The sequence below is a fragment of the Lepidochelys kempii genome, chromosome 4 (assembly GCF_965140285.1).
Source record: "Lepidochelys kempii isolate rLepKem1 chromosome 4, rLepKem1.hap1, whole genome shotgun sequence".
Classification (NCBI taxonomy): Eukaryota; Metazoa; Chordata; order Testudines; family Cheloniidae; genus Lepidochelys; species Lepidochelys kempii.
The window spans coordinates 83096836-83385193 of record NC_136383.1 but is presented as its reverse complement, the minus strand read 5'-3'; the positions used below and the strand labels follow the sequence as shown (position 1 = coordinate 83385193).

General features: G+C 41.6%; 1 long non-coding RNA gene across 2 annotated transcripts; it reads left to right on the top strand.

Annotated features, from left to right (window-relative positions):
* Window positions 1-71359: 71359 nt before the first annotated feature.
* On the top strand, window positions 71360-238213 carry LOC140909992 (uncharacterized). 2 transcript variants are annotated; one of them, XR_012158399.2, is made up of 3 exons: window positions 71360-71487; window positions 96011-96102; window positions 238147-238213. It is a non-coding gene; the product is annotated as an uncharacterized LOC140909992 (long non-coding RNA). The 2 variants fall into 2 exon arrangements; XR_012158398.2 differs by lacking the exon at window positions 238147-238213 and adding an exon at window positions 217947-219345.
* Window positions 238214-288358: the final 50145 nt, after the last annotated feature.

Below are 288358 nucleotides of genomic sequence, written 5' to 3'. Positions count from 1 at the left end.
GTATTGAATTTCTTTGTGTTCAGTAATTAGGAGTTCTCAAACTTCATTGCACCAGGACCCCTTTCTGAGGACAAAAATTACTACGTGACCCCAGGAGGGAGGACTGAAGCCTGAGCCAAAGCCCGATCCCCACTGCCCCAGGTGGGGTGGCCAAAGCCAAGTCCCATTGCCCTGGGTGGGGAGGACAAAGCCCAGGGCTTCAGTCTCAGCAGGGAGCTTGTAACCTGAGCCCCACTGCCCAGGGCGGTGGGGCATGGGCTTCAGCTTCAGCCCCCAGGTGGTGGGTTTCGGGCTTTGGCTTTAGCACCGGGCCCCAGCAAGTCTAAGCCAGCCCTGACGACCCCATTAAAATGGGTTCATGATCCACTTTGGGGTCCCGACCCATAGTTTGAGAACTGCTGGTATACATGCTACCCAAAGAAGCACACAACCACTCCCCTGAGTGATTGCTCTTTTACGTTAATACATCACTTTGTAGTTGCAGATTGTTTATCATGGGGGCGGGGGCAGGGAGGAGAATGTCATGGTAGAATAAATCCTCTGCTGGGAGGCCACATAACATGATCTGGTGGGTTGGATGTACTCTTGGGCTGCCAGTTGCCTATCTCTGCCCTAGGCATTTTAAATGAACCTAGTGGAGCATAAGCAATTAGGTAGGGTAAAAATCCCTAGTTGCCTAAATCGCCACCATTAAAGTCCCCGAGGCACTCAAGTTTCTGCAGGTGAGCCTGCACACATCCACCTTGATATAGGTGCCCAGATGCTGTCCTCCACCTCAGAAGGATCCTCAAACTAAGCGTTGTACTCTCCCCCCGCCAAATCTAACCTGAAGGGCCCTATCCAGTAGGTGTGCTTAGAGCATGCCTAAATTCACACAAACTGGCTGGCAGGATTTGGGGACAGGAAGACATTGCCTCTACAACCTTTAGCCCAGGGGTTAGTTCACTTGCCTGGGATGTGGGAAACCCAGGTTCAGCTCCTCTTGTTGCCTGATATGGAGAACAAATTTGAACTTTGGGTTTCCCACTGTCAGGAATTCAGCTGCCTATGGGCTCAGTTGTCTAGCAACTCAACAAGCTCAACTGGGCCCAGTAAACCCGAGATAAGTTACTGTGCTCCCTGAGTGGTCAGAAGAGCCAACAGAGCACCATTTAAGCTCAGCAGCATAGCGGCTGCTCAATGCATTCCAGGCCCACAGCTGTTCAGACCTGCTTCTTGCACAGCCATTGCTCCACTCCAGCCCAAGTCCCTGCCTGCTTCTGAACTCCTGATTCCTAACTCCTGGCTCTGACCATGGGCTTGCCTCCTGACTACAACTCCAGCTCTGCCGTCTGATTCTGCTCTGACAGCTAGGTCACACTGCCTACACCTCAGTGTGACAGTTTGAACAGCCAATTGGAAGAGGAGAGGGGACTTTTCCCCACAGAATGGAGGTCTCCACTGGAATGGCCCTAGCAAAAGCTCCACCCACCTTCTCAGACACTGTTGCAGTTCTGCAGGAACTGCAGTCTCAGGTAGAGTACTAGATGATCAGAATGTGTCCCTCCAGGCCCAGATACAAGCCCAGGCAGCATCTATTGTCTCCTCAACTCTTGCATCCACTGTCTGTGAGCTCAAGCTGCCTCTACCTGATAAAATGATGGGGATCATGCCAAATTGTGTGGGTTCCTTAATAAATGTCTTTCCTGTTCATGTTGCAGCCACAGTTCTACCCCACAGATCAGTCCTGAATGGGATTAGTACTTAGCCTGCTCACTGGAGAGACCCAGAAGTGGGCGTCCCTGCTCCTGGAAGGGTCCAGTCCTCTCCCTGAATACTTTGAGAACTTTGAATGGGCAATGGTGGACTTCTTTGACCCTAATCGAGAACCTATCACAGAAACTGCTCTCCTCACCTTCCGGCAGGGTGCCAGGTCTGTTGCCAAATATGCAATGGAATTTTGATCTCTGGTTGCAGACACACCCTGAAATGAGGCTGTGCAGAAACATCATTTTAGTCAGGGACTCAATCAAAGATTAACTAGGCCAGGTGGAACCTCCACTTAGATGGAGAGTTTTAATGAATATTTGCATCCTGGTTGATGTTCGACTAACTGAGTGAGCCCAAGAAAAGCAGCATGCCACCCAATCCCCACCAGCCAGAACTCTTCCATCTCCTGTGGTCCCAGTTATCCTCCCAGACCCTGAACCTATGCAAGGCGACAGAGTGCAGTCCCACCTCTTCACTGTTGAAAAGAACAATCATTGGGCATTGGGGTTGTGTCTGCATTGTAGGATGCCTGGGCACATTGTAGCACAGTGCTTAGCCAAGATCCATTTTACTCCTGAGTCATAATCGCTACTCTTTTGTTCCCTGCAGTGCTGACGAGCATATCTTCCCAGATCTAGCCAACAGCGGATCACATTCTGTGGCACGTGCCAGCCCTCAAAGGATCTAGTCACAAATCACTTTTTTTGGTCAGCAGCGCCTAGAATTCCTGACAAGTATCTAGAATGTGCCAACACACTTGCCAAACAGAAGGCAGATCTTCTACCTCTTCACTGCAGTTATGATTGCCCAACTGACCTTCAACCAGGAATGGAGGTCCCTTGTGGATGTGTTTTACACCCTATTCAAAACCGAGATGGAGGCCTTCTGGGAGTACCTTGAGGAAAATCTGAGGAATGGGTTCATCCATCCCTTAACTTCCCCTGTGGAAGAAAGGGTGGCTCCCTGTCTTTGTGTTGATTACTGAGCCCTTAACAAGATCACCCTCCACAATTGATACTCTCTTCCTGTCATAATCAAACTCCTGGAAAGACTCCATTTGGTTTGGATCATCACAAAACTAGACCTGCATGCAACCTGATCAGAATCTGGAAGGGGGATGAATAGAAGATGGAATTTTGGCTATTTCAAATATTTGGTCCTGCTGTTTGGTCAATGTAATGTCCCTGCTGCCTTCTAGCATTTCATGTATGATGTCTTCACTTATTGGTTGTGCATGTCTCTGACCTTCCATTTAGATGATATTCTCTTTTTTTTTTTGAGAGGATAAAGAACACCATGACGACCATGCGTGCACTGTGTTTGATCAGCTTCATCAAATCAAGTTTTTGCGTTTTTCAGGTTTTGCGTATTTGATAAGGATACTGTAGAGCTTCTGGGCTGTGATATCTCCCCAGTTGGACTTGCTGTGGTTACAGATCCTTGCAAGGTTACAGCCATCACCAAGTGGAAGGTGCCTTTGAATATACGCGGGTTGCAGTGGTTCCTTAGGTTTGTGAATTTTTACTAGTGATTCATCCAAGGATTCTCGAACCTGGTAGCTCCCATAATGTGCCTTCTTGGGAAGAAAGTTAAGTTTATCTGGTCCACTGACATACAGGTAGCTTTTGATGACTTGAAAAAGGAATTTATTTCTGCTCTCATTTTAACCTATCAGGACACTATAAAGGCCTTCATATTTGAGACTGATGCCCCAGACTGTGATATGCATGGTTCTTTCACAATTTACTGGCCCTCATCAGTTGCTTCATCCCTGTGCCCTTTTCTCTCAAACTGACTTCTGCTGAGAGAAACTATGAGTTGAAACAAAACTCCTGGCCATCAGGGCCACCTTTGAGGAATGGAGGCCTCTCCTCGAGGGAGCCTGTGTACCTGTTCAAGTCTGGACCAATCACAAGAATTTGGAGCATCTGCAGATGGTGCGATTAACAAACCAACATCAGATTTGATAGGCCCTTTTCCTCTTCCAATTTAACTTCATTGTTTTGTTCCATTCAGGGACTAAGAATGGGAAGGCTGACACCTTGTCCCACAAGGACAAGTACTGTGAAGTGGAGCAGGAAGCTCTTACCACTGTTTTTAAACCTTCCCACTTTGTCTGCGGGACCATCACCAGTCCTGATGGCCACTATTCATCCCTTGCTTCCAAATGACATGTTTGTGGACCCAGTATGCCAAACTCTGAATCTGGGGAAGCACTGATGGGTCTTAGGAGATCTTATTGTAGATGAAACTTTTTCTTTGGGGATCATCTCTACATTTCTGACGATAGCTCCTGGCATCAGGTGCTGAAGTTATGCCATGTCCAATTTAAAACCTGGACCTTGCTGGCTATGTAGTTTCAGGTTTCAGAGTAGCAGCCATGTTAGTCTGTATTCGCAAAAAGAAAAGGAGTACTTGTGGCACCTTAGAGATTAACACATTTATTTGAACATAAGCTTTGCATCCGATGAAGTGAGCTGTAGCTCACAAAAGCTTATGCTCAAATAAATGTGTTAGTCTCTAAGGTGCCACAAGTACTCCACTTCTGTCTGAGGGGTTAGAGCAAATGCGGTTGTATCGTAGAGCTTGGCTGTAGACAATGGATCATGTGGTGTGGTCTGGATGAAAGCTGGAGGCATGTAGGTAGGCATAGTGGTCCGTAGGTTTCCGTTATAGGGTGGTGTTTATGTGACCATCGCTTATTAGCACCGTAGTGTCCAGGAAGTGGATCTCTTGTGTGGATTGGTCCAGGCTGAAGTTGATGGTGAGATGGAAATTGTTGAATTGGTGGAATTCCTCAAGGGCTTTTTTTCCATGGGTCCAGATGCTGAAGATGTCATCAATGTAGCGCGAGTAGAGTAGGGACATTAGGGGACGAGAGCTGAGGAAGCGTTGTTCTAAGTCAGCCATAAAAATGTTGGAATACTGTGGGGCCATGTGGGTACCCATAGCAGTGCCGCTGATTTGAAGGTATATATTGTCCCCAAACATGAAATAGTTATGGGTGAGGACAAAGTCACAAAGTTCAGCCACCAGGTTTGCCGAGACAAACACCTACAAGATCTCTATCAAGCATTCTTACAACTACAATACCCACCTGCTGAAGTGAAGAAACAGATGGACAGAGCCAGAAGAGTACCCAGAAGTTACCTACTACAGGACAGGCCCAACAAATAAAATAACAGAACGCCACTAGCCATCACCATCAGCCCCCAACTAAAACCTCTCCAATGCATCATCAAGGATCTACAACCTATCCTGAAGAATGACCCATCACTCTCAGATCTTGGGAGACAGGCCAGTCCTTGCCTACAGACAGCCCCCTAACCTGAAGCAAATGCTCACCAGCAACCACACACCACACAACAGAACCACTAACCCAGGAACCTATCCTTGCAACAAAGCCGGTTGCCAACTGTGTCCACATATCTATTCAGGGGACACCATCATAGGGTCTAATCACATCAGCCACAGTATCAGAGGCTCGTTCACCTGCGCATCTACCAATGTGATATATGCCAGCAATGCCCCTCTGCCATGTACATTAGCCAAACTGGACAGTCTCTACGTAAAAGAATAAATGGACCCAAATCAGACATCAAGAATTATAACATTCAAAAACCAGTCGGAGAACACTTCAACCTCTTTGGTCACTCGATTACAGACCTAAAAGTGGCAATTCTTCAACAAAAAAACTTCAAAAAAGATGCCAGCGAGAGACTGCTGAATTGGAATTAATTTGCAAACTGGATACAATTAACTTAGGTTTGAATAAAGACTGGGAGTAGATGTGTCATTACACAAAGTAAAACTATTTCCCCATTTTTATTCCCCCCCCCCTTACTGTTCCTCAGACGTTCTTGTCAACTGCTGGAAATGGCCCACTTTGATTATCACTACAAAAGGTTCCCCCACCCCGGCCCGGGCTGTCCTGCTGGTAATAGCTCACCTTACCTGATCACTCTGGTTACAGTGGGTATGGTAACACCATTGTTTCATGTTCTCTGTGTATATAAATCTCCCCACTATATTTTCCACTGAATGCATCTGATGAAGTGAGCTGTAGCTCACGAAAGCTTATGCTCAAATAAATTTGTTAGTCTCTAAGGTGCCACAAGTCCTTTTCTTTTTCCATCTGAAAAAGAATTTTCAATTCTACTTTTGGAAAAGAATTGGATCCGCCACCACTATCTTATTTAATGAGATTTACATCAAAAAACAACTAATTTTCAGTGACGTGCACATAGTCCTGTGAATTTTTTGCACATTACCAGTGGCTATGTCAAAAGTGGAAAAGTTTCAGCAAGCTGACACTCATCAAAAACTGTAAACAAGCATTCCTGTGCCATAGTAAATTAAGTCATCTTGCTGTTTTGTCTACTGAGTGTGAACTTTCAAGAAAAATTGACTTAACTTTTTCATGAGGTAATTCATGATTTTGAAATGTAAAGGACCAGAAAAGTAAAGCTGTAAAGTGATAAAGCCTATCTATGCCATTTCAGAAATAAAATATAATTTATTTAACTTAGTGTGTCAGTGTGGGATGGCAGGGGGACCCATGTTATGAGTTTGCCCTGGGCCTAGCAAAATATTGCTTAGAACCTGCTTGCCAAAATGAGTTAACAGTAATTAAGAGGACGAGCCCTGCTTTCTGTTGCAAAGCCCTAGAAATTCACTATTCAACTGCTCGATGTCCAAATCCTGATTTTGGAAATGTATAAAAGCATGTAAAAACATTACATACTATGCAGGGGTTCTTTTCTAATTTGAAACATGGATCTAATATTAGTGTTACACTGTTACACTTCATCAGGATATTTATCTGTGATTTGTATTCTAAATATGCTATGGGCTAGGTTTCCAGTGGAACCAAGAACAAATAATCACTCTTTGAAGACAATGGAATTTAGATTATTTAGGTGCTGCACTTTATGCACACTCACACTTAAACATTTAGACAAAGCTTTTATAGTTCTTTGATTTTGTTAGTTTTTCAAAATAATTGCACATCTGTTAGCTCCATGATAATGAAAGATTCCTTGCAAGAATCAGACTGAGAATACTCACACCCTTTACCCCGGGACCAAAGTCTTTAAAAATAAATATATTGTTTATCTTTTCCCTTCTAAATAACAAATATTCTAGTCAACTAAGTTAATCAGTTTTAAACAATACTAGGACTGCATCCAGTGGAGACTTGGCTAGAAATTCTTGGAGCAATACGCTGGCAGTGAAAAGATTGACAGTTGGCCTTATTTTAAAAACACTCATTCACATTATTTCATCATTTGCTTTTGTTTCTGTTGTCCTACACACAAGCTATGGGCCAAACCGTTCTTAGTTAAATCACTGTAAATCAGAGACCATGGATCAGTAACTGATTGAATGGAAGCAAAGTGTAGGAATAAATGGTCATTTTTCACAATGGAGAGAGATAAATAGTGGGTTCATATTTATTAATGGTTTGGGACAGGGTATGAACGATGAAATGGAAAAGTTTGCAGACAATACAAAATTACTCAAAATAGTTAAGCCTAAAGCAGACTGTGAAGAGCTACAAAGGGAGCTCACAAAACTGGGTGTCTAGTTAAGAAGTGGCAGATGAAACTCAACATTGATAAATGTAAAGTAATCTACCCTGGAAAAAATAATCCCAACTATGCATATGTAATGATGGGTTCTAAATTAGTGATTACCAGCCAAGAAAGAGATCTTGGCGTCCCCAGGGATAGTTCTCTGAAAACTTCGGCTCAATGTGCAGCAGCAGTCAAAAAGGCTAATGCTATATTAGGAAAGGGATAGGAAAAATACCATAATGTCACTATTATAAAGCCCATGGTATGCCCAATCCTTAACTACCATGTCCAGTTCTGGATGCCCCATATCAAAAAGGAACTGGAAAATGTTCAGAGAATGGGAACCACGATGATGAAGGGTATGGAACAGCTTCCATATGAGGAGTGTCTGAAAAGATTAGGGCTCATCTTAGAAAAGAGACAACTAAGGTGGGGGGGGGATATGATAGTGGTCTATAAAATCTTGAATAGTGTGGAAAGTGAATACAGAAGTGTTATTTACCCTTTCACTCAATACAAAAACCAGGTGTCATCTGATAAAATTAGTAGGTATAAGGTTTAATACAAAAGAGAGGAAATACTTTTTCATATAATACACAGCTAACCTGTGGGACTCATTGCTAGGGGATGGTGTGATGGCCAAAAGTAAAAATGGGGTTAAAAAAAGAACAGGATATGTTTACGGAGAATAGGTCCATCAATAACTATTAGCCAAGGTGGTCAGGGATTCAGTCCTGTTCTTGGGATGACCCTAAACCTCTTACTACCAGAAGCCAAGGGTGGAAGACAGGTGGATCACTCCATAATTTCCCTGTTCTCCTCACATCCCTTGAAGTTCTGGTAGGGGCCACTGTTAGAGGCAGGAAAGTGATCATGATGGGCCATGGTCTGACCCAGTATGATAGATCTTCTGTTCTATGAGTGGTCATAAACCATATCAGAAAGCTCTCTGATACTCATGTGAACCAAACATGGCAGGTTTTTCAGAAAGCTAACCACACCACCATCTCCTTGTTACGTGTTTCTGTACTTTGCCTATATATTCAGGGCCAGACTCTGCTGTCCTTCCTCACATTAAGTAGTACTTTACTCAGCAAACCATCCCACTGGATTTCACTGAGACTGTTCATGGAGGTACTATTTAGAGTGTGGAACGGTGGTATAATCTGGTTCACAGTAAGCAGTATCATAGAATACAAATATTGTAGAAGTGAGAGAGGAGACGTTATTAGTACCTCTAATTCTTCAATCTACTAAACATAGTTCCTTATAGTATATTTCCAAGCTTTCAGCATAGTTTTGAATGTCTTGCACAAGGAATCTTTTCCCCCTCTCCATGGAACACTATCTCACAGTCTGGTAGTCTCACCGAGTGCAGCCTGCTGAAATAGTGGTATGAGCAACACACACCAATTTAATTTATAAATGGGATCTACAGAGAGAGTCAGAGAATTAATGATAACCAAGTCCTGCCATGATGCTTATCTTCATGAGGAGAGTGATAACTCATGAGTGGCATAGCCAAATGTTAGTGCTCAAGTGCCTCTTTAGGAACTAAAACAAAAGAAATAATAGAATACTGTTATCATTCTGCATTCCAGCTCTGTCTCTAGAATATTAGGCCAAGATTTTCAAAATAGATCTACATTTTTTGAAGTGTCTAATGATTTTAGCTGCTTCAATTTTTGGGTGTCCAACTTGAGACCCCTTAACAGGGCTTGATTTTCAGAATATTGGTGTCCCATGTTTTCTAAAAATCAGGCTCCTCTAAAGTCTCTCAGGTTAGGCACCCCACAACTGAGGTACCAAAATGACTAGTCACTTCTGAAAATTTAGTTAAACTATTAAAGTTCATATATTAAAGGTATCTAGGGGCCTAATTACCTCAGAAATCAGGGGGAGTTAGGGCCACATTTTTAAAGATTAGGCTCCTAAATACATGGCCTGAATTTCAAAAGTGCTGAGCATCTAGAAGCTCCTATTGACTTCAGCCTTTTGAGAACCAGACCATTTATCTGGGGCCTGTGATGTTCTGGGGTTCAATCCAGATCAGTAAGATGTTGTGTTACCATGTGCCCTGTAACCCTGGGTGCCTTAAATGCTCTGCTGCTGTGGCTCACAGCCCAGAGACCAACCACCAGCAGACAAATGTGCAGTACCCTGATTTTCTGCATGCTGTGCAGCTCTGATTCAGCACTCTGACCTCACCAGCCTGCCTACAGTCCAACAATCCTGGTCACCACCAGCCTTGGTTACTACCAGCAGGGTGACCCCCAACACACCCCTGTCCCAAATTTCCCCAAAACCATCTGCCCTGAAGTATCCAGCCCTCTCCTAGAACACTCAGAGATGTAATAAGGCGTAGTGTGCTGGAGGAGAGGCAAAAGCACAGCTTATTACTTGAATTGGAGTTAACAGTAACTTCAGTTCTAACACCGAACTACACTGATTTAGATTAAAAGAAAAAAGTTTATTTAATCAATCAAAAAGAGAGCGGTTTAAAGTGAATTCAAATAGAAGGGATAGACAAAAAGGGCTACAAACAAACAAACAAATAATATGCTTTCTAATGGCTAAGAACTAACTTTGTTCAAGGTACATTTCTTACCAATCTGACTTGTTTCCAGCCCTGGCTGACTTTCTTTCAGTCAGGACCTTCCACAGAAGTACAAGGTGCTGGTTTCCCTTGTCTTCCTCGGTGAAAGAGGCCAAAATAGCTCTCTTTCTGCATAGATCTGAGTTAATTGACCCTGTATCAAGTCGCAGGATGACCTCATGCTGCTCTTACTTTCCTGTGGACTTCCCATTTCCCTGATTTGTATGGAAATGGGGCTTCCATTGTTTTGATTTTACCCCGCTACTTTCCCTCATGTATGGGAGAAAACCAATTCCTTCCAAGTTTGGTCACAGATTTGAAAGCATAATATTAGAAAGTATCAATAATTCCTTTATATAATATTAATACACACATTTTACAATTATATTAATCACCAGTGTGGCATAGCCTTTTATAAAAGATGTTACTCGATACACTTTTATAATACAGTAATGTATAAAATCAGTAAATTCAGTTGCTTATTCTTTGGGGTTCAGACCTCCAATCTTTATAGACTTGAAATGTTTTATGTGTCTGTACCTTCATTGTCTCTACCAGAAAACCAGGCTGGTCAGACGGACAGATACACATTTCTTCGTGTAGCGCAGACTGGGCTTATGCAATACTTGCCAAACATTTTAAAAACATAATTCTAGCACATATCCTAATTCTTTGTAAACACCTGTGCATACATCGTGCAAGAATATTAATAATTAGTGAGATAATAGTTCTCCAGTTATATATTATATGCCACCTCTTGGTTATGTATTTTGGCAACAGTGTTAGTTAGGTGTAGTGAGGTTGTCAGTCCTGACAGGAGTTGCTGACACTGAGTAGTGAACCACTAATGGGCCTTGTGACAAAGTTCCTGCTCTACCTTGGTGGGTCTTGTGCTTATTGGTGGATTTGCTCACCTTGGAGCTTCACGGCAGCCCTCAGCTTGGCCGTTTTTCTGAACCCACAGTCCAGGTCGACTCCTCCTGTGTCTGACCAGGAGTTGGGAGGATTTGGGGGGAACCCGGGCCCACCCTCTACTCCGGGTTCCAGCCCAGGGCCCTGTGGAATGCAGCTGTCTAGAGTGCCTCCTGGAACAGCTGCGTGACAGCTACAACTCCCTGGGCTACTTCCCTATGGCCTCCTCCCAACACCTTCTTTATCCCCACCATAGGACCTTCCTCCTGGTGTCTGATAATGCTTGTACACCTCAGTCCTCCAACAGTCCGCGTTCTCACTCTCAGCTCCGAGTGCCTCTTGCTCCCAACTCCTCACACGCACACCACAAACTGAACTGAGCTCTTTTTTAAAACCCAGGTGCCCTGATTAGCCTGCCTTAATTGATTCTAGCAGCTTCTTGATTAGAACACCTGCAGCCAATCAGCCTGTCTGTCTTAATTGTCTCCAGAAGGTTCCTGATTGTTCTGGTACCGTCCCTGTTACCTTACCCAGGGAAAAGGGACCTACTTAGCCTGGTCTACTGCTGCTGCCCTCTGGCCTGGGCTTTCCTTGCTTTTTGCCCCTGCTTTCGGCTTCCCCTCCGACTGGGCCAGATGCTCTCCCCCCTTTCTTTTCTTTTTGTTGTTTTTTTTCTCTTTCTCTGCTGTTGCTAGAGTGCTGGCCGGCTGCCGGCCAGCTGTTAGCCACCCACCCACCCTCAGCTGCTTCCGCTCCAGCTGAAACCGCCTCCCTGAGAGAGGGGGGGCCTGCCAGCCCGCTTCCCCAGAGTGGGGGAGTGGAGGGACCCAACCCCCAGACCCAGCTGCTTGCTGTTTGTCTGCGGACCTGTCTCCGGCTGAGAGAATTTCTTATCATCTGCTCTGGCATCCCTGGAATGTTTGCAGCTACAACCTGGAACAGACAGAGAAAAAGCCGTCTACTGGAGGAACACCACCCAGGGAATCTACAAATCACTGTGGAGGGGGCCCAAGACTGAGTAACTTTCGAACTGTGCTCTCGTGTGGGGGGAGGCCTTGACTGTGTCATGACTGTGTTTGTAGGGACACAGGGGGTGTGGCACAGAGCTGCCCCTGATCCATCTGTGTCCTCCCAACCCCCCCCAGTACTATCCTCATCACTGCCCCCTCCATCATCATTGCTGGCTGTTTGACATCTGCCTCTGGACTCAGCTGCTTGCCCTGATTCCACAACATGGGCCAGAAGCACCAGCTAACCAAACAGGATTCTCTGGACAAACGTACGGTGGTTCATGTGTCCCCCCACCCCCATGAACTGCCCATCCCACAGCTTGTCCCTTTTTTACCTGACCCCAACTCCTGCTAACCACCTGCCATCGCCCCTGCTGGGGCATCAGCAATGGAGGGCACCGGGGTGACCTCTGCCACTGCCATGCCCACCACCTCCCCAGACTCTTGGGGAGCCCCCCCAGCTGGCGGGAAAGGCCAGGGCAAGAAGAAGGGGAAGGGCCCCGCTAAAACCACCAGGCCCTCCATGGCAGGGGCCACCCCCACTGCTGCGGCCCCGCCACCGACCACAGCGTCCCTCCCCACTGCCCACTCCACCAACTCTGCGGGTATCCCTCCCTCACCCCCCAGGATGTATGCCCGGGCAGTGGCAGCCCTCCTGCCTGCTGCCTCGTCATCTCTCCCACCCACCGCCTCCGCCACCATCAACAGCGGCTGGGGCTCCTTCCCCACCATGACAAGGAAGCACGGTGTCCAATGCCTCCTGGTGCCCACCTTGCCCCACGTGGAGACCTCTGTGTGGGCATTGGCGAGGGTGGTGGGGCCCTCGGCCATTGTGGTGGCCTCCAAAATGTATGGGAAGTTCGTCTTCTTCTTAGCATCGGAGGCTGCTGCCCAGGAGGCGGTGGAGGGGGGCCTGGCAGTGGGGGGGTGTTTGTCCCCCTAGAGCCGCTAGAGGACCTGGGCGTCCACCTGGTCCTGACCTCTGTCCCTCCTTTTCTTCCCAATGCTGCCTTGTTACCCGCCCTTTCCACCCTAGGGAAACCTGTTTCTGTCATCAGCCCTCTCCTGTTGGGCTGCAAGGACCCCACCCTCCGTCACATCTTTTCCTTCCACCGGCAAGTGCAGCTTCTACTGCCATCAGCGGCACGTGTCGGAGAGGCGCTCGAGGGGTCCTTCCTAGTCCCCCACCAGGGGGTCCATTACCGGGTGTATTTCTCCAAGGGGGAAGCCCAGTGCTACCTCTGCCGGGCATCAGGGCATGTCCAGAGGGACTGCCCCTTAGCCCGCCAAGGAGGGGTACCTGGGGATCCCCGAGACCTGACAGGACATCGGCCCCGTCATTGCCGACGCCCCTGGCTGCCCGATACCCAAACCCGCCCCCCCTCCTCTTTGGACCACCACTTCTCCCACTCAGGCCCAAGGGGCACCTCCCCTACAAGGCCCAGATGAGCGGGAGAGCCCCGCCCTCGCTGCTGACAATCTGGTGGGGCCTATGGAGGAGGGTGTGGCAGAGATACCACCAGGCATGGGAGAGAGCCTGCCCCAGGGAGAATCCTCCTTCCCTTTTGCTGCCCCCCCCCCAAGTCCCTGAGCCATCACCTTTACCCCCTGACACGACCCCTGCTAACCAGCCCCCAGATGATGCCATGGAGGGCTGGGCCCTAGTCCAGGGGAAGCGAGGCAAGCGGAAGGCTCGAGCTCCGCCTCATCTACCTGAAGCGGAGGCCCCCCGGAAGACCAGGAATGGGGGCACCAATGCCGAACCTTCCGCTTTGCCCACGAGTGCATCCCATCCACTGGTGTCAGCCGGGAAAGACATGGTAGCACCGGAAGGTAGTGTCTCCCCTCCATGGGAGACCCTCCCCTCCAAGACCCTCGAGGAAGCCCCTTCTGTCCTGACACTACCCGAAGCCCCCGTGAACTCCGAGGCAACCGTCGTGGTGGGTGCCAATGGGGAGAACCCCGGAGCTACGGAAAGTGTCCTCTCCTCCATGTTCGAGGAGATCGAGGCCCTAGATCTGACCCCGGTTGCCCGGGGGAGGACGACCTTTTGCCAGCAAACCTCGATTTGGGCGACCTCGCTCCACCCCTCTTTTCCCCATGCTCCCTCCCCCTAATTGCTGCTTCTGCTCCCACCTCCTAGGAGCCCCTGGACTCCTCCATCGACCTGGCCGCTGATGGCACCCCGCTGATGACCACCGAGCTTGCTCAGGTGACAGCTGGCGCCACACGGCCGGGACACGAGTCGTCAGGGGCACTCCCCGTTGGTGCGGAGCAATTGATTTCCTTCCCGGGCCGGGGCCCAGCAGAAGATAATCCACCTTCTGATGCTGTGGCCGCTGAATCCACCATAGAGCCCGCGCCCGGTATCACTGAGAGCTCCCTCCCCACCCCCTTAACCCGCGAGTCTGATCGGGAAGTGCCACCATCCAGCTGCTTGCCTCCCGAAACCCAGAACCTCGCCTCTGCACCTGCCCTTACCCCTATCCAGTCTACCTCCTGCAATGTTATCGCTGCCCCCGGGGCTGTCTCCTTCCCTTTTCCAACTGATGACCCCCAGGGAGTGGCCTTTGCATTCTCCTGCCCCGACCCACTAGGGGCTACTATTTTCCCTCCACCACCCTCTATCGCCCCAAGGCTTGAGGCGGGCCTAGTAGCTCCAGCCCATCAGGCACCCCGTCGGGGGTCCACACCCTACTTGCCTGTTTTAGTGAGCCACGGGGCTGCAACAAGAACCCCGCCAGGGAACAACTGGGAAACCGTGACCCCACCCCCCCATGAGCTGTGAGGAGAGCCGCGGAAGTTTTTAGAGGATATCCGTGGCTCCCGCAACAAGGTACAGCTTGCTCTTCAGCGATGGGGGGATTTTTTTCAAATCCTCCGGGACACAAGGGCCCTCATGGGGGAAGGTAAAGGGACGGGGAAGCAGGATGCTGCGGCCTACTGGCGGGTCTGCGTCTTCCGTGAAAAATTACTCACCTACGGGATGGGTCAAGGACTGTTGCGCGGCCCGCTGGGGGATGCAAGCATCCCTGCCAGTGAGGATCCCCCCAGGCCCCCCCCCCATGACACCTCTCACCATTGCAATGTTGAACATGCAGGGTTGTAGGATGGCTCTCCGCAGGTTCCAGGTGCTCCCCTTCCTTCGGGAGGGAGGGTACTCTGTGATTTTCCTGCAGGAGACCCGACCGCTGAAGGACAGTTGGTGGCTGGAGTGGGGGGACAGGGTCTACTTTAGTCATTCCATGATTCGGCAGGCTGGAGTGGCGACCCTGTTCTCCCCCGACCTATGTCCCGAGGTGCTAGGGGTCGCCGAGGCCGTGCCAGGTCACCTGCTGCATCTCCGGGTCCGTATAGAGGGGCTTGTGGTTAACCTCATTAACGTCTATGCCCCGACATCAGGCCCGGAGTGGCTGCAATTCTATCAGCAGGCGTCCACCTTCCTCGGCACCTTAGATTCTCACGAGTGCCTGGTCCTGGGAGGGGATTTTAATACCACCCTCGAGGAGCGAGACTGTTTGGGGACCGAGCAGAGCCCGGCCGCCGTGGACACTCTCCGGATGATAGTTGAACATCACTCCCTAGTCGACATCTGGCGTGACCACCACCCGGATGACACTTCCACATTCACCTTTGTCCGGGTGGAAGCCCATCGGTTGAGCCACTCCTGGTTGGACTGCATTTATTTATCACGCTTCCATCTCTCATGAGCCCACTCCTCCAGCATTCGGCTGGCCCCATTTTCTGACCATCACCTAGCCACCGTGACAGCCTCCCTCTGTGCGGAGAGGCTGGGGCCGGCCTATTGGCATTTTAACAACAGCCTGTTGGAGGATGAGGGCTTCGTGACGTCCTTCCGGGAATTCTGGCTGGCCTGGCGAGGGCAGCAGCGTGCCTTTCCCTCGGTGCGGCGATGGTGGGAGCTGGGGAAGGTGTGCGCCCAGCTTTTCTACCGCGAGTACACCCAGGGCACCAGCCGACAGAGAAATGCGGCGTTAGAGCAGTTGGAATGGGAGGTCTTAGAGCTGGAGAGGCATTTGGCTGCCAGCCCCGAAGACCTGCTACTCCGCGGAGCGCGCTGGGAGAAGCGGGAGGAGCTCCGGGCCCTTGAGGACCACTGGGCCTGGGGCACCTTTGTTTGATCCCGCATCTGCCTCCTTCGGGAGATGGATCGCGGCTCCCGCTTCTTCTATGCCCTGGAGAAAATGAGGGGGGCCAAGAAACATGTCACCTGCCTACTGGCAGAAGACGGCACCTCCCTCACGGAACTGGCGGAGATGTGTGGGAGGGCCCGAGCCTTCTACGCAAGTCTTTTCTCCTCGGATCCGACTGATCCTAGCCCTTGCAGAGTGCTCTGGGAGGAGCTCCCTATGGTCAGTGCAAGCGACCGAGACCGGCTAGAGTTGCCTCTCACTCTGGCCGAGTTCTCGGAAGCCCTCCGTCGTATGCCCACTAATAAGTCTCCAGGCATGGATGGGCTGACCGGGGAGTTCTACCGCGTGTTTTGGAACGTCTTTGGCCCAGACCTAGTCACCGTCTGGGCTGAGTCTCTGCAGAGCAGGGTCCTCCCTCTTTCGTGCAGGCCAGCTGTGCTCGCCTTATTGCCGAAGAAGGGGGACCTCCGCGATTTACGAAATTGGCGTCCCGTCTCGCTCCTCAGCATGGACTACAAAATCATAGCGAAAGCAATCTCGCTGCGGCTAGGATCTGTGCTGGCGGACATGATCTACCCAGACCAGACCTACACTGTCCCGGACTGCAGTATCTTTGATAACCTATTTCTAGTTCGGGACCTTTTGGAACTCGGGCATAGAGACGGTCTGTCGTTCATCCTCCTGTCCCTAGATCAGGAGAAGGTGTTCGATAGGGTGGATGACGGGTACCTCCTGAGTACTCTGCAGGCATTTGGCTTCGGACCCCAGTTTGTGGATTTTCTCCAGGTGCTGTATGCTTCTGCAGAGTGTCTGGTTAAGCTCAACTGGACTCTGACCGAACCGGTCAGCTTCGGGCGAGGAGTACGGTAGGGGTGCCCCCTCTCGGGCCAGCTGTACGCTCTGGTGATCGAGCCCTTCCTCTGTCTGCTCCAGAGGAAGTTGACAGGGTTGGTGCTGTGGGAGCCGGAGCTGCAGCTGATCTTGTCGGCGTATGCTGATGACATGCTCCTCATGATCCAGGACCCCGGCGACTTGGCGCGGGTGGAGGCTTGCCAGGCCATCTATTCGGCATCCTCCTCCGCCCAGATCAGCTGGGTCAAGAGCTCTGGCTTGGCGGTAGGAAACTGGCAGCAGGCGAGCTCCCGCCCACCCGCGCTTCAGACCATCCGGTGGAGTGCGGGTCTGCTGCTGTACCTCGGCGTTTACCTTTCTGCCACGCATCCCTTTCTGCCAGAGAACTGGGAAAATTTAGAGGGTGGGGTGATAGAGTGGCTCTGGAAATGGACGGGACTACTCCAATGTCTCTTCCTCTGAGGGAGAGCGCTGGGGCTTAATCAACTAGTCCTGTCCATGCTCTGGTACCGGCTCAACACCCTGGTCCCAGCCCCGGGTTTCCTGACCAACCTCGATTCTGGGGTTCTTTTGGTTAGGAACGCACTGGGCCCCTGTAAGGGTTCTTCATCTACCCCTGAAGGAAGAAGGACAGGGCCTGAAGTGTCTACACACTCAGGTCCGTGTCTTCTGCCTCCAGGCCCTACAGAGGCTCCTCTATGGTGCAGGCAGTTCGGCGTGGAGCACACTGGCGCACACCATTCTGCGCCGCATCTGAGGGCTCTGATATGACCGGCAGCTCTTTTATCTCCATCCAGGAGGTCTTCCGCGAGACCTCTCCAGGCTGCCCATCTTCTACCAGGACCTCCTCCGGATTTGGAAACTGTTTTTAATGACCAGGTCCGTGGCGGCCACTTAGGGGGTAGATCTCCTCACGGAGCCCCTGCTACACAACCCCCAGCTCCGTGTGCAGGTGGCGGAGACCCGCTCAGTGCGCCAGAGGTTGGTCCTAGCGGAAGTCACGAGGGTCGGAGACCTCCTGGACTACGACCGGGGAGACTGGCTGGATCCCCTGATGTGTGCATGGGGCTCTCCAGACCTTGTACCCACCCCCGGCGCGTACTTCAGGAGGTGAAGGCCGCTTTGTTGCCCGCTGCTCGAGCTTACCTCGATCAGGTCCTGCTCGAGGGCACGCCCCGCCCACACTCTACCCCAGGCCTGCCAGACCTTTTAATTGGACCACTGCCCCGCAGACCCAATCAACCCCCTTACCCCTTCACTGCGAGCCGGCTGCATGAACTGCAGCCGGTACGCTTCCAAACCGCGCCAAGGAAACATCTATACACGCTCGTGCTCCACACTCTTCATGCCCTCACCCTACTGTCCCGCCCCGACACAAAGTTGCGAGACCTTCTGCCACCTTTGGAGGGTGAGCAGCCCCAGTGGGCCAGCCTATATTCCACCTTGGTTCCAAGGCCCATCGGGGACATCAGTTGGCGGCTCCTTCACGGAGCTGTGAGCACGGGCACGTACTTGGCACGGTTCACCCCCGTCCCAGATACTTGTCCCTTTTGTGGTGTGAGGGAAACCCTGGCCCATGTATATTTGGAGTGCGCCAGGCTGCAGCCCCTGTTCCGGCTCCTCACAAATCTTTTATTACGTTTTTGGTTGCATTTTTCCCCTCACTTTTTTATTGATGCATTCCCCATCTGTGGCCTCACAAAGTCGCCTAGTTAACCTCTTCCTGGCCCTGGCTAAAACAGCCATCTATAAAACCAGAGAGAGGAGGTTGGCCGATGGAGTTTCCTGTAACTGTAAGGCCATTTTCCAATCCTCGGTCCGTTCACGTATCCGGGCAGAGTTCTTCTGGGCGGCGTCCACCAACTCCCTTGATGCTTTTGAGGAGCGGTGGGCACTGCCTGAGGTTCTCTGCTCCGTGTCCCCATCCGGGTCCCTTTGTCTGACCCTTTGATTGGGGGAGAGAGTAAGGGACCCCACCCCCAGCCATTGCTGCTGCAGACACCACCACCTTAGAGTGGTCCTTTCACACATGGGTGCAGGTGCCCCCCCCCGACTGTCCACCCCACAGCCTGCCCCTCCTGTTGGGTGCTTTCAGAGGAGGGAATTGTTGGTGACACTGGGCATGGGGCCAGATAACTCAAGGGGGTGGCAGACCTTGAGAGTCGATGAAGCCCCCTCGCTCTGGGCCACCAGGTAACTCGGAAGGGTGGAAGACCACGAGAGTCGAGGAAGTCCCCCACTCTGGGACCAGGCAAGCTTGAACACTTCCCTCCCCTGAAGCTAATGAGAAAACAATTGTGATTGGTTGCTGTGTTACACATTGCATATGCTGCTGTTTTTACTCTAAGTGTGTTATGCAAATAAAAAAAAATCACTCTCCTGTAAAAAAAAAAAAAAAAAAATTACTCTCCTATAGCCATCTGGCCTGACCCTGTCACAGCCTCTATATTGAATGGCCTAAATAAGGACTTTGGGTGGGATTTTCAAAAGAGTCTAAGGGAGTGGGCACCTACTTCAAACTTTTAGCCCCTGTTATCAAAATCTTTTTCTGCTTAATTGTATTGGCCGGCTTAAACTAAGCTTAAATTTAAGTAAGTTTGTCTCTGAGTCGTGTGTTTGTTCTTCCCAGTGAATGGTTTTTATTATCCCCTCTGTTTCAGTTCTCTTCTGAATTCATACCTTCTTGATTTCTGCCATGTTTTTCTGTGAATTTTCTGTCCCTTTTCTCAGTGTCTAAGGTAAGTAGCACCACTCCTTCCTCCCAGCTAAACTGAATGCTCTTTTCACATCTCTGTGCTTGTTTTAATTTCTTTTAGTGATGGTTGAGTTCAAAATTTTACAAAGCTCATTACAACACATTAGTTGCAATAAAAAATCCCAGCCTGCCAGCAAAGAAGGCTTGACATAATAATCCATAATGCTTGAATGTCTTTAAAAAGGATACAGAAAATATCTTGCGAATGCAGAAATGACCTACATGTAAGACAAAAGCCGTTCCCTCAGGGACTGAAGATATTTTGCCTTTGTCTCATACATTATGCATCTCTTTTACATCCCATCTCGAAGAAAATATTTTCTGCTGTTTATCAAAGAATTGCTAAGGTTCTTATTAGAACATTTGCCTCCGTTTAGAGGGATCTTAACATTCTGTAAGTGCAGTCTGTGCTGTTTGTGCTTCCTGTGTGCTTATTTGTAACGTTCCTTGTTTTGGCTCTTTGATTTATTTCTCTCAGCACAGAGGTTCTACTTTCTACTTCATGCCTAGGAGAATAAATGCTGCTGATTCCTTTTTGGGACGCTGAACAGCAGCCAGAGATTTTAATAGCAAGAGTAGAAATATAGGGTAACTGTCTTGGATAGTGCATGTGTAAATGGTGGAGTCTCTGTAACATGAAGTCTTTAAATCATGATTTGAAGACTTCAGCAACTCAGCCAGAGGTTAGGGGTCTATTACAGGAGTAAGTAGGTGAGGTTCTATGGCCTGCAATGTGCAGGAGGTCAGACTAGATTATCATGATGGTCCTGGCCTTAAAGTCTGTGAATCTGTATACTACGATCTTCAGTTACAGTGATTATTATATATCATTATTATTTTAAAGATAAAAAATATAACCCCATGGCCCAATAACTCCTCTGTAGGCAGAGGGGATGAAAAATGGTGAACTCCTGGCCAGGGAGTGTAAAAAAGGAGTTTGGCTTCCTCTGTGACATTGTACCTGCTAAACTCATGGATTCAATGGAGATCCATGTGTGGATAGGCGTCGGTTTTGTATGGGGGCAGAGCCCATGGTACTATGTACATTGTTCCAACCTCTCCAACAAGACACCGCCCTTGCTGCAATGCCTGTAAGAAATCAGTCATTTCATGACAACTAGATTCATGGAGATAGATGACTATTTAAATAATCATAACCACAACAACCTGCATTTTTATATAGTTGATTGTATTTCTTTCCTCTACCCTTGGCATGTTGCTCAGGTTCTTAGAATATAAAAGCTCGGGGCAGGGTCCATTAAAGACTTGAATAGCCCAATGGCTAGGCATTCTCCTGCAACAGGGGAGACCCAGGTTCAAATCTTTTCTCCACATGAGGTGGGGAACTGAACCTGAGCCTTCCACATCTGAGCTGAGTGCCCTAACCACTCAGCTAACCGTTATAAGAGAAACATGGTGACCCTTTTGTGAATGGTACCTAAATCCTGATTCAGGAAAAAAAAAGTATTGGTTGAAATTATTCAGTCAAATATGTGCATAATTTCAGGTCAATTGGAACTACATTTTTTTTGGCAAATAAACTTCTCATCTGAAAAATGTCACCTGGCTCTATGCAGGAGTAATGTGCTCTCCTGTGTTTAACCTACTTAAAAGCAGGGCAGCTGCATTCCTTACTAATTGAAGTAATGGTGCCTGGGGTTGCCAAAGTCTCCCTTTCCCTTTAATCTAGTCTCATGTTGTAGTGAATAAATCTGTTCTAGCAACCATCCATTCAGGTCTTGGTGAGACAAGCATGACTGGTCATCTCAACCACTGATTATTTTAGTGACTGTGCATTAATCAGCATAAGTTGAAGTTATGGTCATTGTCTGCTATTGGCCTTTCCATGGGTCCACAGGAATAGACATATCTTCCTATTAGTACTGGGGGATCAGGATCTCATTAGATGGTGGGGAGTCCAGCTGATAAGAGGTACCTTTACTAGAACCGCTGAAGCAGATTTGCTCCAGAATCATTCATCAACCCTTTCTGAAAGTACAGCCCCACCACCTCTTTGTTCCTTGTTAGTTTCCCAAGAAAGGGAAATATTTGAATAAACACGATCATTTTTTATTAGTTGAAAATGACCTTTCTCAAATGTCCATTGATTGTGTAAATGTTGAATTAGGTGGTATTCTGTCACACAAATATGGCTTCAAATTGCCAAGTCCAAGATCTGGTACCAAACTCCTCCTGAGCTTTGGAGGTTTTGGCCTGAGCTAATCCCTTTTATTTTAGAATTTACTAAACATGTTTCTTAGACACTTCATGGAGACCAATTTTTTTCAAACAATTAGATTTATACTATTTCAGTTCTTACACTGAAACATTTATTATTATGGAAGCTACAAACATAACTAGCTTTTAAATTGCAAGCATTAAGCAATCAAGGATTTCATTTTTGTTTTAATACTATTTGAACAGATTCACTCTCTCATTAGCATTTTTGCAATTTTAAAAACAAGGGTTAAGCCTTTCTTTATCAATTGCCACCAAGAGAAAGCATTCATATCACTCTATCCTGTACAACAATGTATTTTGCAACTTATTTACCGTAGAGGTATTGATTTTAATCAACATTCAAATCACAGCATCATATTTTTCATACCAAAAGACTCAAATGGGCTATTTTTTCTACTAGTGTGCCACTGATTAAAATGAATATTTATGTATTAACCTCAGCAAGTGAGAAAACACTAGATCATAAGCTTGCAGGATAAAAATAAATATAGAAGCAGCACACTGACAGTATGTGGAGAAAGCAGGATCAGCAGAATGTGTGCCTTGTGCAGTTGTCAGTCTCTGAGCAACGTCTGAAGGGGTGTGAAGCAGGGATATTATTAGATGATACATGTGATGTACAGCAGCATTATAGCACTTATGTCATGGAAGTATCACATTTTTATTGGATGAGTTAATGTTCATCTAAACCCTGGATATTGTCTATTTCCTTTACACTGTGTGAGTTGAGAAGTACTGCATGCCCTGCCTCAGACATTTTGATCAATATTTCATAGGTCTGTGCAGTGGTATGGAGGTCTTCCCACCCCTCTGGGTCAGAGGGAGGTCACCCCACCTCACTATGCCGTTTGGATCGCCACCTAGTATCTGGGGGGACTAGCGAATAGGCGTTAGCATCCTAGCTGGTCCAACAGTGCTAAACCCCCAATAGTCAATGGGCTCCGGCCCTTAGGCAGGGACAGGGCCTCCCAGGAGTCCGTATGCTCTGGCCCTTAGCCTGGGACAGAGCAGCCAACAGTCAATAGTCCCATAGTCCTTTAAACTGCTTACCTACTTCCGGTGGGAAGGTCTGGCTCTGCCCACCTAGGCACAGAGGGTGGTTCCTCCCCCTGTGGGTCAGAGGGAGGGCACACCACCTCACTACAGTCTAGTTAGTTACTGAAGTTTAGTTTTACTTAATTTATTTTTGTTCTTTTAAGCACGGCCTGCCCTGGCTAGTTTTATGTTGAGAGTTATGTGAAGAAAACTATCAGATAGAGAGAGCAGCCACTTTTTCCCTTGTGAGAAGAATAGCTGTAAAATACTTATAAGGGATGAACATATCATCATGGAGAAACTCCTCCTTTAGAGGGCTGATCCTGTTTGGTGCTGAAAGTCTCTTGCTAGAGGTCATGCACCTCCACTGTCCATTAACTTCAATGGGAGAAGTATTTTACTCCTTAAATGGCAGTGGGATGCAGCAAATACATGATGATGATGTTGAACATGCAGGCATATTACAGTTCATCCTCTTTGTTACTGTGGATCTGAGAGTGTTATTGATGGGACTGGTTTCTCCTGACGGTGTAAATCAAGCTCTTTTTCTCTCTCTCTTTTTTTTTAATTAGCTCAAAATTCTTTTTATTCCATGATCAATCATCTTAAGTGATTGACATATTTGTCTATTCATCTGTTGCATTTATCTGTTCCCTTGTGCTTTGTTTCATGCCTTCTCTTCTGTGGCACATCTTCTCTTCCTGTGTGCCAAGGTAACTCTCACTGTTATTACAATCTGCTACTTTTGCCTAGGTTTTTACCAGTAATCTATATTCCAGCACTCTTTTTTTATTACTCTTGAGCGTGACAATTGAAACACACAACAAAACCAAAAAATCTCCAAATGGCTACAAAAAATAAGTCTAAAAGAAAATGAATGATACAATCTTCTTTTGTGATAAAAAGGGCTCTTCTAAGAGGAATATTCCCTTTCTGTTGTTATCTTTTGTCCTTCTTCATTCGCCACCATGACTGTCGTCATTATTCATTGCTGTTTAGATGACAAACTCCTTTTGGTACTGTTTAAATGAAAGGGGGTGAGATTTTCAAAGGCACACATGGCAGCTAGGCACCTAATTCTCACTGAAAGGACCTGTTTCCATTTCCCATGCTCTCCGCAACCCCCAATGGTGCAACCTGTGCACTGGCCTATTTTGAGGAGATATTGTGCTGCCTAAGGCTCAAATCTTCCATATGATCTCCTGGGAGGGGAGTTAATGTTCCATGCATTGTCCCTAACCTATTCCATGGTTAAAGAACGTATTGTCCTTTATTATGTGTAAGAATATACACCAACTAGAGGGTTGCATAGCTCATTGCTTATGTAGGTCAAGCAAGCAGGTGATGCGAAGGGCAGGAACGCAGTTTCTACCCTGAACCTGTAGCATTTTCACAGGATACTGCCACCGAACCGACATTTTGTTAACTCATTGAAACTGCTCCTCTTGTTCTCTTGGTTGTTTTATCAATTTCATATCAACAACTTCCCCTTGACAGTGCCCACGTGCTGCAAGCAGAGGATCTGACTCTAGCATTGTGATATCAGAGGTAACTCAGCCAGTCATCAATTGCTCCTGCCAGTAACCCTCACCCTAACTCCGCTGCATGCATTGGCCATCTCTCCTCTTGACAGTGCCCATTTGGTATTGCAGGCAGAGTACGCTCTGTGCCTGCAGCACCAAATGAGCACTGTTTAGATGAACTAACATAGTTTTGACTAGGCAAAGGTAAATGATCTTTCCTGAGCTAAGCATTGTGTGGAGAGAGCCACAGTGCAAATTTCCGGCCTCATTCCTATTCAGCCAATATAGCACATGATTTGAAGCAGTTCCCCACTATTCGAGTCCCTAACCCCCCGACTCTGTCATAGCACCTCACTCACAAAGTGCAGTTTTATTTGCTGACTCATTTCAAACCAATGGGATTGACGTTTGGAGGGAGGGAGTGATGACTGGCTGAATTGTGTCTGATGTCAGAATGCTCATCTGCCTGTCACATCAAATGGGCACTGTGTGGAAATCAGGGTTTTCCAATTGTCTTTCCAATTGTCACTAAAATAATTAAGGTTCCTCTCACTGATACGTAGAATGTTCTCTCAAATTTTGGCATTGCTCAGCTGTGATCTTCAAAAGTTATCACATTGCGGACAGACAAAAAGAGAAATATCATTAGGTTTAGTGTCATTTAGCTTGGTCAAATATATATTAGTACAGATCCACTGGTCTAGCCAAGCTGCACTCAGTTCAATAGAGGGGACAGTGGTTGGAGCAAAGGTGGCTTTAAGCCACTCTTATGTTCTTTTGATGGAACCAGCTAGGTTTGATCCAGTCCCTAGAATAAGTTAGAGCATCTTCCAGACTTTTCTATTTTAGAACAGCCCCAAGAGGCCTTCTTGAAAAATTAGGTCCACTAGTGTGTAGGGTTGCCCCAGCCATGGCTCCTTTTCCACAGCCCTGCCTGCTGCAACAGGTAAAGATAGAATATGTACCATTACTGTGGCTCCACATTTTAACCTCCGACGTGAAAGACTGGAATACTATGAGCAACTGGAATGAAGGGGGCTATCGTGGAAACACTCCCACAGTTTTAACTGTCACTAGCACATCAGCTATAATAAACGTCTATTCAGGCACCTGCCAGGATGCCATTCCTAGTACTACCATGGACATGTCCTACACCTATAGGCAGTGCTGATTTTGCAGGTGATGAGACACCAAGAGACCTGATCCTTTGGCATTACATTACAGCATGTTGGTTAGGTGGCAGAATGTGATAGCCTATCATTTCTCATATACTTTGTGATACCTGATAGACAAGGGCTAAAAACAGATATTAGCTGCTTGAAACATTGCATCAGACTGCACCGACACTGATCAAAAGTCATTTATAAAAATGTCTCTATTTGGACTTCCTTAAATATTTTAGTGTGCTACCATTATACTTAATAAGGGAATGCTATTATTAACACAATAACACCTGACAACTTAGACATCAGTAGCACTTAACAACTGATTAGGTAGTTAATGTCCAGAGGCAAAATTATGGGCCATTAAAGTTCTGATGGAAGTCATTAATTTTACTGGTGATCATCAGTTTGTAGACTATTATTGTTTCTCTTGCATCTGTTACTGTTGGAGTCGTGTGCTGGATACTGATGTAAATCTAAAAGACTTATAATGAATGGAGTTTTTAATAGCTCACACATCTTTGTTTATTTATACATTGACTAAAAAGTGACTCCCACACAAAGATCCCAGAGTAATTTCTTAGATATTATTTTCCCTCTATTCCTAACATATTGTCATAAGCAGAGAAGGTATAGTAGGCATCTGTGTGTGATTGCCTTCTGCGGTCCAATTCTGAATGAACACAGAGGAGAATAATCCATTTTAGTATAAAATGCCTTGAGATATTTCAGTACAATGAGTTACAAACTAATAGTACAGGAAATTCAGAAACTGTTATGTGTTCACATACATTGCTGACAGAACTTGTGTTAGTGATATAGGCGATATACAGCAGGGTACTGGGTTATTTCTACTTCCGCCTACAGAGTCCCCAGAAGAGATCTCTTTTTAACATCCCATCTGAATGGTCGCAACTCTACCAGGGTAGCGCCCTTGAGTACCATATTGCAGTGAAAGTATAAATATGAGCTTGAGTCCTGGTATGGTCCTTGAATTTCCAATGCCAGTAGTATACTAAGGGCAAATTTGTAAGTCTTTTGCTCAGAGTGGTGAGCAGTTACTCACTGGAGTTATCCCATTGACTTCAGGGGGCTGCTCCTGTGAGTAATTGCTCACCAATATGAGTAAGGTGTTCATTATCTGGCTCTAAATTTGAAAGGATTTGGCTCAAGGCATCAAGGTGAATGTTGCTTAGAAAGAAAAGGTAGACACCTGGGTTAATTGAGGTTTAAATGTACATTAACTATACTGCAACACTGCAGTGTATAATAATAGAAAATCTTCATTAGTACCATCCCTGGCTTAATTAGTATCTTGTCTCTCTTAATGTTCTTGGGTGTAAACATGGTGGCCAAAAGAGAGCTCATTATGAATTGTACTTGGGAAGGTCGTGAGTGTGTTGGAACAAGCCATCCAATGTCCATTTCAAAGGATCACTCAAGTCTGGACTGAGTTCAGCAATAAGTTCTTTCTACTTGCCATCTGATAGAAGTCATGACTTGATCATGCCACTTATTGTTGACTAATTACCTGTGTTTCCTCCTTCTCCTCAAGTAGCCTGAAGTGGCCCATATGCTCACCTTCTGATAATTATAAAAGCTAGTGCAGACAGTATAAACTGTTCAAGAAAAGAAGTGTTTATTCAGGTGCCAAAGCTTATGAAATTAAAATCTTTAACACTGTTATATCAATTCAGTTTAGACAGAGCGCTCCACATTAATTCAAAGTACTTTTTTCAGACTCATTGGATACTTTTCAAAGTCTTAATTACTATTTAGAAATAACTTTTGTATACCACATAGATATTGAAATGTTAATATCTTCAGAATAGTACACTGACTTTGTGTGAGTGGTATTTTTTTATAAAATACAGGCAGGAATAAAATATCTAAAACAACAAACCAGGATGGTATATAATATGATTACTATTATTTTATTTGTTTCTGGTAGAGACCACCATGTGTTAGACACTTGCTAGACTCTGAGAAGGCACTATCCTTGTTCTGAAGAGTTTCTAATTATATCATTTTAGAATGTAAGATAATTAGAGAACCACAGTCTCTGGCCTTGTCTATACTACAAAGTTGTGTCGGGAAAAGTTATGCCGCTTTAATTAAAACCATTGTTGCATGTCCACACTAGCTCCTTGTGTCGGTGGAGCACATCCACACTAACAGCTCTTGCATCAACACAGAGACCAGTGTACTGTGGGTAGCTATCCCACTGTGCAGCTGGCTGCAGGGTGCTCTGGGAAGGTTTTGCAATGCTTCATGGGGCAGGTACAGTGTCACATGATGCAGGTTTCTCAATCCCATTGTTCCAGGGGCATCCTAGTAGATTGCAAGCTGCTTTTTCAACTGAAGTGTGTGCGGGGAGGGAGAGGAGAGTGGTGTGTCTGGTGCAGGGGAGACAGCAGCCTGACCAATTTATCCTGAGGCAGGGGGAGGGGGACACCCCCCTCATGTCAGCCCCCAGCTCTGCTCAGCACAGCAGTCTTTCCCGAAGCAGCCCACTCTGCCTGCCTGCAGTTCTGCGATTCCCTCTGAGTTCTCCCACAGCTTCTTCAGCTGGCGGGAGCGGTATCCTGAGCAGCTCTGTGAGCTCTCTGTGCTGAGGAATGTCAAAGCAGCACAGTAATCCCCACCCTCCATTCCCTGCAGCAATAGTGTGCCTGCTGCTGTGCTCCTAGTGAAGGACAGAGCAGGTGCGTTCCATGTTAATGTTTTGCTTTTTGTTCCCCCAAGGGAGCATCACGCTCAGCTGTCAGATACTTCCGGGAGCTTTGAAAGGGGAGGGGGACATGCCTGCAGGGCAGCAGAGATCAAAACAGTGAGCCGAGTAGTCCTGGCAGGCATTAGGGGATACTGGTGGAAGCCAGGTTTCAGAGTAACAGCCGTGTTAGTCTGTATTCGCAAAAAGAACAGGAGTACTTGTGGCACCTTAGAGACTAACCAATTTATTTGAGCATGAGCTTTCGTGAATGCATCCGATGAAGTGAGCTGTAAGGTGTCACAAGTACTCCTTTTTTTTTTTTAGTGGAAGCCAGTTACTTTGACAAAACAAACAACATAGTCTACGCTGAAGTTTGTCGCTTTAACTTTGCTGCAAAAACCTCTGTGCCTCTCTTTGAGGTGGTTTTATTTTGTCAGCAAAACAGCGGAGTTTTGCCACCAAAGTAGCTTTGTAGTGTGTACACCTTCCCGGTTTTGTCAGCAAAAGGCAGCTTTTGCCAACAAAACTTTGTAGTGTAGACAATGCCTCATTCATTGAGTGTCCTCTTCTCACACAGTTAGCGACAGAACAGTGAAGTCAACAACACAAAACCAAACTATACAGATGGTGGCTTACAGACTAGTGCCTGACTAATTTAAACTTCTATGAACCCAAAGACTTGAAGAGCTTAGTCAATGTTTTATATCGTGTGCTGTGTATGTCATCTGCAGTAGGGATCAAAACAAAGGTCTCTGTATCTAAACACCTGAGCCTCTATTGCCTGCGTTAAAGAGCCATCTCTGTTAGCCAAGGCTTTAAGCAGGCTGATTAACCGCTATATGTGGCTGGAATCAGGGTGGAGCACTACACTGAGTGGGTGTGGTTTACAAATGTAAAGTATTGGGACCTGAATATATCTGACTGTCTCCCTTTAGTGTCTAGCCCACACAGCAGAGAGAAATCTTAATACCACAACAGTTATCTGAGATGGTCCTTTAGCTCAAGTGATATGGGCCTATGTTTTGCAGCAGATAGTCCTGAATACTACCCCAGTGCCACATGTGTAGAGTTTAGCTGGTGACCATGTTTATGGACCCATATAGTTGATCCACTTCCCATTATTGGTTTCTAAAATGTGTTAGTATGGACATGTCATTCGGAGAGCACATTCTAGGGTTGATTTTCCATCAGGTAAGCACTCCAACTAAACAAAATTCCAGTCATGCCCTATTTCCTTGCTTCTGAAAATACTCTGATTGTCATGCTAGTGTGCCTTGACTGAGTTATGAAAGCCACAGAAAGCAGCCAGTACCTGACTATTGCGCGTAGCTCAGTTTCCTCAAGATTAATGCAAAATGTTCACATGCACTGTGAAACTTTTAATATTTTTTGCCAGTTCTACTTGCACAACATAGTAGAATTGCTGACATATCCTCAGAAATTTTCACCCTATAGTGAAGTAGAAAAAAACAACAACAAAAATCAAAAATTTGATTTCTGGAGTTTCAGATTTGTACAGTCTTCTTCCTCCTGAATGTAAAGAAATTATACAGTGAGTCTAATTACACTAGTTATGCTTTTGGATACCTGTAATTATCACTAATTCATTTAACTGCAGATTACTACATGACTGAGTTACTTATTACCTCTCTTTATTTCAAACTGGCTAAATGTTTGTTTATAATATGGGTATGTTAATCACATAGCATTTATCCTATAATTATACTATCATGCAATAAACTTTCTGGTTATATGAATTAATATTAATCACTGGTATCTAAAAGTATGACCACAGTCTAATTACACTGCAACTGGAGCATAACTACAGTGTAATTACACTTGTGCAGCCTGGTGAGCCAGCTGCCATAAGAGTCAGACATCATGAGGAGTCTGCTGACCCAGAAGACTGGAACTGCTGGGGTCCCCAGCCCTGGGGCCAATCCACATAGTAGGACTGTCCCTTAGATGTGGACTCTGGTTGCCCAACTGAAATTGACATGATTCTTGTCAGTTTCATGACTGCAGAGCAGTGTGAATCTGACAAGAATCATGTCACTTTTAGTCAAGTGCTGATTGGGTTCTGGGAAGCAGATTTCATTCAGAAATACTGTGTGTCAATGCTTACGAAACAAAATTTCTTTGGAATTTCCGATTTGTAGGAAATTTTGAAATGTCAAACTTTCCCATACTGTCCACACCAGTGCTTCCATCAGAGAAACTTGTGTTGGTCAGGGGGTGTTTTTTCACACCTCGGACTGATTAAAGCTTTATCTATAAAAATGCTGGTGTAGACAAAGTCTACTTCACACTGATTATTAGTTTACTTGGCTGGTAGTCTTATTGATTTAATTCGGACTATTCAGAGTGAAATACTACTGTGAGTAAGGACGGAAGAGTCAGGTCCAAAATTAAAGAATCCCCATATAAACTGAAAATTTGTTCTTTAATTTGGATCTGATTCTTACAGCCTTACTCACATCTTTGGGCTCACAAGGGCTATATTTTGATATTATTCACATGGGGTAATACTTTACTCAGCAAACTGTAATCAATGGGCCACACATTGAGTCGCATTTTACTTCCTATGAATAAAAGTATTCAAATCTGTCTCAAAATGTTTTTAGGCTTCCATTGACATTTTATTTTCAAGATATTTAATAAAATTTTGTTCCAATTGAACAAAAATTTACAGATTCACTAAAAGATCTTGGAATGTGCGGAAAGAAAAGATTACAAAACCTTAGTGGGTTATCTAAATATATATTTACATAGGCCTCCTCAAGTCAAAATTTTGTCTGCCATTAACAAAAATCAAAGCAATAAAAGGAAAGCAAATGACATGAAGGATTGGTGTTGCTTCTAATTGTTAAAAAGAAACGTCTTCTTCTTGGGAACATCCCCTGCTGCCTTGATGCTTCTTTGCAATGTATACAGTTGTCTTACCATGGATTGTATCAGTAAGTATACTGTATCACATGACATATCATCATCCCATCTCCTGCAGTCTTGTGTACATTTGTGCAAGAACAGACCATAGCTACATCATCTGGTTCCTTCAGGGACCATTCTGATCAAAGCTGTCTGGTAAGCAGAAGGCTGAGGATATGATAGGGACTGTAGTCTTGTAATTCTTGGGGCTGTGGGGAGGAAGAAGGAGGGGAAGCCACATGATGCTGCAACAGCTGTAGCCCATCACAGGAGATTCTGAGGCAATGTGGTAGAAGCTTATGTAAACAGTGAAGATGATGTGAAAAATAAAATACATAAGTGAAGCTTTTTATATACCCTCCGTGCAACATACTCATAGTTCTCCTGTAAGTTACTGTATGCTGTTAGTCTTTCTGAAAAATGAAACGACAGATTTCTGTTTTATGCAGTTCTTAAGATTTCCTAGGAGATTTGATGTATGCTTTCTACCAAGTTCACCTCAGCGATTTTTGCTAATTGTTCCTGATGTTCCTCCATATTGTAAGCATTTTAACAGGAAAGTAATGGCAGATTGCCTTCCCCAGAGAAGAACAAAAGACACATCTGTTGATGTGATCTAGAGAGAGAGAGGAAAAACACTACATAAAATAAATACTAGTGTACAATGTTGTTTTTCCATTTTCAGTGCATACCAAGCTAGTGTCTAAATGTCAACAAAGAACTTTCTAACTGTAAACACTGTGGTTTAAAAGTCTCTTCTTTTGATTTATCTGTGTTTTGCCATGTTTGGATATGCATTGCAAGAAATTATTCCAGTGAAACCACCCTCTTCTGTGATATCTATAAATCACCCCCATCTGGCAGTGGCTCAGAAAATAACAAACTGTGGTTTCTGCTCTTTTGCTAAACTCTGTTTGTTTACTTCAGCCTCCCACCCCAACCCCACTCAATAGGTCTGTTTTATTCACCTGTTGCAACCTGTCATGTATATTGTGTTTTCTCTGTCGTCTTGGTTATTTCTTCTGTATAATTCCTAATATGATGGAGCCCTGACCCTCGAATGAGGCTTCTAGGTGCTGCCATCATATAAATAATGACTACTATTAACACTTATTCCCTCCAACTTCAGGAAAAAAGATTAAATGAGGCAGAATTATTCCCAGGCATGGAGGTACCAGAAGTTTATCAAATAGTTTCTGGTAATCTCTACAGAAAACATACAGTTATTAACAATTTTGATATTGACTAAAGTGTCATTTACCTGCTACACCAAAATAGTCACATCACAGAAAAACACTGTAATAATCAGCAATAAGATGATAATCTTGTTGGCAGTCTCAGCAAAAACTCAAGTGCTGAATTGACCACTGAACTTAAACTACTCTCTCACATCTGGGCCTTCCCTGCACTATAGACTATTGGCATTACAACAGGACGCAGCATGCCTGTAATCCTCCATGCATATACACAAAATTGCAATTACTAGTGCATGGGAGGTCTTAACATCATTGAGATTGCATTTACGCTGAACAGGAATAACAACTGTTCCCCACCTCCATGTTAACATGTATTGATGTAATGCTAGTGTAGATCGTACCTGGAGTGGTACTGCAGCAGTTTAATTGGTTTCACAATGCACTAGTTTCACAATGGTTTAATTGGTTTCACAATGCACTAGTTACTAAGTGGGCTGCCTGGTCTTTATTTATTTATTCTTGCAGTGCAGGATCATTTTCTGGCAGCTCCTCGCCTGTACAATTTGGGCTGTGTGCACATCTTAGATCTCACTGTGTTTACTTTTTTTCACCAGCATCCACTTTTGCATGATTGCTCTTCCAGTGTTAAGCTCCCCCCCTCCACCCCACCCCCCTGGCAGCTTGGGGATCATCTCTCCGAAAGAAGATTGCTTTGGACTGGCCAAGGAACATATATAGGACATTGAGGAGATATAGTTTTAGCCATACTGAATTATCAAAAGTATGATTTATGAGCAGGTGTCTGTACAGCTGCTCAAGCTGGGTACCATGAGCAGTGCAGACACAGGATCTCAAGGGACAAGACAATATCTTTTGTCACTCAGAATCCTATTGCAGACTCTGCATACACTGATGCTTCAAGGAGTGGAGTCAGGAACTGTGGGATAGGTGTCCAGAGGGCAGTGCAACTACCATAGCTACCAGAGTAGAGTGCTGTGTGTGTGGGGTTGCAGGGCAGGACTGAAACAGGATAGTCTGTGTGACTGCACTGCACCATTGCTCTTTCCACTAGGGCAATCCACTGATTTGATTAGCAGTGGTGCATTTCTCTAGTTTTGTACTTCTCCTTCAAAGTCAGGCTGGACAGGTTTGTCAATTTGGTACCTTTCATGAACGCTAAAAATAATTCAGGTTATAACCCAGGCAGGGCACAGAATTTTGCTGTTATATTGAGAGTCACTTGCAGAACATTGTGGCTTTCACATGTATTTTTCATGTCTCCAGGTATTGTAAAAGTTATATCTCACTGCAATAGGGTGAGTTGTTCTATTTTCCTCAGAATTGCCATGAGACTCTTTACTTTGACCATTGTTTTCTAGCTTGCCCCAGAACAATTTTTCATTGTTATAATGTCAGATTTCATTTTTATGCCAGTGAAACAGTTATGACTGTCTTTGAAATCCAACATCTCTGGGTCTTTTCTTGTCTGGCAGGCATTAAATCATTAATGTTTCAAAATCACAGGTCGCTGAATGTTTCATGTTGTTCATGATGAAGCTCCTGGTGATTGTCTCCTTAAATTTACTGAGAAATGCCAATCATTTTCTTCTGGCCTTTGACCTTCAGTTCTATTTCAAACAGGTATCTTGATTGAGTATTTTTTCTTGTAGTTTTATATGTATGAAAAACTGCCTTTTTGTCATTGAAACCTTCCTAGATTGTGGATATTTCTCTCCATTACTGATGAGAACTTTTTACTCATGGCTTATGTCTTTCAGATTAAATTACTGGCATTCTTTATTTGCTGCCTTTTCTAAAGCTGAGTATCCTTACTGCAAAAATAGCCCCAACTATGCTGCTTGTGTTTTTGATACACACAATACACCAATGCATCAGAACTTGTTAATTAGCACTGGTTACCTAACTCAGTGAAGACTGGTTTTTCTAAAGCTTTCTGCCACGTACAGGGCCTCTCTAAAACCCTCATCCAAGTTGCATTTTCAGTCTCTCGCTACTTACTGGTGATATGAACAGTTTCCATACAATTACAATCTTTAGTGGAGCATTGGTTGACTCATTCCAAAATGATGCTCACAAATTATATTAAAGACCATTGCTTGCATTTATGACAGATAATTTAGTCAGCCCACTTATGGTGCTCTGCAGGAGGAAGGGAAGAAATGGATGGATTGCGTCCTAAAGGACAGGGAGCACCCACTATTCATTAGACATCCTCCTCCTGTGAACTGTGCTGAGGGGACTTTCTGACTAAAATGAAATGCATCAGTTCTCAGTCCTGCTTTTTCCACTATTCTCAATACTGTTTTTTTCAGTATCCTCAAGAGGTTTATCTCCTTTCTACCTCACCAGCCATCATGTCTCCTGCAGGCTTTCTATCCTCACAACCAATTTTTCCTCTCTCCCTACCCATCTCTCTCCCAGGTTAACCCATCTTCTTGCTCAGACCTATCTGGTTTCCTCTTCAGTCTGCAGAAACATTATGCTTCTGGCTGACCACTTTTCCCTGCCTGTTCCCAAGTGAGCCAAGAACAAGCAACAGGGAGGTAGGTTAAGGGTGAATGATGCCAAGGATGAGAGAAGATTGTTAATAAATGGAGGTGGGTCATCTCAGGATTCACTTCATGCAAAAGTCTTGGTCTGCCCAGCCTCCAGAAACCATCCGCCCCTCAAACTGTGGCCTAGGTTGTAATAAACTGCCATGGCTGAAGAGTTCTAAAGGTGACATCCGCTCAACACTGCTCCTATTTGGGCCACAGAATGGTCACTGCAGAGCTGTGTAAGACACTGGCTCCAAAGGTTAAACATGAAGGATAAAATCCTGGCCCTATTGAAATCAAGGGCAAAACCCCTTTTCACTTCAGTGGGGCCCGATTTCACTCCAAACCTCTATAGTGCTCTGCTGACTTAGGGCATGAGAGACTGGATTTGGGAACTGAATCTTGCCTTGTATGCCTTTCAAAGCACTAACCATAGGGCACTGATGTTCTTCTAATTTATAAGATGTTGTACCAGAGCATGAGTCTGACATGATGTTCTAACACTGGTAGATAGGATACTTAGGCAGCTGGAACTGTTTTGTTTTGCAATTTGTAAAAGCAGCACTAGAGCCAGCCTGACTGTTATTAAAGCACTTACATAGCAGTTGTAAATAGCTTGCTGTTTAGATGCTGAAGAATCAGTACGTAGCCTGGGATTCTTTTATGCTCCTGTAACTGGCTCAGACAAATCTTTGTGATTTCCCCAGAGAACTCCTGTATGCTCATATTGTTCACTCTCATGACCACAACAGTACACCTTGTATCCTTAGAGCAATTTGCTTTGAATGTAAGCACTGGCTTTGCTGCTGTTGCTTAGATAATTCTGTTGCTTTCTCATGAAAGAAAAATTGGGAAGTAGGGCAGGGTTCAGAGAAACTCATCTGACATTGCAACTTATATCCATAGAGATAGGCTAATAGTATACAAAGATGTCTAATTCTAATTCTTCTCCTGGTGAACAGCTCCGTGTAAGAGCGAAAGCTTGTCTCTCTCACTAACAGAAGTTGGTCCAACAAAAGCTATTACCTCATCCACCTTGTCTCTCTAACCATCTTCTGGCCATTTTTCTTGCTAGGTCATTAGTAGCTTTTAAAAGGAATGTAAATGTGTCAGACCCATGTATCTGATTATGAGTTTTGAGTGGAGAAATTTGTGTGGATCTTTGTGAAACTGGATTTTTGACTGCTTCCATATTTTTTATAAAAAATGTATTTGAGCATATAGTAGTATTTGACTACATAGCCTATAAGTATTAAATTTTCTGAAGACCTACTTTAGCAACTAGAAATAACAACATACTATAGAAACCAATTGGTGTGTGTGTTGTGTTTGGCATGTGTGTATATTGTAGTGTATGGGAACTGGGTAGTGTCTTTTTAAATGGTTGTGAACTCTCTAGTGGCACTCTTTGGCTCTATGTTTAGAAATCTTGCAGAACAGTAATTTGAACAGGTCGCTAGGTCTTAATATGTTGTGTACATAGTTAACAAATACCCATAGTTATACGGACCTCACTGTGCCCATGTGGTTCCTTCGTATTATTATTTCCATTGCGTAAAGAGCAAGAGACACAGCCTGTTATTTCTGCACAGCCACACAAGGTACTTTGTTAGAAGAAAGTGGAGTGGGTGTTAGCTATAGTGAGTGTGAAGACTCAACCGCATATTTTTAAACCTATTTGGGGTACACACCACTCCTTGTAGCCCCCAAAACATTTGAAAGCCTAGAAGTGGACAGTTAAGGTCTCTGATCAGTCCCCCACCATTAGGTAGTAACCACAGCTTGCTGTCACAATAAGCAATTTCTATTGTTCCATCCATAATCAAGAACACACACAAATATACAGATCCTGCACATCAAACTGAGTATTTGATTAACAAATTAACAATTTGGAAACTACATTATGAGATCAATAAAAATGGTAACTGCCCTGGAATCACCATTAATTGCCATTTAGGATAGTTTCTTAGTTATGAGACTTATCATGAGCTGCCCATCTACACTGACTCCATAACAAAGAGATGACAGTGTGGTTCTGGGTATAAACAGTAGGTGGTGAACAATAATGAAGGGATTAACCCTTCAGCAAGACCTTTGTATTTGATCACTTACAAAAATAATGCTTTTTTCTTACAGCTCCATTTTTTTTCTGGAAAGATTTCCCGTCTTTCCCCTCTAAGAAATGCTGCCAGATGAGAATGCAGAAATAAAACATGTGATGAAAATTTGATTTTCAAATGCAGGTCACAGATTGTGCCTGGTTCTGCAGGACTTTGTTCTGGAAAATGACTGCTGCTTCTCTTGAGGGGAACAACTTCAGGGGTCATGTAAGAGTATGGACAAGCTGTTCAGGTAAAACAACCATCCTCAACCTTTGCTTCAAACTCAAACAAAACCTGACTGGAACAATTCTGGTGATCTGTGAATGAGTTTGCTTACATGGTTTAAAAAACTTTTGGTGAAGTCCTGCCTCCATTGACATCAGTAGCAAAATTCCCACTGCTTTCAATGGAACTAGGATTTCACACATTATTTTTCGTTTTTGTATTCCTCTGCACTTTTTAGTTCAAGTCAGAACCCAAAGTACAGGCAGTAGGTTATCCCAATAGTCTTCTAAATGACATTTCCAGTTTAGCTGAAAGCAGGAATAAGTGGTAATCTCATGAGACAGTATGCTGAGTGATTTCAAACCCAGCTTTTTAAAAAAACTTTAAGATCAGCATCTAAACATTTAGGCTTTTACCTGAATTGAAGTTTTGATTTCCCTTCCCCTATATTTTGGATGTAGGAACCTAACTTTAGGCATCCAGGTTGGAAATTTTGGCTGCAGACTTCGGGTCAGTCAGTGTTTTGGGGATGTGCAGACTGTCTCACCTGTGTGTTTCTTGCTGTTACTAGAGAATCTCTCGAGCCAACCACTAGTCTTCACAATAGTATACTTGTGAAAAATCATCTTTAACTAGAAGCAGCTATTAGTATTCCTGCAAGTAGTCAAAATTACTTTATGTACTATAACAGTATAATATCATCCTACATAAAGCAACTTGGAAGTGTCCATTCATGCTGCTTTATTGTGTATAAAGGTGATATGGAAGGTCCCCTCCCTCAAAAAAGATCTGACAAGGCTTTTTGGTTTTGTTTTGTTTTTCACTTTAGAAATATTGGGAATATCAAGCACTTTTTTTTGGCTGGAGGGCTCTTTGGACAATGCCAAAGAACTACACCTGTAGAAAGAGTATATAGAATGCTACCGGATCAGAACATTTCAGAACTGGTAGAATTTTACACCCACGGGGCACTAACTGACTCAAATCCTCAACTCCATGACTGCAATTGAGCTATGTCAATTTACACCAGGGAGAATCTGACCAATTATACACAGGTATAAATTAGAACACAAGGTGGTGGAGAATGGGGTATAATACTTTTAGATCCTTCCAATTCCTATTAGTGTGGTGAATCAAAGGGTTATTCCTGACCCTATGTCTCACATATCAGCACTTCGCCATACTTGCTAGACGTTCTATGCTGCTAACTTCTAATTTTTCACATCTTTTTTGTTTCTTCTTGAAGAGTAGTCTTTGTGTTGGCTGTTCACGATTTTATAAATAATGTGACAAAGAGCTGTGATAAGTAAATTCACTGTTGCATTTAAAGAAAGAAAGAAAAAGGAAGAACCATACATTAATAAAGCACAGTAGGAAGAGGGAAGGCGGAAAAAGCCAACACCAAAAGCCAAGAAACATCTGAAAGAGAATGGGAAACATTTGAAGTACTAAAGATTAGACAACTAACATTGTATTGTTTGTGAAGATATTTCATTTGGTATTTATGGGTAAAGCTTAAAGAACTTGTCATCTGTTTCACCATGTTGGAGGGTTTAGACATGTCAGATAGAAGGGAAAACAGAAACGGAAAGAGTGAGCGGTTTTGAAAATGTTCACTAATTAATTCCTTTCTGTTGCTTTTTTTGAGCACTGGTTAGAGTCCCTCCCTCCTTTTGCACGTTATCAAATGCTACTGAAGCACTACTACGCCTTCAGTGGGTCACGAACAAAGGATTAACCACCTAAATAAGCCCTTGATCCAGTGGCCAGCTGAGACTGTTTACTACCTTTCTAGGACTAGGTTCTAGGGCTCTTTATGCTAGGGCATTTAGATGGAGGGCGTGATTTTAATTTTACTTTCTACCAAGTGATCAAGAGATTACTTATGGGAAGCATTTCACACTGAGCAAATAAATATTGGAGAGCTTGGCTGCACATTTTCTAACCCTTGACCAACCTGTTTTCACTTTCAAAGGTAATTTTTAAGTAGTTCTTTTTCTATTTAATCCTCAGAATATGTGAGAAACTGAAATGATGGAAAGCTGATTAAGAATCAAAGAAGATCTGCTGAGGAAAAAATTTTAGTCCTGTGTTTTTATTAGCTTCCTAATGCATAAAGACACCTGACAGGGTTTTTGTGTGTGTGTGTTCTTATTTTATTTGTTTGTTTTTCCTGCATTTTTTTACATTAGACATTCAAGTTTTGAATGCCCTGTTTTTCCTCATAGACTTTATGAATGATTGAAGAACTGGTAGTCTTATGACATCATTTTAGCCAATAAACTTAAATGAATGAGATGGGAAATTATATTTATTCAGACTGTTTAAAAATAGGGGGATTTACTGTTTGTTTGCTTCTATTAATCTCTATTTAACTTAGGTAAGGGCTGAGAAAGCTCCCAGTCCACTCTTCTGAGTCCTCCAAAGAGACTTCTAGCAAAAGGAAGTTTTTTGGATCTTGTTAAAAAACCAGCAGAGAAAAAAAAATGTTAATCACCTCCACTGAAAAAAAATGTACCCTCAGCCTCTCTCTTTTTGTTACACAGTATAATAAATTAAAACGGGCTTCACCCCAATTTTTATTTCTTGGTAAATCACTTTTTAAATATAAGAATCAGAAAATAATAGCAATAAAAAGAGAGTAAGAATAATGATACAGGAGCTATTAAAAAGTGAAAAAGATATGGGATGATGTATAGTGGGATGGTTGATGGGATTCATTCATTCTATGATTCTATGAGTTCATGTAGCTATAAAATATCAATTACCCTTGCATATAAAAGCCATTATTGATGTAGTGATGTGAAGACCTCTGAGGTAGGAGATAGGTGGAAACCACTAACTCATTTCACATAGGCCAGTGAAAGGCTGTATCCTTCCTATGATGTTCATAGAGAACTTCTGTTAATGTCAATGAAACTTAATCTGCAGAATGAGGCTAAAACATGACCCATAGTCACCATCTGGCTAAATGGGATTTTAATTGGTAATTTAAGGCCTTGTCCACACAGTGAATGTTACTGTGCCACTAACTGGTTATGCCTGGTTAGTGAATACACAATTCATGCCCATACAGCACACAATTAACAACTGGTTCATACCCAGTGCTGTGCCATTGCATATTTCTGCCATGAATAATTCTCAGAGGAGTAAAGCTTTTTTTTTCTCCAGAATTTCAGAGTTAATATTTGTTTCTCTGTGTTCTATGGAAATCTTTTCACTGTGAACTATATTATAATAGGTGAAAATTGTGCATTTTTCACAGTTCCCATGAGAGATGGTGTTCTGTTACAATATCTTTTCTGTAATTCTCTTGATAGACTACTACCATAGTGATTTTCTAAGATTAGGTGTCCTGGGTGTTTTGCAGAATCATTCCTGCAACTAGGAAGCCTCAGAAAAGCTGCCTGCACATGCTCCATTTGCACTCAACATGATCTTTTCTGTTTTTAAGGTAAATCAGTGAACAAGAGCTATATTTTTTGTATGTGAGATATGTGTTCCTTTTTCTAGTGCGATTTGAAATCTCCTCCAGGATAATTTGGGGCTGAAACTTCTTTTGCTTTCTTAAACCATTTAATCTGGTTCAGTGCAACTCCAAAAACTTCAGTTGAGTTACTGCTGATGAGAGCTAGTCCAATTGCTTGTTGCAAATAACATTCATTGTAAATTCAACCATCCTTTCTGTTTGTGAATCATTGACAAAACTGGCATTTTTCTGTTAATGGCATTTGTATTTGTAGTCACTTGCCAAGTAGACAGAAATTTGTTCACAAGCTATCAGATTTGATCACCATAAGGTATATTATCATTATTGTTATTTATTAATTTGTTAATTATATTCATTCCAGTAATGCCTCGGTGCTCTGCTCAGGAGAGTTGACTCACTATGCTAGGCACTGTAGAAACACAGAATACAGACAATCCCTTCCCTGAAGAATTTACAATCTAAATGACTAGACAGACAACAAAGAAGTAATTGGTCTCTGACCTCTGTCTGGACACTCCTTTTCATGAAAGCGGCCGGAAGAAATAAATGGAACAGAAAGATATTAAACACTCCTTTGATATATCAGCACTGAAGCTGGCAGTGCCTGTTTGTTGAAGGAGGTGTAGGCTGTTAAAAAAAAATCTAACTGCAATATCTTGGTAACTTATTACTGAAATCATTAACTATATAAGTGAGATGATGGACATTATGGGATGGTAATGTTCTTGACCGAACATATTGCTTAATTATCACCTTCTGATATTTCCTCATAGTCATGTTCATAATGATCAAATGCTAGTACAAGTGAATATGAAATGAATTCATAAGGAGTGAACATTTGAGAAATAATGTTACTCAGTAAAATATAAGATTAAATGTCAGCTCTTTATTACTGGCTCTCTAGTCAAAAAACAGCCTGTGGTTATCTGAGGTAAAAACAGCTGCTTTACCACTTGAACTGCAGTGAAGAGAATTTTCATGATCTATTAGCAATAGTAGCGCTTATCCTCTTTCCTAGCCTTTAGCTACTAGAGGGTGAGATAATTACCGTCACTCGGCTTCAATCTCCACATGGTCAGAGCAGTTTTATGCTGAATCAGGCCAATTGACTGAACTATTTTCTTTACTATAATATAAACAAAAGGGCTAGTTCCTCAACTGGTGTAGCTACATTGATTTTAGTGAGGTACACCAATCTATACCAGTTGAGGATTTGATCGAATAGCCTGCTTCTCCACAGTCTTACACGTTGGGTATTCATTTACACTGGTGTAAAATGGCTGTAAAACCGTACAGTAGCATTTTACACCTACTTTGCACTCCCTACTGACTTAAGCTAAATCGGTATACACCTCATTCAAACCAAATAAGAAAGTCCAGTGAATAGGGCTGCCTGCACCAGTTTAACTAAGGGCAATTCTACACTTAAAACGTGAAGATGCTCCTACATCACTGGGAGAGCTTCTCCCATCGGCGTAGTTTATCCATCCCTGTGAGAACCAATAGCTATATCGACAGGAGAAGCTTTCCCACCGAAATAGCACTGTCTACACCAAGGGTTAGGTCAGTATAACTATGTTGCTCAGGGGTGTGGATTTTTCATACCCCTGAGTGATGTTGCTATAGCGATAAGAGTCTCTAGCGTAGAGTAAATTGTTTCTAAACCAATTTAGTTAAATGAGTAAAATTTTCTTTTGTTGATGAGGCCCGAGAGCTCCAAATAAAGCAGGTATTTTGATACTTGAGCCAGCATAGCTATAGATCAGAAACCTGATTCTGATCTCACATGAACAAAGTCAATGGTGTAAAAGTATTGTAAATTAGATCAGAATCAGGCCACAGTATTTGCTACCAAAGCTTAGCAAGTAAGAAGCATGTCAAATTACCCCCTGAAAGGAAGCACTATTCTTGAAGAACCTGGAGCCATTATTGTTAATGAAGTGAATACATACCTATGGAGAGGGTAAAACATTTGAACAATATTTTTCTAGAAAGAAAACGCAAACTCCTATTCTAAAATAATACAAAGAATATTGCCAGAATCCATTCTTCTCCAGGTGGTAAAAGAAAGAAGATTAGAGTCTAGTGACTCAGGATTGACAATTAACTAAATCAGTTGCACAGTAAGAGGTGTTAAATCTCTTCTGATGCTCGGAACCATATTCAGCCAAAATGCAGCCTTGTATATAAGGTAGCACCACTCATGGAAATCTCTTGGCCAAACTTAACAGTGATACAAACAGTTGTAAATTACACATCAGGTGTAAGTGGTAAAGTAATGTAAATGGCAGCAGTTTAGCATCTGAGATCTGATCCTGCAAAGTGCTGAAGACCCTCAATTCTCAATGACTACAGTAGGAATTGCAGGCTCTCAGCACCTTGCAGGATTGGACCCTCAGTGTGCAAAATGGGTGACTTGGGCTCCAAGGGAATGGAGGGAGGGAGTAGTAGGGAAAGCAATTTTCAAGAGGATGAAAGATTAAACTGCCCCCTCCCACTATTTTGTTATACTTGCACCATCCTAACATCCCCATGATCAAATTCAGACCTCGCATAAATGGAAAAACTCCCATTTACTTCAATGGCACTTACTTTAGGAGGAGTGCTAGGAAGATAATAAGTTCTCCAAAGAACACTGCATTGGTGAAAGTTACATTAACTTTGCAATGCCAAGTTGTCTGTGCAAGTTAAACGGCTTTGCCGCTTACACCCGTTTCTTACCAATTTATACCCAAACATACATGTGACAGATGTGAGAAGGAAACTTCAGGTATTATGTTGAGATTTGCCAAATGTTATGGGTGCATGGGCTATTCCTAGACTACTGTATCAATTAGCAGTGTATGTATCTTTGTGTTCTTGACTTGCTAGGTGGGTTTCCTGTAGAATCAGGCATCACTGAGAGGGGGGTAATTAGTGCAAATTACCGATTCTGGTTATGGAGCTGCACAGCTATTTGAAACTTTGCCCCCCTGGGGAAAAGACATTTACTGGTTTTACCTTGGTCTAAGGCCCCAGACTGTGTAGAGTCAGCCTGATCTGGCTCAGGAAGAGACTCGCTCTAGAAGAAAGTATTGACAGACTTGAATACAGACCTATTAGGATCCCATGTAGATGATAGTAATATCCAGTAAGCTTAGTATGTGTGTAAACTGTGTATTGTTTTCTTGTAACACTTTTGTCCTAAATAAATGTACTGTACTCTTTGTGAAAGCTGGCTTGTCAGTGGTTTACTCTGTCATTGTTCCAAAGAGAAAGCAGAACTGCAGGTGCTGAACCAAGGTCAGACCTGCTGGGATAAGCACAATAAAATGCAAAGGGACTACAGCCCTAAAACTCTCTTCTGGATGGAGAGGAACATGGGTTCCCATACCAACGCCACAAAGTGGGGCAGAGGTGCAGTTAAAACCAGTGACAATACATGCCACTCTGAATTTGGCTCTCAAACTTAATTCACCCTCTATGCCAAAATATAGCTAGAGCTCTCCAACAGTGGCTGAAATTATAGTATGTAATATAGGGACTGCAATTTGTAGGCACAACAAGGGTCTATATAGATAGATTGCTGGGTCAGACTTTCAGAATACATTTTTATTTTTTCTTGGCTTTTATGGATTCATGTCAGATGCAATAACACAGACAGATGCATGTGTTTTAACATAGTTTTTTTGGTTTTATAAATCATTATATTTGACATATAGCCCTGTGCTATCCATCATGTTTACAAGGTCTGGTCATAATTTTCTCAAAGAGGATGGTAGATAATTAACATGCAACGTGTAGTTCGCTGATGGTTCACTTTGCATGGAAATGACATTGTATCTTGCATTATTCAAGTAGATTTAATGTATGCACATGTGGATCTTTACTGAACCTAGCTGCAATTGAATTGAAAATGAAAACTGACAAAATAGAGGTAAAGACAAAGCTTCGTTTCAAATTATTATGCTGAAAATCTAAAAGATATATATTTGTCACTGCAGATTATATGAAGATGATGACTGCTGTATTACAAGAAAAGTGGACTAACTAAAGAAAATCTGACTTTAGTTTATAAGGATGAAAACTCAATTACTTTCCAGAAATCAGTGATTCTGCATTTTCCCTCAGAGTTTAGTTAGTCTGAAAAGAAATTAGCAAGACAAATTCATATCCACAGATTCAGTGAATGCACAAAACACAACAAAGCACCTGTGGTAACAAAAAAGTGAATTTCAATCAGTGCCTTAAGGCACAGTTTAATACTCTTTTTTACATTAAATACTGGATATACTTCATAAACTGCATAACTAGAATAACATTCATATTAGTTTAACCTTTCTTCACTTGGGGTATGTGATTAGGAATCTTTGAGGATATGCTGGTTAGTAATTAGCATCTCATTATATGTTACTACAAATCCTTCATCAATCTCTGCTGTGATGCTTGGAAAATAGGAAAATAGTTAACTGAGTCCAGATAAACCTGACAAAAGGATTCTTCTCAATTATGTTGGGCCAACTTCTGTCAGAGTATATTGGAATTGTTTGTGATGTTCCCCTGTGTGGTCTACTTTGGCTGCTCTTCAGTATTTACCTTCCACCTCATGGACAGACATTTGCAAAATATTTCATTGGTTACTGTTACGCAGATGATGCCCAGTGACTCCACATGATTCTCTGGATTTTGGGGAGGATATACAGTACTAACTGATAACTGCCCACCCTCTGTGTAGGTGTGACTAGAAACATTGGTGCTCGCAGTACACTTGCTCAGTTTCAACAGTTTTCTTGTCTAAAGTTTGACCTTAATTTCTCCAAATGTTATTATTATGACTAGAAATACCAAAAATACTTTGATGATAAGAGATAACGAGCAGTTTGCTGAAATTAGGAGAATTGGTGACCTGCTAGAGATTAGTATGGTGACCCACTAGGAGTCACTCTGAATTATGTTCTTTTTTAAGTTAGCTATAAAAGATTAAGCAAAAAAACAAAAACTTTGGAGTAGTCCAAGGTAGCTTTTCTTTGAGCAAGGCGCTGACTCCTAAACTCCCCAGCAGATGGATGTAAGGAGGCCCCTAGAAGACTGGCTGCTGATAACTTGAAACTGTCTCAGACTTTGGGTAACTATAATGTTTGGGGTGCTCAGAACCTACTGCTACAGCATATATATGTGTGTGTGTGTGTGGGCGTGCACGCGCTTGAGACCTAATAAAAGAGTAGTTTTAGATAAAAGCACTCTTGTTTGTACCAATCATTTATCAGATGGAGGAGGTGTGTCCCTATTGATTTATTCCTGACACCTCCTGGAGAGAAACAGTTAAGTTACCACTGCTTTGGGTTCTGAAAATCCTGGGTAACAGATTTGGCGAACTCGCCAGGAGTGATGGAGAGAAGGGTATGATTGGTACAAATGGTTTACTGTGCAAGAGGGGAGAATGGCAGGGTAGTGTAGTTCATTAGTCAATTTATGGATGCATTCTGTTACTGGGACTCAAGGCTCAGGCTGGTAGCCTGGTCAAGTGCGAAATTATGTCAGTTGTTTTATTCTTGGCACTGATGTGCTGGGTAGTAAAGAAATGGATTGGTTGCAGAACCCCTGCTTTCGCAAACCATGGGTACTCCCCTAGGGAACTTACATGAGGGGCAGAATCAGGGGTGAAAACTGAGAGTGCCGGTGAGAAGATTATTGCTTGGTCTTGGTTGAGAGCCATGAGCCCATGCTGGGCCTCATTATTAACCCACTGAACTCATTGTGGGCTGGGGAGACAAAGCTCCTTTGGCCCCAGGGCCACAGTAGGAGGTGACAGCATTTCTCCAGCCCCGGGGCTGCAATGGGAAGAGAGAGCTCCTCCAGCCCTGGGGCTGCAGCAGGACCTGACAGCACTCCTCCAGCCCTGTGGCTGTGGCCGGGACAGAGTGCTCCTCTCTGTGCTGGCGGAGTCCCCAGGGCCAGGGGAGAACTCTGTGCCAGCGGTGGCCCCAGGGCCAGAAGAGCGATCAGCCCCCTCACCACAGCGGTTGGGGATCCAGGGATCATGTTCAGTGTAGCCAAAGTCTCGCTATAGCAAAGGGCGTTATAGTCTACGGTATATATGTGTGTGTGTGTGTGTGTGTGTGTGTGTGTGTTTAAGACCTAATGAATGAGTAGTTTTAGGTAAAAGCACTCTTGTTTGTACCAACCATTTATCATATGGAGGAGCTGTGTCCATCCATATTCATTTATTCCTGACACTGCTGGGAGAGAAACAGTTAAGCTACCACTGCTTTGGGTTCTGAAAACCCTGCATAACAATTTAAATTGGATTTATAGCTGCTTTGTGCCATCGGAGCAGCACATAACTGTTGGAGCATGCCAATTAATCTGGCCCAAAATGATTTTCCTTTTTGTACTCATTGGCTGGCTCATTATAAATGACTCTCGCAAATTCCATGATTTGAACTTAAAAGGATGCCTCAACTATAGAAATCCCTTTAAAAAGACCGATGATCTTTTAGTGATGCTGGTGAATACATGACAGTTAAAATTTGGGATTTTTTCCCCCATGCTGCAGCCCCAAAGGAGGAGGAGCTCTCTCTTCCTGTTGAGGCTACAGGGCTGGAGAAGAGCTGAAGAATTGCATTTCTACGTTCTTCCTCAATGGGAACATTGTGTGTGTGTGACACACCTCCACGCACACACACACACACACACACACACACACGATACAAGCATCTGTAGGTACTGTCTGAAGACGTGTGTTACCTTAGTGAACACTAAACTAAGCGACATTAAATATTAACAAAACAGAATGTACTGGTATTATTTTGATTACTGTAGTGCTGAAGAGAGCAGCATATTCCAAGGCCTTCCCAATATTCAATGAGTTGCTGCATTAGAAAGCCAGATGATTCTCAACCATGGTGTGAGGACAGGATTTAAGAACATCAGTAGCTTGTGGATTTTTCTCTTTCATACTAATCTAAAGACAATGGTGCATGCCTTTGTTATCCATATTGTGCTACCTATGAATCTTATTTGATGATAGCTGCTTTTTTATTATTTGAGATAGGGAGAGAGTGAAATGTTATCTCCTGTTGATTTGTCCTCTGTGCTCACCACCTTTAGGCATATTGGCGGAGTTTAAACATTTTTGTGATTTTTACCTTTAAAGACATGACTAAACTTGGTCTCTAGCATATATCTGACCTTTATAACCCTTACAATATTTGCCGTCTGAGTGGATAAGAGATTTTTGTACCATGAACTTTGTCTATATTGATTTTAATTGTTCTAATGCTTCATTGTATGTGTGGTGCCTAGAACACAGATGGCAGATGGTTGCTATATATATATAAAAACTACAGTTATGCTGCTCACATCACACAACAAACAAAACTGATACAAAGAAGGAATGCATTGATCTGCACAAAATTTGTAGGATGCATTTTCAGTGCTTTTTGACAAATTCAGTCTCAAATCACACTGTTCCTGCTTCCCGAGTTTCTTGCAATGTTTTTAATGACCCACATTATTATTTATTATTACATCTTTCTCATGCCAATGTTGGTGCATGTGGCAGAAACTAGTCTCTTCCATCACCCTGCTTCCATCTGCTCTACGGTGTTGAGATCTGCTGTTCTGACCTTCCTGCTAAGGGTTCTTTTAAAGGATTTTCTTCAGTAGTCTTGTTTCCTCACACAAGTTGGTTTCCACTTGATAGCTCCATTTGGGTATCTGTGTGTTGGCATGTGGAATACATGGCTCAAATATGTTTATTACTTCCTTCTAATTGTAATAGAGATGAGTTGCTGGTTGGTAATTTCTCAGATCTCGTCATTTGTGATAAAGTCTCTCTATCCAATGCTCAGAATCTTTTGTAGGCAGTTATTTTCAAAGGCATCTAGTTTTCTAATATTTTAATAGAACTTTAGCTCTCGCAGTCATATGTTAGCATTGCAATTATGTTTGAATTGAAAATTCTCAGTTTTGTTTTGGTGCAGTATATCTTTCATCTGTTGTTCTGTTTTATCTCAGTTGCAAGCATCTTTCCATCATTACTTTGTATTGGTCTATTTTCTGTTTTGAATTTTTTTTACACAGGATTTAGTCACTTTGTTAACAACTCTGTGATTTCCTATCATAGCAGCAGCTTCAGCTTCAACTGCTAGGTCTTCAACATGTCTCCATTTATTTTTCCTTGCGTTGCTTTTCACTGCTTTGTCGTCTTTCTTGTACTCCTCCATTGGTTTTTCCAATATTTCATTGGTCTGAGCATTCAGCAGGTTCCTTGTCTGTACTTTTGTTTTCTCAATAAGATACCACATCTCTTGGGCGTAACCAATTATTTCGCTGTCTATGCTGATGTCCCACTGTAACTGCTGCAGCTTGAATCGCATTGTCTCTGAGCACTGCCCATTTTCTTTCAGGTCCAGTCTGTGTCTCACCTTCCTCTGCCTCTGGCAGTGCCTCAAACTTGTTCCTTCGTTCAAGCTGGAATTTCTCCCAGTACTCTGTTTTCAGTTCTGTACAGTTGATTTTCTTTGCCACTTTCTGTTTAAAGTTGATCTTTCTCAGTCTGAATTTCAGTTTGGCAATGCAAAAGTAGTTGTTGCTGTTAACATCTGCTGCTCAATATGCCCTTCTGTCTTGGGCAGATGAACTGTATCTCAAGCTGGTGCAGATGCGATCAGTCTGGTTTTTTTAATGTTTTGCCATCTGGTGAATTCTGAGTTTCTTTTCGTATATCATGAGGGATCAGGGTGCTTGTAAGAACAAGGTCGGACACCAAGCACAATGAATCTCTCCACATTTTGGTTAATGATTCCCAACCCATACATCCCCATTGCTCTTTCCATTCCTTGTTATCGCTTCCTACTTTAGTGTTAAATTCACCCATCACAAGGAGTAAATCAGGTTTTAGTAGTCTATCAGCCAAGCTTCAGAGGCAATTATAGAACTTATCTTTTTCCTCATTGCTAAGTTCCTCTATTAGAGAATAGTGCTGTATGATTGATACCTTTAGGAATCTGGTTTAGAATCTTAGAATCAGAAATTCAGGGATGGAAGGAACCTCGAACTCATGAAGTTCAGCCCCCTGCACTGAGGCAGGACCGAGTAAACCTAGACCATCCCTGACAGATATTTGTCCAACCTGTTCTTAAAAACCTCCAGTGATGTGGATTCTACAACCTTCCTTGGAAGCCTAGTCCAGAGCTTAGCTATCTTTATAATTAGAAAGTTTTTCTTAACATTTAACCTAAATCTCCATTACTGCAGATTAAGCCTATTACCTCTTGTCCTAACTTCAGTGGACAGGGAGAACAATTTATCACAGTCCTCTTATAACACCTCTTAACATATTTGAAGATTGTTATCAGGTCCCCCTTTAGTTTTCTTTTCTCAAGGCTAAACATGCCCAGTTTTTAAATCTTTCATCATAGATCAGGTTTTCTAAAACTTTTGTCATTTTTTGTTGCTTTCTTCTTGACTTTCTCCAATTTGTCCAATCTTTCCATCCAGAATTGGACACAGTACTCCAACTGAGGCCTCACCAGTGCCAAGTAGAGTGGGATAATTTTCCCCTTGTGATATATACAACACCCCTGTTAATACACACCAGAATTATATTAGCCTTTTCTGAAACTGCATCATATTGTTGACTCATTCAATTTGTGATCCATTATGACTTAGGCTATGTTTTAGTCATGGTTATTTTTAGTAAAAGTCATGGATGGGTCATAGGCACTAAACAAAAATTCATGGCCCGTGACCTACCCATGACTTTTACTAAAAATACCAATGACTAAAACTTGGGTGGGGGGCTGTGGGTGCTCTGGCGGATGTCTGGGGATGCCGTGGGTGCTGGGGGAGGTGGTCCAGGACCCCTGCTGGTGCTGGTGGGGGATGGTTGGCGGGGCTTGCAGGGGCTCCCTACCTGGCTCCACGCTGTCTAGGAGCTGCAGGGCCATGCCAGTGGGAGCACCCCACCCCAAGGTAAGCACACCCCATACCCTCCAATCCCCTGCCCATAGCCCTGAATCCCCTCCCACACACCCATACTGCTGCTGCTGGCCCTGGGGCTGCCCGGCTCAGGCAGCCCCTGAGCCAGCACCAGCCGCTGCAGGTTATCTAGGATAAAACTGTAAAGTCTTTAAGGGCAACCACTGTATGTAGCAAACAAAACTGTGGCCAAACAGCTGAGCATTTTTTCTTTAATTACAAATTTATGCAATTTTTATATCAACCCACACAATCTTTACTGAATACAAATTATGGCTAGGATGGGAAATGACTCATACAACTAATAATGTAATACCATAATGCAGGATTCTATAGGAGTTTTCAATGTGATAATGGAAATGCTGCGAATCTGGGCATATGTTCACATCCAGATAAATGTTCTCATCCAAGTAGAGAAGGCCTTATGAAAAAACAATGCAACAGTGTTTGCAATGTATGGTATGTAGTACAGGTAAGCAAGAAAATTAAAGAAGTAGGAGAAAGTGCAGCAGAACTGCTCATTGCATGGATTTCAGATGCAGGTGAGACGAGTGGAGGTATTGAATGAATTTGCCAAAAATATATTTTTTCCCGCTAGTTTTCAATTCTTGTGAGCTAACTGAAAAAAGAAGCAATGTTGACTCTTCCTCCCGCTCCCAAATTCTATTACAGTATAAACTGACCCAGCTTTATTGACTTCAGTGGAGCTGCAGCTATTTACACCAGCAGAGTATTTGGCCTTTATTTCCGCTGCCAAATTACACTTAGCACTTTTTTCCTCTGTATTATACTCTTGACACCCACAAGGTAACTTCTCCAGTGTTACAGTGCGCTCTAGTGATCACATGAGTAATATGGAAGTTGATGTAACTATACTTCATTTGTTAACATTTGCCTTGACCTCTAAAGTGACACATGCATACACCCAGTGCTTAATTTCTAATGAATTCTAATAAAGAACAACCATTTTTTTTAAACTTTCAAAACTGATGCGGCAAGCCCAGAGATACTGGGGCTATGAACTGCCAAGTCTAGAGGTGCTGGGTTTCAGCCCTGGCAAAAATGAAGCACTGCCTACATCCATATATACATACAAGGGGTAGACCTGAGAAATAATTTTTTTGTCAAGACTTTTTTGTACGCAAAATGCTTTTTCAACCAAAATGAATTTTTTTTTTTGTAGAAAATTTTCTTTTTGGTTGAAACAAATGGAAACAGGAAAAAATAGTGTTTTTTGGGGAGAGGGTTTCAATAAAACAGCATTTGGTTTGATTTTTGGTTTGCAAAACTGAACTTTATCAAAATTAATTATTTTGGGGGTGTGTTTGAAAAAGGCTTTTGGAAAAAAGTATTTTTTACTTTTGTGGTTTTTATGAAAAAACTTAGATCCTCCCTAGCATTTCCTTTAAAATTATGACACTTTTTTTTACCATTTTGAATTAATTCTTTGGCAGCTGTACTTAGCCATTGTACTTAGCCATTGCTTATGATGGTGCTAGCAATGTCTCATTGTTTGTTGTATCCACCTGTTGGCTGTTCTCCTGTGTTTAGATTATGGGCTCTTTGGGGCAGGGAGTGTCTCTTTGTTCTGTGTTTGTACAGCACCTAGCACAGTGGGGAGACCTGATCTGTGCCTGGGGCCAGTAGGTACTACTGTAATACAAATAATAATAATTAATAATACATATGAAAGAGTATGTATAAAAAGTATTTGAGATACAAATATAAAGACCTTCTGCTTCTTCAGTTGAAGTTGGTGGCAAAGCCCATTGACTCCAAAGAGAACAAGATCAGGTCCTTAAGTTTGTGAAAACTGCTTTTAAACATGAGAAAAACACATTTGTTTTTCCCTGCCCCACATGAAAACAATCGAATGGCAAAGACCAGGAGTGAAATCCTGGCGATACTGAATTAAGTCAATCGGAGTTTTGCCATTAACTATGATGGAGCCAGGATTTCCCATCTCTTCTGCAGTAGATGTGATGTTTTATATATTTGGTGGGTTAGTAGGCGGAGTGCAAGTGACAGTCAAAGGTGCGTGGTAAATACAATTTATCACATGGATATCACTATCATTTATGTGCTATCTCTCTGTGATGTCTTGCATTCTGCCAAATTGCGTGATAGATTATAAAGCTACATGGGTGTCATATGTTGTCTATAAAAGATCCAGCAAGTATTTGATTTTATTTTGAAATGGGTAGCAGCAGGGTAGGATTGATGGACAATCCTGTTCATAACTGTCTGATCTGGTAGTTTGTCCTCTATTTAGGTAAGCATCAATCTTAATGTACTAGAGAGATAATTAAAAGAAAATCCTTTTACGGTATATCTTCTGGAGACTATAATCTTGTCCCTTTTAATAAGACTTTGACAGAGTTATCCAGTAGTTAACACCATTGCAGCGAGAAACAGATTCTTAATAATCCTGAACTTTCTGTGACCCTGACAAAAAGTAACTATTTTACCATGAAGTGGCAGACAGTAAGAAATATCCAGAAATAAGCACAGAGTGAAAAGATTATGTGAACTCTGAAAATCAGAAGAAAACACACTTCCTCCATCTAATTTTTCTTCATTGATCACAGAGAAGAATCAGTTTACTGTTAGAAAATGAATTTTCAAAGGCTACTCCAATGTAATTGGCAATGAGATTCCTAAAGTAACAGACACTCCATTATTTTAGACTTTCTAGTATAATGCATAGGGGAAAAACAATTAAAGGAGCAATTAAGAAAGTTTTATTCAAGTATTCATCTTCATGCACGCACATGTGCACACACACCTACCCACACACACAGTAAAAACACCTACCTCAAATAAGTACCACAAGTAACTCATATTTTTAGATACATGCATAATTAAAACAACTCTTTTGGCAATAATTTTTTAAATTCATTTTTAATCAGGAAAGTAAATAAATAAATTACTTAAAATGTCAGAACTTCACAACAAGATTTAAAATGAGCCACTTAATTAAAAACAACAACAACAATAAAACCCTAATAAAAACACAGGAAGATATAAAGGTCAAGAAGGAAATAATGTATGAGATTTTCAAAGCAAGACATGAGGGAAAGATTAATCTAACAAATTTATAAAGATGTACCTACAAAAGCAAGGTAAACAACAAATTTGTTTTTTCCTGAGGCTTTCTCTTCACCAAAACATTCCCATATTAAAACTGTTTTATATTACGTTTAATTTTAAACAATCCACTCCTCAGAAATGAGACAAAGTGGCAGCAGGAGTTTTATTTGGTGGGACAAAGTTCAGCGCTTTTTTTTTTTTTAAAGTTCTAAAAAGTTGCCCTCTATGTTTTATTAGGCATTAATTGTCTTCTAATGATTGCAGTATTTGACTATATTAATTGTTTCATGATTTTTCCAGCAATACTTCCCTTTTAGAGATTATTTTATATTATATTTTAATATTTAGTTATATGAATTATTAAACAAATATTACTGTAATGAATCTTAGGCTTTTTTCCTGGTTTTTCTCTTTCAGAGTAATCATTCCCATATCTACCATCAGCTGCTTTGCTAGACTGATATCACTTCCATCACTAAATTATAGGCATGGAAGTTTTGTTTTTCTGGGGAAGATACCTACCAGATCCAGAATGAGAGTTAGGTTTGGACAAGTTTTTCTTTACTAGTGTAATTATTACTTAGGAGTAAATCATTTTGATATTTCAATGATTATGCATGAAAATGAATTAAAATAAATAAAAATATAGGGCCTGATCCTGCAACCTTTACTTAGGAGAGTAGTCTTATTGAAGCTAATAGGCAAAATTCACCCGTGCAGTAATTCCACTGACTGCAGCGTAACTACACGAGGAATGAATCTGGCTCTATGGGACACGAGTGGCCTTAAATTGGGACTCGATTATCTGAGAGACCAACAGCCTCTTCCCATATGTGATACTTCCTCAAGTTGGGTGAAATTCACTTATGTGCAGAGGGCCTGCTACTTCCAATAGCAGTGTGCCTACTTCACTCTGGTGCTTCTGTCTCTTGAAGCTAATAAGAGCTGAGTGTGCTCAGCACCTTGTATGACTGGGCCCCAAAAATGTATCTGGGATCAACTGCAAAAGATTACCCACCATTAATTTTCTGCATAAGGATCCCTGTTTTTCCATCTTGAGAACAACTGAGAGAACACTTGACTGTTTGCTTCATGGAAATAGCAAATTGGTCTATAACCATAAACTGTGACCTCCAGCTTTTGAACTGGTACACCAGGTAATCACTTTTTCATAGTATGCTACAGTTATGGATCCTTTGTATAACTGTCTGTGTAGGGTCCTGCCACCACTGATCTGGCACCCTGGAACATGTTGGGGAAGAGGTAATGCAAGAGAGAAACTTCGAGGGAAAACCTATGCTCTGAGTGGCTGACCTAGGAAAAACCACATCAAGCCACTAGGTTGCGAAGCCTCTGCATTGTGGAAGACAATTATTAAATTTTATTTTACAGCCTGTGACAGCAGAAGTTGGGCATTTCTCTGCTAGTTTTGCGACATGATGGCATAAAGAGCTTTCTTTCACATAACAGTTGTCTAAAGTTAAAACGTATATAAGCTGACATGTTCTCAGAATGCCTTTTGCTGTGTGTTATAACAACACTTAGATTGTGGCTTAACCAACAGCAACAGTTCACGGAAGTTTGCCCAATGACATTCTGAGCTCCATCAAAGAATATTTATGACCAAAGGACCATGACAAACTCTCTAGATTTGGAGTGAATGCCATTAAGATAACATGTTTCGCTCTTAAGAAGCAGTTGACCATGTGTGTCATCCTTTCCACTTCTTCATCAAAAATTTTTCGGTTTGATGAGGCTGGCAGTATTGATGGGCATTGATACAAATCAAAAACTAAGTAACTTGGAGTTGGAAGGTCTGAAATCTTATTGCAGCACTCCTCTTTCAGTAGGCCTCTCCACCCTTCTAAAATATATATTTCACTTTTTGAGCACATGCACATAGTTAAAAAAGAATTAAAGTGGAGAAAGGCAGGGTAAATACTCATGAGACCATTCAAATTCTGGTTGGAAGGAACATTCCTTGTGTGCACTCTTGATATTATAGTGGTAAAAGGCAGACCAGAAGTGTAATTTCATATTTTCTGACCAGTGGGGCTCACGAAAGGAATGTGGATTATGAATTTGGCAGGTGAATGAAAAAACATGCATGTCACATTTCTCTTCCACTTTGCCCAAAGATATAACTAAAGGGAAATAGTGTTCTCAGAAAATGGTTTAATGAACAAAAGATTTTGAATTCCGGTCTGATAAACATTTGCAGATGGATGTACAAAGGCAATACTTCAAAATATAAAAAAATAATCAATGTGAATAAAAATTGGGCTTGGAGTATTTTACTGCAATGTTATTACTTCCTCAGTGTGGTGTGTTTCCAATTTTGAAAAGTAAAAACCCAACTGTGAGCAGAAAAATATATCCCCCCAATAGTGGCTCCATTTGTTTAGAAGATCTAATGGTTTTATTTTCAGGCTTAATGCCTGTGAGGTTCCACAGGCCATAATTTCTAAACCCATCAGGAATACCGCTGTAACACTGTTGCCCTCAAAAGTATCTATAATGGATTGCTTTCTTTTGATTTGTAGAGTGACATGGTAAACTGGGTTAACTTTCACCTCCCTCTCCCCAAATATATATATCTCAGATCCCATTAGAAAAATTAAAAGGGAAGTCATAACTGTTAGATTAGATCATGTTTTTGAATTCTGGAGTCTAAGATCTCCGCACCCAGGCTGTTAAAACTAGAAAGGTTGATACTTAATGATGTTTCTTGCCCTTTGTTCACCCTGTCTAAGCCATAAAGCAGATCTGACATGTTCTTACAAAAAAAAAAAAAAGGGTACTTGGAGGAAAGGAGAAGACAAATGAGAGGAGGAATGTGGAAAATTGTGCAGCCTCTTGTATAGCCGATCTTGAGAGTTTGGGAATGAAATTAGAATTTTGGAAGCTAAATAAATGAAAGATTGCTTGTAACATTATTTGAAATTGAAACTTTTTTATTTGTCTTTTGAATAAAGGGAGATTTAAAGGGTAAGAAGCTGATCAGACAGCCTTTATTTTTGATTGCATAAATGTTACTTTGGTCAAAACACCTTTCCTTTTAGTTATCAATGTAGGTGGAACCCATAGGGTCAATAAAGTAAGAATATAAGACACTTCATTCCACCCCATAAGGAATCCTTAATTCACAGAAGTAAGCCCCTAAAGTCATTGAATCCTTGAGTGTATAAGCAGGGGAATATTGAGGAGGTGTAGGGTGGGAGGTTATGTTACCTCTGAATTTGGCACTGGTGAGACCACTACTGGAATACTGTGCCCAGTTTTGGCGTTCACACTTCAAGAAGGATGCTGAAAAACTGGAGAGAGCTTCAGAGAAGAGCTACAAGAATGATAAAAAGACTGGAAAACGTCTTATAATGAAAGACTCAAGGAGCTCAATCTATGTAGCTTATTAAAGAGAAGGTTAATGGGTGATTCGATCAGTCTATAATTATTTACACGGGGAACAAAAATTTGATAACAGAGTTCTTTGATCTAGCAGACAAATCTATAACAAGATCCAGTGGCAGGCAGTTGAAGCTAGACAAAATCAATTCTGGGCACCACAATTTAGGAAAGATGTGGACAAATTGGAAAGAATCCAGAGGAGAACAACAAAAATTATTAGAGGTTTAGAAAACTTGACCTTATGAGAAAAGATTAAAAAAACTTGACATGCTTAGTCTTGAGAAAAGAAGACTGAGGAGGGATCTGATAACAGGCTTCAAATATGTTAAAGGCTGTTATAAAGAGGATGCTCAATTGTTCTCCATGTCCACTGAAAGTAGGACAAGAAGTAACAGGCTTAATCTGCAGCAAGGGAGATTTAGGTTAGATATTAAGAAAAACTTTCTAACTGAAAGGACTCTACAGCTGAAAGGTTGTAGAGTCCCCATCATTGGAAGCTTTTAAGAACCTGTCGGGGTAGTCTAGGTTTCCTTGGTCCTACAACAGTGCAGGGAGCTGGATTTGATGACTTCTCGAGTTCCCTTCCAGACCTACATTTCTATGATTCTATGAAATTCAGACTAGAAATAAGACACATTTTTAACAATGAGCATAATTAACCACTAGAACAATTTATCTAGGGTTGTGGTGGATTCTCTATCGCTGGTTTCAGAGTAACAGCCGTGTTAGTCTGTATTCGCAAAAAGAAAAGGAGTACTTGTGGCACCTTAGAGACTAACCAATTTATTTGAGCATAAGCATAAAAGCTCTAAGGTGCCACAAGTACTCCTTTTCTCTATTGCTGGCAATTTTAAAATCAAGACGGGATTTTTTTCCTAAAAGATATCCTCTAGCCCAACCACAGCTAGTGGACTTGAAACAGAAATTAATTTGTGGTAGTCTTATGGCTTGTGCTATGCAAGAGGTTTGACTAAATGATCATAATGGTCCCTTCTGGCCTTAAAATTTGTGAATTGAATCTGTTTCTCCTTTCTGCTACATTGACTTTTACACTGGTGTATCTCCATTGAATTCAGTGAAAGGGACCAGAAAGAGAGGCAGAATAAATGACTATATTAAAATGACCTTTTCAGTTTGATGAGGTGGAAGAGGAATCTAAAGGAAAACTTTGAAAAAAATCTACTAATGGAAAGAATTTAAATATACCTTTCTTTTTAAAGGCTGAGCACACTCTTTCCCTATAGTAAGATAAGTTTATTGCTTATATATACCAGTAGATGTTTTTATCCCTTCATTATGTGAGACAGCACTACCTCAAATCTAATATCAGCAGAATCTGTTAGAACAATCAAAGTTTTATCACACTTAGGAGTACATGATAGATTTGGATTTTCAAAGTATAATTGAATGCTAAAATCACATGCTATGTTGATCGGTTTATTCAGCCTTTTCTTCTTCTTTTGCAGATCAGAAAATTGTTCTGGCAATATATGTTTTGAATTACACTTACATGGGTCAGGATTTTTATTGAACCCAAACTCTTCTATCTTTCCACATATAACTCAGGTAATTAATGCAGTATTCCTAGGTGATATTCTAAATCCTCTAAATGTCATGAAGATATGAGCTTGCTATGGGTGATCCATCAGGCAATAGGCTGTAGCAGGGTTACCATATTTGTAGCTACAATATGGGGAGCAAGATATAAGCTAAATAATGTAGTAAATGGTGTAAATTATTGATTGTCTATATACCACTTTGTATAAATCAAGGATAAATATGTATTTGACTTACCTTAGTCTCATAGTAATTCACTTCCTTAGGATGGTAGGAATGAAAAACAGAGAATATCTTTTCCCTAACAGAAAAAAACCAGTGATTAAATATTGTCTAAAAATATTGCGTGTTTTGAAAAATGATATTTCAAAACAGTGTTCAGAATCCCTGTGATCATTGCATTATCTCTCCAGATGTCAATGGTGTGTAAAATCCATTTAATGATAATACAAATGATGATGAAAAGGGGGAAAGCGCTTGCACCTAGGAAAGCAAAGAAGCTCATGGTCATTTTAAGGTGAGATCTATTTTTTAAAAAATGTTTTGGCTAATTTAACAGTGTCTAGCAGTTGGCCAAGCAATAGCATACCAAAGTGTCAGCTTCCTTTTACGATTATTAGTTTTTAATTTATTTGACAGGTTTTTAATTGTTTACTCTCTTCTTTGCAATGTGATATGGTAGTGACATTACACTAGTATTTGTCCTTGAAATGGAATGCTAAACTTGATACCATCCCTTTCTTTTTTTTTTTAACCAAATTTAATTCACTTGGGCCTGATTCTGCATTCTTGAGCATCAAAATCCCCACTAATGTAAAGCATGAAAAATCCCATAAATGCTGGACTGGGCTACTGATTTTAAGGATACCAATGTATTCAATTTAGAATCCTGCCCTCATCTACACAGCACACCCTAAATTACTCTAGACGGTTTTTGGTGGGATTGTCTTAAAGTGATATAACTTAATATAATTTGTCATGGCAAGGAGAATGTAAAGAGAAATTAATCCAAAATGCCAAGAAAAGAGAGAGAGGAACTATTTATCCTAATGCCTGGATTACTCCTTCCCAAATGCTCTCAACGTTAGTGTGGTATTGTATAGTTTTTTCTAGACTCAAGGGGCTGTCAAGTTTGCATTTTAAATCTCTATGCAATATAACCATAGAAATTTAGTCTAAGTTGTACCCTAACATGTGAATGTCAGCCTTTCAATACCTTTTATTAATAAATTCCTGCATATATATTTTTTTTAATTAAATTTTTTTCTACTAGTATCTCAGTGATGAGTCTGAACTAAGAAACTCTTTGGTTCCATGTTTTAAGAATCCAGATCTAATCCCCATTAAACTAATCTCTGCTAGTTTCAAATTTATTTTTGTGCTCCTATAATTCTACCTTTATGTTTTTTTTTTTTAAAAAGAGAGATTTTTTTTCAGTCTCTAATGCAGACAAAGCCCTTTTAATACATTTTAAAAATGTAAACCAGGTGGGGTATTAATGCTTTGAATGTCAGCTACCGCAGCGGTGGCTTTATGCTACAGGTTGTTACAATATGTTTATGAGGTATTATGTGCTTAAAAGATCCAAAGGAGGCACTATGGCATGCTGGATCACAAATCCACCTTCTAAAAAACGATTTCACATAGATTTATATGATTGGCCCAGTGGCCCCAAATTAATAACATGTAGTAAATGCACTGCACTAAAATGGCAGATAGACCTGGAAAGCCTATTTCTTTGTTAAATATTGTGTTTATAAAAGCTGTTCAAATATATGTTTATAAAACAGGTCCTGTTTCTCTTGCTTTCTTGAGAGCTTCTAATCTCATGGGCAGGGAAGCAAGGAGGGGATTCCTGAGGTCTGGGATTTAAGAATCATGTGGCATACTGCATAAGTTGAAGGGAAGTCCCAACGTGCTGTTAACACTTCTGAACAGTATTTCAAAATTTATGTTTTCCCATACTACAATGCCAAACCCTGTATATCTGGATAGATTTCAGATTGAAGAAAACAACAGGGAAGTAAGGAGTCTCCATGCAACAGCATGTGTGACAGAGATCACAGCGATTCAGTGTATAATATTCCACATCTGAACACCAATACAAACTGAGAGTTGCCTCTTTAGGGAGTCTCCTTTACATTTAAAAGTAGCAGTACATAGAAAGCACAATGACAATGTCTCCCTTCAATCCACAGCTATACATATCACAAGTAGAGTTGTATGGATGATGGAAATTCCATTTCAAAAAGGATTTTGAGATTTAAATATTTGTCTTTGTTCTGATTCGGGGAAAACCTATACATTTTGAAAGTTGCAGTGAGAAAAATCAGAAAAAAATCAAAATGCTTCATTTTAACAAATGACTTGTTTCAGTTCAGACTCTTTTAAAATTTATATTGCCAATAATACAAAATAAAAATATCCTAAACAGTCATTTCAAAACAAAAATTGAAATGTTTCATTTGGAAAATGTTGAAATGCAACATTTTGACTTTGTCAGAACTTTCTTCCTGTTTTTTTTCTCCTAAACAAAAATTTAGCAAAATGGGCATAATTTCACACCAAGTTGAAACTTCAACTAATTACATTCTCTGAAGGGAAATGGTTCAAAGTTTTTTCGACCTGCTCTAATCACAAGCAGTGCCTAGTGGAATGATTATTAGATGCTACTTGCACCTAAGTGCTTCATTAGTGAAGGAAGGACAGGTCACCAGTTGCCACCTGAAGACTTCACCAGCAAATGGGCAGAGAGAAGCCACCCCTGACAATCAACCCCATGAAGGACATCTTCTAAATGTAACCTGATCCACCAGCCTCTGATATTCAGTATCATAAATGAAGGCCATGAGGAGGACTCTTGGATGGAGACCAGTCACTTACCCTGAACCAAATTCTGTTCTCAGTTGTCACAGATCCCAAGATAATGTAAAGATATTGATCGAGAGCAACGAGATAACTGACATGACAGTTTCATGTTTCCGCTATTCTACAGAAGAGATGTCTAAAGCCATGTTATTTTATGCTTGTACCTCAGATACCATATTCTAATGATGTTTTATAACGAGCAAGAACAGCTGAAAAGTGTGAGGTGGACTCTGAGCCATAAAGGTGCCCTGATCCATTTTCAATGATGTTCCATGGGAAAACACTGCTGAAGGGAGGACACTTAAGAGTAGTAGTTCCAGAATGTGAACCACCCCTTTACTAGCAGACTGTAAAATGAAAATAGAAATATGAATCAGTTTGTTCTGTTGGGTTAATCTACAAGCTGAGAGCACATGTATCTTTCTAATTACATTTTTATGGCTTTATGCTGTATTTCAGTTTATCTTGAAATTCAATTATCCCCCCCCCAAAATGTTCTCTCCCACACTGTTACAAGTAGTGTGCTTCCTATGAGAACTCAATTACCTGCAGAAGCAGATGTGCTAAATGGCAATGCGAGGATGATTTGTCCATGTAGATTTGAAAGCTGACACCTGATACTCACTGCAGCACTGTGGAGAGGAGCATTGTCAACAGGCTGTTAAAAATGACTTCTAATAACCAGATAAAATAGATGAAACTTCAAGTAAATCTACATGTTCTTACTGATTGCTTAATTTAATTGGCACAGTTTTATTGAATTTTTAATAGAACAAAATGAGATTTTAATGTAATCTCATTGAGGTTGGCTCTAATTAGATATATTAATTTATTATGACTCTTTCCACATTACTCATTAATTTGTTTTGTATGAAGTTATTTTAAGTGAAATGCTAAAACCTACCAGCTGTTTGTAAACTCTTTTCTTATTTGCACTAGTGGATTCTTATTTGTGATATCAGTTAAGGCAGTGGAAAAGACCAGTTGACTTATTTTAATTATCTTACTGTGATCCCAGTGCCCCAAGTTAGCAACAGATGTGGGTACAAAGGTATGAGTCTATACCTGGGGACTTGCCCAGACATGTCCAGACAGGCATGTTTCCCCTGTGATCACCGTCTTCAAAATGAGCCTACTGAACTGGAGGCACTGCTTCCATGGAGACAGTGAATCTGTGTGCACTGCAGGAGTCCAGAAGTCAAGAGACTGGGCACTTGAGTTCAGTGAAGTGGATTGTACAGATAGGTTAGAGGGACGTCTGCTTCTGAGCCAGAGCAGAACTCTAGGGGCTAAGTATCTCCATAGATTTAGACACGGGTTCTTTCTGCTCTGCCCCAATGACTCATTTAGGGAGCCTAAGGGCTAGGGGGGTTCAAATAATTAGCCTGCAGAGAAAAAAGGGAGGGGCTTGTGGAGCACTGAATGGGGCTACTGTATTTCTAGCAATTGGTAGTTGTGGGTGGGTTTCCCCCAGGGGGCACAGACAAGTCTCCCCCCCACGCTAAAAGCAAGCAGTAGCGATTCACCCTGTACCCCTTCGGTAACCCTGAAATGGTCATATTGACTTTAATTAAAGACTTTCTAAAATCATATAGGGAACTGAAATCATTTTGATATCTCATATGTCTGGATTCACTAAGCCCATAGGTTCCTTGGTGTTTGATATATCAACAGTATTAATATTTTAGGCTGTTGCAACAAGAGTCATGATAAAATAGGGATAAACACATTACTTTGTTTACATGTGTTTGTAAAGGCCTTAAAGGGCTTTGATCTTTTTTCTGCTTATGACACTTTTAATTGAAAAATATGGATAACTACAAGGGAGTGTTAGTTTAATTTAGTTATGTTGAGTGTTCTAGAAGCCCTATAACATGCTGCATTGTTGTTTCTGACAGGATGCTTAAAGTGAAGTACTTTATGTCACAATTTTGGGCAGCGGACAAAGACCGGCTCCTCAAAGCATAGCTTCACAAGGCAGGATTTTTGCATAACCACAGGTGGGAAATTTGCATTAGCCTCTATCTCTCAGTATTTCCCAGGAAATCCACTCCATACTATTGTCCTGAAAAATCTATTCTTGTGTGGCACATTGTTCAATAGACTCCTTCAATCTTCCAGGCCTTACATCATATCTCTTCCCCCAGAGAGGTTACATATAATCCCTGCCCACATTAATACCATTCATTTATTGCAATGGACCCCAAAGATATTTAAACTTAATTCAGTAAGGACTCCCAAGGATATTGCAGGATATTGCCGTATCTGTCATACCTTATCTTGAGTCAAGCACATTCCTGCAAGTGGAGATGCTACCTTATCAGAGGAGATTGGAACCAGATCTACACTACAAAGTTTTCTGGGCATAGCTATGTTAGTCACGGTTCTGAAATAATCTCTCACCAACCTGGCATAGCTAAGCTGGTAAAACCCATGGTGTAGATGCAGCTCTGACTGAAAAAAAAGAGTCTATATACTGATATAGCTTATGTTGTTTGGGGAGGTGGTTTAATTACACAGCAAAATAACTTTTTTTGCTGGTGTAAGTTGCATCTCTGTTGGGGGCTCTGTTGGTACAACTATACCAGTATAACTTTACTGGCAAAACCTTTGTAGTGTAGACTAGCACTTTGTTTTCTCTAATAACCTAACTTTGATAATTTCCTTCCAAGGCGTATGCAATGATTACAACTAAACTTTGTAGGAATGATCCTTCATAAGGGGCGGCAAACTCACCTGGTTTTAATGGGACAATGCTATGATGAGATCAAAAATGCACCCGGAATCCTTCATGGCCTGCTTAAAGGTTTCTACAATGGTCTTTGCATGGACTATTCAGTGGTCTTTCCGTCTAGGCAATGGACTAGAAAGGTTCTCTTCTGTCTGTTTCAGAGTAACAGCCGTGTTAGTCTGTATTCGCAAAAAGAAATAAAAATAAAATAAAAAATAAAATAAAAAAAATAAACCAGTCGGAGAACACTTCCATCTCTCTGGTCAGGCGATTACAGACATGAAAGTTGCAATATTACAACAGAAAAACTTCAAAACCAGACTCCAGCGGGAGACTGCTGAATTGGAATTCATTTGCAAATTGGATACAATTAACTTAGGCTTGAATAGAGACTGGGAGTGGCTAAGTCATTATGCAAGGTAACCTATTTCCCCTTGTTTTTTCCTACCACCCTCCCCCCGCCCCCCGTTCCTCAGACGTTCTTGTTAAAACCTGGATTTGTGCTGGAAATGGCCCACCTTGATTATCATACACATTGTAAGGAGAGTGATCACTTTACATAAGCTATTACTAGCAGGAGAGTGGGGTGGGGGGAGAGAAAACCTTTTGTAGTGATAAACACCCATTTTTTCATGGTTTGTGTGTATAAAAACATCTTCTGTATTTTCCACAGTATGCATCCAATGAAGTGAGCTGTAACTCACGAAAGCTTATGCTCAAATAAATTGGTTAGTCTCTAAGGTGCCACAAGTACTCCTTTTCTTCTGTCTGTATACGACTCTCTGGAGAATGCACTGCCATGGAGATGGACAAGGTTGGAAATTCCTGAAGTCATGGAAGTTGTTGCTTCCCCATGTGAAGGTGAGAAAGGCAGTTGTGGTTTGCTACTGTATTATTTCACTCTTGAAAATCAATGTAATGGCTGGCAACCCCAAATTTCAATCATAAGACAACTCCTAGATTTGACATTTTCACTTGAAGAACTGATGTTGCAAAATGTTACAGGGTGCTGTAATTATCTTTTTGCTTTATTAAGGGTTGGGGCTGAATTTACGGCTCCTGGAAGTGAGTTTCGAATGACACTGGCTTTGGCCATGAATAGCAATGGTACTTGGCATATGCTGTGAAAGTTTTCCCTGCACAGCTTTACCAGCTCTCTTTAAGTGTGACCAACAATGGCCCTGCAGTTTTTATCTCTTAAGCATAAACTGCCAACAGTGTCTGATTGTGTGACACAAAGCATCCGCAATAGGCCATGATGAAACAACTGAAACCATTCTCACTTGTGAACTAGTCAGCATTTCAGCTGGGAAAGCCTGGTCTCAGTGCTCCTTGCTATCTAGCTCTGTGTACTCACTCTGCCATGCAGCTCCATCTTAATCCCTTTGAGATAACCAGTTTGCATAGCTCTATGCACTTAGGAGTGCTTATCTTCTAAAATGGCAACACCGCTCACCTTTAAAATCTGGCTGTAAAATCAACAAGAAAAAACAACAGTATCATGTTCAGATAATGATGATAATATTCTAAAACAATATATTTCTTTAGCAATTTAGTATAATGCTATTAGACAGGAGCTGAAATATTTCTTATGTGCTCCTACCCATAGATTCCCTGCTTTACCTGCCAGGCAATAATGTCCTTTCCAAAAGTACCTATTTGAAAAAGAACTTTAATTATTTACTGGTAGAAACAATGCAATGAAACAGTCAATTTTGTGTGGGTATTATCTTTTCTCCACATTTGCCTATGGAATTTCTGGTTGATTAAGTGGTTTATACTCAAACTATAGCTAAACTATATTTTTAGGACAGACAGAAAGGGCGGGCCATGATTAGGGCACTAGCTTGGGACTAGATTCAATTCCCTGCCTTGCCACAGACTTCCTGTGCAACCTTGGGCAAATCAGTGAGACTCTTTATGCCTTAGTTTCCCATCTGTAAAATAGTGGTAATAGCAGTTCTCTACTTCACAGAGGAGCTGTGAGGACCAATCCATTAAATAAGATTGTGCCTACTGTAGATAGCTAGGTTACTATCCAGAGAATGCAGGGTGACAGGTTGCACAATAATAACCTCACAAGTAAATGGGTCATTCAAGCTTTAGACACTTATTATGGCTATGTCACCTAAGTCTGTGAATATACTCAGGGAGAACATTTGGTATGAAGATGATTATTAAACTCTGGATAGAGGTTTGCCATTGCAAAAAATAAAAATTCTAGAGTCCAAAATATGTTACTGAAAAACAAATATCAAGGAGGCCAAGCAAATCAGCCCTGCAGACTCTCAAATAAATATTCCACCTCTACAGAATCAAAAAGCAACTGTGCTCCCTTTGTTTTGCTTTCTTTTATTTTATTTGAATTCTGATTCCTTAGCAGCTGTGGCTCACTCTTACAAAAACAAAATGACCTCATGCTCTTAAATGCCTAGTGCTAAGACTCATTCACCATTAGTGCCAGTTCTGAAAAAAATATAGAGAATTTTGAGGCACTTTTTTGAGATTAAAAGCCTTTAATTTTTAAAATTTTCAAATTGCCTAACATTTCTGTTTCTCCCTGTAGCCATCCCAACAAATCACTTAACTCCACAAAACTTGAAACATAGGTACATATGAGGATCCTGGCTAAGGAACCATATCCACAGGTAGGCATGATTGGCAGGTGTGTACCTTGCTCCCTAGCCAGGTAGTGATATACTTCAGTCTGCAGCAAGTGCCAATTAGTTCTGCAAATTCCTCTTGCTCATCACTGCCTGTCTCTATGGAAACCTGCCAGCCCATCTTGCTGTGGCCTTACTCAGCAGTGCTCCTGTTGACCCTTCTAGCACTGGTCAGGGCATGATTTGGTGCCATTTTCCTGTACATCTCTAGCCGGCTGAGTCATACAAAGGGTTGATCAGTGAGTTATTGGCAGGTGCAAGTTCTTTATCAAAAAACAGTGTTGTATACAGAAGTTTAGATGCCCCCAGTGAGTGAACATAATATTCAATTACCAGTTTAATCAAAGTATGCAGATAATGACATACAGAAATCCACAACTAGTAATTGGCTGCAAATACCTTCAAAGCTAAACAAATAAATTCCCTGTTGCATTTTACTCTTGTCAGTGGATTACTACGGGGAAAAAAGTTTAATGAGTGTTTTCCTTACCTTGATTATGCTGAGTAATGGAGTGCTCTATTGACAAATTCTTTCATAATCTATCACATCCTTGAAGGATAGTGTCTTGCAAATGTCACTTTCTATGGACAATATAGCTAGTCCTTCCAAATGTTCTTGAGACATGGCTGACCTCAGATAAGTTTTTATTAACTTAAGCTTTGAGAAACTTCTTTCTGTAAGTGCCACAGAAATTGGAGCTGTAAGACACACTTGTAGAGCAAAAAGAAAAGGAGTACTTGTGGCACCTTAGAGACTAACCAATTTATTTGAGCATGAGCTTTCGTGAGCTACAGCTCACTTCATCGGATGCATACCGTGGAAACTGCAGCAGACTTTATATATATACAGAGAATATGAAACAATACCTCCTCCCACCCCACTGTCCTGCTGGTAATAGCTTATCTAAAGTGATCATCAGGTGGGCCTGTAGAGCAATACACATGTTTGGATACATCGTGGACAAACCACATCTGGAAATTAATTGAAGTGTCTAATGCATCCTTAGGTTTTGGGAAAACACCAGAAAGACTCTGGAGTTCATGTACCAGGTTGTACATGTCTACTTCCACAATACTGTCACCACAACCCATCAGATTTGATTCCAGGTTACTGATCAATTTTTCCAATTTTACATTACACAGGAATGCAAACACATTCATGTTCTCTTGCAATAATTAAAAATGTTCTCACAGCTTCATGAGAGCAGTGTCTATAGCAATGCTGAAGAAATCAAATTTAAATCTCTTTTCTGCATTGTGCAAATGACTTGTTTGTTTTTTGCTGGCTCATGTTTCAGTTAGTTCCACAGGCAGTGATATGTCTTCTGCTATCTGTTTAGCAATTAACAATGTCTCTTCAAGTCCTTTTTCACAATAATTCAGTATTTCTGTCAGAGTAACTTCAATTAATTTGCTGACATCAAGACTAAGCATTGAGCTCTGCAATTTTTTGCTAACAAAATTAATTTTAAACACAAAGCTGTACAAAACCACAAGTGAGACAATAAACTGAAATTAGGAGTAAAAAGAAAAGGAGTACTTGTGGCACCTTAGAGACTAACAAATTTATTTGAGCATAAGCTTTTGTGAGCTACCGCCCACTTCATTGGATGCATGCAGTGGAAAATACAGTGGGGAGATTTTGTATATACAGAGAACATGAAACAATGGGTGTTACCATACACACTGTAACGAGAGTGATTAGGTAAGTCAGCTATTACCAGCAGGAGACTGAAAAAAAATCCTTTTGGCCTAATCACATCAGCCACACTATCAGAGGCTCATTCACCTGGACATCTACCAATGTGATATATGCCATCATGTGCCAGCAATGTACATTGGCCAAACTGGACAGTTTCTACATAAAAGAATAAATGGACACAAATCAGACGTCAAGAATTATAACATTCAAAAACAAGTCAGAGAACACTTCAATCTCTCTGGTCACTCGATTACAGACCTAAAAGTGGCAATTCTTCAACAAAAAAACTTCAGAAACAGACTCCAGTGAGAGACTACTGAATTGGAATTAATTTGCAAACTGGATACAATTAATTTCGGCTTGAATAAAGACTGGGAGTGGATGTGTCATTACACAAAGTAAAGCTATTTCCCCATGTTTATTCCCCCCCCTTTCTGTTCCTCACACATTCTTGTCAACTGCTGGAAATGGCCCACCTTGATTATCACTATAAAAGGTTTTTATTTCCCCTCCCCGCTGGTAATAGCTCACCTTATGTGATCACTCTCATTATAGTGTGTATGGTAACACCCATTGCTTCATGTTCTCTCTCTATATAAAATCTTCCCACTGTATTTTCCACTGCATGCATCCGATGAAGTGAGCTGTAGCTCACGAAAGCTTATGCTCAAATAAATTGGTTAGTCTCTAAGGTGCCACACGCACTCCTTTTCTTTTTGCGGATACAGACTAACACGGCCGCTACTCTGAAATTAGGAGTGTTCATCCACAAGCAATCCAGCTTCTGCATATACCCCATTATCTTTTGTCATTTCTCTCAATTTCAACAGTGCTGATTGCATATTCTGTGTCTGAAACTGCAGAGCTTTAACACTTTCCATTTTTTTTTCTTATCTGTGTTGGAGAGAGGCTTTAATGTTATTTTCACAGGATTTCAAAACTGTCCACCTACTTGCTGAAGCAGCAAATGTAGTGTACATTTGTTGAAGAACACTGAAAAGAGTTTTTGACCAAGTTTGGGGAATTTGCTGTGTCACTCAGCACTGGATTTAAGAAATGGCCCCCTGCAATTATCAAATGTCCTACCATGTCTGGATAACTCCTATAGTATTTCATCTGACAGGTCCTTTCTGCTAGTTTCCTGCATATTCAGAAATGATCGAAGTGCTCTTCAATGTTGACTTCCATCTATTGGATCTTAATGTACCTCAAAATGACAGACATTTGTTCCTCATTACTGATATCACATGTGCAATCCAAAATTAATGAGACTAAGCTTACCAACACCAAATAATTTGCAACAAAAACTGAACACTGCATCCACTTTTCCAGAATATATAAGCCAGTGTCCTTGTATATTTTCTGTTTTTCAATTTTCTTACAGTTTTCTTTTGTAAAACCTCCTTCTGTTGTGACTTGGAAAACTTTTACCTTTAACTTGCAATGGTCCGCGTTTCACTATGGCTATTTTTGTTTTGTCTTCTCTGAATTTGGGCCATGTTGAAGGATCTCTGACGTTAAAAATGGATACTAGAATTAGCTGAATGTCTTCTCAGTTGTGGCTTTTCTCTACCATTTGATGCTATATAGCAGCATAGCTGTCAGACAACATTTCTTGATCCTTATTTTGTTAATGCACTTATAAGCTTTTTTCTTGATCAGTTTCCTGGACTGATTCTATATTTGAAGACATGCCAGGAGTCAAAAACCTCTCAAGTTCACCTTTATGTCTCTTAATCCTCTCTTTCTCTTTTTTCCTTCCTTTTTGCTGTACCTGATGTAAATTTTCTAAAACCTCCTGACATCTTGTGCAACAGGGCCTGGCTGTGCAAACATGTAGTGGTAGATAGAGGGCAAAAATGGGAGTGAGGTAATGCATGAGCCCACACACACACACACACTCTTGTTTACTCTTTCTCATCATAATACAACGATAAGAGGACATTCAACTAAATTGAAAGGCAAAACATATACTAAATTGAAAGGCAACTTTTTAGGCTCCGTCTGGGGCAAAGCTGTGCGGCCCTCGGCCTCCCTGATCTAGTGATCTTGACTGGGGCATTGGAGCACTATAGTCCCTCCCATAAATAAAAATCCTTATTGAGTTTGTTAGTCTTTACAATCAAAGGGCATTCATATGCACTGAGCACCTAATTTTAAACAGCAGCATAACATGTAACAGATACCTGCAAGTATCAAGAAGAAAGGCGAAAGCTTACCCCCAGCAGGGAATATATCATCTCTAAGGAACAGAGTTTGTATGGGGGCAGAGGGGAGGTTTGCCAACCAGTCATGGGTAGGGAATGTACCATTTCAGTAGGGAACACAGTGTGTGTGTCTAAGCAGTTCAGTGTATCCTCTCATTCTTTCGATTTTACATGTGCACTAGGATTTTGAGTGTGCAACGGGCCATATAAATGCCAAATATCCCAAATTGCACTACATTTAGTCTGCTCTACATTAATCAAAATAACCTTGAAACTATGGACTGGATCTGGGGCCCCCTTGCAAATGCAGGGTTCGTAGGTTGTGTTGCTATGGCACTGCCCAAAAGAAAACAAAATCCTTTTGGACAACTTCTATGCCTCTTGAAAGACACAGAGACATCTTTCTGTTGAATTTGATTTGACTGAACATTTGCAGAAGACTGCAAATGCTGAGATATTTGACAGCTCCCTCCTCAGGTTTCCTACATGAGAGCATGATTCACTATCTTAAAGCTTCCTCCAGGTACTAGACTAAGTGTCTCATAACATTGTCGGGATATAGTCAATTGCTCATTCTGACTGTGAAATTATACAGTGCTATATTATTAGCCTTCAATTTGTCGCTGGGAAATAACTTGAACCTCATCAGATTACGAGTTGTTTGGCATATATATGTGCATTCTTTTCACAGCCTTTCTGAAGTGTTGCTATAATTGCTGATTCGTGTAGAGATTTTTTTCTCTCTTAACACCACATGCTGCACAGTACATGAGGGATGTGTTCATAACTTGTTTTCATAGCAGACTGGGTCCTGAATCTTACTCAAGGTCTTGTTGCTGGCATTTTCTTCAAAAGACAAGAACTACACTTTAACAAATGGGCTTCATGCTGACATGCGGATAGATGTAGCCCAAACAGAGGTGAGAAAATGATCTGTTTCCATATGAATTTGTAAACTCCTTCTGGGGCAAAATTTCACATTTATTATTATTTTATTACCTATTATTTGTATTACCCAGTAGCCCTAGTCATAAACCAGGCCCCCACTGTGCTAGGTGCGGTACAAACGCTGAAGAAAAAGACAGTCCCTGCCCCAAGGAACTTATAATCTAAGACAAGAGATAACAGATGGGGATAGATAGATAGATATGGGAGTACAAGGAAACGATGAGACAATTTTGTTAAATGTGATAAACTGGTCTCTGCACACCAACAACCTAACCATTGTCAAGTTTTTTTTGTATGTATCATGGCAGAGGAGAGAGTTGAGGAGAGCTTTGAAGATGGATAATGAGGTAGCTTTCTGGATGTTTACAGGGAGTACCTCCTAAGAGTGTGAGGCCAAGCTTGAAGGTCCGTGTTTGAAAATTTAATGAGTGAGCAGTGGCATAGGTGCTGACTTTTATTTTTCCCTAGGTGTGCTCCACCCCTACTCTGCCCCGAGACCCCACCCCCACTCCGACCTTCCCCCAAGACCCCGCCCGCGCTCCGCTTTTTCCTTCCCCTGTTCTAACCCCTTCCCCGAGGCCCTGGCAGCTCTTCACCCTCCCCCCAAACAGCTGATCGGTGCTGAGCATCCACTACTTTTTTCCTGTGGGTGCTCCAGCTGCGAAGCATGCACAGAGTCAGTGCCCATGAGCAGTAGAGGAATTTGTGTCAGCAAACACAGGTTTTTGCCATAAAATGGTAGAATTGCACCCAAAGAAAGAAAGATATGTTCACAAATTTTCCTGGGGTGAAATGTTTTGATTTTGACAGTAAAAGAAGCCTTCAAGTGGTGAAAACAATAACTCCTGTTTCAAGGGAAAACAAACAAAAGGTTATTTTTTAGATGAAACTACAACATGATGGGCTTTTCAGAGAACCGTCAGGATTGTCAGAGGGATTGGACATTTATATGGATTATAGAACTCCTAGAGTTATAAAAGTCAATGCTAGGAAAAAGAGTAAACATGAGTAAAATCTCCTGTTTCAGGGCATAAACCTATGCTATCTATTGGGGGTTGGGACGAGACCTTCAAAGAGGGCAGATTACCCCACATTTGCCTGTTGCACAATTTATTCCACCTTCCTCTGAAGCTTGTGATGCTGGCTACTGTCAGAGACAGGATACTGGATCAGATGGGTCTTAAATCTGACCCAGAGTGGCAATTCCTATGATCCCGTGTTTGCCTTCTGCCTTCCTCATTCTATCCCCATCTTTTAGGGAGAAATTCAGTACTATGACCCTTATATCAAAACAGCTTGATTGGAAGCAGAGTCATTTTTTTCGAACCTTTTCAAATATAAAGTAGTAAGTTCAATAAAAAAGCCTGAGATCTATTGGCAAAAGTGGCCGGCTAATCATTTAAGCAACACACTCATTATGAAACTCCTAGAATTCTATTTGTTTGGTCTGTTCCCCCCCGCCCAAGTTTGCTTTTCTTTAGAAAAGCATTCAATGTCTGTGTGGAGGGTGGGGGGAAGTCCATTAAAGTGAGACTTAGTATAAAACCTGCATGTGCACTTTAGGGATGAAGATAAAAACTTCAGGGGAAGTGATATTGATATGATTGTTATTTATACAGTGGTAATTTCCTGGGCTTGGAAAATTGTTTTTTCCAGTGTTCTGAAATATGCTAAAACCCCAAATATTCTCTGTTGAAAAACAAACAAACAACCATTAAATATGGGTGGTCTGAATACACTCCAGTTATTTAGTGCTGTTGACACTTTATTCCCCTTTGGGCATGTGTCATAAATATAAAGGGAAGGGTAAACCCCTTTAAAATCCCTCCTGGCCAGAGGAAAAATCCTCTCACCTATAAAGGGTTAAGAAGCTAAAGGTAACCTCGCTGGCACCTGACCAAAATGACCAATGAGGAGACAAGATACTTTCAAAAGCTGGGAGGAGGGAGAAAAACAAAGGGTCTGTGTCTGTCTGTATGATGCTTTTGCCAGGGACAGAACAGGAATGGAGTCTTAGAACTTAGTAAGTAATCTAGCTAGGTATGTGTTAGATTATGATTTCTTTAAATGGCTGAGAAAATAGCATGAATAGAATGACTATTCCTATCTGTGTGTCTTTTTTGTAACTTAAGGTTTTGCCTAGAGGGATTCTCTATGTTTTGAATCTAATTACCCTGTAAGGTATTCACCATCCTGATTTTACAGAGGTGATTCTTTTTTACTTCTATTAAAAGTTTTCTTGTAAGGAAACTGAATGCTTTTTCATTGTTCTAAGATCCAAGGGTTTGGGTCTGTGGTCACCTATGCAAATTGGTGAGGATTTTTACCAAACCTTCCCCAGGAAGTGGGGTGCAAGGGTTGGGAGGATTTTGGGGGAAAAGACGTTTCCAAACTATGTTTTTTCAGGAACCCAGATAAAGTTTGGTGGAAGTCCAAGGGTAAAATAGTTTGTACCTTAGGGAAGTTTTAACCTAAACTGGTAAAAGTAAGCTTAGGAGGTTTTCATGCAGGTTCCCACATCTGTACCCTAGAGTTCAGAGTGGGGAAGGAACCTTGACAGCATGTCATACTGACATATGATAGACACCATATGAAAGGAATCGGTCGGCTCTGAACTGGTACAGTACAACTGAACACAGGGGTGCTATGGAAGCATGTGGGGAGCTCCTGCAATTTGCTACTAGGGATGTGACCCTTCCTAAAGCTTCACTGGACCTTTGTACAATACCTGAAATGGACCTATTTGACCAAAGTTAAAAAAATTGGTTAAAAATTCCACCTACTCAACCACTTGTTGGGATGGGTGAGACAACTGGGTGGCCTGTTCTCCCCCCAACAGCAAATCTCTTTTAAGAAGCCGCTGGATGGTCCATACCCACTCCATCATTGAGCCTATTCTTGAGAGGAATACGAGATATATTCCGTATTTCCTGAAGCATTTGGCAGTTTTGTCAGAGAATGCCGGTCACAAAGCCTAGGTCTGCTACTCTGCCTCAGATCTACTTTGCAGCCAGCCTGCTCCATTTCAATGAAAATTTGTAATTCCTTTGCTGGAATTGCTGATTATGTTGCTTTAAAATTTAGTGCCATGGTGGGTCTTCTCTAAAACCTATACCATAGAGTGCCCTATGGGACTCCACCTGCATACTGCTTCTCTCTGAGTAAAGCCGTTCTTGCATCCCAAGTAGAGCGATGCAGAGAAAAGTAATTCTGTTTTGCAAAGGATTTCAGTGTTTTTAAATTTAGCTTTCTTCTGATTTGGAATGAAAACCAACTATTTCAAACTTTTCCATAAAAGGGAAAGCCCTGGGCTCCCTGACTCTGGAGCAGTCTGCCTGGGAAGTTAGGAGCATGGGAGCTTGGGTTTCCAGGTTCTCGGCTCCTCATCAGCCTGCCCAGTGGGCTGCCAAGGAGCTGAGTGGGCAAGCTGGCAGGAAACCTGCCTGCTTTCTGCCAGCTCTGATTGAAACAAACTGTCTCTGTGGAACATCTGGATTTAAAGAAATCGGCACTTTCTGGCAGCAATGTATTCCACCAGAAAATTTCTGGCTACCTCTAATCCCAGAGTGGACAGTCACAACATTTTTCTCCCATTAATAATAGCTAAACCCAATCCATAGGTGTAGACTTGAACAAGCAAGAAGAGAAACAAACCTAGAGACCTCCATACAGGATCAGACCCATGGTCTGTCTAGTCCAATATCCTGTCTCTGACAGTGGCCAGCACCCACTTCTTCAGAGGAAGGTTCAGAAACCCTGCGGTGGCAGTTATGGAATAACTTGCTCATCAGGATAGTTTCTTCTTTCCCCCCCAATTTCTAGAGGTTGGTTTATGTTCTAAGCATAAGGGTTCATGTGTTTTTTGTTTTTATTTTAGTTACTTTGTTTTTAGTTCATGCTATTGTAACTCTGGATGTTCCTACTATCCATATAAATGTCTAATCCTTTTTTGAATCCTACAAAGCTCTTAGTTTCAAGGAAATCTTGTGGTAATGAATTCCACCTTGTAAATGTGCATTGTGTGGAAAAGCATACCTAATAAATAAAACAACATGGGCCCAGATTCCCACAAGGTACTTCCCTCCCACCCCACTGCACAAGAGCTGAGGACTCTCAGATACTCTGCTTGGGGAAATGTAGGGACTGCTCTCTGTAACCCTGGTGGTGTGATCTACAGTAACATGGATGGAGAGCAGGTGGGAAAGATCATCTCTCTTACCCGTGCAGGGCTGGCCAGGCACAGGGAAAGGAGATTGCTGCACAATTCAAAGGAAGTGTATGTTCTACACACTCCTCCTGTGCGTTATGGTTCTGAGGGAAGTACTGTACCGCATTGAGATACTGGGCTTTCCAGAGGTCCCCCAGATGTTATGGCTCTGCATTGCCCCAATGCTGAAAAGGTAATTGACATAAATTATTGTCATGTAGATGCATGTCTGATGAGTGGTGGTATAATCAACTGAGAAAGTTGTACGCTATAAAGGGTAGTGCCTGATTGATAGCAGTCTTCTTATTTGATATTAGTAGTATCTTGGCTCATTACTGCTTCTTGGAAGTGACACCTTTTTGTGTTTCCCCAAAGCTCTCTGTCCTATCTCTTAGCAGGGACTACTTTATGTGTTGCAGTCCATAATTCGTTAATGGTTCTCTGTAGCCTTGTTCTTCCAGTGTATGATCTCCAATCCATTTTCCTCATGTCTGAGCTCATTCATTCTTGGCTTCCATTCTTTGAGGAGTGTGCGTGAACAGAGATCCTATAGTTCCTCCTTACAATGACCTTCTAGCAAATTTCCTGATGATACTAAAGTGGAAGCAATGATACTTTATCTATCCAAGTATAGCCATCCATCACAGTACTAGCCCAGAAAGTGGTATTTTCAGGCATGTGATCACAGCTTTGGCCAATTCAAATTAGCTGAAATAGGCCTCTTGCTTGATTTTGTTTTTTGTTTTTTTTTTAAAAAAAGGCAGTAGTCTGGAATCCTTGCTGGTGAGCCAGTTATTTACTGGAGAGAGAGCATGTGTGGATACCCCCAGATATTGTCTTGTGCAGACTTGGGTCAGCTTATCTGTATTTTAGAGTCTGCTAAACTTTAGAACATCTGACCCCAAATCAGCTGCACATTCAGCCTGCCAGTTAGTTCCTTGAGGATATTTTTCAGAAGCAACTCACCCGTACTCTAATATGTAAACAAATGACTTTCACTTCCCTGGCAAAGATGTTGTGCACAATAGAATCTCAGATTATGAACTGAAAAACATAACTACATAATAGTCATATGCCTAGCGATCCAGAGTGGAAAAAAAAAGAAAAGTTTAGGTGTAAAGAGTTTGGAGGAAAGTTTAACTTTTCACTGATAATACTTTTTCTGGCTTTATTGCCTTTTTATTTATTATAGCAGATTTATCATCTGCTAGATAATTTTGCATTCAGGGCTTTTCTAGTGCTCAATTTATCAAGGAGACTGGCACTGCATTCTCTTGTATTTTATCCCAAGTACCATCAGGGTAGAAGAGACAAGTTCTCTCTCCTGGACTGACTTAACCACTAAATCATAATTCATAACTCTGCTCGCTTTTTTCCTGGATTTTTCTCGCTCCTTCTTTCAGATCAATTATTTTTTGAACATTGAGGCAGCATACACTAGGAGTGATTAGAGTGGGGAACCTGAATTCTATTCCTGACTTTCTATATGATCTCAGCTAAGTTACTTAACTTTGCTATGCCTCTGTTTGTTCCCAATCTATAAAGTAGAGTTAACATCCACATCATAAAAATATTTTGAGAACCCTCTTTTTCCTCATACAAGTTACCTTCAAGAGGCTGCTGGTGCAAGTTGAAGAACAGTAATGGAAGGGCCCAGATGGTGAGAAAGGAGTCTGCCAGCTTCCCAGGTGGGCAAACAACTTCAGCCCATTTGCTGAATTTTGCAATTTGGGCTGAGGTTCATGAATGTATCAAATTTTGAATGCAAGGCTCAGTATAAATGGATTTGAGATGGATTGTGAATATTCCTCACAGCCCTGACTTGATCCTAATGCTGTTATGATTTTTGTTTTTTACTTTTGCTACTTTACCTGTCCTTTTAAAAGGGGTCACTTCCTTTTTCTGATCACAATAAAATCTCTATTTCTGGTGCCAAATAAGAGTCAAAAGTATGAAACTCTCAGAATTTATCGTTTCCCCTTCATATTCTTTTGGTCTTAAAATAATTGAATTGAATTAACTTATTAGTTTTCTGCATATCCATTTAGAAGTTGTCATATTCAGGGACTGGAACAAGAGCTGTGTCAAAAATGACAGATTTCAGAGTAACAGCCGTGTTAGTCTGTATTCGCAAAAAGAAAAGGAGTACTTGTGGCACCTTAGAGACTAACCAATTTATTTGAGCATAAGCTTTCGTGAGCTACAGCTCACTTCATTGGATGCATACTGTGAAAAGTAAAGGAGTACTTGTGGCACCTTAGAGACTAACCAATTTATTTGAGCATGAGCTTTCGTGAGCTACAGCTCACTTCATCAGATGTTTACCGTGGAAACTGCAGCAGACTTTATATACACACAGAAATCATGAAACAATACCTCCTCCCACCCCAAGATCTTTTTATACACACAAAGCATGAAAAAATACCTCCCCACACCCCACTCTCCTGATGGTAATAGCTTATCTAAAGTGATCACTCTCCTTACAATGTGTATGATAATCAAGTTGGGCCATTTCCAGCACAAATCCAGGTTTTCTCACACCCCCAATCCATCGGTGATCTTCCTGATAACACCATCCTGGCCACTATGGATGTAGAAGCCCTCTACACCAACATTCCACACAAAGATGGACTACAAGCCATCACGAACACTATCCCTGATAATGTCACAGCTAACCTGGTGGCTGAACTTTGTGACTTTGTCCTTACCCATAACTATTTTACATTTGGGGACAATGTATACCTTCAGATCAGCGGCACTGCTATGGGTACCTGCATGGCCCCACACTATGCCAACATTTTTATGGCTGACTTAGAACAACGCTTCCTCAGCTCTTGTCCCCTAACGCCCGACTCTACTTGCGCTATATTGATGATATCTTCATCATCTGGACCCATGGAAAAGAAGCCCTTGAGGAATTCCACCATGATTTCAACAATTTCCATCCCACCATCAACCACTTCCTGGACACTACAGTTCTAATAAACGATGGTCACATAAACACCGCCCTATACCGGAAACCTACTGACCGCTATTCCTACCTACATGCCTCCAGCTTTCACCCTGACCACACCACACGATCCATCGTCTACAGCCAAGCTCTGCGATACAACCACATTTGCTCCAACCCCTCAGACAGAGACAAACACCTACAAGATCTCTATCAAGCATTCTCACAACTACAATACCCACCTGCGGAAGTGAAGAAACAGATTGATAGAGCCAGAAGAGTTCCCAGAAGTCACCTACTACAGGACAGGCCTAACAAAGAAAATAACAGAACGCCACTAGCCATCACCTTCAGCCCCCAACTAAAACCCCTCCAACGCATTATTAAGGATCTACAACCTATCCTGAAGGATGACCCAACGCTCTCACAAATCTTGGGAGACAGGCCAGTCCTTGCCTACAGACATCCCCCCAACCTGAAGCAAATACTCACCAACAACCACATACCACACAACAGAACCACTAACCCAGGAACCTATCCTTGCAACAAAACCCGTTGCCAACTGTGCCCACGTATCTATTCAGGGGACACCATCACAGGGCCTAATAACATCAGCCACACTATCAGAGGCTCGTTCACCTGCACATCCACCAATATGATATATGCCATCATGTGCCAGCAATGCCCCTCTGCCATGTACATTGGTCAAACTGGACAGTCTCTATGTAAAAGAATAAATGGACACAAATCAGATGTCAAGAATTATAACATTCATAAACCAGTCGGAGAACACTTCAATCTCTCTGGTCACGCGATTACAGACATGAAAGTTGCGATATTACAACAAAAAAACTTCAAATCCAGACTCCAGCGAGAAACTGTTCAATTGGAATTCATTTGCAAATTGGATACAATTAACTTAGGCTTGAATAGAGACTGGGAGTGGCTGGGTCATTATGCAAGGTAACCCATTTCCCCTTGTTTTTTCCTAACCACCCCCCCCACGTTCTTGTTAAACCCTGGATTTGTGCTGGAAATGGCCAACCTTGATTATCATGCACATTATAAGGAGAGTGGTCACTTTAGATAAGCTATTACCAGCAGAAGAGTGGGTTTGTGTGTGGGGGTGTGTGTGTGTGTGTGTGAGAAAACCTGGATTTGTGCTGGAAATGGCCCAACTTGATTGTCATACACATTGTAAGGAGAGTGATCACTTTAGATAAGCTATTACCAGCAGGAGAGTGGGGTGGGAGGTGGTATTTTTCATGCTTTGTGTGTATAAAAAGATCTTCTACACTTTCCACAGTATGCATCCGATGAAGTGAACTGTAGCTCAAGAAAGCTTATGCTCAAATAAATTGGTTAGTCTCTAAGGTGCCACAAGTACTCCTTTTCTTTTTGTGTCAAAAATGCTCACCCAATTCAGCTTTGTCACATGACTCCTCTGCAGTACAGAATCAGTATACAGGTGGGAAAATCAGAGGAACAGAGAGTGAGGATGAGTGACTAATCGATTGAGCTGTACATGTAATTCAATTTGTGTGCCTGAGCAAAAACAAGTCTGGGAATTAGGGGCTCCAGGTGTTCCTGGGAAAGCAAAGACAGCTGACTCAGCAAAAATAGAAGGCTTTTTCACATGTTAGTTCAGTCATTAACAAATTGGAGAAATGTAGATAAACAAGATTGTTTTAACCCTGCTAAACATTTGCCTTGGCTGATCTCCTCTGTTTCATGCCGAAGTCAAACGTGAACAAAAACAGTTGTCTCCTTCCAGCTAATTACAGCTGCTCCCTGTGAAGGCAAAGGCACAGAGAGTAAAGGCTAGAGGGCTGGGGACATACTAATTTTTGCCCCTGCCTCCTCTCATGATAATAGGCTGAGGGGAACAAGACAGACAACTTCACAAGGAAGTTTTTATTATAAAGGAGTTCTAAGGTGAGCAAAAGAACAAAAAAATAAAAAAAAGAAGAAATCTTGTCATATAATTTAAGATAATTGCTCTGAGAATACCCCACCTAGTACACTCTGTCCAAAATAACCTGGATGGGTCACAGGAATGCTATTTGAAACATTTTTGATCAACATTTAGGTTATGTCTACACTACACAGCTTTTAGCGACATGGCTGTGCCACTAATACCGTGCTACTAAAAGGCGCGCAGTGTAGCTGCTGTTTGTTGGCAGGAGAGAGCTCTCCCACCGACAAAAAACTTCCACCCCCAACGAGCGGCGTTAGCTTTGTTAGCAGGAGAGTGCGCATGCCAACAAAGCGCTGTTCACACTAGCGTTTGTCATTGGCAAAACTTTTGTCTTCCGGGCTCTGTGTGTGTGTGGTTTTTTTTTAACACCTCTGAATGGCAAAAGTTTTGTGTTTCACTTGCCAGTGTAGACAAAACCTTAGAAATCTAAAGCTGGGATTGTGAAAGGAACCTAACTGAGATTGGCACCCAACTCCCATTAAAATTCCACAGGAGCTGGATGCCTAACTATTTTAGGGAGACACGATGCGTGAGGTGATATCTTTTATTGGACCAACTTCTGTTGGTGAGAGAGACAAACTTTCAGGCTTACACAGAGGACCTGAAGAAGAGCTCTGTATAAGCTTGAAGGTTTGTCTCCTTCACCAACAGAATTTGGTTCAGTAAAAGGTATTACCTCACCCACCTTGTGTCTTTAATATCCTATGACCAATGTGGCTACAGCGATGCTGAAAATTACTCTCTTAGGCACCTTATGAAGATCCTACCTTGAGTCCATATTTAGGCACCTAAATATAAGTGGCCTGATTGTCAGAGGTGCTGAGCAACAACATCACCCCAGAAGTTAGTTGGAGCTGCAAGGGTTCAGCACCTTTGAAAATACATACTTAGGGCCAGATTTTCAGAGGTCCGAACATCTACAGATCCTACTGACTTCAACTGGAGTTGGGGATGCTCCACATCTTTGAAAATCTGGCTCATCCTTTATTTTTTAGATTTATGGTAACGTTACAACATTTCTGGCTAAGAGCTATGCTCTAGGAGATTTTTTTGGGAAGTTCTGTGGCCTGTGTTATATAGTAGATCAGACTAGATGATCACAATGGTCCCACCCGGCCTTGGAATCTACAAAATCTATGAATCTATAAGTGCCCACAATCTCCAAGTGCAACTCCCATTGGTACCAGTGGGAGTTCCGTATACTGGCTATGTTCCCTATTGCTGGCTTTCTGTATTGTCATGTCCTATTGGCACAAGATGTGCAATGCAAAAATGAAAGCATAAAGCCCTAAATAAAGTAGTGCAAAGGCTATGGAGCCCTTGCCATTTTATTTTTATTTTTTTAAGATCTCCAATTACCACCATTCCCAGAATGTAAAATGTTAAGCCTCTTAAATTCTAAGCCACATGTGTGATTACTTATTTCCTGTTGTGACACAAATTTCCCTGAGAAAAGAGATTAAGAAAGTTAACCAAAATGTTGAGTAATACTAGATCTCAAAGGTAAAACAGTATCAACCCCCTGATTTATAGACAGAGGACTGTGCTAGAATAATAATCAATTATCTTTAAAAGGTTATCTGTAGCAGTGCCATACAGTTGTATTACTGTAGAATTACTCCTCGTTGAAATGCCATTTACAATCCCATAACATATGAACCTATAAAAGGTCCATATTTCCATATTGGTACCCAAATCACCTCCTCACAGAACAGCAGAAAAGTAATATGTTTACCACTTTCTGTTAAGATTTTGATTTATTTGAGTTTGATTTATTACTACTTGAAAGGTTTTAATAGCTCATGTTAAATTCATTTAAATTTTACAACAGTTATGATATAAACATCAACCTTCTACTTTCTGTAACTTATTTATGTTTACTTTTTATTTTTGATTAATAAAAGACATATAGAATGTTGAGTTTGTACTTTAGATAACCTACAATTCTATAAATACCTGAGAAACTTGTGATGGGTAAACGGCTAATTAATATTACTCATCTATTGTGTGTTTTATCCTGTATCAACCCTAATGTTCTCACACCTTTCTCCAATTTATTTGAGGCAATCAGATCAATTTATTTGGCAGGCCCTGGAAATCATATAAATATATATTTATGGAAAAAATCCAACAACATTGTTTTTGTTTGTTTGTTTTTAAAAAGCAATCAATCACATTCAACAGCTTCACAAGCAGGCCCTAACCTTGAAAACATTTATGCACATGCTTATCTTTAATCATGTGAATAGTCTCATTAAAATCCCACATAATTTACATAACCCCCCCAATCATAAAAGTCACATATTTTACTGCACTGCTCAGTTGGGTTGACTTTCATCATTCTTCTTTTGTCTGTTGTTAGCAATGTTGTCTATTTATATTAAATGAGCTCTTCAAAGCAAGGGACCTTGACTTTTTATGTGTCTGTTGTTCACTGTGGGCTCTATACAAATAAACAAGGTCTATTCCTTTTTTACACTTCTACCGTTTTTATAAATGTGTGAGTTGATATTATTTGTTGCTTCACATTAACTCTTTGTTTAGTAGAATGGGTTTCTCTCATAGCTGGGCTGATTGGAAAGTTATGAGTGATCTATTTTGTGTTGGGTCTCCAGGAGACATAAATGCCGATGTTTTTTTCCTGAATCTGAGTGAACATTGCTTTTTCTGGATTTGGACCTTCCCCACTCATTGAAGCCATATTTTCTGCATGCTGTTTACCCTGTGAATTCAGATTTCATGCAAACAGACTGTTTTGCAGTGCTTTTGGAAATGTCTTTTCCCCCTGCGTGCGTTATGGTTTAAGGAACGTAACGGAGCCATAGGCATTGGAATACAGTTGTCAGAGTTCACCAAGAGGCGAAGCTAAACAGAGATACCATTCTTGCATCTTACTGTGGATAGCCACACTCAGGTTGTGTTAGAATCATTACAGAGGCTTAGCTGGGACGTTTGTGGCTTTTAATGCCATTTCATGGTTGTAAAATTTGTTGTCCCACCAGCTAAAAGATTTGGGGTTTCTAATAGAATAAGTATTTGATTAATGAAACAACATGTATTGTACAGAAGAAATGATCATAAAAAAAATGCCTTTTAACAGCCTAAAGTACCTTTTGCAGCTTGGAACCTTTTATCACCTTGTAAATCACCTGCTGAGCTGAATAGTTGAAGTTAGACAAGGCACACTTCCATTACTAGTGTATCTCCATTGGGATATTATACAGACTGGGCTGCAGCTGCTTCAAAGACGCCCTCCTCACCAACACATTGTTACATCTTGCCTTCATTATGGCAAGGGAACAGTTTGTGTAATTGCAGCGGCTTTGCTTTTAATAATCCCTTCAATTCAACTGTTGAGACCTGAGGGAGGTCTACTCTTTTTCCTTAATGTCACAGTCCTTCAGCTGTGAAATCGTGACCATTCAAACCACTCTAGCATTCTAGAGAGTGTGTATGTTCAAAAAGAATGATTAACAAAGCCACAAACTCAGTCAGCTAGGGGGAGAGGAAGAAATTTAGTCTTGTCCTCACTGACGCGAATATAGGGGAAAAATAAAGTTACTTGATTTTCAAAAAGAGCTGAAAACGTCTCATAGATTTTAGGAGGAGCGTAAGCAGGAAAATAAAAGACATGGCCCTAACAACAAACAGATGGCATTCCCTTTTCGGCGATTATATACACTTTTGAAGTTTTACAGGAACCACATAAGCACTCATGCTTTCAATTATTTTCCCTCCTACCAGAGGCAGACACAAAATTTATTTGTTCTTTCTGACTGATTACTCTTCCATTCCAGCCAGCATGTCTGAACTCTAAATTCACTTTAGTGAAAGAGAGAGAAATAAACTTCAGCAACCTTTTGACTTAGAAACCCAAGGAAATATTTGACTAAATTTAAATTGTTGTTTTGTTAACTCTGTCCCGTTTTTTTAGGGACTTGAGAGAGGTAGCTTCAATTAAACAAGGAGAATCAACTTTCCCAGCAGAGGAAACTCCTTACACAGACAAAACTGAATAGCCATGGAATCTTGCTTTTCCTTCACTTCTTTTCTTTGCATTAGCCCTCCTTGCTTGGACATAAATGATCAGGAGGAGATAAATCCTTCCCCTTCTCCATAATAATTATAAACCATTTATTTTGTCCCCTTGCTATTTTCCGGTAAGCATAGCCTTAGAAATAGAAGATATAACCCCCCACTCTCCCCAAGACTTCTAAAATTGGAACCAAACAGAATCTCAAAGCGCTCTCTCTCTCTCTCCTTGCTCCATATGGTTCCCAGATATCTATTTTGTTTCACAGTAATAATAAGCATTAAAAGAATAATAAATGATACTTTACATCTCTAGTGCATTTCCTCCAAGGATCTCAAAGCATTTTACAATTCTAATTTAAGCAGTACAATGCCCCTGTGAGGTAGGAATCATTATCCCCATCTTATAGCTGGGGAAACAGAAGCGTATGTAATTTGATCACGCTCACACAGTCAGTGGCAGAACCAGAATTCAGGTCTTTAGATTCCTTTGCTGAGGTGCTGATCATGAGGCAATCCTCCCTTGGAAGATATATTGCCCTATATTTTCAGAAAATGTACAGTAAATATATTTGTCATTACATACCACAAGGGAGCCAGCATCATCTTGTGACTAGAACAGGAAATGAGACATTACTCATGGGTTATATTTCTGATTGACTGGGTAACTATGCAAATTAAAATACACAATTAATACCTCTGCTACAGAAGGATAAACTGAAGAGGTGGAAATTAATGTACCTCCATCTGCAGTGGAGGTATTAACACCTACCTATATCACACATTGAGACCCTTGCTTGAAAGGTGCTGAATAAGTTCAAAGGGGGCTGGGCATCTTTCCCTACTTTAATGTGTCTTGGCCTGAAAAAAAGAGAAGCAGCCATGACTCTGTGTGTACCAAGACAGAGCGCACTCCTCCTCATCACTATACTCTGGGGCTTGATTCACTTCCCACTGAAGTCAGTGGGAGTCTTTCACTGAATGTCAATGGGCTTTGCGTTAGGTTCCTAGAACACCATGATTTAAGGATGAAATATCAATATTATAAAAGGATATTTATAAGGAATATTTCAAGAAGTTTCTTTGTTATTTACAAAGTACTCTGCTTCTCTTTTTGTGGATACTAAGAGCAGGGCCATCCCTAAGGGGGTGTGGGGCCTGGGACATAGGTGGTGAGTTTTTAATCTGCTGGAGGGTGCTCCCTCCCCGACCCCCACCCCAGCTCCGTCCAGACCCCTCCCCCACTCCACCCCTTCCCCAAGGCCCCACCCCACCTCTTCCCACCCCTGCCCTGCCTCTTCCCCACCCAGTTCAGTCCTCTCCCACAAGCACGCTGGCCTTTGCTCCTCTCCCCTCCCTCCCCAGAGCCTCCTGACGCCGTGAAACATCTCATCTGTGGCAGGCGGTAGGCGCTGAGAAGGAGGGGGAGGCATGGATCGGTGGGGCCCGCCGGCGGGGAGGAGGCGATGTGGGGAATGGGAGGTTCTAGTAGGGGGGCTCCTCCTTGCCCCCCCGCCTGCCTGCTGCTCACCTCCCCCTTCGCCGCCTGCTTGCCCATGCGAAGCACGCTCCTCCCCAAAGCGCGGGGCCTGGGGCGGTTGCCCCACTTTGCCATACCCAAGGGACAGCTCTGACTAAGAGTCACTTACCAAAATTAGAGCATCCCGCGGCTCAGACAGCATTGCTTACTTTAAAGCCTACTTTGTCTGCCTACAGGGCCCTCATCACTTTGCACTGCTGCAGCCTCTCTTTGGTGAACCTTCCTCAGCTTGGGCACTATTTTCAGTCATGCATGTCTCCTGTCTATGGCAACCATTGCTTCACATAAATCACACAGAACATTTGTTTAATATGAATGACATAATGAGATCCCCATGCTTTGAACCTTACCTAATACTGCTCAGTCACTAAGGAATGATTTAATAGCCCAAGCAGACCAGTCCCTTTTCTTTTCTCCTTTCCTCCTCTAATTACGGACCAGGACATCGCATTCTTGGCCTCTGGAAAAATCTTCCAAGAGTAGCAGTGTAGTAGAGATAGTAATTTCCTGTGGTGCTGCTTCACTGAAATCAGGATGTCCTAGCTAACTATTGTTCCTAATTAGGAATAAAGTGTTCTGTTCATTTTCTATTAATTTTTATTAAATACAGCATTCTCAGAGAGTTCACTACAGCTAGGATGCTCAATGTGGCTTTGTGTTTTGATAGTACATAATACTACTTTGGTGAAATATTTACAAGTTTATCTGCCTCCTCCACCCTGGGATGTGGGTAATTTGGCTGCTTTCATCATGAGTCTGCACATTTTAATGACCATTTGGTGGTGCTAGTTGTGTTGGAATTAGTGACAGGGCCAAACAAATGAATATTAGATCTATATCTGGTCTGGATTTTGGAACTCTTCAAAGTTTAGGGAAATTTTGATGCAGACTTAAACCCATTATAGGGAGAAGGGACAGTTTCTGCATTTGGGGAAAATAGCCAGGAAATTCAGAGGTAATGATGACTAACACTATTTTCAAGTTCAACTTGCCCCATTATTTAATACCCCAAACCACACACACTACTCACATTGCAGAGAATTAAGGACTAAGGTGTATATTTTCATTGCTACATTACTCCCAACCCATCCACCTTAGTAATGAAGAACAGTTATGCTGCCCTGGCAAAGAGTGATGAGGAATCACCTGGAAAAGTGGTGGAGGAGAAGCCATGTATCCCTGAAGGCTGGGAGGATTGCAGCCACCACTCCCAGGAAATGTAGGGTAGTGGTAGTTGAAGACTCTTCTGAGGGGGACAGGGGCCCCATCTATCAGCCTGACATTGCATCCCAGAAGGTATGCTGCCTGCCAGGGGCCTGTATCTGAGATGTTCTGGAGGGATTGTCAAGGATCATCCTGTCCTTGGTCTTCCTTTTGCTTCTAATGTATTTGTAGAATGTTTTCTTGTTATCTTTGATGCATCTAGCTAGTTTAATCTCATTTTGTACCTTGGCCTTTCTAATTTTGTCCCTGCATACTTGTGTTATTTTTTTATATTCATCCTTTGTAATTTGACCTAGTTTCCACTTTTTGTTGAACTTTTTTTTGTTTGAGTTTCAAATAATTAAAGATCTCCTGGTTAAGCCAGGGTGGTCTCTTGCCATACTTCCTATTTTCCCTTCACAGTGGGATAGTTTGCTCTTGTGCCCTTAATAATCTCTTTGAAAAACTGCCAACTATCTTGAACTGTTTTTTCCTCTCTTGAACTGTTTGGATCTCAGGGGATCTGCAGATTTTTGGGGTCCTTTTTAGTTTCCCCAATCTGATTAATGATCTATTGGAAGTTTTCCTTTTCTCTATCCTCTCCCAGGATGTCTTTCCACATGAGGATGTAATCTGGCTCAATATTATTTTGAACATGACTATAGACTGCAATTTGTAAAGGAGCCTGCTATCGACTAGGAATGGGTTTTAGGCTCCATGTGTCTAAATATCTTTTGAAAATGAGATTTAGGCTCTTAAAACAGTTTGGCATTGCAACACTGAGCTCAGCAATACCTAAATGCCTTTAAAAATCTGTGCCTAAGGGAGTTAAGTGTCCAATGTCACTGAAGTTCAATGGGATTTGGTCACCGCCCTCCAGTTTTGAAAATCCCAAACAGAATGTGTGGTACAGAACTACATATTTCCATGATATTAGCAACCCACCCCTTGAATCAGTGGAATTTTGCGGATTAGCTATATCACTCAATTGATATTTTATATGACTTGAAACTACATAAACATGTTAAAATTTCAATTTCTGTTGAAATCAAAGCTGCGTATCATCCCATATGCAACAAGTTTCATAAAATGTATCTGAAACCACACAGTTTTAAGCATTGTCTATGTGAATGCTTAGTAACTGTTGGGCAATGTAAGTATTTTGTCTATTTTCACATGTTTTCTCCAATATATTTAAAAGGAGATTAAGGTCAACATTATGAACTAAGAGCCTGTGAAATAAATAGTAAGGTTTGTTTAGCTGGAGGAACACGCTCCCCCACCAAGCTGTCTAAAGTACATTTTGTACTCCTCTCTAGCTTCTGTGAACTGATTTAAATTAAAATTTGAGGAAAAAATATATATATTGTGTTTGGGCTGACAACTTGTAGGATAAGTTTTAGGTTGATGAGATTCGAAACACTTGAGTTTTAACTCCTGTAAAATAGAATTTTTAATGGAAACTGCCACAGACCCTGAACTTTATAGTGATGCTGCCAGGCAGTTATAACTGAAAAGGTGTGAGATAGTGTGTGACTACATTATCATGCTAAAAAGAAAAGCAAATCAAGCCTGAGACTGTCATGTTTTGAAATCCTGTTGTCAAAATCTGATTGTATGAAGGACAATCTTGACGTGTACATCAAGAGGTCTTTTTTTTTTCCTGCTCACCCTTAAGTACTGGGGCTGTTTTCTGAATAAGAACAGCTAGTCCTAGCTCCCTGAATTTCTGCAAAAAAACCCAACTGCCCCCCCACCCCCAAAACACACAAAACAAAACCCAGGGGGATGACAAGTCATCCAAGTAGCTTTGGACCTTCTAGAGTTCTCATAAAAAACCTGCCTGTGATAGACACAGCAGTAGCAAGACTGACTGCTGCGGATTTAATTTGATCTTTCAAGTGAGGATTTAAAATATTGTTCTTGTCCCAGTTAGAACGTTACCACTTAAGTTTCAATATAAAAGAGGCTTTTTGATCATCATGGACTGAGGACTCACTAACATTTTAACTGACAGCATTTCAGTATTTGCATTATCTCTCTGTGCTTGTGCATCTTTCTCGAGTGACAGATGATAAGAGCTTATGTGAGGAAAGATCTGTGGTAAAATCAAGAAAATGCTTCACATGTCATGCTATTGGAGACTGCGGAGGAAATTGGCAAAGCTAGAAACTGCATCAAAACTTATTTTTTCCTCTTAAATGAGCATTTTTGCAGTTTTTGGCTGCTGCTGCTTTACATGGAAGCATGTGGCATCCATCTTTTAGCAAGAAAACTGAAGATTCAGTGAATAGTAAAAACCTTTGTGGGCATTCTTAGACTCAAAAGGACGGCTTTGCCTGGATTAAAAGTAGATGTTAAAAATTAATCTAGTGTCTATAAATAGAAGTACAGAGATTTAAGATCAATTCTGTCAAAAGAAATAAGGTGATCATTCTGCATACCTTATGCTACCTGAAGAGCTGAGGTGTGCTCAGTTAAAATTACTGTTTTATTTTATTTTCTTTTATTTTAATATGAAGGTTGTTATCAGAGGGCCAAGTTCTGCATTGATTTATACCTCAAACAACCTTGTTGAAGACAATGGGATTGGACCAGTTGTAAATTGGCACAGAATTTCAGCCATGGTGTTCAAGGAAGATCACAGTCTGCTAAAATGGGTCTGGGTTCAATCATACTTATGGATCTCACATAATTCTCCTTGTTATAAGAATGTCTTCATGTTTTAATGATTGCCTTGGGGCAAGTCTCACCATTTGCTGCTCTCATTTGTCACAAGAATGAATGATCAGAATCGGAATGTCTCCAATATTCTGCGAATTACAGAAGCATGTTGTAAGATTTGAATCTTTTTATATTGTTTTGATTGGCCTGGCATTCCTTTTCTCTCCCTATGCAGTCTAACAGAGCTGTGGGAAATGCTTGGGACTAGCCAGCCAATCTAAATACATAGACTGTCTAAAGCTCAAACACTGCAGCAAACTATTACATTTCACAAAATTTATTAGGTATTAAAATTCCAGCACCTCATGCCTGTGTCAAAGATTGTAATGAGAGCTGAAACAGCAAAATATGAAGATTGCCATTAGAATGGAAAATGTGAATAACTTATCCCATCCTAATTTTAATCACTTCCTTTCTCTGTCTATGAAAAGAAAAGGAGTACTTGTAGCACCTTAGACACTAACAAATTTATTAGTCTCTAAGGTGCCACAAGTACTCCTTTTCTTTTTGCGAATACAGACCAACACGGCTGCTACTCTGAAACCTTTCTCTGTCTATGTGCAGCATGGTGCTAATGACCTTGTCTGGTGTCCCTAATCAAGAAAATTCTCTTGTAGAAATACCAGATCTAACAGAGAAGTATAACTATATGGCTATACTGTGATAGAAAAACCCTGTGACACTGAGTTTCAGAGCCCAGGTCAGCTGACTCAGGCTCATGAGGCTTGGGCTGCAGGGCTATAAAATTGCAGTGTGTAGATGTTTGTGCCCAGGCTAGAGGCCAGACTCAGACATTCCACTCCTTTCATAGGGTCTCAGAGTCCAGGCTCCCTCCCTAGCCTGAATGTCTACCCTGCAATTCTGTAGCCCCGGAGTCCAAGCCCGGCAAGCCTAGTCACTTGATCCAGGCCGGCCATGGCTGTGCTGCAGGTCTTTTACTGCAGTGTAGATCTATAGGGCTAGATTTTCAAAGGGGCTTCAGCCTGGCTCCTGTGCATGGACAATGTTGCATGCAGACCCCTGCATGTATACTTCTGAGCATTAACGGCTTGACCCAAATTCCACTGAAGTCAACAGAAAGATTCTGGATCAGGTCCTTACACCTAAATGGGCTATTGATAGTCTGTAATACCTGCCTATGCAACTATGAAAATTAGTTGCTCAAAAGCTTTGTGTGCAGGTGTTTGTGGATACACAAAGTTGTTTTTGCACAAGCAAAGGCCGCATTTTGTATTTTTTTATCCTTAAATTCTGTCCAGATTGGTATCCTGCCTGGCTAAGTTACACTGCTTTATACTTTCATTCTGGGGAACAAAACCCATGTGAAAAACAATTGGCCATATTCTGTGGACTTTACTTGACTTCTCTCAGTGTTTTTTCTTAAGAACTGAAGAATTTTACCTAGCATTCTAGGGGAAACATTTCTTTTAGGGTCTCAGCTACTTTTACTTAATGACCACTGTTAAATTTGGTGTTAAAGGCCGTGAATCTTTAGATATATGTATGGTGGGTTGAGCAGTCTTGTTTAGATGACAAATCTCAGGCTGAGACTGATTATATACCATTCATGTAACCACCTGGCTGAAGGGTGACTAACCCTAAGGGTGAGTTAGTGTTTTTGGGTCATTGAGACAATGTACTTGAGAAAGGGTAAAAGTCTACCTGTTGAGGACTCAAGCGCCAAGACGTAGTTGTGTTTGAGATGAAGCTCTGACGATGCGTGGCCCACCTCATGCATTCTCCATCTGATAGATCACATCTGAAAGTGACTTTTCCTCATTGACTACAGTGTTTAATTTTTCTCTTCCTCTGCTATTATTTTTTCATTTTGATGGTTCTCATCTAACTCTGAAACATTTTGGAATAAATATTATATATAAAGATGCATCTTCTCCCACTGATTTCAATGGAAGCAGGATTGTTTATTTTTCCTATCCCCTTAGTGTCCGTTTATTCACTGGAACGAGGGAACAAAAAAGAGATAGGGAGTTGCTGGCGCTATGTGGAAAACATATGGCTTTCACTGACTTTAGTAGCTTTGTAACTGGAACTTAATATTCTTGGGGGCTGCTGGATAGTCCTTTTAGGTTGTCTTTCTAGTTTTTTTATCCGACAGTATAAGAAATTATTTTTTGAAAGAACTGTTTGTCAATAGCGAAGTCTATTTTGCATGAATACCTAAGTCATTCTTAGAAGTAGCTGAGGCATAAAGGTTAAATACATTCAAGTAAACACAACATTACATGGTGCCAGTATTACAGAACTCCTATATTCTTAACAGCTTTACTTTCCAGGGCCTTCTGCACAGGGTCTTCAGTCATCCAAACGGTTCCCTATGTTGATTTTAAATTACAAATCTCTAACTCAAGCCTCCAAGGTGATGTTGATCCATTCTCCTAGCTAATGAAAAAATGAATCCAAGAATAAGTTTTGTGATTGCAATAATCGCAGACATGACTTCTGGTTGGAATTAGTGTACCCCTGGGGCTCTATTTATTAAAGGTTGTAAGGAGGCAACTTAGGAAGCTGGAGGAGCCCACTCCTGAAGTAATAGATGTGCATACACTACAGCATTAAAGGTGTTGGTCCAGCTGGGGAAAATAAAAAATAAATGTGTACCAATACAAAGCTGGCTCTACACGTATATTTCCTGTTATGATGCAGGAACTGATGAAGAGGTTTACCTCCTTTCACTTTTAGGCAGACTCTCAAAATCTCAAGTTTATTGGCATGCCTTATAGGAAAAAATTACCATCTGCTAAAGAATTCATTTTTCTCCTAAGTATTGTGATTTACAATTTCTCAGCAACAAGATGGCTCTGAGCATACCTTATAGTTTTATTTCACTAAACTATGATTTCTCACTCAAATGCTCAATCGAGGATTGTGCTTAGGGTTGAATAAACCTATAAATCTGAGGAAGTGATGTCACTGCATGATGCTTAAGCTGTTGCTAGACTACAATAGCACAGATAGGATGTCATATGTCTCAACAAAAGCAAAAATTCTATGGCCCTGATTCTGCTCTGACTTGCACTTTTTTATACAAACTCCACTGACTTCAGAGGGATGATTCCTGACTTTAAACCATTGTTAGATCACTATCAGGCCTTCTGTAGCTCACCAAAGCTGGAGATCATTTAAAAATTCTGAAATGAGTTTTAAATAAAGAATTAGTACTTGAATATTTGAATGGTTTATTTACCAGCACAAGTTATATGCAGAGGTATATATCTGCTATGCTGTAGCCAAATTTACTACGAGCACACAAGATGTAACTCCACTGACTTGAAAAGCGTTGTGCCTTCCTAAATCAATATTTAGTTTGGTTCATGTGGAACACAGTGTTAAATTTTAGCCCCCACCTGGCCTTGTTTTGTGTTTCAAATGCTTTGCAAATATTGGGTCAAATGCTGCTCAGTTACAGTGTATGTAACTCTATTGACTTCAGTATAGTTACTCCAGGATCACAGCAGTGCCGTGGAAAGCAAAATTTGGCCCATTAGTCACAATCTTCAAGCCCTTCAAGTTCATTCCAGTAGTCCTGCTGAAGTTAGTGGGACCACTCATGGGAATGAGGACTGCAGATCCAGCCCCATTATCCTTAAAACAGCCTGTGAAATAGGCAAGTGTCACCCCAATTATATACAGAGGGAAACTCAGACATAAAGGTTTTAACTTGCTCTCAAAGGCAAAGAGCGAGTCAGTGCTTGGGATTACAAATAATATTTATCTCTCACATTGTATTTCTTGTTCATAGACCCAAAATACTCTTCAAAATTGGGTATTGTTAAGTATTAGTCATAGTTTATAGATGAGTGAACTCAGGCACAGAAAAACGAAGGGCCAGATTGTGTCTGCAGCTCAGGGCTTGCCCAAGGGAGGAGTCTTCCAGAGCACCACCTGGGGGTGATATGACTGCATCACTCTCAATGCAGGGCTGTGTCTAAAGGGCACCACATGAATAGAATGTATAGAAACCAGGTCTACTGACTTCTCAATCACTTGCCTTCCAATTAGTTTAGAACTCAGGAGATTCTTGATTCTCAGCCATGGGCTCAAAGCACTAGACCAAGTAAATCTTTAATCGAGAAATAAATCATTAGTACTCTGTCAAAAGTTGTTATATGACAATTCTTTTCTATTACTGAAAGTCATACTTGTATCCATGCAACATTGCAGAGTCTGGTACTTGTATTTTATTGACTTTATGTTCTGTTACATATGTTGTAATGTAATGGCAGCTGGGAGACAGAACTCGGCACACATGGGTTTTCCTGATTCTGCCACTGACTCAGTTGACCTTTTACCTCTCTATGCCTCAGCTTTCCCATCTGTAAAATGGTGTTTTTAAAGAACTTAATGATGTTTTTAAAGAGCGTTGAGAGCAATAGAAGATGGGTTGCATATGCTGTTATTGGGCCCAATTCTGTCACTCACTATTCATGTTGTATATTGTCCTAGCCCTGGAGGAGTCCTATTCAGGCTTCATTTAGTGCAGCAATACTTACAATTTTCACTCTAAAAACCAGCCAGGCAGCCAACCAACCAACACCCCTGGAACACGTCTCAATTTTTTAAAAAGTAAGAGTTGAAGTCCGCTTGACTATTTTGTTTGTGCCTTATGTTTAATATACATATTATTCAATGCCAATAAAAATTACTCATATGCTTCAGGTGAAGAAATGCTCCAAGGCTGCAGAAATGTGAGTGCCTTTGTAGCGGGGTAGTTACCCCGCTCCTAAAATAGAAGGGGTTAAAAGCAGCCCTGGAGAGGGCTGTGGCTGGGGATGGCTGACTGGGGAAGCAGCTGCAGCTCGGGCACGCCCCAGTCAGGCCCCAGCTGGCCTGTATAAAAAGGCTGTGAGCCAGAGGCCCAAGGAGTTTCTTTCTAGGTTGGGAGAGAGCAGGGCTTCACTGACAGCGTACTGTGGGGGTGGTGCAGTGCTGGGGAAGGAGCAGGCTGAGCAGGGGCACTCCAGGCTGGCAACTCCCCAAGCTGTAAGGCCTGATCCAAGGCCCATAGAGGTACTGGAAGGCAGCAGGTCCAAATCCCCTTGTCTATGATGAGTGGCATTTACACTGCTGTCTGCCCCAGAGAGCGGGGGCTTGGTGATGACTGGCAGTAGCCCAGACTGAGGCAAGGTTGGAATAATGGGTTGAGGGTTCCCCAGGAAGGGGAGACCCAGAGGCAGAGTGTGGGGGTATGGCCAGGGAGCAGAACCCCAGAGAAAGAGGCACTGGGGTCTGTGAGGGACACGGGGGGCCAGCGCTGAGCAGATCACCGGCCTGCAGAAGGTGCTCCAGGCTGGAAAAGAGCTAATTCCCAAATACCAGCAGGAGGCACTACAGGGGTGAGTCCGAACCTTTACAGCCTTGAATACAAATGCTATATTCCCTAAAACCTCCAGTAAAACAATTTGGCTTTTGCTCATGGTTGAGAGAATGCTTTTTATTTTAACAGGGTACATGACCATGAAGTCTCCTGCTATAGAGTCAGATTGACTCTGCTGGCTACGCGCAACTGTAAATTGGCTGGAAGAATACTTTTTATGGGTAAGTTTTGCCTACCTGCTTTCAGATGTCACCACTGCGTGCCCCCCCCCCCATCGGTTCATATTAAAGATAAGTTGCACTCAGATGTGTAAAGATGTTTTCAGTTTTTTAATAGAATATGGTGTTGCATAGAGTCACAAGCCACAGTTGCACAATTGATATTTTAAAAGGTTGTTTATATTGGGTTTAACTTTTAGAAGATACATACAACACTAATTCCACTGAGCATTATACTATACATTACTATCCATTGCTTTCAAAGCTCTTTACAAATATGGAGTGTCAGGCCCTACATCCTAAAGATGAGGAAAGCTGAGGCACACAGACGTGACTTATGTAGGGTCACAGTATGAGTCACTGGCTGAACTGGAAACCGAATCCATGGGTCCTGAGTCCTGTGTCCCAGCCAATGAAGTACAGCTACATTTACATTGCAGCAGAACATAAAATCAAGTAAATACAGTTATAAGACCCAGCATCATTGCACTACTACAGCTATGATTTTCTGTAATAGGAAAAGAATATAATGTTGACATGAGAGGAAGTTACTCCTATCCTGATAGGAAGCTACGGGTGCAAATGCTAGTTAGAATTCTTTAAGTCTTTAATGAGCGTGCATTTAAATGGTCTTTGCATAGCTTACTGAACATGTTTCCCCTTCTTGTACTTTGTTTTATTTGTTTCTGTAATTTTTATTGCTTTTCTTTATTTTTACTCATCCTAAATCCTTATGGCTGTATCTCTAAAAGCAGAAGCACTGTGACACAAATATATCTAATGTTTACTACCAAGATGATGACTTCCCTAGTATAAGGGGACTGTTCCCCACTGAATGTTAGTAAGGGGCATGTTTTAGGTGCTAGCTCCCAGTACTAAAAGGAGGAAGGGTCAATGGGGAATCAGAACCCTGAGACTGCCAGTGCCTAGGAGCAATGGGTAGAGGCCAATGCTCCAGATCAGCCTGAATGACAGGGCAGGCAGGCTAATCAGGGAGTCAGGCCAGGGAGGTCCTGTCCTTTGTGTGAGCTGGAATTTTCTGGGTCAGACAGAGTGGGGCTGAGCTAAGGACAGAGCAGGGGGCCCGAGCAGAGCTGGGCCAGATCCAGAGGGACCAGAAAAGCAGTCCAGAGAGAGCAGACCCTGTCCTGGGAGCAGAGCTGCAACCTCAAAGCCAGAGGCACAGCCCAGAGAGAGCAGACTTGCCCTGGGAGCAGAGCTGCAGCAACCAGAGCCAGAGGGGCCAGAGAAGCAGCCCAGGGAGCTGGAGGCAGAGCAGCAGCTATGCTGAGGCAGAGTGGGGGCTGGGGTTGGAGCAGTCCGGGGCTGGGTGTCGTGAGCAGCTGGGGAGAGCAAGGGGGGACCCTGGGCAGTGGGCCCAGCACAGGGAGATGCCTCAGCCAGGAGGCTCTGCAGGCCAGACTCAGAGGGGGATTGGTAACCCTGACAGGGTGGGGGGTGACACTGGGAAGAAGGGCCCTGCCACCTAGAGCCTGAGAGTGTGTGGCCATCACCAGAGTGAGTGTCCACCCCACAGCATCTCTGCAGCACAGCCAGGGCCTGAGAAGGCAGCCTGGGACTTACAAGGAACAGACTGAACTTCCCTGACATTCCAGAGACATGTGATGTGTTTTCTTTAACCTTTCCCATTTTTCCTTACTCTTTTTTTAAATTAATTGTTGATTAAATAACTTGCATTTCCTTTAAATTGTATGTTATGATCAGTGGGTCAGAGAAGTGCTCAGTGCAGAGAGTACCCCAGAGTGGGGACACCCTAGCCCCTGTCCTACGTGACCACTGTAAGGTTGGGGGTCGAGCCCCCCAGGAATCCTGGGCCCAGTCTTGTTGGGGTTACGAGGACTTCTCCAGACAGGAGAGTGGAAGGGGAGCCCTCAAGGGCAGGGAGGCCACTGGGTAAAGGAAGTGGGAGCAAGGACTTTGATCCTTTCACCAGCCTACTTCACTGGGGTAGTGCAGAAGCCAGGAAAGTTCCCCACAATAGTGGGACTATTCCCCCGCTTACACTAGCAACAATAAGCATGTGGTGTTTTTTAAACTTGTTTTTGGACTGTTTGTTGTTTTTGTTTGAACCATGTGACTAGAGAAGTCAGAATGTAGTCATTACTGAAATGAGTGCATAGGACAGTAAATAAACTCTTAGCAAGTGGGCAGACCATGAAAATTATCTCTTCATTTCTGTTGTCGCTGCCAAAGCCTCAATACATTGAAGTCACAGCCACAGAAAGTCCTGTGACATCAGTGATGTATCTACCCAAATGGATATTGAAATCCTTGGAGTCTCCCTACTACTCCTTTCCTCCAAACCCAAAAGTAGCAGTTCCGAAAAGCTGATTTTCCCCAGTTATGTATCAAACAGAGGATATCTGGAGATGCCTCTGCTCTTTACTTTTCCAGTGCTGCAAACACTGAAGTGTATCTGACAGGTACCGATACACTAGTTTATATTTAGAAAGTTCTGTAAATCTCCAGACAGAAACAGTGTGACCTGAGTGGGTCCTGTAATTCAACAGAAAGTGCTATGATTGGAACCTGTGGGGAAGTATTAAAAAAAAAACACTCCACTAACTGTCCAGTGAAAGAGAAAAATCTTTAGCAGACATACATCAGTGAATGTTAGGTTCTCATACAGAAAAAATAATTAAGTTAGTTTTCAATCTTGCAGTGGTTTTAAAAGAGAGGAAATAGTAAAGGTTTTGTAAATCAGATAAAGTTTAACTATACAGTGCCTGGAAAATAGATTAGGTTTCAGAGTAACAGCCGTGTTAGTCTGTATTTGCAAAAAGAAAAGGAGTACTTGTGGCACCTTAGAGACTAACCAATTTATTTGAGCATAAGCTTTTGTGAGCTACAGCTCACTTCATTGGATACATTAGATTAGTTTATTGTCATACAAAGGCAATTTTTTTCAATGCAGCCTGAGTATAATATTAACTGTACTGGGAATTATAAAAGTCCAAATCTGCATGTTGCTGCATAAGTTCACACAGCAAGGAGAAATCAGAAGGGATCAGTGCAGTTCCTTTACTTTAGACTTGAAAGGTTCTTACCAGGGTTTCCATTAAGTCATCTTCTCCAGATTCCTTACCAATGAGATATGGCTGCAGGCAAGAAAAACCTGGCTACCTTCCTTTCACAAGCTTGTAGGCGTTTGATGTGGCTGCTAGGAATCAGTCAACATAAAGCATAATTCCAGCTCACTGCAAGAAATTTTATCACTTGTTTAACAAATACTGTTAGCTGTTTCAGGCAGCTTTAGCTCATTGTTTTCGCTTACTGATGCAGAGCAGAGGTGAGAAGCATTCTGCTGAAAAGTTCCTAGTAGCAGACCGGGCTTGCTGGGTTTCTAATCTCAAGCACTACCTTCCACTTATTTTTATGTGAATTTAACATTTTGAAATAATCTTACATGATTTTAGAAGTTTTTAAGGAAGTTTTAATATATAAATGAGATGTAATATCTCTGATTACTTCACATTAGACTTTCATGTGATCATAGCAATTAGAGATGAGAGGATTTTAGAATTACTCCTCAGGGAATTCTGCACCAAAAAATTAAAAATATATATTTTCAAATTCTGCAAAATTCTTCATATTTTATTCGTCAAAATAACATAATATCACACCAGTTTCAATTATTTGTGGTCATTTTATTTCAAAATACTTGTCAGCAAGTATGTAAGAATACAGACAACAAAAAAGTCAGTTTTTGTTGACAAATAGATTCCTTAATAGGCATATTAATAGTGAGTAATACTTCATTTAAACTACAATATGGAACCATATTTCCTGCTCCCCTCAGATGCAAAGGCTTGGGGGAGTCAGGGATAATGGAGGGAGCTGAGGGAGAGGGAAATAATTGCTGGGAAGCAGCCTGGTGTAAACTTGAAGGGTTGTTGGGTATGGGCAAGGGGGGGAGGAGTATGGGACAGGTGTTTTGGGGAGGCAGGGAGGGACTGGTAAGGAGCTTCCCCCATGCAAACCCTGGCTGACCCCTACTCTCTCCCATTCAGGCATATCTGCCCCGCACCCCCACGTATCCATACACCCCCATGTGTCCTAGCATCCCTTGTCCACATGTGTCCCTCCACTCCCACTCAGACACCCACTCCCCCCATCCCCATATGGGCCTTCACCCTCTTCCCCATCCCAAGTGTTTCTGTGCTCCCACTCAGCTACTCCCCTAGCCCTGTGTGTCCCTGCACCCCCTCCTCCATCCCCATGTGTCTCTATGCCCCCACTCAGTCCAACCCCCTTACCCCTGGAGCTCTGCACCCCCTCTGCCCATATGGCCCTGCCCCTCCACTCCCATTCAGCCCCTACCCCAGTCAGTCCTTCCCTACTAGCCCTTATGAGCCCCTGTCTGATCCCCCAGGAGCCCCACACTGTCTGTCTGGGAGGCACTGTGAAGAAGGCAGGCTCTTTCTCTTCTGTAGCTGGCTGGGAGTGGCTGCTGTGTTCTAGCTGCTGTGTTCTAGTCCCACAGTTCCCTCTGGTGGGCAAAAGATAAACTAAGAAGTTATTGTCTACTGGGGGCTGCTGCTCTCTTCTAGCACCACAGTGCCCTCTGGTGGGCAAAAGGCAGATCTGCAGCAACATTCCAGCAGAAGTTTTTTTTCTGTGCAAAATAAAAGTATGCACAGCTCATTAATTATCTGGACGCGCAGTGGCGCAGAATTTCCTGAGGATTATATAATCTATTCTGTTGGTGCAGGATTATTCCTGACAATATCTGATCAAGGTCTCTGCTCAATTTTAAAAGATTTAAGCCATGAGGCAGAAGGTATTTCTTCCCTTAAGAGAATATTCTACAGATCAACAGCATTGAATTAACCCACCACTTCTTGGGTATTTACTGCAATGACCCCATGGCATTGCAGTAGCCAGGGAATAATGAAAGCATAGGAATACCATGGCCATGCCTCCTCCTTCACACCCTCTGCACTGGTGGTATTCCCCATGGAGGCCTTATAGCTACAGTGAAAGTCCATTGTGCTGGAGCAAAGGGGCTGCAGACCTTGGGCTTGATGATCTGCAAAGATATATGTTTAAACACTTTTTGAAATGTTATTTAGGGAAGGAATGATTCCCTAATTAGTTCAATATAGAAAATAGCTCCTACAAAACTAGCTCTGGTAGGAACATTCTCCTGATTTATATACTGTATTCACAAACATAGGCCTTAATCTTAACCATGAACTTTATGTAGGGTCACATGCCAAAATATTCTGTTCTACGTAGGATCTCATACCACGCTTATTACCACAGTAGCAACTATGTATGCAGCCAGAATATCTACAGCATATTAGAAAATTAAGGCATCCAAAATAGTGATTCAATAGAATATCAGGGTTGGAAGGGACCTCAGGAGGTCATCTAGTCCAACCCCATGCTCAAAGCAGGACCAATCCCCAATTTTTGCCCAATCCCTAAATGGCCCCCTCAAGGATTGAACTCACAACGCTGGGTTTAGCAGGCCAATGCGCAAACCACTGAGCTATCCCTCATACATTATAGCTTACATCTTCATTTGTTCTGATTGCTTCTGTAACAGAAGCACCTGTATTGCCTTCCTGTGAGTGGCAGGGATTCATAGAACATGAATATTGCTATGTACTTGCAATCGGTACAGCTTTAAACAGAATAATCAGTTTCACTTAAAAAAATGGAATGGCAGCAGCCATCTTAAATTTCTCTATAGAAAATCAGATTTATAAGAGTTTGTTATGGCCTTGAAGCTGGTGTATTATTTCAGTTACCCTATGTGAGCGTCTATTCAGTTTCCAAATCTCACTGCTTTTGTATTTTTATTATTGTATTACAAAAATGCCTCCACTAGATGAAGCCCCATTGTGCTAGGCACAGATACTAACCGGTGGTTCCCTCCAAAACGAGGTGTTGCTGAGGTACAAGGGAAAGAGATTTGCCTAAGTCATGCCGGAAGTCTCTGCCAGAGCTGAGAACTGAACCAAGATCTGAGTCCCAGTCGTGTGCCTTCATGAAAAAACTGTCTTTTCTTTCTTTGGCACATCAGTCTACAGCTGCTGTTCCAGCTTCTGCAGTTGTTTGCTGCAGTTGCCCTGACCTTCCTTATTTTGGGCTTTCTGTCAGTGTCTCTACCAAGTCTCCACACCTCCTCTTCTTTCCTTTTATGCCATTGACCAAACTGGTCGTTTAAAATATGGGATGCAGCAGTAGGAAAAGGAGGGTTTCTTTGCATGTGGGTTGCATGTTTTGGCTCTTTAGAGGACATATTTGGCTGGGTCTTCAATGGCTCTGTAGAGTCTCTTGTGAGCAAGATGAGCACTGCCCTTTGGTTTTCAGTTTTAGTGAGAAACTATCGGAGGTCTGTAGTCCTTCTAGTTTTCTACCTTTAAAGGGAGGATTCATTAAGTTTAGAGGTGCCAGCAAAAAGCCAGCCTTTGCTCAATGTCCTCAAATGGGACTTACAAATTCACACTGCAAATACTGTTGTGCATTCCAGGTTAGGCAATTAATGTATAGTCTGTATGCTTCATTAGCTATGATTCTGTTCTTGTCTGCCAGGAAGTGGGGCTCTTGAAAGCATGCTATCAGTAACATCCCCTCTTGATGAATAATTAGCACAAATAAGTTCATTGCAAGGGCATGTGATGAAATGCTCCCATGCATAACCCAGGAAAAGGGACTTATAGTTATTAAAAAAAACATTGACTGACCATCTTTTTAGAGCTTCCCTTGACGTGTACCAAAACAGAGGTTGATTAAAATCAGAACAGTACCAACAAGAGCTCATAACCAATCCAGTGGAACAATCGTGTCTTTGTGGTTATTTTGTTACACATACTTTAACTGCTAACACTATCCCTTCATTCGGCTTGCTTTTATGCAGTTGCCAGTTAAACAACTTTAGAGGCTCCAAACTTTAATTTGCTGCAGATAGGCAGTAGTCCCACAGTCCATGTTCAAATTGATAGAGAATGCAGAATTTCTAGAGCAGCTGGTTGGGTGGAAATGACAGTAAAAGGGTAAAAAGACTTAACCGGTGTTGGGAATGTTTAATTTTTTAAAAAGGGGAAGTGGGTTGTATTTTTTTTTCTACTCATCTGCACCTCAGTTCAAACAGGAGCTGTATAAAAGAGGAGTATAACCATATACCATACTTTTTTTACTGGGTATTGGTGCAGTCCTTTTGCATTCTGTTTCCTCAACAAACAAATATCATATAGCCTGTCATAAAAATAAAGGGAAGGGTAAACACCTTTAAAATCCCTCCTGGCCAGGGGAAAGCTCCTCTCACCTGTAAAGGGTTAAGAAGCTAAAGGTAACCTCGCTGGCACCTGACCAAAATGACCAATGAGGAGACAAGATACTTTCAAAAGCTGGGAGGAGGGAGAGAAACAAAGGGTCTGTGTCTGTCTGTATGCTGGTTTCTGCCAGGGATAGACCAGGAATGGAGCCTTAGAACTTTTAGTAAGTAATCTAGCTAGGTATGTGTTAGATTATGATTTCTTTAAATGGCTGAGAAAAGAATTGTGCTGAATAGAATAACTATTTCTGTCTGTGTATCTTTTTTGTAACTTAAGGTTTTGCCTGGAGGGGTTCTCTATGTTTTTGAATCTAATTACCCTGTAAGATATCTACCATCCTGATTTTACAGGGGGGATTTCTTTATTTCTATTTACTTCTATTTTTTATTAAAAGTCTTCTTGTAAAAAACTGAATGCTTTTTCATTGTTCTCAGATCCAAGGGTTTGGGTCTGTGGTCACCTATGCAAATTGGTGAGGCTTTTTATCCAACATTTCCCAGGAAAGGGGGGGTGCAAGTGTTGGGAGGATTGTTCATTTTTCTTAAGATCCAAGGGTCTGGGTCTGTAGTCACCTAGGCAAATTGGTGAGGCTTTTTACCAAACCTTGTCCAGGAAGTGGGGTGCAAGGTTTTGGGAAGTATTTTGGGGGGAAGGACGCGTCCAAACAGCTCTTCCCCAGTAACCAGTATTAGTTTGGTGGTGGTAGCGGCCAGTCCAAGGACAACGGGTGTAATATTTTGTACCTTGGGGAAGTTTTGACCTAAGCTGGTAAAGATAAGCTTAGGAGATTTTTCATGCAGGTCCCCACATCTGTACCCTAGAGTTCAGAGTGGGGGAGGAACCTTGACATAGCCTTTTGATAACTAATTGTTCAGGGATCTTTCCTGGCGTCCTTACTCCCATTGGCTCAGATTGTGAAACCCTTGCTCACACTGAATGTACTGTACACCATGTAATCTTCAATAAAAGGGATGATATTCTGGCCCCATTGATTTCAATGGAACTATTTGCAAAATAAAGTACTACTCCATAAATGAGTAAGGTATTAACAATCTGAGTTAAGGTATTAACAACCACTAAGTAGTAATTTAGGCTATGATTAATCCCACTGGCTTCACTGGGACTATTTGGATATTAAGTTACTACTCAAAGATGAATTTCATCCCTGTTCAAGGGTGCAATACAAAGCCCACACACTACTTAAATTATGCATACGCTCTCAGAATAGGATGAATTTTAGCCCGTGTGTTAACCCCTATGGAACATCAATACTTGGTTAAGATTTTCACAAAAGGAAATCTTTTTTTAGCGATTCTTATGTCTTCAGTTGGGATTTCCCAGTTCATGAGATCGGAGACCCTCCAGCAGAATCGGAGAAAACTACATTTGCTATTCCTGGAGTGAATCTGGCCCTGCTGCAGTGAAAGGAAATTTTGCCATTGACTTCAATGGAACTAGATTTTAACCCTATTTATTAATGAAGGAAAAAAGGGAAGACCCTGCTCCCTCACACTTCTGTTTCCTTAAATTATAAGGAAACAAAATGGCCCAAGCCTAACTTTGTGTTATTATAATTGATTTTATATTTCTAGTACAGTAGAGCCTAGTGGCCACTAGGTCAGGACCCAATTGTTCTAGGCTCTGTGCAAACATAGAAAATAACAGTTCTGGCCACACACAGTTACCATCTAAAAATCCTTTGCAAATCACATGCAATGGGTGGAAATGCACCTGTAAAATAAGCAGTGATCTGCACAAGTCTCTTGGCTTTACAAAGGAAAAGGAGTGAGACATTGCTGTTGGCATTTGGACTAAAGTGAGGAAAATGACCAGCACACACTTTCTGTTTCATGAAAAGTCTATGGATGTGTCTAAATAAAATTCCTCTTGCTGGCTTACCTTTAAAAGGTGTAACCTTCCTCAGGAAAGTGGGGTCTGGTGAAACAGGAGTCCAGATCCGTTCCTTACAACAGAGGCAAAACTATGAGCTGATTTACATCTGGTGAAAGTTCACTACTGTTAATGGAGTTGCACAGGATGAAAGGCCCTGATCCAAAGCACGTTGAAGTTCATAGGATGGGAGTCTTTCCTTGCATTGTTAGGACTGACTTTGGCTCCAAAGTTACACTATTTAGTAGATGAAGGAACCTGCCCTTTTCATGACAGTAGTGAAGTTGTATACTCTTCTGTTTAAAATGTGTGAAATTAATTGTGTTAAACTGTGTTTGTTGAACAATTTTATTCTGGAAAATTAATCCACCTTTACTCTGATTAGTTTGGATAAAGTCAAAAGGAGAGCAGTAAATTACAAAGAGGTTAATTTAAAGGCAAACTGTGGTCCTGAATTACACCTAGAGGACATGCAATAAATCAGGCAAAAGGGGATCCTGGGTCTATAAGTACTATATAGAAGAGAGGGAGAAAACTTTGGAACACAAAGTGAGGGAGCAGATTTCAAGGTATTGTAATCTCCTGTGGATCCTCTTTCCAGAGAACTTTTGAGTTACCCTGCTCATTCATGTTTCTTCCAGGTTAAAATATTTTTCCGCTCCCTTTATTATGCAAAGGGACCGAGGTTGTGTATTTAATATTTATATTCCGCATTCTATATTTCATTTATATGCTGAAGTGGCTAGAGGCCAACTGGGTGGATTAGCTTGCTATAGTTTGCAAAACCTCCATTATGATCCCAGCAGTCTGCTGTTCAATCTATTTGTTGAAACTAAATTATCCAGTTAATTTTGCTCTTTTGCCCATTTGCAGAATGATCCTGATTCATATGAATGAATTTGTTTCTAAGTATTCATAGACTAGTTTATGCTAACAAATTTCAGACTTGCATATTGGTTACCTTGTTTACTGTATTTTCTGTCTGTGGTCACCCAACTCATGCTATTGGTTTGGCTTCCAGATCACAGGTCTTAAACGTATAACCAGGCAAATAATAAAAGACAATTTTGTTAAAATAATTGGAGTTATTTGTACTTTTACTGTCAAAGTCCACTGAGTAGCATTTGTTGTTTCACTCTCGAAGACATGAATGTATAATTTTATGCTTTGCTAATGTGCGTGGTGGTTTGCTTATTTAGCAGAATGAAGGAAACCATTGTGCTCTTGGTCACAGACTGGTAAGATTTTGTAGGAACTCCTTTTCCATTTTGTCTTTTAATGATATGATTGTTTAATATTAGCATATTATTAATATACCTGACTCTTATATAGAACTTTGTAATCAGTAAATCTAAAAGCCTCTTGTCAAGGCTGTCAGGATCATTATTCCTATTTTCCAGAAGGAGAAACTGGGACACAGAGTTTGAAGGCCAAATTTTTAAAGGTATTTAGCCACCTAAGCATGTAGGTAGGTGCCTAGTAGGATTTTCAAAAGTGCCTTTCTTTTAGGTCTTTAAATATCTTAAAGAAGATCTGGCCCTAAATGTCTTGTCCAAGGTCACCCAGCAATCCCATGGAAGAGCAAGGAATAGAATCCAGGTCTCCTGATTCCCGGTCCAGTACTCTATCCAATAGGCCACACTATCTTCCCATTGACTTCAGGTGAAATTTTCAGAAGTACCCAAGTGACTAAAGCCTAAGTCACATTTTTCAAAAGGGATTTAGGGCCAGATTTTCAAAGGGATTTAGGCCCCTAAAGATGCACACAGGTGCCTAGTGAGATTTTCAATAGTGCCAAAGCAGATTAGCACATAGAAATGAATTGGATTTAGGAGCCTAAATTTCTTGGGCACATTTGAAAATCCCAAATTAAAAGGTATTTAGATGCCTAAAGATGCAAATGCTTATCTGAATCTTTAGCATCTAAATACCTTTGAAAATCTGGCTGCTAGGAGCCTAAATCCTACTGAGTTCCAGTGACTAAATTACTTTTGAAAATGAGACTTGGGCTTCCAAGCCACATAGGTGCTTTTAAAATTTTTATCTAGTGTCTTCAGATATTAACTCTTATGAGCCTCCATCCCTAGCTCCATTCCTTTGTTTGTGCTATATTGGGCTTCTATAAATTATCAAATTTAGTAGCAACTCAATACTTATCACTGTGTTACTCCAGTTAGTCCGTTCACACAGTGGAGTTACCCTGACATAACAGTGGAGTAATGCAGTAGTGAATTAGGCCTAGTGAGCCTGATTCTTAATTACATTAATGTCCTCTTACAGCACTCTGGCATCACAAAAGGGCCTTGTTGTGCATGGAGACTGCTCCTTGTATGAAGTGGCCTCTTAGCCTGTGCAGAGCTGGTGTAAGGGCTTTATATTGGTCCTTCTCTCCCCCCCACCCCCACTACGACATAAGTGGTACATTGGGGTGTGTCAGGGGCATGGTCAGAGGATACTGCACTATGGCAATCCTCTGCTTCCTAGGGCCAAGAGGCAGGCATGTAAAGCAGAGCATGAGTAGTTAGACCATCACTGTGTCTGCTCTAAATTATGCTGAGAACCTGACAGGTCCCTGCACAGACTCAGAATATAGGAAACATAAAGGTGTCTTAAAGACATCCCCCATCCCTGCCTCATGCAGAGAAATGAAGGGAAGAAGGTGGATGTGTATGTTATGATTTTCAAGAGACTAGTGTTTCAAGTTTTTGAATGTTCAACTTCAACCCTCTCAAATTCAGGCCCCTTTAATGTGTCTCAAAAATGGAGGCACCCAAAACCACTTGTCACTAGAAAATCTTCAACTGTGTAACTGAGAGTCAGGCTCATTGAATCTATCAGAACCAGTTGTGGAATCCTGTTACATTCTACACTTTTGGAGTGAAGGCCTCAGAATGACTATCCTTCAAAAATAAAACAAATGCTAAAATAACACCTTGTCTGTGCCCAGTGGTTGAGCTTTTCCTATGTTTCTGTCATGTCCAGAAAGCACCTTTATAGGGAGTGATGATGATTCCCTGAGCTTCTACTAGTGGGCACATATTTACATCACATACTATTGCTTCCAATCCCTTATTCTGGATCACTGATTGACAGCACTGACAAAAAGAAATCACAGGTGGGTTGACAGGTATTTTATTTGTCTTGGTTTTGCTTTAACATAGATCCCTCCCCGCCACGATCCTCCTTACTTTTCCTGGTTCAGCACCTTTTCTACATAATGACCAGAATCAGAATCTGTATTCTACTTATGTCAAGGTTCCTCCCCCACTCTGAACTCTAGGGTACAGATGTGGGGACCTGCATGAAAAAAACCTCCTAAGCTTATCTTCACCAGCTTAGGTCAAAACTTCCCCAAGGTACAAAATATTACACCCGTTATCCTTGGACTGGCCGCTACCACCACCAAACTAATACTGGTTACTGGGGAAGAGCTGTTTGGACGCGTCCTTCCCCCCAAAATACTTCCCAAAACCTTGCACCCCACTTCCTGGACAAGGTTTGGTAAAAAACCTCACCAATTTGCCTAGGTGACTACAGACCCAGACCCTTGGATCTTAAGAACAATGAACAATCCTCCCAACACTTGTACCCCCCCTTTCCTGGGAAATGTTGGATAAAAAGCCTCACCAATTTGCATAGGTGACCACAGACCCAAACCCTTGGATCTGAGAACAATGAAAAAACATTCAGTTTTTTACAAGAAGACTTTTAATAAAAAATAGAAGTAAATAGAAATAAAGAAATCCCCCCTGTAAAATCAGGATGGTAGATAACTTACAGGGTAATTAGATTCAAAAACATAGAGAACCCCTCTAGGCAAAACCTTAAGTTACAAAAAAGATACACAGACAGAAATAGTTATTCTATTCAGCACAATTCTTTTCTCAGCCATTTAAAGAAATCATAATCTAACACATACCTAGCTAGATTACTTACTAAAAGTTCTAAGACTCCATTCCTGTTCTGTCCCCGGCCAAGACGACTACAGACAGACACAGACCCTTTGTTTCTCTCCCTCCTCCCAGCTTTTGAAAGTATCTTGTCTCCTCATTGGTCATTTTGGTCAGGTGCCAGCGAGGTTACCTTTAGCTTCTTAACCCTTTACAGGTGAGAGGAGCTTTCCCCTGGCCAGGAGGGATTTCAAAGGGGTTTACCCTTCCCTTTATATTTATGACAACTTACATGTAGACATGGGTCACTGTGCTACTATTATCACATCTGGGGTTGTAGTTGCATGTTTCATTCGTTCTTATATAGATGGTTTTTAGTTTTTTCTTACTTATAATACTGCAGGGCATACAAGAGGCATGCAAAATGTCTTCCAGATCTCTTGCTATTTTAATTATTTCTCTCTGGGTATGTGCATATACAATTCCCAGTAGATTCCAATGTATGCTTACAAGAGACTCATGGCTGAAATACTAGGGGTGATACAGGTCAAGATGAGGAGCCATTAGCATAAATACCAGTGGAAGCTTGAGCAAATTTGCTTTTACAGTATACCAGCCTGTCAAGGTTCCTCCCCCACTCTGAACTCTAGGGTACAGATGTGGGGACCTGCATGAAAACCTCCTAAGCTTACTTTTACCAGCTTAGGTTAAAACTTCCCCAAGGTACAAATTAATTTTATCCTTTGTCCTTGGAATATCCACTGCCACCACCAAAGTTTAACTGGATTTACTGGGAAACATAGTTGGGACACTCCTTTCCCCCCAAAAATCCCCCCCCAACCCTTGCACCCCACTTCCTGGGAAAGGTTTGGCAAAAATCCTCACCAATTTGCATAGGTGACCACAGACCCAAACCCTTGGATCTGAGAACAATGAAAAAAGCATTTAGTTTTCTTACAAGAAGACTTTTAATAGAAATAGAAGTAAAGGAATCACACCTGTAAAATCGGGATGGTAGGTACCTTACAGGGTAATTAGATTCAAAACCTAGAGAATCCCTCTAGGCAAAACCTTAAGTTACAAAAAAGACACACAGACAGAAATAGTTATTCTATTCAGCACAATTCTTTTCTCAGCCATTTAACGAAATCATAATCTAACGCATACCTAGCTAGATTACTTACTAAAAGTTCTAAGACTCCATTCCTGGTCTATCCCCGGCAAAAGCAGCATACCAACAGGCACAGACCCTTTGTTTTTCTCCCTCCTCCCAGCTTTTGAAAGTATCTTGTCTCCTCATTGGTCATTTTGGTCAGGTGCTAGCGAGGTTACCTTTAGCTTCTTAACCCTTTACAGGTGAGAGGATTTTTCCTCTGGCCAGGAGGGATTTTAAAGGGGTTTACCCTTCCCTGTCATAAATATACACAGCCACTAGCTCCAACCCAAGGAAAGGGAGTACTGGCTGGGTATTCCATGAGGGATCCTTGACCTAGATTTTTGCCCACCCCTCATTAGATGAGCAGTGCCCAGATCTGTTAACTGACAGTACGCACTGCAAGGCCCATCTTTTTGCCCAGCTACTTGGGGAGGCCTAGTCTAAGAAGTGGAGGGGGTTTTGTCTGTTGTATAGAAATGTCAATGATTTGCTAAGGTCTTTCTTTGTTAGGATGGGAAGTGCAGTCCCATATACAATATTTTATTATGAAATTAAACTGTATAAAGGTACCCAAGGCAAGGAATGAGTTGCCTAAATGTGCTTTTATAAACTGAAATAAACATTTCTTCTGCGCACACTCAATCACTAAAAACTTGTCTCAAAATTAAATATTGAAAAAAGAATGTAAAAATTAAAAATAATGAATAATTAGCAATTATATAGTATTTTTCATCCAGAGATGACAAAGTACCCAAGGAGGGAAGGATTATTGTCCCAACTTTTCAGATGGGGAAACACAGGCACATAATTTTTAAGAGCCTTGTTCAAGGTGACAGAACAGATCAGTGCCATGGCAGGAATAGAACCCAAGTCTCCTGACTCCCAGGGTTTAATCATAATTTTAAAATATGCAGAACTACTTTATTATTAGGACTTCTTGCAATGGAAAAGGGCTCTGCCATGGATGAAAATGAAGTTTTGCATTTTTTGATGCATGGAGGCAATTTGTGAATACTGCCTGAAAGGGAAAAGAAGTGGAAAGGAGTTGAATTACATCTGTATGACTTTTGGCTACTTCTAGGAAGATTCTTAAGTTGCAAGCTATTTTCTGACAGGGACTGGGTCTTTCTATGTGTTACAGTGCCCTAGCACATTTTGCCCACTGTCGTAGTATACATCATCACAGTAATGGAGAGGAGTCCAAATCAAAGCCATGGATCCCAACTATGTGAAGAGAAGGGTTTGACATCTGGATCAGAATTATGCAGCTTGAGCTGCTCTCTATTTATAAGATCTGCCATTAATTGAATGTGCCAATCTAGTGGCAGTGAGATGGTAGAGTGGGGAAGGTCAGAGAAAGGAGTGGGGCAGGATCGATCTTTTCCTTCCTACTCTACCACTGATCTGACATGAAGGGATGGTGGGAGTTTGCATACTTTGGGATTTACAAGTGAGCAGAGCATTTGGTGCTCTTGTTGGTAGAAGCCCCATATTGCTTCTAAATCTTAAAGGTCTGAGGTCCTGGCGTACAACAGAAGGGTTACTCTGTCCTGCTGGAATTGTGTGGGGTGAAAGAAAAGGCTGCCTAACTGCCTCCTAAGGATCACACTCCTTCCTGAAGAGGAGAAGTTGGTGCCCTCCCCCACCCCAGCAGCAGCTGCTATCAGACTAGAAGGGAGTGGGCTGCTTAGTTAACACTCTTCCTTCAAGAGGACACATCAGTGATGGTTTGGAGAACAACATTATGGATCCAAATAGATAGTGTGGTCAGTGGAGAGTAGATTGTCTTTGAAAAGAAGGAGCCAGGGCCTATTGATGGAGTGGGGAAGAAAGAGGGCAAAAAGTTCAGATAAGCATCAAAGTTTAGGCTGTTTAGCCAAACCTCTGAACCTTTTGAGAGTTCATTCAGAGTTCACCCATTAGCATGTATTCTCCTACATTTCTTCCTAAACTCATTTCCTTACATGGAAGTTTTGTTCATAATCTGACTCTGCTTAACCCTGTCGGCACCACTTATTTCCCTAATGGGGAGAAGATCCACTAATGGGAGGAAGTTGGGGGAGGAGGAAGAGGGTGTTGGGATGACTGGGATTTTCAAAGGAGCCTATGGGAGTTGGGAGCCAAACTCTCACTGAAATTCAACCCTGTTCAATTTCCTTGAGAATAGCAGCTGATGAAGCTATATTGTCAATTCCTTACTCTCTCTAATCTCATATTAATTTGAACATTTTTAAGTACTACTGCTGAATTGATTGGTTAACCTAAGTAGGCTAGTATTGTCATAGGGCACTGCAGAGTCAGTAATTATAGAAGGGAGAACACATATGTTAGTAAGTTAATAACCATCTAATGTATATGGATTTCCATATTCTATGATTTGTTGTAGTCACATATGACTGACATTTTACCTTATTCCTTTCAAGAAACATACACTTTCAATATATTTTGTTGGTGAATGGCATTGGCATAGTCTCACTGTTTTTGTTGGACAAGTCTCCATATTTTACAGGAACTACCATCATCCCATTTGGCACTAATTTATACTTGTATGGGTACTCTCAGCATAAAGGCTGAGGATGAAATAGGCATAGAGACTGACCTATCCTATTACCTGTAGAACTGATCCCAATAGCCTGGGGATGTGATGCAGTTTTGCAAAACTTACCCTGCTACTCCCTCTACTGTTTCTGTCCTGTGGACATTAATCCTTCAAGATGCTGAGCACTCTGGCCCTGATCCAGCAAAGCACATAAGAACATACTTGACATTATTTGAGTGGTCACATTCCCTTTACTGGATTAGGGCCAGAGTGCTCAACACCTTGCAAGGTCAAGCCCAAATGTAGGGCTTCAATGCCTAGGGATGCCATTCTATACCCTTTCATGATCGGTAACCTTCAGAAACTCCAATAATTGAACACCTTTTATTTATTTATTTATATATTCTAATATTTTCTTTGTAAAAGGCTAATGACACAAGTCCTGAGCTGTCCCATTTGGACAATTTTTATTGCAATGGTGGTAAAAGCTCTCAGAATTTTACAGCTCAGAGCATGCCATTCTCACATTCCCATTTCAGTGTAAAAATCTGCTGCAGATGGATTCTCAGGAGCAACATGGATTTTAGACAGTTAAAACATGGGACTCAAAGCTGGAATAAAACTTGAAAAAAACCAAGCCCTTTAACATAAAACAGATTTGTTTTTAAAAGTGCATCAGATTCTCATAAAACTGTATAGAAGTTTTCTGGAACCATATAATAGAAGTTATTTTTCTTTATTTGCTAAGAGACAAATATTTATATTTAGTTGCTCTGGCATTTCTGCAAAGCAGTTCTGGGCCATCTCATTAAAAAGGATTGGAGTCAATTATCTGCTTTATTGAGTATTTGTTTTCATTTGTGTGATCTTTGTACTGCTCACAGGATAATTTTTGTGTGGTGGGGAAACTCATTAGAGCTCTGACTATACTGTGCCTGCTATGTTCCTACAGTTTTGAAAGTCTGAAAAATTCTCTATACGTGACCTGAATTTGATTGGAACTGTAATCTGGTGCAGCTACCTTGGTTTCATTAAAATGTGAGAAAGCATGTGCTTGTATTCATTACAATTTATAATTACCTCAGTTTTTGCTGCTTGATGCAAATTAAAGCTGGCCTTTATTCAAACATGGAAGGTACAGCATCAAATCAACAACTTTATTTTATCGTATGAAACAGATGGTGAAGATCACTGAGATTTCCAAAAGAAGACAATGCAATTTCAGTGCTAAATTACCCTTGTTGAAGGGCTTTTCCTCAAGGGTGAAGGGGAATACACTAGTATTTTGTAACTTCTTGTTTGCTTAGCTGGCCAGAGGCCAATAAAGACTGAATCTTTGAATTTTTTTTGAAAATTTTTATTTATTTATTTTTCTTTAAAGAAGGGGAAATCTTGGTCCTATTGAAGTCAATAGGAAAACACCATTGACTTTAATAGAACCAGGATTTCATTCAATGATTGTGTAATTGAACTCTTACATATGAAATTTAAGAAGGAAGCAGATCAGCTAGTGCTTCAAGTGAGCTGTAGCTCACAAAAGCTGATGCTCAAATAAATTGGTTAGTCTCTAAGGTGCCACAAGTACTCCTTTTTGTGAATACAGACTAACACGGCTGTTACTCTGAAAAATGACCAGAGGTGAAATTCTGGACCTACTGAAGTCAATAGAAAAACTCTCTTCTGAATCAGAATGAATCCAAATGGCAAAACATCAGAATCCTCTGCATCATGGAACTATCTTTCTCTGCATAGCTCTAGTTTCAGAGTTTACAGTCCATTGAGATGAATAGGCAGTTTACAGCTTTATGAGCAATTGCTTCTGGATGATGACACTCGCATTGGTATGCACTTGATTCACATTTTCAAAGTTATCTTCACAACCATAAGAGCTAGAAACTTCTGAAAATGAAACCTTTAATTTCTGTTTTTATAGCTTATAATTTTGGTGCACTTACTAAAGACCAGTTTAAACAGAACTTCCCATTTTACTCAGGAGAAAAATATATATTTTTTGCAAGATGGGGAGAGATCATGATCTTAATTCCCAAAATTTCAACTAACACTTTAAAAAGTTATTGGGGGATCTTCTCTTCTACATTTGAAAATGTAGCACCAATAAGTTAATGAATTTAAATTCTACAACATTTCATTTTTCCAGTGTAAAGAAGTTAGTCAAGATTTTCCAAACTCTGCACCTAAAATTAAGCTCCTGACTCTAGCTGTAGATACCTAAATCCATAGCCTGATTTTCAACTATTCTGGGAATTCTCTCTCTTTTTTTTTTTTTTTTGGCTAATAGGGACAAATATTTATATTTAATTGCTTTGGCATTTCTGCACTGAAGTCCCTGCAGACAGCTAGAGGCTCAGCAATTTTGAAAATCCAACCCCTGATTTAGATAGGTTATGGACTACAGTTAGTAGTTCTGCAATTTCACATTTGAGTTCCTTCATACTCTTGGATGAATACCATCTGGTCCTAGTGACTTATTACTGTTTAGTTTATCAATTTGTTCCAAAAACCTCCTCTAATGACACCTCAACCTGGGACAGTTCCTCAGATTTGTCACCTAAAAAGAAAGGCTCAGGTTTGGGAATCTCCCTCACATCCTCAGCTGTGAAGACCAATGAAAAGAATTCATTTAGTTTCTCTGCAATGGCCTTATCGTCCTTGGGTGCTCCTTTAGCATCCTGATCATCCAGTGGCCCCACTGGTTGTTTAGCAGGCTTCCTGCTTCTGGTGTACTTAAACATTTTTTTGCTATTACTTTTTGAGTCTTTTGGCTAGCTGTTCTTGAAATTCTTTTGGTCTTCCTAATTATATTTTTACACTTCATTTGCCAGAGTTCATGCTCCTTTCTATTTTCCTCACTAGGATTTAACTTCCACTTTTTAAAGGATGCCTTTTGCCCCTCACTGCTTCTTTTACTTTGTTTAGCCACAGTAGCCCTTTTTTGGTTCTCTTACTGTTTTTTTTATTTTGGGGTCAACATTTAAGTTGAGCCTGTATTATGGTGTCTTTAAAAAGTTTCCATGCAGCTTGCAGGGATTTCAATTTTGGCACTGTACCTTTTAATTTCTGTTTAACTTCCTCATTTTTGTGTAGTTCCTTTTTCTGAAATTAAATGCTACAGTGTTGGGCTGCTGTGGTGTTTTCCCCACCACAGGGATGTTAAATTTAATTATATTATGGTCACTATTACCAAGCAGTCCAGCTATATTGACCTGTTGGACCTGATCCTGTGCTGCACTTAGGACTAAATCAAGAATTACCATTCCTCTTGTGGGTTCCAGAACTAGCTGCTCCAAGAAGCAGTCATTTAAGAAGCCAAGAAACTTTATCTCTGCATCCCATCCTGAGGTGACATGCACCCAGTCAATATGGGGATAGTTGAAATCCCCCATTATTAGTGAGGTTTATTTTTTAAAATAGCCTCTCTAATCTCCCTGAGCATTTCACAGTCACTATCACCATCCTGGTCAGGTGGTTGGTAATATAGCCCTACTGCTATTATATTCTTATTAGAGCATGGAATTACTATCCATAGAGATTCTATGGTACAGGTTAGTTCATTTAAGATTTTTACTTCATTTGATTCTATTGTTTCTATAAGGCCATTCCCCCACCAGCACAACCTGTTCTTTCCTGCCGATATATTTTGTACCCTAGTATTACTGTGTCTCATTGATCATCCTCATTCCACCAAGTTTCTGCCTATATATCAATATCCTCATTTAATAAGAGGCACTCTAGTTCACCCATATTATTATTTAGACTTAGCTGTCTGTCATTACGTGATGCAATTGAATGGGACTCTTTTTCATTTGACTGTTTCTCATCAGATCCTACCTGTGTTTTATCATCTTCCACTCTCTCTTCCTTAGTAGGACATACAGAATCTCCATTAATAGATCTTCCTAACCAAACCATCTGCTCCCCTGCAGCTGTCAACTTTCTCCCAGCCCTTAGTTTAAAAACTACTCTATGACCTTTTTACTTTTAAGTGTCATCCATCTGGTTCCATTTTGGTTTAGCTAAAGCCCATCTTTCCTGAATAGGTTCCCCCTTTTCCGAAAGTTTCCCCAGTTCCTAATAAATCTAAACCCCTCCTACCTACACCATCGTCTCATCAGTTCATTGAGACCCTGCAGTTCTGCCTAAGTAGCCCTGTGAGTAGAACTGGAAGCATTTCAAAGAATGCTACCATGGAGGTCCTAGACTTAAATTTCTTACCTAGCAGCCTAATGTCTCTCCTATCCTTACCTATTCATTGGAACCTACGTGTACCACGACCACCAGCTCCTCCCCAGCACTACACATAAGTCTATATAGATGTCTTGAGAGATCTGCAATCTTCGCACCAGGCAGGCAAGTCACCATGCAGTTCTCCCATCATCACAAACCCAGCTATCTATGTTTCTAATGATCAAATTGCCCATTACTAATACTGGTCTCTTCCTAATAACTGGAGTCCTCCCCCCCCCCCACCCTGGAGCAGTATCCTCAGTGCGAGTGAAACACTGGAATGCGTTACCTAGGGAGGTGGTAGAATCTCCTTCCTTAGAGGTTTTTAAGGTCAGGCTTGACAAAGCCCTGGCTGGGATGATTTAACTGGGAATTGGTTCTGCTTCGAGCAGGGGGTTGGACTAGATGACCTTCTGGGGTCCCTTCCAACCCTGATATTCTATGATTCTATAACACAGTATCATCTGAAAGAAGAGTCCCAACTATGGGATCATTCTCTCTGCTCCAGTCTCCTTCTCTGAGACTTTCATCCTCCTCAACAGCACTGGGGGTGGGACTGTACTATATTGTGTCCCAGAAAGTCTCATCTATGTACCTCTCTGTCTCCCTTAGCTCCTCCAGTTCAGCCACTCGGGTCTCTAAAGCCCAGAGTGGTCTCTGAGGGCCAGGAGCTCCTTGCACCAAATGCACACATATGCTACCTGCCCATAGGGCAGGTAATCATATATGCTGCATTGGGTGCAATAAACTGGATAGCCCCCACTCTGTTGCTGGACTTCTGCCTGCATTATCTCTATACTTTGTTGTTTTGTTTTTATCAGGGGATGTTTTTGGCTTTACATTTACAGAAGAGTAAATGTATCTAGCTCCCCCCCCACACACACTCACTCTAAACTCCCTCGCAAAACTCCCCTTTTAGCCACTCCTGTTTGCTAGCTGTAACCTATCATTTAAATCATCTTCTGTACCAAATGAATGGAGGACAGCTAATGTGACACCAATTTTTAAAAAGGACTTCAGAGGTGATCCCAGAAATTACAGGCTGGTAAGCCTCACTTCAGTACTAGGAAAACTGGTTGAAACTATAGTAAAGAACAAAATTGTCAGACACATAGATGAACATAATTTGCAGATGATACAAAACTACTCAAGATAGTTAAGTCCCAAGCAGACTGTGAAGAGCTACAAAAAGATCTCTCAAAACTGGGTGACTGTGCAACAAAATGGTAGATGAAATTCAGTGTTGATTAATGTACATTGGAAAACATAATGCCAACGATACATATAAAATGAGTGGTAACAGCTAATTTAGACCCCATCAAGAAAGAGATCTTAGAGTCATTGTGGATAGTTCTCTGAAAACATCCACTTAATGTGCAGCGGCAGTCAAAAAAGCAAACAATGTTGTGACTCATTAAGAATGGGATACATAATAAAACAGAAAATATCATATTGCCTCTATATAACTCCATGGTGCACTCACATCTTGAATACTGCATTCAGATGTGGTCACCCCATCTCAAAAAAGATATATTGGAATTGGAAAAGGTTCAGAAAAGGGCAACAAAAATTATTAGGGGTATGGAACGGCTTCCGTATGAGGAGAGATTAATAAGACTGGGACTTTTCAGCTTGAAAAAGAGATGACTAAGTGGGGATAAGATTGAGGTCTATAAAATCATGACTGGTGTGGAGAAAGTAAATAAGGAAGTGTTATTTACTCCTTCACATAACACAAGAGCTATGGGTCACCAAATGAAATTAATAGGCAGCAATTTAAAACAAACAAAAGGAAGGTTTTCTTTAACACAACGCACAGTCAGTCCGTGGAACTCTTAGTCAGAGGATGTTGTAAAGGCCAAGACTATAACAGGGTTCAACAAAGAACTAGATAAGTTCATGGACGATAGGTCCATCAATGGCTATTAGCCAGGGTGGGCAGGGATAGTGTCCCTAGCCTCTGTTTGCCAGAAGCCAGGAATGGGTGACAGGGGATGGATCACTTGATGATTGCCTGTTCTGTTCATTCCCTCTGGGGCACCTGGCATTGGCCAATGCTGGAAGACAGGATACTGGGCTAGATGGACCTCTGACTCAGTATGCCTGCTCTTATGTTCTATGATTCTAACTTTAGTGATACCGAGTTAGGAGCTTAACTTTCATAGAGTCATAGATATTTAGGTCAGAAGGAACCATTATGATCATCTAGTCTGACCTCCTGCATAACGCAGGCCATGGAATTTCACCCACCACTCCTGCAAAAAACCTCACACCTATATCTGTGCTATTGAAGTCCTCAAATCTTAGTTTAAAGACTTCAAGGAGCAGAGAATCCTCCAGCAAGTGACCCGTACCCCATGCTACAGAGGAAGGCGCAAAACCTCCAGGGCCTCTTCCAATCTGACCTGGAGGAAAATTCCTTCCCAACCCCAAATATGGCGATCAGCTAAACCCTGAGCATATGGGCAAGATTCATCAGCCAGATACTACAGAAAATTCTTTCCTGGGTAACTCAGATCCCACCCCATCTAATATCCGATCACAGGCCATTGGGCCTATTTACCCTGAAATATTTAATTACCAAAACCATATTATCCCATCATACCACCTCCTCCATAAACTTATCAATTTTTAATCTTAAAGCCAGATAGATCTTTTGCCCCCACTGCTTCCCTTGGAAGGCTATTCCAAAACTTCACTCCTCTGATGGTTAGAAACCCTTCGTCTAATTTCTAGTCTAAATTTCCTGATGGCCAGTTTATATCCATTTGTTCTTGTGTCACTTTCAGTGCACAGTTTGGAAAATCTTGGGTGTTATCTTTAATTAAAGATTCTGCATGTAGAGATATCCTCTTATTTCCAGGTGTATATGTGGTCATGCCACATTCGTCAACGGTTTGTTAGACCACTTCCTCCTAGGGTCCTATTTTGTTAAATCCAGTGTGCAGTTCCTCTGCAAAAGTTATTTCCATCATCTGAGTAACTTTACAAAATGAAAATAGAAACCTCTGTAGAAATTCCTGGTTCTGTATAGTTCTCTTGGCATCTGAGAGTTGCTATTGTCCTCACAGCCCCAAACTACAACTGCTATATCTGCTCTTCTTGGTAATGAAACCTGGTCAAGTAACCCTGAAGCACAGAGCTATTGGGCCATTGAAATCAAAGGGAGTTGTATCGCTGGCTTCAGTAGGGCAGGGATTTTACCCTCAAGTGCTTGAACTTTCCTACAGAATTATTCAAGTTGGACTCCCCTCTACTGTAAATATAAGAGACAACTCAATATCATCATTCTTTTCAGGATGTCACTGATGTTAAACTAAACTAATGGTAGACCAAAATTCTAACACTAAATAGGATATTTACATGAATGTGCTATTTTTTCATCATTATGACTGAAGGTGATTAAAATCAATCACTTCCAAATTAGCATAGTAGTGGAACCTTCATAGTTAGCGTCAATGCTGCATACTATAATTATACATGGGTCATTTAAATAATAATAATAATAAATAATAAACTCTTTACGAGACTGTACTTCATTATAGTGTTGCCCAGTCCAAATACATGTAGTTTTTCAGGATCATGTCAATGCAAGGTACCATCTGGTTAATGTGTTTCACAAAACCAAATATTAATTACCTTGTAAATCATTCACAAACCAGAAAGTAGTAGCATAATTATTGCAAAATTTTTTGCATAAGACAAATGTCTGAACACTGGTTTAGAATAAGATCTGGCTCTGACATTTCTCCACAACTCTGCTGAAATTAAATTCCTGGAAGTTGAAGGCAAATCCTATTTTGTCTTTCATTATAACAGAAAAGATGTGGAAACCATCTATGGTCACAAGAATGTCTGAAAGCTATGTACCAGTTTTGGACCATCTGTCAGTCTTTTCTTCCTACCGGTGAGATAAGTTTTAGGCCAGGGTACTTGCAAATAAAGAACAGTTATAGGAAGCCTGAGTATCAAGATCACTGTACTTATAGTAAGGTACAGCCAGGGGTTCTGTAAGTTTGCAACACTTCGGTAACAATATCTGTGATGGGATTTACTCATCCTCCAGACGGTGAGACCTTTCCTCCTCTCTTTGGACCTGATTCAAAGCCCACTGAAATCAGTAGAAAGAGGCCCCACTTCACTGGGCTGTGGATCAGATGCAGGCCTGCGGACAGCAGTTCCAGGCCCCAGGGCAGAACACTCAATGAGCCCCCTAGAAAGGGCTGTGCCCCCCCAGCTGCCTTTGCCACCACCGGTACCAGCCTGCATATGCCTAGGAACCAGGGCTGGATTAACCTTTTGTGGGCCTGGTGCAAAACATAGTTGTGGGCCCCCATGGGAGTAATGGAGCATGGTGCAGGGAGGACAGTACTCAGAGCGAGGGGCTGGCCTGGGGCAATGGGGCATGGCATGCAGAGGTGGGCCCATGCTGTGCCACACAGTCCCCCCACCCAACACCCCCCAACTCCCTATGCCCAGCCTCCCCCGGACTCGCTATACTGAGTGCCTCCTCCCTGCCCACAGCCCCACAACTGCCCAGCACCCCACACAGACCCCCCCAGTGCCCCAACACACACAGGCCACCCCCACTGCCCAGTACCCCCCAATAACCCCACACACTGATAGAACTCCAAAACACACAAACCTCCCCCACTGCCCAGCACCCCCCCACCAGATTCCCCCAAAGACCCACTTCCCCATGCCCTGCCCTCCAGCCACACTCCCCAGCCCTACTTGCTGGCTCAGAGCAGGGATTCCCCCCCGCCCAGCACAGTCCTAGGGGGCAGAACACCTGAAGCTTAGGAGCACAGGGCGGTCCTTTGACCCGGAGCCCTACCCAGCCCTACCTACCTGGTGCTGATGCCTGTGGCAGAGAGGAGGTGTTACCTTGCAGGGGCGGCGCAGGACAGCCACCTACTTCCCCAGCCTGCTGCTTCTGCAGAGCGGGCCCTGAGGTCTGCTCAGGCCCTTTTAAATTGCCCAGGCCCCTGGGCAATTGCCCCTTTTGCCCTCCTCTGTCGGCGGGCCTGAATTCAGATGTTTGTGTATATGGTTGAATCTACATTTAGAGTAAGTTGTAGAGAAATAGTTAATAATGTGTATGACAGTGCACAGTGGTGCCAATAAAACAGATTCAATGTGACTAATTTGCTCTTATTATTTTTGGGGTCTCATTGAGTGGGACTTTACTCCACCGGTAGTCCCATGGAATAGGGTGCTATGCATGGTAAGGCAATCGGAATCCGCTTCTTAATAAAAAAAATTGGGCTGGATTGAATGCAAGGGGATCACATCCTCTAGCACCCTTTTAAAGGCTGCTGCATCCAGAGCACTTACTCCGTAGAAGGCAAGTGGCTGCAGTGCAGCCTTCTCTCCGACCCGCAGGTGTCTCACAGATATAATCTAGCTGTGTGTGCAATTTGAGCCTTTGTCTTTTTAATTTCCTTTTTGTTCAATTTAAAGAAGTTTGGAACGTAAACGTATCCGACAGACTATTACCTGACCTAGAGCTCTAGAAAGAGCCAGTCAGGTCTCCTCGGCTATGTTAGAAGAACAAAAATGCAAACATCGAGGCAAGTGTTTTGTATTGAAATCTTCTACAACAAATATGAAGACAAACAAATTGTGCTATTCATATTAGAAAAGCCTTAGAGTAAGCTGCAGGATCTGACCTGAACCCCCTCTGGTAAGCAGCTCTGCCAAGCTCTGGGTGACCTCAGGACCAGAGAGTGTACAGCTAGTGTAATCTCATCTTTTGCCCTCCCATTCATCCCATCCTGTGTTGCACATTTTCCAGCAGGATCTGAGTCTCTCACCCCAAACTCTGTTGTTGGGTTTGTTTGGGTGGCAACTTGTGGAAATAACTCAATGCCAATTGTGATTTTGATTTAATAATTGTGCTGTGCAATCCTTGATTAGTTTAGTAAAAGTTATAGTCATTTTTTGTGTGAATTAATTGATTTTAAATTTGCTTTTTATTAATTTGTAATAAAACCCATAAAAATCAGAAGGCTGTTTTTTCTTTCAAAATAGCAATGGGGTTCACAATATCCTCCTCTGGGGTTATATGTCATTTGGTAAATTATCTAGGAACTACTGAGATCTGCCCCTAAAGACAGACATTTATCCGTCACAGTAAATATTGGCAAAAAGAACAGGAGGACTTGTGGCACCTTAGAGACTAACAAATTTATTTGAGCATAAGCTTTCGTGAGCTACACTGTATTTTCCACTGTATGCATCCGATGAAGTGAGCTGTAGCTCACGAAAGCTTATGCTCAAATAAATTTGTTAGTCTCTAAGGTGGCACAAGTCCTCCTGTTCTTTCTGCGGATACAGACTAACACGGCTGCTACTCTGAAACCAGTAAATATTGGGTATTTCATATGGTTCCTTAATCTGTTGGTTCAATAGCGTTGTTATTCTGCATTGCAAATGACTGACTTCAGATCTGACCCATATTATTTTTCAGTTAGGTCCATGCTATTTTTCCCCCTTTCACTCTGTTGCTACTTCTTCATAGAACTCACCAGGGGGGTTATGGCTGATCAGTACAAAGTTTAATGATGACAACAAGTACATGGATCTTTGGTGTAAGGAAATGTCCTTTGTGACTGCACATATTACACAGCTGTTAAACTGGCTATGGATGCAAGAGCCACAAAGCAGGAGCAGAAGCACACGCACCTGCTGAAAGAGACAATGGGCTGGCCCCGCATGTTGACCGGAACATGAAATACAAAGGTTTGTCCTGCTTCTCTCAGTGCTGCGGGATTCACATCAAAAAAAAAAAAAAAAAAAAAAAAAAAGAAAAGGGAAAGAATCACAGAGATATGCAGATTCATCAAGGAATGTTTCCTTTTGCTTGCTATCATTATTTATTTGTATTGTGGTAGGGACTAGGGGCCTCAGTCACGGATCAGGGCTTCATTGTATTAGGGACTGTCCAAACAGATTACAAAAAGATAGCTAATGCATTAGTGCTGCTGGATAAACTCCCTGGATATTACTGATCATGAGCAACTCAGCATATATCAAGGTTGAAAAGCGTTATTAAGCCCTCCTCTTCTGGGAAGACTACAACAGCACACTGTTGGAGCAGTCTTTGCACTGAGAGAAACATTTAGGACTGCAACTGTGCCCAGTCCAAGCCTTGGTGTACAAAGGGGTGGGGAGTTTCAAAGCACTTTTCCCATCCCCCTTGTACCTTCGTGTCTGAGCCCCCATCCTTTAGTACTTGCAATTTCTTCTACTTCCCTCCTCGACAAAAGTCATTTTTGAAAACTTCTGTAGAAAAGATCTTTCTTAGCAGAAAAAGAATGTATTTGCATTTCTCATTACCATATTCAGACAACAACAGACACCATAATGATATATTCATTTTTTATTATAGTTTTTGTTGTATAAACAGATTGTCATTTGACACATACCATTTGGATTACAAGACAAAAGTAATGGAAGAACATTACTGGTTATAAACAACAAAAATATTCTTTAGGCTCTATTACAGTAAACCAATTGTATCTATTAAAAGAGAGTTAAGGAGACACAGTCAAACCGAAATCTAGCCAATTGCAAAATACAAATGAAATAGTCCTTCTGCCTGTTTTTGTGGTTTTACAATAATATTTTCCTAACATGTTTCTCTCCCCTGTTACTGTGTAAACAAACCACACAAACAAAAGGGGAAACTAACTCTCTGCCTATGGAGAAGAAACAGTGAAACTGACTATATTCAAAGCACTGTCAAATGCATAAAGAAAGCACACTAAAAAGTAAAACCGAAGAAAATATTTTTACATTAATCATATGTATAAAATTTGCAGCCAGTAGTGTGATTTTGAGTTCACACAAAAATTGTGTGAACTAGTAAATACTAGAAAGCTTAGCCATACAAATATTAATTTTGTATTCAGGAGGATGAAAGTAGCACAATGAAAACTGGAAGTCAAATATATTTTGAGGGAACCTGAATTTCAAATCATGGTTCTTCTCCATGTCCTTTCCTATCAATACAAAGTGGTCCCAGTGTATATAGTTGTACGAATCTTCTTCATTAAGCCAGTTAAATACATAATTCAATACACAGGGATTTATGATAAATTAATTAAATTGAACTATAATTTATCTAATAAAATGCAGTCTAATTTTTCATTTTAAGTGTCATAATTGCTCCGCATCACTTTGCATCTAATATGCTCAACAGACAGCACTCTTACGTGGTCAGGTATACCTCCTCCTCTCCTTACATACTCATTTATCATACAAGATAGCTGCCCTTATTTTAACTGTGCCAATGAGAGCAAACTTACCCTCCTTAAAATTGGAGAAGGATAAATGAGGACAGATTTTTGGTGTGACACTGCAAGCTAAGAATTTCAAAGGTGACTGGAGAACATAAAATCTTTGCTAATAAATGAGATGCATTCATTAACAAATGATATTTACAAATCTCTCAAAAGACCTTTGCTTCTAAATAAGTTATGGAATATGGTTTTGTTTCAAAACCATTCTGAGACAAGACGATGAAGTCCAGATAAAAGAGCTTTAGCAGGTTCCCATGATTTGCCATATATTTATGGACTGCTGAGAAAGTAGAAGGTAACGCCCATTAATTCCTGATTTACATATTCCACTATTAAAGTGGCAAGGTCTTATGGAACAAACACAACAGCTGCAAATTATGTAATTATGTATCTGTATGCAAATATGCAGACATTTCATAAATGTTGGAAAACTATTTGCAATGCTAATTAAGTGTCTTTTATTGCCTCTGCATAATTCCTACATGTGATTCCTTGCCAGATGTCATTGTAGCTTGTGAAACCTTTATTGTCAGGTTAGCTGAGGCAGCACACATTAACACTGCTCATAAAACTGTATTTCTAATTAAATTACTTGCCATGTCTCAATGGTTTTTCATTGTCCTCCTGTCCAAGTCAGTTGTTTTTTGCAGTCACAGGTGTGAATCACAACTTCCGAAGCCATCAAAGGCTTTCACTCTTCCACTCCGCAGTGGCAAAATTAGAGTGGGTCTCATCTCTAGAAGCCAAGATCAGTTCTTTGAGGGATGGGAATTAGGCAGAAATAAAGGGACTGAGCCAAGGCAAACAAATCATACTGCTTGTGATGAATCAAAGAAAGAAAGAGATAGATTAAAGGGTTAGAAAGCATGCCCTAGAATGCTAGACTCCCAGAGTTTAATCTATTTAGTTTAACAAAGAGAAGGGTAAGGAGTGACTTGATTACAGTCTATAAGTACCTACATAGGGAACAAATATTTAATAATTCAATCTAGCAAAGAAAGGCATAATATGATCCAATGGCTGGAAGCTGCACCTAGACAAATTCAGACTGGAAATAAGGTGTAAATTCTTAATGGTGAGAGTAATTAACGACTGGAACAATTTACCAAGGGTTGTGGTGGATTCTCCATCACTGACACTATTTAAATCAAGATTGGATGTTTTTTTCTAGAAGATATGTTTGAGGAATTATTTTGAAGAAGTTCTCTGGCCTGAGTTGTATAGGAGGTCAGAACTAGCTTATTACAATGGTCCATTCTGGTCTTGGAATCTACAAATCTACAGCATGGAATGGGTGTCACCAGTGAATCTGAGCTCACCTTCTGGTGGATCATAACTATAATATTTACAGAGTTGCTAGTTAGGGTCATGTTCCATCCCTCAATCCTTTAAATAAAATGTATGTTGCATGGTCTTGGTTTAAGCAGTATCTTGAACAGTCTCTTTCTGTTTACAAACCACAGAACTGGACCAGAAGGCCCAGGATTAACAGCTGGGAGAAACAAAGAGGAACCTTGGTTGTCTCTAACTGAATAAAGCAACTTTGTTATTTTATATAGCTGTTATTATTGCTTTTTGTACTGCAGTAGTGCCTGGGGCACCTATTGAAGATCAGGCCCCCCCATTATATAGGCACCATATAATCATGCAGAAAAAAAAGGTTCCTGCCCTGAAGCCTGACTGATTATGGTATGACAAGATGCTAGGGGAGTATGAGACAAACAAAAATTGGGAGAAAAGGGAAGAATAAAGCTATGGTAAAGCAAACAAATTGTCATATATTAAGTAGAAGTCTCTGGCCTACCTGAATTCTGGGATCTTGACTCTTTCTGCTTGGGTTAAGGATCCCTTGTGTTATCTACTATATATAAATAACAAATATGGGCCAGAATTTTTGGAAGCATCCATAGCTGAGGCCAGATTTTCAAAGAAGCTCAGTATGATCTTTGAAACACTGAAAATCTGGCAATAAGTTTCATGATAGGAGCTGGTGGGTGCTGAGATCTTTTGCAAATCTGGCCCTTATTTAGGTGCCTAATAGAAGCTGATCCATTTTGAAAAACCCAGCCCCAACTTTGGGTGCTGAGTATTTCTGAAAAACTGAGCTTGAGCTCTTTTGAAAATCTAGCCCATTGGTCGATAAGTGGTGGGGGATGAGAATGGGATGGGATGAGAATGCTGCCTCTGGAGCAATTCCAACTTATTCTGGTGGAAAGAGCAACATTCAGAAGCTGCCACCAAAATATCAAATGCAGCTCTCCATTAAGAAGGTATTAATCACTATCATTAGATCACTAGATCAGTGAAGGGCAAGGATCTTTAAGTCTAGGAATAAACCATCTCAGTTGAAAACCAATTTGAATTTGAATTAGGAAAATTGTTTGAATAACAGTGGCGTATTTCTGATATACAAAAATCTGTGTGAGATATAAATGCTTAAACTAGGCATATATCAAATGCAAACAATAGAATGGCACAGACTTGAGTCCTTGAAATTTAAGATGTTGACATTGCAAAAATCTATCTCTATTCTTGTGATTTCTTGTCTGTCAGGTTTAAATATTTGGTTATTAAACCTGGTTAGCAGTAGCTTGAGCTGTGGCAAAGACTATTTGAAACAAAATGAAAATGACACAAAGCAAAACACAAGCTACCAAGGCCAGCATTTCCAAACTTTGTCCCTTCCTCTTCTTACTTAACATCTTGTCACTGGACAATATCATTCACAAGCACAAGTTCATGTTGCATCTCTGTGCTGATGATTCACAGAGACTTCTCTACTCTGCATCTGTCTCCTTCTGTCAAACTAAAATCTGAGCCTGTCTCTTTGACCTCTCCTTGTGAATGTCCAGCCATCAGCCGAAGCTAAATATACTCAAAAATAAACTAATTTCTACCCAAACCCCTTTCTCCTCCTTCTTTCTCAGGCACTGTGGACAACATCAACATCCTCTGTCAGACAGACCCATAATCTGGTCATCAGCTTCAACTCGGCCCTTGCTCTACATTCTCGTCGCCAAGCTGCATCTAAACCCTCCTGCCCTTTCTTGTATAAGATCCCTGAAATCTAGCCTTTCCTCAATATCTTCAGAGCTAAATCGCACATCCACACCCCCTCTTTACAGAGAAACACAATCTTGCCCCATGTAACCAGTCAAAAAGGTGAAGATCATTTTCCTGGTTTGTTGCTTCAGTCACATCAGTGCTGTATTTGAGGCCCTTCACTGGCTCCCCATTCTGCACCACAAACTACTTGTCTTCGCTAGAAAGGCCCTTTGCAGCCTTTCTCTTAGGGTGTGTCCACACTGTTATCGGAGATGTGACTGAGGAATGTGTAGACACAGACAAGCTTGTTTAGATCGCACTTGCATGAATAACATAGGAATGAAGCTGCGGCAGCCTGGGCCAGCCAAGCCCGTCTGGAACCCTGGGTATGTACTCGAGTAGCTAACCCATGCTGCTGAGGCCTTACTGCAGTGCTATTGTTAGTCATGCTAGCTGTAAGCACCCCAACCAGGCTGTCCAGGCGCCCAGCCCAGTGAGCTCTGCAGGTACTGGTGCACTAGGGTGAAGAACAGCACCACCAGGATGCACACACTTGGCAGCTCTTGCATCAGCAGGTAGCAGTAGCAATACCAGATCCTGGCCTCAGACAGGCCAGGCCCTGCAGCACCCAACTCAGTCAGATGCGTGCTCCTGGTACAGCCCAACCTGGAGCCCACCAGCCCTGGCTGCCTCTGCTGCGGAGAAGCCAGCTAGCTCTCTCCCTCTGGCTGCTCCACCAATCTAGAGCAGTCAGTAGCTGAGGTCCTGTTCTGGCCCCTGCACAGCCACATCCTTGGCAGCCCTGGAAATGAGCTGGAGCATGGCAGTCCTGGAGCTCCACAGCTTGCAGGTGTTGGCACTGACTGGTTCTAGCTGAGCAGTCTGCTCCTCTAGACAAGGGATCAAACTGCTGTCCACTTGTTAAATACTCAAATGAACATCTTAGTAATTTTTCCTCAAGCATACACAAATAATTATAATTAGGTGTTCCTAAAATTAGGTACCTAAATCCACAGTGCCAGCTTCCTCCAGACCCGGGGGGTGCTCAACACCCCCCCCCCCGCCCCAGGCCCTGCCCCCACCTAACCCCTTCCCCCCAAGTCCCCGACCCGTCCCACCTCTTTGTGCCCCAGGCCCCACCCAATCCCTTCCCTCAAGCGCCCACCCCCACCCTGCCTCTTCCCACCCAATTCCACCCTCTCCCCCCAGTGTGTCCCATTCCCACTCTTCCCCTCCCTCCCAGAACCTCCTGCATGTTGCAAAACAGCTGATCGCGGCGAGCAGTAGGCACTGGGAGGGAGGGGGAGTTGGCTGCCAGTGGGTGCTAAACACTCACTAATGTTTTATCGTCGGTGCTGATGCCTAAATCCATATTTAAGTACCTAATTAAACAGTGCGATGCCAAAGAAACCCTGAAGGCCGCTGCAGATTCTCAGCACTTTTCTAAATTAGCTCACTCATTTAAGAGCCTAAATATGGATTTAAATATCTTATTTCAAGCATTCAAATTTGAAACAATTTGGCCCAGCTGTAACATGTATTTCCACTCTGGTATATGAATCACTGCTTGATGGAACCCTACCCCTAGGGTGGGGAGCCCTACCCATAGGCTCCCTAACTCTAGCTCCAAGTGCAATACCCATAGGAACCCTAACCCTGGGGCAGAGGGTCCTTCTGTGATGGGACTTCTGGCCCACACTGGCCCATAAGGTGTTAATAGAACCATAGGGAAGCTGCACAACAGGCAGCCAATTACAGAGGGCCCGAGGGACACTGTCCAGGAGACAGCCAGTTGGAGAGGGGTGCAAGGAGCAGCCATTCAGGGATGGGCAGGTCCATATAAGAAGAGCCGCAGGTCAGAGCAGGGCAGTTGCTTTCTGGAGCCCAAGAAGGGAGGACTGGTTGCCTTACAGAAGGAAGAAAGCTAGCACCTTGGACACAGCAGTGCTGCTAGCAGGACCAGGGTAGTTAGGGAAGAGCTTCTGGCCAGTTTCGGGGATTTGCAGACTGAGGCCCTGAGGCAAGGGCCCCGAGGAAAGGGCCCCAAAAGGTGCTGGGGCTGTGGGGCAGTGGCCCAGGCAAATAGACTGAGAGGTTGGAGGGGATGCAGCATGTGGCTGCCACAGGGTCCCTGGGTGGGGACCAGAGTAGTGGGTGGGCCTGGGTTCCTCGCTCACCCCCACTTGTCACTGAGGAAGTGGCTGGAACGTCAGACTGCAGTACATTTCCCTGGAAGGGGGCAATACAGAGTGCAGCACAACCGGAGGACTGTGTCCTGAAGAGGACATTGTGGTCCTGGAATGACATGTGTCCAGGAACAGAAGTGAAGGCAGGCAATGAGAGTAGGCATACTGACCTGTGTAGCTGGTCACAAGATGACCAGCAGGAGATGCTAGCATGGTGAGTCCCTCCCTTTCCCGCCACATATAGTGGAGAACACGGTCATGCCGTCACCCCTGATATAAGGGGAGGACAAAGAACTGTGGGGATGGTTGCCCATTACAGGGATTGGAGAGACTAAGTTGGAGTATGCAGAGGCCTTCTTTGCAGAAGGTTTTTGTGCCTTCTCAGATTGGACTCCAGAGTCGGGGTCCCTGGAGAAAGGGGCTGACCAATAGTGAGGGTGGCTTCTGGCCCGGCTGCACCAATTACTCGAAGCCCAACAGAGATAATGGGAGGCACAAGAGTATCTGCAGGCCTATATGACCCTGCTAGCAGAGCAGCAGCTGTACATAGTCAAGTCACTACAAGAGAGGGTCCATAGAGGCCGTAGAGAACGAGAGGAGAAGCAAGGCACCAGGACCAGGAGGCCGGGAGGACATTATGCCTGTGGGTGACAAGGACACTGGAAGGCAGAATGGCCCTTCCAGAAGTGCAGCCCCCTTGGGGTCAGTGGCTGTGCGCTATGCTAGATGGTGAGTGTTTGCAGGATGAGGCCATTATTAGCGACTGCTCACAGAACAGGGCTGGAAAGTGCAACCCAAATGCACTGCATTGCCTGCAGTACTCCACTGACATTCTGCAACCTGGGGCTGGGCTGGGCCTGTCAGGTACAGCCCCTCTTGGGAGCACCGTGGAGCAGCACTGCCTCCCACCAATGTTGGCTGGAACCTCTGGGGAGCACAGCTAGTGCACCCCCACTGAAATGCGAACGGCAGCCTGCGCTCCCTCCTGCCCCAGCCAGAGCTTGGGGCTTCTTCCATTTGGGACAGGAACAAAGGTCCAATGTTGGGATTTCCGGGGGGACAGAAAGTCTGATTTCTCTCAGCTCTGGTCCCTCCCGCAAGAATTCCACCATGATGTCTCCATCCCTGCTTAAAGCCATGTTTCAGGCCAGACATAGGGTTGCCAGGTATCCAGTTTTCAACTGAACTCAGAAAGGGGCCCTCCCCAGCCCGGTGAAAATGTACGAGTGAGTGAGGGTCAGGGAGAGCAAGCAACGGAGGGAGGAAAGGAGACAGCAGGGCAGGGCCTCACACAAGGGGCGGGAAAAGGGTGTTCGGTTTTGTTCGGTCTGAAATTTGGCAACCCTAGCCACACTGGGAGCTGCTGCAGCCAGGGCAGAGGCGCCCCTCCCTGCTAATCCCTGAGTGTAGCCTTTCCTATGGCCAAGCTTGGTGCCTCTTGTACTCGGGCTCCAGCGGCCCCTGGTGTTGCCCCAGCTGCCCTCAGGAGCAAGTCTGACTGAGATCAGACTCCTCTTGGAGGCTTGTGCCCCTGCCGGGAGCAACACAGCCGATTATTAGCCCCTGGCAGATGACATCTGACAGGCTGTAGGTAGCAGAGGAAAGCCCAGGTTCACCAACAGCCGCTCCCTTGGCCGTGGCAGGTCCGGGACTGGGGGAGAGTCATCTCTCCCCGCTGCAGCCCTGAGCACCTTCACAGCATTTAACAGGCTGTTGTACGGCTGCGCAGCTTAGAAGGAACTTAGTTCTCGCCCCTAGGTTTAGGGTTCCTATGGTTGGACCTATGGGTAGGGTTCCTCTGGATAGGGCTCCCCGCCATATTTTTAGGGTTCCTCTGGGTAGGGCACTTGGAGCTCAGGTTAGGGTTCCTACGGATAGGGCTCTCCGCCTTAGGATGAGGGTAGGCCTCCCTGCCCTGTTATGGTTCCTATGGGTAGGGTGCATGTAGCTAGGGTTCGTTTTCATATGGGTAGGGCACTTGGAACTATGGTTAGGGTTCCTATGGGAAGAGCTCCCCGCCCTATTGTTAGGGTTCCTCTGGGTAGAGCAATTGGAGCTAGTATTAGTGTTCCTATGGGTAAGGCTCCTGGCCCTATGTTTAGGGTTCATATGAGTTGGGCACTTGGAGCTAGGGTTTGGGTTCGTATGGGTAGGGCTCCGCGTCCAAGGGTTAGGGTTCCTAATGGTAGGATACTTGGATCTAGGGTTTGGGTAGGGCTCCCAGGCCTAGGGTTAGGGTTCCTATGGTTATGGTACTTGCCCTAGAGTTGGGTTACTATGGGTAGGGCACTTGGAGCTAGGTTTAGGGTTCCTATGGGTAGGGCACCTCACCCTAGGATTAGGGTTCCTATGGGTTTGGGCACTTGGAGCTACGGTTAGGATTCCTGTGGTAGGGTTCTCCACCCTAGGGTTAGGGTTCCTACTGGTAGGGCCTCCCCCCTAGGCTTAGGGTTCTCTCTGTCCCATTGTTCAGCTTCCTGTGGGTAGGGTTCTTGGAGCTAGGGTTAGGATTTCTATTGGTAGGGCTTTCTGCCCTAGGGTTAGGGTTCCAATGGATAGGGCACTAGGTGCCAGGTTAGGGTTTATATGGGTTGGGTTCCCCACCCTAGTGTTAGGTTTTGTATGGGTAGGGCTCCCCGCTCTAAGGTTAGTGTTCCTATGGTTAGGGCACCTCGCCCTAGGGTTAGGGTTCTTATGGGTAGGGCACTTGCAGCTAGGGTTAGGGTTCCTATGAGTATGGTTCCCCACTTTAGGATTAATGTTCCTATGCATAAGGATCCCTGCCCTAGGGTTAGTATTTCTATGGTCAGGGCACTTGGAGCTACGGTTAGGGTTCCTATGGGTAGGGCTCCCTGCTTTAGGGTTAGAGTTACTATGGGTGGATCCAGGCTTCAGTTCCCCATTTTACATGGGCATAGCATCATGAAACCTGTGTAATTTCAGGCAGCATAGAGAGTCTGGACATAATTTTTTTAATTCTCCAGAGGACATCTGCAAATTTGTGAATGTCTGGAGAAACAGTACTGGGGAGGAATATAATGCATCAGAGGCATTGGATACGATTTAAACTGTTTGAACTCTTTCATGCAGAATTAAGAGGTCTGCCACCTGGCCATTTTTATCACCTGTGATAAATATATGGAACATATTTTAAGCTACACCGAATCCAGGGTTTTTAAAATATTTAATAAATGAAAAAAGATAGATAGATGTATATAACTAAAAGTGAAAGATACTCCCCAGATGTTTTTAAAAGCTTCCAAAAATAAACTCCAGTCTCAGACAAAGTTAAGAAGGACAGCATTTCCATGAAAAGCAGTAATACCAGTGGATTAGAGAATGGAGTTGAAGTTCTATTGTTCAGATAATGTCCTGTCTTATTACATTTTTATGCACTCAGTTCTGCAATCTTTACTCATGCTTACTCACAGGAGCAGTCCCATTGATGTGCACAGGACTACTCGCATAGATGCTATTTAATGTGATCCTATATCAGTAATCCACCCCTTTCCACACCTACATCTTCATCCCCAGAATGCCCTCAACTGTGCAACTGATAGTTACAGGGAGATGGCAAAGTGGTACTTCTATGACTGTTATTAGCAGGTCTTCCCAATTCTCTTGTAAGAAATTTTGTTGAACTTCCTTTTTCCCCCATAAATCTGATGTACTCTGTGAATTTATTTTTCAGTTATTTCTTTTTTGCTTCATCATTTGAATGTGCAGGAGAGTGGATCGTTCAGGATGATTATATTTTTTCATACAGATAACGTGGTCTTTTTAACCTGATAAACCTAAACAGACAGGACAAAGAACCAAAATGAGAGCCATATACAAAAATAATAAAACATGAGGCTCAAAATAATGTTGGATTAATTTCTTTACCATTCCTACATTTATGCAGGCTCACTTTCCATTTTGAATGTATTTAACTCACAACAGGAAAAGGCAGATTACCAGGAGTGCATGGTGTTGAAGACTAAATTAAATATATTAGTTAGCAAATGTATTTTGTTGTTCATATGAAAATACATTTAGATCTCTGGGAAAGATTTTGGGGTAAAGTGATCAGGAAAAAAGTTCATCCTGCCTAAATTGGTAGAGATCAAAAGCTGTTATCCTGCAATGTTCAATGGCTTATATGAAATAAATTGGTAGTTTTAGTCCATTTTCAGTAGTCTACGAGTGTCCACACTATAAGACCATGACCTCAGGTGGCAATAATTGGCACCTTAACCATCTCAACAGAAAGACCATGTTAGGGCTTGTCTACACTGGCAATTTACAGCGCTGCAACTTTCTCGCCCAGGGGCCGCGCTCCCAGTGCTGGTAGCTACTCCCCTCGTTGGGGTGACTTTTTTAGAGCACTGGGAGAGCTCTCTCCCAGCACTCTGCCATGACCACACAAACCACGTTAAAGCGCTGCCAAAGTAGCTGTCATAACCATAAGGATAGCCTAAAATTCCTCCTTACCTGTAAGGGGTTAAGAAGCTCAAATAACCTGGTTGGCATCTGACCAAAGGAACCAATGGGGACAAAAGATACTTTCAAATCGGGGGTGGGGTGGGGAGGAGAGGGTTTGTTTTGTGTTCTTTGTTTCTGTGGCCGTTCTCTCTTGGGACTGAGAGGGGCCAGACAGAAATCCATCTTCTCCAACCCATCCTAATCCAAGTCTCCAATATTGCAACCAGTATAGGTAAGCCAGGCAAGGCGGATTAGTTTATCTTTTGTTTTATGTGAATTTTCCCTGTGTTAAGAGGGAGGTTTATTTCTGTTTTCTATAACTTTAAGGTTTTGCCCAGAAGCGAATCCTCTGTGTTTTGAATCTGAATACCTTGTAAAGTATTTTCCATCCTGATTTTACAGAGACGATTTTTACCTTTTTTTTTTTAAATAAAATCTTTCTTTTAAGAACCTGACTGATTTTTCCATTGTTCCAAGACCTAGGGGTTTGGGTCTTTGATCATTTTGTTACCAATTGGTTAGGATATTATTCTCAAGCCTCCCCAGGAAAGGGAATGTAGGGGCTTGGGGAGATTGCTGGGGGAAGAGGAACTTCAAGTGGTCATTTTCCCTGGTTCTTTGTTAAATCACTTGGTGTTGGCAGCATACCTCAGTCCAAGGACAAACAGAGATTTGTGCCTTGGGGAAGTTTTTAACCTAAGGTAGTAGAAATAAGCTTAGGGGGTCTTTCGTGCGGGTCCCCACATCTGTACCCTAGAATTCAGCGTGGGGAAGGAACCCTGACAGTAGCGCTTTAGCATTGCTAGTCTAGACTAGCCCTTAGAAAGAATATAAAAGGGAACCTTCCAACCTGAGTCAATATGGGGGAAAACCTCACTCTGCTACTGCCTTTTTGCACCTCTTTTGTTGCTCAATAGAGCACTCAGTCTCCAGTGCTAAAAATCTGCACTTTCCCAAGAACTAAATTCCCCTATGTTCCCAAAAGCTGTGAATACATGGGGTTACTTCTAAAAGTAATGCCCAGCTGCCTATGGCCCTCAGAGGCTATTCCAGCAACTAGGGGTAACCAAAGCACATCAGTGCTCCAGATATGTCTCTTCCCTCACCAGGCCCTTTACACTAGTGGCAAGGCAGAAGTGATGGCATAAAGTATATATGAAATAAACTATGTTGGGCAGAAACTAGGTCTTCATATATGCTTGTATAGCACCTAGCACAACACAGCCCAGATCTTAGCCAGGATGGGCAGGGATGATGTCCCTAGCCTTTGTTTGCCAGAAGCTGGGAATGGGCAACAGGGGATGTTCTGAATATTCCCTTGGAAGCACCTGGTATTGGCCATTGTCGGAAGACAGGATACTTGGCTAGATGGACCTGTGGTCTGATCCAGTATGGCCGTTCTTGTGTTCTTATCTTGGCGGGGCCTCTAGATGCTACTGTTGCATAAATATTAAATAATATTTTAATTCCCACTATTCAAGCTGAAGACTTCTCTCTTTCTTCTCTTGTATATTTGCAATTGGCAGACACAGATAGGTAGAGCACCTCCTTTCTAGCTCATTAATCAGACTTAGTAGTTTTATTTCAAAATTTTGATAGTTTTTCAACATAGTTCTAATTTACTGCTGAGAAAATTAAAATAAAATTCACAAACTCCTTGTCAATGGCAGTGTTCAGTGCAAACTACTCTGTCTTATAGAAGGGATTCAGTATTTTTTTCTTCTTGTCGATAACTGCAGATAATTAGCATGTCTGCAACAAGTGTGTAATTTTTATTATCTGTGAAGAGTTTGGCAGAATGAATGTATCATTACCTGCATATCTAATAATGTGCAATGCCACTATTCATTTTCTGAGACACTATGAGTGGTGAAGAAAGACATTCTGACTTTATCTTTTCTTTTCTTTAATTAGCATAGCAAAGGCAACACTAAAAATGGTGTAAGGCAGATAAAAATATGGATGGACAACACCTTGGTAAGAGATTTTTTAAATAAAAGATTAGTAATTATGTAAAAATATATGAGATGCTTAAAATTCTGGGAATACAAGGCAACAGGAAAGTATATAGCAAGCAACAATGAACAACCTTGAATATAAAACATGGAGAGAAGAATTTGCTAAATAAATATAAGAACATAAGTATTTATATGTACATGCATTTAAAATATCATAAATACTGAGCTGCCAAGAGATTTTGACAACACTAAACCGAGTGCTGCCATGTGATAGAACCCTGCACAAATACTAGCCACCTCAGCCTTTAGGCCCTGATCCTGTGAACTTTTAGGCATATGTGTAACTTTACTATGTGATGGGACTACTCATGGCTTTAAAGGTATGCACATCATGATGGTGGCCTGCCAGGTGGCAGCTCTTGTCAAGGCTGTAGGTGTCAGTTGAGCACTGACAAAATCATAGCTGGAAACCAAACCAGATCACCTGTATGTTAGTATTGTTCAAGATGGTATTAGACTTATAAGAATGTTTAGTGCTTACACTCCGTGGAATGCTTGTAAATTGCTGCATGCATTAATTTCACTGAGAGAGACAAAGTGGGTGAGGTAAATATGTTTTATTGGACCAACTTCAGAGCCACACAGAACTAGAAAGCGTGTCTCTCTTACGCAATAAAAGATATTACCTCACCCACCTTGTCTCTCACTCCCATCTTTTCATGTGCTGTATATTTATACCTTCTACTCTATTTTCCACTCCATGCACCTGGTGAAGTGGGTTATAGCCCAGGAAAGCTTATGCCCAAATAAATTTGTTAGTCTCTAAGGTGCCACAAGGACTCCTTGTTGTTTTTACTGATACAGTCTAACATGGCTACCCCTCTGAAACTTGTCTCTCTAATATTCTGGGACTGACACTGCTATAACGACACTGCATACAGCAATGGTTAATTTCACCTGTAATGTCTGTATCTCATGCTATTAGGTAATATGTAAGTTTTGCTTTATAACTGTAAAAATTCTTGCTCTGCACCTGTGAACCCAGTCAGGAGGAATGGTCCACTACCCATCAAGAAGGACTATCCAAACTAAATTGGCTATTGTAGAACATCACGATACAAAGACTTGGTTAATCGCCCTTTCGCACCCATGAAGGTGCTAAGTTCAAGAAAGCCTCTCCGATCAGCTTGAGTGCTGGAAGAAGGGGTGAAAACAGGGACCTAAGAACATGTTATCTCTTTGCTGTTTGGATTCTGAGAGCTGGAACTAAAGCTATGTCTACACTATACTCCTTTTAGCGACACAGCTGTGCTGCTACAGCCATGCCACTAAAAGGCGCGCAGTGTAGCTGCTGTTTGTCAGTGGGAAAGAGCTCTCCCACCGAGAAAAAACTTCCATCCCAACTAGTGGTGGTAGCTTTGTCCTGCCGACAAGGCACTGTTCACACTAGCGCTTTTCATTGGTAAAACTTTTGTAGTTTGTGTGTGTGTGTGTTATTTTCACACCCCTGAATGACAAAAGTTCTGTCATTCAGGTTTCAGTGTTGACAAAACCTAAGAAACAGAAGCAGAGATTCATAGGGTCAACCTCAGTTAGTCCTAAAAGGCATTCAGTGCTAACAGATTACTACAATTCTGTCACCTTTTAAAACCATAGACTGTAATTTGTGTATATAGGTTGCCTTCTTTAACCTGTAAACTCTCACATCTTTTTCCTAGTTAATAAATCCTTAGTTTACTATAGGATTGGCTACAAGTATTGTCTTTTGTATGAGATCTGAGGTAAAAATTGACCTGGGGTAAGTGACAGGTCTCTTGGGACTGAAAGCAACCCGAATCTTTTTTGTGATCTTTGGTGTATGGCAAGCAGCTATCATTAAATCCAGATTGCCTGGGTTGCAAGATAAACTGGAATGCCCAAGGGGACTGTCTGTGACTCCATTGTAAGACAGTTATAGTGCTTCAGAAGATAACATTTGTTCCTGGGTTGGTGAAATCTAATTATAGAACATACCGCCAGTTTGGGGCATTTGCCCTGCTTTTTGACAGTCTGCCCTAAGCTTGGCACTCAAGGTTGTGAACCTCTCCAGACATCATGGCACACATGATTAAGCTCTTGCAGAATTGGGACCTTAGATGCTTTCTACTACTTTATAACAACAGAGACTGTTTCCCCCCACACTGTTCCTGACTCTGCTGTTGATTGGGCAGGGTGATGAACAGCACTTTGGGCAGGCAATGGGAGGACAGGGTGAGCATTACAAAGGGAAAAGGTGTGTAAGGGGGACAAATTGAGCGTGGGGAAACATTTTAAAAAAGTAACTAGCAAGAAAAAATTGGGCTGGCCAGTACAGACAAATTTAAGCAGATCCCTCAAAATGTCTGGCCCTGAACTTGCCAGTGACTATGCATGGACAGACCCCTGGGCTTCACACCATATAAGATGGATGTAGCAGAGAATCTGGTCAGAAAGTTACAATATGTAAAATAAAAATCTGTTCGACCCGCAAAGGAGAGGCCGGGGAGAGGGGAAATCCTAGTGCTGCACTCAATTGGTTCTAAAGGTTCTTGTCTGGTAGTTATGCTGAATGTGGATAGCAGCAGAGGAAAGACAATGTTCTGAAATGTGAATGCAAAACACAAGAAACTTTCAGGCAACAAGAGTCTCGAAAAAAACTTTCAGCAGTGAAATAGTTAAAATGTGTTTGGTATTTAACTACATCTAATTTGGCTTCAAAACTAGTACCTCATTAGTTAGGTGAGGAAAGTTCAATTTGACTGTATACTCAGCAAGACCAATTCTGCAGGCAAGGGTCGGCATTCTCAAAACTCTCTTTGCAGTCAAAAGTAACATTAATTCCAAGAGTTTAGGGTTTTACTAGAGATTTTATTCTTCAGATCCTAAACTTTCATTTTAAAATAATTCACATACTATTCCTTCTTTTTGCTAAAATAGTCTTCAGAATACAAACCAGATCCCATCTTAATTGAGACTGCAGTCAGTGAGACAAAATTTTTCCTCATTCGTTTTAATGGGGCGCTAATTTTGAAGCCTCATTAATTATGATCACTTAAAATACTATTTCAATGCTTATAGCGGTACCAAAGAAATCCAGTTAATGAGATTATGTAGTGTGGTAGGACATATGGGTCACATCCTGCTGTGATGTTGAATGGGCATAACACACTACACATTCCAAATATGTAATTAGTCCAATATTCAAATTGAGAGGATTGTTACTTTCCCTTAAACGTTGCGTACAATAATGATAGCCAAAACATGATGGACTCCTGCTGTGCGGCTTGCAGGATGTGAGGGCTTTCTGTAAAACCTGATATAGCAGCAGAGAGCAGTGTAACAATATATAATTTTTAAACACTCCCCATTCTTGTGTCTTACAGAGAGATTCAGTTTTAAAATACAAATGTTAGACAAAATAAACAAAAGGAATATGGCCACAGGAGAAAAGGCATAATTTTGGAGGGAAAATCCTAACTGATTAACTAAAATCCCCCACAGATTTCTATAGCCCATATTAATTTTACTTTCCTAGTTCATGAGGTATATAAGGGCTTGTCTACAATGGCACTTTACAGTGCTGCAAGTTTCTTGCTCAGGGGTGTGAAAAAACACCCCCCTTAGTGCTGCAAGTTTCAGCGCTGGGAGCCACGCCCCTCGTGGAGGTGGTGCCGCGACTACACAAGCCACGTTAAGGTGCTGACGCAGCAGCTCTTTAAAATTGCCAGTGAAGACGTGCCCTTAGGATCATTTGGTATTAAAACCTAGGTATATTTTGGCCAAAATTTACACTAGTTACTAGTGATTTTTGGTGCCTCCATTCTTGGATGCCTAATTTGAAATATCGGAAAATCAGGCCCTTTTAAGAGGCTGGGTGTCTCAAGGTAGGGACCGCAAAATTAAAGCCCCCCAAATTACTAGTCACACTTGAAAATTTTTGCCTTAATTTCTAGCTTTGTGTTTTGATTTTGCAGACTTTTCTTTCCTTTTTCATTGGCTAATAGAAATTTGGAGTCACATATATACAAACATTTCCTGGAATGGATTTGTGCTAAATAAATAAATAAAGCACATTGGAAGTTATTTTCTTACCATGGTCTCTCACTTGTCTGATATTTTTATTACCCCAGTTTTAATAAAGCTTCTCTTTGTGCAACCCCCCCCCCCGCGTTGGCAAAGTTATACAATGACATATTAAATTAGAAAATTAAACATGTTTTCATTTGAGAGACCCACTAGAAAGTCAAAATACTCCTTTTCTTTTTGCGAATATAGACTAACACGGCTGCTACTCTGAAACTAGAAAGTCAGATTTTACTTAGGGAAATTCCAGTATATTTAAAAGCTTTTAATTATTTTTCATAATTAACTATCATTTATAGATAATTAGATATTAGATGAATTTCTAGGATTTGGAACTACTATTTTAGCTGACTGTTCCATGTCATTATCCAAGAGCTGGGCAGTTATTTTTGGATGTTGTGCCAAACACAGTGCTTCACATGGAACATGTTAGTCCATAAACAGTAATCATAGAGTAAACTCTTCAGCATGGAAAATTAGGGAACTGTGTAGCAAGATAAATATCAGTGCATGGATAAATTAAGGCCCCTGCCTGCCAGGTGCTAAGCATCAGAGGTGATGAGGAGAATGAATGTCCTTTGATGAATGTTCAGCGCTTAGGATATAGCCCTAAGTGATTCAGTCATAACTAATGTCCTATTACCACTCCTGATCTTTTAACTTCTCAATCAAACTTTAATTGTGCTGTTTATGCCTAATTTGTCATTTTTTATATTTGACATAACTATCTAGATCCATATTGCATTCAAGCTGAAATGTGGGTGGTGTGCTTCGTCACATCTTTACGGTTTGATATTATCTTTTAGATGCTTTGATATACTAACCAAACTCGACATAGATATGGTCAAATGCTGAGAGGTGCTGAGGGCTCATTGACTTGAACAGAATTTTGGCAACTGTCTGATGTGAGTATAGTTGGATACATAAACATGGGAATCTTGAGTAGGAGTAGGGAGGTTCTATTACCTCTGTCTTTGGCACTGCTGGGGTACTGCGTCCAGTTCTGGTGTCCACAGTTCAAAAAAGTTGTTAAATCAGAGGGAGGTCAAAGAAGAGCCATGAAAATGATTATATGATTAGAAAACCTGCCTTATATTAATAGACTCAAGGAGCTTAATATATTTAGCTTAACAAAGAGAAGGTTAAGGGGTGACTTGATCTCAGTCTATAAGTACCTATAAGGGGAATGGACATTTGATAATGGTCTCTTCATTTCGCAGACAAAGGTATAACAAGATCCAGTGCTGGAAGCTAGACAAATTCAGACTGGAAATAAGGCATAAATCTTTAACGGTGAGAGTAATTAACTACTTATGAAGAGTTGTGGTGGATTCTCTAGCACTGGCAAATTTTAAATCAAGACTGGATGTTTTTCTAAAAAAATAGGCTGCAGTGGAAACAGGAATGAATTCTGGGAAACCCTATGGCCTGTGTTATACTGGAGGCCAGACTAGATGATCGTAGTGGTTCCTTTTGGCCTTATAATCTATGAATCTGGTCCAATGCCCACTGAAGTCAATGGAAAGACTCTAACTTCAGTGGGATTTGGATCAGGCTCCACTTGCTTCTCAGGATTTGCCCATTGAATGTAAAGGCATTACAGAATTGTTAGCAATTTTGTCAATATATGTGCAGCATTTTATAAAATGAGTGGTGCCCCTCAAAAGGGTATGTCTCCCTCTCATTCTCGGCGTGTGAGTAAAAGAGTAAAGAGTAGAGACACTCTCTGGGGGATCTTTCAGCTCAAACAGTTTCAATTTAACACATGAAATTTGACAACTGATCAGTAAGCAAAATGGTCTAATTACTTTTGTGGAAAAAATGGAGAGTAGCTGAAATCCTGATTTTAATTCTGAAATGAAGTTAATGCACATCCACAGTCATTAGTTTTCATAAGATTGTTTCTATTCGTGCACTAAAGTCTAATTTCATATTTATATGGTAAACATAAATATGCTTTCAAAGAAACCAATATGTGGTTTTGGGTAAATATTGTGCATTTACAGATTTGCCTAAATAACAAAGTGAGAGACCGTGATACACCATAACTCTATCTTAACATTATCATTATTTAGAATAGCTGTATATAGTCTATAAATAAATAATCTGCATAGGTGACAAAAATATACAGGAATTTATGTTGCTCCCCAATCCCTACTAAAACATTCAGGGTGCTGTACAATAAAATAAAGACATGCACAATATAATAAAAAGACTGTAAAATCCTACCTGCTTACAGTACAAACACAAAAATCCAAGGGGTCCAGTCATTTAAGGGCGGAGTGGGGGGAGGGGTGGAGAAGGAAGAGAAAGGAAGGTAGTAAGTGTAGGACCAAGTAATTAGCTCTCTACAGGCCTGATTTTTAAGATTTATAAATGCATTTATCTAATTTGTGCACTCATTTTCTTTACAGCTTTCATAAAATGGTTATTTGTGAGTGCCCATGACCTTCATAATACATGACTGGTCATTTGTGCATGCAGCTGTCACATATGTACACATACATTTTTCATGCACGTTTGTTTGCCTCAGTTTTTTGAATATCAGGTCTGTTAGGTCAATCATGATATTATTCCCTAAGATTTTTAGTTCTAAAAACAACACTCCATACATAACAAAGCAAAGGAATTTTAGGACACAATTATTATCATAGTTACTGTGAGTGTGAGTGTGTGTGTGAGAGAGACTTCCTTTAAACTAAATATTACCTTTAAATGATCAACACAATCTTTCAATCTATAAAAGAGAAAAAAAATCAAGCCTTCAAGAACTTGTTCAGAAAAATGCTTAAGCTCATCCTTAATGTTAAGCACATGTTTACAGTCCACTGACAAACTTAAGTGCTTTTCTGAATAAGATAAATTAAGAAAAGTGTGTTTATTCTGCTGAGACTGGGTTGAAACCAAAAATAACCAATAAAATTAGAGCTGTTCAAAAATGTTGGCCCCAAAATTATTATTATTAGAATGATTTTTAATGAAAAATTGTTGACTTTGGTGGATTTTTGTTTTTTAGTGAAAAATGCCAGCGCCTTATCTTTTCAAATTCTTACTGAAACATCAAATGTTGTTGAAATGGCTATTAAAATCACTAAACAAATATTCTAATCCCATTTCATTAACATTTCTGATCGTTTTCAATGAAAGTTGAAAATTCCCTCAAATGGTGAAAAAAATAAGCAAAAATGGGTTGCTTTCAAACACGTTGAAATTAAACAACTTTAAAATAACATTTCCCCCCTAAAATATAGATAGATATATTTTAACCAGCTCTGTCTGGACTACACTTAAAAGTTTTGCTGGTCTAGTAATGTTGGTTGGGGTTGCGATGTTTTTTGCAACATTTGTATGCCAGCAAGACCTCTAGTATAGATGTAGTGTAGCTTATTTTGCTCTGGGAACTGGTAGAGCTATACCAACAAAAGGACTCTTTCCCAATATAAGCCGCAGCTACACTAGAAGGGGTTGCCAGTCTAGCTGGCAAACATTTGAAGTGTAGACCAGGCCTTAGTCTCTACATCAGAGGAATTCCCCAAATAGATTTGAAATGTTGTGCTCATAGTTGCCATATGAAAACTAAAGTAAGATGGGGACATTTAATATCATGAGCTGATGGGAAAATATGATTCTTTCTGTTGACCTCATGGCTGATGGTAAAATATCATCCGTCTAACTTGCTGATTTATAGGCTCCCTATATCATAAAAACAGCTAAATTATTTTTTATTAGAGGTTACTAGGTTAGATTTAGGTGACTAAAGAAAAAGTCTGAGACAGACTTATGAATCCACATCTGAGAGCATGAGAGGCCTTGAGACGGGTTATGTGTATGTAACCCTATTTTTGTAATGATAATTCTGTACAGGTAGTATGGTACTTCTTTCATAACTTGGCTGAAATCACTGTAATAAATCACATTAGCTACTCCATAGGGATGGGTATGAACTAGAACCCTAGATATACATGTAGATCCAAACTTTGCAATTTAGGCCAATATCTGATATCTACCAGATATGAATTATAATCTGAATGAAAGGTTCCCTGACTTAATGTAATGACTGTAATATGGGTTTTGAAGCTGCTCTCTGTGAATTGCAAAGTTTTCTACAGATTCAAAGCTTGCGTTTGAAAAGTATTATGTCTGGATTTTTCTCATTGCAAAGATAACCTTCCAAGTGTAAATATCAGCAGTAATTAGGGTTATTATATAATGCTGAGGAATGTGCAAGTTGTGATATTTTCATTAAGCGTGTATAAATATTTATTCATCTAAATCATTGGTTTGATTTTTTAAAGCCCTCATTGGCTTCAGTGGGAGTACCTCTGAAATGAACTACAATGAAAACTGATTGAACTATGGATTTAGGCATCTAACTTTAGGTACCCATTTTTTTAAATCTTGGGCCCATAGGTGCTGGAACTAGGGGTTCTGGGGGTGCGAGAGCACTCCCTGACTTGAAGTAGTTTCTATCATATACAGGGTTTACAGTTTGGTTCAATAGCTCTCAGCACCCCCCACTTTGCAAATTGTTCCAGCACCCCTGCTTGGGCCTATATTTTTTGAATGTGAAATTATAAAATATATCTGGCAAGATGCTGGCAAATCAGGTCAGACCAGGGCCACAGGCAAATCCACTTGCGTATTAGTATAGATCAAAGACATATAGGAGTGTATTGGGTGTTTAAACTTCATGAAAACTAATGGAACATTATTTGCATTGTTTTCACCTATCTATATCTTGTTATAATATAATGGCAAACATTTACATGGTGTGTACTCCTGTAACCAAAAAACTCATTAAAGGAGAAAGAAACCTTTTGGAATGCAAATGAAGAACTTTAATAGAAAGTGCTAATTTCAAAGCAAGTGGTTGTTGTGTGTGATGGTCGAGATCAAGGACTCTAATTATATTCCTCACTCACCATCATCAAAGGAAAAGCCTTTGTGGGTAGAGACACTGTCAGCTTGTCTTCTGTTAAAAGAGGATTTAAGGATGGATTCAAAGAAAGACCTTCATCTCTGAACTGTTTGGGGAGTGTACCAGATACAAAGTGGAGATCTCTAGAGACAATCTGGGTACCCTGAAAGTCTTTTGGGAAACTGGCAGTTTACTACATCACTGCCACCATTTGGAATTATGAACTGTGATTCACCTGTACATACATTTTACCTACTTTAATCTCTCATTAACTCTCATTTCCTTTTCTTAGCTAATAAATCTTTAGTTAGTTTATTATGGGATTGGCTGCCAGCATTGTGTTTGGTGTAAGGTCTGGAGTACCAACTGATCTTGGTAAGTAACTGGTTTGTTGGTACGGGGAGAAATCTGATGTGGTGTGATTTTTAGATTTAAGTAACCTTTTATCACAAAGTTCAGTTTGTCTGGGTGGCAAGATAGATTGGAGAGTCTGAGGGGACTGTCTGTGACTCCATGGTAAGACTGGTATCATGATCCAGGAGTTCACATTTGTTACTGGCTTGATGAAATCTAATTATGGAACATATCAGCAGTTTGGGGTGTCTGCCCTTGTTTTCTGACAGTCTGCTCTAAGATAGGCACTCACAGTTGTGAGCCACTCAAGATAGCATGAAAATATCATTTGAGTGTTAATACCTACTTTGGCATTACATGGCACAACAAGCTTAAAGTATTAGCAAATTGTTATTAATTACAATGTGTTTGAGTTTTGGGGCTGAAATGGCACAAAAGATCCTCCTTAGGGATTAATCACCACTTTTGAAATGCTACTAAATATGGTTTGTTTCTGGTCTAACTTACAGTTAAACTGTGTTCAGCATTAGTTCAGCTGCTCCTGTTGCATTTCCTGGTGTAGACGTGACTCAGATGTGTTGGGGACAGTGTGCAATGGTAGCCTTGGCAATGTCTTTGGAAAACCTGTATTTTATGCTACCCTCCTTCCCCCAGTGCAGTTCTTCAGCCACAAGCATGTGTGTGTGTGTCTGGAGAGAACCAGAGCCAAGCCACAACCCTGGGGCAGTAAGCCTATCCCGCAACCTCCATTGTGCAAAAGGAATGGAGCACATTTCGACTCTCTACTACACAAGGTGTAGAAAGGGCTTCTTTGGCCTCTCTCTTCCTTGCCCATCTGTGCTGGAGCAGCCATAATTTATCCCTTGAAGTTTTACAACTATTAGCATTGAATTATACATTTGAGTGTATTTTGGAAGTAACGTGTACTTAGCTCTGAATTAGAAACATTTTTGGAAATACTGAAGTGGGATTCTAAATTCCATGATTTGCTGGGATTTGGATTTCTTCTTTCATGGATATCTTCTTTTATTGCTATGTAAAGAACCATGTTATAAAATTTGGATACTGCACTGAATTTTTATTCTTTGAAAAAAAATTCAGAATCTATATCAATATGTTCTGTGTACATTTGAAATGAGGTGCCATACATCATAAACCTAAGTTCTGTATTAAACTTCATTAGTGTAAGTCTGTATTAGTTTTCTAAGGTGTAAAGTGATGGAAAAAATGAATCGTGTTTGAACTGATTTTAGCTCACTTATGAAATAGCCTCCTGGGGCATGCAAAAGAGTGCCTGGAAACTTGTCTGCAAAGTAAACTGGAATCTGGTAGAAATTAACTCCTGATAAGGCATATGAGCCAGGTAACTAAATGCTTTCTATAGCATGAAACATTTGTTTTTAATGTAGAAGTAGTTGGACAAGCGGATTGTCTGCTTAAGTAGTCTTTTCACAAGAGATTTACTGCTGGTAAAAAATCCCTTCTGCATTTTTATAGAATTGTTGTTTTGAGGCAAGAAAGCCTGTTTGGCTTTTCCATTTTTAACATTTATATCACTGCGTAGATTTTTAAAATCCAATAAACAAATCCACACACACAACTCTCTACTAAACATAAGAACATTAACCACTAAGAAAGGAAAAAATGGAAGGCTAGAGTACATTTGTTGGAAAGGAACAGTTTCTGGAAAAATGTACTGCAGTTTTATTGACAAAACCATAGAAAGTACAATAATTGCCTCAAATTCAAGGGTTTTTTTGTTTTGCTTTTAACTAGACACAACATAACACCCCTTGTTTCATGTTCTCTATGTATATAAATCTTCCCACTGTATTTTCCACTGAATGCATCCGATGAAGTGAGCTGTAGCTCACGAAAGCTTATGCTCAAATAAATTTGTTAGTCTTTGAGGTGCCACAAGACCTCCTTTTCTTTTTATAAACTAGAGCGTAAACTTTGAATATAGATAATGCCAGAATTGCCTCACTGCCACAACCTTCTTGATAGTTTTCATTGGACAGGGAAGAGTTAAAAAGGGTGCTAATTAGCAAGGTGGGCAAAATCAAGAACTGGCTTCTGCTGTATGAGCCTAACAGTTTCTCATTATTGGGATGCTGGCAGCCATTGACAATCTCCAGCAATTATAGATCCAATAATCTTTTGCTAGATTTTACCTCTCAAGAAGGACATGGATTAAAATAATAAATCATACCTAAAAACCTCATGAGCATCTCCAGAAACTAAGTGAGTGAAAAAGACCAAACTCAAGTACAGAAAAAACAATTCAATTGTTCTTGCGTCTCTCACACAAATCTAACACCAAAGGTCCTGCCAATCTAGTCAAATCTGAGCAATCTAATCTGTGAAATATTAGGAAAATTAACCACAGTGAAAAGCATCAGACTCTTTAGTCAGATAAAGACAAATCTGATTCAACACGCTGTCCACCACCTATGTCAATTCTGCTTATTGGAGCTTTGCAGATACTATGGCAAAGGAAAAGACTCCCCTCTCTGTGATAATATTTCAAAATGGATCAGTGAAACTCAGAGCACACTTTCTTCTGCCAGCGCTCTGTCATCCCCATTCAGCTGAGACCTGATGCAAGGGAAGGGTAAATCATATTAATAATCAAGAATAATACTTGTCTATCAACTGAGCAGTATTTTTCTTCACACACTTCTGAAACCCATCTCTTTGCATTAAGCTCCAAGATCAAGCTATTCAACATGATTCACCTGCCCCACCTGCCCAATGTGCATACAAGTGAGCCATAAAGAAAATGGTGATTTGGAGTGGGAGGGCAGTGGGATGGGAGGGAGGGGACATCTCTGCCTCCAATTCTAGTCCACAGAAAGAAGAGAAAAAAGTTCCCAGATTTATGTAACCAGATAGCTGGCTCTTGCTACCTGATACAGTTCCATGAACTAAGCTGGAAGAGTCTACATCCATCTGGATGTTGAAATCACACAGGGCAATCAGCATCTACTTTCCCTAGAGAGCTGATGTCATATTCCTTCATATAACTGTAATAGTGACTCTGTGAATCTATATACTCTATACATACTGAGACTACATCTCTGGGATGTCACTACAGATGGGCACATGGGTAGATATACATTTTTGTTCATCTGTAGCTACAGCAAAAAATCTGTAAAAATATAGCTAATTTATTTCAGAGTAACAGCCGTGTTAGTCTGTATTCGCAAAAAGAAAAGGAGTACTTGTGGCACCTTAGAGACTAACCAATTTATTAGAGCATAAGCTTTCGTGAGCTACAGCTCAGATGCATCTGAGGAAGTGAGCTGTAGCTCACGAAAGCTTATGCTCTAATAAATTGGTTAGTCTCTAAGGTGCCACAAGTACTCCTTTTCTTTTAGCTAATTTATTCTGTCATTACCAAGTTATACCAATATTTTCCATGGAATAAAAAGGCACAGGCTATTTTCTCCTATTAAAAAAAAAATTCCACTCTGCATGTGGCCCACCACCAGATCTGTCAAACGCCAATTGTGGACAATAGCGATGACGTTTAGATATTATCCCAACCATCCCTTCTCTCTGCCAAAGAAGACTTAGAAAGCATAGTTTTACATTGTGCTTTACAGTGCCATTCTTCATTTTTGCTCTGCTTCATATCCCAAGCCCACTCAGTGGCAACCTGTGGTGGGATGCTGGTGTATCATGTGAGTTCCCAAAGATGTAAATCCATTTGAGGGTGTTTTATATCTGCCCCTAGGTCAGCCTTATAGCCATGAAGTTTTAAAATACATAAAAACAGCCTGCTGAAGTGCACTTCAGCATGGGGCTTCCACATAAAGCTACAGTAGATCATGCTGCAGTGCCAACCCTGTAGGGGCAAATAAAGATATGAAAATATCATCTTCAAAATTTAACATACAAAATGCATATAACCATATTGTTGGCTAAGCAAGTCTAAGACTGTTCTCTTTTTTATTTAATTCATAGACATATGAAGCCTAAGGTTTTTTTTTTGGTGGTATTTTTTTTAACAGAAGGGTCACAGAAAATAAAATCTCCTTATTTTTACTAATCTAAAAGGTACATCCACTGTGGTGTCCTCCTACCCATGACCTTTAAGACATGCCTGCCCATGCCCCTGGGAAGAATGCCAGTTCTAAATGCTTCAAAGGCATTAAGCTTGTTATAGAACAAGACACTGTATCACTAATCTTTTAATAATGCTGTCATTCATCAGCCTTGTCCTTTCCTTTTCTTTTGGCCCATTTTTGTCACCAGCACCGTTATTATACTCACATGAAATCACTGGTTTCAGTCTCACTGATCCCTTCTTATAAAGGAAGGTAACTCCCTGACTATCATCTTCAAGACTGATTCTCTTATAAAGATGAAGCCTCTGTTTGGATTAAAGCATTGAATTGGGATAAAAGCATTCACATTTATCTATTCTCTTGTCTTTTATATTCCAATCTGAGGCACGCTTTTGGAAGCCATGACTATTTTGATAGCCCACAATTATACTGTTCAAATCCTTTTTACACTTTGACATTAATAATCAGGCTAAGCACCAAAAACACCAACATAACAGCTTTGCATTCACATTTCTAGCACAGTAATTAGAGCCTGACAGCTCAGTATTCAAGATTTCCTTGTCCAGTACATTCACTCAAATGTACATGGAAGGAAATTCACAGTACATGAGTAAAGAGAATAGGAGGTATCTGAGATGTGAAGATATTGGCATAATTTCTGATGGAAATCCATTTCTGGCTCTGTGGGCATAATCCTTTATGGGGTTGAGCACAATGTTTCCCACTGACTTGAAGAGAGATTTGAAGGGCCTCAGCTCCTTAGACATGCCCAGCACCTTGCAAGGTGCTGAACATGCCTGGGAATGTGTCTGTTGAGGGCCTTCAACTCCCTCTGCCCTTAGTGGGACTTGAAAGTGCTCGGGACCTTCCAGGATGAGAAGTGTGTGGCTTGTTGTACAGTATGAATGGTTTTCCTTCTATTTCTGGGTTTGTTGCTCTTCCTCTTTTTCAACTGGACTACCTGATGGTAGTCTTTATTTTTCCTCCTCTTTACCCTCATCTAAAAGGCTCTGTGTCTTGGTGGCTTTCAATCCATCTCTGAGTGAGAAGGGCTTGAAGAGACTTCCTCTGCAGCCTGTCAACATTGTTCCCTCAGTGAATGAGAGTGAATTCAGTGAGAGAGTTCTGATCCCTGGGCCAATACCCCCTGAGTCTATGGTGTTACAGTATATTTGTGCCTTACATTTGGGAATGTTAATTGGAACTCAAATGAAACTATTTCAATTTGGGACCAGATACCACAATGACAGATACCCTATAAATACAAATCTAAGATAGATGGGTGTTAATAAGTAATTATGTCTGGTATTGAAGTTTGTTTGCAGCTAGAATGACACCTTGCAGTCTTCTTTGCGCTGTGCCAGGAGCAAAGCAGGTACTTCAAGTCCTAATTCAGTTCTTATTTTGCACTTGTTCCAAGAGGGATGTAATCTGTGACAGCCCTTTTCCTGGCACAGCTTACTTTCCCCTCCACAGTGCCTGGTGCACTGGGAACAGAGCCAAGGGTCTGCCCACCCCCTGCACATCAATGCGAGATGAACGGTTGGAGTCTTTTGGCGACTGCTTTTCATCCTATGATGAAATCCACAATGTGGATAGTCTGCAGAGCAGAGTAATGGGGTCTCTGGTGCTCCTCACTCCCTTGTGTGAGGGCATAGCTTGTTTCACAATTAAGCCCTTTCTGAATATTCTGTCATCCATTGTCCTCTTTTATCACCCTGTTTCAGGTAACATGCATAATATTATGTTCTGAATGATTTAATCGCTACTCCATCTTCTCTCTCCATTTCTGCTACATTCTTATTTGACCTCTCAGAATTAGCCTTGTGAGTCAGTCTCTTCTTGGTCCAGGTCTACACTACAGATCTATATTGTTATAACTATGTCGCTCAGGGATGTGAAAAATCCACACCCCTGAGCAACGTATTTATATCGAGCTAACACCTCGTGTAGACAGCGCTGTCGACAGCAGAACTTCTCCCATTGACGTAGCTACCACCTCTCAGGGAGGTGGATTAAGTACACCGATAGGAGAAGATCTCCCATTGGCGTAGGCACATCTTCACGAAAGCACCACAGCAGCACAGCTACCGCACTGTAGCAGCGTACTTGAAGACAACCCCTAGCCTAAAACAGCACATCAAGTTTGACTGGAAACCTCCCTTTATATGCAGCCTAAGGTACCTGGTATGTTAATAGCTCTTCTGGTGAAAATTGCTGCCAAGACGCATGTATGCTTTAACAGACATATTGGGGCTGAGCAAAGTTCTTTTATTCCAGTTGAGTTTTTCTAGAATGCCTTCTTTAGTAGTATTAACATTTACATAGTCCCAACTAAGTGTTTCCATTACCACCTCAGTGAGGTGACATGAGGGGACATAGTTCACACTTTTGCTGCTGCTGTTGCGTGGCCTGTGTGGAAGTTTTCTGCACAGCTGGGTGAACAGTGCAAATATACATGGATTTATATAAGGAAGGCTGGTGAAACATACATTATAAAAGAGATGGAATTATTGGTTCAGGATGTGTGTTAAGCACCCGAAGGTATGTGGTAATCAACAAGTATTGGAAAAGTGCCACTGACAAAGAGAAATAGTTTAGAACATACCATTGGGTAAGAGGGTGTATACCCTGGGTTCATCTTGTGGGATGAAATTCAGCAAAGGAAAGTTTATGCCGAATAGTATGTCAAATTTTGCAGTAGTGAAATGTATAAGGTCCACTAAAAAGACATGCTGTTCCCCATTGTTGCGCACATCATGTTATAGCACTCTTTAAAATTGTCACTGTAGATAGAAAAACATGGTTCTGTGACTCTAGGTGGGATTGTCTCCCAAGGAGAAATCCTCCATCCATGGACCTTCCACTTCCAAGTGAAAGGGGAAGAGAGAGAATCAGCTGCCTTGGCCACTTGCCACCTCTGGATTCTGTAGAAGATGCTGTGTGGTTCCAGGCTTTGTGCTAGGGAAGCAAAAGGAGACAGAGCAGGCTGGAGAAAGGAGTGGGTGTGCTGGGGGATATACATCTCATCTCACCCTACCCCCGCCTCATGGAGAGTTCCAGAAAAAAAGATAATGTAGCTTGGAGCAGGGTAAACAAACTTGGCTGCACAACAACTGCAGGGGCACAGCACCTCTGCACAGATCATCCTGGTGTCCCTGGCAACTTCACTACTTCTCGCCTACCTGTTGACGGAGTGAATGGGTAGGAATTCCACAAAGGACTCCATGAATCTTATCCTTTGGTTTTTACTGTGGGAGGAGATCTGACCCTGTGTTGGGAAACAGTATTTTAGGCTAAGCTTTGGCATATGGAGTGGGATCATGGAACAGCTAATGCAGCCTCAGGCTGGCTTTTCCACTTGTGTGTTTGAGAGGGATAAAGTGTGTCCTCCTGGTTGTAACCCCGTGCCTTTTCTTCCTGCCCTAACCCCTTCTGTAGGTGCAAATCCCTGACATTACACACAGTAAGTTCCAGGAAGATGTGCTACCGAAGAAGCATCTGACATACCCTCTGCTATGGGTAAATGCATGCTGCAAATCATAAGAACATAAGAACAGCTATAGTGGGTCAGACCAAAGGTCCATCTTGCCCAGTATCATGTCTTCCGACAGTGGCCAATGCCAGATGCCCCAGAGGGAATGAACAGAACAGGTAATCATCAAGTGATCCATCCCCTGTCGCCCGTTCCCAGATTCTGGCAAACAGAGTCTAGTGACACCATCCCTGCCCATCCTGGCTAATAGCCATTGATGGACCTATCTTCCATGAACTTATCTAGTTCTTTTTTGAACGCTGTTATAATCTTGGCTTTCACAACATCCTCTGGCAAGCAGTTCCACGGTTTTGTGGATTGTGTGAAAAAATACTTCCTTTTGTTTGTTTTAAACCTGCTGCCTATTAATTTCATTTAGTGACTCCTAGCTCTTGTGTTATGAGAAGGAGTAAATAACACTTCCTTATTTACTTTCTCCACACCAGTCATGATTTTATAGACCTCTATCATATCCCCACTTAGTCGTCTCTTTTCCAAGCTGAAAAGTCCCAGTTTTATTAATCTCTCCTCATACGGCAGCCGTTCCATACCCCTAATAATTTTTGTTTCCCTTTTCAGAACCTTTTCTAATTCCAATATATCTTTTTTGATAAGGGGCGACCACAGCTGCACGTAGTATTCAAGATGTGGGTGTACCATGGATTTATATAGAGGCAATATGATATTTTCTGTCTTATTATCAATCCATTTCTTAATGATGCCAAACATTCTGTTTGCTTTTTTGACTGCTGCTGCACATTGAGTGGATATTTTCAGAAAACTATCCACAATGACTCCAAGTGAGTGGTAACAGCCAATTTAGATCCCATCATTTTATATGTATAGTTGGGATTATGTTTTCCAATGTGTATCACTTTGCATTTATGAACATTGAACTTCATCTGCCATTTTGTTGTGCAGTCACCCAGTTTTGAGAGATCCTTTTGTAGCTCTTCGTAGTCTGCCTGGGACTTAACTATCTGGAGCAATTTTGTATTGTCTGCAAATTTTGCCACTTTTTGTTTACCCCTTTCTCCAGATCATTTATGAATAATATTGAATAGGACTGGGCTCAGTACAGACCCCTGTGGGACACCACTATTTACCTCTCTCCATTCTGAAAACTGACTATTTATTCCTACCCTTTGTTTTCTATCTTTTAAGCTGTTACCAAGCCATGAGAGTACCTTCCCTCTTATCCCATGTAAATCTTAAAGTATTTAAATTGGTATTTTGTTGCATGGTTCTTCACTGACTTACTCTGTTCCTGGCCCTTTTGTCCCCCCCGTTGCACACATTTCCTCTCTTCCCAGTGCAGGCTAATTTGCTGCGTAGTATCTGAGTAGTATCCTAGTAACTCCTGCTAGGGCTCCCCCTTCTGGATGAGAGATATTCACCCCCCCTTCCCCTCCATGCCAGCTTATTGGGATACTGGGCTTCAGCCACGGGGCCTAGGGACCACCAAAACCTGCCCTCTGATTTTCCCCGTGGCATCCTGCAGCGCCCCCCCCCCCACCCAATGGAGCCAGTATTGTGACATCATCTCTGACATCCCTCTGATGCCTGGCAGGGGAGTTCAGTCCATCTGCCAAACATGCCACAGCCATAGTAACCCTGTTGTGCCTCAGGGCTGCTCTAACTTAGGCTCCGGTTACCCGAGCTGCTCAGACCACAACGGCATTGGGGCCACTGTGGCCCACTCCCTATTTCCCTGCACAAGGGCAATGGAGATGGGGCTGACATAATAATGGTATCTCATGAGTTTTTCACGCGTGAGAGGATTTCAGACAGGCCAGGAGCTTGTCTGGTGATGACACGAGATGCTCCAACTGCCTTGTGAAGGTCAGCCCTGGTAGAAGCTGGCAGAGTCTCTCCTCACCGGTCTCACAAGATGGAAGGGGGAAGAAACGAGTAAAGAGCCCAGCTGCGCTGGCCTGGGTGTGTGTGTGTGTGAAAACCCCCTAGGAACAGATCGCAACACATGCGCCGCAGATGGATTCCCCAGCTGCCCTCCTTGAGAAAATCGATGCTGCCTTGGAGGTATATGCTAGCGCTGCTGCTTTAGAAGAAAATCCTTCTCCTGCTACCGAGACATCTTCAGCTGCTCTGTGTACCACCGCTGCTGATGCTCCACAGAAGGCCCCTCAAGCAGCGACTACAAAGAAAAGCCTCGGTGCCTCCAGGACACTACAGATCAGCAGCACGAAAAGGAAGGCCGGCGACTGCCCGAAGGACCCCCTCCGAGATGCTGTTCCAGACAGATCCCGCACCCAGAGGCCAGCCTGTCGAGACATCACTGCCAGAAGGAACATCCCCGCCGCTCCCCAGCAGCGCCAGCCACCGCGGGCAAGCCCCCCCACCTTACAGCAGCTGCTGACCAAGAGCCCCCCCGCTCTCCAGCAACACCAGCTGCCACTGAAGAGCCCCCCCACCCCGCCACTGCAAGAGGCTCCGAGGGCAAGCCCCCCCGCCTTACAGCAGCTGCTGACCAAGAGCCCCCCCGCTCTCCAGCAACACCAGCCGCCACCGGAGAGCCCCCCCACCCCGCCACTGCAAGAGGCTCCCAGGCAACCACCTCCCACCCCCGCAGCTGCCCAGGTCGTGGAGGGTGCCCCCACTCCTCTACACACCAGCAAGAGAGGAATCTCCACCGATGGGACCAGCACCTCTCCAGAGACCACCCAGAGGGTCACCAGCATCTTACCAGATGCCTGCCCAGCCTCCAAAACTACCCAAAGAGACAGCAGGCCCCTGCCAGATGCCTCCCCAGCCGGACCTCTCGACCCCACTCGCCCGCGCCAGGATGAACCAGCCAGCGATACTGCTGGTGCCACCGGCACCCCCCCGCTGCAAGGTAATGAGGACACCGTCTACCTGCAGTACCCCCTCGCGGCGGACGCGCTCATCTGCCCCATCTGCTTCCCTCCCCGAAGTTTCCACCTCCTTGGTGGAGTCACCAGGCACCTAAAGCGATGCCACAACAAGCGGGTCGCCTTCAGGTGTGCCCTCTGCAGCCTGCCCTTCGAGACACAGAAACAATGCAAGGCGCACCAAGTCACCTGCAGGAAGCGCTCCAAAGTAACTGCACGGCCTCTTGCCCCGGCTCCCAGCCCTGCTGCTGTGCGCCGGCCCACCGCTCCTGAGCCGCAACAAAGAACAGCGATGGTGCAAGCTGCCGTCAAGAAGGCTGCCCCCGTCGCCAGACCAGCGCAACAGGGTGCTGCGATCGAGAAGGTGCCTGCTGCCGTGGGAAACGCCACCCAGGTCCTCGGCAGCAGGAGGCCCGTCTCACCTTCCCACGTCGCCAGGCAAATCTCCATACTGAGACGGCTCAGCACTACCTTGCCCCCGGCCCAGCACGTTCCCGTCCCCAGACGGATCAGTGCCCCCTCGCGCATAGCGGCTCGAGATCCTGTCGCCGGAAGAGCCAGAGCCACACCTCAGGCCGCCCTGCGAACCCCAACCGCCGGAGGAGCCCGAGCCGCGCCTCAGTCTGCCCTGCGAACTCCAGCAGCCGAGGGAGCCAGCGCCCAGCCACAGGCCGCTCAGCAAGCTCCACGCACTACTGAAGAAACCAACCCCGCAGCCACAGAAAACCACCGGGCCCTCCTCACCAGACAGCCCAGCACGGCCCCCGAGTCCATCCTGCGGGACGCTGCCAACAGCGGATCCCACGTTCCGGCAGCAGCCGCCCAAGCAGCAGCCACCCCTAGAAGGACCAGCAACGTCCCGGCAACCCCCGAGCCGGCCCGCGTCCCTCCGACCACTAGTAACGCCAGCATCCCACCGGAGATTCCGCCCCAGCCCCCAACCGAAGGGAACGATGGCTCGCGGGATGGACGGTGGGTCGACTGTGCAGGTGATGAGTCTGCTTCAGACAAGGTCGAGGACCATGAGGGCCAGCAGCCGGTGGAGAGGGCTGCCACTCCGTGGCAGACTGCCTGGACCGCGGAGCTAAGAGCGACAGCTTCCTTCGACGACTTTGACCTCCTCGTAGACAGACTCACCCAAGAACTGTCTGCAGAAACCGCTCCCAGAAGATGTCCCACCCAGGAGAACGCCCCGCCTGCCCACAGAACGCCTGCTCCAAACCCCAACACCACCACCGGGGGAACCAGAAGGAGAGGTGCCAACTGCCGCTACGATCCAGCAGCGGCTTCAAGGATCCAGAAGCTGTACCGGGCAAACCGCCCCAAAGCCATGAGAGAGATCCTCGACGGGCCCTCGCCCTACTGCACGATCCCACCCGAACGCCTCTACAGCTACTTCAAGGATGTATTCGACCACACAGCCCAGGATGGTGCGCTGCGCCCCGAGTGCCTCCGCCCCCTGCCCCGTGTCGACGAAGCGGGCGCCCTGGAAGCTGACTTCACGCCCAAGGAAGTGTTGGCCAGGCTCTCAAAAACAAAAAACACAGCTCCCGGGAAAGATGGCATCCGCTACAGTCTCCTGAAAAAGCGAGATCCCGGCTGCCTGGTCCTCGCCACGCTCTTCAACCAGTGCAAGCGATTCTGCCGGACTTCCAGCTCCTGGAAAAAGGCCATGACGGTTCTGGTGTACAAGAAGGGTGAGCGTGATGACCCCAGCAATTGGAGGCCCATCTCCCTCTGCTCCACGATGTACAAGCTCTATGCCAGCTGCCTGGCGTCGAGGATCACGGAGTGGTCAGTGCGTGGGGGGGCCATCAGCTCCACCCAGAAAGGCTTCATGTCCTGCGAGGGCTGCTACGAACATAACTTTGTCCTCCAAACCATCATCGATACGACCAGAAGGGCGCGGAGGCAGGGTACGATAGCATGGCTGGACCTGGCCAACGCTTTTGGGTCCATGCCCCACCACCACATCTTTGCCACGCTCCAGGAGTTTGGGATGCCAGAGAACTTCCGCTGGGCGATCCAAGAGATGTACGAGGGATGCAGCACCACCATTCGCTCGGTCGAAGGAGAGACAGCCGAGATCCCGATCCGGTGCGGAGTCAAGCAGGGCTGTCCCCTCAGCCCCATCATCTTTAACCTCGCCATGGAGCCGCTGCTGCGAGTGATCTCCAAGGGCGCAGGCAGCTTCAACCTCCACGGCAAGAGGGTGAGTGTCCTGGCTTACGCGGATGACCTGGTCCTGACCGCAGACGACCCAGAGAACCTCCAGCGTATGCTGGATGCCACCAGTCAAGTTGCCGATTGGATGGGGCTCCACTTCAATGCAAAGAAATGCGCATCCCTCCACATAGATGGCAGCAAAAGGGACTCCGTGCAGGGGACGGAATTCCAGATTCAGGGCGAGCCCGTCATCCCCCTGGCAGAGGGGCAGGCCTACCGACACCTCGGCACACCGACGGGTTTCCGTGTCCGCCAGACGCCCGAGGACACCATCCAAGAGATCCTACAGGATACCGCCAAGATCGACACCTCCCTGCTAGCACCGTGGCAAAAGATAAACGCCCTGAACACCTTCCTGATCCCCCGCATCTCGTTCGTCCTGAGGGGCTCCGCCGTGGCAAAGGTACCCCTCAACAAGGCGGACAAGGTCATCCGGCAGCTGGTGAAGAAGTGGTTATTCCTTCCCCAGAGAGCCAGCAACGAGCTGGTCTATATCACCCACAGGCATGGCAGTGCCAATGTCCCCCACATGGGTGACCTGGGTGACATCGCAGTGATCACCCACGCCTTCCACCTGCTGACGTGCCCCGACGCCATGGTAAAGAGCATCGCAGCGAAATCCCTCCACGACGTAACGCAAAAGCGGATCGGTAGAGCCCCGTCCAGCCAAGACACCGCCAGCTTCCTGAGCGGTTCCCTGGACGGCGAATTCGGCCGAGATGGGGGCGACATCGCTTCGCTGTGGTCCCGCGCCCGCAATGCCACGCGACGCCTGGGGAAACGCATCGGCTGCCGCTGGGAGTGGTGTGAGGAGCGCCAGGAGCTGGGTGTCCTGGTGCCACAGATCGGGTCCGAGGGCAACACCATAGTCACCCCGAGCGCCAGGGGCCTGCTGGAAAGGACCCTGAAGGCAGCCACCCACTCGCTGTACGTAGAAGCCCTGAAGCGCAAGCCGGACCAGGGAAAAGCCTTCGAACGGACCAGCAAGTGGGACGCCAGCAACCACTTCCTCGCCGGGGGCGGCTTCACCCACTTCGCCGACTGGCGGTTCATCCACCGCGCCCGGCTCAACTGCGTCCCGCTCAATGGAGCTGTCCGCCACGGGAGCCGAGACAAATGTTGCAGGAAGTGCGGCTACTCCAACGAGACCCTGCCCCACATCCTGTGCAGCTGCAAGCCCCACTCCAGATCCTGGCAGCTGCGCCACAATGCCATCCAGAACCGCCTGGTGAAAGCCATCTCACCTAGCCTGGGGGAGGTCGCCGTGAACTGCGCCATCTCCGGTACCGACAGCCCGCTACGACCCGACGTGGTTGTCACCAACGAAACCCAGAAAAAGATCATCCTCGTCAACATTACGGTCCCTTTCGAGAACAGGACCCCGGCCTTCCGAGAAGCTCGAGCTCGGAAACTGGAAAAATACGCCCCTCTGGCCGACACCCTGAGAGCGAAGGGCTACGAGGTGCAGCTGGATGCCCTGATTGTCGGAGCCCTGGGCGCTTGGGACCCCTGCAACGAGCGTGTGCTGCGGACCTGCGGGATCGGTAGACGCTACGCACGGCTCATGCGGCGCCTCATGGTCTCGGACACCATCCGATGGTCCAGGGACATCTACATCGAACACATCACCGGCCACCGACAGTACCAGGAGGAGTGAGCCAGTACGACACTGCACACACTGTGGGAAAGAGACTGAGAGGCCTTCCCCATCGGACCGTATGAACTGGAACCGTAAGCCCGCTGAACATTAAACCCCACCAAATGAGGGTAGACCCATCCCCACGCCCGTATTCACTCACTATACCCAGCATACCGAACGTAGCTGTTGTGTGGATAACTTACCCCATATCTCGATGTCTGTACTCTGACCGGTTAAACTTTTCCCCCAGTCGGGGAATTTGCAGATTATTATGTGATGCTTGCTCCACCAGCTCCTAAATCGAATTTTGCACCCCTTGATAATCTGTACCTTATCCCCTGACGACCAGAAACTCCTATGCTTGAACTCTGTACCATTCCTTATTTCAACATTACCTCAAATAAAATTATTAAATCTGCTGGTGGGGCAAACTATTCACTATGGCTATGTTACATTCCTACTGAGCTGTCAGCTGAGAAGTATTGCTTGGGATCAAAGGTGTCTGATAAAAAAAAAAATCTAATAAGTGGCACAGTGCCCTTGCTTGTGGGTTAATGGTACTGACTATCTAAGCCTTGTCAGTAAAAGCAGTCAAAAGGATTAGTGAGAGCTGCCATAGCTGGCCCAGAATGAAGGCCCCAGCACAACAGCATGTTGAAATGCCGAAAAGAGAAATTGTGCTCTTGTTGTGGGAAAAGCAACAAATTGTTTAGCAAAGAGTGGAATACACTTTCCTTAAAATATTGAGAGCCTTTCCAATGTTTTATTTACAAAAAATATGACATGCTTACTTGTTTGAATTAAAAACATAAAGAAAATGACTAATAGAATATTCTAATATCTCTGGGAATCTTGTCAGAAGTATGATCTCCACACACTGATAATGTATTCTTTCAATGCCTTCATTCCTTTAATGCTTTTAGCGTCTTGGAATGTACAGGGTTCATTTAAGGCTATGCAAAATCTGTGGCATGTTATTTCCCTTTGTCCTCTGCGTAGATTAATTGGCAATGTCAGCCATTAATCCATAACGTGGCTATGATTCATCTGTGAATAAAATGGGCCAAATTCTCCCTGAGGTAAGTCTACTGAAGCTAATGGCATTAATTTCAGGGTGAATATGCCCCATTGTGTTTAGTCATTAGAATAGTATAAAACACTCTAAATTCAAATCGATGCACAACTCTGGGTGAGTGGTATCTGAGTACTTTGCAGTTAAAAGCAGTGAGAGACAAAAAGAGCTCCATCTGTTTAGTTGATCAAAAAGAAGATTGAGAGGAGACTTGATTACAATGTATAAGTACCTTTATGGGGAGAAAATACCAGCTACTAAAGATCTCATTAATCTAAAGGCCTAACAAAAACCAATGGCCAGAATCTGAAGCCAGACAAATTCAAATAGAAATAAAACATTCATATTTTAACAGTGAGGAAGATTAATTTGTGAAACAAACTATCAAAGAAGGTCTTGGATTATCCATCTCTTAATGTCTTCAGGTGAAGATTGGATGCCTTTCTAGAAGTTATGCTTTAGCCAAACACAGGTTGGAGGGCTTAATACAGGTGTATCTGTGTGAAATTTAATGGTAGAAGATCAGATTAGATGATTTAAAGGTCTCTTCTGTTCTTAAAATATATGAAGTGATGTAGGCAGATAGAGGGATATTGGAGCTGAAAATGAAAACTAAACAAGGCAATAAGAAAGGAGGAAAATTAAACTTGTTTGAAAGAGAATTAACTTGAGACACACTTTTGAAGTAGTGTGCAATGGGACGGATTCTGATCTCACTTACACCAGTTTAACTCTTGGGACTTTAGTAGAATTATATCTGATTTATATCATTGTAAGTGAGACCAAAATCAGCTCTGTTATTCCCCACTGACCTTAATGAGCTGCAGATGGATAAAATCCCACCCATCCGTGTTGATAGTATAGGATTCCATTTCAAGGGGCATTTTTAATAGCAGTTTGCAACCAATACTTCCAAGGTAATTCCAGAAAAGTGTGAGTTTGTTTACGATCAAATGAAAAGAGCAATAAGAAACTATACATGCCCTGGCAAGAGCTTATTTGTTTCATTGATACCTTCCTTCTCCCTGTCATTGTTACTGTTTTTCCTTAGATCCCATACTCATTCACACTTATGTGCTATATGCTCATGGGTGGTGCCTCCTCCCCAGGCCATCATTCATTTCCATGACTCTGTGCTCTTGGGGAGTTGCTGTTTTTCTATTTGTTTTTTTCCTAGACGGTTTATGAATACCATATTTCCCCCTAATTCTTTGCAACCTACAGGGCATTGCTCTTGCCCAATAGGACACATCTGGCTGTACTGAAAGAAGGAGAGGAGACATTTGATATGGTTTTAATCAGGCCACAACTTTATTATTGGATGTCTGGGACTACCCGGCAGATAAAAGTGTACAGTATAGGTAACCCCATGTGCATTCAATAACTTCCCAGGGGGCTTCCGCCAGTTACCCCTCTTTTTTCCAAAAGTCCCTCAGCCAATCCATTGCTGGGACCTTACCATTCATCCCCCCTTGTAGGAGGGTAAAGGTGGGCTATAAGAAAGGAGGGCTGTCTCCCTGCCATACCACTCATGGGAACCCCAATCCCCCATTCCGTTCCTTTAACCAACACCTCCTTTTTAAGTCCTTTACCAAGCCATTTATCCAGTCACTGTATAACTTCCCTATGGAGTACCTGCACTGGATATCTGCCACAAGGAGGCATCAGCAATTTGCTTTGCTGTCTCCTCCTCCAAACCTAGTTGGGTTTCCAGACATCTCCAATGCTCAATGCCAAAAACATGTCAGCACCTAAGTTTGACAGATGAACTCCATCCTCCCAGAATAACTCTGGTGCCCCATATAGTATGTCAGGATGTGAAATAACTGTCCCTCCTATGATCCCAAGGAATTTGGCCACCTCCGTGTTCACATACCTCCTTGCCTTGCTCACCCTGGGGGGAGGGCTCATGGCAATTTTAACTCCAGGAAAAAGTGCAAGGATCAGCCTCAAGTTCCTCCTTGCTCTGAGCATTAATTTGACCCCTTTACACATTCCCACATAATTTCCCTCAAAGTGTACCACAGTTATATCTGGTGGCTGCTGACGGGCATGCACAGCATACAGAAGTGGTATCAGCTGATCCCATAACATGCCCCTCTTTCCATGCCAACTCAGTATTGCTTCACTGCAGAACCCTAGCTGCGAACCCTCAGGCAACTTGGATGCATGCCTACGCGTCCAAAAGGCATTACTGTTCCAGCAGTTCCACACCACTGTCTGTGTGGCTGGTCATCCAACATCTGGAATAAGATTACAACAAATGAATGCTGACTTACCACCTGAGGTCTCACATACCTTCGGTATGCTTCCGAATGCCAATGCCTGACTGCCTGAATTTCCTCTGCTCCCATACCTAGCTGTGCTGCTTCTTGTTGCTGCCTCAATTCTGAATGAGTGGGAACCAAATTCATGGGCTGGCAGCCCCAACCTCATCATCCCCATCTCCACACCATAACAAATTGATATGTTGTGAGGGGACTCCTGTCACTGTGCATAAAAAGGGGTCCTTCCTCTCCCCAGCCCCGTCACCATGTAGGCTCTCAAAGCCTGCACCAAGCTGACCCCAGGCTCACCACCCTTCCGTAGGATAACAGATTCACCCTGGCCTGCTTGATCCATCTTTGACCTTTGCAAGTGTAATACAACTGAGTGCTCATGTACATCATGCAGTTCCAAAGCCCTTCCTGTAAAGTCCCTACCGCACCCGAGTACTAGCTCGCTGATCCTGAAAGCACCAACAGCGTGCTCTGTGTGAAAGGGGGCTTCACCATACGGGCTGCCCTTTTAAACTCTTTTGCCCATCCAGATTCCAGGGGATGAGTCAGTGTTGCCCCTCGTCCCCTTTTGCAGCAGTTTGACCTCTCTCCCGTGCCCCGCCATAGCACTTCCCCTTCATTAGGCCAGAGATACAAATTCACCCCTGCTTAAAGGTGTGGTGCAGTCACTGGCTCTTAGGAATTTTCTCATGTCTCCCACAATGAGAGTGCTGCCCTAAATGAAACCAGCCCCAGCACAGAGAATGAAACCAGCCCCAGCACAACAACATTTAGATCCCACCAGCCTTACTTCCAAACAGTCAGAGGTTGCTTTATCTCAGAAAAATTGTCTCTGCATCGCCCATGGCATCTGACAACACAGAAGAGAAGTTTCCTATTATGTGAATTGTGATTTGTTATAGAATTGTAGGACTGGAGGGGTCTTTGAGAGGTCATCTCAATACAGCATGTTATAGCCAGACTCAAACAATGGCTTAATTTTAACTTTCTTGTTTACAAATAGTATTCAGACTTTTAGACATCATATTTATAATCAGATATCTCTCTTCCTTTCTTTCTCTCTGTTTGCATGGAGTTTGGTTTACAAATCTGATGCCTATTATGATTTCTATCCCATTTATCTCACATTACACTAGGCTGAAGTACACAAAGGACTTATCTGGTTAAAAAGCAAATCTATCCACCTATTACATAAATTTTTCCAAACACTTTTCCTTCTTACTCCCTTGAGAATTCAGTGTTATAATTCTTCTGGCCTTGGTACTTTGTCAGCTTTTATTAGTTCTAGTTTTATGAATTCAGAATCTGGAAAGATAGTCATTACATTTTACACTGTATTCTACTACGTCAAGTGAAGCAGAAGTGGTCGCTATACCACAAGATTTATGAGCAGGCCACAGATCAGTAATGGGCAAAGCAAAGATATGGATGAAACTTGCAGGAAAAATACTCACAAGTGAATATTGATCTATGGAAACCAAGGAGCTGGTGAAACTGTGCCCGAATTGTAGGGGGTGAGGGAGAGAGAGAGAGAGAGTGTGTGTGTGTGTGTTCAGGGTAGTGGGGGAGGGAGTGAAAGCTCTTCTCTTTTCTGAAACTATAAATAGCCCCTGCTCCTTCTGAAGTTCTACTTTTCCAATGCGTGGTTCAAGATAATTGGTTTATTTATACTTGTTTTTGAGAAGAAAAAATGAAAACAGTAGACATCATACAAATTTGCAGATACTAACATTTAAATTACATTAGGAAGAGAGTGTCATTGAAATGAAAACAAGACTATTCTATTTCTGCAGCTAACTTGGACAGATATTAGGCAGGTCATTTAAATTTTCAGTGCCTCAGTTTACCCAACTGCAAATAACAATGGCCATAGTGGATCAGACCAAAGGTCCATCTAGCCCAGTGTCATGTCTTCCGACAGTGGCCAATGCCAGGTGCCCCAGAGGGAATGAACAGAACAGGTAACCATCAAGTGATCCATCCCCTGTCACCCATTCTCAGCTTCTGGCAAACAGAGGCTAGGGATACCATCCCTGCCCATCCTGGCTAATAGCCATTGATGGACCTATCCTCCATGAATTTATTTAGTTCTTTTTTGAACCCTGTTATGGTCTTGGCCTTCACAACATCCTCTGGCACGGAATTTCACAGGTTGACTCTGCATTGTGTGAAAAAAATACTCCCTTTTGTTTATTTTAAATCTGTTGCCTATTAATTTTATTTAGTGATTCCTAGTTCTTGTGTTATGAGAAGAAGTAAATAACTCTTCTTTATTTAGTTTCTCCACACCAGTCATGATTTTATAGACCTCTATCATATCCCTCCTTAGTCATCTCTTTTCCAAGCTGAAAAGTCTCAGTCTTATTAATCTCTCTTCATATGGCAGCCACTCCATACCCCTAATAATTTTTGTTTCCCTTTCCTGAACCTTTTCCAATTCCAATATATCTTTTTTGAGATGGGGCAACCATATCTGCATGCAGTATTCAAGATGTGGGCATGCCATGGATTTATATAGCGGCAATATTGGGGATTGGCCCTGCTTTGAGCAGGGGGTTGGACTAGATGACCTCCTGAGGTCCCTTCAAACCCTGATATTCTATGATTCTATGTTTAATATGATATTTTCTGCCTTATTATTTATCCCTTTCTTAATGATGCCCAACATTCTGTTTGCTTTTTTGACTGCCACTTCACATTGAGTGGATGTTTTCAGAGAACTGTCCACAATGACTCCAAGATCTCTTTCTTGAGTGGCAACAGCTAATTTAGACCCCATCATTTTATATGTATAGTTGGGATTATGTTTTCTCATGTGCAATACTTTGCATTTATCAGCATTGAATTTCATCTGCCATTTTGTTGTGCAGTCACCCAGTTTTGAGAGATCCTTTTGTAGCTCTTCGCAGTCTGCCTGGGACTTAACTATCTTGAGTAGTTTTGTATCATCTGAAAATTTTGCCACCTCACTGTTTACTCCTTTTTTCCAGATCTTTTATGAATATGTAAAATAGGACCGGGCCCAGTTAAGACCCCTAGGGGACACCACTCTTTACCTCTCTCCATTCTGAAAACTGACCATTTATTCCTACCATTTGTTTCCTATCTTTTAACCAGTTACCCATCCATGAGAGAACTTTCCCCCTTATCTCATGACTGCTTACTTTGCTTGAGAGCCTTTGGTGAGGGACTTTGTCAAAGGCTTTCTAAAAATCTAAATACACTATATCCACTGGATCCCTCTTGTCCACATGCTTGTTGACTCCCTGTGATGTTACTGACATAACCTGGGACTGTATAGATCATTGTTGCAACCAAGGTCCTGTAGTGGGACCACATCTTGTATAAAGGGGGTCAAATAAGGTGTCTAAGAAAAGGTTTCGATTTGCTAATTATGCTATCTATATGAGTGTATCAATTTTGTAGTTAAAGTTATGAATATTGGCTATGTACTTGTATTCCAATGTGTTTTGATTCTAAGAAGCCTCAGTGAAGCATTTGGTCAGCTTCTTGAGAAGGGACTATTCTGGACCTTGGGAGACTCCAATCCACATAAGAATTCTTCCTGGGAATGTTCAAGATAGCATGTAAGCAATGGCTGCCTCCTGTAAAGAACTGCATGGACATGTGTCTCCAAACTCCATTTTGCTGTAATTTTCCACAGTAAGAACAAAGAGCTGTCCTTACATCTGGAAGAGACTATAAAAGGCAGCTGCCTCACCTCCATCTTGTCTTCAGTCCTGCTTCTTGCCTCTGGAGGAACTTTACTACAAACTGAAGCTCTGAACAAAGGACTGAATGACCCATCCCAGGTGTGGAGGTACTCCAGAGACTTGATTTGAATCTGAAGTTTGTTTCATTACTGCTACAAGCCTGAAGCAAGAACTTTGCCGTTACTGTATATAATTGATTCCATTTAACCAATTCTAGCACTCATCTATATCTTTTTCTTTTTATGACTAAACCTTTAGATTCTAAAGGATTGGCAACAGTGTGATTTGTATGTAAGATCTGATTTGTATATTGACCTGGGTCTGGGGCTTGGTCCTTTGGGATAGGGAGAACCTTTTTTCTTTTACTGGGGTATTGGTTTTCATAACCATTCATGCCCATAACGAGTGGCACTGGTGGTGATACTGGAAAACTGAAGTGTCTAAGGGAATTGCTTGTGTGACTTGTGGTTAGTCAGTGGGGCAAAACCAAAGTCTTCTCTGTTTGGCTGGTTTGGTTTGCCTTGGTGTGCAAAGGAACCCCAGCCTTGGGCTGTAACTGCCCTGCTTTAAGCAATTTGTCCTAAATTGGTACTCTAAGTTGGGTCCCACCAAAGCCAGCATTCATTACACCCCCTCAAAGAATTCTAGTAGATTGGTGAGGCATGATTTCCATTTACAAAAACCATGTTGACTCTTCCCCAGCAAATTATGTTCATCTATGTGTCTGACAATTTTGTTCTTTACTATAGTTTCAACCAGTTTGCCCAGTACTGAAGTCAGGCTTACTGGCCTATAATTGCCGGGGTCACCTCTGGAGCCCTTTTTAAAAATTGGTGTCACATTAGCTATCCTCCAGTCATTTGGTACAGAAACTGATTTAAATGATAGGCTACAAACTACAGATAGTAGTCTTGCAATTTCACATTTGAGTTCCTTCAGAACTCAGAACTCTTGGTACCATCTGGTCCTGGTGACTTATTACTGTTTAGTTTATCAATTTGTTTCAAAACCTCCTCTAATGACACCTCATTAAACACCTCTAATGTCATCTCAGTAAAGTGGCTCAGGTTTGGAAATCTTCCTCACATCCTCAACCATGAAGACTGAGGCAGAGAATTCATTTAGTTTCTCTGCAATGGCCTTATTGTCCTTGAGTGCTCCTTTAGCATCTCAATCGTCCAGTGTCCCCATTGGTTGTTTGAAGTTTCCTGCTTCTGATGTACTTACATTTTTTTTTGTTATTACGTTTTGAGTCTTTGGCTAGCTGTTCTTCAAATTCTTTTTTGGCCTTCCTAATTATATTTTTACACTTCATTTGCCAGAGTTTATGCTCCTTTCTATTTTCCTCACTAGGATTTAACTTTCACTTTTTAAAGGATGCCTTTTTGCCTCTCACTGATTCTTTTACTTTGTTGTTTAGCTACAGTGGATCTTTTTTGATTCTCTTACTATGTTTTTTTAATTTGAGGTATACATTTACTCTATTATGGTGTCTTTAAAAAGTTTCCATGCAGCGTGCAGGGATTTTACTTTGGTGATGTACCTTTTAATTTCTGTTTACCGTAGGTAGAGGCAACAGTATCTTCTTTCAAGGACAATTTTCAAAAGTGGTTTTATTGAGCAAAGTTATTTCCTATCAACATTGGCAAACACAAAAATATTAGCTGAAAAACATTTTTAAAAAGTGTTTTAAAATGGTTTCCTATTAATGGGAGAAGCTAATCTATATTTGACCTATCAAGAAGAATGCCCATTCATTCACTCCTTGGCCTCATTGATGGAATTGCAACAAGGTGTCTTGTTAGCGTCCATTATGTTGGGACTCTTCTAGGAAGTGTATGGGAATGCTGCATCAGATCCCAAGCCCATCGGACAACCTTCAAGAGGCAAACACTTTTTTTACTGTCAGCTTGAGCTGCGTTTGAACCATTGACCTAGAGGTAATTATAGTTGAAATCTCCCATGCAGGCATAAGCTATGGACATACTTTTTGTTCTTGTTTCTTGACTGTTTTTTTTTCCTTTTTGGAACAGCTTCAAGGAAACATTAGTGTATGTTAAATAGGCTCTTTACATTTATTTTAAACAAGCTAATAAACTTGCCTTTTCACAAATGCTAATAACAAATAAAACTCCCAAAGACAAAAAAGCTATTTAAAAAAGAAATCAACCCCAGAATATGAAATCTTCAAAAACTTACTGTAATTGGAAAGGGGCTTTTCTGACGTGTTGTCATTTCTGCCTCAGATGTGAGAAGGTCTACAAACCTTCCTCTCTCAGACACTAATGGTTGCGCTGAAGTGGCCATTTTTCCTGCAAAACACTACATGCTTCTTAGGAATCCTGCTACCTTTTCTGCATTGCTGATGATTTGCATATCTAAAAAAGATGCCAACATTTCATCCATCATTTATCTGACTAAATCATGATATCAGTTACAACATTGACATGCCTCATACTGAGAATGAGGGGCGATCAGCAGGTTATCTCAAGTGCTTATATACGAATGCACAAAGCCTTGGAAACAAGCAGGGAGAACTGGAGGTCCTGGTGATGTCAAGGAATTATGATGTGATTGGAATAACAGAGACTTGGTGGGATAACTCACATGACTGGAGTACTGTCATGGATGGTTATAAACTGTTCAGGAAGGACAGGCAGGGCAGAAAAGGTGGGGGAGTAGCACTGTATGTAAGGGAGCAGTATGACTGCTCAGAGCTCCGGTACGAAACTGCAGAAAAACCTGAGTGTCTCTGGATTAAGTTTAGAAGTGTGAGCAACAAGAGTGATGTAGTGGTGGGAGTCTACTATAGACCACCAGACCAGGGGGATGAGGTGCATGAGGCTTTCTTCTGGCAGCTCGCGGAAGCTACTAGATCGCACGCCCTGGTTCTCATGGGTGACTTTAATTTTCCTGATATCTGCTGGGAGAGCAATACAGCAGTGCATAGACAATCCAGGAAGTTTTTGGAAAGCATAGGGGACAATTTCCTGGTGCAAGTGCTAGAGGAGCCAATTAGGGGGAGAGCTTTTCTTGACCTGCTGCTCACAAACCGGGAAGAATTAGTGGGGGAAGCAAAAGTGGATGGGAATCTGGGAGGCAGTGACCATGAGTTGGTTGAGTTCAGGATCCTGACACAGGGAAGAAAGGTAAGCAGCAGGATATGGACCCTGGACTTCAGGAAAGCAGACTTCGACTCCCTCAGGGAACGGATGGGTAGGATCCCCTGGGGGGCTAACATGAAGGGGAAAGGAGTCCAGGAGAGCTGGCTGTATTTCAAGGAATCCCTGTTGAGGTTACAGGGACAAACCATCCCGATGAGTCGAAAGAATAGTAAATATGGCAGGCGACCAGCTTGGCTTAACGGGGAAATCCTAGCGGATCTTAAACATAAAAAAGAAGCTGACAAGAAGTGGAAGGTTGGACATATGACCAGGGAAGAGTATAAAAATATTGCTCGGGCATGTAGGAATGATATCAGGAGGGCCAAATCGCACCTGGAGCTGCAGCTAGTGAGAGATGTTAAGAATAACAAGAAAGGTTTCTTCAGGTATGTTGGAAACAAGAAGAAAGCCAAGGAAAGTGTGGGCCCCTTAATGAATGAGGGAGGCAACCTAGTGACAGAGGATGTGGAAAAAGCTAATGTACTCAATGCTTTTTTTGCCTCTGTCTTCACTAACAAGGTCAGCTCCCAGGCTGCTGCACTGGGCATCACAACATGGGGAATAGATGGCCAGCCCTCTGTGGAGAAAGAGGTGGTTAGGGACTATTTAGAAAAGCTGGACGTGCACAAGTCCATGGGGCCGGACCAGTTGCATCCGAGAGTGTTAAAGGAACTGGCAGCTGTGATTGCAGAGCCATTGGCCATTATCTTTGAAAACTCGTGGCGAACGGGGGAAGTCCCGGCTGACTGGAAAAAGGCTAATGTAGTGCCGATCTTTAAAAAAGGGAAGAAGGAGGATCCTGGGAACTACAGGCCAGTCAGCCTCACTTCAGTCCCTGGAAAAATCATGGAGCAAGTCTTCAAAGAATCAATCCTGAAGCACTTAGAGGAGAGGAAAGTGATCAGGAACAGTCAGCATGGATTCACCAAAGGAAGGTCATGCCTGACTAATCTAATCGCCTTCTATGATGAGATTACTGGTTCTGTGGATGAAGGGAAAGCAGTGGATGTATCGTTTCTTGACTTTAGCAAAGCTTTTGACACGGTCTCCCACAGTATTCTTGTCAGCAAGTTAAGGAAGTATGGGCTGGATGAATGCACTATAAGGTGGGTAGAAAGCTGGCTAGATTGTCGGGCTCAACGGGTAGTGATCAATGGCTCCATGTCTAGTTGGCAGCCGGTATCAAGTGGAGTGCCCCAAGGGTCGGTCCTAGGGCTGGTTTTGTTCAATATCTTCATAAATGATCTGGAGGATGGTGTGGATTGCACTCTCAGCAAATTTGCGGATGATACTAAACTGGGAGGAGTGGTAGATACGCTGGAGGGGAGGGATAGGATACAGAAGGACCTAGACAAATTGGAGGATTGGGCCAAAAGAAATCTGATGAGGTTCAATAAGGATAAGTGCAGGGTCCTGCACTTAGGATGGAAGAACCCAATGCACAGCTGCAGACTAGGGACCGAATGGCTAGGCAGCAGTTCTGCGGAAAAGGACCTAGGGGTGACAGTGGACGAGAAGCTGGATATGAGTCAGCAGTGTGCCCTTGTTGCCAAGAAGGCCAATGGCATTTTGGGATGTATAAGTAGGGGCATAGTGAGCAGATCGAGGGACGTGATCGTCCCCCTCTATTCGACATTGGTGAGGCATCATCTTATAGAATCATAGAATATCAGGGTTGGAAGGGACCCCAGAAGGTCATCTAGTCCAACCCCCTGCTTGAAGCAGGACCAATTCCCAGTTAAATCATCCCAGCCAGGGCTTTGTCAAGCCTGACCTTAAAAACCTCTAAGGAAGGAGATTCTACCACCTCCCTAGGTAACGCATTCCAGTGTTTCACCACCCTCTTAGTGAAAAAGTTTTTCCTAATATCCAATCTAAACCTCCCCCACTGCAACTTGAGACCATTACTACTCGTTCTGTCATCTGCTACCATTGAGAACAGTCTAGAGCCATCCTCTTTGGAACCCCCTTTCAGGTAGTTGAAAGCAGCTATCAAATCCCCCCTCATTCTTCTCTTCTGCAGGCTAAACAATCCCAGCTCCCTCAGCCTCTCCTCATAAGTCATGTGTTCCAGACCCCTAATCATTTTTGTTGCCCTTAGCCGGACTCTCTCCAATTTATCCACATCCTTCTTGTAGTGTGGGGCCCAAAACTGGACACAGTACTCCAGATGAGACCTCACCAATGTCGAATAGAGGGGAACGATCACGTCCCTCGATCTGCTCGCTATGCCCCTACTTATACATCCCAAAATGCCATTGGCCTTCTTGGCAACAAGGGCACACTGCTGACTCATATCCAGCTTCTCGTCCACTGTCACCCCTAGGTCCTTTTCCGCAGAACTGCTGCCTAGCCATTCGGTCCCTAGTCTGTAGCTGTGCATTGGGTTCTTCCGTCCTAAGTGCAGGACCCTGCACTTATCCTTATTGAACCTCATCAGATTTCTTTTGGCCCAATCCTCCAATTTGTCTAGGTCCTTCTGTATCCTATCCCTCCCCTCCAGCGTATCTACCACTCCTCCCAGTTTAGTATCATCCCCAAATTTGCTGAGAGTGCAATCCACACCATCCTCCAGATCATTTATGAAGATCTGGAGTACTGTGTCCAGTTTTGGGCCCCACACTACAAGAAGGATGTGGATAAATTGGAAAGAGTCCAGTGAAGGGCAACAAAAATGATTAGGGGTCTGGAACACATGACTTATGAGGAGAGGCTGAGGGAACTGGGATTGTTTAGTCTGCAGAAGAGAAGAATGAGGGGGGATTTGATAGCTGCTTTCAACTACCTGAGAGGTGGTTCCAGAGAGGATGGTTCTAGACTATTCTCAGTGGTAGAAGAGGACAGGACAAGGAGTAATGGTCTCAAGTTGCAGTGGGGGAGGTTTAGGTTGGATATTAGGAAAAACTTTTTCACTAAGAGGGTGGTGAAACACTGGAATGCGTTGCCCAGGGAGGTGGTGGAATCTCCTTCCTTAGAAGTTTTTAAGGTCAGGCTTGACAAAGCCCTGGCTGGGATGATTTAATTGGGGATTGGTCCTGCTTTTGAGCAGGGGGTTGGACTAGATGACCTCCTGAGGTCCCTTCCAACCCTGATATTCTATGATTCTATGATTCCCCAGTGAGCTTTGCTTATAGTGAATATTTATGCCTCAGAAGTGTTTTCAGATGATCTTAACAGTAATGTTTCATTAATTAAATAGTTTAAAACGGTTAAAGATGTTTATTCTTGCTCCTGAACACACACCAAAACAATCTCACAGTAGGACTTAATGAATGGATCTCAAAACATATCGTACTTGTTGTATGAGCAAGTTTGGATCGATTGTCAAAATGCTTGGTGAAAAAAAGACAAGTCTTACAGGTCAAAAGACAGTTCTATTGAAGACTTCTATATTTAAAAAATGTTTTTGTCCTTTAAAATTTCTCTTGACTGCATCTATTGTCTTAGCTATGCTGAATGATCTGAATAATAATAATATAATAATAATTAGTAATATTTTATGTCATTTCATCTATAGATTTCAAGGTGCTGCTCATGCCATTCCTTTTCTTTTTTTTTCTGATTTACCTCACATTTCAACCCGTCAACAATATTAGAATTATATGTGGAGTAGTGAGCATGTTTCTTCTCCGCCCTTGTCTTGGGACAACTCAGGGTAAAGCAGTAATAGCCATAGAAATTTTGAATTGCTCGGGCACAAGGTGTAGAATGTGGCCTATTTAAATGTGCAGAGGGTATATTTTATTTTTTCCTCAAAAGAGAATTTTATTGGTTCATACTTGTTGGCTCTGATCTTGTGAAGACACTGAAGTCAATGGCACTACACACTGAATGACGTTAAGCATGTGCCTAATATTTTGCAAGATCAGGGCCTTTGTGACAGTAATAGCAAGTATCCAGCATATAAAAGTATAATATTAATGAATACACAAGGCTTAAGAGGATATAGCATGATATTGTCATAATGACAGCAGTGTTGTAGTTGTGATGGGCCCAGGATACGGGAGAGAGAGAGAGAAGGAGGGTGAGGTAATATTTTTTATTGGACAACTTCTTTTGGTGAGAGAGACAAGCTTTCAAGTCCCACAGAGCTCTTCTTCAGGTCAAGGCAAATTAATCAGGGTGTCATAGCTAAATACAAGGAGGAACAGCATGTTAATGGTAAGGAGGAGTTTCAAGAAACCATTCAAAACGAAGTGAGCAATTAACACTTCTGCAGTTACAGGACAAAGGAGAGTTAGTGGTTACAAATTGTTGTAATGAGACATAAAACCAACCTTTGTTGAGTCCATGATTTTTGGTGTCTAACTCTGTGGAGCTTGAAAACTTGTCTCTTTCACCAATAGAAGTTGGTCCAATAAAATATATTCCCTCACCCATCTTGTCTCTCCTATTATCATCATAATCCTGGTCCTATTGAAGTCAATGGAAGTTTGGCCATTAACCTCAGTGGGAATGGAATGGACCACATGGAACCTAACGTTTTGTATTTTGGCTTTCCCACACAACTTAACTTCCATCAAGATGAACAAATAAAATAAACACACACCTTCCCATAACCATTTCACACGTCCACACCAGTGGCATTTAAAAGTGAGTTGCAGAAAATCTCCAAACACAGTTTTTTCACTTCAAACTTAGTAATTTTTTTTCATTCTACCTGGGAGAGAATTCAGGTCTGGCCTTCAGACCTCACAGAAAGGTTCAATTTCCATTCCCCTTTCCCAGAAGCACAGAGTTTAGTCAAATACAACAGACTTAATAGCATCAGCTCATATGTGCTTTCCGAGTAACTAAAGCTCTAGGTGAAGAAAGGCAGTGGCAACTTGACTGATTTATCACATCTCATATGCCCAGCATGACTCACTGGTGCTGTATGCAGTGTTGGTGCCAGGATATTAGAGACACAATGTGGGTGAGATAATATATTTTATTGGACCAATAAAAGATCCCATCTTGTCTCAAGGGTGCTGAACATCCCACAAGAGTGCGGTGGGTGGCTTGACAGGACCCACCCTCCTCTTTCATGTTTGCAGGTAGCCTGGGTTCAGCAGGGGGGAGAGCACATACTGCATTTATAAACAGGGAGTATTTAAGCTGCTCTTGCATACCCCCCACCTGCACCCAGGTGGCATATTGACTCTCAACCTTTGGCATGCAAAATGCCTCCAGCCACCTCCATTGGTGTTGGGTCCCATTGGAGTCATCACAATGCAGCAGTGATTTTAAAAATCACAGTATAGCATTCTCTCTGTTGTATTACTTCGAACAGCCATAGTTCCTGAAACTTGCGAAGCGGTCTTAAACCTATGTGTGAAATAAGCTGACTTCCTAACGTTGATAACTTCCTCCATGGCTAAAACAGAGCAATAGATTTTTTTACTATTTAATTTTTCATGAAAACAAAATGAAAAGTCTAAGTAGACCCTGAGTCCTTTACTTACCTTGAGTCTGTTGATTAAAACGCAATAGAGCAATTTCACATTTAAGGTTGGTAACCTATACCTTTGTTTCAATAAATCTAACCTATCTTTTCCAAATTCTATAGCTAAATGTTTGTGCTAAATGCCAAAGATTGACTTTCAGAGATGCTAGTACAGCAGATCCCATTACTTCAGCTGGAGCTGTGGTTATTCAGCTCTGAAAACCAGTCCCCAAATTCTTATTTCCCCCGAACATAAAAGTAAGCCCATAAAAAGTTCCAATATTTATTTTGCTACCAAGAGGCAGCCTCGAATGCACACAATGCATAAGAATTGAAAAAAATATGGGCAATAATTTTGGAAGGTTTCTATCGAGCATATGGCTCAAGGGAATCTACACATTATGTAGAATGGGGGGTTTCCTTGCATTGCATTGTCCATAGTTGCTATATTGGGGGACAGAGGGTAAGCAAAAAAGCTGTAGATATCTGTGTAATGCTTAATGAAAATCTATGTTCTTAAGGCATTGTAGGAAATGTTCAAGAGAAATTAAAAAACTTCGACTATATGTTTGCACAGTTAATAAGACCTAATATCTGCTAGGTTTAATTTCTGCAATCAGCACTTACCTGTGAGATGCCTTCATATGCACTCTGCTTTTAGTGGTTTAGCAAATATATATACAGTATCACTGGAATTTTGTGAGTACCATATGTGTATCTTGCTTGTTTGACACAATTTCCTTCTCTTTATCTCCCCTTTCAAACTCCCTACAAAATCATGTCTCCCCATGCCCATGGTTCCTGAAATGTACATAAAACACTGGCTGTGGGGATAGAAGGGTTGGAGGTGGAAGAGAGATATTGTACTGACACACTTCATTTTAAGTACAAAGTACAAAACTAAGATAGAGGACTTGATTCTCAACTCATACAAGTTGCACACTGATGTAACTCCATTGAAGTGAGAGGAGGATTTATGCTGGTGTATAAGTGAGAAGAGAACAGGACGTAAATCAGATCAGACTACAGAGTCAAATCTTTGCCTTGTGGAAGTTTTAAACAAAGCAACACAGATGTTAATTGCACCTATCAGTCTGAATTATGACAAATCTATTTCACCATGCAGAACAAACAAAGACTTTATAAGATGCCTGAGGTGGTGATGTGGTTTACTTATGTTAGAAACGAATAGCCTTTAATTCTGAGCCTGAGAAACAAAGTAAGATTACTGTATAGCTTTACTGAAGGGAAAGAAGGCACTGGCTAGTGCTAGATTTCCGCTCTCATAGACTCATAGACTATCAGAGTTGGAAGGGACCTCAGGAGATCATTTAGTCCAACCCCCTGCTCAAAGCAGGCACAATCCTCCTCCTTTTTTTTTTTTTTTTTAGTGAATTCAGTACTTGCATTAGGCGACACTCTGCTGGTTTTGGAAAATGAAGTTCTGTTTAGTTATTGAAGGGTAACAAAGAGACAACAGAGCAAGTTTTGCATAACCTCTGCCAGTGTCTCAATTTAGCCTGGATGGGTCACCTGTAGCTTGGTATACTGTTCTGAGTCAAACTTTAGGCTCTGATTCAGCAAAGTATATGCCTAAGTACTTTGGTGAATAGTCAAGTGTTTAAAGTTAAACATGCACTTAAGTGCTTTGCTGCGTCAGGGCCTTGGTCCTTATCTTCAGAGGCAAACTCTACTGAGACATCATTTCACCCATCATGATCATGACCACCCTCAATAGGTAGATCCTATAGAACAGGGGTGGCCAAACTTATTGTCTCTCTGAGCCGCATACGACAATCTTCAGAAGTTCAAGAGCTGGGGCATGCCGGCTGGGGATCAGGGCTTCAGCCCTCTGGGAGGCATCTACTAGGGCTTCTGCCCAGTGTGGAGGGGGCTCGGGGCTTTAGTCCCGTAGGAGGCACCTGCCCAGGACTCATGATGAAGCCCTGAGCCCGGGCAGGTGCACCCCAGGGGGCTGAAGCCCTGAGACCCCCGTCCACACTGGGCAGAAACCAGAAGCAATGTGTAGGGGGGGACACGTGTGGTCACATGCCCCCCCCCCCGATTTTTGCCAGGGTTTGCTGTTCCTGCTTGGTCACATGGTGCTGCTGGGCCCCCTCCCTGCATGGCAGCTGCTGGAGACGGCAATGGGGTATGGACTGTACCTCAGGCATGTCCTGTGGACTGAAGTTTTGTTTTGTTTTTGACAAGGTCTGGATTTAATTTTCTAATACTTTTGACTGAATCTGTCTGCCTCTGGCAAAGTAATCTGCCCATTTGACACATCCAGGCCTCCGCAGCATCGGAAGAGCAGACAGTATTGCAGAGTGTGACTGTTTCAGCATATTTCATTAATGAAAGTCTTCACATTAAAACCTGAAGAATTCTGGGGATATTGCTGGGAGTTCATATTTCTCTGTGGTTGTTCAGAGTGTAGGTGCAGTTTCCTATTGCCCTTTCCCTTCAGAAAATAGCATTCTCATTCCTGTTTGCAACAAATCTGAAGTTTTCTGCTAATTTTATTACTATTTGTTTGCATGCATGTTAACTTGAATTGTGGGCTCAGGAATAATATTAATAGCACCTAGCTCTTATATAGGTCTATATTACCTAGCCCTATTGCCTAAGTAGATCTCAAAGTGCATTACAAAAAAGGTCTGTATCTATCCCTATTTTAGGGATGGAGATATTGAGGCACAGAGAGGTGAAGTGACTTGGCCAAGGTCACCCAGCAGTAGAGCTGGGAATAGAACTCAGGTCTTCTGTGTCCCAGCCAAGCACGCCATTCTCAAGGCCACACTGCTCTGAAGAGAAATCCCTGTATGAGAATTATTGAACAGTGGCTATTTCTCTAACTCTTAAATGTATTAGGAAATACTAGAAGGCAAAAATTGATATAATAGAACTAGATGAACCTGACTGGATAAAAGAACTGACCTGAATCATCATCAAAATCTCAAACTGAGCCTTTATCAGACCTTCAAGGTTTGAAAAACTTCAGCCAGTGCCCCCACCCCTCTCCATTATTTTTCAGTTTTATGCAGCACCACACGTCCTGGTTCCAGTCAGGACAGAAGCAAAAATGCTAGAAAAATGGCAAAGGATCTTGTTCTGAACATAATTTTGGCCAAGCCATGTAAATAGTTAACTCAAAAATTGCCTATCCTCATGAGTCTCCTCCTCAATTTTGTAGACTCAAGATGTTCAGATGTGTTTTGGGTAAACACACAAAGTTTTGGGTGCTTAGCTGAATTGAATTGAATTGAAAAGCTGAATCCTTCTGAAGTTCATCTGCCACTAGTGCAGTTGCCCTGAACTGTGACAGATGCTATGGTATGTACATGTTTGTTTTAAAAAACACTATTTGGCTTCCATCAGTGTATGGGTGCTCAACCTCTGGGGTGGGGGAGTGTCACAAAGAGGGTTCTGGGATTCACAACTATACTCATTTTTTTTTGACTAAATGGAAGGGAGTCTCCAGAACTTTTTTTTCTGTTATAACATGAAGTCATGATATTTCAAGACATAAACATGTACCTGACATAGTATCTGTCACAGTTCAGGGTAACTGTACCTGCATTCCCCTCTATGGTCCAGCAAGGGCACCCTCTCTTGGCTTTCAGTGTCCCAACTGTTGTCTCTCTTTGGTGGAGACAGACATCTCACTCTCTCCTGATTAGGGTATTTCCAGGTTGTATACACTCCTGCATTCACTGTCTTATTCCCAGAAAAAGACAGTCTGCCTAAACAGACCTGCTTCCTTTCTCTTCACTAATAACAGAGTAATTGCCAATAGTTATAAAAGTTATCAGACAGCCACTTTCAATGAAAGCCTATTTCATTCCTGAGGACTATAGAGAAAACATGATAAAGAACCTACAAGTATGCTATTAACCTTACCAGAGATCCCCCACAACTGTCTTCAATATGGGTTCTGGCAGTTGAGTCCTTCAAAACCCCGAAAAGGGTTTTGGTCACAAGTTCTTAACAGCCTCAACTTAGAACTAGCACATAGTCTTCTTGGCCTTCTGAGGCCCCATTCCTTCCAACCCTTCTCTAAGGACTGAGCCCTTTGTGGATAGAGGTCCTGTCTATTTGCTGGATTCAGAAGAAGGCCCCGAACCAGTTTAAAACAAGGCTATTTATCAAAAAATCCTCTCTTTGTCTGTTGATCCCTGGAGAATCCAGTTTGAACTGGTACATGCAATCCCCTCCCCCCCCCGGAAAGTGGCTTCAAAGGGCTAATAATTAGAAGAATTACATTCGCACATGGCCTCCTCCTAAAGAAGTTACATAGAATCTCACAATAACACATATACAATTGGATTCTTAATACAATAGACCCCAAAGGTATTAAACTCAATTTGATAAGGTTTAACTCAATTCAGTAAGGCTTGTGCAGGATATTGTTATATCTGTCACACCATTCAAACAGCATACCACCTGTATATAATCACAGACTCTTCACCTTTACAACCATTTTTCCTTTCACTTCTCGGATACAACTAACCATAATGAACACAACCAATTCCTCTAACACTCACTCCAATGTACAAAATTAAATTGGCCTATGACACATGTCTGCAACCTTAGCTATGGCATCACTTCTGCTGAATGCATAACATGTATAAAACAATGACGATAAAGACATAAGATAGCAAATATTATTGACTAACTTATTGTAGGCATCATGGAGTACCTGAGTCTTTAAGAGGGAGATAAATAAAGACAAGATAGTAGCTAGTACACCAGAGCATTGCATGCATAATGGACCAATACGTTCTTCAGATAAGAATAGTGATAAAAGGAAAACTCTGAGGTAGGCAACTTTCAGGCGTATAGCAAGGTGAATACATTTTATTTGCAGCACCTGAATCTGTTTTGTAGAGTGTTAAATATTCACCCTTAACAAAAAACAAATAACAGCAATGAAACAGGGAATAATGATGAATAGCTCAGTTGTGGCAAATCATAGCTCTTAATCTTCCCTTTCAAGCCCTCTACTGAGTCACCAAAGGCAACACTACAATCCTCCCTATCACAGAGATACACAACCTGGGCATTATCTTTCATTCAGCCCCCTCTCTAGATCCTCACATCCAGGCAATGTTTACATCTTGCTGCTTCTTCCTAACATCTCTAAGATCCAATTTTGCTTCCCATTCTCAAAGCTAAATCTCTCACACAGACACTCTTCCTCTTGCATCTTAAGTACTGCAACTTCCTCTTTTCTTGCCTTGACAAGTGAAACCTTCCTCCACTTATATCCATTTGAAACACTGCTGCAAAGATCTTTTTCCTGTTCCATGGTTTCTTCTACATTACCACATCTTTGCATCCTTCCATTGGCTCCCCCTTCTCCGCCTCAAACACAAACTATTCATCTTTGTTTTTAAGTAGAGCTGGTTTGGAAAAAAGTCTTTCGAAACACTGGTTTGTCACAATTTGCAGGTTCTATGAAATTGGAACATTATGAGGAGATGGGATGATGCCATCAAAGTTCTGAAATAACTCAGGTAGGATTCGGAATGCTGCCTGAGTACCTAGCTCTGGGGCAGCCTGGCTATGTAGTCTATTCTGGGATTTGCGCCTCAGGGCTTCCAGGGTATGTGGTTCTGGAGCAACCCAGCCATACAGACAGAGTCCGAACTCCATTCCTTTTGGTGGAGAATTTTGAAATTTTTGGATTTTGTTCCTAACTAGCATGAATCAAATTCTGAAAAATCAAAATTCTCTGAAAACTTGTCCCTCCACAACTCTACTTTCAAGGCTCTTTATAGCCTATCCTTCTTCTCCCTATTATATCTTATACATTATTGAGACATTGACAGGCCTCCTTCCCCACTCCACCTCCTCTCTGCCAATGATGCCAGCCTGCCTTTTTCATCCATTTTCAAATTTCAAACAAGCACCTTTGTGCTTTCTCCAGATCACCCCTGAAAGCATGGGAGGACTTACTGTTAACAACTGCAAAGCCACCCCATTGTCATCTTTAAAGCTCTGATCTGCTGGGATGCCTGCAAATTCTTGACAGTGGTTAGATAGCTGTGCTGTGATCATTGCCCATGGTGCTGACCAACATTGTCTCACTGTTACCTTGTGCTCCCCATCTCTGTTATATCCTCCTGTTTTTTGTCTTATTCTTAAACTGTAAGTGCCTTCGTGCAGGGACTATCTTTGCATTATGTGATGGCAAAGCACCTATCACAATGAGGCCCTGGTCTATGATTACAGCCCCTATGTACTACTGCAATACAAACCATCCCCAATCCGAAAAGGAAAATGAAATCATAATCTGCCTGAAATGAGAATTACTGAAGTTGATACCAATTCCCACTCTTATTTACAATCAACACTTTCATTGCTTATAATTTATGAAATACCAAGATTCCAGTAAGCCATATGATCTATGAGGAACATTACAATATGATTCACTGCTTTGATCCTTCTAATCTGTATTTCGTAAGCTATTTTACCCATCTTCTATAAATCAGTGAAACTGCAAATAGAGGTGGAAGAGAAATGGCTAGCTAGTCTAATTGGAGAATACTGGAAAGGTCAGCGTAGTGTAGCAGTTTAAATGGAAGGACATAACATTTAAACTCTGATTGTAACAAGAAAATAAAATGGCACATATTTACCTTCTTCCATTACAACCTCTGTCATGAGAAGATGAGAAATTTCATAAGCATTACTTATTGTTATTAAAGTGTATATTTACCTACCATTACAGCAACTATTATACAAATACCAAATACCCCAAATACCCTGAGAGAACCTGCCTCAGTACAGAAATAAACCCCTCTCTGACTGCACACACCTCATTGTCACCTACCACCCCACACTGGAATCCATATGGGGTATCATCAAACATCTACAACCTACACCCAATGGGGACCCCATCCTGAAAGAAATCTTTCTGAACCCCCTCTTTTGGCCTTCAAACAACCCCCCAACCTCTCCAATCTCCTCATCAGAAACAAGCTCCCCACAGACCAGGATACATCAATTCAAGGCAGCACCAGACCCTGCCAGAACAGAAAATGTTAAACCTGCAGACATATCTCCACTGCTACAATGATCAACACAACCCACAAAACACTTTTCAACATCCATCGGACCTACATATGCTTATCACATGTGGTGTACCTCATCCAGTGCACTAAATGCCCCAATCAAAACTATGTGGGTGAAACCAGACAATCACTACACTCTCAAATGAACTCACACAGGAAAAATGATAAAAGATTAAAAAGTTCATCTCACCTGTTGGTGAACACTTTTCATAAAGTGGTTGCTCCATATCTGATCTATCAACCTGCATCCTCAAAGAAAACCTGAACAACACTTTCAAAAGAAAAGGAGTACTTGTGGCACCTTAGAGACTAAGCAATTTATTTGAGCATGAGCTTTCGTGAGCTACAGCTCACTTCATCGGATGCATACCGTGGAAACTGCAGCAGACTTTATATATACACAGAGAATATGAAACAATACCTCCTCCCACCCCACTGTCCTGCTGGTAATAGCTTATCTAAAGTGATCATCAGGTTGGGCCATTTCCAGCACAAATCCAGGTTTTCTCACCCTCCACCCCCCAACACAAATTCACTCTCCTGCTGGTGATAGCCCATCCAAAGTGACAACTCTTTACACAATGTGCATGATAATCAAGTTGGGCCATTTCCTGCACAAATCCAGGTTCTCTCACCCCCTCACCCCACTCCCAAAAACCACACACACAAACTCACTATCCTGCTGGTAATAGCTCATCCAAAGAGACCATTCTCCCTACAATGTGCATGATAATTAAGGTGGGCCATTTCCAGCACAAATCCAGCTTTTCTCACATCCCCCCCACCCCCATACACACACAAATTCACTCTCCTGCTGGTAATAGCTCATCCAAACTGACCACTGTCCAAGTTTAAATCCAAGTTAAACCAGAACATCTGGGGGGGGGGGGGGGGAGGAAAAAACAAGAGGAAATAGGCTACCTTGCATAATGACTTAGCCACTCCCAGTCTCTATTTAAGCCTAAATTAATAGTATCCAATAGTATCCAACACGGCTGTTACTCTGAAACTTTCAAAAGATGAACCTGGGAGCTTGAATTCATAACTTTTGCTAGACACTACAAATTATGGTCTTAATAATGACACTGGATTTATGGCATATTGCAACAATCTGTAACCCATTAACCCCTCCTCCCTTTTTGTCCTAGGAATACGGGGAGGGGAGTGCTAATGGGCCACTTTACCTTGAGTGGTCCCTTAGAATATGTGCTAACTACTTATGCTAAACAATCTGTTTGATCTTGTATTTAGCTGTGACACTCCAAGTACCTTTCCCAGACCTGAGAAAGAGCTCTGTGTGCTCAAAAACTTGTATTTTCCACAGTATGCATCCGATGAAGTGAGCTGTAGCTCATGATAGCTTATGCTCAAATAAATTGGTTAGTCTCTAAGGTGTCACAAGTACTCCTTTTCTTTTTTCAAAAGCTTGTCTCTCTCACAAACAGAAGTTAGTCCATTAAAAGATACTACCTCACCCACTTCCTCTCTCTAATCAGTTTTATACAGCATTTGAATGCAAAGCCCAACATGGAGATCATTACTCTTATAATATGGCAGGGGGATGATAATTAAAAAGAGAGTTTCAGGAAAAACGTTTTATTTTTCTCTTCACCCCTTTTAAAATCCATCACTCCCTGTAGTATAGTAAGAGCAGTGGTAACAATGAAGTGTGGTCTTTAAAGGAGATTAGCCAATATAAAGCTGTAAACAAATTCATAACTGCATTTATGTAATGCCTAGGATGTGATAAAAATGAGAAAAAAAGCAATTCAGAGTTAAAGCTGTTATTCTGAGTTAGATAATCCTCTGTGGAGGAATTGCCTGTGTATGGGATGGGAGACCTTGCAATATTCCTCTTGTAGAATTTCTCATGGCACAAGGGGCTGACATCCCCCTAAAACTAACAGCTCCCATGAATTCCACAAAGGCCTTCCACTCTGGGTTCCCTTCTCACGGTCTTTGTTTTGTGTTTGCATAGCACCTACACAATTGGGTCCTGGTCATTGACTAGGAGTCCTAGATGCTTCAGTAGTACAAATGATGAATAAATAGTAACACACATGTAAAAAGTAAACATGTAAAAAGCATATGAGAGCAAGATAAGAGGCAAAACTATGCTGCTTTTTTTCTCCTGTTACAAGTTATTAGTAACTCCCATTGATAACCGGGACTCTCACAGATGTGTACTTTATTAGGTGAATAACTACAGCAGAACATACAATTCAAACTCACTCTGCTTGTGGTTAAATTTCTCCTTTTTGTCTGCTCGACTGACTATTGCTTTTTCAATAATGGACACTCAGCAGCATTATAGTTCACGGTTATCTGAAGCAAATGAAAGAGATTACGAATATGGCAAAGCAATGAACATCTCTCTTGACTCAAATAGCTTTTTAACACTTCAGACATGAGAGGGAGAAGACTGATGTTTCATTTCCACCTTCTCTGACACAGTAAAGTTATGGCACTCCTGTAGGTATTCAGACCTCCTCTTTAGAATACGTGTTATTTTCCTGAGCTTTACCTGAAAATCAAGAAAAACATTCTGTGGCACATGTGATCTTACAAAAATAGGTAATAAATAATAGTGAATTTTACAAGAACACTTCTAAAACTTAAAAAATCCTCTTTTAACATTATTTATATTTTTATTTCTGAAAGTGCCACCCACAGATTATTCTCTTTGTATTATCAGAAATGTTGAAAATATTGGAGGCTGGTAAGTGGTTCTACAGATCTAATGAGTAGAAAATCTTCTGCCTGCCTAAAACAAAAGAACACATCATGCTATATTTATCTTTTTGTAAACGTGTAAAAAGTGTATCTCATTAAGGTGTACTTTTATTGAAATGACAGTTCTATGGAATCGTGTTCCTGTTTTAGAGAATATGCTACAATTACAGCTTTCTCTATTAAAGTGCCTCTTATGTGAAAATTATGCATGTGAAAATTAAAGGAGTGGGAACACTTGGTACTTCTGGTTATAACACAGGGAGCTTTTACCGGTGCCTGAAGCCATAAAACTGTGGGGTGTGGTCATATCCTAAACAGGATTTGGACTAATCAAAACATGAATTTGGGACCTCCAAGGAAATCCAAGATGCTGCAGAAAATGCTGCTGGGGATTCAGTAGGTGGCACTCTTCCCTCTGATTTTACTACTGAACCAACCTCAGCATCAAGTTAGAGAGCAGTGTGATGTTGGAGGTGCTGACGTTTGGATGAAGCATTAAAACCAAAGCCCTGAGAGATCCCAAGACACTTTTACAACAGTAGGATGCAAAGTGTCATGGTCAGAGTTGAGCTTTCTATCTTGGTTAGTATAAGATTGCTGTCACCTACACCTCTGCCAACTCCTGTATTGTCCTTGGTTCTAAGACATCTCCCTTTTGCACACCAATGTCCCAAGGTAACATCTTCTGGGAGATGACCCCTCAAGTCCATGCCCCTTTGATTGAGACTTCCAAGTGGGGATGAAGGTTCCAAACACCCTATACTCTTTACTACCACTCCTTAGAGGTTGAGGCATTTTGCTTTTTTTGGGGATGAACAGTGTGAAAATACCCATAAAACAGGAGTCTATTTAAAAACAAGATTTATTAAAAATAGACAGGAAATCAGATTAAAATAATACTGAATATTATGTATAATATTCAATTTGAGTACCAAATCAAGTATGCTTCACATAGCTCTGTTACAGACGTTACATTTCCTTTTTCATTCATCTTTTGAAATTAATCCCTTCCCTGATCCCCTGCTGTCAGAACAGCCAGAGAAAACCTCTCCCACGGAAGTCTCAGATCTTTTTCCTTAGTCCCATTATGTAGGCAATCTCCCAGGTGTTAGAGTCCATCCTCATATCAGGGAGAGGCTGCACCAACAGCTCTACAAATGAATGTTGGTCATGTGTACTGTCTGTCTGTAAGTGAAATAGCCTGTGTTCCCCATACAATGGCTACTATATCCTCATTCAGGTCTCCTACCCCTGACTAGCTCTGGAAGGTTCTACCATCCTCCTTTCTCCAGTCCAACTCTCTTTCCCCCTTCTACATCCCCATAGTCCTATAGGTTCACGCTATAGGTGTCTGTAAGCCTTTGCATCCCCCCATCCTATGGAAGCTGATAGGGTGAATTAACATCTCTTTCATATGTTTCCCCCCTTAATCTAGCAGTTAGCATCTTGCTGGCACAGCTCTATTCCACATCTTTTTGTCTGGGTCTTGAAAATAAATGTACAGATTTCCATATTTCATTTTTATGACCATTTGGCTCCAGATGAAACATAATTTATGGACAGATTCCAGCCTCTTTGCCTTAGCTGCTTTCAGTGTGGTATGCATGTCTGATTGTGGCAGGGATCCAGATCTCCTGAAACCCAGTTCAATACCTTAACCAAGGGGTTTTCAAACCTTTTTGTACTGCTACCCCATTTTCCATACCAGAAGCACATACAATCCTACCTTCCATATAGGTGTGAGTTAACAGGGACCCCCTTCTCTTTTACAATAGGATAGACAAGAGTGGTTGTACCTCTCAGACATTTGTTTGTGATCCCTTCTTCGGTGTGGGGAGGGGATGCTATACCCCAGGTTGAGAGCCCCTGTTTTAACCACAAGTTTATCCTCCCTAATGCCAGACAATCCCCCTGACTTTGGAAATTCTGTTCTCCCTACTTAGAATTCCTCTTATGCTCCAATTACAACTGCAGAAGTTAGTCTGTATTTCTTAAAAACAAACAAAATCAACAAAACTCTATGGTGTTATTCGGCTCAGACAACTGCCACCTTTCACCCAAAAGGATCTAAAATTCAGAAATAAGTCTTTGTGTGCTATATAAGACCCACACTGTGTTTTGCAAACTATTTTCTGCACACATTTTCTGGAGATGCTTTAATATGCAAAACTTCTGGTCTTACATACACAAATGCCCTCAACACACAGTGTGATGAAAATCCAACCTATTGCATTCTGGAAAATTCCTCTCATTCTTTCAAAGCAACATCTATCAAAAATCTTCCCTACAGAAGCTTGGAAATGTATCACCATGTTCTAGTTCTTAAAAGAGTCATTCATTTACAGCTAGACAGAAAGCAATAAACATAAGACAAAGAACAAATTACAGACCATATCCAGCAATCCGAGGACAGGTTTGAGGAAAGTTAGCAGACTTATCACTTAACAGAATAAAAATCTGCCCCTCCCTCCCTTCCCCGCAACAGATACTAAACTTTGGAACCAAAAAACCCTAAAATGCTCTGAGAAAATGAATCTGGAATTTCAGAAAACCTTGACATAATCATGTCTGCTATGTTAACTCCCTGCTTTCATATAATGATGTCACACCAAGTCTATATATATATATAGAATCATACCAGTGTAGGGCTAGAAGGGACCTTGAGAGGTCTTCTAGTCCAGTCCTCTGCACTCAAGGCATCACTAAGTATTATCTAGACCATCCCTGATAGCTCTTAAAAATCTCCAATGATGGAGATTCCACAACCTCCCTAGGCAATTTATTCCAGGGCTTAACTACCCTGACAGGAAATGTTTCCTATCGTCTAACCTAAACCACCCTTGCTGCAGTTTAAATACATTGTCTCTTGTCCTATCTTCAGAGGTTAAAAAAATAAAAATAAAATAAAATTTTAAAAAATCCGCCCCCGTAACAACCTTTTATGTACTTGAAAACTCTTATCATGTTCTCCCTCTGTCTTCTCTTCTCCAGACTAAACAAACCCATTTTTTTTCAATCTTCCCTCATAGGTCATGTTTTCTAGACCTATCATCATTTTTGGTTGCTCGTCTCTGGACTTTCTCCAATTTGTTCATATCATTCCTAAAATGTGGCATCCAGAACTGGACACAATACTCCAGTTGAGGCCTAGTCAATGCAGAGTAGAGTGGAAGAATTACTTCTCGTGTCTTGCTTACAACACTCCAGCTAATACATCCCAGAATGATGTTTGCTTTTTTTGCAACAGTGCTACATTGTTGACTCATATTTAGTTTGTGATCCACTGTGATCCCCAGATCCCTTTCCACAGTACTCCTATGGACTAGTTCACCTTCATGTATGGTTTTCATTTGTTTGCAAACTGATATTGCACCAAATATCAGCTTGACTTCCTATGCATAGTAAAACAATGGATTGTTAATACCCCTGTGTTACTTTCTGTGTGTAATTAATATAAGTTCATAATGTTCTTGTATAATCCTATGTACATTCTTTGTTCCTATTTACATACAAGGCCGGCTCTAGGCACCAGCAAACCAAGCAGGTGCTCGGAGTGGCACTTTTCAAGGGGCGGTGCTCCGGGCGGCACTCCGGCCTTTTTTCCTTTTGCTTCGGCGGCACGCCGCTGGGGGCGGCAAAAAACCTAGAGCCAGCCTGTTTACATAACCTAACTGTATAACCTGAGGCATATTCTCCATGCTGCCTTGACATTATCCCTTTCAAATACTAATAAAATCTAAATAGTTGTAAAAAAATGGACGAAAACTTGCTTTATGAGACATACTTACTTTTTCTTTGAATACAATATAATAAATGCAAAAATCTATACCACTGCAATATTAAGGTGAAAATGTTAACATATACAAAAGTCAGGATATATGAAAGTGAAGATTCCTGCCGGGGGAAAAATTAGTTTGGCCACATTGCAGTTGTGCAGCATTTACTATTTGTAGTACCACAAAGGGGTAAGATTTCTACAGACTGCTGAAAAGATCCCTAGCAGATGTCTGAAGATACTTTAAAGAGTTTTTTTTTAAGTCAGTCATTTTGAATATGGAAGAATTATTCTGTGATATCAAATGTTCTGGGCATTTGTTCCCTGTCAATTTCTCCCAAACTTTTATGCCTGCATTTGCCTACCTTTAAATTTTCAAAAGGAACAATGATTATGGGTACCTCATTTTTTGGCTTCTCAGCTTGAGACATCTGATTTTTCAGGAAGTTCTGAGCACCACCCTCTGAAAATCAACCATTAAGGTGCCTCACATAGGGCATACAAACACAGAGGCATCCAAAATCGCTACTAAGTAACTTCTGAAAATGTAGGTCTCTGTTCACAGACTGCCCTTGTTAAAATGACATTTAACTATGAGTGATGGAGTGCTTTGAAGGTAGAGAAAAATTTCAACATTATGGGCCAGATTCTGTCACTCTGACTTGCATTCGGTGTTTACCTTGCTCTGTGAGTTGTCCCAGTGCATACTACCCATGAGTAAGGATAGCATAATCTGGCCCTATATGGAAGAGAAGCCCTGTGAAAAGATACAGGAAGGTCAGGGTCATGTTAACATCTTCTTTTTACTTTGGATTTTTGGGGGAACAGAGCAGTGAAAAAAGATTTCTGCAGGTGAAGTGGATCATAAGCAGATCACAGTCTACAGTTATTGTTGAGGTAGCATCAGTTTTTCATGGATCACATTTTCATCACCTGTGCATCTCCATGGACTAGTCATCCAAACTACTGAAACTCCACAACCTCCTTCAGAATGAATTGAGTTAGGACAAAGGCAGATTGCAATGTTATCACCAAGAGTTATCTGTCACCTTATTCAAGGTGACCATTGTTTAATAAAATGTTCACATCAGACTGCCTTGCTGCATCACATGAAGTGACCCTCCCCAATACAAAAAGTTTCAGCACCTCCAGGGCAGGTGGAAAATGGAATTCTGAGCAAACTGTGGAGTTCTGTAAGGATCAAGAAAATTATTTGAAACTGTATCTGATTCTGCGATTTTAGATACCCTCTGGGATCTGTCTCTCATCATCTACCACTGAAATGATCTAGGTGCTTCTGAGAGGATTTTGCTCTTTGTGGGTGGTCATGGTGATAAGTCTATAATCAGAGACAGGAGAACCCCTGTCAGGGTTCTTTCCCCACTCTGAACTCTAGGTTATAGATGTGAGGACCTGCAAGAAAGACCCCCTAAACTTATTCTTACCAGCTTAGGTAAAAAACTTCCCCAAGGTACAAACTTTGCCTTGTCCTTGAACAGCATGCTGCCACCACCAAGCGTTTTAAACAAAGAACAGGGAAAGAGCTCACTTGGAGACGTCTTCCCCCAAAATATCCCCCCAAACCCTACACCCCCATTCCTGGGGAAGGCTTGATAATAATCCTCACCAATTTGTACAGGTGAACACAGACCCAAACCCTTGGATCTTAAGAACAATGAAAAATCAATCAGGTTCTCAAAATAAGAATTTTAATTACAGAAAAGGTAAAAGAATCACCTCTGTAAAATCAGGATGGAAAATACTTTACAGGGTATTCAGATTCAAAACACAGAGGATCCCCCTCTGGGCAAAACCTTAAAGTTACAGAAAACAGGAATAAACCTCTCTCTTAACACAGGGAAAAGTCACATAAAACAAAAGATAAACTAATCCGCTTTTCCTGGCTTGCCTATACTGATTGCAATATTGGAGACTTGGATTAGGATGGGTTGGAAAAGATGGATTTCTGTCTGGCCTCTCTCAGTCCCAAGAGAGAACAAAATGTAAACAAAGAGCACAAACAAAAGCCTTCCTCCCCCCAAGATTTGAAAATATCTTGTTCCCTTATTGGTCCTTTGGGTCAGGTGCCAGCCATGTTAGCTGAGCTTCTTAACACTTTACAGTAACAGGATGTTGCCTCTGGCCAGGAGGGATTTTATAGCACTGTATACAGAAAGGTGGTTACACTTCCCTTTATTTATGACAACCCCAGAGGGCCTCATGAAGAATTTGGCTCACTGCATATATATTAGGAGAACTAGTATATCAGGAGAACAGCATCCCCAAGAGACTCAGGAGTGGTTGGATTGTGAGTTGTATAGAACATTGAAAATATATATATACTCTATACTCTGTGGGGCTTTTGTTAACATGAGTTTTCACTTCACAGGTATTGATACCTTGTGGAGAACACTATCTGTCTTCACTCCCATATAAATGTCTAAAAAACTGAGAGCTGACTCTTTTTTTAAACTGTAGCATCAAAGCTTTATGGCACCTGTTTGGTCTGTAAGATATCCTTGAGGACCTTGTCCCCGGATGTGGCCCACCTCAGGAAATCATCGAAGAGGGAATAAATATGATTCCCTTCCTGTCTGTGAGAAGCTGGAAAAACCACCAGAACTTATGTGAGCATCCAAGATGCTATGGCAAGGTCATACAGCAAGGATCTGTAGTGGAAATTGCAATAACCAGCAAAGCAAAGAAACCTGCTGTGGGATGAGCTGATAATGATATGGTCATTTGCCTCATTGAGATTTATAGTGGAAAGGAAATCCCCTTTAAAGGATTCCATGCCTTTTCTCTAGACTTCCCTACTCTTCCTATTTTCAGGGAACTCATCAAGAGCAGCCTCATCTGAGTTCCTGGACCCCATATCACTCCTTTGAGGTCCACTAAACTCATGTGGGTGGGGTCCACAAAATGTATTTTTTTGTTTTAAGTACTCTGATTCCCCAAGTAAAATGTTGTGTAGTAGCTATGAAATGTACCATAGGTACCTGCCAGGTCCTCCATGGTGCACTATAACTAGCCGTCACGGCAAAACTGAAATGCTCATTCATAACAGGCCCATTTTCCTCACAGTTCATTATAAACCCCATGTATTTTATGGGAAAATTATAAAGACAATTAATGCATACACCTAAAACAGCTGATTGCAGGAGAATTAACGGCATGTTGTAATTTACTAGTGTGGTTTGAAAATATTAAATGAAATAGTAGCACATTACAATCTATTTATGAATAGCAGAATAATCCAATGAGTGAATTACAGACTTCTATTTGCTGCTTGGTAACATATTATTAATTTTCATTTATAATAAATGTATAGTACCAAATTTATACCAGCTATCCAGACAAATGTTATTTTGTTTTTCAAGCATGTGATGTTAACGAGTTTCAGTTTCATTACCATCTCTATTCATTTGTCTTAGATTTATGATTAAAGACTGTTGAACTGCATGGTTGAGTTATTCAGTCATGAAAACTGATTCCCTTTACAGAAATAGGAAATATTGTCCCTGCCCCTTACCTTGCCCCTTGCAATGGCCAGGGATAATCAGTCTATGTGCTCGAGGATGCACAGAGACTACTGCTTTCTAGTGTCCACTTTCGGTACAATTCATCCAAAAGGAAAGGGGGAAGGGCAGGGAGGTGGCATATTTATTCTCTCCTCACACTGAGGAAACTCAATGGGAAGGAAGGAGTCTCAGGGAGAGATCGTGCTCCTGAAATTCTTGCTGGTACGGTGTGGCTCCATGCCAAAGCCTATACCTTGGTTTGGAGATGATGTAGCTACAGAAATTCCTAAAGTGGACCTGAATCTGCCGTTCTTCCTTAGATGAAACACCCATTCTGGATCAGGCCCCAGACAAAGACTGTGCTATACAGTTTGTGATGTAAGATGTACTCCCTGATAAATCATTATTTATTTATTTATACTTAAGCTGCTAAGTACAGACAAAGTCTTAGAGACAGACTCAGATGAGAAAAAAATACATTAGGATACCCAGAGAACGTGTTAGCTTAGAACACTGTGTCTCTGTCTCTCTTGCTTCCATTTATATGGTGTTGATTGAAGGTATCTGACTAAGGTGAGTTAGGGTTTGTGAATTTTGCAGAAGAGGTAGGTCTTGAGGAAAAATCTGAATGAAGAGAGGGTAGAAGTCTGGCTCAAATGGAATGGTAAGTTGTTCCACATTCAGCATGCACCATGGCAAATGTGCAAAAATGGGAGTGAAAAAAATGAAGAGGGCTATTGGCCTGATGTTATTGGAACACGGAGGCAATGAAGGACATGATAAGAAAAAAAGATCTGCAACATAAGCTGGAACAAAAATGTTCATTGTCTTGATGGAAAGCTCAAGAAGCTTATATTTCACATGGTAGAAAAGTTATGGATTCAAAGACTGAAAGAGACATGATCTGGTTGAGCAAGACAGATCATCTTAGCAACTACATTTTGGATAGACTGCAATGGAGCAATGATGCCAAACCTAAACATTCAAAAATCGTGAGCCAGACCCTCAAAACCCATGACATAAAAAATGGGTTCTTTTTATTTGCTTTCTGAGTTTTAAGATATCAAGCTTTGCTCATTTTTATTAGATGGTTGTGAGCTTCCTTTGTATCACAGAGCAGCTAAACAAAAAGAGGGTTAATGGCTAGGCCACCTTTACTACACCATGAATTATGAAGGGTGGCTTGGTTAGAGGCATCCCATGTGTAAGGGGCTGAGGGAAAAAAAAAGGGCAGAGAGTGTGTTTAAGCTATTTGATCTGTCTGTGTAATGTGTGAGTTCTGCAGAGAGAGAGAGAGAGAGAGGCCTAAGGCAGCTGGACAATTGGGCTTTACTTGAAATTTCTGCAGAAGAGTGTGCAAATTGTAATCACGCCCCTGTTCAGGGAAATAGGTCTTGTGTACATTCTGTAAAAAGTACAAATTACTTTAAGAAGATACCTGACTGCACTATACATTTTTGTCCAAATTGGAAACTGACCTGTCAGGCCACAAATTTGCTTCCACTTAGGAAAGGGGCAACAGAATTTTTATTGGTTTCAGAGTAACAGCCGTGTTAGTCTGTATTCGCAAAAAGAAAAGGAGTACTTGTGGCACCTTAGAGACTAACCAATTTATTTGAGCATGAGATTTCGTGAGCTACAGCTCACTTCATCGGATGCATACCGTGGAAACTGCAGCAGACATTATATACACACAGAGATCATGAAACAATACCTCCTCCCACCCCACTGTCCTGCTGGTAATAGCTTATCTAAAGTGATCATCAAGTTGGGCCATTTATTCTTGAGCATGTCTCCTAGCTGCTAAAGGAATATGAATTTAGTCAAATTAAATCGAGTGAAGATTTGCTTTTTTGACATTCAGAAGTCTTTCTACAAATCTAACTGAACTTTCCTTTCACAAGTCATAAAGCATAGTCAAAAAGGGAAAACTTAAAACACAGACTTAAGAAATAAAGAGACACATTCAGCTAATTTACACCGCAATAAATCTGAAGTAGCTCTATTGAAGTTAGCAACCATGTTAGCTTGTCCACCTGGTGGGTAATAAGCTGGAGAGGTGTGTGATTTGTAAAGTGCACTAATGTCTTATGTATTAATTGGTATGTGTCAACCCACCTGCTGTGGTTTAATATGGTGTTGTTTGAAACAGTACTACTTTGAAGCATGCTAGAGAAGTTTTGGTGCACACCAGCAGAGTCTACATGGATCAATTAATAAACAACAAGTTAACATGCTTTAGAAATCACCCCCCCATTTAACGCATCATTTCACCATGTAGACAAGCCACAAGAGCCACAGAATCTATCCCATTAAGTTATTGAGAGGAAACCAACAAAGAGAACATAGTTTGGATTTCTTCTTAAAATACAGAAATTCAGTCTTTGCAAGCAACTGTATTCAAGTGTTTTAGAAACTTTGTACTACTGCAATTCATTGTGCGTGTGTACTGAGAGGTGCAAAAAGGATGTATTATGAAGGCAATGTTAACAACTCTAGTTAGATTTGCTGCAGATTTGCATTTAAATTAGGACTAGATTCCTTCTGTTTCATACTTTAATGACTTTAACTACTGAATTTAGTCTTTAAATTTGGCACCATACCTCTTCATAAGACAATTGAATTTCCCATGATATTTTTAATAAAAGATTTGCTCACCTTTACAGAGAACGTACAAATATGTTTTTAAAATGTTTTGCCTTGGGCCCCTCTAACTTAAAAAGAAAAACAAATTCTAAACAAATTCCCCACATATGCCAAACTTTCAAGACATGTTTGGACAATATCTCACACACCGTTTACACATTTGAAATTAAATGCACAGAGTTATTCCTTTTAATCAGAATGAGTGTTTTGAACTATGCAAATATTAGCTATCAGCAGTGCTAAGATGTATCAACTGCTTCTGTTTTCAATGAAAAACAGAAGTGAACATTTAAAAAAATGTGTTCCATTGAAATTTTGTTTCTCAAAATGTTCTTATCACCTTTCTCCTGGACTCACCAGCTGTGCTATACACATACCTGTAGTGAGCCGGGTGTCTGGCTGGGCTGCAGGAGGCTGCCTCTGGGAGGCCAGGGTGATGAACAGATTTGAGGAGGCAGGCAACCAGAGAGTGAGGGGCTTGAAGGGCACTACAGATTCAATAGAAATTTGCTGATTGGAGGGAATGGAGGGTGAGAAGAGGCATGTGGGGCTGTGCCTGGGGTTGGGAGGAGCCCAGAGTCTGTACAAGCCTTTTCCTGCACAGTAGGGAAATCCTCAGTTGCCCTGTTAGGAAAGCTATAACCCTCCTTTGATCTCCCTCAGTAGTGGAAAAGGGACTTAGTCGTGCCACAAGGCCAGACCCTAGTTCTTATTAAGAGAGTGCCAAAGAGAAAAGAGAGAAAAGGACCTTGTTTTCAGTTTGTCTATCTTCCATGGCTCTGCTCTCCCTCCTGTCGCTACAGGACTAAAAGAGGCTGTACTTTGTCTGTACAGCCCAGATGGTTCCCTTTCATTTTTTTTTAGCATATGCAGGATTATATATAGGACTTTGACTTTCTGAGGGCATTTCATCATTCTGTTTCTAAGGAGAATAAAGATTAGAATTGGAGTTTTATCTAACTCAAACACCTGGGAGGGAATTTCCACTAAGGGCTTGATCAAGACCAAGCTACTAGCAATTGAAGTTCCAGATCATAATATAAGACTGAATAAGGATGATGCTTTAGTCAGAACAGCTGGAGCTTGGCGTGATGGAACTTATTCCAACAATGAGGTTATTTTTAATAAAAATTACTCATTTTTTCCCCCTTGAAATAAAGGTGTGACCCAAGGAGCCCCTCGATGACAACTGACAGAGGGCACACCATGCCATAGCTCTCATCACACCAAACATACTCATTGTCCTGACTCACATCGTCATAATCTGTATCTAAAAGGTGTTGTGTAAGATGTCATATGCAAACTGATAATCTCCTGGTCATTAATATTATTGTATGAGGTATGTAAAGGTGAGCTATAAAGAATTATAGATGTGTGCTGGAAATATGTTCCTAAAATGGGTTTGGTAGCCAGACCTAAATCCAGCCAATCCTAGCAAAGGAATGTTGTTTCTCCAGGGAAAATTAAGTAAAGTGAAACCAAAGACAATGAAAAGGACATTTAAAGGTAAGGTAAACACAGCCCTCAGGTGAGCAAGTGGGGGAAGATGGCCACTTAACAGTCCTGATGGGTGATGGAGGCTGCACCCCCAGGAAGCCTTTCTGACTCTTGAAACAGCATCAGTGAACTTTGTGAAGATAGAAACAGAAGCAAAAAGCCATTTTTTATCCACAGCTGGATGGAAACAAGGGGCCAGAGCTCTTGTAATCTGAGAAAGCCAGATCCTTCAGCCAAGGGGTTGAAGTCTCTGGGAACTGCCATAGGTGAGAACCTGCTTAGACCAAGATTATAACTTACTGAAATGGAGTTTTAGCGACTAGAAAGCATGTCTTATTTTGTTTGTAATCATAACTGCATCTTCTGACTTATTATCACTTAAATCCCCGTTTGTTAATAAACTTACTTTTCCTTTATCACAAACCCATCTTAGTGCTCTGCATTTAATTTAAGGGTAAAATCCTCAACCAAATGAATAGGCTGGTGTGTGTCCCTCACTTGAGACTTGTGTCCCTCACTTTATTTTTATTTTATGTGTGGCATTTCTTGTCTGGTATAGAGAGACTAAGATAATCCTGGGGAAGATCCAGAATGGATCCTGGGGGCCAGGTGTACATACAGAGATAGAGGGAAAACAACAAAGCCAGATTTTCCAAAAAGCTCAGAACTCAGCATGCAACCAAACTTCTGAGAAAGTATGTCCTAGTGATTGGTTAATGCACATAAAGGTTTTGAAGCTAAGTACTATATACATATAAAACTTTATTAGTAAAATCCTCATTCAGGACCAGATTGCGCCCTTTGTATAAATAGGGTCCCCTCTGTGGAGCAATCTCCCACTCCCCATGTGAAAAAGGTGGGGAGTAAACTGCCTATGCAGCACAGAATCATAGAATATTAGGGTTGGAAGAGACCTCAGGAGGTCAACTAGTCCAATCCCCTGCTCAAAGCAGGACCACCACCAACTAAATCATCCCAGCCAGGGCTTTGTCAAGCCTGACCTTAAAAACCTCTAAGGATGGAGATTCCACCACCTCCCTAGGTAACCCATTCCAGTGCTTCACCACCCTCCTATTGAAATAGTTTTTCCTAATATCCAACCTAGACCTTCCCCACTGCAACTTGAGACCACTGCTTCTTGTTCTGTCATCTGCCACCACTGAGAACAGCCTAGCTCCATCCTCTTTGGAACCCCCCTTCAGGTAATTGAAGGCTGCTATCAAATCCCCCCTCACACTTCTCTTCTGCAGACTAAATAACCCCAGTTCCCACAGCCTCTCCTTGTAAGTCATGTGCCCCAGACCACCTATTCATTTTTGTTGCCCTCCATTGGACTCTCTCCAATTTGTCCACATCCCTTCTGTAGTTGGGGGCCCAAAACTAGACACAATACTCCAGGTGTGGCCTCACCAGTGCCGAATAGAGAGGAATAATCACTTCCCTTGATTGTATTAGTAGGCAATGCTCCTACTAATACAGTGCAATATGCCATTGGCCTTCTTGGCAATGAGGGCACATTCACATCCAGCTTCTTGTCCACTGTAATCCCCAGGTCCTTTTCTGCAGGACTGCTGCTTAGCCAATCGGTCCCAAGCCTGTAGCGGTGCATGGGATTCTTCCTTCTGAAGTGCAGGACTCTGCACTTGTCCTTGTTGAACCTCATTAGATTTCTTTTGGCCCAATCTTCCAATTTGTCTAGGTCACTCTGGACCCTATCCCTACCCTCCAGAGTATCTACCTCTCCCCCAGTTTAGTGTCATCGGCGAACTTGCTCAGGGTGCAATTAATCCCATCATCCAGATCATAATAAAGATGTTGAACAAAACTGACCCCAGGACCAACCCCTGGGGCACTCCACTTGATACCGGCTGCCAGCTAGACATCGAGCCATTGATCACTACCCTTTAAGCCCGACAATCTAGCCAGCTTTCTATCCACCTTATAGTCCATTCATCCAATTCATACTTTTTAACTTGCTGGCAAGAATACTGCAGGAGACCGTATCAAAAGCTTTGCTAAAGTCAAGATATATCACATCCACTATTTTCCCCTTATTCACAGAGCCAGCTATCTCATCATAGAAGGCGATCAGGTTGGTCAGGCATGACTTGCCCTTGGTGAATCCATATTGACTGTTCCTGATCACCTTCCTCTCCTCCAAGTGCTTCAAAATGGATTCCTTGAGGACATGCTCCATGATTTTCATAGAATCATAGAATATCAGGGTTGGAAGGGACCTCAGGAGGTCATCCAGTCTAACCCCCTGCTCAAAAGGAGGACCAATCCCCAATTAAATCATCCCAGCCAGGGCTTTGTCAAGCCTGACCTTAAAAACTTCTAAGGAAGGAGATTCCACCACCTCCCTGGGCAACGCATTCCAGTGTTTCACCACCCTCCTAGTGAAAAAGTTTTTCCTCATGTCCAACCTAAACCTCCACCACTGCAACTTGAGACCATTACTCCTTGTCCTGTCCTCTTCTACCACTGAGAATAGTCTAGAACCATCCTTTCTGGAACCACCTCTCAGGTAGTTGAAAGCAGCTATCAAATCCCCCCTCATTCTTCTCTTCTGCAGACTAAACAATCCCAGTTCCCTCAGCCTCTCCTCATAAGTCATGTGTTCCAGACCCCTAATCATTTTTGTTGCCCTTCACTGGACTCTTTCCAATTTATCCACATCCTTCTTGTAGTGTGGGGCCCAAAACTAGACACAGTACTCCAGATGAGGCCTCACCAATGTCGAATAGAGGGGGACAATCACGTCCCTCGATCTGCTCGCTATGCCCCTACTTATACATCCCAAAATGCCATTGGCCTTCTTGGCAACAAGGGCACACTGCTGACTCATATCCAACTTCTCGTCCACTGTCACCCCTAGGTCCTTTTCTGCAGAACTGCTGCCTAGCCATTCGGTCCCTAGTCTGTAGCTGTGCATTGGGTTCTTCCGTCCTAAGTGCAGGACCCTGCACTTATCCTTATTGAACCTCATCAGATTTCTTTTGGCGGGGATTGAAGTGAGACTGACTGGTGTGTAGTTCCCCGGGTTCTCTTTTTTCCCCTTTTAAAATATGGGCACTATATTTGCCTTTTCCCAATTGTCTGGGACCTCCCCCAATCACCACGAATTTTCAAAGATAATGGCCAATGGCTCTGTAATCACATCAGCCAACTCCCTCAGCACCCTTCGTTGCATTAGATCTGGACCCATGGACTTGTTCATGTTTAGCTTTTCTAAATAGTCCCTAACCTGTTCTGTTATCACAGAGGGCATCTCACCTACTCCACATGCTGTTTCAGAGTAGCAGCCATATTAGTCTGTATTCGCAAAAAGAAAAGGAGTACTAGTGGCACCTTAGAGACTAACCAATTTATTTGAGCATAAGCTTTCGTGAGCTACAGCTCACTTTATCAGATGCATTTAGTGGAAAATACAGTGAGGAGATTTATATACGCACAGAACATGAAAAAATGGGTGTTATCATACACACTGTAAGGAGAGTGATCACTTAAGACGAGCTATTACCAGCAGGAGAGCGGGGGGAGGGGGGCAGAAAACCTTTTGTAGTGATAATCAAGGTGGGCCATTTCCAGCAGTTAACCGGAATGTCTGAGGAACAGTGGGGGGTGGGGTGAATAAACATGGGGAAATAGTTTTACTTTGTGTAATGACACATCCACTCCCAGTCTCTATTCAAGCCTAAGTTAATTGTATCCAGTTTGCAAATTAATTCCAATTCAGCAGTCTCTCGTTGGAGTCTGTTTTTGAAGTCTTTTTGTTGTAATATTGCGACCTTTAGGTCTGTAATCGAGTGACCAGAGAGATTGAAGTGTTCTCCGACTGGTTTATGAATGTTATAATTCTTGACATCTGATTTGTGTCCATTTATTCTGTTACATAGAGACTGTCCAGTTTGACCAATGTACATGGCAGAGGGGCATTGCTGGCACATATCACATTGGTAGATGTGCAGGTGAACGAGCCTCTGATAGTGTGGCTGATGTTATTAGGCCCTGTGATGGTCTCCCCTGAATAGATATGTGGACACAGTTGGCAACGGGCTTTGTTGCAAGGATAGGTTCCTGGGTTAGTGGTTCTGTTGTGTGGTGTGTGGTTGCTGGTGAGTATTTGCTTCAGGTTGGGGAGCTGTCTGTAGGCAAGCACTGGCCTGTCTCCCAAGATTTGTGAGAGTGATGGGTCGTCCTTCAGGATAGGTTGTAGATCCTTGATGATGCATTGGAGAGGTTTTAGCTGGGGGCTGAAGGTGATGGCTAGTGGCGTTCTGTTATTATCTTTGGTGGGCCTGTCCTGTAGTAGGTGACTTCTGGGTACTCTTCTGGCTCTGTCAATTTGTTTCTTCACTTCAGCAGGTGGGTATTGTAGTTGTAAGAATGCTTGATAGAGATCTTGTAGGTGTTTGTCTCTGTCTGAGGGGTTGGAGCAAATGCGGTTGACTCCCTCCTCAGGCTCTTCGCTACCAGCACTCCCAGCTATCTTCGAGACACCACTGACTTCCTGAGGAAACGACAATCCATCGGTGATCTTCCTGAAAACACCATCCTGACCACTGTGGATGTAGAAGCCCTCTACACCAACATTCCACACAAAGATGGACTACAAGCCGTCAGGAACACTATCCCCGATAATGTCACGGCAAACCTGGTGGCTGAACTTTGTGACTTTGTCCTCACCCATAACTATTTCACATTTGGAGACAATGTATACCTTCAAATCAGCGGCACTGCTATGGCCCCACAGTATGCCAACAGTTTTATGGCAGACTTAGAACAAAGCTTCCTCAGCTCTCGTCCCCTAATGCCCCTACTCTACTTGCGCTACATTGATGACATCTTCATCATCTAGACCCATGGAAAAGAAGCCCTTGAGGAATTCCACCATGATTTCAACAATTTCCATCCCACCATCAACCTCAGCCTGGACCAGTCCACACAAGAGATCCACTTCCTGGACACTACAGTGCTAATAAGCGATGGCCACATAAACACCACCCTATACCGGAAACCTACTGATAATTGATAGAGCCAGAAGAGTACCCAGAAGTCACCTACTACAGGACAGGCCCAACAAGGATAATAACAGAATGCCTGAAGTGAGCTGTAGCTCACGAAAGCTTATGCTCAAATAAATTGGTTAGTCTCTAAGGTGCCACTAGTACTCCTTTTCTTTCCCTGTGCTGTGTTGCCCATTGCAGCAGTCTGGGAGCTGACCTTGTCTGTGAAGACTAAGGCAAAAGAAACATTCAGTACTTCAGCTTTTTCCAAATCATCTGTCACTATGTTGCCTACCCCATTCAGTAAAGGTCCCACGCTTTCCCTGACCACCTTCTTGTTGCTAACATACTTATAGAAACCCTTCTTGTTACCCTTTACATCCCTTGCTAGCTGGAACTCCAATTGTGCCCTGGCCTTCCTGATTACACCCCTGCATGCTCTAGCAATATTTTTATAGTCCTCCCTAGTCATCTGTCTAAGTTCCCACTTCTTGTAAGCTTCCTTTTTGAGTTTAAGCTCACCGAAGATTTCCCTGTAAGCCAAGCTGGTCGCCTGCCATATTTACTATTCTTTCTGCACTTCAGGAGGGTTTGTGCTTTTAATAAGGCTTCTTTAAAATACAGCCAGCTCGCCTGGACTCCTTGCACCCTTTATATTAGCCTCCCAGGGGATCCTGCCCATCAGTTCCCTAAGGGAGTCTAAGTCTGCTTTTCTGAAGTCAAGGGTCTGTATTTTGCTACTCTCCTTTCTTCCTTTTTTCAGGATCCTAAACTCAACCATCTCATGGTCACTGCTGCGTAGGTTGCCACCCACTTCTACTTCCCCTATCAATTCTTCCCTGTTTGTAAGCAGCAGGTCAAGAAGAGCACAGCCCCTAGTCGGTTCCTCCAGCACTGTCCCCTCTTTCCCCTGGACTCTGTGGAGGATTCTGTCCAGGACCAGAGATCTCTGGGTTGCGGGTGGCAGGTGGCAGGCAGAGGGAGGGTGAGGTGGAGGGTATAGACCCACCGTGCCCCCAGTACATTTCCTTCAGACGTATAAAATTTCCAGAGGGTGCGTTGCATTTCAGCCTTCATAAGCAGGAAGGACTTTTTTAGAGGTGGGGTTCAGGGCTCACAGGAAACCCCATCACTGAGGTTTCCATTGAATCAAACTGCCAAGAAGAAGGGCCAGAGGTGCTGCAGAACCACACAACTGCTGTACAGATTGCCTAGTGACCCTGAGATTTCAGGGCATTTGGGGTCTTTCAAGCTTTCCTCCATGGCAGAGGCGGGAGGAGAACCTGTCTTCTTGATGGAAGAATGCAGGAAAAACTCTTCAAAGGCACTCTTCCAGCCCCTTGTATGGTAAGGCCCACATATGAATACAACCTGGCCCTCACATTTTATTCTGCCCTTACTCAAGCAAAATCCTGTTGACTTCAAAAGGCATTCTGCCTCAGTAAGGACTGGGCAAGGACCTCAGAATCTGGGCCATTATTAGTTATTGCATAGCCCCAGGTAAAATTCATTCTAAGTGTGATACTTTGAACCTGAGATGTCAGTTCCTGTCACATATCTGTGTTTTCAGTTGCACTTTATATAATAAGAGACTTAAAAAAATTGCCAAAAACAGGGAAAAGGGAGTGGGGCTGAAAAAACTATACATTGCCCTAAACAGCAACTCATACTAGCAGAGTGCTCTCTAATCAGACTCTTGTGTGTTTTGTACTGGAGAAAGACAAAGTGTGTGGAGGGAGGGGGGAAAAGAAGCAGAAGTTTAAATTAGAATTGATATCAGATGCACCGATTAAGTATTGACAATTTTTCAAGCTTTGGAATGGTTCCCATTTGCAGCTGCTAGGCAGCATACAGCAGCTTTTGTATTTACGAGCACTTGGTGAGTACTCTGACAGCTTTATTATTTGTTGGCTTTCTCCAGCATTGCACAGTAAAAATTGTTTTCAAAGAGTATTCAAAAGTGTAGCTGGCTGCCACTGTATCAAACCCAATCAATCCACCAATGCATTTCGCTTTCTTGATTGATAACTGGTTCAGCAGTCTGGCATTTCAGGGAAGGAGTGGAAGGAAAGCAGGTCTCGGTGGTCATTAATCCTTTTCCCCTGAGCCTCCCTCAGGCAGCTGCTTGCCCCATTATCCACATTTCTTGCTGCTGATTTCCACAACCCCATGGCCACTCAAACCACCAGAAATTCACCACTGTCCCTTTCGCTCACCATAGACCTTTCATCATCCTGGATTCAGCAGCTCTTGCTGGGCTGCTAATAGTCAGGGGGATTTCTTTTTCTGTTTTTTAACTGCACCATTAGTTTGGTTCACTTTATCTCAGTTTTCCCCCCCAAAGATTGTAATTTGCTGTCTAACACACAGGAATAATGACATGTTGAGGGTCCCTTTTCCTTTAGAGTTGGGGTCTTGGAGATTAGGTTCCTGATGTCCGATTTCACATGGTAACTGAAGTACAGATTCTGTGTATTGGGATTCCCACTGCTGATTGATCTGATTGTGCTTGATGGTTTCACCTATTGTTTTCTGAGTTAGTATGCTGGGTGCCCTGTGATCGGCTGCCAGGGAGATAGGCTACTTATTTAGTTATTAATGTGAAAAAAGCTCAGTGTGCTGGCTGAACTGCCAGCCCCAATGAAACCAATGACAAGAATAGAATCATTATGAATAACAGAGATCTATAATGAATTGGAAACTGGAAACTTAGAAGGGAAAGGGAAGGGGAGAGGAGCTTTTTCTCATCACATTTTCCTTGTGTTTGCTTCATTACACCAAGGTAATGAAGGCTCCAGATTGGCTAAGAAGCCACAGGTTTGAATCCCCACTGAGATTTCAGGATAAACTCTATCTGTCACTTGCCAGCAGCCTTGTGTTATGTGCTGCTGGAAAAGCTGCTTCTTGAATATATACTGTTATGCTAAGCACAAATGTCTCCTCCATCTGCCCTCCAAAGTGTAAAGTATCCCGGCCAAATTTGTTCCATATAATCTTTACTTAAACACTCTCAGATTGGGAGCCAGAACCCATGTGAGTAAAGAGTGAGGCACCCAGATGGGGAAAGGTGTTAAATTCATTGTACAACGTGCTGAAAAAAAGTTTAAACACCTTTTAAAGAATGACAAGGAGACAAAACAAGAGCATTAGAGTGAAAATATCAGAGTAAAAATGAAATGTTAGAAAAAACTATACATAATCTGTGTCACCTCAGTCTCCCTAAATAACTAGACAGAGCCTGCACCTGCAAGCCCTTTCTCGTGTGAGTAGTGCAATTGAAGTCAGTTGGGGATTGGTCCTGCTCTGAGCAGGGGGTTGGACTAGATGACCTCTTGAGGTCCCTTCCAACCTTTATATTCTATGATTCTATGACTGTTTTATTCTTATCAAACATGAGTAAGAGTTTGCAGGGTCAGGATCAAATACCTGAAGAGATCCCCATTATCGCAGCTGACTGACTAAGATTTTGAAGTTTGGCAGGAGAGATTAATAAACAGACAGTAGATGAAGCCACTATACTGTATGAAATAAGAGATGAGAATAAGAGAATTAGGCTGAGACTGTCAACTGCATCAATTTGGGCAAGATTTTTTTTTTAATTATTGGAATAATATATGTAATTTTTCTCTGCATGATGGATCTTTGCTTCTCTAATAAGAATAGGCACTATTCCTTCTGGTAATGGAAAGTCCAACTAACAGGTACTTGCAGAAGGGCACAGTGTCCACAAATCTACTCTGTTGAGTACCCACAGCTGGAGCACAGACCGGAAAGTGGGGTTGGCTACCTGGGGAGGAAGGTGTGGCAATGGCATGTGGGAGATGTACTGATTCACCACATACCCTGGGAAGCCTCTGCCAGCAGAGAGCCCAGAATGCAAATGAAAGATCCATAATACACTTTTGTAAAATAACAAATATTCTTAAACTGCCTAACCCAGGGAAGTTGGTGATACAGAAGCTGCCTGCTTTCCCCAGGGGTGATTTCCCATGGGGTGGGAGTGTGGGGGAGAAGGGAGGTGTGCAGCTGGTACCTGCCCATAGCAGCAGTGGTGAATCCAGTACATTATAACTTAGCTAAAAAGATTTGAGGCCTCTATTTCCCTTCTGAAGAGACCTTCAAAATTCTGGCCCAGCTATTCTTATACAGAGATTCCATTGTTAGTAATCCCTTTTCCTCCAGAATGAATTAACAATCTGAATTGTTTACTGCTTATTACGTAGGCTGTGGGGGATGAGACTAGAGCCCTTGGTGATTCCCTTGACTGCTGTGGGAAAAGCCTTTGAGTACATCAAAAGAGATTTAAAATGTTCGGTATAAATTAATCTGTATCCTGCAATAATGAAATATACTGAACTATGAAGACCTCAGTTTACATATACCTCAATTCCCAAATCAGAAGTTTCAGTTTCAGATTGTGGCCTGGGCTGAGCACCAGTGTAAGGCTGCAAGGGGAATTAAACATTTACATTGTTTAGGAGTAACCGTCAGGAAAGACCAATACTTATTGTACATTTATTGCTGGCTCTTGAGCCGTTAGCAATATGTGCTGAATATTAGAATATGCACCATTTATATAGTGCTGGCACTAGTGACACGTAATTCAGACCTATCTTCTTGGAGTCAGGACACTTTATTACATCGCTTTAACCCTAAGGAGTCTACATAATTGATGGATTTGGGATAGATTACAGATACATAATAACCTTGAGATAACCAGTTTCCACTGATTGAGTTTAATCTGGTAGAGTTGAATTGCCATTCACCCAGGGCTTCCAGCAATGCATATGGCTCTACATTTTCTATGACTAATTTAAATTGTTGGATTGAAATGACTTTTTCTGTTTAAAAATATTTTAAATATGAAATATCAGATTTGGCAAATAGTTGGATGAGGATTAATTTATAGAAAAACAACTCAAGCCAGCAAAATCTTGTCTTCCAAGATATTTTTGAGGGTGTGTGTGTGTGTGTGGAGGAGTGTTAAATTATGGTGTTTATAACAAGAGAACCAAAGGGTTTCCCATCACCAGAAAACAAATGAGACAACTCCCTAGGTTAGGATACACCCCAATACTGTGATCTTATGTTGGGAGCTTTCTTTCCAAGGCTTCTGGAATCCCTGTAGCCATTCATCCATTCCATGCTTCTAATCTGTTTATAATAAAAAAACAAAGTAATGTACGGTGATTTTTATCTTCAGAGCAAACATTGCTTTCCAGAGGAAAGATGAGGAAACTGAGGCACAGAGGTGTGAAGCAATTTGCCCAGTTACAAAGCAAAGTCAGTGGCAGAGCTGAGAACAGGAAAGTAGTCTCCTGACTCCCAGTCGTATGGCCTGTTTACTGGATCATGCTCATTCTTTGTGTTCTCTCAGGGCCTGTGTGTTCCTTCATTTCCAAGCTCCATCTTGTTATTCTACTAGAACATATACCTGAGTTTGAAACATGGAATTAACTCCATGCTTGCTGGAAAGCAACTGTAGGGCCATGGGAGAATGAGACCCTATTTTCAGAAATGGTTACTGGCTTTGAGACCCATGGTTTCACAAGTCTGCAGGGTTCATGGGAGTAGCCACGCTCCAGTTAGGGTTGCCAACTGTCTAATCCCACAAATCCAAACACCCTTGCCCTGCCCCTTTCCCGAGTCTCTTTCCCTACCCTCCCTCTTTCATTCCATCCCCCCTCCCTCTGTCACTCACTCACTTTCACCCTCACCCACTTTTACCCTCACTCCACCCACTGGACTGGAATAGGGGTTTGGAGCATGGGAGTGGGTGCAGGCTCTGGGTTGGGGCCGAGGGGTTCAGAGTATGGGAGGGGGCTGCGGGCTGACACTAAGGCAGGGGGTTGGGGTGCAGGAGGAGGTGCCAGGTGCAAGCTCTGGGAGGGACTTTGGGTGCTGGAGGGGGCTCAGTGCTAGGGGAGGGGGTTGGGGTGCAGGAGGGTTCTGAGATTCAGGCTCTGGGACGGGGCTCAGGGCTGCAGCAGGAAGTTGGGGTGCGGGAGAGGGTGAGGGGTGCAGGCTCTGGCCAGGTAGTGCTTACCTTGGGTGGCTCCCAGTCAGCAGCTCACCGGAGCTAAGGCAGGCTCCTTGACTGCCCTGGTCCCACACCACTCTTGGACGTGGCTGGCATGTCCCTGAGGCCCCTGGGGGGGGGCAGGAGTCTCTGTGTGCCCCCACTGCTCCCATTGGCCTCAGTTCCTGGCCAATGGGAGCTGTGGAGTCGGTGCTTAGGGTGGGGGCAGCACGCAGAGGCCCCCTGCCCTCACAGGGGTCACAGGGATGTGCTAGCTGCTTTGAGGAGTGGCATGGGGCCAGGGAAGGCAGGGAGCCTGCCTTACCTCCCCTCAGCCGCTGGATTTTCAGTGGCTTAAAATCTCCTGGTTTGGCTTCAGTAGCCTCTGGGAGATACAGCCCAATTCCAGGAGACTCCCGGTGAAACCGGGAGGTTTGGCAACCCTAGCTCCAGTCTTCCACCTGGCAGCCTGCATATAATTGCTTAGCTGGGACCAATGAAGCCCTGCCACAGTTTGAGGCTCTGTCTCTGAGGTCTGTCAGAGTCCCAGAGTAACTGATTGGCTCATTGGCCCTACTGAAGCTGCAGGAACAGGAAGCTGTCTGAACAACTGGGCTCCAGCCTGCTTTGGACTGTGTGCATTGTGCCTCCCACTCTGCAGAGGCATCCTGACCTGTTGTGACTCCTGGCATCTGACTTGTGGTTCTGATCTCCAGTGTGCATCCTGCCTCTGATCCCCCGTATCCTGACCCAGCCGACTCTTGACTCCTGTCTCATGGCTGCATAATCTGGCTCTGACTACTCAGTTAGACATCTAGATTATAGAGATGTCCATATCCCATGTTCAAAACAATGTTAAATTGAATGTTTTGTTCAAAGTGAAAGTTAAATGTGAGGGATAGTTCCAAACTAAAGCTAGGAAGAAAAAGAGAAGCTAGATATAGGTGCTAGTGAGGATGTAGAGGTGACTGTGTCCTTTAGGATGACTGCAGGACTTTCCCCCTTATGGGATATACTGTTGCACAGCTCCAAAAGCCAAGTGCCAAAGGGAATCAAGGCAAATGAAGGTTCAGATGAGCTCTGTACAGAGAGGCGATCCCTGACCTCAGAAGTGAAGGAGCACAAAGAAAAGTTAGTGTAAGTGACTTAAAGTTTTATTTTAATAAAACTCTGTTCAGCTTTTCAATGTGTGTCCACACCATGAATATTCCTCCTCCCTTCCATTCAGAGTACAACAGAAAAGCAGACCCCAGGACTCTGCTGAAAAATCTATCTATGTTGAGTTGAATTTTCCTTAACTGTGTACTTACATTGCCAGATATTTAGGAGCCAATAACATTTCTTGGGTTGTTTTACTGCTCTAATGGCATCCGTATGATCTGAAGGCATAGCTATACTTTTTAAAAATATTTTTTGAACAAACTAGTGATAATATGCTGTAAATGCTTCCACGACATGCAGCTACACAAGCATACAGATACAGACAGAGAATTTAAATAAAGGACTGAGTGTTTTGAATCTCTCCAATCTTCCTAAAAAGATGGAGTAAAAACTCTGATGAATCAGGTCCCTTTTTACCATAATAATGATACTGTGCTAGAGTTCAAGCTTCTGAAAGGGTCTTCCAAAATCACATTGTGGGAATGTTTCTTTGTCATAGAAATTGTGAGGCACCACGGCCTTGCCAATAAGCAAAACTTTCCATTCTATTTGGGTGATTTTTAGTCAATATAACAATGTGGCTTTGTTTTATCCAGGTTTCAGGAGGAAAAAAGTAAGATTCTTTCACTGAGGAACATACAGATAACTCTGGAGGAAAACCTTTGGCTGAAGCCTTATTCAAATGGATTTTTTTTTTCCAGAGAGACCTTGAATAGTCATCGAGCCTTTTGAATAGGCTTTGTAGTGATGTATGCCACTATGTTCTACTTAAGAAATTGGAGACTGTTCTTGAGAGGAAGATTGCAAGGGACGTCTGGAAAAATATACTGTATGGTATTTGAAACTGCTTGGAGGGTTTTCAGGAATATTAACAAATGAAACACAATTTTTTTTTTAACATTCTGCAGTTCATAGTGCACTTCACCTTTCCAGATAGTTACTTTAAAGGCAAACACAACCATGGGGAAGATTTCATATGATATAAACCCAAACCTACATAGTCAAATATTGCCAGAGGCAATAAAAAATTCAAACAAAACCTTTGAACTACAATCTGGAATGTGTTGTGTGGGGATGTTGTCAAAAAATCCACTGGAATAATGCTTAAAGCTAATTAAATGATAGCTAAGAGGGGAAGCAGAGTAAATACTGGAAATCATGAAGTTCTTGATATTAAACTGCTCAAGATAGTTAAGACCAAAGCAGACTGTGAAGAACTTCAAAAAGATCTCACAAAACTAAGTGATTGGGCAACAAAATGGCAAATGAAATTTAATGTGGATAAATGTAAAGTAATGCACATTGGAAAAAATAACCCCAACTATATGTACAATATGATGGGGGCTAATTTAGCTACAACTAATCAGGAGAAAGATCTGGAGTCATCGTGGATAGTTCTCTGAAGATGTCCACGCAGTGTGCATCGGCAGTCAAAAAAGCAAACAGGATGTTAGGAATCATTAAAAAAGGGATGGAGAATAAGACGGAGTATATCTTATTGCCCTTATATAAATCCATGGTACGCCCACATCTTGAATACTGTATACAGATGTGGTCCCCTCCTCTCAAAAAAGATATACTGGCATTAGAAAAGGTTCAGAAAAGGACAACTAAAATGATTAGGGGTTTGGATCAGGTCCCATATGAGGAGAGATTAAAGAGGATAGGACTTTTCAGCTTGGAAAAGAGGAGTCTAAGGGGGAATATGATAGAGATATATAAAATCACAAGTGGTGTAGAGAAAGTGAATAAGGAAAAGTTATTTACTTGTTCCCATAATATAAGAACTAGGGGCCACCAAATGAAATTAACAGGCAGCAGGTTTAAAACAAATAAAAGGAAGTTCTTCTTCACACAGCACACAGTCAACCTGTGGAACTCCTTGCCTGAGGAGGTTGTGAAGGCTTGGACTATAACAGGGTTTAAAAGAGAACTGGATAAATTCATGGAGGTTAAGTCCAATAATGGCTATTAGCCAGGATGGGTAAGGAATGGTGTCCCTAGCCTCTGTTTGTCAGATGGTGGAGATGGATGGCAGGAGAGAGGTTCACTCCCTCTGGGGCACCTGGCATTGGCCACTGTTGATAGACAGGATACTGGGGTAGATGGACCTTTGGTCTGATCCAGTATGGCCATTCTTATATTCTTATGATCTTCTTAAATGTCCTATTGGATTAAGGCAAACATGAGTCCTTTTGCAGAAATGACATACACAGTCAGGGGAATTACTTCATATTTGAATGGATTTGAGTCCTTTTCTGTAATATGAATAGTTCACTTCACTTATATTGATGGAAAGCTGATGCATCATAGGATGCAGCAACTCTGGTGCATACTTGGTACTCCAGGAAAGCTTGAGGAAGCCAGTGATCATGACATCTACATTGTTAGGACTCTGTGGATTGGAAAGGATGGGCTGTCTTGGAAACAGGAGAGGAGCTGTAGGGCAGATGCCCTCAACAGCATCCTCCCCTCATAGCGCAACTGATTTCAGAGTGCAATCTGTGTGGGAGTTAATTGCCGAGCTCCTTTAGGGGCAAGAGTATAGAAGGGAAGGCTATCTTTGGGTATGGCCTTAGCTCCTCAGTGTTGTTTTATGCTAGGTTCTGTGAGTATGGTAGACTGGGCCACCCTTCAGAGGCAGTAAACACCTTCTCCTTGAGGGGTGCAACCTGAATAGGGAATGAAAGCAGAGATTGGTTACTGGTGCTGCTGTGGGAGCCGTTGCTCCTTGAGGCACTTTGGCTACATAAGAAATGGAGGAGTGACAAATGCTGTACATGAGCTATTTGTTATATGAATACCATATTGACATCATACTGATGATATGCATATGTTGGAACCTGTTTGCATTGGGATATATTCTGATTGATGTGCAGCTTTATGTCACTTAGAATGGCACCATGAAACACTTGCCACTAAATGTCAGACATTTATTTGATCCTATTGATTTTATTGCAATATTAACTGTTATGATTGAATATAACCATATTCTGTATTTACAACAACATATGCCCCATAAGGATACATCTCCAGAGCTAAGAAACATTAATGGATACATCTGTATTAATGCTATATGTGCTGCTTTTTTAATTGTGGTACACAGTAATGCATATAAATGTTATTATCCATCAGGTGAGCACTTCTTCACCTATACTTCTAATTTACTGCAATTGATATGGGTTATTATCTCTCCTGGGATTGCATTTCCATTATCCATTCATCTTCCATACTCCTACTGTCTGTCAATCTTCTTGTTTTGATACCACCAGCCACTACCTCTATCTTTTGCATAATAGAAATCTTTTACATCTTAGCCAATTGCTATAATTATGGGCAACTGGTTGAGTGCTGGATGACCAAGAGTCATAAATGAGGGTCCTTTTATAGTATTTACTTTTATAATAAAAAGCACACAGTGAGAGTGCTTTCACATCCTGTAATTCACCTGTACTGAAGCTCCTGCCTCTAAGCTGCTGTGCTCAATCCAAATTTGCATGAAATTCGGGAGGCAAAAAAGTGCAGTTTACACTTCACTGTTCTGGAGAAATTTTTGGAGCACTTTTTCCTCTCCATGTGCTCTGTTACTATAGAGGACAATCTGGCCTATTGGGAGAATTGTTTCTAAAACTGACATCAATAAAATTAAGCATTTTTCTTTCAGAACAGATTTTGGGCAGCTATGTTGTAAGGTAAATTGAATTGAAATTAGAGTCTGCTCCTGGTATAGATAAAAGGCTCAAAAGTCTGAATTTTCATTTGATCCTCTGTGATATTTTTTACAGGTATTTTATCGTGGCAACTTCAGTTACCTTGTATTTCCGTTCCTATAAATGATTTGGAAAAACAGGTAAACAGTGAAGTGGCAAAGTCTGCAGATGATGCAAAATTACTCAAGACAGTTAAATCCAAAGCAGATTGTGAAGAGATCTCACAAAACTGGGTGACTGGGCAAAAAATGACAGATGAAATTCAATATTGATAAATAAATGCAAAGTAATGCTTATTGGAAAACAATCCTAATTCTACATACAAAATAATGGGGTCTAAATTAGTTGTTACCATTCAAGAAAGAGATCTTGGAGTCACTGTGGATAGTCCTCTGAAAACATCTATTCAATGTGCAGTGGTAATCAAAAAAGCTAACAGAATGCTAGGAACCATTAGGAAAGGGATAGATAATAAGACAGAAAATATCATAATGCCACTATATAAGATGTATCTTATATACACATCTTGAATACTGCATGCAGTTCTGGTGGCCCACCTCAAAAAAAGACATATTAGAAATAGAAAAGGTGCAGAAAAGGGCAACAAAAATATTAGGAGTATGGAACAGCTTCCATAGGAGGAGAGATTAGAAAGACTGGGACTGTTCAGCTTGGAAAAGAAACGACTAAGGGGGGATGTGATAGAAGTCTATAAAATCATGAAGCTGTGGAGAAAGTGAATAAGGAAGTGTTATTTACCCTTTCACATAACACAAGAACCAGGGGTCACCCAATAAAATTAATAGGCAGCAGGTTTAAAAAACAACAAAAGGAAGTATTTCTTCATCCAATGCACAATCAACCCATGAAACTCTTTGCCAGGAGATGTTATGAAGGCCAAAACAATAATGGGGTTCCAAAAAAGAACTAGACAAGGTCCATTAATGACTATTAGCCAAGATGGTCAGGGATGCAACCCCGTTCTCTGCATGTCTTTAAGCCTTTGACTGCCAGAAGCTGGGACTGGACAACAGGAGATGGATCATATGATAAATTGCCCTGTTCTGTTCATTTTCTTTGAAGCACCTGGTATTGGCTACTGTCGGAAGACAGGATACTGGGCTAGATGGACCATTGTTCTGACCCAGTATGGCCATTCATATGTTCTTATAACTTTAAATTTTTTTTAATATGTTTCTTTATTTGGGACTTTGTTTGTAGGAATTATGTCATGGGCAACAAATCTATGTGTGCTAAATGGGTAGACTGAAGCTTTTATAACAATAGTAGGTCCTTTGAACTTAGGTATTTTCAATATAATTGTCCTGATGTTATATTTTGAACCATTATATTCTTTTGATTATTGGGAGAACCTGTCTGTATAGGACATTTGAAAATTTAACATACCTGTAATAGGATGCTTGGAGGGCTGGGTTGCCTAATAGTTGGTGCACCTGACTTCTAGACCCTTGCTTCCCTAGCAGAGGTGTCTCAGTCCTTAAGGAGATGTGGTAGGTGGACTAGGGCCATCTCTCTCCATTCAGTCCCAGCCCAGGACCTTACATAAAGCAAAGCTGACAGGATTTTCCTGGCAGAAAGTCTAAGTCCACTGCCCTTGGCTATTTTCTACCTCTGTTTCTTCAGTTTGGGACGTGGCCCCAATATTCCAAACAGTCTGTAGTGCCCCCTTGTGGACCTTTTGTGGCATCCTGCCACCTCCTCAGGTCCCTCTGGGTGGTACAGACAAGATGGAAGGGCATAAGCCCACAATGTCTCTATGGTTAAATCAGCTCACTCACTGCTGGGTGCTCCTTAGTGCTTCTTCCCTGGTGGCTGTCCCAGCTCTCAGGCTCCTAGTGATGCTCCCCTCATGAAGGGAGATAGCTTGCTTCTGCATCTTTGGCAGTCAGCCCTGAACTGAGACAAATTCTCTGCTTTTCATCCCCCTACAGGCCTGGCATTAGCTGCAGGTGTAGCAGCATAGGGCTAACTGAGCCCATGGGCTCTACTTAACCCTTTTTGTGCTGGTGTGATGTTTCTTAGCCACACCACAGTACCTGACACTAATACTGCCTGTTATGTTGTCTTGTTATGCTTGTAATTATGGAACAGTTGCGAAATGAAGTCTAGGCTATTTTTAGCCATTAAATATCCCATAGCATTTTTTGTAAGAGATGGGGTGTTAACCCTGCTGATGTGGTCAAATTTTAACTCGGGTAGCTAAACTCCATCTAGCAGCATTCCCAGACAGTTTCAATTCGATATCTTTTTCTTTCATTCAGGCTCAGTCCAATGCCTTTAATGTCAGTGGGAATTTTTCTTCTGACTTCATTAGTCACTGGACTATGCTCTTCCTGTTCAATACTGTCGTGTGATGTTACTGTGCAGTGTTAAGCATCTCCTGCTTAGCTCACTAGATTTCACTCCATTTTGGTACTGTATGAAGTGCAGGACTCTATAAAAGTTCACTGAATTATGGTATGATATAAATCTATGATATTTAGGACAAGGTGAAGAGTTTGTTAAAGAGAAATCTCCCCATGCAGCCAAGATAAACCAGAAGTAAACCTGGGCGGGTTTTATTTGTGTAAAGTTACTGAGCAAGATGTTAAAAGATTTCATACATCACCACTTGTGAGTATTTCAGTGCAAATAGCTCCACACCATTATTATGTACAACACACAAACCCATACATGCACTTTCACATTCATTATAAAACAATCACTCTCTTGAATCTGGACTGCCATTATAGTAGACATCTGGCGATCCAGAAATATCATCCTTGATTTACGGCCTATTCCAGCTAATGGGAAAACTCCCATTGACATAAATGGGTATTGGATTGGGCTTTTATAACAAATATAATCAATACTCTTATTATGCCTGGACAATGAAAATATGCTTGAGTTATACAAATGGATGCTATACAATGAATTACAGAAAAGGCCATTGAATTCTGATTTCATAGTTTTGGAAGGTTAATTTCATTGACATTTCTTTGTCATTCAACTTATCCATTCTCATATGGGTTTTGGAGTAAAGTAAATTATTTGGTTACTGTCTTGCAACTTGTCATACATCTTCTGGGTGGATATTTTTATTTCGTGGCTTTGATGTTTAGATGTTATGGGTTCTGTTCTGTTTAGGAGTCAGTCTTGAGGTCCATCTACCATAGTTATGGTCATGTGGTCCTACGAGAAATCAAAAGCAAACTGAATCTTTAAACAAAATTCAGGTCTTTCTCTTTCTCGCTCAATAATTTCATTGTATTTTAATTTGTGTAATTAATCTGTCTGTTAGAACTCTGCTCTTTTCATGAGTTTTCAAAGAATTTATGGGGATATGTACAGTAAATATGTAGCCTAATATACCATCGTGTGTCTTTATTCCTTTGAGTTCAAAATTAAACAAAAGTACTAGTTCTTTGTTTAAAACAATCCACATTTGAAAGGCTAAATTTCTAGTGAGATCTTTAGGTAGCTACTAGTGCCCTGAAATATGGAGCTACACTCATGGGCAGTAGATAGTACCAACATAGGGGCTGATCCAAAGCTCATTTAAATCAATGGAAAGACTGTCCCATTGGCCATATGGATGGGCCAGATTTGTATATAACTGAGATCAGAATATGACCTATTTTCTTTCTGGTTAGGTATCTGTGACCTTCAGAAGGATCCTGCCAACTAATGCACCCAAAGCAATGCCTGCACAGTCAAAGCATATTAGTTAAAAATTGCTATTAATGCATGGAGATTGTAAGCTGCAATGATGCAAAAAGAGATCCAGTGTCATATGTGCTTTGCTGTGTAATACATATTAATCCAGGTAATACAAGGTAAATTATTTTCAGGAGTGTAAGCATTTAGTTTAATTAAGCAGAATGTGAGTGAATGATGCATTTAGGTTCAGAGTTACGTAATGTAACCTTATTGCTGCTGGGCTCTTGGTAGAGAAGTCAGGGCCCAAGCTGTCAGGTGCTATATGCATTGCAGGAATAGTCAGTCAAGGCTAGTTTGAGCTGGAACTGGATTATCAATTTATGTCTCACTATTTGGGATGTTTCTTTGTTTCCTAATAAAAACTGAGCACTGTTAAGAAAATTCTGGTGCATTTTTGTGATTCTTCAATATTCAGCACACATTTTAAAGCACAATAAAGTAAAGAAAGAGGCTATATTTGTCAGTGTTTAAAAGTTATGTCTAGGCTCTGTAGAGATATCACACATGTTAGTTCTAAATCACCAATACCTCTGCAGTGATAAGCCACAAGGCAACCTGTGGTATTTCAATTTTTAAACACATGTTCTGTTCTATGTCAGCTATATATTTTTCTCTCTCTCTCCAGTTCCCTGTCCTCTACTATCATTCTGTAAGAAATCTGTCTCCAAGATGTCAGAAGATAATGAAAAGGGAGACACAAAAAAGGAAGCTGGCCACCTGTCACTCTAATAGGTACCTTTCTCACAGGCTCTGCAGGTGTCCCTGTTCATCATCAAAAGTACATATTTTGAAGAATAGCCTAATGTTTGTGCCAGCTGCCAACCTGAGGAAACCCTTTGCTGACTGAACTTAGAAAAGGCTAAGAAGAGCTGATGTAGCGATAACAAGCCAAAATAATTTGTAACATGCGTGCTGCAGGTGAGCAGCAGCAGTCTCAGTGATAGTGTCTCACCATGAATTTCTAAATGTATCCTAAACCCTGACTGAAACAAATGTACTTGAAAAGGAATGTGTAGTTGAGTCCTGCAAGGAGGGAGAACAAATGAATAAATAACTGTAGCACTGATCCATCTGAAAAACTGATTTACAGTTGGTCAAGGTGGCCCTATCTTTTCAGTGCTATCGGAATTGGTAGGCTCAGAGTAGGCTGACATGGCCTACTCTGAGCATTGTAGCACATGCACCATCTTCTGAGAGGCGTGGCAGAGGTGGCCATGGTATGGCTCAGGAAATTGGCGGGAGACTCACAAGAGGCTTTAATTTAGAGCAGAGAGCTGAACAAGATGTTCATCTCTGATGAATCTGCAGAATAAGTATGTGATGTTGCACTCCATATGCTTTATGAAAATATGCTTATGAATCTGAATATGATGTAACTGGAATATGCTTTATGCAAAAGGTCTCTTGTAAGGTATCATTACAAAGCTTATAATCTACTGAGTGTGTTCATCCTATTTGTTTGCATGTATTATTTCTATGTCTGGAGTTAGGAGAATAAGATATACACTTGTATTACTGATGTAAACATATTGAGTGGAAGCCATTAAAGATGCTTCAGAATCAATAACTATAAATGGCTCTGTTTACTTGCAAACCTTCCTGTGTACTTGTGGGCCAGCCCAGGAAGAATGGAGGCTAGGGTCTCACAGGACATATGACCGTGTCACATGATACTAGAATCCACCTTAAATCTGGTACTTTTCCATTTAGAAGGAGGGATGGGGACTCAGAGAGAGAAAAGATTCTCTCCTTGGGCCAAAGCTATAAAAGGGGTGGAACAGGACAAAGGTGGCTGCCAGTCATGAGAAAACCCCTAGTTACCACCTGAGATGGCTGCTGGAACTAACAAGGACTGTACCAGGGGACAGGATTGGGCCCAGACTAGGAAGGAGTCTAGTCTGTGAAAGAAGCTTATTGGAACATCTCTGAGGGTGAGGTATTACCTGTAATCAGTTTCTTAATGTAATAGGCTTAGACTTGCATGATTTTGCTTGGTAACTTACTTTGTTCTGTCTGTTATTACTTGAAACCACTTAAATCCTATTTTTATACTTAATAAAATCACTTTGGTTTATTAATGAACCCTGAGTCAGTGATTAATTCCTGGGGGAGCAAACAGCTGTGCATATCTCTCTATCAGGTGTTATAGAGGGCGGACAATTTATGAGTTTACCCTGTATATGTTCTATACAGAGTGCAACTGATTTATTTACGGTTTGGATCCCATTAGGAACTGGGTGTCTGGGTGCTGAAAAGGTAACCTGCTGAGCTGTTTTTAGTTAAATTCTGCAGATTTGGGAACATGGCCCAGACCCTGAGTCTGTGTTGCAGCAGGCTAGTATGTCTGGCTCAACAAGGCAGGGTTCTGGAGTCCCAAGCTGGCAGGGAAAACGGGCTCAGAGGTAATTTCAGCACATCAGGTGACAGTCTCTGTGACTGAACCCATCACAAAGTAGGAGCATTAAGCAGGTCTCAGATGAAGCAACAATGCAAACAGATATATAGTATTGTATGAGTCAGGACTACAGGTAGAGTGGTCTTGGATAATGGCTTGCTAATGTCATCCCCTCAAGTGATTTTTAGCATTGGATGTCTGAGGAAGCTCTGGAGATGCTGGGCAGCTGATCCTGACAACTAAAAAGAATAATGTCCAGAATAAGGGAGCCAGAATCCACTGTGAAAGTGAGCCAGAGTCATTTTAAGGAGATCTAAAGGAATGATATTAGGATAGTAGTATGGGGTTGAGAGATGCTAGTGGGATCTAAAGAGCAGTTGTAACAGTTTGGAGACCCCTGGAGAGCCAAGAGACTTGAGCAATGGGTTAGACCAGCACTGGGAACTAACTTTATGCCAAGGATACCTGATGGTAAGTTAACAGCAATGAGTTTGCTTCTAATGGCCTGATGCTCTGGAAATTGGAATTTGACAACAGACATGGTTTACATGTGTATTGAAAGTATGCTCCACTGTGATAAGTGATCAGCTTGTTAGACTGTTAGACTGGAGTTGGCTGACATACTGACAAGTACATTAAAGCCACATGTCAAGATGGTTTGTTAGTGCTATATAAAAGTGATGAATTCATTAATTATTTTATTAGAATATGCATATATAATACTTAGAGGGGTCAGGCCTGTGGCGATCTGGGCTGCAGTCTTGGCAAAAAAACAAAAACAAAAAACCAACAACAACCCATAAAGGTCAGAGAGCACACCAGTCACTGAGAAAGGAGGATGCATGACCAGTTCTGGAGCAACACTTTGTGACTGGTAAAAGGGACTACAGCATTTTGCGGATGATACTAAACTGGGAGGAGTGGTAGATACGCTGGAGGGGAGGGATAGGATACAGAAGGACCTAGACCAATTGGAAGATTGGGCCAAAAGGAATCTGATGAGGTTCAATAAGGATAAGTGCAGGGTCCTGCACTTAGGACGGAAGAACCCAATGCACAGCTACAGACTAGGGACCGAATGGCTAGGCAGCAGTTCTGCAGAAAAGGACCTAGGGGTGACAGTGGACGAGAAGCTGGATATGAGTCAGCAGTGTGCCCTTGTTGCCAAGAAGGCCAATGGCATTTTGGGATGTATAAGTAGGGGCATAGCGAGCAGATCGAGGGACGTGATCGTTCCCCTCTATTCGACATTGGTGAGGCCTCATCTGGAGTACTGTGTCCAGTTTTGGGCCCCACACTTCAAGAAGGATGTGGATAAATTGGAGAGAGTCCAGCGAAGGGCAACAAAAATGATTAGGGGACTGGAACACATGACTTATGAGGAGAGGCTGAGGGAGCTGGGATTGTTTAGCCTGCAGAAGAGAAGAATGAGGGGGGATTTGATAGCTGCTTTCAACTACCTGAAAGGGGGTTCCAAAGAGGATGGCTCTAGACTGTTCTCAATGGTAGCAGATGACAGAACGAGGAGTAATGGTCTCAAGTTGCAGTGGGGGAGGTTTAGGTTGGATATTAGGAAAAACTTTTTCACTAGGAGGGTGGTGAAACACTGGAATGCGTTACCTAGGGAGGTGGTAGAATCTCCTTCCTTAGAGGTTTTTAAGGTCAGGCTTGACAAAGCCCTGGCTGGGATGATTTAACTGGGAATTGGTCCTGCTTTGAGCAGGGGGTTGGACTAGATGACCTTCTGGGGTCCCTTCCAACCCTGATATTCTATGATTCTATGATTCATTGATCATTCCCACCCTGTAAGTTCCCAGTTCTTTTCAAGACAATGCTGCTACAAATGGGACTGTAATGAAGATGAAGGACAGAGGCAGTGGCAGTGTGCGCTGGCAATGAGGTGTGTGCATGCGTTTCAGGTTCCTGACTCCAGGTTGGAACATTGGCCAGTACTCACCAAAAGGAGGAGTGTCATCCATTGCATTATTAGCACCATTTCTAACCTTATCTAGGTTTCCCTTGCATTCCTTCCATCCAAGCACTAACAAAATCCAGCTCTTCTGAGCTGGGAGTGCATGTGATCACAACACGAGCTGACTTGGGTGCAGTTATAAATAAGTTATAGAAATTTCTCTAAATTAATTTTATTCTTTGATTATAACTAATTTGTATTGTCCCTTTTGATGTTCAGAAAAGAAAGTAGCTACTTTGCTTTCTCTGCAAAGGTGAAAAAGGCAATATGTATTAATACTTTTTATAGTCATACTGAAAATGTATGCAGAAAACTTTTAAACAGTACAGTATGCTTTATGTGAGACGTATCTGTTATGTGAATGAAATGATCCATTATTCCAATCTGTTCATGGGCCTGACAAACTGTAGGGGTAAGCAAAGCAAGTTTTCAGCATTGTTCCTTCAAATTAGTGAGGTGGCATTAGCTAAATTCATCTCTGTGCTCTTTCAGTAAGTTTATGTTTAGGCTTTTCTGCTGTGTGAGGGCTGTGACATAGGCTGCCTTCATAAGTAGCTATACGTGTAAAAATGGTGTAATTCAACAACTATTTTCTATGAGAAAGGTGAGGTGTACGTTAGCAGAATGACTAAGTGTTAAGTTTAATGTTTTAAGAAGCATGGAGATCAGACTTTGATCTCTCATACATCGCTGGAAATCCAGAGGTTCTCTACTGAGACTCCAATGTGACTTCAGTTGACCACTTCCAGATTTACACCAGTGTCAATCAGATCAGAATCCAGCCCATAACGTCAAAACAATATACAGCAATGCTAGATCATTTCAGCTTTATTACATTCCAGCCCAGTACATCTAACTTTATATATGTCTGCAGCATGCTATACATTTATTATTTTTTCCCCCTGTTTCGTCTGACAAGTGCAGAAACAAGGCCAGAAGCTCATTCACTTATCTGGGCTAGGTACAGTAGTATGGTAACTCTCACAGGGAGCAATTACAGATATCTGATTATTCCAGTAGGTGGAGCTTGGGGATTCCATTCCTGTGAAGAAACAACACATTCTGTATGGTCTTCTTAACAGAGTGTGTCCCACTTGGGGTCTTTCAGGGCTGTGGCAAAAGTAAACCCTTATTATTTTGGCATCTCTATGGAAACTATCAGAACACTAAACAGTGCGTTAAAAATAAACAAGACTGGGCTATCTTAGTGCAGGTGCAAACTTAAAGGTCCTGAGTTCACACTGATGTAAACCTCATCAGAGTGGTTTTTCTAATTTAGTCTTCAAAGAGGACTACATTGGTGCAAACTCAGAAGCTTTAAATTCTCGCCTGCAGCATCCACAAGGGGAATTATAGTGCAGCACTTTTATGTGCATTGCTATTCATGTCCCCTCAGTCTGAACTTAGGGGTAGCCAAACCTTCACATGCCTGACATAGCACAGTGGAGAGTAGGAAATGAAGTTAGGAAAACAATCTATTCCACGTGGAATATCTTTCTTTGATTCAAACGGTAGCCTTATGTGGCTGGATTAACAATGGTTCACAAGTTAGAAAGGTCTTGTAAAGTACTGAAGACACATACTATGACCAAACCCTTCAACACTAAGATGGCTGATTCTATATAAAGTACACCTCATAAGGTCAATGAAAGGGTACATCTTTTGAAGTCATTGAGATAGCATTAGTGCAAATGTAAGCTGAATATGGCCCATAAAATGGCAGATGCCCCATTTCATTATTAGTTGATGAGCATTAGAGAGAAAATCTTCAGAGCAGGGACTGCCTTCCCAGTTGTTTGTACATTTCCCAGCACAATGGTGCCCTGATCCTGATTGAGAGAGTGCCCAAATCCAAACAATAAATGAAGTGTGCAGAGACTAAAGTTCCTACAACTTCTATTTCTAAGTACTCAACCCCAAAAATAAAGTTGAGAGAAATATTTTAATCTGGTAAAGTGCCAAAGAGTGATTTTTAAATGGTGTAACAGAAAGGCAAACATGTTAACGCGTTCTCTTGGGCTTTTAAGCTACTTTCACTTTAGGTGAAAAGCCACTTTGAGGCTTCCAGAAGGGGGAGCCTGATGAGATCTGAAACAGTTGTCTCCAAAATAGTTTGCCCATTCTAGTAAAGGAACAGTGGCAGGGTTACTCACAAATATTAAGGAATAACCCTTAAAATATTTTACCAAATACTCCTGGATGTACAAGAGTCTGTCTCTGAAGTGAATTTTCACTAATTTATGCAAACCTCAAGTGACTGGAAAACTTTACTGATGTTTTACACTCAATGTGTTTTAATGTTTCCACATTTGTCAGTGCCGTAGTTACCAGTCTCACAGCAAAGCTTTTGCAGAGCAATGGACCAGAATACCTATCAGTAGCTTGAGCCACGGTGATGTATTCTTTAACTGTGCCTATCATCATCTTCCGTTCATCTTAATGCCTTTCATTATGCTGCCCCTTGTCCCTGAAAAACTTCCCAAATGCCTTCTCTGTTCTTTAAACCCCTCCTTTAAAAAAACACTCTTCTTCACAGTTTTCATGTTAATCTCCTCACCATCTATATCTCTGGGCCTATGAAACTGGCAGAAAATGTTTATTTGGGTGGGGATTATAAATTCTTACAAAGCTCTTGCCTCTAAAGACACCTTTGTACTCTTCTGAGGCTTTACTAATAAATGTTATTACAAATAATTACATACGTGCTGGAACTAAGGGTGTGGGGGAGCTGCCACACCCCATGGCTTGAAGTGGTTTTCATTATATACAGGCTTTACAGTTTGGCTCAGTGGCTCTCAGCACCCCCACTATAAACATTGTTCTGGCATCCCTGAATAATTAAGAATACCTGGTCAAATACTGAGGTGCTGAATGTAATGAAATACAGTGGGAGTTGCAGGTAGCCCACACATTTCAGAATTAGTTCACTCATGAAAACAGTTGTATTTCCAGAAAGTACGGCAGATACTAACATTTCAGACATCATCAAATCAATGCAAAAACTATTCAGATAACATGATGACCCAATTCGAAGAACTGTTTTCTTCCCCCTCACCCCCGCTCTCCTGCTGATAATAGCTCATCTTAAGTGTCACTCTCCTTACAGTGTGTATGATAACACCCATTTTTTCATGTTCTGTGTGTATATAAATCTCCTCACTGTATTTTCCACTGAATGCATCCGATGAAGTGAGCTGTAGCTCACGAAAGCTTATGCTCAAATAAATTGGTTAGTCTCTAAGGTGCCACAAGTACTCCTTTTCTTTTTGTGAATATAGACTAACACGGCTGCTACTCTGAAACCTGTTTTCTGAAGGTGGCTGTAGAAGTACTAGGTGTGATGTCCCTTTCAGAGGCTGCATATGTCCAAGCCAAACAAAATTTACAACAAAGAATTCACTCTACCTCAAATGTAAACAGTTATGAAATCCAGGAACCAAATTGCTTTAACCAAGCCTTCCAGAGGAATCCACTTTTAACTGGTCACTCATTTCGTTGGGTAGACAGAAGGGTTTTAAAATAGGGTGACCAGATATCCCGATTTTATAGGGACAGTCCTGATTTTGGGGTCTTTTTCTTATATAGGCTCCTATTACCTCCTACCCCCATCCCGACTTTTCACATTTGCTATATGGTCACCCTTATTTTAAATAGCTCTAAAACTCTACTAGCTATATCAGTTATGAGCCAATTTCAGAGAGAACATCCCTGCCTCAACCAGTCCTCTTTTCTTCTGAAGGGGAAACCTTTACAGGAGTCATAATCAGCTCCACCTGAGGCACTTCTGACTTCTTAGTCTCCATATTAATGCCTTTATTAGTCTTGCGGTGCATGAGAATTGCTACTCTTCCTACTATTAAGCTATTTTCCACTGACAAAGGCAGGTGTTAAGCTGTTCTTAATAATTTTCTATGAGAAAAATAAAGTTCCTAATATATTTAGTTGCTGTGAAGAGTATTTCTGAATTTGTTGATCCACAGCAAGAGAAAATTACAGTTTCCTCCATACAGTATTGCCAAATCCAAGTGTTTAAAATCGAGTCAGCCTCCCTGCCCCAAAATTAGTTGTTGTTTTTTAAAATGTAATTTTTTTTAATGTGCCTTCTTTTTTTTTGAGCCCTTAAGCTTTTAAGAACATAAGAGCGGGCATACTGAGTCAGAGGTCCATCTAGCCCAGTATCCCGTCTTCCAACAGTGGCCAATGCCAGTTGCCCGAGAGGGAATGAACAGAACAGGCAATCATCAAGTGATCCATCTCCTGTCACCCATTCCTGGCTTCTGGCAAACAGAGGGTAGGGACACCATCCCTGTCCATCTTGGCTAATAACCATTGATGGACCTATCCTCCATGAATTTATCTAGTTCTTTTTTGAACACTGTTATAGTCTTGGCCTTCACAACATCCTCTGGCAAAGAGTTCCACAGGTTGACTGTGTGTTGTGTGAAAAAATACTTCCTTTTGTTTATTTTAAATCTGTTGCCTATTAATTTCATTTAGTGACTCCTAGTTCTTGTGTTATGAGAAGAAGTAAATAACACTTCCTTATTTACTTTCTCCACACCAGTCATGATTTTATAGACCTCTATCATATCCCCCTTAGTCATCTCTTTTCCAAACTGAAAAGTGCCAGTTTTATTAATCTCTCCTTACACAGCAGTCGTTCCATACCCCTAATCATTTTTCTTGCCCTTTTCTGAAACTTTTCCAAGTCCAATATATCTTTTTTGAGATGGGGTGACCACATCTGCATGCAGGATTCAAGATGTGGGTCTATCATGGATTTATATAGAGGCAATATGATATTTTCTGTCTTATTACTATCCCTTTCTTAATGCTTTCCAACATTCTATTCGCTTTTTTGACTGCCGCTGCACATTGAGTGGATGTTTTCAGAGAACTATCCACAATGACTCCAAGATCTCTTTCTTGAGTGGCAACAGCCAATTTAGACCCCATCATTTTATATGTATAGTTGGGATTATGTTTTCCAATGTGCATTACTTTGCATTTATTATCATTGAATTTCATCTACCATTTTGTTGCCCAATCACCCAGTTTTGAGAGATCCTTTTTAGCTCTTCACATTCTGCCTGGGACTTAACTATCTTGAGTAGTTTTGTATCATCTGCAATTTTTTTCACCTCACTGTTTACCTCTTTTTTGAGATCATTTATGAATATGTTGAATAGGACTGGGCCCAGTACAGACACCACTGTTTACCTCTCTCCATTCTGAAAACTGACCATGTATTCCTATCCTTTGTGCTTGGGTACACTTACATTTTATAGCGCTCTAACTTCCTGGCTTAGGGGGTGTGAAAAATCACCCCCCTGAGTGCAGCAATTCAGAGCGCTTTAAAGCTCCCACTCTCCCATATGTACTCAATCTCCCATAATGGACTGTGGTCTCTCTCTATGGTTGATCTGCAGCAGTTTGTCATGGGAATTTTAGTTTCCAGTCCAATTTTGATTTGTCTCATGATCTACAGTTACTATGATTCACTGTGGCTGCTCAGCCACAAGGAGAGACTATTGTGCAACATGGGAGATGGAGTCCAGCCAGGAAGCAGGGCCCATAGGGGAGAATGGGGGCAGGAGACACGTGGACCTATACCTCCTATGAGGCTCTGCAGCTGCACAGGCAAAAGAAGATATTCCAGAATGAAACATTTTGATTAGCCAAAATGAGACAATTAATTTTCTGACAGGAAATTTGTTAACCCTACCAGACAGTTTGCTCCTACTACAAAGTTGAAATTCTCACATAAACATGACTGCAGGAGCTGGGGGTCTAAGGAAAACCATAAATATTATGAGTCTCACAATAACAATCACAAAAGTTAGCAACACTCTCCATGAAATGTACACGACATATAGCAATTTTTCAGTGCCATTTTGTCAAAATATTTCACTATGGAAAACAAATGTATCAACACTTGTCCAGAGAGTAAATATGGCACAAATCTTGATGCATATCAGCTGGGAACCACAAGGTTTTCTGATAAATATGACAGACAAAGTGGGCAGTAACAAATCTTGCCTGCACAAAAAGCTGCTGTGGTAACCTGTAGGTGTTAGTTAAAAATGAACCAATCCTTTGTTGCATCTGCTTACACACACAAACCTGATACTGGTGGGCCTTTCCTCTCAGCCCTTTTGTGGAAAAAAAAAAAAAAAGTTTTCCCACATTATCATCAAGGAAGTCTTGTAATGGGTGATACAGTCCACTGTAGCCTTTTAGTGTTGGCAAGGACTTATAAGTTATTTTTTTCTACACCTTGAAGAACATTACACTTCTGAGTAGGATGACATCTATCACAATGGCTCCTGAAGTCAATGTCACAGAAATTTAATGGCTGAAATCCCTGTCCCCTAATATAATGGTTATCACATGAATGACCAGATACTGACATGGATAGCATCAGACATTTTATAAATGAAAGTCGTCTAAGCAAAGCATCAGCAGGATTGGAAATCTGTAGGTAGCTAAAGATCTGTCAAAGTGACTTATTTGCAAATCGTTAGAAATAAAAGCTTTTTAGTTTTCGGATGTCCTTCACACCACATGCTTGTCTATTTCGAATCTAGCACTATATTTAATCTGGATAATATGGTAGCAAAAATGAACTATGTTAAACTCCAAAGTGCTTTTAGCCAAGAAGAAAGTTAATTTTAGGTAAGTATAATAAAACAGATTCATGTTTAACTCCTTCCAGTACTAAAATGTGTGCTATGGGAAAACTAACTAACTAACTAACTAAAAAAAATACTAGAGTTTCTTGTGGCAACTAGAATAGGAACAGTCCTCCATTTCCATACTATAATGTCCTGTTAAGAGGAAGTAAGTGAGAGAGTGACAGTGTCCTCTCCTCCATTGGATTTATAGACTCATGTTGTAACCCTAAATATTTGCTTTGAGTTTTATTTATAGCTTATAATATTTCCTAATTAAATAATTTTTCTCCCATCCCGAGACACAAATGTCTAATCATTATAGACGTCTGGAGACCCTCACACATCTTCCTAAGGGAACTGCAACAGACAACACATAATATATTCTTTTCTCAGTGTATGGAAAATTATAGCTACTGGCAGAAACCAGTTCTTAGCTTTTCAGAGCGGTCCTCACTCAGCCACTGAGATAAAACAGAAGGCATCACAGATTTCTGTTTCTAATAGCTACCAATTAAAAGTTGAAGACAAACCAAACCGAAATAATAATGTATAATAGAAACTCTATGGGAAAATAGCACTTTGAATAATCTGTGAGGAAACTTCGTAAATGGAAGGCTCTAAAATTGCCCAAGTGTGACTATAAAAATTGAGGCCTTAACTCTTCAAAGTAGGCTGATTGATTTGTGGAATTGACGGGGTGCTTCTTTGCATTGCACATCATAAATTAATGCTGAACTTTGGGAAATAAAAGGTGTATTTATAGTAAACAGGTGGCTCCTATTCCAAAGAGATTTGTTTGGCCCTGTTTTATGATTGAGCTGAAGCTATGACATGTTAAGCGGAGCTTGTCACTCTTCCATCTGGTCTAGACAACTGCTGGAGGTGGAACCTATTTAGGAAGTTGCACATTTCCTGCAGTTGTTCCTGAATGTTTAAAAATAATGAACAGAAATCTCTGATTTACTTTGCTTTATTAACCCTATCTTAGGGGAATCATGTCATTGTTCATGGAGTAAATGGTACATGTTGCGTGGCATTTAAGGAACTTGTTATCAAATTACTGCATTTTAAAGCCTTACTTGGTGCTAATGGGAAAATTGTAAAGTGCAGATCAGGCTTTCCATTGGTGTGATTATAACCTATCTAAACAAATGCACTTGATAAGGAGTCCTTCATGCTAAGTAAAATGCTTCTATGCCTTATGGGAACCTTATGTTGACTTGCTTTCATCTCCCTCTGGACACACTTTATCCTTGGGTCTTATCTGGAAGAAGCAGTTGTTGCAGAGTGCTGTGTTCACTGCATACACCATTTCAACTTGTTTTGTTATTGATGTATTGGTTTTGTGGTTCACAGATGAAAGTGAACATTAAAAACAAGACATTCCCATACTAGTTTTTCTCTGCTTTACCCAAAGGGCAATTTAATGCTACATCAAATAAGATAGTAGCAGAATAATAAAAAGAACCGTTCCCTTATCCAGTGGCTTTTAATAGCTTGATTTCATTTTTAAGAGTCTGATAATCTTCACTTAGTGCTTTGCTCTGGATCAAACACTTCACTGCAGTAAGCCTGTTTGTTTTTTTGCTTTGGGTCTATGTTATGTTCAGCTAAATCTCCAGATTAAAAGGCATTTGGTCCACATACTTTGCGAGATTAACTTTGTGATTTTTCACTCCCAATGGCAAAACTTTCTCACTCTGTCATCATGTCAAAGGCTAATAAAAACAATGCAAGTACTAAGGTTTAATGATGTCCGTGAATTCCCAATATGTTTGATAGTAAATGAATGTCAGTGTGCGCAGACTGCAAGAAACAGGGCAGGTACACTCCAAAACTGGTGGTTTATTTTATAATGAGATTCACCAAACTGGTAACAAAAGAGCTTTTGTAGCATGACACTGGTTAACAAGAAACCAGTCCCCTTTAGGCATTCCAGCCCTTGGTTCCCTTCCAGACAAACTGGTCTTGTATGATGAGAGGTTACTGAAAACCCAATTCACTATACATGAGGTTCTACCAATCCCAAAGGATCGGACACTTACCCCCAGTCAACATATAACTCATATCTTACCCAAAAATAATGCTTGTAGCCAATCTTTTAGTAATTAAAACTAAAGATTTAATTATATGAAAAGGAGAGACTATTAAATGGTTAAGAAATCATATACATTACAATTGATCTTTAGAGTTTGCTGGTCAGGATTATAGCATTGATATCAAATCTGCTATCTTGTAAAAAATCTCTCTGGATTCATCAACAGATTGGAGTTGGGTGGGGGGGTGTCATTAAGTTCCCTGTTTGAAAGCAGTGAAAGTGAAAGAGGAAATGAAGACAAAGAAGTGATGTCACAGTCTCCTTTTTATACTTTCAGTCCAAGAGCATGGAAAACTACTGGCAAAAGGTGGAGTCTTAGGTCACAAATCCAAATCCTCGTCACATGTCCGTACATGCCATGATGAGTCACTGGGAAGCCATTGCCTCAGTGCTTTGTGAAACATGTCTAAGAAAGACTCATTGAGCATGCATAATGTCTTCAATGGCCCACTGTGAGAGCTGAGTGTCCTTAATGGGCCACCAACACATGGCTATCTAATCCTGATGTAAATTTGTCTGGGAGGGTGTCACCCAGGCATGCAACACATTTTTGAGATTCAAATGAGTAGCCAATATTCATAACTTCATATAAAAAGGTGATGCATGCATATAAATAGGATTATCATATTTAGCAAATCATAACTAAAGCTATGATTTTTGTCACAAAGGTCACGGAATTAATGTAATCCATGGCTTCTGGATATCTCTGTGACTTCAGCCAGCAGTGGCTGGGAGCTGCAGGATCCCCTTACTGCCTGTGGTGGCCAGGAGCTGTGGGGTACCCATCTACCCAGGCAGCAGGGGCCCCTTGGAACTCCGAGGCACCATGGGTGGTGAGGGGACCCTGCAGCTCCCAGCTGCCGTGGGCGGTAGACAGCTCTAAGCCAAGCAGCTCTTGACCGCTGCAGGGGGCAGAAGAGCCCCCCTGAGTGTGGGGGCCCCCGCAGTTGCCCAGCCGTCACAGGCCATGTGGGGTCTCCGCAGCTCTCCATTTTATCATGGACAGGTCACGGGTTTTCATGAATTTTTCTTTATTGCCCATGACCTGTCCGTGACTTACTAAAAATATCCATGACAAAATCTTAGCCTTAATCATAACTTTTCTATTGATACCATACGTGACATGCAATAATGATATAAATGATATTGATACCATACGTGAGGTAGCAATAATGATATAAATGGTCACCTTTAATTATACAGTGTCAGTCAGTCACTACATTTATCATCCAAGTGTGCAGCATGCTGCATACAAAAAGAGGGACACAGTTGGGTACAAAGGAATTCTTAAAATATACTGATCTGCAGCTTACTAAAATAATTTTAAAAAGGGTGATGCAGTGGTGAGAGTCTGCTATAGACCACCAGACCAGGGGGAAGAGGTGGACAAGGCTTTCTTCCAGCAACTAACAGAAGTTACTAGATCACAGGCCCTGGTTCTCATGAGAGACTTCAATCACCCTGATACCTCCTGGGAGAGCAATACAGCAGTGCACAGACAATCCAGGAAGTTTTGGAAAGTGTACAGGACAATTTTCTGGTGCAAGTGCTGGAGGAACCAACTAGGGGCAGAGCTCTTCTTGACCTGCTGCTCACAAACCAAGAAGAATTAGTAGGGGAAGCAAAAGTGAATGGGAACCTGAGAGAAAGCGACCATGAAATGGTCAAGTTCAGGATCCTGACACAAGGAAGAAAGGAGAGCAGCAGAATATGGATGGACTTCAGAAAAGAAGACTTTGACTCTCTCAGGGAAATGATGGGCAGGATCCCCTGGGAGAATAACATGAGGGGGAAAGGAGTCCAGGAGAGCTGGCTGTATTTTAAAGAATCCTTATTGAGGTTGCAGGAACAAACCATCCCGATGTGTAGAAAGAATAGTAAATATGGCAGGCGACCAGCTTGGCTTAACAGTGAAATCCTTGCTGATCTTAGACACAAAAAGGAAGCTTAGAAGAAGTGGAAGATTGGACAAATGACCAGGGAGGAGTATACAAATACTACTCGGGGATGCAGAAACGAAATCAAGAAGGCCAAATCACACTTGGAGTTGCAGCTAGTAGGGATGTTAAGAGTAACAAGAAGGGTTTCTTCAGGTATGTTATCAAGAAGAAGAATGTTAAGGAAAGTGTGGGCCCCTTACTGACTGAGGGAGGCAACCTAGTGACAGAGGATGTGGAAAAAGCTAATGTAGTCAATGCTTTTTTGCCTCTGTCTTCATGAACAAGGTCAGCTCCCAGACTACTGCACTGGGCACCACACCATGGGGAGGAGGTGACCAGCCCTCTGTGGAGAAAGAAACGGTTCGGGACTATTTAGAAAAGCTGGACGAGCACAAGTCCATGGGGTCGAATGTGCTGCATCCTAGGGTGCTAAAGGAGTTGGCTGATGTGATTGCAGAGCCATTGGTCACTATCTTTGAAAACTTATGGGAGGAGGTCCTGGATGACTGGAAAAAGGCTAATGTAGTGCCCATCTTTAAAAAAGGGAAAAAGGAGGATCTGGGGAACTACAGGCCAATCAGCCTCACCTCAGTCCCTGGAAAAATCATGGAGCAGGTTCTCAAGGTACTGTCTCAAGGTACTGTCTCCTACAGTATTCTTGCCAGAAAGTTAAAGAAGTATGAGCTGGATGAATGGACTATAGGGTGCATAGAAAGCTGACTAGATCATCAGGCTCAACGGGTAGTGATCAATGGCTCCATGTCTAGTTGGAGGACGGTATCAAGTGGAGTGTCCCAAGGGTCGGTCCTTGGGCCTGTTTTGTTCAATAGCTTCATTAACGATTGGGAGGATGGCATGGATTTCACCCTCAGCAAGTTTGCAGATGACACTAAACTGGGAGGAGTGGTAGATATGCTGGAAAGTAGGGAGAGGATACAGAGGGACTTCAACAAATTAGAGGTTTGGGCCCAAAGAAAACTGATGAGATTCAACAAGGAGAAGTGCAGAGTTCTGCACTTAGGACGGAAAAATCCCATGCACTGCTACAGACTAGGGACCGAGCTGCTACGCAGCAGTTCTGCAGAGAAGGACCTAGGGGTTACAGTGGACCAGAAGCTGGATATGAGTCAACAGCGTGCCCTTGTTGCCAAAAAGGCTAACAGCATTTTGGGCTGTATAAGTAGGAACATTGCCAGCAGATTGAGGGATGTGATCATTCTGCTCTATTTGGCATTGGTGAGGCCTCATCTGGAGTACTATGTCCAGTTTTGGGCCCCACACTACAAGAAGGATGTGGAAAAGTTGGAAAGAGTCCAGCGGAGGGCAACAAATATGATTAGCAGGCTGGGGCACATGACTTATGAGGAGAGGCTGAGGGAACTGGGATTGTTTAGTCTGCAGAAGAGAAGAATGAGGGGGATTTGGTAGCTGCTTTCAACTACCTGAATGGGGGTTTGAAAGAGGTTGGATCCGGACTGTTCTCAGTGGTACTAGATGACAGAACGAGGAGTAATGGTCTCAAGTTGCAGTGGGGGAGATTTACGTTGGATATTAGGAAACACTTTTTCACTAGCAATGTTAAGCACTGGTGGAATCTGCTTCCTTAGATGTTTTTAAGGTCAGGCTTAACAAAGCCCTGGCTGGGATGATTTAATTGGGGATTGGTACTGCTTTGAGCAGAGGGTTGGATTAGATGACCTCCTGAGGTCCCTTCCAATCCTGATATTCTATGATTCTATGATTCTATGATCTACAATTAAACATAGTGAGATTTCAGGGTCATGCAGAAGATCCCCCTCTCTCAGGTGAAAATTCTGTTCAGGAAGCTGATTCTGTCTGGAGAGCAGAGAGGCTATTCAATTTTCTTTTTAACTGTTATGAAGAAAAAAAGTTGAAAGGTTTATGAGATTCGTTTAATTTGTCCCCACTGTTCATCCAGATTGGAAAAATGTCATTGGTGGATCTGTGGTATATTAAAAGCTGGGTAATTTGTGCCAATAGGACATTTACTCTTAAGTCACTCACACAAATGGTGGCATATAGAGGTGCTGGCTTACTTCCTATTGCTATATCTCGGTTCTGTAGATTAATTCCTGACAATAAAGTAAGCGTGGTTCAATCCAGAGTCTGAGCACCTCACAGTATTATTCTATGATGCTATTTAGTCTCTTCTGGTGAACTTTCGCAAGCTGTTAGCTTGTCTAAATAGAGTTGATAGTTGCAGCCTAGCTGTAGCCATTGTGACCAGTAGGGAGTCAGCTTGTGCAGAAAATCAGGAGCATGCAAGATAAAACTAAGTAAGTGGGTAACTGGTGTGAGAATGTTTTTTACACAGCCAGAAGCCTCCTCTGTTAGTAATGAGAGCATTGTCTGAGATAATTGTCTGGTCAGGGTTGCCTGGTCTGTATATTGGATGGAATTTGTGTAGTATATAATGTCCCTAATAGGGCATGCTAAGGAATTAAATTTGAAAAGTTTACTTCTATATTTTTGTGTTCCTTCTGCTAGTAATGCCTACAACTGATGGCTTATAGTTGTGAGTGTTAAGTCTTTAATAATATATATTTTGTTCACAATTATTAAAGCTCTTACCCCTTTATTTTAAGAATGATTACGGACAAGATTTAAAAAAGAAAAGAAAAGAAAAAAGCCTTAATTTCGTTCCTAAATCCATAGCTGGCAAGTATATAAGTGGCCTGATTTTCAAATGTCGTGAGCTCCCTCAGTTCCCATTGTTAGGATATAGATATTCAGGCTTGTCTGTAAAGGCCTATACTCTAAGAATTTAAGTATATTCTTATCACTTAGCTAGTTCTAGAGGTATAAAAGAAAGAATCAAAATCACTGCCAATGTAAAGGCCTTTTCTCACTGTGACAGTCTGAGGCCCTGTTCTTAGGCTAAGGTCTTTGGCTAAACAGTAGAGGCAGCCATAAGCTGGGAAGTGAAGGGTCACATCCTCACATTCCAAACTAGTCACATTGAAATAAGGTGCTATTGGGCTGTTAGGAATACAATCCTGTCCTGATAATGCTGATCACCTCCAGACAAAGGGAAGAGCCTAGAGGATGTAAAAGGAAATTTAGTTTGATAGTTTTCTGTTTGGTAAGAACTCACTTATCAACAGACACAGCTGGGAAACCCTTATGTCTTTATAGATGTAGTTGTGAAATCGTCACTTCTGTATGGTTTTGTCATTATAGTTTCCACTTTGCTATTATTTGCATGGTCTCTGTCTAGTTCTGTGATTGTTTCTGTCTGCTGTATAATTAATTTTGCTGGGTGTAAACTAATTAAGGTGGTGGGATATAATTGGTTGAATAATCATGTTACAATATGTTAGGATTGGTTAGTTAAATTTCAGTAAAATGATAGGTTAAGGGATAGCTAAGCAGAACTCAAGTTTTACTATGTAGTTTGCAGTCAATCAGGAAGTAAGGGGGAATGGGAATCATGTTTTGCTAAGGGGGGAAATGGGAACAGGGAATGGAGGTGGGGAAATTGGAATCATGTTTTGCTAATGGGGGGGGAATGGGAACAGGGACACAGGTAAGGCTCTGTGGTGTCAGAGCTGGGAAGGGGGACACTAAGGAAGGAAACTGGAATTATGCTTGCTGGAAGTTCACCCCAATAAACATCGAATTGTTTGCATCTTTGGACTTCGGGTATTGTTGCTCTCTGCTCATACGAGAAGGACCAGGGAAGTAAGTGGGTGAAGGAATAAGCCCCCTAACACCCATTCAGTGGTAACCCAACTTAGGCATTTTTAAAAGTCTTGCACTATAATATTTCTTCTGAAAACTTAAATTCTCTGTCCTGGTCCTGATTGCAGTTCATCCTGCTTTATTTGGACCTTCACTTACTATCTTCAAGTACTAAAATAAGTGTCCTTTCTGGAGTTTTCTGCTTGCGAGAGAAATCTGGGAGTTTGAACAGGTTCCCCTGCTGTGGCATCCTCAGTATTTTCTTGTTCATGGAAGGACTCCCAATCACAAAATAAGCAGAAAAGCTCTTCCAAGTCTCCTGAATCACTGTGTGGGAGTAGTTGGAATTTCTGGATTAAACCGAAGTTTCTTTGAGAGTACAGATGTTTTGTGAGGTGAAAACAGGCATGCTGGCAAATTGATAATACTCTGTGAACTCTTGTTCAGGTGATATCTCTTGTACTTCTGAAGATATGCCATCACCTACTATGGAGGTATCTGGTTTAGCTCTAGCTTCTTGTGTTCCTTAATGTGGTGCTTTCTTTTCCAGTGTCATTTATTACTTTTATGAGGTGTTTAGGACATATTTTATAATTAAATGAAATGTCATGTAAAACATAAGAAACAACAGTTTGGTGTTGTTGTAATCCATACTGACAGCAGGCTCAGCTGGTAACTCACTGTGTAGGAAACTTGCTTAATTCTCCTGTCTACTATCCGGTGTTCTCTTCTATGAGTAATTTACATGGAAGATAGGGTTTCATTATCTTTTTATTATGTGCTGCGAGGGTTGATGGGAGAATCTTAACTTCCTGGCTGTGAAGCTGGGTTCACTCACATTCACCGGATACAAAAAAGTAACTATGTAATTAGTAGCTATCTGCTGATACTTCTGATGAGGTATTTGGAAGCCCCAAAACCTTGTGTTCCAAGCTTTTTAGTCAATCTAATACAAAGAAAATGAATTGTGCAGAAATTGAAGCTTGGCACCACAGACCTAGATGCCTTATAAGCAATCTATCTGTATATAATATCAGCAATGTCAGAAACAGAACTTAATTCTGCCCTAGTCTGTGAACAGAGCAGTAAGGAAATGTCCATGAGTGCAGTAGTTTTGTGATGAATGAACAAACAAGTAGAGTGGTAAAAGTGTAAGTAGTCAGTCTCTGCTTGGCATTGATTTAACTGAAGAATCCACATGTCGAACATCAAGGTTTGGCTATACTTTAGGCCATGTTTAGACTTCACTTTAAATGATGTATGACAACTAAAGAGCTGTAGGTTTCCTTCTCAAAGCATCTTTCAAACCTATGTGGAAGAGATAGTGAGCTTTCAAATGGAAAAGTGCAGAGTTGAGTTAATTTACAGATACTTGAGAAAACATTTATGGGCAAATTAAATCTGTGGGGACAGCATATCTACAGGAAATATTAATTACTGACATGATACCCCACTGTTACCATTTCATGAAAATTCCTACAGAGGGTGCTACTTAGGAGGCTGAATAATTATTTTGCTTCCGTCATTAAGTTTCCCTTGTCATAATACTTCTTGACACATTGCATTAAATCAGATCAGACATGAATGGTATAGTTAGTACCTTTTTAACAGAGATCGTGCCAGTGTTCAGAGTTGAGCAAAAGGAATTCTTGTAATGTCTTTCAAAAATAACAAAGCAAAAACAAACCTGCATTTCTGTGTTTTTTGCATGATTTGTGTTTGTTTTTGCAGAGTGAAAATCAGAAGTTTTGTAGAGCTCAAACTACTTTCAGCCTGAACAAGGAGTCAGTTCCATTGAATTATGGCTCTGGGGTTGCCTTGGTGATGGAATCATAAGACCCTTATTCCTTTAAATAGTTTGCAGATGATTTACAAAATTCTGGGCTTTGCTTTCTTTGCTCTTTCTTTGTCTGTTTTACTGATGTTGGTTGGATGTTTTTTCTTAATTTTGCTGTGTGTTTATTTGCAATATATATATATATATATATATATATATATTTGCCGCCTCATCTCTTGTTTCTGTGTTTCTCTGGTTGTTTTACAGGGAGACAACTGTGCAACTTAGGTTTTCATTCAGATACAGCCTTCATATGCAAGATTAACAGGTAGGAAAATTCCTGAAGATTCATTTTTTTTGTAAAATACAGATTCCTTTTGATTGCCTTTTGACTCCCTCATGATTATTCTTTGTTCTTATTTTCAAAATTTTACAATATGTCACTGTATACAATATGAACAATTTAAAATATGTAAACAAAATTTATTGTGGAAAAAGAAAAACATTTTATCTAAATTGCTATATAACAGAATACTTATCGTTTTACAGCGGAACAGTGCCTTTTTTTTTTTTTATAATAAACCAGCCTCCTTCTCCCAAAACAGACAAAAAATATTTAATTAGTATTAGGCATTGTGATGAGCAACCTCTGTTTTGACTGCTGTTGTCCTACCTTGTGCTGACTTTATCAGATTTCAGGGCCTGGAAATCTTTTTATTCATTTCATTGGACTTTGAATGAGGGCCTCATTTGATAATAAGGTTTGAGTTCATTTATGGGATATGAAGTCCAAAGGTTAACATAGTCTAGGTGGTGAATTGTAGATGTCAGCCTCAGAATTGTCATAGAGTTTAAGGCCAGAAGGGGCCACTAAATCATCTAGTCTGACCTCTTGTATATGACAGGCCACCAACACCCTAAACCCAACTACCAAAATACTACAGCCTACAGGAGACTATTGAACCACTGAAAAACCATGAATCAGGTCAGGCCCTAAAAATATAACAAGATTGGCTTAAAAATCATGACATTTAAAAAATAATAGATCTGAGGTTCTTTTTTTTACCTTCTGGGTTTCAAGTCTTAAGGGTTCACATCTCTGCAACCATGGGGTACAGAAACAATTTTTTTTTAAAGTTGAGATTCTCACATAATCAGCTGATTTCAAGAGCTGGGACTTTGAGGAAAAACACCAAATATCATCAGATTTGGCAACACTGCACACTCTCCCTTCAGAGCTGGCACCAAAACAATGTGTTGGGGCTGCTAGTCAGCTCCTAGTTCTGCTTGTCATCAGCTGAGAAATACAGTACAACTGACACCTTAATTCAAGGAATCAGGTACAGTAAGTAGCATGGCCATTAGTTATCTGCTTATCTATCCATCTTAAGTTATTTATTTAGGATGGGATTTTTAAAAGTACTCAGTGGGTGCCTAAATCTGAACCAATTGAAGTCAGCAGGAGTTTACCAATGACTTCAGTGGGAAAGATTTGTCACCCCACTGAGCTCTTTTGAAAATCCTGTCATAATTCTTATCCCTGTGGCATCTAAATGCTCCTAAAAGTAGGTAAAGAACCTTTAAGAATCGTCACAGAAATGTGAACAAATGTAGTAGATGGGAAGATTGCTCTTTGTGATCATGAAAATGTAGAAAAAATAACAGAGTCCGAGCTTCAGAATGTCTCTGCTGCAGCAGAATACTGCCCCCAGCATCTTCAGCCTACAGTGTTCTGGAGTCCTTCCTGCTGCTTCTCTGCCCTCTTCTGGGAATCATAGATGTCCTGTGTGTCTTTGCTGTTCTTCTAATAGATACCTCAGACTTTCTGTCTCTATGGTAATACAAAACAGGAAGAGCTTAATGGAAGCCATGCAGCATACCATAGCTTGCAGGGGGAAGGCAAACAATAGGGGAGCAGGTGGTTTACCTTCAGGTTAAAGAAGGACACTCCAGGGATGCAAGGAGAAAGTGTAACTTTTTTAACTTTATGTTGAAATGTTTATAATTAACATTAAGTTGTTAAAGACAAGCATATAATAAAACCCAACTTGGTTTTGTTGGTTTGAGCTCTTAGGTTGGTTACAGAAAATGTATTTGGTAGAGGATAATTAGGGAACATTTTGAAGGATAAAATTAAACTTTCTTTAAAAGTAACCAAGCATACAATTACCACTTATACAATACTACAATTATATTTATACTCAAAGATGAAATAGTGCATTAATGTGTGATTAATAGAGTGAAGTACCAGCCTTATAATTTTTCAACCTACTTTTTGTAGTCAATTGGAGCTTGTCAAGGTTTTCTTCCCCACTCTGAACTCTAGGGTACAGAGGAGGGGACCTGCATGAAAAACCCCCTAAGCTTATTTTTACCAGCTTAGGTTAAAACTTCCCCAAGGTACAAACTATTTTACCTTTTGTCCCTGGACTTTATTGCTGCCACCACCAAGTGTCTAACAAATATAACAGGGAAAGAGCCCACTTGGAAATGTCTTTCCCCCCAAAATCCCCCCCAAGCCCTACACCCCCTTTCCTGGGGAAGGCTTGATAAAATTCCTCACCAATTTGCATAGGTGAACACAGACCCAAACCCTTGGATCTTAAGAACAAGGAAAAAGCAATCAGGTTCTTAAAAGAAGAATTTTAATTGCAGAAAAAAAGTAAAAGAATCACCTCTGTAAAATCAGGATGGTAAAGACCTTACAGGGTAATCAGATTCAAAACATAGAGAATCCCTCTAGGCAAAACCTTAAGTTACAAAAAGACAAAAAACAGGAATATACATTCCATTCAGCACAACTTATTTTATCAGCCATTTAAACAAAACAGAATCTAACACATATCTAACTAGATTGCTTATTAACTCTTTACAGGAGTTCTGACCTGCATTCCTGCTCTGGTCCTGGCAAAAGCAACACACAGACAGAGAGAACCCTTTGTTTCCCCCCCCTCCAGCTTTGAAAGTATCTTGTCTCCTCATTGGTCATTTTGGTCAGGTGCTAGCGAGGTTATCTTTAGCTTCTTAACCCTTTACAGGTGAAAGGGTTTTTCCTTTAGCCAGGAGGGATTTAAAGGTGATTAGCCTTCCCTTTATATTTACGGCAGAGCTTTCCTGCAATTTAGCTAGGCTATTCCTTCCATATCCTTCCCATATGATCAATATAGAAATCATTGTAATAGCAGTTCAGAATTCTCAAACACTCACTAAAAACCCCACAGAAACCAGTTATAACCAAAACATAGCCACAATACAACTTTGGGTCATGCCTTTGCTAACTTCACTTTTCCCATCTTATGGTCTCCAATTTACTTCTAACTCTCTCACACCAGCACTCTCAATTTCCCATGCTCTTCTGCACTTAAGCTAAGTTAGGCCAAAACCTAATTTCTAGTTAACATAGACTACAAAATACAAGAGGGAGTTGTGTAGACACAGCATTATTCTTTAGACTACAGCATCTACAACAGCACAGCTGCACTGATGTGCACTGTAGTGCTTCTGGTGAAGACGCTCTAAGTGGATGGGAGAGACATAGGCTTCATAACTCCTGCCTCCATAAGAGGTGGTAGCTATGTTGGCGGGATAAGCTCTCCTGCCAACATAGTGCTGTCCACACCAGTGCTTAGGTTGATGTAACTTATGTCACTCACCCTTATTCACTTATTCACACCCCTGAGCAACCAAAGTAATTGATAGTGTAGACATAGCCAAAGAGATGGAGTGAATGGGAATGAGGGATAAGAAGGAAGGTGATAGCAAAGAGGGTGGAGGCAAAGAAGCAGGAGAGAGGTGGAATAGAGAGAAAAGGTATATGAAGTAATAATGAGGCAGGGACAACAAAGAGAAATGAGGGAGTGCAAAGGGCTACAAAAAGGAGACAGGAGGGGCCATAGGAGAAAAACGTTGGTCCATAGAATTGAAATTTTTCAGTTACAAAATTCAACAGTGACTGTCACCAAAATTGCAAATTTTTCCAGGCTCTGATTAATAAAGTGGGAGGGGGAATCTGCTAAATTTATGTAGCTACCAGGTAAATGTAGATAAAGATGGGGCAACTTGCTGGGAAGAAATACATATGCTAGAGCGGAAAATGAAAAAGAAAAAGTAAACTCTGCAGTGAACATTTATGAAATAATTCATAAATAACGAAATGCTAAAAATATATAATTTCCCTCCACCATGGATTTAAGTATTTCATAATTTTCCATTACAGTTCATGCAAAAAGATAAAGGAGGGGTGCGGGAAAGAGAGGATAATTTCTAGAACTCTTGCAGTACAAGTCAGATGTCAGCCATACAGATAGCAGGTCTTCTTGTGCCAAATATATTTTCTGAAATTTTCATATAAATCCCAACTAAAGCAAACTGTGAAGTTTCAGAAGATGCATATTATCTGATGGTAGTTTTACTCCTGCTAATGTATCATTTTTCTGTGGAGCGAAGATTAAATGTTTTGGGTTTGTTTTAAACTCACTCATTACTTACCATACACAATAGACTTTGTCAATGAAGTGTGACCAAACTTTCATTTGGATGAACATGTTTTCCCCTTCCAAATCAGTCTTTCCCCACCCCCCAGAAACTCTCTCTCCCTCTCTCTCTCTCTAACATAAGAATGTAATTCTCTCTCTCTCTCTCTTTCTGTGCTCCTAAAGAGAAGCAGAACTAATTTAGAAAATGTTCCAGGAGTCAAGCTCGTAGATTGTACAATTAAACTGGGATTTCCAAATGACTTCTAAGAGAGTTAGGAATTAAACTTAATGAGAGTTGGATGCTGACTAACTAACTGTTTTAGTATCAGAGGGGTAGCTGTGTTAGTCTGGATCTGTAAAAGCGGCAAAGAGTTGTGTGGCACCTTATAGACTAACAGACGTATTGGAGCATAAGCTTTTGTGGGTGAATACCCACTTCGTCAGATGCATGTCATGCATCTGACGAAGTGGGTATTCACCCACGAAAGCTTTAACTGTTTTAGGTGTATCTGAAAATCTCACCTTTTGTTGATACCTTCACTACTGCTGTATGTTGTACTGCATTTTCCCCTCACTATACAATTTGAATATATATATATAATGGATAATAAGAAAGGTAATCACTTTAGATCACAGATACATAAATGGGCCAGATCTAAAACTTATGTAAATTGTCATGAAGCTGACTTACACTAGTTGAGGATTTGGGACCAGGACATACATAAAATGTGTTAGGTCACATGGATGGCAAACATGGCCACTGAAAAAGGAAATCTGTCTTGAGGATCTAAGACAAGACAGTCACTGGCAGGGTTGTTTAAGCTAGCTCTCCAAGTTCTGAAATTTTACCCACTATTGCAAATTTGAGGAAGTGACAGTCTTAGCACTTCAAGACCATTGTAAGCTCTGATGTTATATAGGTCATATTTTTCCACTACACTGTCTGAGTAACTGCTTTGTAACTCATTGAGATAATAGGACAGTGACAGATTGTTGGATATGCCTGTTCCAAATTGTGATCCCATGTTGCTTCAGTGACTTCACTTCATTTTGTAACCTTCATTTTGGTGTATGGCCTTTAAGTTGTATTGCAACCTCCTTTGTGGAGTAGAGCATCCATTAAGTGACAACGGCTTGACAACTAGGCCTGGTCTACACCAGGAAATTAGGCTGGTATAACTATGTTGTTCAGGAGTGTGAAAAAGTCATACCCTTGGGAAACACAGTTAAACCAACCTAACTCCCAGTGTAGAGAGCACTAGGTCTACAGGAGAAGTCTCCCTTTGACACCGCTACTACCGCTCAGGTGGTGGAGTACCTCCACCAACAGGAGAACCTCTGCCATTGGCATAGATAGTGTCTTGAGTGAAGCACAACAGTGGTGCAGCTGCAGTGTTTTAAGTGTAGAAAAGCCGCTAGTGGAAAGACTTTGCCTTAGAAGCTATGACAGCAGTCGAGAGCCATCAACGTTGAATTACTATCCCATACTGGAACAATGGGTTTTCTACGGCCCGGGACATTTAAGTTGAATGTGTCTCTACACAGAAACTGATGGGGGTAGGGGTAGAGCCCGGAACTCTCCCAGCTGATGAATTTAGGCAAATGCGGAAAAGAGGTGGTGTTAAAAAGAGGATGCTTTTCTAAGAAAGGGGAACCAAGCCACACCACCATGACATTCAAGACCATCAGGACAAGAAGACAGGAAGAGCTGCCTTCTCTAAAGACCTTGACCAAACGCAGGATTCACAGGAGAGATGAGATCAGACCAAGGGGGAAGTGTACAGGATTTTTGTTGTTTTTCAAAGATGTGCAGCTCTCTAATGCTTTCAAGAGTAAAGTGGCTGTGGTTACAAAATGGCTGTGTGTTACGTGCTTTCCTGCTATGTTGTCCCTAGAAGATATAATTGGAAACCAGAGCTCCCACAGCCAGGTGGTCTCCAGGGGAAACGTGCCTAAGCAAATGGAGGCTTGAGAGAGTTGTGACATTGGTTTCAGGGTCTAAGTCACCCAGGCTGCAAATCTGCAGCTGGGAATGTGCTTGAGAGACCCAGACCTAGAAACAGTGACCAATCACTACCGAGACTCAGAGGGGTTAGAAGCATGTGGGATCCAGTGATAGGGTCCACCTACAACAGACTAGAACCTGTCCAGAGAGAGGGACATAACCAGGTTGTAACAAGGACCCAGTGAGCCTGAGCCTGATTTCATTTAATTGGGATAATTCCACTGATGTCTATGACAGTGGTGCTCAAACTTTTGCTTTGGTGACCCCTTTCACACAGTAAGCCTCTGAGCACTACCCCCCCCCATAAATTAAAAACATATTTTTTTATATTTAACCTTATTATAAAAGCTGGAAGTGAAACAGGGTTTGAGGGTGGAGGCTGACAGCTTGCGACCCCCTGAGGGGTCAGGACCCTCAGTTTGAGAAAACACAAATGTAAGTGAGATCACCATCAGGCTTTATGCATCTAAAGATAATTCATCATAACTGTCTGATTAAAATATTAACCCTTTGTAATAAGGAATTGTCCTTGCCAGATGTTCACAGTCTATTCTGGGAACATAATTAGAAAACTCATCTCCAATTAAACTTTCCTTCAGTAACTAAAGTGTTAACCTAAACTAGTATTTATTCAAGTTTCTGGCCCCATAAATATATGCTTCTGTTCTCAAGAATGCCAACCTATTTCATCTGCAGAAAGGAACACTTTAGACTCAGAGTTCAAAAATGAAATAAGGATAGTAATTTCTGAGTAGCTTCCTCCTTACCCTGATTCATAGCTGTCACTTCAGGCTTAAGTGTCAAGGTAGAAAGCACAATTTCATTTCTCTGCTGAAGCCTGTAATATCAGGAAAAATCAAATCAGGTTGAGGTGTAATCCTGCAGGGAAAGCTCTCTTAAGTTACAAAACAGTTTCAGTTAAAGCGAATCCCCTTATCAGTGTCTCAGCTATGTGCAAAACAGTCAAGCTTGCATTAAAAGACATTTCAAAAACTGCAGCAGAGTAGTCTCTTTGGCTTCCCTCAAGCTATACGGATGAACACCGTGGGCCAGATTCTGACCTCAGTTGTATCAGTGTAAATCCAAAGTAACTCATTGGCTCATTCAGTAGAGTTATTCTGGATGTACAGCAGTGCAACTGAAATCAGATTCTGGAATTCTGGGCCAGATACTTTGCAGGTATAACTCAGCATAACTTCAGTGGTGCTACACCAGTATACACCACCTAAGTGTGTATGTGTGTGTGTGTGTGTGTGTGTGTGTATTAAATTCCATTTGTATACACTACTCTGCAGTGACTTTGGCTGTCCTCAATATTTACTTCAGTGTGAAAACCCTTCTGTTTATACATCAGACTTCAGGTTAACATTGCTTAGTTGTGCTCGTTAACCAGCATAGCACAGTTTGCGTATCAAAAAATCCTTGGAGAGACCCTATACTTGCCAAGGATCAGTAGCCATGAATTGTTGTATTGGTGAGCTATGGCTGTGTAATGCTGCATTTGACCTACTGGGATTTCAGAACTGCCCATATGGAAAGATCTTTGAGCCCTGTAATGCTTTCACCAGTTCTTCCTGTTTGTTTACATTCTTGCCTCCAAGATACAGCTGTGTTTCCTGTTCTGGAACCTACATAGTCTTCTAGGCTGTAGGAGCCAAGAAACCTGAATCTCAGGTTATCTGCTTAGCATATCACCTCCTCATGCGAAGAGTTGTTTTGTGAGAGTGAACTTTCATTTCAAACATCATGGCACATTTGATTTACACCATGGATTTATTGCTGAAGAGGTAGTTGTAGTCATGACCTGCAAGCAGCATTCACATGAAATCTCACATTTTTTCTTCTTTGAATTAGTTTACATGATTAAATTACAACTATTTTAAACCCTGGGGTTTTCAATTTTCAAGCCACATTCTAAAGATTTTAACAGCTACAGAACCTGAAAAAGGCTAGTGTCATAGCTCTTGAATGTAGCACTAACGTATTGAACTGGTTGAGCAATTAAAGTTCATGGAGGTCATTGCTGGTCATTATGGATTAGTTAAGAGATCATAGAGTACATAGCTTATTGGCCTGTGACTCCTGGTTTTTAGATTAATGTATTTTAGAGAATTTTTATAGCTGCTATGTTTCATAGGACTATTTTTTGATGGTGCTTGCTTTTTTTTAAAGAATGTACATACAGTACTTATGATTTAGAAGGCACTATATTTTATGATGTTTTGAGGGTTTCTTCAGTCATCACCAAGTTTTTTCTCAGTTGCTGTATGCCAGCCACTTTCTGCCTGCCTGCCCATGGGCTTTAAAGTGTCCATCACCATAGTATCTAGGGACTATGAATCAGACTGAGCAGTCAGAGCACAGCCTGCAAATGAATTCAAGTTTAATAACCTGCAGTTTAAATTATTGAATGATCTAAAGTGAACTGAAGTGCTTTGAAAATATATTTCAAAACTTTTCAAGGTTCCCGACCAATACCAGAAAACACTACATTTGTCAGCTCAAAAATACGAATAGATTTACATTTTAAAAGCAACTATCTCAAAAAAGCATCTCATCCTACACTTATTTGCCAAGGCCTAATGTTGAGAGTTCCATTCCTCATGCAATATTTGATGATATGCCTCTTAAAACAGTAGGATGCATACGGAGAATGTTTTGCAATTAAGTTTTGGTAATATCAACTTTTACAGCAGCCTTAATAGGTAAGTGGAAGAATAATTGATCCTGAAATATTTGGGATTAAATGTTCTCTTTGAAGTTCACATGCATATGAGAGGCCTCTGTCTATGTCTACACTTGGAGCTGGAGGTATGATTCCCTGCTTGCATTAACATACTTGTGCGAGTTCTCATCGAGCTAGTGCACTGAAAATAGGAGTTTAGCAGGAGTAGCAAAGGTGGTAGCCACACAGGCTAGCCATGCTTAGTATGCACTCATGGGGTTCTGCTCTGTTTGTACTCTGCACAGCCAGCGCATGCTGCTGCTCCTCCACTACCCATGTTACTGGAGCTACGCTACTATTGTCTGTGCAAGCTGGGAATCAAGCACCCAGCTCCAACTGTAGATGTAGCCTTAGTATCCGATGAGTACTGCAGAGGTTGTGTCTGTGGTGGCCCTGCATTCACTGACTGAGCCATCGGTTCAAAACCACATCACAGAGATTACCTGCTATTCCCGGCAATAACTAGAATAATGGTTGTGAAGGGCTTGATTTGCGGCTGCGTAGCCTGCCCAAAGTTTGGATGGCTGAATTCCAGTCCACCCATCCCACTTAATTCTCTTCACAAAGCCTGAAGATGATCCAGACCTTCTGAAGGGTGAATTCCACTTTTAGTAATTTGGGATTGAAAATCGTTTATTACAGTTATTTGAAAAACATCTTTTCAGTCCACCTTTAACTTCATATGCACAAAGTTACACAAAGCTATATAGAATGAGTAGCATAGGTATACTCTATTTCATGCTATAAATTCTGGGGATAGGAGAAGCAGAGGTCTTTTGGGCTTCCTAAAATTTAGAATACTCTTTAAAATCTTAGGAATCCATCAAACACTATCAACATCTGAACAATATTTCCCCCTCTTCATTTTGTTCTTAAGTGGAATTTAATTTTAATATACCATGGTATAAATTGTAGTCAATAGAGGAGTTTTGTTTATGTAAGGGTTCCATGAACACTGAGAAAGGACTTCAGGATTTGTACTCATTTGTAATTATATAGGAACCAGTGATGTACAAACAATAGAAATATTTGTTTTAAAGTACTTCTTGTCCTGCTTCTAAGGCAACATAAGATCCAATATATTTAAAAAACCCATTCAGCAGCCCAGGACTCTACTTTAGCCCAAATTTATAAGTTGTATTCTAATTCTCGAACTGAAGTGTGAGTTCTAAATTGGTAAAATGATTGTATCATCTCTAATAAATTCATTAGCTTCCCATATTGGGCTTCTGTGAGGTAAGACATTCCAACGTTGTGTTCAGTGGGAGAGTTCAACACCCTATCAGAAACTAAATTGAGGGGAATTTTCATGATAAAATGTTTGAGAGAAATGCTCTTTTTAGCTGAATTTGACATGATAAAGTAGTTACATAATCATGTTTCTTCTTTTTATATTTTATAAGTCTAACTGGGGATTCCACTACAGATTAAATTACATTTCATACTGTATCTGCATAGGAAAACAAGTTAAAAAAAGTTTCTTGATTAAAAATGATTGATTTAAGTTTGTGCACTACTTTCCCCACATTTTAATTATGTTCTTTGCTATGAAAAAGGTTTGTCAAGAGAACAGATTCATGCTCTATCAGTTTGTGTTCCTACTACAAAATTTGTGATGGGAATGAAGGATCAGCTTTTTACTGCTCGATATGTTCTGTGGAGTGTGCCAGCATGCTGTACTATTTTAATTTCCATCCTGGATTTTCACTGGCTGGCTATGCTACTGTTTCCCCACCTATTAATTAAGATTTAAATAGGGAGTAATGGAGTGGTTAGCAAATCAAAAGGAAGCATATTGAAAATGTTAAACTCTAGACTACAAAACTCTAATTTTAGTGACAGATGATGTGGAAACAGCTGAAGTACTCAATGCTTTTTTTGCCTCGGTCTTCACAGACACGGTCAGCTCCCAGACTGCTGCACTGGGCAACATAGCATGGGGAGTATATAAACTGGATGGATATAAACTGTTCAGAAAGGACAGCAGGGCAGAAAAGGTCGGGGAATTACATTGTAAGTAAGAGAGCAGTATGACTGCTCAGAACTCCGGTATGAAACTGCAGAAAAATCTCTGGATTAAGTTTAGAAGTGTGAGCAACAAGGGCGATGTCGTGGTGGGAGTCTGCTATAGACCACCAGACCAGGGGGAAGAGGTGGACGAGGCTTTCTTCCGGCAACTAACAGAAGTTCCTAGATCACAAGCCCTGGTTCTCATGGGAGACTTCAATCACCCTGATACCTGCTGGGAGAGTAATATAGCAGTGCACAGACAATCCAGGAAGTTTTGGAAAGTGTGGGGGACAATTTCCTGGTGCAAGTGCTGGAGGAACCAACTGGGGCAGAGCTCTTCTTGACCTGCTGCTCACAAACCAAGAAGAATTAGTAGGGGAAGCAAAAGTGGATGGGAACCTGGGAAGCAGCGACCATGAGATGGTCGAGTTCAGTATCCTGACACAAAGAAGAAAGGAGAGCAGCAGAATATGGACCCTGGACTTCAGAAAAGCAGACTTTGACTCCCTCAGGGAACTAATGGGCAGGATCCCCTGGGAGAATAACATGAGGGGGAAAGGAGTCCAGGAGAGCTGGCTGTATTTTAAAGAATCCCGATTGAGGTTGCAGGAACAAACCATTCTGATGTGTAGAAAGAATAGTAAATATGGTAGGCGACCAGCTTGGCTTAACAGTGAAATCCTAGCTGATCTTAGACACAAAAAAGAAGCTTAGAAGAAGTGGAAGATTGGACAAATGACCAGGGAGGAGTATACAAATACTGCTCGGGCATGCAGAAACGAAATCAAGAAGGCCAAATCACACTTGGAGTTGCAGCTAGCAAGGGATGTTAAGAGTATCAAGAAGGGTTTCTTCAGGTATGTTATCAAGAAGAAGAATGTTAAGGAAAGTGTGGGCCCCTTACTGACTGAGGGAGGCAACCTAGTGACAGAGGATGTGGAAAAAGCTAATGTAGTCAATGCTTTTTTTGCCTCTGTCTTCATGAACAAGGTCAGCTCCCAGACTACTGCACTGGGCAGCACAGTATGGGGAGGAGGTGACCAGCCCTCTGTGGAGAAAGAAATGGTTCAGGACTATTTAGAAAAGCTGGACGAGCACAAGTCCATGGGGTTGAATGTGCTGCATCCTAGGGTGCTAAAGGAATTGGCTGATGTGATTGCAGAGCCATTGGCCACTATCTTTGAAAACTTATGGGGGGAGGTCCTGGATGACTGGAAAAAGGCTAATGTAGTGCCCATCTTTAAAAAAGGGAAGAAGGAGGATCCGGGGAACTACAGGCCAGTCAGCCTCACCTCAGTCCCTGGAAAAATCATGGAGCAGGTCCTCAAGGAATCAATTCTGAAGCACTTAGAGGAGAGGAAAGTGATCAGGAACAGTCAGCATGGATTCACCAAGGGCAAGTTATGCCTGACTAATCTAATTGCCTTCTGTGATGAGATAACTGGCTCTGTGGATGAGGGGAAAGCAGTGGACATATTATTCCTTGACTTTAGCAAAGCTTTTGATACGGTCTCCCACAGTATTCTTGCCAGCAAGTTAAAGAAGTATGGGCTGGATGAATGGACTATAAGGTGGATAGAAAGCTGGCTAAATCATCAGACTCAAGGGTAGTGATCAATGGCTCCATGTCTAGTTGGAGGACGGTATCAAGTGGAGTGTCCCAAGGGTCGGTCCTGGGGCCGGTTTTGTTCAATAGCTTCATTAACGATGTGGAGGATGGTGTGGACTGCACCCTCAGCAAGTTTGCAGATGACACTAAACTGGGAGGAGTGGTTGATATGCTGGAAGGTAGGGATAGCATCCAGAGTGACTTAGACAAATTAGAGGTTTGGGCCAAAAGAAATCTGATGAGGTTCAACAAGGACAAGTGCAGAGTTCTACACTTAGGATGGAAGAATCACATGCACTGCTACAGACTAGGGACCGAATGGCTAGGCAGCAGTTCTGCAGAAAAGGACCTAGGGGTTACAGTGGAAAAGTAGCTGGATATGAGTCAACAGAAGGCTAATAGCATTTTGGGCCGTATAAGTAAGGGCATTGCCAGCAGATCGAGGGATGTGATCATTCTCCTCTATTTGGCATTGGTGAGGCCTCATCTGGAGTACTGTGTCCAGTTTTGGGCCCCACACTACAAGAAGGATGTGGAAAAATTGGAAAGAGTCCAGCGGAGGGCAACAAAAATGATTAGTGGGGTACAGTACATGACTTATGAGGAGAGGCTGAGGCAACTGGGATTGTTTAGTCTGCATAAGAGAAGAATGAGGGGGGATTTGATAGCTGCTTTCAACTACCTGAAAGGGGGTTCAAAAGAGGATGGATCTAGACTGTTCTCAGTGGAACCAGATGACGGAACAAGGAGTAATAGTCTCAAGTTGCAGTGGGGGATGTCTAGGTTCGCTATTAGGAAAAACTATTTCAATAGGAGGATGGTGAAGCACTGGAATGTATTACTTAGGGAGGTTTTTAAGGCCCGGCTTGACAAAGCCGTGGCTGGGATGATTTAGTTGGTGTTGGTCCTGCTTTGAGCAGGGGGTTGGAGTAGATGACCTCCTGACCACCTCTCTTCCAACCCTAATATTCTATGATTCTATTAATTTGATGGAATATATTCAATCTTTCAAAATAAGAAATGGAAACAAGAAAGGGCGCAATCAATTCATGTTAGAGCTGTTGATTAATCATAGTTAACTCACGCAATTAACTCAAAAAACTTAATCGCGATTATTCACTGTTTTAATTGCACTGTTAAACAATAGAATACCAACTAAAATGTATTAAATATTTTGTATTTTTCTACATTTTTATCTATATTGTATTCTGTGTTGTAATTGAAATCAAGTGTATATTACTTTTGATTACAAATATTTGCACTATAAAAATGAACAACGAAAGCAATAGTATTTTTCAGTTCACCTCATACAAGTACTGTAGTGCAATCTCTTTGTCATGGAAGTGCAACTAACAAATGTAGATTTTTTAGATTACATAACTGCACTCAAAAACAAAACAATGTAAAACTTCACAGCCCACAAGTCCATTCAGTCCTACTTCTTGTTCAGCCAATCACTAAGAGAAACACATTTGTTTACATTTGCAGGAGATAATGTTGTCTGTTTTTTGTGTATAATGTGACCTAAAAGTGAGAACAGGCATTTGTATGGCACTTTTGTAGCCGACATTGCAAGGTATTTATGTGCCAGATAGGCTAAACATTCATATGCCCCTTCATGCTTTGGCCACTATTCCAGAGGACATGCTCCCATGCTGGTGATGCTCGTTTAAAAAAAATGCATTAATTAAAATTGTGACTGTGTTATGCCATACAAAGCACACAGGATCTTTTATAAGAGAGAAGGCAAATATGCCATATTTACTGAAAATACAACAGTTAGCATGTGCTTTTCAGTCACACACACATACACACCATGCACACAGTCCTGCCAGTTGATATTTCTATAGTTACTATTCTGTTGTAGCTCGAGTCAATCTAATGGCCAGTTAGACTGAACACGAGTAAGAAGCTGGGCTCTGTTGGTTGCGGTGCTCTGAGGTTTTGGCAGGACTGAACCCAGAGTTTCATGGCAAAACACCCCAGCTTTATACTTCTAAATTCCCATTTGAGTCCGTGCATTTTGCAATGTCATCCTGTAATCATTAGTCCTTAAGGGGTGGTAATCTTGGGGTTTTCCGCTGTTATCATTTGATGGTTATTGTTGGGCTTCCCATCGTTATCGCCTATTTGTTGTCTTGCCTTCAGGGGTGGTTGCCTCACCTCTGAGGCCGTCATTGCTGTTAACATGTTTAGCATCTGATACAATGGATGTTTTCTGATTGTCTCTTGGTGTTTCCAAGTCTCTCACTTTTTCTTGACCATCTGGACATTTGTGATGGCTTTCACACCTTATCTTTTCCTGATGCATGCATTCCTCATTCACACAAACAATCTCTCACAGAGAAGACAGCAGTATTTTATATTCAGCAGAATACATTGTAAATTAAACTTCACTAAATCTTGTGGTCAAAACAGTTTACATTGTGGCTCAGGCCTTTAACATTCCTTTAATCTAATGAACATAGACACAATACAAGATCCTGTCTTTTACTCACTAAACCTTAAACCAAAGAAAAGACTAGAGGGAAGTTTATAATGCATATAGGAAACAAGATCCCAGTCTCAGAGAGTCATTCCTTTCTGTTATTCAAAAAGGGTGGCTGACAGAATTAATTCAAAGTTTACATCAATTTTTATAGTACAGTTATAAAATCCTGTCCCTACAACTGAACTCCGTGGGGGAGAATTGTATGTTCCCTGCTCTGTTTTACCCACATTCTGCCATATATTTCATGTTATAGCAGTCTCTGCTGATGACCCAGCACATGTTGTTTATTTTAAGAACACTTTCACTGCAGATTTCACAAAACGCAAAGAAGGTACCAATATGAAATTTCTAAAGAAAGCTATAGCTCTCAACCCAAGGTTTAAGAATCTGAAGTACTTTCCAAAATCTGAGAGGGATGAGGCGTGGAGCATGCTTTCAGAAGTCTTAAAAGAGCAACACTCTGATGCGGAAACCACCAAAAAAGAAAATCAACCTTCTATTGGTGGCACCTGACTCAGATAATGAAAATGAACATGCCTCGGTCCGCACTGCTTTGGATTGTTATCAGGCAGAACCCGTCATCAGCATGGACTCATGTCCCCTGGAATGGTGGTTGAAGCATGAAGGGATATATGAATCTTTAGTGCATCTGGCACATAAATACCTTGGAACACTGGCTACATAGAATCATAGAATATCAGGGTTGGAAGGGACCTCAGGAGGTCATCTAGTCCAACCCCCTGCTCAAAGCAGGACCAATCCCCAATTTTTGCCCCATATCCCTAAATGGCCCCCTCAAAGATTGAACTCACAACCCTGGGTTTAACAGGCCAAAGCTCAAACCATTGAGCTATCCTCCCCCACCCCAACAGAATGCCTGTTCTCACTTTTAAGTGACATTGTAAACAAGAAACGGGTGGCATTATCTTCTGCAAATGTAAATAAATTTGTTTGTCTGAGCGATTGGCTGAACAAGAAGTAGGACTGAGCGGACTTGTATGCTCTAAAATTTTACATTGTTTTGTTTTTGAATGCAGTTTTTTGTACATAATTCTATATATGTAAGTTCAACTTTCATGATAAAGAGATTGTACAACAGTACTTGTATTAGGTGAATTGAAAAATACTATTTCTTTTGTTTATTTACAATGCAAATAGTTGTAATCAAAAATAAATATAAAGTGAGCACTGTACACTTCGTATTATGTGTTGTAACTGAAAACAATATATTTTAGAATGTAGAAAACACCCAAAATATTTAAATAAATTGTATTCTATTATTATTTAACAGTGTGATTAATTGCACAATTAATCGCGATTAATTTTTTTAATCACACGATTAATCACGATTATTTTTTTAATCTCTTGACAGCTCTATAGAATATCAATTGAAATGTAGTAAATATTTTTGGGTGTTTTCTACATTTTAAAATATATTGTTTTCAGTTACAACACATAATACGAAGTGTACAGTGCTCACTTTATATTTATTTTTGATTACAACTATTTGCATTGTAAATAAACAAAAGAAATAGCATTTTTCAATTCACCTAATACAAGTACTGCTGTGCAATCTCTTTATCATGAAAGTTGAACTTACAAATGTAGAATTATGTACAAAAAAATAACTGCATTCAAATCTGCCATTGCTTCTACCCCTTTTATATCCCAGTTAAGCTAACTGGATCTAACTTTAGACGCTTCACTCATATCTTGAATTTTAATCCATAGTTTTAGTATCTGAGGTTAGTGTAATTTGACAGAAGAGCCCTTCATTCCTATACAGAATCTTAGAACCTGTTACAGGGTCTGATTTATGCCACCTTATACATCACTGCTGAAATTGCCCCTCTTTCTAGTGGAGTCTTTGCCCTCTAAACCCTCTCCAAGTAAATCAGCTGTCATATTGCATGCATAGATAGATGGATCATTAGCAGCTCACATGAAGCTGTAACATTTTTGGAACAAAGCCGTTTGTTTGGCTAGGTAGCAGTACATACTTGCAGGTCTTTGGGGTGTTTCTACATAGCCGTTCCAAAGGAGGAGAGAGATGTAGTTTGTGACATTCTTTTCATTATTAGGCAGTTAATAAAAGAATGAAATTTAGGTTCAAATGAGGGGATATGGCTATCCAAATAGTTAATGAGTAGTAATTGCATAGATGAAGATAATTATTGTAATCATCCTATCTTAAGGGAAAATGCTTCATGGAGATATTAGTAATTACTACACTTGAGCAAAAAACACAAGACTTGCAATTACCTGCAAATATACCTTTGGGATTATCCCAATCATCAAATATCATGAAGAAATTGTGAAACCATCCAACTAAACTGATATAAAAAAGCAGAGAACCATAATATGGTAAGAGTTAAACAGAGCAGGTACTATTGTTAGAATTATTAAGCACTTTTATGGGAAATTCCTATAGAATTCAATAGAAACATATTTCCTTTTTTATGGATTTTTTAATCACCATGTGAATTATACCTCTGCTACAGAATTCTATAGGATGATTTAAAAAAACATAGAAAGGCTATCATTTTCTATTTCATTTTATAGACACTTACTGATTTATTCCATATTACATTCCATAGGAACTTTCCTGAACAGATATACAAACACAGCATCAAAAGGCTTAGAGATACACAAAACTTATGTGATATGCTTTGTACAGATACAGCCCACTTTAAAAACAAAACAAAACACTTTCCCCTAAACTTTGAGAGTGGCAAGACTAAAACTTGGTACCCGTTCAGTAAACGTAGGGGGTTCATCTTCCTACCATACACCACTCTTAAACCCAAATCATCATCCAATACCCATGCTCTTGTGTGGGAATAAAGGAAATGTAAGTGTGCAAAACCAATATCAACAGGTCCCTGGAAGTACAGCAAGAAGAGTGCTATCATATCTGTATAAATCTGCAGTTAAAGTCATTTTACTTATGTGGACAACAATGGAGTTTTGCAGACTCATAACTGGAAGTGATATAAATAGTGTTTTAATTTTTTTGTTTGTATAAGAGCTTAGGACCTTTATTGTAATAATGACTACAAGTGGGTTCAGAGGCTCATTCCAACATGGAGCTTTCATTGGAGGCAATCCTTGTGTTGTTAAGTTTTATGAAACTAGCAAGTCCATTGTGTTTGCAAAACCAGCTTTAATTAACAAGTGTGGGGTTTTTTTTTTTTTTTGGTCTTGCAATTTAAACGTTTGCTTTTTTGCAAGGTGATTCACTTTAAAAACAAAAACAAAACGAAAAACCACCCTTGTTTTTTCTAGCAAAATGAAACTGAGTATTTGTATAAGGGTTAGAAAAACATATTTCAAAAGCTAGGCAGGCACAAGTGTATACCATAAATATAGATAGTGCTGAATTTGTTGTCATAATTTCTCTTTTCCTTTCAGCAACTTTGTTCAAAATCTCTCCACACTGGAACACAAATCGTTCTCTCTATCATTCAAGTTTAAGTGGGTCCAAGATTAAGGAAAACAGGTCCATCCTTAATATTTTTAATGACTTGATTTCCATTTGCCTGATTGGAGCCTGGTTCATATTGTACTGCAGGTCTCAAGAGATATTTCTAGGCATGAGTAAACTGATATTTTCTAGTTCTGCATTTAGTTAAGGGAAAAGGAATTCCAGTTTGGTAGCTTCATTAGCTTAGGAACATTTAAAAAATATAAATAAGTTTGGGGATTCTGGACCTCATCCCACCTTTTCCAATGTCTCTTGATCATAGTAAGTTCTGTTGTTGGTTCCCATGTTCTCTTGGAGCCTTCTATTGGTTCACAGCTCTTTGTCCATGCTTCAGATCCATTGGATCATGGCGTTTGTGCTACCAAGTGTTACCCTTTCTGTTTCTTAGCAGAATTCCTCTCTCCTAAATGCAGTAAGTTGGTCTACTGGACTTCCCTCATGTGTTTTCAAATACTTACACCAAATACACTACACAAACTTCTTAGAGAGATCATTACAAGGTCTTTAGTATTATTATGTATCTCACACAATTTTATTTTTGTTTTTTTTACATTGACTTGAGTTGCTCCTCCATGCAATAATAGTTATCCTTCCAAAACTTTCCAGAGTCACACAGGCCCTCAATGTCAACTGCCTCCTCTTCTGTTCAGTTACTGAAACATTGCAAAATGTTTGCCCCTTCTCTACTATTATCTAAATAATGCTCTGAACCAGTTCAGCTCTACCCACTTCTGACATCTTACATTGGCAACAGGTAATCTTTGTTGCATAGACAAGGCTACAATTGAGCAATTTTGAATAACAAACATATTAATAAAAATCAAAGTCTTTTTCATGGACAATTCACAACAAGAAAAGAAAGGCTGAGTTTATCGGTTGAAGTACTCACTACGAATGGATTTCTGAGCTCTATGTCCACGGAATCTGGGCTGAGTTTCAACCACCTCTTTCCCATTCACTCTTCATCTAGCAGCAGGACAGCACTGAGACTGACTTGCCATGATCAGATGAGATGGTAATACCATTCTGGATTTCATTATCTATACGATGAATAGCATATTGATGCTGTTGCCTCCCTATCAGCTTTCCCAGTTTCTTTATGCACATTTAATAACAATTAATATACACACCCTAAAAAATACCTGTCTGGAACCCTCCTGCAGAGAATGAATGTAATCTCTTCAAATCAATCCCTGCTAGTCCATTGCCTGACCAGCATTGTCTCATGATGATCCTGCATCAAAAGATGCTACATTCGCTATCACTATAAAGCTGTATGTTATCCATTACTCAACACCATCTTGAAAACAGATTGTCAATTTTTTTTTATTTAAAAACCTACCTGGATACCCCTGAGATGCTCAGCTGCCTCCTTATCTTCTGTATTACATTCCCCAACAAACCCATATAAAAGGCTGGAGTGTATCCATCTCCATCACACAAGGTATTGATGCAACAGTAACTTCCTGACCACAAGAAGGAGTAGTAGCATAAGCTGGATAGAATGCACTGGCAATTTTAAAGACAAACTCAGTGTTGCTCAACTTTTCATAGAAAACTCTGAGAGAATGACCTTTAAATTTGATGTGTTTATAGTTTTCAGAAAAAAAGACCCATTAAGGTTATATATACCAAGTTGCACAGTGCATTATAAAGGTGAAAAGTAGGCACTGTCCCTTGACTGTAGGAGAGGTAAAATTCACACTGAGTTAACCACCACCTGCTGCATGATTCTTATAAACTCTATAATTGAAGATCACAATAGAGCCCAGCCTAGATAATCTGCTGGGAAATGGATACATGCATGTACAAAAGATCAAAGCCTTACTCTGTGGGCTAAATCAAATCCTTCCACTGAAGTAAATGGTTTTATACCAGGGATGAATTTGTCTCTCTGCATCTTATTCAAGTCAATTTTATCAAATGTTGTGTTTTCTAACTTGAAGACTGATACAGTGTTTAAATTTATCATGGCATGAAATATGAACCAGAAGCCAGGTGCAGATGATTGATACAAAAGTAACGAAACTGGCTGCACCTTGACTGTGCACCTGCGTTTGGAATGGATTCATGGGCGATCTGGTTAACAGATCTCATGTTGGAAACAAATAGCAATTTTTTTCTCAGTATCGAACTGAAAATGTACATAATGTGAACACTTATGGACTTCTTATCTTGCCAGTCGCAACAAATGTCTTGGATCACAGGTTATATGCAATGACAAGATTTAACCCCCCAACTGCCTCAGATAATATTGCATTCAACTCAGTAAGCTGCTTGGCTTTGATCCTTAGCATTCTTAAAAAAACTGCACTGCTGAATGATGCAACTGATTTACTTATGTTTAAGGAATAAGCTCAATAGAATGGTCTAACATGCACTGATTACAGCAAAGCATTTGATAAGAAAAGGCATAACATTGCCTCAAGTTGAGGGGAGTAAGATATGTTCAGAAATTGTTTTTAGCTGAGGCAAACTTAGCACAGCTTATACCTAATGCCAGAGGTTCTCTTCTGGCTCAGGTAGTAGAAAAGCTGTCTTCAGACAGTTAGATGGGATCCCTGTGAACTTAGATGGTCAAGAGTCCTATGTGATAAAATGTCAAGAATTGCACAACTGAACTCATCCTTGAGTTCCTCAGCTATGGAGGGCAGGGCAACTAAAATGTCTCAGAACGTGAGCAGATGTTATTCATTTGTTCTTGGAACATTCTGCTTGATTTACTTCTAAAATCCATTCTGATTTGGTTTGAATCTTCTTTGTGACTATTCTTCCCTTGTTATGGTATGCTTGCTATTTCCATTAAAGTTAATAGGACATAAGTACTCACATTGATATCATATTTTCCCCTCAATCTGGTAGCAGCTAAAGATGCAGAAGCTGTCAGCAGCCTTTTCAGCACAAAACAGATGTTCTCACATTAATAAACTGTTTACAGGGAGAGATGGCATTTTGTCAGTCAGGTGAATCACATTGCCCGACAATGGTTCACAACATAAAACAATGTAACACTCTTCATGTTGATGTGAAAGCTGCTGTCAGTTCATCTAGCAGCTTCTGCAGTATAAAAGGACAGAGCAAGATTAGTGAAAATGAAATGTTTGAATCCAGCAGATTTTTTCTGAGTAATCAAGACCAGAGAGTTATTCAAACAGTAGGAGATTGTCTCTTCTCATCTAATACAAAATAGACTATTTTTGAATATTGCCAAGATCAAATGTTATTTTTGGTTCAAGATCAAAGACCAGAGGAAAAGTATCCATGAAGAAAATCTCAGTTTGGGTGGAAGGTCACGGTTTCATATTAATAGATTAAATGAATAATCATCATTGAATGTTGTGATTTTCAATGTGCTAAGTTAAAAGTAGAGATACAGGCAGCAGAAACAATTTTAACTACAACAGCCTATGTTTGAAATAAATTGCCCGCTGAAGTAAAATTGCAACCATTGCTACCTTTTCAAGCAAATCATAATGATGGAAACTTACTTTGGACTTTGTTAGGTGTAATAAGATTTTATTAATTATTTGACCCGAAAAAAATGTACGAATAAAAATAAAATAAGAAAGTCCTTGAGGATCTTATGTTGTTGCATGTGGCATGCTGTGATGAACTGGGAATATATCTGTACAATTTCTGAATTCTGTGTGAGATTATGAACCCTATATGTGTGTGTATCAGGCAGCAAACTCCATTTCAGACAGGCACCCTTTTGCTTTCTCTATTGTCTGTTTGCCTCCATGTTGAGTTGAAAATTCTAAAGGCTTGTGGCAAAAGAATAATTGAGGGTAGTTGACTCCTAAATAACCAGTCCTTGGAAGTCTAGTCACTGTAGACAAAAGATGGTCCCTGCCCAGAAGAACTTGTTTGGTAGAGGTGAAGTTACCTTGGCATCAAAGGCAGGGGTTTGTGCTCATATTAGGAAGTTGGTGCTGGCACAAGGGTATTTTTTCCAGGGGGGAGAGAGCCATTTTGCACCAGATTAAGATGCGGGAGACTGCTGCAGAACAGGGTAGGCAGTGGGGTGGAGGACCTGCCTGATCTCACTGACGATCTCCCAAAGGAAGGGTAAGCTAGTGAGGGACATTGCATTTAGGACATTTTACTGTTTTGTATGATTTGTACTCTCCGATGCTTTATATGTTAAGTAAAGAGCACGAAGATGTTACACACAAACACACACACACTTTGTAAAATGCATGTATGCTGTACAACTCCTGCATGCTCCTGAAAGTATTAAACTATAAATCAGAAGCTTCACACCTTTAGGGTGGAGTTCAATTACTGGGGAGTCTGAAGGGTCAGAGGTGGTTGGACAGTGGGTTCTAACATTCACAGGCAGGTGCCAGAGAGGAGGAAGGTTTGTACTCTGAAAGTGTGCCTAGGGTCCTGAAATTGGGACAGTGGCTGGACTCCATTCAGGCTCCAGGGGCATGAGACACCCTGGGGAATCAGAGCATAGAGGCTTGGATTTCCCTCATAACAGTAAGGGACACTCGCTAGGGTCTGTGACACACTCTTGTGAAGACACTGGGCCAGATTCTGTCCTGCTTCTGCTTGGTGCTGGATAATGGGAGTGGGAGCCATTAAAGAGCCAGTTATGACTCTCTGATTATATGGTCTGATTTGTGTTAGTTCTAGTGTAAGTTAGAGCACCAAGGGGCCTCTCTAACTTACATCAGATGGCTGTGGTCCATAAGACACTGAATGCCAGCTGAGAGTTGGTATGACACTTTGCATTTCATTTCCACCCTTGACATGTTACTGTTCTCCTTAACTTGTTTCCTGTGCTGGGGTAGCCAGCTGTGACCAGACTCTGGCTCCATTGTGCCACCTCAGCAGTGCAAAGGAGCCAGTTTCAGTGGGAGGGGGAGAGGAGAATAGAACCCACTATGTCAGGATTAATAGATGATATTTTCCAAATTTTAAAAATTACAAATAAGACGCTGTACTTACTATTTTAAAAAATATAACAGTATCCTACAGTAATAATCTAAATTATGACAACTTAAAATAGTGATATTACTGGGTTATTGCTATAGAACATGTAGTATTTTTAGGGGTATAGTGTACATTTTGTTTAATGATCTGAAGGTGCTTTACAAGCTTTTTACTCTTTAAAACTCACAATATCTGTATGGTAAGTATACCCTCTCTGCAAATGGCTAAAAGTGAGGTATCTAGAGATGTACAATATCTAATGTGCCAAAGTTGCACAGTGAGGCTTTGGCAGAGGTAAGTCTCCTGCTCCAATCATTATACACCAATACCTCTTCAAACAAGTTTTCGCGAACTGCATTACCCACAGAAATAATGTGACAAGGAGCTGGGACTGCTTAAAGCTGTTGGCCCAAAATAGTGTAAATACATTAAATGTCAGGCAAAGTCCTATGTGCTTGATTTATGTCATATCACTTCAGGCAAATATTGGCTAGATATTTAATTTTTTTAGATTTTTTTCCTGTCTCTTCAGGAAGTATTTCAGTTGCTAAAAACCTACCAATTCATAAAGCATGGCACCGAAAAGGATCCAGTTATTTCTTGATAGGCTCCAAAAGTTTTTCAGTTATTTCAATCATTGTGCTGCATTTGAAATTTTGAAAAGTACTTATTTGTAATCACTCACATTGCCAATGACATGAAATCTATGCACGTGGCCATAAGCAGAACTTATGTAAGATTATTGAAAGATCACTTTTTTACTTGTTACCAGTTTTCTGGCAGAAGAAAAAGTCTAGATTTGATATTGCACTTATTAGGACAAATCCTCGCCCCAGAATGTTGGCCAAGTGACTGTGCTGTTATTCTCTGCAGCTTCTGGACAAAGACTTCTTCCCCCTAAGGCCCTGGACTGGCAGGAGGATCTTCTACAGCAGCCTCAGGAGGGCAGTAGTTCTGGCAGCAGAGGCACTCCCTTTTTGCCAGGGGGTCCCACAAAGTCCCTGATCTAACCTCCCCACCTCTTGCTTCAGCCTGCTGGTCCCTCTGAGCTCCTCTGTGTGTTGGGGCACAGGGAGCCCCTGCAGAGAAGAGTTCTGTGGGCAGCAGAGATGTGTGAGTTGCTCAAATCCCAATACCTACTTTCTCAAGTGGTAGCACATGGTGTCTGGGGGTTCAAAGCCTTTTTCACTCACACAGGAGGGGGCAGGATTTGGTGCTTTATAAAAGAACAATTACACAGATTATGAGTAGAGTGTATCTACTTCCACTCTTTCCCAACAACTGATGTTGTAATCAGTAATATCCCAACAACTGATGTTGTAATCAGTATCAGTAATATCATACCACATTACTCCTCTCCAAGGCAATGAGACAACAGAGCACTTCTACTCCTGGAGTTTGCTTACTCAATCTACTTCATAGCATAAAAGTGCCCCTCTGAACTCCTTAGTAATAATAATTATACTGAATTCTGATTCAGCTCTTTTCATCTGTAGATCTCAACGTGCTTTAAAAAGGAGGCCTGTATCATAAGCTAAGGTATACTTGTAGCCTACACAAAATAGCTTAAATGTGTTGCCTCCAGTGGTAGGGAGTAGGGGTGGGCTGGGGTGGCATTCGATGGTCTGTCCTCCCAATTTGTCATGGGGCCAAGGATCTCTCTCAGGTCCTCCCCAGATTTTGAGGGAATATAGGTGCTTTCCCACAGCAATCATGAGGCTGCCTCGTGTACATGCTGCCTCCTCCCATTCTTAAAGGGTGTTTTGGTGTGGGGTTGTTTGTTTCTTTTCGTGATATATCTGTGCATGCACAGAACCTACACATTTATTTCTCTCTCACATGCACACACGAGTGGGAACTGTGTTCCTCCAATCCGCTCTAGGGAAAACCAAAAACACACCACATTGTGTGTCACCTGTTCTGAGCCACCATTTGCTGCTTAGTTAAGTCAACTTCTCCTGAGTCCAGAAATACTCCTCAAAAGGCAGTATACTTTAGATCTGCCTGTTACTATACATTTACTGTCAGTTACTATTAGGCTGTATCATAGAGCTACTACTAAGTGGTAGACAGAGAGATTCATTTGATAAGGAAACCCACTTGGGCTATTACTGCTTTTTCTATGGGTAAGAGAGCATTTTGTAATCCCAAACTCTACATGCTTGCTGTGCAGCCTGTTCTATTTACTATTTATTGCTGTATTGTGTTACACAACAATTGTTAAGTTGTAGTTGGTCAGTTGGTAAGGGCAGCCAATTGTGCCAGCAATAATTTAAGGGGATGTTTCCCTTTGCCTATGTGGGTGCCTGAGGTGGCTCTTTGGTGTGCCATTCCTCCCCCGCCTTCCAAATAAGTGGAGATAAAAGTCAACAACTGTTACTGTTAAATCCAATATTAGGACTAGGCCAATATAAAAAGGGGCTGCTGGTGGCAGTGATTTTTGTTGGGAAATATAATGGGTGCAAAGATGACTTCATTTCTCCACATTTAGTTGGTGCAGTTGAGCAGTTTACCTGATGTCTGCCTGAGACTGAGGAAATAGGCCTAGCCGGTTAGCTCCACCCAAATAAGAATGTGATACTGATTCTGGACTGGGGAGCAACCAGAAGAAATGGCAAAGTTGGTACTGGCTTCCATGACTGGGGGAGTATGTCTCCACTTGTCACTCAGCATAATGGGGATTTTTTAGCTCTTCAGATGTCCAGAAAGCAAGGTAACCAAGTGTATGATTTCATGTGTGTTGGGAAGAAGGATGCATCTCTTTCCTCCACAGCTGGACTTCTATGACTAACCCTTCCCGTGTCACATCAAAGTTGGATTATTTAGTGCTCAACCTGAGATCACTTGGAAGCTTCATCTACTGCTTGATCCAGTGAATGGATGCTGCATAGTGCCACTGGTGCCTAACGAAGCTGTGCACTTACTAACTAGTATTGTACCCAAACTGTATTGGCTACCAGCTGGTTTCTCAAAGAAGTTTGGGTCCTAGCTATGTAAATGACTCCCTCTCTCCTTGTTTGATTCCACAGCAACTGTTAGCAGCAGAGGTGCTCAAGTGAACAGGTCTTAGTTTAAACGGGAGAGGGCTGGTAGTAGGTTTGTTTCTGCAAAGGTCCCTCAACTCTGGAGTTTGATTCCTCTGTTGATCCTGGAGCTGATGACCTTCAGGACATACTGCAAGGTCTTACTATTTCTATGTTTTTTTTCTGATATGAGAGGTTGAGGAAGAGAAATTTGAAGGAAAAGGTTTGGGGGTATGCTGGATAGTTTGAAGGGGAAGAATTCTTAATGGGAGAGAAATCTTTGGATGTAAATATTTATACTATTTTGTATGCATTTCATTTACATAAAGCACCCAGAACTTACATAGATAACTGATAGGAATAAATAAATCCAATTAATTAAATAAATAGCTTAAGCTTTTTTCTCCACAGCAAAACAAAATGAAGTGGTCTGGTTGACAAACAAAAAGAACTAGCCTATGGCGGAGATCTTTAACACAGGGGTCGAGCAGATTAAAAAATTCAAAATTTGAAATTTTGATGCAAAAAGCAGGATAAAATGTCTCTGAAAATGTTTGCAAAAAATGTATCTGTTTTTTAGCAATTGTAGGCACAGGTACCACTTAGCAGAGGCAGTGGAAGGGTAAACTCTTCTACCAGTCTGATTGAAGGGAAACAATAGTTGCTGTGAAAGTCCATAAATAAGATAACAAATTACCTTGTTTCTTAATCTTGAAATGCTTCTTTATAGATTTAATTTTTTAAATAATTTGGATATAAAAATTAGTTTCTTATCAGCGAGACAAGCAATAACCAATGTTACCAGCCCCATACAGTGAGTCAGCCGATGGACATAACTGGCCTGATCTTTGGTAAAAGGGCAGTTGTGAGAGTGTGGTATAGTTAATTTAAAGCTTGTAAAGCTTTTTGTTTCAACACAAGAGGTAATAAAATGCAACTCAAGTTAAGTCAATTTAATTTACACTCACTGTTTTTTTCTTACTTATTTCTTAGTGTTTTGTAGAGAGTCAATAGCTGGCTCTTCAACAGCATTTGAAGTTTTAGCTGCCAAATTGTTTTTGTTATGTATTGTAGTCATTATGTACATATCAATCATGGAAAGAAGGGAAAAGGTACCAACAATATTTCCTTTTAATATGGGTTGCAGACAGTTTGAAATACTGCTGTCAAGTCATCATCCCCATCATCATTGTGGAGGGAATGGCAAAACTCACACAACATACTGCACAAAAGTGCGGGAAAGGAAAGTAAATTTTGGTTAAGGACTTACAAAAAGTGCCACAGACTCTCTAATGTCTACGAAGACCCCTATCTCCTACTCTAAGCTACACAAGCTGCCAACAGTCTTCAGTGGCCCATATGACACTTTTCCCCCCAGAAGTGCTTCACACGCTTCATGCTCCTCTCTGCCCCTGATATGGCTCCAATGTACCATGCCCCAGTAGGGGTGGTGGATTGGCTGACTATGAAGGGTCTGCACTAGTTGAGAACTCTCTCATGCTAGTGGCATTCTCAGCTGGCCAGATCCAGCTTCTCTTTGTTCCAGATTAGTGCAAAGGAGCCAGAACACAATGGAGAATCTGTCCCTTGTTTTTTTTGTATAATTGTAAACTTCCTTGATATATAAACTTGAATGTAAATCAGCAACCTTTAAAGATAACCATGTTTTTGTCACTTTATATTACTAAATCTTAAAATAAATTAGAAAGGTTCAAATTCCCTATACTTCATCAGGAATTATAAGCACTAAATTAAATATTCAAATCCAACACATGCTGAATATAAAGTGCCTAATATATTATAATATACAATGAAAACAAACACTCTTACAATGATTTACATGTTTACAACAATAACAGTAGTTAATGTGCAGTAATGTCAAATTTCAATAGAAAATGAGTTATTTCATCCAATCTTAATGCCAATTTTAATGCTAAGAAATGGAAATGTAATATGCATGGCTGATATAAATATTAATCACCTGCAAGATGACATATGAAAGCATAATACACTCTTTTTTATAATAATAATGCAAAACCTAACATAAGACTATTGTGCTAGTCTCCGTACTATATTATGTGCACAGTATCATTGTGGGAGAAAGCTGGAAATCTTGTGAGTAAAGTCTTTGCTTTGCCTGTTCATGAGTCCAGAAATGAACCACAGTACTAAATATAACTGTGACAACTCTTGTAATGTGTGCGTGTAAAGAATCAAAACTGTTCCTGAGTGGCTATATTGAAACACATACTGTGATAGTTTTTACTGAAATTTCAAAAAGCATTTTGTGACAAGAAAAAATGGACCTAATATAAAAGGGACCTCCAAAGAGAATATAAATGATTAAATAGTGTCCGTCAAATAGAACTCTGAGACATACCTAAAGCGAGGGAAATGTGTTCATGTATTTGTCCTTGTTGCTATGGTTTCATAAATCTTCACTTTTACTCTGTTTACAAAAATCATGTTTTAAAAATACTTTTGAAAGCACGCTCTCTGTTAACTAGAGGACCAAAAACTGTCCTGTTCAACTCAACTTTACTGTTTAGATCACCGTATAATATCCTAATCTATTAAGGTGGACCTCTATTGACTTAATTAGGAATTGGCAGTGGACACGGCTCTGTCTGAATGGATTATATTCTTGGATTAGGACCTAAATGTTGACCTCCTGTCCATAATTTCTTTTACACACTTGAAAGGTTTTTCTTACACTGGTCTACACACTTTGGTAAATGCTGTGGGCCAGATTTTCTACATGTATAAACTGAAATAAATTGGAGTACTTGATTTCAATGGCGCTATGCCAACATACACTAGTTTAGGACTAGACCCATAGATCTTCACATATTATTCAGGAAACTTCCATACTTCCATCTTTGAAATTCTTTTTATGCGCAGAGCTGTGGAAGGAATAATCCATGTCTTTAGGGCCAAATTGTGATGCCATTCATCAAACTAGATATACTATCTTTCTCTGCAAGCCATTCCATTGACTGCAAAGGGATTGATCATGGAATTAAAGTATTATTCAACATGAATAAGGGGATCACAATCTGGTTCTTAATTATTAAGTTAAAATAAAATATACTGAAACAAAATTAATCAATTTGTACGTCAGGCGGGCATGACCTAAATGTAGATGCATAGACGCACATGTTGGTTCCCTAACCAACTGACAGCTAAGCCTATTTCGATGTACACCACTGGAGGATTCCCATATAAAAGTGGAATCCTCAAATGCTTAATTAAGCTGGCTGTCAGTCTGCTTTGTACTGCTGGAGCTGCACAAAGCAGACTTAATGGGGCTGAGTAGGTGCCTCTTAGAGGATGCTGCTGAGCAAATTAACAGTCTTCAGAGTGTCTTTGATATAAATTAATTCTGGATAGAAGTTTCTTCATTCCATTTGATTCCCATAGATTTTTCTATAGATACATCAAATAACAATGTGTTGCTTAATTTACTTGTCTGATTTTGCAGTCTAGAAACCTTAGACTGTTAAATTGATCATGCCACTGGACTCATTGTTATTATATATAAATGAAATAAAATTATAAATTGTGATAGAAGGAAAAAGGAACCTAGTAGCAAGTTTTAAATTAAAATTGGATTCAAATAATCAAATATGTGAGATGGATCTTTCATAGAGAAACAATTTAACATGATACAATAATAGCAAGAATGCACAAGATGTAAAGTAAGTTATGAGCCATATGTTTCTAAAAATACTCACTGCTTTGTTGGTAATCCAGGGTTTAGTGAGATATAGCACTGTACCTTGTGCATTCTTTGCTAGATGGGCGTGGGTGTGCACAGGGCTCTGCACCCAGAGGCCAGTTAAAATTGCATTCCCCTTAGAATAGGTGTATAACTCCCTGTTAGTGTTGCATGTATGCAAGCCACTCCAAAAGCAGGGTTACCAGTTGTGGGGGCTGGGGAAGTGAATGCCCCCTGCAAGGTTTTTGCGTTTGTTCAAAGTTCCATAGGCCACAGAACCAGGGGAAGTCCATGGCCCAACCATTCTTAAACTGTAATCCCATATTAAATCAGTACAGGTGCTGCCATAAGGGCTCAGAGTATTGCCCCATTTACATGGTTGCAGTGCCATTGAAATTTGACCCAGCTGCCCCTCCATACAGACAGAGGGGTGGCTGGGCCAAATTTCAATGTGTGGTGTTATGACTAGGTGCACGGGGTTGCTACGCCATTGAAATTTGGCTTGGCTGCCCCTCTGTCCAACCAGCCAGGTTAAATGGTTTTGCAATCTGGCACACGGATAGTCTGTTCCTGTATTGTGGAATGCAGGGGAGGCCCCAACTTGTTCATTGTATGGGTAAGAGGGAGGGGAGACTCCCCAGCTCAGAGAGGCCCTGGGTCCCCCTGGGAAGAGGAGGAGGGAGCGAGCGGGGACCAGAACAAGGTCCCTGCCTGTTGAGGGACTGGAATTTCCTCCCCACACCAAGAAATATTTGAATTGGTGTTATGTTGGATCATATTAAAGAAGTTCTGTATTAAAATCACAAATGAATTTGATTCCCCATAATTGAAATACCAGGGTATTACTAATTAACAGGTCTCTTGGTTTTTGGTCTCTTTTATTTTTACTGTTTTTCTCCCTCTCTGTGTGAAACTTGCAAGTTCCTAAAACAGAGTCTGTTCTCAAAGCAATACTTTGTAACAACAACTACTCACACAGAGAGAATCTCAAAGCAATAATTTGTAACAACAGAAACAGCACACAGAGACTCCCCACCCTTTTGTTGTATTCATCTCGCTTTGTTAACGATTGTGATTAAAATAGAGATAGAGGATGTATGTGGATGGATGCTTGGTGTGGATAATAAATGAATCATCAGGGAGGTGCTAGCCTAAGAATCCAGTGTCGATTGGCCGAAGAAGGCGTCAAGTGGAAACAACCAGAGGACCCCTGGAGAGTAGACTGGAATCCACCCAACAGCCTCAAGGGTGGGAGAACCGAAGAACAAGATAGCATCTGGCAGCATGGAACCATCAGGAATGTGCCATCTGCTGAATGATTCAGCAACAGCGTGATGAAGCAATTCCCATAGACTATAATAGGAATAAATTCCTATAAAAATGGACTAGAAACTGAGAACTTTGGAGTCTGATTCTGCAAACCAACCTCCAGGAGCATCGGATGAGCATCTGACAAGGCCCTGCTCCCTCCTCGTGTCCAGGCCACCTGGCCAGTGGCTTGGCACAAGCAACTCTAAGGCTGGTGACTAAGATAACAACCTTCCAGAACCTCTGTGTGTGTATGAATGAATGTGTGAATAAATATGAAATTCAATGGAATGTTATAGCTACAACTGCTTACTATGATTCTTTCTGTTTTCACAATAAATGTGGCATTTTGCCTTATTCCCTTTAATAAGATCCTGCTGGTTTTTATTTTATTAGTATAACATTGGCACTGTTGCCCAAAAGTGGAGAGGTGTAGGTGATGCCATGACTCCAACCCTTTAGTCCTAGCAAACAGAGCTGGCTGACCACAGAGGGGAAATGCCTTTTGTAACCTCTGAAGGGGTGGTATAAAAACTGATCTTTGGGCAAAGGCCTGCCTGAGCTCTTAGTGTGATGATGCAACTCCACACTGACCCCTAATTAGGTATGGTTCTTAATATATTTCTTTTGTCATTGTCCAGTTTTGTTGATATCCATGAAGTAGACTAGCATGGAGCTTCCGATTGGACATTTTGTTTTTGTATAGACATTCATTAAATCCTTTTACAGTTGCTAATGTAATCCTTCTGCCAGGTGTAGTTAGCAGCAACAAGAGCTGGGCTCAATATCTAGAGGTTCCTCTTTACAATACAAAAGAGAACTGATTTAAGCCCCTACCCAGTAATCTGGGACACAAACATCACCCTGGGTCCCTCTCAGAGGCAAGTCTTCCTCACTCACAAGCACTGAGTCTGTGTATAACAAAAGAAAACTTTGTTATTGAAAGGGAACCCAGCATTAATTTAGGAAAATGCCACAAGCTCAATTTGAAAGTGAGAACACCCACCCCACACTACACTGAGCAGTGTCCTTTTGTCTCAGTTCCCCACCTGGCAGTGCGAAAGTCTGATGCATGTTCCTCTTTCCTTCTGCTGCACCCCATTCCTCTTTTGACATGCCATTCCTCTTTCCTTCTGCTGCACCCCATTCACAGGTGCTTGTCCTTCATCAGTGAAGACCCAGAATTCAGAGATGCATTCATGTGTGTCAAGCAGTGCCTCCATTCCTGCTACCCCCTCCGCACCAGGCTCACAGCTGCCACTGTTCACTGGTGGCCAGCAGAGATAACAGCGTCTCTGCCACTGTTCACAGCTAATGCTTGCTGCTCACGGCCACTTCTGGAATGCCACATTCTCAGGTTCCCCCCCTGAGCCCAGCTCTTGGTGATTTCACTGCGTAGTGGGGAACCTCTGTGCTACTGCCTCTTCATTGTCTTCTACTGCAACACTATCCTCATATCAGGCTGAATAGCCCCAGGTCTGTTCATCAGTGACTTTACCTCTAGTAATCTCTGAACAGAAACAAGGACTCTTACCTGAGTGCACTCAGTGTATTTTTAAACATTGGAGAGGGGACGGTCCACTGGTGTCTAGGCTTCTTTAGGCATAATCAGAACCTGCCCCCGCCGCTCTCTCACCTTTGCATTCCTACCCTTGCTTAGCAAGTCAGGTTCAGTTTATTATTCAGTTGATTAGTGTGATACCCTCAATCAGGGCAGGTTAAATACATTTCTGCTGCTGCCGTATGAAAATAGGGTCTGCTCCTGAGATCTTTTTCCCCCAGTGCATCACTAGAAGTTGGGGAGAGCTCATTCAGACCCTGTTTACACTAATATCAGGTACCCAGGTAGCAGGGGCTCAGGTACCCAGGAAATGAGAATGATGTAACTTCCATATGGGAAAGATTAGTAGAATATAATTGTATTCATCAATATAAATTAAATTATCTTTTAATTATAAATGATAAACATAAGAGGATTTTCCGCAGGACTGTAGTCACTTCCAAGGCCTCTTTCTCAGACAGTACTGTGTGATGACTGCCAGCATATCCCAGGATCAAATTTGATTTTCCAGCAATTTGGTTTCTCTCTAAGACAATGGAGATTTGAGGTAGTAACTTCCACATTATTTTTGATGGCTTCAGTCTCATTTTCAAAATGACTGTCTTCAGAGACCAAATTTTGGTTTGATGAAAAGCCCATTGAAGTCAATGGGACCTTTACCACTGACTTCAGTGGGCGTTAGATCACCCCAAGTGGGTGTGATAATTTCTCCAAGTCCTGGATAGTTATAGAGATGTCCTCCTTTATGGCTGAGCTTGATGACTGATTATCCTGTGGCGTGGAATGAAGATTATTATGATGTTTCCAATAATATCCACAATGTGCTGAGTGCTGTACACACCTAAGAGGCACATGGTTTGCCTCAAAGACATCACAATCTAAGACAAAACAGACAGACAGTGAAGGGTAAGGGAACAAGTTACAACATACAAGTTATTCATCATGATGAGATTAGCCAAATTTCAATAATATAATGTTTGATAACACAACTCAGTAGTTCTTCAGATTTGTACATTATCCTCAGTTGTACCTCAGTCTGAGCACTGTTAGCTAACTTCTTGTAGTTGTCGCAATAGAGATGGGTCTTCAGGAGGGATCTGAATGGGGAGAGGGTAGTTGCCTTTTGGATCAGAACAAAAATGATGTCCCATCTGTGGGGGCAGAGTGGAAGAAAGCAGAAAGAAAATGGAATGGTAGAGGTGAGAGGACAACACCAAATGAATCAGAAAGGTACTGGAGGCAGAGTTAGATAAGGCTCTGAATGTAAGGAAAAGACACTTGGTGTGATGGAAGAGTAGGGGCAAATGCAGGGTTTCAGAGAGGGAGGTATATGATTAGGGCAATGGACAAAGAAACTTAATTTAAAGGTAGCATACTGCATGGATTGGAGTGGAGCAATATGGGTGTCATGGAGGTAAGGGAGAATCTGGCACTGAGACAGGAGATTGACGTTCTGAACTAGAGATTTGCCCTGGTAGGGGCAAAAAGAAAAGGACAGATCTTTAAGAAAGTTGCAGAGGATGGAGCAGCAGGATTTGTACATGGCTTGGATGACTCCTCAATTACATGCCTGAGTGACAGACTGAATGGTGGTGGTGGTAATAGGAAAAGAGAATGGATGTGGGAGCTGGGAGGGTATGGGAGAGTTCATTTTTGGGTCATGATAAACTAAAACTGACAACAAGTCTGTTATATCATTTACATTCTGCATTATTGTTTTGGTCTTTTCTCAAGTCCCGAGCAGAGCTGGAAAAAATTTTTCACACAGAGTTTGTTTGATGAAAAATGCAGTTTTGGTCAGTCAGAACTATTAATGAATTTGACACTAATCGCTTCAGGTGTTCACAAAACGGCCAGCAGAGGAGGAGGTGGTAGTACTGTTGTACCCTTCCTTCCACCCTTATTAGCTTTAGCCTAGTAGCTATAGGACTCATGGGGGAGACATCTCTGCTCTACAACAGGTCTAAACGGGACATTTTTTATTCACTAACAGAACATTTCCCCAATTTTTCGGAACTGCCACCAAACTGAAATATCTGATTCACCCAGTTCTACTCCTGAGTACGCACGGTGTCACGTGACAAAGGTAAAGGAACATAGGAAGTAACTTTCTTCTAATATTGTATTTTATTAAGATAAAAATAACAGTATTATCTCTAAAGCTACCCTGATTCACTCTACCGATTTTGCTTAGCACCTTCTCCCACCTCCTTCTGCCTGGCTTTCTGCTACAGGTTTAGAGAAACAGAACACACATTCTCACTTATGAGGTCACCAGCTTAGAGGTCTTTTGCCAAATGTTTTTCTGAAATTAGCTATAAAGAAGTAGGCAATTGGGAACTTCAGGTTGGTTTAGCTGCTCAGGCTCTAAACAGGCCTTCCATTCTTCTTAAGTTTCAAGGTTAATAATAAGAAAAGGAACATTTCTATGAAAAATAATCACTGTCCACATTAAGTGGCTGTTTGGCCTTTTAGCTCTACATATTATGGATCTATGACTCTTTACAAAAGGTGTGTGTGGTGGTGGGGTGTGTGTGTGTGTGTGTGTGTGTGGGGGGGGGGGGGGTTGTAGAAGGAATGGGGGGAAAGGGTCTGAAACCTGCAAATCTCTTATTTTTGTACATTCCTGGATCATAGAGTCTTTTTATAACTTAAAAAAATGCTCCTTCAGTTTATTCCAAATGTGAACCAAGAGCCGATTTGTATGGCCAAGTAATAAACAAGGATGAATCGTGGATGTCTAGGGAATGGGGGTAATGAACTGTAACAGCTCAGTTGCTTCAGTTGCAGAATGTTAAGTCAGAAATGAGTTACTGAAAATAAATAGAGAAACTGAAAACTCTGGGCCAATGAAAGGTTGCAGCCTGTTTTACTTCTTCCTAAGATCCCCTTTGTAGTGATCATATACTATTCTATGATATTATTTGTTTATTATATTGTAATAGTTATGAATCAATTATCGGCAAAACAGGGTTTAAGACAGCTTAGGAAAACTCTCATGAAAATTTACCAGTCTAGGCACAAAGTTTACTTACGAGCCCTTTACCCTGATGATCGATAATGAATTTTGCAGGGCAGACTTTTTTAGGAGCAGTCTGTAGAAAGGCATTTTGCAGCACCACACTGCTACATGGGAGTTTTTGTAGGAAAGGGCAGGGAGAAAAGCACATATCCCCACCTCATATGGCTGGCCAGCTCCCTTACCTGGTTCTTGAGGGTGGGATGTGGCCATGATGCTGGTTACTCCAACTCTTTCCTGTTCCCTTTCAGGTGAGTTGCACCAGGAGGGAGGAAAGATAACCTTGGCAGTAGCCCCATTCTGCTCAGTTCTTTACACAGGCTGCTCAGACGGGGGTCAGGCAGTGAGGTTCCTTAGTCCCCCCAACTCTGCAACCACACGAGGGCCAACTCTCATCTTGCCCTCTGTATTTTACCCAATCAAAACAAAACATAACAAAAAAAATCAACAAACCAATGTACTTGCTGTGGATGAGTGGACAAATAGAATTTTATAAGGTTGATTTTATACTTAAGATTTTATACACACACATCACTGCCCCTAACAGTGTTCCATTTATTTCATTAATGTGCCACTTGCGAGCTGCAACTGGGAATTTCTCTGTCTCTCCACAACACACATACAGGGCCCAGATACACTAAAATAACTTATAATTTAAGAGTAAAATATAGCTACTCCGGTAATGATTACTGTATAAATAGTGCCACTATAATAAGGGATGGAGGTCTAAATGTGCTATTTGAGATGCATTGTGGTGCTAAATTCTAATTACCAGCAGAATTAATTGCAGCTTTGATTCTGACAATGGAAGATTTTGTGGGAGTAAAGGTATATCTTTAATGAACCTGACTGTAACCTGAGCACATCAAAGTTACAGGTTTAATCCTACACACATATGTTCATTCATAGTTCCAGTCAACTCAGATGGAGATTTACATTTGACACTATGCCGTACCTTGCGGGCCAGTTGAGGTCTTGGGGTCTGGCTGAATTGTATGGGAGTTAGGCACCAAGGCACTCTTGATAATCCTATGAGATGCTTATCTATATCTTTAGGCACCTAAGTACTTTTGAAATTCTGGCCTTTAAGCCTCACAACGCTGAACGGAGCAATCACTAAATACCTTTAAAAAATCTAGGCCCAAGAGGGTGCTAGAGAGCACTGCTTCCACGTGTTACCTGGAGGAATGCTGAGCAACAGTGAGATCTTGGTGATGAGGGGCACTCTAAGGAAGTACATAACTTTAGCGGATTACAGGGTGGCAGGGTGACTTTCTCCAGTATAGAAGGTGTTAGGTATTCTGGTGCAACACTAGTCTCAGTACTTTGAAGACTAAAACATGTTTGCTGGCCTTCTCACAAGGATATTTTGATGTACAGGATAACGGACAGATTTGATTATAAGGATTAAAAGCCTAAAGATGCAGATAGGCACCTAACAGGATTTTCAAAGGCACCTAAATTGCTTAACTTCCATTGACTTCAGTGAGACTTCGGAGTCTAACTTGCTTTGGCCTTTCTGCAAATCCTAGTAGTCTCCTATCTGCATCTGTAGGCTCCTAAATATCTCTGAAAATCTGGCCATAAATTCTGCTAATTGGGACAATTTTTGTTGTCTTTATGAAAGAAACATTTAATATTCATCTTCAAATACACAAAGACGTTGTCATTTGCCTAAAATCTTCAGATTTTTGGACTTAACATTCTTAACAGGCATGATTCATTCACAGCACTAAAGAGTACACACTTTGCCATTTGCAGTGCACTGCTCTACCAGGGGATCATGCCATGCAGAGCGGCTACACTCCAGCTCCATTTTCCTCCAAAGGCCCACAGATTGTATAAAGAGTATTTGCACAGAGAGCTTCCACAAGCTCCTGGGGAGGTGAGTACATTCTGTGCACCTACTACGAGAGCTGGCCAAAATGTGAGATTTCCAGTATGCAGGAAATGTTGCTTTTTCTAGACTTGGTTTAATTTCCCAGGACCATGACAGTGGTTGAGTGGAAGTGATACTTTTGTCTGTTTAATTGCTGCTACTAACAGTGGTAAAATTGAGAAGAATGTCATTTTCATTCAACCCCTGACAGGGATCCAAGAGTCTGGGGCTTCAGGGCAGCCTTGCCACGATGACTACGCCAGGCAGGGGACCTCAGGACTTCAAAGCCGCCGGCTCCACAGCTGAAAGTGTGGAAGTCCTAAAGCCCCAGATTCAGCTGGGGTACTCAGCATTTCCTGCGGCTGTGGAACTGGGAGTCAAGCCCAAGTTAGAGCTGTGACACTCAGGGCTGTCAGGCTTCTGGCTCCAAAGCAGGGAGCCTGGAAGCCCCAGCATGGATGTCTGCTCCAAAGCTATGGAGCCTTGTAGATCAGAGTTCCCAGTTCCAGGGCAGCTCAGATAAGTGTCTGCCCCAGAGCTACAGACCGCAAAAACCCAGGTTCCCCAGCAGCCCACCTAGCAATCTGGCAGGAACCCAGGCAGATTTCCTTTGATTTGCTGAATCTTCATCAAACTCAAGATGTTTCTGCAAAACATTTTGTTCTACAATTTGGCATTTTCTGACAGAACTGTTTTCTTGAAACATTGCTGACCAGTTCTACTTCTCCTCCTGCTGTTTTCCAGGCCTTTTCTACCCATATTTGCATTCATTTGCTTCCCTTCTTACCTTGCGATGGAAGGGAACATTTGGTGCACAGTGGTTGAGACATTTGAAAGTTGAAAATTTTAGATAATATATCTGGTTTTTTTGCTGGTCAACCTATTTCTGCCGATTTTCAATGTGAGAATATATATATATAATATTAAGCAATGTATAATATATATATATTCTATTTAGACTGATTTTTTTATATATATATAATCATTCTAATGAAATATGAGACATTGCTTAATATTATTATTTAATTACTAGTGTTTGTTTATGGTGTGGGAGAAATGTTATGATGGCAACATTTATTATTTAGTCTGCTAATAATGAGGTTTTATTATTGAATTCTTATTATTATTCAAAAATTTGGTGGAAACACCAATAGATAACAATTCCTAAACTGGGTCTTGTCACAGCTAACCAAACAGGGCTCTTTATTGATAATGTAAATTCATGTGTGTCTGTTAGGGTGACATTTGCCCCTTCCCATGAACAGACCAAAGCATCTGGAATTGTTTGGGGAGAATGGACGAAATGGAAGTCATCCCTCAAGCCCTAGGAAGACTGTGAGGTGGGTAGTAGAATTCTTACATAGCCTCTATGAAGTGTTTGAGGTCACTGGCGATGTGGCATTGAGAATCCAGGGAACTGTTTCCCAGCTTGCCCCCAAAATCTCCATGCTAGACTTTCAGAACTAGTGAGGAACTTCTCCATGGACCACAAGACCATGCCTAGATGATTTGCCTATTGTCCTTGTCACGGTTCCTCCCCCACTCTGAACTCTAGGGTACAGATGTGGGGACCTGCATGAAAAACCTCCTAAGCTTATCTTTACCAGCTTAGGTCAAAACTTCCCCAAGGTACAAAATATTACTCCCGTTATCCTTGGACTGGCCGCTACCACCACCAAACTAATACTGGTTACTGGGGAAGAGCTGTTTGGACGCGTCCTTCCCCCCAAAATACTTCCCAAAACCTTGCACCCCACTTCCTGGACAAGGTTTGGTAAAAAGCCTCACCAATTTGCCTAGGTGACTACAGACCCAGACCCTTGGATCTTAAGAACAATGAACAATCCTCCCAACACTTGCACCCCCCCTTTCCTGGGAAATGTTGGATAAAAAGCCTCACCAATTTGCATAGGTGACCACAGACCCAAACCCTTGGATCTGAGAACAATGAAAAAGCATTCAGTGTTTTACAAGAAGACTTTTAATAAAAAATAGAAGTAAATAGAAATAAAGAAATCCCCCCTGTAAAATCAGGATGGTAGATATCTTACAGGGTAATTAGATTCAAAAACATAGAGAACCCCTCTAGGCAAAACCTTAAGTTACAAAAAAGATACACAGACAGAAATAGTTATTCTATTCAGCACAATTCTTTTCTCAGCCATTTAAAGAAATCATAATCTAACACATACCTAGCTAGATTACTTACTAAAAGTTCTAAGACTCCATTCCTGTTCTGTCCCTGGCCAAGACGACTACAGACAGACCCAGACCCTTTGTTTCTCTCCCTCCTCCCAGCTTTTGAAAGTATCTTGTCTCCTCATTGGTCATTTTGGTCAGGTGCCAGCGAGGTTACCTTTAGCTTCTTAACCCTTTACAGGTGAGAGGAGCTTTCCCCTGGCCAGGAGGGATTTCAAAGGGGTTTACCCTTCCCTTTATATTTATGACAGTCCTCTTGTCCTGTGCAACACTCTGTGGGTATGTCTACACTTCAGCTGGGAGCTGTGATTGCCAGCCCAGGAAGACAGACTTGTGTTAGCACAGCTCAAGATAGCATGCTAAAAATAGTAGGGTTGACAGACTGGGTAGCAGCTTGCTCTAGCCACTCAAATCCAGGCCAGCCCAACTCCCAGGGTCTGAGCTCAGGTAGGTAGCCCGAGCCACCACTAGTGCCGCAACATCAATGCTGCTATTTTTTAACGTGCTGGTTTAAGCTGAGTTAGCTCCAGTTTGTCTACCCATGCTGGGAATCACACCTCCCGGCTGCAGTGTAGACATACTCTGTGCGGCTTAAATGATGTGATAAGCCTTGATCCTCTGCCCTCTCTTTGGAGTTGGATTTAACTCTTTATAAACAAATACAGCCCAGCTCTGGGATCCTAGAAATGCCATATTCTGTATCCTGCGAGTAAAGACAAACAAAGGAAAGGCAGACAAATAGGATGTAAAAGATAAAACAAAGAAACAAAAGGAAGTGAGAGGGAAAAGTTAAAGAAACTGAGAAAGAAAAGCATGTCAGAGAACAACAGCATGGAAAACAACAAGAGCACAGAACAAGCACATAGGCAAGAGACAGATTTAGGAACAAAATGAGAGTGTCCTGTAACAAAGGAATACATCATAAAGAAACTAAAAGCAAAGCACAAAACTTCACAAGAAAAGTATTTGCACCAGATTTTATGAAACATGCCCTGGTTGCTGTGAGACAAAATGTATGTTTCAACTTTAAAGTGACGCTGCTGAAGTGACTGTAAAGCTGTCATTGTGAAGACCCCTCGTTATTCACTCTTAACGACTTCCATATCAAATCTGTTCAGTTTGTAAGTCTGAGGATGATTTTCCTAAATGCCTGCACTCAGAATTCCATCTGGTATCTGAAAAGCGAGAATTGTGTGTGTGTGTTTGTCTATTACATCACCATCAATAATAAAGAAATTGCAGTTGGAATTTATTTAGCAATTCTGGGAAAGACACAATAGTATTCAACTCACCCTGTCCTAGCTCTTTATAGTGCTAACAGTAGTAAAAAAATTTTTTTGTCAGTAAGCTGACGTGATCCTAATGCTCATGGGGAACAGATACATAAAAAGATGCCATTTTAAAAAAAGTCACTTTTCTGACAATAATCACACTTTAACCCAGAATTTCTTTCTAGTGATTATTTTCTATCAGCATATTTAGTAAGACTTCAAACACATTCTAAGTAATAGAAAAATGGATATAAACTTAACTAATGAGCTGCAGTTTTTGGATGTGGGAAGGCCCTTAAAAAGATACGTTTCTTGAATCTGGACTACATTGCGACACCAATTTCCCCATTGCTTAAAACTTATTGCATAATATGACTCTATGTCTTTGATTCATTATATGTGCTTGTATTTCATGCATTTTCTGTTTCTGAATGGGGGATTATTGTGTAAAGAACAGATCCTGCAATCATACATAAGTAGCTTTATTCGGGTGATTATACCCGCTGTGGACTCCTCATGTGAGCAAAGTTACTTATGTGCGCACTGAAAATATTTCCAGGGTGAAGCCCCAAGATTTTACTTGTTTGTTTGCACATTCTGTTTTTTGAGTGTTAAAAGCAATGAAGAGCTGTGGGTCAAGAGAGGGCCAGACAGCATGGCTCCCAAGCAACAGTGTCAGGGAGTTGGGGTAGAACCTCAAGCGCCCAGAGCTGCTACAGAGGCACAGCCTTCTCTACAGGTGGTCCTGTATTCACCCCGTGGATCGTAGGGAATCTTTAGTTTTTTATGGTCCGGATCCTCTCATTTTCCTGCAGGGATTAAAGAGCAAATACTACCTCCAGTGAAAGAAGGCAGAGGCATCTCCACAAAGAACCTATCAGAGTCTGCTGCCACCTAAGAGGGTATTGCTACATGAGACCCTTAGGCAAGGCATTAGTACATTTCTCTAACAGGTGAACATGGAGACATTTGGGGGCCCTTGTTTTCCCCTGCAAAATCTGAGTAACTCCCACTGAAATCAACGACAGTGAGTTATTCACCCTGGAGGAGATGGAACTGTGTGGAATAGTGTCCAGAGTCTTCACAGATTTTAGACTTCTTAAAGATGTGTGGTCAAATTCTGTGGTCTTGAATGGAGCAAAACGCCCATTGACTTTGATGGGAGTTTTTCCGCAATTGAGGACTATAGATTTTAGACTCTCTGTGTTGGAGCCAGATCCTCAGCTGTTGTAAATAGACAGAGCTAGGCTGATTGATATAGATCAACCAAGGATCTGGCCCATGAATTATATGTTTTAGCCTCATAAAGACGTGTTACTTTTTATGATTTTAAGCTTTCAGGCAACACATCCAGTAATACTAGCTCTACATTCATCTGGCCGCAGTGTGACCCATACTTCCTTTTCAGAACACCACTATCTAAGTGCTTACAATCAAATGCAGTCAGAATGTCTGCACTGATGCTTGTTTAAAAAACGGCCAAACATATTTTACATACCAGACTGATAATAGCAGCAAATAGTAGCAAAATTGTCCCTTGTTTTACGCATACCTTGTGTGATAAATATAAGTAGCTAAAATGCCTTTCAAATTACCCAAGAAATCAAAACTGGTATATTAACCAATAATGTTCTTATATGCAACATAGCTGTATTGTAGCAACTTTATCAGTTGTATCTTTTTTGACAGTCTTTTCACTTCATGACCTTGAACAGTGATGTTATGAAGTAAATGGTTTGTATGTAGTTTGTGCGGATATTCTTCCTCTGTAAATTTCAGTTGGATAAAAAGTAAGAAAAATCTTATTTGATATTGCCAAAACTTTATTCTTTTTTTGCATACTGCTGATGGCCTTGTCTAATTGTTAGCTGGAATGGGAGACATTAATCCAAATATTGATCTAGGTCACGTACCTTGTTTCTACTTTTTTTCGCTTTGCTTTTCAATACAGCAGGTAGGCTAATAAAAATGTTTCTTGGCAGAGGATATTTATTTTGTGACTGTGAAGTAACTAACACAGTGATTTGGGGGGCTTGCAAACTTGTGCTCAGAGTCTACTATGGATACTGAAGTAACTAATATAGACTTCCTTTATAGCTAGGTTATGCTCCTTGTCAAATCAGACACCACTTTTAAAAGATGCAGTGAAAACATCTTACGTTTATATAGGGAATCAGTTTTAGCTGCATCATAAAAAGAATCTGTCTGAGACACCATGAAACCAGCAGCTAGAGAAGCACCCCAAATCAGCACAAAATTGGCGCTTTAGAAATTTAATGTAAAAGAAAGTTTAATTAACTAGAACCACATAGGTACTTGTCCTTAGACAAAAGAAATAGGATACTCTTATGTACTCCTTTCCATGAAACAAGAATGAGGGGATGTTTAAAAAATGGGAAAGGCCACAAATTTTAAAGCTGAAAAAAGACGAAATACTTTCCCAAACAGTACCTAATTTACTTTCAGAACTTATTATCATGACATCACATTGACATATCTTATCAAGAGCTTAGTATGATTCCAACAAGTACTGGACACTTATGTGGCTAAGAGATATAAACCCTCATGCTATAGGGCCTATCACTAACTGACATAGTTAGGAAGAAACTTCTCATATGGGCAGGTGATAGTAGTTCACCATGAGATGTCTTGCACCTTTCTCCAAAGCACTGGCTATTGTCAGACAGAGAGAATACTGGACTTGATAAGCAGTTGATCTAATCTAGTATGGCAGTTCTTATATTCCTAGGTAGCTACAACTCAAGTGGGACAAAAATCACACTACTCTATTTTAACAACAAAAATGCTAATTCATCAAGAACTGTGATGAGATGGAACAGGAGACTTGAAGATTTCATGCTTTCATCAAAGAGATATAAAAGAAACGATCCCCATCAAGTGTGAACAGTTCTACAAAGGGAGAAGGGTTTTCTATAGCGGAAGCCCAGAAAAGAGGAAAAATCTATCCAAGGCCTCCCTTCCAAGGTAAGTTCTTTAGGAGGACATATTCATATTTTTAAGGAGAGAGAATCTATGTAGTCCCACAGTACTTACATTTCCAAAGCTATCTGACTATATTTTTCCACTCTTTTTAATCAGTGTAGATAAACACAATAAGATAAAATACTTCTATTTACAAAAAAGAAATAGGTTTTAAATAGCTTATATGAACAGACAGTTGTCTATTTTCCAGTTTTGTTGCTATTTTTCTGTTGTGCCACTAAAGTTTATGCATTTGAACAGCAGTTTAATTATTTCACAGCCTATGAGATGCTGTTGCACAGCATGCATATGGCAGTGGTGAAGGTTTGGAACACAGAGGACATTTTTGTGGCCTAGTTTCACCAATACAGATGTTGCAGGGTAGTGAAAAGCATGTGGCTGATGACAAGGACTGCATCTGCTGAAAATGTTTTAAAATATAATTACATAAAACAGGACAACCACTGTTCTAAAGGGCTTATTAATAGACAATAATGGGTGAACCTCAAAACACTGGGTGATTCAGCTCAGTTAAGCGCCCAAAAATTCAGATGCTTTAATCAAACTTTACATTAAGATTCTGAACCACTTGGGTCTGCAGAAAAGGGAAGGTATTGTGATGAGAAAAGGCTTTCCAGTGAAATCTCTAATAATTCTGCTTCCAGCTTGACTGGAGATATAATGAACACAGTCCCTCTCTGGCATTTCTGCATTTTTGCTTCTGGTCTTGGCTAGAACCTTGCCCACTAATATCTATATAGCTATAGATATTCCAAATGCTTCCAGACCTAAAAAAAGACCAGTTCAATGCAAGTTTTAGGTGATGGCTCAAGAGAAGGAGGAGTTCTTAATTTATTTACTCTGCAGTTTGGGAGAAAAAGGTTTCACATATTGGGTTGAGATGACCAAAAAGCCATACCTAGCTAGAATGGGCCCCCACCTATATCAGACTCAAAAGCCAGAGACAGTTTTATTGCTTGAACCATAAATACGTGATTCTTCAGAATACTTGAGAAGTTGGCCTGGGGATGATAATAACTTACATTTATATAGCACTTGTCATCTGGAAGAATATAAAAATGCTTTGCAAACTGCAGCATAAATTTAGGAGTTACTTCAGGGCCCACTAAACGCAGCTCTTTCTGGGGCAACACGAAATAAATGTGTAACGGTGCATGGCAACACTACCTACCACTTTAGGAACCAATTTAGAAAAACAATAAAACCAAAGCACTGAAAAGAAGACAGACCTTTTTGAAGGCTCAAATCTCTTTGGACAAGAACTCCTTTCAATCAGTTTTTTGGCTTCCTGAAAGTGCCTTTTACTGTTACTTACCTTTACATTTATCATCTTGCAAATCCGTTTTAAGGCCTGGGTTCTGTAGATCTGGTGCACTCGTCTGGTATGGCTGCTCTCTTTAAATCATGAATACTTGTTCATTTTGAGGCAAAACCCCAGGGTTGATGACATTTGAAATAATTAGCTGGCCCAGCAAAAGCTGTTAATCTTAATGAAACCAACACCATGGATCTGTTGGATATCATCAAAAGAAGTTTTGAAGGTGTAAGAGCAAAACAGATCATAGATCAAGTTAGTGGGTGGCTGAAAATGAAAAAGAAGCGCTGCCATGGTGGGGTAGGGAATGGGGGGGGGAAATAGGAATCATCGTGTCCCAGCCAGAGTGAGGAGTTCAAACCTGATTGTACTAGCCTGGCAGAAGAGAAATAAGAGATGAGTATCAAGCCTATCAAGATGAAGAGCTGGAGGGAAAATAAAAGTAGTCAAGGGAAAGATGAAGTACTGTAACTGGGTGTGTTGAGAAGGAGGAGGGAGAAGTATTGGGTATGAGGAAGGTTGAAGTGGGCAAGAGAAAGATTGTTTTAAAAAACTGGTTAAGCGTGGAATAAACAGACCAATATTTATGGCCTTGTCTGAAGCCATTCAAGCTTTTGAATCTCTTGACTCTTCTTATGGAGAAACATTGATAATTTACAGTAGACATCCAATAGGTCTATCAGAGCTGCAGCTTGTTGTTTACCAAAATGTGACACTGAACGTGTAAGCCTCTCTAACATTACCTATTCATTGCTCTTTACTTGTGCTGTTTATGATGAAAATTATTCTACTGTACTGCTGAGCTGCCAGTCTGTTTCCAGGTCTCTGAAAGGCAGCCAACAGAGCAGTAAATGGGATGGGTCCCCATTTTAAAATGGGCCTCAAGCTGACTTATTAATGTTGTGCTCCCAATTTTGTACGCTCAGTCAATTGTGGGCAAAATTTAATTTCTGGCCCAATTAATTGTGAACATCCAGCTACCAGATTTGGAGAAAATTGGTTAAATTTACAATTGAATGGATTACAGGTGGCTGAGACCTTTGTGGATGAGTTCTGGTGCATGGAATTGGGATGAACGTACATTTGCTTTCTTCTGACTTTATTTCCTTATATTTTTCAAAGTGCAGTGATGCTCTAGATATCCCAATGGCAGAACTCACTACTGCCTATTTCAGGTGTGAAGGATGTGAAAGTAGTCTACAGTAATGGAGCAAAATCTGTCAGGAGGAGGATATGAGCTTACACAGCATATTCCCCCCTCTAAGTCCATGGAATCCCATTTGTGCAAATACCACGTGAGAGAGTCTCAGGTGAAATCCGGATTCAAGTCAAGTCAATGGCAAAACTCCCTTTGACTTCAGTGAGGCCAAGATATCATCCCCCGTCTGTTGCAAGGGTCAGGGGATCATGGCCCAAGGAGAACCATCCTACATGGGATTTAGTATTGACTGTCATTATTTCCTATGAGGACTTGTTCTGAACTCCAGTCATCTTGGAAGTGGGGTTAGAGAGCAGGCATATGCTACCACAAGGAGGTGGTAGGATCTAGAGAGTAATATAGAGTGGCTGACATTCTATGCAAATAGGCCAGGCCTCTGTAGTGGCCCAAGAACTGTATAACTAACTTCCTTGCAGATTTCAGCACATTTCCAGGGTTGAAGGGCCTCACCCTGTCTCACTATGCAGGGAGGTAAACCCTATTCTCTGACCATATGATGTGTGGAGAAACTCCACAAGTTTCTGATAAAAAAAATTTCCCACACAAAATCACTCTTCCTATGGGTTTTTTTCCACAGTAGGGCTTGATAAAAATCTTCAATTAAGCTTACCCAGAGGGCTCACACACTTGGCAAGTTTTCATTTGCATCAAGAGTTTGCTTTCAAAGTGGATTTTCCCAAGCTGTCCTAGCTGTAGTATGTCCTATTCATGGATAGTTACACTTTCATCTCTAACCATGAAAACAGACTCTTGGCTTTTAAATTTAGTCAGACATTAATACAACTAGTAAATTACAGTAGTTAGTAAGTAAGGACAGAAATTTGGTGCCTGACTGCATTTCTTACTCACTACAGTGGGAATTTACTCATGTGAGTAAACATTGCTCAGTGCAAGAAAGGAGTGTAGAACCTGGCCCATAATCAGTGACAGGAAATTAAAGTCTAGAATGACTCTGCTAGCAGGAACCAAGGGTCCTGGAAGAATCTGTATAGTGGGGTTGCTGAGAGCCACTGAACCAAACTGTAAGCCCTGTGTATGATGGAAACCACTTGAAGTCAGGGGTGCAACAGTTGACCCAGCACCCCTAGTTCCAGCACCTATGACAGGAAATCCTGGATCGGAAATCCCAGCATGAAGAACATCTATAAAATCTTTCCTTCTATCCTGTGCAGCATATTTAAATTCCCTTTTGAAAACATTTTCGATTCAAGTCTTGCTGTCTTCCTCTGTACTATATTATAAAACTTCCACATGACCCAAGCCCAAAAGTCAATTCTGTGAAACCTTGATAAATGGACAAGTGACAAGGGTCAAATCATACCCTTTTGAGATGTTGGTGGTGGGAATGGAAAGTGCTTAAACAGAAAATTTCAGCAGATTTCTGTTCTTCATGACTAATGCCACTTCTTTTCAGATTATGGCCTTTTGAATTGGTCTGTGGATATGGATATGGATATGAAAGGAGTACGTGTCTAGTAGAATTGAAATGACAGACTGTCATCAGGGAAGATGGCTGCTATTTGCTAAAGCCTTGCTGTGAGGCTGTCCCTAGTAAAGATGACTGCCATTTCCCACTGTTTTAATGGATCTGAACCAGAGTCTCCCCACAGGGATGGTGCCCTCATTTCGCTGTTGCACACCTCTCCATCTTGAAACCCATTGGCGCGGGACACAAGGAATTGAAACTTGTGACAAATGTCAAAAATGTGCAACCATCTTGGTTTTGTTGTCTGGTGTGCTGTAAATGACAGATTATAATGACTTTTAACTATAAAACCTTTTGTTAAGCAAATTCTCACTGGCTGAAGTATATAAATCGGTTTTAAAAAAACCCTGGAAGCCCTAGAAAAGCAGAAATTCCATCCTGTGTAACCATAAGTCCCCCCACCTGCACACACAGGTTATCTGCAAGGGTGTGACATTCCCTCAGTGCAAACTCCTGGCAAGTCATGAGACACCTCTTACCCTATTGCCCACACAGCATGTTTCTATTGACAGTGACAGATTCTGCATCTTCACAAGGAACTTTCTTTAGCCTTCAGCAGATAAGGGGAAATACCACAATCTCCCTCATTTTATAACACAAAATCTTAATTACCACCTCAGCAACATTAACAAATACTCAGTCTAGCTACATATGTAAAGGGTCTTTATTATGAGCTCCAGAGCAGTCTTTTCAGTGGATGCTGCTAAAAGGCTGCATCACTTCCCCTCCTCAGCCGCTGCTGGCAGGTTTGGTGGAGGGGATGTTGGCAGATTGCTTGTGCCACTGAGTCTCCCACTCTCCCAAGTAGTCTTTCTACCATTGGGATCCTTCTGCTACGGACTGGAGTATGGCTAGCCCAGAATCTCTCTAGTTCAGAGTCAGGGAGCCTAATTAATAAAGAGGACATTTCTCCTCCCTTGGGTTAGAATACTGTATATTTATGTTTGGGAAATAGAGAGGACATAGAAAGCAAACAAATTTTTGTAATGATATTAAATACAAAAGATCATCAGCAGGAGGTACAGCATCTCAATTTGCTGTAGCTGGAGTCAGCTATTTTAGCTTGAGCTCTAACTGAGTAAGACACTGTCTACATTACAACTATAACTGAGTTAAGGGACTCGGTTCCAAGCTCTGTGGCCTATGATGCAGTTACAACATGGTTTATGAGCTGCAGTGGAGCTATTATAGAGTAGATGGGAGCTAACTTTGAAACCATGCTGTAATGGCATTGGGAGCAACCAGATGGGAATTGAGTCCCCTGACTCAATTACAGTTGTAATTTTGACAAGCCCTAATTCTTAAAGCAGGTTAAAAGCAGAAGGGGCAGAGTAGCATTAAGTGCCGTAAGTGAAAGGTGATTTTTTCTTGGGGGGGGGCGGGGAGCAGATTCACAGTACTATAATCTGAGGTTCAGTAAGCATTATACAAGCCTCTCTGTGGGATCCCATGTGCACTTCACATTATTTTGCTTTTAGTGACTCTCAGAATATTTGACGCATTTGTTTGTCTTAAATACGCAAACTTGCAGTGCAGTGTGACGCATACAATCCCTTTACTTCAGAGAGGTGTTACTTTTCCAGTCTTTGATAATCTGTCTGCTAAATATAATCCTTTTATCAAGGGAGGATGACTTTCCTATTTCAATAAGTAAGCACTGTTTGCCATAATTATTTACATACTATTCATTTATCTTTGTATTTAAAAGAGAAATGACATGTTTGACTCAAAGCAAAAA